The 280,213-nt window shown below is 46.4% G+C and overlaps 7 protein-coding genes and 1 long non-coding RNA gene across 12 annotated transcripts; 5 read left to right on the forward strand and 3 right to left on the reverse strand.

Moving 5' to 3' along the window:
- The first annotated feature begins 1,382 nt into the window (after window positions 1-1,382).
- Gprk1 (G protein-coupled receptor kinase 1) lies at window positions 1,383-146,347 on the forward strand. The gene is made up of 19 exons (XM_084597777.1): window positions 1,383-1,738; window positions 104,460-104,536; window positions 106,377-106,450; window positions 111,789-111,890; window positions 112,498-112,572; window positions 115,467-115,528; window positions 116,234-116,285; window positions 117,501-117,592; window positions 118,844-118,943; window positions 119,440-119,521; window positions 120,661-120,791; window positions 123,283-123,377; window positions 123,465-123,572; window positions 124,115-124,181; window positions 127,304-127,404; window positions 128,757-128,919; window positions 131,436-131,601; window positions 133,255-133,388; window positions 144,065-146,347. Exons 1-19 carry the CDS (start codon window positions 1,626-1,628, stop codon window positions 144,359-144,361), a joined length of 2,091 nt encoding a protein of 696 aa, XP_084453903.1. The 5' UTR covers window positions 1,383-1,625; the 3' UTR covers window positions 144,362-146,347.
- On the forward strand, window positions 43,147-48,882 carry LOC146195332 (uncharacterized). 2 transcript variants are annotated; one of them, XR_014705998.1, is made up of 4 exons: window positions 43,147-43,607; window positions 44,460-44,545; window positions 44,779-44,844; window positions 48,542-48,882. It is a non-coding gene; the product is annotated as an uncharacterized LOC146195332 (long non-coding RNA). The 2 variants fall into 2 exon arrangements; XR_014705997.1 differs by lacking the exon at window positions 43,147-43,607 and having other exon boundaries at window positions 43,692-44,545.
- Window positions 50,643-54,697, reverse strand: LOC146195333 (uncharacterized). Its single transcript, XM_084597776.1, has 3 exons — window positions 54,203-54,697; window positions 51,486-51,687; window positions 50,643-51,111 (listed from the first exon to the last, which is right to left on the reverse strand). The coding sequence occupies exons 1-3, from the start codon at window positions 54,244-54,246 to the stop codon at window positions 51,046-51,048; spliced, it is 312 nt and encodes a 103-aa protein (XP_084453902.1). The 5' UTR covers window positions 54,247-54,697; the 3' UTR covers window positions 50,643-51,045.
- A 7,844-nt stretch (window positions 146,348-154,191) lies between the features above and the next one.
- On the forward strand, window positions 154,192-205,495 carry LOC146195334 (uncharacterized). 3 transcript variants are annotated; one of them, XM_084597779.1, is made up of 19 exons: window positions 154,192-154,371; window positions 154,571-154,641; window positions 154,710-154,737; window positions 171,740-171,841; window positions 173,375-173,668; window positions 174,760-175,006; window positions 175,349-175,686; window positions 178,646-178,722; window positions 180,972-181,149; window positions 184,951-185,058; window positions 185,569-185,632; window positions 187,032-187,253; window positions 188,063-188,166; window positions 188,529-188,629; window positions 198,950-199,272; window positions 200,582-200,740; window positions 202,211-202,349; window positions 203,234-203,400; window positions 204,613-205,495. In XM_084597779.1, exons 3-19 carry the CDS (start codon window positions 154,717-154,719, stop codon window positions 204,858-204,860), a joined length of 2,892 nt encoding a protein of 963 aa, XP_084453905.1. In that variant the 5' UTR covers window positions 154,192-154,371; window positions 154,571-154,641; window positions 154,710-154,716; the 3' UTR covers window positions 204,861-205,495. The 3 variants fall into 3 exon arrangements, with proteins under 3 accessions (XP_084453905.1, XP_084453904.1, XP_084453906.1); XM_084597778.1 differs by lacking the exon at window positions 154,571-154,641; XM_084597780.1 differs by lacking the exon at window positions 154,571-154,641 and having other exon boundaries at window positions 198,950-199,254.
- Window positions 195,183-196,900, forward strand: LOC146195335 (uncharacterized). Its single transcript, XM_084595961.1, is given in 1 exon segment — window positions 195,183-196,900. A coding segment is annotated over 1 exon segment (1,479 nt). The 3' UTR covers window positions 196,662-196,900.
- Window positions 205,496-209,372: 3,877 nt separating the features above from the next.
- Window positions 209,373-210,637, reverse strand: Elp6 (Elongator complex protein 6). The gene is made up of 2 exons (XM_084597782.1): window positions 209,847-210,637; window positions 209,373-209,510 (listed from the first exon to the last, which is right to left on the reverse strand). Exons 1-2 carry the CDS (start codon window positions 210,528-210,530, stop codon window positions 209,388-209,390), a joined length of 807 nt encoding a protein of 268 aa, XP_084453908.1. The 5' UTR covers window positions 210,531-210,637; the 3' UTR covers window positions 209,373-209,387.
- Window positions 210,638-210,813: 176 nt separating this feature from the next.
- Window positions 210,814-232,341, forward strand: POLDIP2 (DNA polymerase delta interacting protein 2). The gene is made up of 10 exons (XM_084597785.1): window positions 210,814-210,952; window positions 211,199-211,259; window positions 212,823-212,920; window positions 213,828-213,936; window positions 216,238-216,307; window positions 217,354-217,461; window positions 218,348-218,511; window positions 224,030-224,155; window positions 228,546-228,625; window positions 229,701-232,341. The coding sequence occupies exons 1-10, from the start codon at window positions 210,858-210,860 to the stop codon at window positions 229,807-229,809; spliced, it is 1,020 nt and encodes a 339-aa protein (XP_084453911.1). The 5' UTR covers window positions 210,814-210,857; the 3' UTR covers window positions 229,810-232,341.
- Window positions 232,342-235,256: 2,915 nt separating this feature from the next.
- Gle1 (Gle1 RNA export mediator) lies at window positions 235,257-258,476 on the reverse strand. 2 transcript variants are annotated; one of them, XM_084597784.1, is made up of 11 exons: window positions 258,233-258,476; window positions 257,781-258,044; window positions 256,745-256,893; window positions 253,850-253,910; window positions 253,632-253,699; window positions 249,450-249,724; window positions 247,629-247,754; window positions 247,196-247,308; window positions 241,696-241,902; window positions 238,177-238,367; window positions 235,257-236,532 (listed from the first exon to the last, which is right to left on the reverse strand). In XM_084597784.1, the coding sequence occupies exons 1-11, from the start codon at window positions 258,356-258,358 to the stop codon at window positions 236,067-236,069; spliced, it is 2,046 nt and encodes a 681-aa protein (XP_084453910.1). In that variant the 5' UTR covers window positions 258,359-258,476; the 3' UTR covers window positions 235,257-236,066. The 2 variants fall into 2 exon arrangements, with proteins under 2 accessions (XP_084453910.1, XP_084453909.1); XM_084597783.1 differs by having other exon boundaries at window positions 257,781-258,065.
- Window positions 258,477-280,213: the final 21,737 nt, after the last annotated feature.

Genomic DNA, 280,213 nt, shown 5'->3' on the forward strand with positions numbered 1-280,213 from the left:
CGAAATTTTCGGAGTCCTCCACTATGGCGTCTCTCATAGCCTAAGTCGCTTTAGGAAGTTAAACCCCACAAACCAAGCCAAACTTTGCACGTGAACAACGACCCAGAAAGGGAACCGACAAACAGCTAGGAGCTACTGCAGGTTTACCTCACCGGAGAGTGCAATAGCGCAGGCGTATACTACTCCGACCACTCCTGCGCACGTGCATTGGCATGGCGTTAGCCGGCAAACTATATAAATCTCTCTGTTAAAGCTATATTACGCCATACTCTTTAATCAGCGCTTAAGTGCCCCCACCCCCCCCCCCTTTTTTTTTTTTTTTTTATGCAGGTGCGGTTTCACTTCCCACCGGGATTTCTGCAAACAAATAAATAAATAAAATAAGAATAAACGACAATTCAGTCTTGCCTCTGAAGGAGCTTGGTAGCCCATTTATTTAAAAGAACGTATTATTTGTATTATTGGTTGTATTTCCGATGCATATCTGCTGATATATCTTCCATGCAAATATTTTGGGTCTAAAAGTTGTTGCAAGTTCAGAGTCTTTTAATTATTTGACTTTTGCTGTAGCCCCGCCACTGGCATGTTTTTTTTTTTTTTTGCTTTCTGTGATTAAAAGTGCTCTAATGTAACGTAAGCCTATGCAAACGCTAGAATATATTTCTCTTTTAACGTACAGCACATTTACACGAGAATTGACTTGGTTATTAGAGTTGGGGACAAATGATTACTGCCCTTGCCTTGCGCAGGTTTCCAGAAAATAACAACAAAAGAAACCGTTTTTGTAAGTCACAGCCAAATGCTTCATTTTCGTGGTTTGTTTTATTCCATTACGTTATCTTGTGCGTGAATCGTCTTTACCAACAAAAGCTCTCCGTAAGCTTTCTTTCCCTCATCACACGCGTGGTATGAGGCGAAGCAACTAGTTTCGTGCCACGTTGGACGTTGGTGCGTGATGCGCAAACTCGAAAACACCATTTATCTTATTTGGTTGTTCGATACGTATTTAAAGTTATTCACAAAACAGAGTGATGTTATGAAATGGTTGTCACGACAAGAACCATTCGCTGCTGTAACGCGGTCAACGTTAATCTCGCAGGCGTCAAAGGGTTGTGCGGTAGCTGCTCTCTCCTCTCGTCACGCCCCCTTCACCACGCGCTTGTAGAGATGCTGGAGTGCGTCAATAGCGAAAGTGGGATAAGCAACCCTAAGTAGGCCGGCTAACAGCTTTGGGGATTTGGGGGGAAAGGCACAGCGTCCGAAAGGCCTAAGAGCGCTAAGAAAGCTTCGAATCGCGAACAGGCAGCGCGGCCACCGGGGCAAGCGGGCGCGTAGGGTGTCGCCGTCTGGCGCGCGCGGCGCGAAGCTGCCGCTCTCCGTCGTCGCCGGGGGATCGGCAGCGCGGCTGCTCGGAGCGTCATTCCGTGCGGGCATCGCGCTCGGTGTGTGTGCGTGCGTGCCGTCGCATCATGTGGGCCGCCTCGGAACTCGACAGCGACTCGCCGTCGCGCTGAGCCCAGCCGCCGCTGTTGAGCCTGTGCGCGACCGACTCCCCAAAGGAGCCCGGACTCTTGACGCGACTGGTCCGCTAGCCCAGTGGGGGGGGCTAGGCCTAGACGTCAAAGATGGCGGACCTCGAAGCCGTGCTGGCCGATGTCAGCTATCTCATGGCCATGGAGAAAAGCAAGTCCACACCGGCCGCCCGCGCGAGCAAAAAAATTGTGCTTCCGGATCCGAGGTAAGGCTTTTCGCCGCACCGTACGCAGCCGGCTTGCGCCGCGCACTTGACATGAGCGCGCGCTCTCGGAGGAGCCTGTCTCAGTGGAGTGGTGTATACCGTGTGATCTATCCCGGTGCAACTTGTTTTGGAAAACTGTACTTCGCCGAGTTCTCGACAGTTTATATGCTTTTGCCACTGTTGTTCACGTGCATACTGAAGGAAGCCCGACGGATGCACAGCGGGCCGGCGTTTTTCCCTCGCTTTGCAGCGAGCGGACGGCGAGCAACGGGAAATGTTTATTCCTCGAAAGCGCGCAGCGCAGCAGCGACTGATCGCAGTAGCGCTTCTTCGCATTCACGGCAGCTGCCTCTTCTCGGGCCGCATCTCAGCAAGAGTATTGTGCTTGCGCTGTAAACAACGTAATGCATCGTAAGCGCACGGTATTGTTTTCCTTTCGTTGAACGAAAAGCGAAAGCGTGGATAAAGCAAACCGACAGAAAAAAAAAGTGAAAGCCTGGCCGCGGTTTCGCTTCATTTTTTCTTCCCCCTCCGCACTGTTTCCGCCCCGTGCCGGCGGTGGCGGCGTTGACTTTTAAGCGCTTTTTGATTCCCTTTATTTCCTCTCATTTTCTTTTTTCTTTTTTTTTTTTTTTTCTGGTTTCCCCCTGTCCGCTGTGTGGTGAAGCGCGATGGCCATTCTGCCAGCTAGCGTAGTACGTCGGACGAGGCGCTGCAGCCGGCGCTCGTTGGCGGAACTTAATCCATTTGTCCAACAACGGCCGCTTGAATAGACTAGGGCCGGGCCCTTTTAGAGGATCCAAAGAGCGGAGCGACAACGACGGGTGTTTCGGATGTGCTGTTGCCATCTGCTCTCCGACTGCTACACGTTGTCTCTTATTATTCAAGGTCTACTCAAAGAACAGCTAGAAAAACAAACATGTGCGCGCTGTGTTTGGGGTCCCTCTGTTCTCTGAAAGATGAACAGGATTTGTTGGGGCCGCTTGTGTAGCTGCTCTAGGTATTCGTCGTCGGTCTTTTTTTTTTTTTTTTTTTTAAATCCTTTACTTGTGGCGCGAGGTTGACCGCCGCCGCATCCTTGGCTCCCGCAGTACTCGTTACGACGTCCGCCCTAATCGTTTCGTGCGTGCACGCTCTGCTTGTGTTGTGGTAGGGAGGTCACGACGGAAAAGGGCGAAGAGCATCAGCAAGGGGCTGCGTTTTACGGTGGGACCACCGCCAACGCACGCACTCGTCCATCGTGCGGTCGGTCAAGCAGCCCGTCAGCACGCGAAAAGAGCTCCTGCCTCTCCGGGTAGGAAAAAAAAGAAAAAACTAAGAAAGGAAACAGCGCGACCGACCGCTGGCTCCTCCGAGCTGCTGCTGCTCCGGCTCGTTGGCTGGCCGGCCTTTCTTTCGTCCGTTCTGCCTGGTCATTTTTATTGTTTTTGTTGTTCTCTGGCGGTTCCGTCTTTCCCGGCAGCAGCAGCGCCGACGCGGTAGCGTGCGCGGGCGGCGGCTGCGCCTCTCTCCGTATATATATAAGCGCGGTAACAATAACAAACGGGATAATCGACAGGCTCCCCGGCCGGGTTTCGGCGGTCCTTTTTCTGCTGCGCTCGGGAGCGCGGCCGCTAATGACTGCTCTGCCAGGGAGGACGCACGGCAGCGACGTTGGCAACGCCACTCTCGTCAGAACATATAATCGGCTGTGCCGGTTGCCGTCGCTGCGCACGTGGGTTGGCCTAGAGGATCATCGACGAGCTGGCGCGCCAGCTCGAACGAAGGAGCGTCGTGTGTCGTGTTCCTCGTGAGTTTGCGTGAGCGGCCTGCGTGAAATAGCGTGCGAGCTGCACCCTCACCACGGAGATATACTCTCACTCACTCCATTCACTGTGTGTTGCCCGGCCGTGGGGATACCGCGTTTGATCGCGCAAACAGCTAGCTAGCGCGGCGGCTTCTTATGACTCCGTGCTTCACACACACGCGCGCGCGCAAAGCGGCAGCTAGAGTAAGTTGTGCGAGAAAGTTTTCTCCATGCGCGAACGTTGTCTGTGCGTGTATTGAACGCGGACGAACATTTCGAGAGAACGACTTGAGCGTGATTGATAGCCCGTTTTCGGAGTCCGACGCGCGTGCTCTACGGCTTGATGTGCACTGTGCCACTTACCGCGCTTTGTACTGTTCGTCGTGAATAAGAAATTGGCCAAGTCGCAGGGATCGCGTGGCGAGTCTCGACACAGCGCGAAAAACAAAGTCGTAGGACGTAAAACTGATGCCACGAAGAAATCAATGCGACTCCACTGGACAACCTAGCCACCCGAACTTGGCTCTTTTTATTCGACACACACGGACATTGCAAGAATCGCGCATTTTTTGCGTTATCTCGACTGTCGTGCGTGTCACAGCAGATACTACGGCAGCATTGGCTGATGATATCGCGGAGCCTATCGGATGATTCGTACCTGCAGTACTGCCCCGTGGCTGCAACCAGGCAAGCGCATGCCTATGACGCGCGGTTCCGGGGGCTTGTTATGATGGCCGCGATGGACGACTTTTGTTCGTGCAGAAATGCCTCGCTGCTTGAACCGTCCGTGCGCCTTTTGGCGGCGCTGTTTGCCACGCGTGGATGTGCCTCATCAACCTGTCAGTCGCGCTTGGGATACGGTGGGATTATCCGCCTGCCCGACTTCCTCCTCGCCGCTCTACGTGTTGCTGCTCATGCCTCGCTGGGTGCACCGCTGAAGGGCATGGCTTTGTTCTCGCGCCGTGGTTGCGGTGCGGTAATATTTATACCCTCGTTGTACAGTGCGTCTGTGCAAGGACCTGCTTGGGGTCTTATGTAAATACGATGCTCTCTTGAAGTAATCCGTGGCCTATTGGTGTCGGCTCGTTCGATCCGTATCATGATCGCGATGTTTCGTAATGGATCGTATTCTTAGCGATGTGCAAAAGCGATGATGGCACGTTGAGCATGCATTTGAGCAATATACAATGCAGCATGCTTTATTGCGCATAAAGGTTGTTTCACCTAAACAGTTTAGCGTTCATATGACCAACTAGTGACTGTATCGGACAGACACAACAGGGGTCATGGTTGCCCCATTGACGTTTTTATGCGTTGGTAGGTTTGCATTCTGAGTGTTTGCATGAGGACGTGTGGGTGATCTACCTTGCTTAGCTGCAGCAGTTGTACGTTGTGGTCAGTTTATAGTTCTCTGCTTGTCACTTGCGACTGCTTTATTTCCTCGCTTATCAGGTATAGGCTGGGGATTACTTTACTGCAGTTTCACTGGGGGGGAGCGCTAAACACGAGTCTTGTATGAAGCCTATCTGTCGAGAAAGGAAAAACTAGGAAGGGTTTCGAAGTGAGTACCGTGCATATATACGCACTTCGTAGCTATCGCCGTCGCAGAACACCCCGCGCGCAGATGCAATACACATTCTCCGGCTATGCATCGCACGCCTTCCATCTGTGCGCAGAAGCTGTCACACGTATTGCTTTACACACCTAGAAACCAATTCGCAACTTTCACGGGCTATAGGCGGCGCCACTGGAAATCCAATATGGCTGCCCTTAAGGTGATCCGGCTGTCACGCTTCAAGTGCGTTGTGCTGGGACGCTGGGCTACGTTTCCTGAAGCTGCATTAAAATATTCGCGCGAGTGTTCTGTGGTGCGAACGTATGCACGGCGTTGTCAGTCAGCATATGCAAGCCCTTTGTGAGCATGCGTTGCAGGGGTGCGATACAAAAGACCCCTCGAGTGTGGCGGGTCAGGTATGTGAAACATCATACTGCTGACTGTGTTGTGCGCAAGTACAACAGGTTCCCAGGCGACTCTAATCGCGCCACAAAGTGCTACAGAGAAACGTTCGACAATAAACATGCATATAGATAAAACTTTCCACTTTTATCCAGGGATCACGGGCACTCGCGAACTGCAGCATTTCAAGAAGTCGTGCTGTGCATTCACACGCGTAGCACAGGCATGCCGAGCAGCCAAGCCCGAATTTTATGTGGCCAAAGTTTTTCCTTGACTTCAAAATATACGCCGTCGCATCGAAGTACCTACTACCCTGTTTGGGAACAAGAAAACATCACTACAAGGTAATAATGATGGTCTACTGTGATCACCTTAACCAACCTGTTTTACTTTTCTTTCTTTTTTTTTTTTTGCTGCACCTCTGATAGGCAGTGATTTTGACTTTCGCAAGTGATGACCCAGTGCTGACACAGACAATTTTTCGGGAATAGTTACTTGAAAAGCAAGACAGCTAGAGCGCCGGCTTTGAGAACAGTCTCAATGTGGAGTGCGAGTGTATGTTCCGTAACGTTCAACACATGCTCCTAGTCTAGCGTTCATATGGCAGGTGCTGATTGCAAACACTGCATTCACTCAACCGGGTAGGAAACAAACATTCTTAATTTCTCAAACATGTGTGGGCCATGAATTGGTCGGCATCAAAAATGATATCAGGCAGGTATGGCTCGCAACTTACGCCAGTCTAACTTCTCACATCAAAAATGCGCACCGAAAACCGTCATCGCTTTAGTCGCAGTTTTTTTTTTTTTTTTTTTGCGAAACTTGGTTCTGCTCAGAATTTATAGCGGCAATGAAAAACGAGGCCCATGCATAACCCCAGAAATGAGATAGCTACGCCGCTCATACTGTCACTAAGGGGGTGTTTCTTTGTCGACCAGGATTTATCACAATGCTTTTCACGATAAAGTAACCGACTTGATCTTACCGAAATCTTAATTAACTTAATTATCCTCTCCTTCCGGGGCATATAATCTGGAGGTAACATGTGAAAGTTTATCCCGCCTTTGACCGTGCAGTCAGAACACATCGGTGTACGGAAGATTCGACTGCTTTTATGTTTTCCCCTCATACTACGCGTGCCCCACATACCAAAATAGAAGTTATATTATTAATCTATTGTCATGGCTGCGAGCCAAAGTCAACTCGAAAAGCAGTTACACACTACAGGAGCTGCAGTACCGAGCTCCACGTAAAGAATTTTCGCGGGAGACGCAGCAGCAAGCTGGAGGAGCACGAGCCGTTTTCCGAGTATCACCTTAAGGGCGGTACCGGAAGCGGCCGCGTGGCGGCGGCACTGTACGTGAAAGTTGCGAATAGCTAGCAAACCACTTGGAGCTGCACAGCTTCGCGTCTAGGCAGTCAGCGCATATTGGGTGCAATTCATCGCATCTTCAGTCACTGGCAGACTGAAGAAGCTCTCAAATACGAGCCACAAGACTCATATTTACTGTTCAGGACATCAGATTGCTTTGCACCATGAAGTTGTCTTGCGCATCAGTCACTGTATGCTGACCGTGACACATCTTTCGAAGACACCCATCGAGATTCAGTGCAACGGGGCCTTGTCTTTTCACTTTGCGCGAGCTTATAAGGCACAAAGAGCCGTCATTATGAATAGCTTTGATCTGCTTTGCGATGACGCGTCGCGTTACGCGTAGTGTAATTTAGCGTGAGCGCCCTTTACCTTCCTCCAAGTCACGGAAAGCATAGCAGCGTTTTTGGGCTTTGCATGGTCACTGCGAAACTGACGAGCCCTCGGAGATACGTAGTCGCAAAGCATGCATCTTTAGGGCATTGCCTCGAGGCTCTGCCCTTACCCGGCGCGACTTTGCTGCCGAGCGTGACTCGCAGGTCGACGTCGTCTCCTCGGCTGTTCTTTTCTCTGCGTATGATATGCGTCGTGGAGCTGAATGAGGCGCAGCCCCCCCCTGGCTGAGCCGAGTGTGAACGACGTAGTTCTCTGGGTGTGTACACAGAGTAATCGATCAAGCCGCTCTCATCCGGAGAGGAGGAGCCCGCGCGACAACGACCTTTACAATCGCGCTACCCCCCGCAGCGTGCAGATTCCCGGCATTCCGTTTTACTAGCTGCGTGATGTTAATTTTCCTTCGCCAGCTTTGCGTTCTTTCGCTCTCTCTCTCGCACTCAATGCCGTTATGTGCATGCTGACGCGGAGTCATTGTGTTTGCTTCGCGGCTTGAATCGCTTCCGCGTCACACGGAGCGAGGCCTGCGCTGAATGCCGCCGCCAGCGGAATATGTCACGGCGCGCGCTCTCCAAGCGTTCGAAGAGAACGAGGCGCCGACTTCTTCACGTGCGATGCAGCGGCTTATTATTCTTGAATGTCGCCCCGTGTTTGTGTTGCTGCGAGCAGCAACGTGATAGGGAGTGCGCGGCGCGCTGTCACGTTTGCTCTGTCACGTCTGCACTGCGCTAATTCAGGTCGCTTGATCGGTGCACTTTACGCAGCTGGTGGGAGGTCATAAGAGAGATTTCACAATGCTTGTTTTTCCCGAACAATGCGTCTTGTAGATGTTTCTTCTTTTTTTCTTCTTCTTTTTTTATTTTCGTAATTTTCCTTTCTTTCTTACTTTTTTTTTTCTTTTTTCTTCTTTTTTTTTTTTTTTTTTTGGTACAAGGGAGGTAACGGTGGCTTTTGGGCATCGCACGCTGCTCGCGCAATCCGTAATTCAGGGCGCTCGGGGGTACGGCCCGAGCAGTGAACAGCGTCGATTACGAGGCATTTCTTTGGGCCACGTACGGGTCTTGGACTAATTGTTATTCGAGGCGAATTAAGAAGGTTTCATCCATCTCTTGCAAAATAGCAACAATAACAACAGAAATAACTGCGCCAATAAAGGAATAATAGCAATAAATAACTTTCTCCGCCGTGGTGGTGCAGTGGTTAGGGCGCTCAACTTCTTTGGCCAAGGATGTGGGATCGAATCCCGGCCGCTCTTCGCTGGAGACGAAAAGCAAGGCGCCCGTGTGCTGTGTAAGAACCCCAGGTGGTCGAAATTGACTGGAGCTCTAGTAGCTCGCGAGTCGCTTTGGGACATCAAACAGCAGTTCCGGCAGCAGTTGTAGGTCATCCCCGCAGAAATGCTTAGCGTAATCTCGAGAACCCCTATTGATGAGGTGTCGCCATCCAGTGCGACGTGAGGGAAACTGATCTTTAAGGGAAACGATAAACGTGTTGGAGGGTAAAGGGGCACAGAAGGAAATGCCGCTAAGATGTGGCGGCAGAAGCATTTAAGGGGAACTTGCGGAGTGCTCGGATTTTTAGAAATAAACTCAGTTGTTTAGTCCAGCGGCATCCTGTGCACCTCTCTGTGTCTGCGTCCTTCCGCTGGTTTCGTTCTCTACGAATATGTACCAACTGGCTTACTCTACATAGTGAAAGCTTCGAAACTTTGTTCTTGCAGTGATACGTGCGCTTCCCATCCGTGAATTTGCTTCGCGTATAGCAAGTAGGGCTCCTTGTTTAGTGCATGCGTTCGCAAGAAAGGCGCGGCTTCGAGCATATTGGGCGGCCTCTCCGTTCCACACCCTTCGTTGCCGTCGTCTTCCGAAACCCTGGGCTACACCATGCCCGGGTCTCGATCGATTGGCGGGTGGTCTCGGAGATGAAAGTGAGGATGGTCAGGGAACCGTGGAACAAACTTGAACGGCTCCCTCACTCCGCGTTGAATGTGTAGTCTGGTCGACCACAGAATGAGATGATCTGATGAACGCTTGCCCCCGGAGATCCGACATCGAGGGTCCATGCATGGATGCTCCCAGTGGCCTGGAAGGCGCCGATATGTTCCACTGCGATGATTATATATGAAGACTCTCAAGGTTCGTATGCAGACAACATAAATACCCAAGCAAGTAGCAGGGGGGACAGCGGCCGATGTAGCTTCTACTTTGTGTTTAATTATCTTTCCCCTATACAGATTACATTACTAATTTCTGTGATTATCCAAGTAAACATTAAAAAAAAAATACATAAAGTACCATCCCCAACGTTTTCCTTGGCCTCGCCGACTGTTGGCTTCTTTCCTTCATATATAGTTCAGTAACTCATGTAGTGTCGCTGCTCGCGAGCATGTTCTTCTGTAACAGTACACCGTTTCAATCGGCCGGGTCTCTTGAACATCCACCGACATTGCAAAGGGCACGGACGCTTTTATCCATTATTTTTCGGCTCCGTCATGTCGCCGCGATCCGCATTGCATCCTGTGTCCTTGTGCTGAGCAAAGCAGTCGAACGCAAAACAGCCTTCCATTGGAAAAGAACTATTGGGGGGGGGGGGGGGGGGGGTTAATTGGGTGCATGGTGTACGTATACAGATGCCGGAGTCTCGCCAGCCGCTGTTAGCTGGCGCGTATTCTCAAGTCGCGGTTATCGCTCTCCACTAAAACAAAACGAATCAACAGCAAATGATGATTTCTTCTTCGACTCCGTAGGCTGTGAAATTTGCATATTGTCATTGGTCGATACCAAGCAGTTTTTACTCGCTTAAATTAGTGCCAGTGAATAATAAATTAACCTTAAGCGCTGTCTCAAAGCGTTATTCAACCGCGTGCATCCATTTCGCTCAGCTTGAGGTTCGACCTCATCCGAGGCTTTTTGTTCTCTGCTGATGCTCCGCCCGCAGGGAAGGTTGTTCTCGTTTTTTTTTTTTTTTCTTGTTCTGCCCCCTCTCCGCCGACATGTCGCGCACGCTCATTGTTTACCCAGAAGAAAGTGAGCCGCGCGCGGCTGTTTGTGCGTCGCAATCATCGTCGCGGCTTCTCTCCCCGTGACAGCGTCGGTCGATCCGCGTGTCGGGCGTGCGTCGTTCTGTCGCTGATCGGATGACGGCGCGCGTCCTCGGGGTTGATCCCTCGTCGGAACGGTGAGCTCGCCGCAGTGAGCGAAAAAATAGAATGAATAAATAAAGAAGAGCGCTGGCGTCATCGAGACGGGGCTGTTGTGTGCATTTGGGGCTGCTGCAGCACGTCGCGCATGTGGTAGGCCCAGGTCAGTGCTCACAGCCGTCAATATGGCCGCGGCAAGGAAGCACTTTGGAGTGAGTGGCTAGCATGGAGGAAGGAAACAACTTAGGAGAGGCCCTTGCCATTTCCAATGCATTGGAGAAAGTGTGGCGGAAGTGACGTCAAAATTTCGGGTTAGCCAAGTCGGGCCATTGGCAACGGCGACGCTGTTGCTATGAAAACTCGGGCCACTAGCAACAGCGTTGCTAAGGGCCCTAGGTATGTGAGCGTCGCGGAGAAAGGGTAAAGGAGGAGGAGAGACGTCGCTGCGTCCTGTCGGCTTCAAAAAAAAATGACGTCAGGGCCTCTTCTAAGTTCTTTTCTTCCTCCATGGCGGCAAGCATGTTTGATGCTGGCGTTTATTCGTAGGACATTCAATAATCAGAAGAGAGAATCATCAGAATTTAATTTGCCTGTCTGGAGGATCGCAGCGATTATATATATATATATATATTTGAAAGAAAGAGAGAGTGGAGTTCGGGGGATGCTTGCTTAAAAAAAAAAAAAAGAGAAAAAAAACTACTTTCACGTTACTGATATGTGTTTTCTCAAATTTTTTCCATCCTCTCCAACCTCATTGTTCAATGCTCATTAGTAACGTGTTTTCGGAATGACCTGTATTTTCCAGTACCTTCGCACGTAGCTCCAGTAAGGGTTCGCTGCATGTTCGGCCCCGGGCGGCCTTGCCTTTGCCCTCGTTAGCATAAAAAACAGTAAAACTCCAAGAACAGCGTTGTTTGCTCACCGCGTTTTCGCCTCCGGCGTCGTAACGGACGTTCAATCCTCAACACAAGGTTAAGGCAGCCTGGTATTTTCTCGGGATAATTGATTGAAACTCGATTTTAGCGTCCCGCCTGATCAACGACAGAAACCGCCGAAGTTTCAAAACGTCCGGTACGATAAGTCTGACCCCTTGGCGCACCTTCGTCAATCCCCGCAGTGAGCAGCGGGCTTTCCTCGCTACGTCGTCTCCTCGAAGTTGCACACGTGATTGTATAGGCGATCGCTGCTGTCCTCATGTGTTAACTCCATCGCTCCTGGCTGCTCTGTCTTTAACTCTGGGTGCTCCTCTCGGCCATCCTATATGTCCTAGTCTTTAATCTTTCCCCATCATCATCTTCCCGGCGTTCGTTCCTCTCCTTTCCACCGGCGCAGTTGTTTCTTGTTAGTTCAGTCCCTCGATGCCTACTCACCGCCCGCTGTTTTTTCCTCGGCTTCCCCTCCCCTTTACTCCCCACCCCGCCTCCGCAAGGATGAGGTATACGTTTCGATCACTCAGACTCCATCAATCGCAAATTCGTTTGCTCATGATGGTGTTTTTCTTCCCCCTCAACGATTTTATGCGGTATTCAAGCGATGCAGGTCTCGCGACGACCATTGGGCGACTGAGGACGTTGAAAATCGCGAGGTCTCCCGCTGGCGATGCACACGAAAGCGGTTTCTCGATTAGGCCACGTACAAAGCTAGCTTACAGTCGGAGCTACTTCTGCAAACTCGCTGCAAAGCTTGTTGCCTCAACTTGAAACACGATCGCTACTTCGATAAATGATGATGATGATGATGATGATGATGACGACGACGACAGTAATGATAATGTTTGTTTTCTGTACACAAATGCAGGCTTTCCGAACCCCCAAAATGCTTGAGCGACAGCGCCTTGCAGGAGGTAACGCAACCGGCACGTACTGTTGCAAAATTATGAATAGACACGGCAACAGAAACCACGAAGAGGAAATGCCAATTCATAAGGAGAAAAGAACACGTGCCATCATGCAGTGTACCTAGATTAACATCGTAATTAAACAAACAGCCGAGCAAAAGTGAAAACAACCTATCGTAACACGCTCTGCATAATCTTCTCACGAAGGCGTCTGGACAGAATGCAGTGAACATATTTTGCGTGGCTAAGAACACACGAAAGCTAAATGGCAATTCCAGGACATGTCTTGATTCTAAGAATACTTCCAAGTATCCTACCCTATGGAAACAGGCTATATGTACGTAATTCGGTTCGTACCGGATAATTGGTAACTCGTGGGGAACTGCTTTGAAATAAATGGGGCAGTATACTAATTGGGTCCTCTTTTTTTCGTTATCTGTGATTAATTTATTGCTAAACCACGCTATGACTTGCTCGCAGTCGTGTTGATTAGTCTCTGGGTCTCGCAACCATAGGCTTATCATGGCAACTGGCATGTACGGCAATGTTTAGCCCAGATCGTTGACGTTTAAACGATGTAGGGGCTAGTATATACCCTATAGCGGAAGACCGGATCTTAGTTGTTGCAAATGGCTTTAATGTTTGCTTTGTTCAACGATGTGCCGGCGGTTTGATAGTTAACAAGAACTAAGAGAGAGAAACGATCCTTTAAATCATAATTACGAGCTTTTTTATCACACAAGACTTCGTGAGTGGCTGTATTGGTTGCCTTGGAAACATCCCAAAATAACGCGCAGGCAAATTCATAATCGTCGCTGGGGCTATTTAAAAGGTCAGAGTTGATCAAGCGCTTTCTGCGTGCCGTGACCCTTGATGAAACCGGACTGGTTAGAGAGGAACACATCACGAGAAAACCAATCTTCAGCAAGGAGACGTGTTTTTATAGTTTTTTTTTTAATAAAACAAGCTCAGGGTATGTCGCGATAATTGTATTTTTATTTTATTTCGTTCTTGTGCGGAGGGATGTCGGTAGTAGCCGCCTAGTAGAAATAATGTCGGTAGCAATTGCGCGCAGACCGTGCTTCATTTGCCCAAAGCGCCTGCTCAGTATATCGACTGAAATACTTTCACACCCAGCAGTTTCTTTTTTTTTGCTTAAGTCAGACAGAGTGTAGCGGCGATCGTCCTCTGTGTAAGGCCGCTAAACGCTGACTCAAGCACAGGTTGTATGCTGTGAGACATTGACTGCGTACTGATGGGTCTGCAGCCTGACCAGCAGCCATAGAGAAAAGTATTGAAATATCGCCAAGTTTAAGAGAAGTCCTGTGACGCATCAAAGTTGTTTCCGAGCGGGGAAAAAAGTCTGTGGATGTACCTCACAATTACTGCAACCAAAGTAGTATGGGCCAGTAAATAGTCTCTGGCCATACTTGCCCGATGTGAAAGTTGGACTTTAATTATTTCGCGTGCGCTAGAGAAATAAGGGGATAATTCGTTTGCATCTTGCTTCTGGTCCAAAATCGCCGGACGTGCGGCTCAGAGACCTTTTCCCCGATAGTACAAAGCCTCGAATGCAACTTGCAACATCTTCGCTGGATTTTTTCGGCGCTCCTTTCAGGATCGCAGAACTGCGTTTGCTTTATTTAGGGCTACCCTGTAAAGTGTCCTTAATTGAACACTCTGAGAGAAGCGCCCGCATCTAGCCCAAACCAGTTTCCTCTCTGCAGCAGCCGACAAAACTAGTAATCCGTGGACATGCAGCCTTTCTTCGTTTCACGATAATTCCTCACTGGAAGCCGACTGCTGCGTCTCGATGACTTCCGAGTAAAAAGTTCAAACTCCTCACCAAACCCGCGACTCTCAATCACCATCGACCAGGTACATGATCGACATGTGCATACCATGGCGGTGGGGGTAGTAGTTCGTCCCTCGCCCCAGCGAAATCAACAACAAAAAAGAAAATAATGTTGCCGGCCGCGGCAGTTGCTATGTCTGAAGCGCCGGGGCTGCGGTCGGCAGGCAGAAAAATCGAGAGGATAAGGAAGAAACGTACAGAAGGGAACGGTAGCAAACCCGATCAGGGTTATATTCCACATGAAATTAAACTGCCTGAATATTTCAGATCTTAATGTCCTAAATTGCATTATATCATGTACTGAACGCTTAATTGGCTAATAAAGAACTTAGAAGTTAAGTAATATTTTGGAAAGAAAAATGGAGCGGCGTATTCCGTACTTTATTTATTTTTTATTTTTTTACCTCCTGCTAGAGACATGTTCCTGGAATTTTATTAAATCTGGGGATGACCCCGCCGGGGTGGCGCAGTGGTTACGGCGCTCGACTACTGTTCCCAAAGTTGCGGGATCGAATCCCGGCCTCGGCGGCAACTTTTCAATGGAGGTGAAAAGCAAGGCGCCCGTGTGCTGTGTGATTTCAGTGCACGTTAAAGAACCCCAGGTGGTCGAAATTTTCGGAGTCCTCCACTACGGCGTCTCTCATAGCCTTAGTTGCTTTGGGACGTTAAACCCCTCAAACCAAACCAAACCTGGGGATGAACTTTATGTTTTGAAGATGATTGCCGTGGTCAAACATGCCATATTTGGGAAAGTGTTTCATATGCTTTCATTTGATATATCTGAAAGACCATTTGTGCAGCTTTTTTTTTTTTTTTACCACGTAATTACTTATCAGTTTTGCTATTTTAAAGTATGTGTGTCTTACAGTCGCGATTAAAAAAAAAAAAAAAAAAAAACAACATTGAATATAGCCATATTTGAGTCCTGTGACGGTTTTGAAAATTTTTCTTGGAAGCGGTGATTTCCCAACGATCAGAAATCTGCCTGGCTCACTCTTTCTCCATTCTACTCCTAGCATGGGGAAGTATATTAGGCGTGACCTGTATATTTGGAGTCGTAGGTCATTGCAAAGTTGCGATAAAGCGCTGTGCACCGAAAAGATGCCTCTGCCACGACTTCGTTCATAATTTTTTTTTTTAAAGATATTAATATATCTGAAAACAAACTTCACTGTTTGCCACCTAAGCATCGTGTGTAGTATACCTAACACATACATATATGTGATGCCATGAAGAAACTGTCCAAGTAGTGCTCGAGAAAAGATGCGCTCGAGCAGCCACCCCAATATATATATATATATATATATATATATAGCCGCGTAAGAGGAGCGTCGTATCGCAGTGTGATCGCGCGCGCAACACACCTGCTGCACAAGTTGCTTGGTTAGGCACCCGGGCCGCAGAACGTTAATGATAGTGATCTTGTATAACACTGTAACGTCGTAAGTAGCACTATCTGGCAAAGAGCTAGCGGGACTTCGAGCCGGGTCTGCTCGATGAACGCACTGAGGCTCACCATTGTTCTGTGATGGAAGCGCCCACTTTCTTGCTGGAGCACCTCGAGGCTCCCCGAGCTCTCTCATTCATTCTCACACGTTCGTTTCCGCTCCTTCGCGGAAGATAGGATAGCCGAATCGGCGTCCGTCCTCCCAAAGGCAAGAAGGCTCCTCGTGGTGACAATGGCTGGGCCCATTAGTGGACCCTCAGAGCGGGATTAGCCGGCACCTGCCCGGTCGGTGGCACCTGCTTTCGTGGGCCGCTGTTTACCTGGAAACGCACTCTCCTGGTTCAATGTCCCGCGTACACAGGGTCGATTTCACTTCGTTTTTTCTTTCGCCTCGGAAAGAGCCGCTGTGCTCAGCAGTGTTTGAACGGCTGGGGCTGATTTGTTCCGCTCGGCTAGCGAACGCCAAGGTCCTTTTCGAGATCGTGCCCGGCTGCGCTTGGCGTCTCATTCGCACAAGGAAGCGACGGCGGCAGGCGACGCGGCGTACGCCAGCAGAGATGAGCTTTCGCTCGGTGTCTTGGCTTCACACTCACTAAACATTAGCCGCTTGATCAGTCACGGTGATGTGCTCGTAATTTACGCGAGGTATACCACGTTTAGGTTCTGCCCCACAGCTGCGGCAAAAGGCAAGTCGAATCATCTTAGGCCTACGCTGGTGCAGCATATAAGCCTGAGACGACTCCGCGAGCAGCCTAAAGCCGGAAGCGTGAAGAATCCGGGTGCGCAGCGGCGTTGTTTAGGAAAGCCTGAGTGTGCCTAGCCCGCAGCTTTATTTTGTCGCGAAACTTCGCGTGTACATGCAGGTGAAACCTGCGCGGGTTCGAGGTTGTAGTAGTAATAACGAGGCGTGCCGATCCTCTGGTCAGCCGTCGCCACAGGCGAGCAGCAGAGATGCGCCTGAAGGAAGGCATCGAAGTTCTTTTGAACGGACGGCGGCACAATGCAGGAAATTACATGCGCCTCACGTTTGCATGGAAATTGGTGTGATTTTGGACCTCCCACGCTTGAACGTGTGGTTTCTACGTGGTCATAGGCCACCAACCACCGCGGGTTCGAGCATCGCGCGAGCCGAAGCCCCGATCAGCCGTCACCGCGCGCGCACTGAAAGACTGCAGCGCGCACTCAACCTCCACCGGGAGGAGAGCACTTCGCTGCAAGGACACCAACCTCCAAGTTCACAAAGGAGACGTTTATTGAAACGCCATCCTCCAGCGGCACACACACACACACACACACACACACACACACACACACACACACACACACACACACACACACACACACACACACACACACACACACACACACACACACACACACACACACACACACACACACACACACACACACACACACACACACACACACACACACACACACACACACACACATATTTACAAACGCACATACGCATATTTACAAACGCACATACACGCACGTACGCACACACATACACATATTTACAAACGCACATATGCATATTTACAAACGCACATACACGCACGTACGCACACACATACACATATATACAAAACGCACATACACACACATACGCAGTCACCGTGTCAAGGGAGCGCGCGAGGAGCTAGGCTCCCCTGCGCGCACGAAGTGACACGGAGTGCGCGCCGCAAGCACGCAAGGGCGTGCTGTGATCTCTCTCTCGCAGTAACCAAAGGGTTCCTTTGAGAGAGATTGGGCAACCACCGCAAGGTACGCCTGTCGCGGATCGTTGGATCACGATCGACAGGCTCGAGCTTCGCTCTCAGGTAAGACCCGGAGCAGACGAACTCGAGTACACACTGGTCTGCGCGGACAAAGGCCGGCAGACAAGAACAGTTGCGTACGCACCTTGCGATGTCTCGGAGGGGTCTCTCTCTCGGCTCCGCTCGGACAGTCGCGCGAGCGCGGCTGTCGAAGCGGTGCCGTGTTCCCGCCAAAAGGCGCCAATGACAACAGGCACTGGGACGCCAGGGCGGAGCTGTGGCCCGAACGACAGTGACAAGTCGCTCGAGACCCTCTCCGCCGCCTCAGGCGGGAGAAAGGGAACGGGGAGAACAACTGGGAAGCGGGCGGCGGCCGCGCAAAGGGCAGCCGCAGCAAGCCCGAATCCCACATCCTCCTCTCCTTAATTGCCCTCCTACCCATCAGTGAAAGCACGCGGCAGGTAACCCAGCATGAGGAAAAGAATGCTATCCTCACGCAACAAGTCAAGTACACTTCAGTTCCAGCAAGAAAAATCTCGAAAAGACAGACACTCAAGAAAGACAAAACATTAGCAAGGCGCACAAAAAAAAAAAAAAATGAACAAGATGACATGAAGAATAATGTACAAAGTTCCGGAGGCTAAGTAACAACGACTATGTACAGAACAGAATCATGTACAGAACACAACTATGTACAGAACAACTATGTACAAACACAACTATGTACAGAAGTTCCAAAGTTCGTCGGTGCAGCTCAGGGAGCCTGCGGTGACTCACCGCTCGTTGACTTCTGGGTGGCCAACGTTCATCCTTGGCTGCAAACGATCTTGGTCGGTGGTGGTACAGGTTAGGTGCAGGGACAGCGAACACGCCGAAGGGGCCCCAGGTGTGGAAAGTCCGTGACTCCGTGGCGATCCAGGGCGCACATGGGAAGACCGCGCGGGGCTTCCTTTCCACCGCGCTCCGCACACGCCGGCAAACACACATGGCGCGACGTCGTCGCCTCCACGCCCAGGCACGCACACGCACAGCCACTCACACACCAAAGGGTGATGCCGACCTTCCGCGGCGAACCTGTCCCGAGCACCTTCGCAACTGCGGCGGCCTTGGGTGAAAGGGGCATCGTCCATGCTCCCCGTCCCCAAACGGCCCCAACTTCCTTTCCACACACACCGGAAAGACCGCGCGTCGGGGCTGCCTAATGAGCAACCCTCGCAATTTCAAGAAGAAAAAGGAGAGAAGACGCGCTGTACAAAAGAAGGCACTCGCTGTACAATATTTACAAGTTAAGAAGCAAGAATGGAAACAGAAGAAAGCGAAAAATTGGAACAGAGGCACAAAAAAAAAAAAAATAAAGCACACAGGCTGGAACTGAGCGAGCCAGAAAAGGGGGAGACCAACCTTGCTTCCGGGTAGGGTTGAACGAGCAAGCTCGCTCGGTGAAGCGGTATGCCTTCGGTTGCGGAAAAGGCCCGTCGTCCGGCATCAGTCACACAGGTGAACGTCGCCTCACCTAGTACCGGTGCGGGGCACGGCTGCGTTCCACCGCATCGGTTGTGCCTTGGCACTTGCCTGTGGTGACAATGGGCACCAGCGCAAGCTCGTCAGACCGTTACGCATGGGCCTTCAGGTCTGCGATGTAGGCACGGCTGGCTTTCCCCATAGGGGGATTCTCCAGCAATGAGCCCCTGCTTGTTACTGGGGAAATGCCCCATGAAATCGCAGGTGGCCATCTGCCACGGACGCACGCTGTCAGTTGGTTTCGTCATGCCCGGTGGCTTGCCACCCCTCGACTTCTCCATTTGACAGACATGGCAGGAACGGCAACAGCGGAAAATGTCGCGCTTCATGCCGGGCTGCAGTCACCGATTGACTCAGTTTCTTGAAACCTTGGAGCCATTCAGATGACCAGCCAATGGTTTGTCGTGAGAGAAACGCAACAAAGCGCCGCTCAGACATTGGGGAATAGCCACTTCAAATGATTCATGGACTCATCATCTGTGGCTATGTATTTCAGCGCGAGCCCGTCATGGCCCAGCAAACATGAATCCCCGGGGCACGCCGCGACACACGCTGGCTCGTGCCCCCCTGCGCCCGCTCAATACAAGTAGCGTAACGGCGCTGCGCCCGCTGCAATACAAGCAGCGTAACGGCGCTTCGTCTCCCAGAGACCGTCGCTGACATCGCAACAAAACGGGTCATTCTGCTGGACCGTCGTAGCTCTTCATGGCTGAAAACGATCCCAGTCATCTCAAAGGAGAGCCTGGTTTCGTCCCCCCGCAGGTTCGCAGCAAAACTTCCGCTAGCATCGGCGTCTCAGATGTGCTCACAAAGAGCTTTCACCCTCGCCTGCTTTGCGAAGCGCTGCTTACCCGGATAGCGGAATGGGGAACCCGTCTGCGGGCGTCCCCTCCGTGCCGCTCTGCGGCTCGTCCGCTGTTTCGCCCCCTTCGCCCGCCGTCCGTAAAGACGCCGCCGCGGGCGAGTGGGGCACGGGATAGCGCGTCAGCTACCACGTTCGTTCTCCCCTGTAGATACTGCACCGAAAAGTCGAAATGCTGTACCAAGAGAGAATGGCGCGCCAGCCGGCTCGCAAGTTCAAGGAGCCGCATCAGCCAACTGAGCGCGCTTTCGGTCCGGTTTCCAGTGGGAGCCCGGCCGACGCCTCGCCGTTCCCCGAACAGAAATGTCTGCAGCGGGGTACGGGTGCTGTTGTGCGGAGATGCCGGCAGCGGCGGCGTCGCGCACATTGCTTCCGCAACGGCGTAAAGCTGAAACAGCGGAGGCATATGGTCAACGGTCGCACCGCAGGGTGGTCCGAAGAACCATGTAGCGTGTTTCAGTGCCTTTGCCGAGTGCCGCGCAGGGGGCGGCAGGCATGGCGCATGAGCTTGATCGTCAAGGCGACCGGCTCGGCCGATGTGCTGTCCAACGACTCATGGAGCCAGGGACAATTCACGTTGGGCGCCAGTTGTGGTTTCTACGTGGTCATAGGCCACCAACCACCGCGGGTTCGAGCGTCGCGCGAGCCGAAGCCCCGATCAGCCGTCACCGCGCGCGCACTGAAAGACTGCAGCGCGCACTCAACCTCCACCGGGAGGAGAGCACTTCGCTGCAAGGACACCAACCTCCAAGTTCACAAAGGAGACGTTTATTGAAACGCCATTCTCCAGCGGCACACACACACACACACACACACACACACACACACACACACACACACACACACACACACACACACACACACACACACACACACACACACACACACACACACACACACACACGCACACACATACACATATTTACAAACGCATATTTACAAACGCACATACACGCACGTACGCACACACATACACATATTTACAAACGCACATACGCATATTTACAAACGCACATACACGCACGTACGCACACACATACACATATATACAAAACGCACATACACACACATACGCAGTCACCGTGTCAAGGGAGCGCGCGAGGAGCTAGGCTCCCCTGCGCGCACGAAGTGACACGGAGTGCGCGCCGCAAGCACGCAAGGGCGTGCTGTGATCTCTCTCTCGCAGTAACCAAAGGGTTCCTTTGAGAGAGATTGGGCAACCACCGCAAGGTACGCCTGTCGCGGATCGTTGGATCACGATCGACAGGCTCGAGCTTCGCTCTCAGGTAAGACCCGGAGCAGACGAACTCGAGTACACACTGGTCTGCGCGGACAAAGGCCGGCAGACAAGAACAGTTGCGTACGCACCTTGCGATGTCTCGGAGGGGTCTCTCTCTCGGCTCCGCTCGGACAGTCGCGCGAGCGCGGCTGTCGAAGCGGTGCCGTGTTCCCGCCAAAAGGCGCCAATGACAACAGGCACTGGGACGCCAGGGCGGAGCTGTGGCCCGAACGACAGTGACAAGTCGCTCGAGACCCTCTCCGCCGCCTCAGGCGGGAGAAAGGGAACGGGGAGAACAACTGGGAAGCGGGCGGCGGCCGCGCAAAGGGCAGCCGCAGCAAGCCCGAATCCCACAAACGTAATGACATGGGTTATATAGATGAAAATAAAAATACAATGTGGACAAATGCGGCAGCCGGCATTGCATCCCGCATATTGAGTTCACGCTGTCGATAGCACCCTGTAACCAATGAGCCACCGCGGTGGATGCATTTGCCTTGGTACGTACACGTTGTTCCCGTGAGATATATATATATATATATATATATATATATATATATATATATATATATATATATATATATATATATATATATATATATATGCAGGGTGTTTCATCTAAGATTTTACCTATTTTTTAAAAATAGGAAAATCAAGTTTTATATTCGATTCTTTTTTTAGCTGTTGTATTAAGAGTAAAGTCAGGAGATTTAAAGGGTACTAATTAGCTTAAAAATTAACTAAGATTAACTAATTATCTTTTTCTTTATACCAGCTAGAAGCTACTTTCAAATTGCAACAGTGAGCTACCGGTGTGAGAATGCCAAATGGTATTTTAAACGACAAGAAACGTGCATTTCTTAAGGACTGCAGCACTGGCAATTCTGGCCACTTTCGACGCACGAAAACGAAACCTAGCAGACGAAGCGCGGAATTGTACGCGCCCACGAGTGACGCAGTCGTGACGTCGCCGGGCGAATCAAGCCGTCTGAAGGCGGCTGCTGCCGCTCCTGAAATACTCGTCTGGCGCTGCGTCATCACATCCAGTGGTGCGATATCTGTGCATGCGCTGCTTTTCTTTTTATTTCACCCTCTGGGAGCCAAAGCTTGTAGCCAAGAGGGAGGGATGATTTGCCCATACCATCAGCGCTACGCCCGCACCATGACAAGCTTCGCCCGCAATGCGTTGGTGATATCTCAAGATCCTACCAGACCATGACGCTGCTCCAGGCGCGTATTTCGCGGGCGGCAGCGGCCGCCTCCAGACGGCTGGTTTCTCTCGGTGACGTCACGGCTGCATCACTCATGGGCGTGCATAAGTGCGCGCCTCGACTGCTAGGTTTCGTTTTCGTGCGTCGAAAGTGGCCAGAATTGCCAGCGCTGCAGTCCTTAAGAAATGCGCGTTTCTTGTCGTTTAAAATACTATTTGGCATTCTCACATCGGTAGCTCACTGTTGCGATTTGAAAGCAGCTCCTAGCTGGTATAAATAAAAAGTTAATTAGGTAATCTTAGTTAATTAATAAGCTAATTAGTACCCTTTATGGTTCCTGATTTTTCTCTACTCTTAATACAACAGCTAAAAGAAGAATCGACAATAAAACTTAATTTTCCTATTTTTAAAAATAGGTAAAATCTTAGATGAAACACCCTGTATATGGCATCGGACGCTGGAAAACACTGGTCGGATCAGTCTGACGTATTCGGGTAACAAATGTGCCGAGTCCGTTACGTCAGAAGTACGTTTGGTCGCAGCCTCTCTCTCTCTTTTTTTTTTTTTTTTTTGCGGTGCCTGCTTGCCTGCACGGACTGCTCGTCCTGCATGCGATGTCTCGCGCGCGCGCAGTTACGTAAGTAAGCGGATTTATATCCAAATGCGAAGACACCCCGCGGAGTGGGATCGTTTTTGTATAATCTAAGTGGGCTTAAAAAAAAAAAAGTAAATCGGGGACACATGAGCTCCTTCTAAAGGATAGAGTGCTATAGTCCCATCATAGGCCTGCGCTTTTCTTTGCATATCAGATATTAAAACGGAAACCCCGGCCTGTGTCGGCGGCGACCTCGGCGTCGTTGTGGCCGGCCATACATTTCCTGGCGTCGCGTGTGCAGTCATAGAATTTAGCCATATGAAAACATTAGATGAATTGGATCATAATGGAGTAGTAGAAGCTTCATTGGGACATGTATAGGATGGAAATGGAATTGATTGCGTGGAACTCCGATACATGGGAATCGAATCTGGGGCCCGATTGGGTCGGGAGTCAGACATGCATCCTCTAGTCCATTGAAGCGCACTGGTTCAGCGCGAGTACAGCGAGGCCATGTGTGTTTTGTAAATAACAAAAAAAATATTAGAATAAATGTGCATATCTTCCAAGTAATGTGCCAAGAGAAGCCCAGGACTAAGGGGCTCATTATCGCCTTTAATCCCCGTTTTTTATTGTTATTCTTTTAAATTTTCCGCAAGACACTCAAGATCTGTATTTCACTACGCCGAATGATCGTGCCTCGACCAAGCACGTCTGACCCGCGATCCAAGGGTCACAGGTTCTGCTCCCATCTATTTACCACAGTTTCCTTTTCAGCTCAATTAGGTCACTTTACACTTACATGCCTTGCTGACGCTTGTGCAGTCTGTTAATAGGAGCCGCGGCCTGTCGCGTTCAGAGCTGCAGTGGGAAAACAGGTTAATTTCGACACTCGTTTACAAGTTCGTTCAGTTGGCATTTTTCAGTACCTTGAGCCGAGCATTGGAGGGCTCCGGAAATTTCGACCACCTGAGGTTCATTGATAAAAATGAAGTTAGCACAAACGCTTGTCAATCGTCGTGTGTGTTTTCTTTCTTCGTCCAGATGTTAGCGCTAACTTAATCTTTATTATGCAGAACCAACTATATATCCCGGCAACACGCACTTTTAGGGTTCGTTAACGTACACTGGACCACGCAACTTGGCGGGTGATTTACCAGCGCTGGCGTTTGGTTACTCAGTCTCGCCATGGATGAGGTGCGTCAAGGCTTGCAGTGCAGGCTTCAGGTTGGATGTTTCGCCATGCTTTAACAGAGGTTACGCTACTACATTTAAGCGGGATAAACATGTGAAATCTTTTTGTTTGTATTGTGTGTTGTCGTATAGTCGGGTACAGTTCGCAAAGAAAAAAGAAAAAAGTACGATATGCGAGGCTTAACGTCCTGAAGTGCGACACACGCGCTGTGAGAAACGCCGTCTCAGTGGGTGGCTTCGGATTGATTTCTGCATATACATCTGGGGCTTGGGCCTGACGCGCACTGACATCGCGCACCACGCTGCAGCCTCCAACTAGGGTAATGTGGCTCTCGATTACGTATATATTTTTCCGAAAGTCGGCGTTGCTGGAAGCGCTCGAGAAATGGCGCGCACACAGCACGCGTCAGCTGAGGCCGCTTATCGGAGGACGCATCGGAAAGAGGGTTCGCAGCAAACAGCCCACGCTGCTTCCGCGTGCAAAAGCCACGCACACCTTCCTTTATATAGGCGCTCCCTTCCGTTCGGAGGATGCCAGTTTCCGGCCTTTCCACGTTCCAACATTGTCCCCCATCAGATTGTGCTACGTGTACCTAGTGTAATGCCACGAGCAATGAGGGGCAGTTTTTTTTTTTTTTTTCTTCTGCACCGCTTCTGAACGCTTAGAACGGGGGCATTGTGTATGTGAGAGATGTGAAGGACAAGTGGGTCCTTGCCCCGCAACTTGCAAGCGACAAATTAAGCTTTGGGACGCATTGCTTGGAGTATATGTTACTTTCTTGCCTGGAATCATTGTCCAGTCATTATTACATGTACGTTATGTTTGCGATTACAGAGCAAAAAAAAAAAAAAAAATGTTGGTGTCGCTCTTTGTAACACCATATGAGTGCCGTACGAATGTTTTTAGGGCACTTTTTACATATCGTCGCGCGTCGAATTTGGATGCCGCACAGATCCGCACGGATGCCGCGCGTTGGCCGAAAGCTGCTCGCCTGGACGGACGTTCCAGGGCACATGGAAAGCTATTTACTGAAAGTAGAAAACGCGCACGAGCAATATAGGTACCCCATCAGTCCCCTCCGCAACTAAAAAAATATTTTGAGCTAGCTTTATCAGCACCGACCTTATGGGCGATCGAAAATGATGCTCCGCCTCACTCCCGTCCACTTATCCCGCGCCGGCATGCAACAAGAAGAAAACCCTACCGCGTTGCGGGTGTCCAATGAGCGGGCGCGCCAAGCAAGCTCCAGTGACGTCATTGATGAGGTTTGCACGCGGGGATATTGACGCCCAACTCGGTTGCGAGCGGTCGCGAAGAGCGCATTAAAAAAAAAAAAAAAATTGTAAATGATAGGTTCCACAGAAAGCTTTTAAATTTGGCTCGAACGCTGGCAAAAACTACCTCCACAGACTTGCTGCACTATGATATTAATGCGAGGCCCTTCAATTGGTTGCAACCGTACAGAACACGAGCGGCGTCGTCTGTTGCTACGCCTGCTTTATGATCATAGTTCGCGCGACTGTCGTCATTTTTTGGGTAACCAAAGGCACTGGCGTCATCGCGACGTGCACATTTTTCAGTCGCCCTCGCGATTCTCTCCGTCGCCACTATTACGTAGGCTATTATGAGAAGCCATATTTCACGGCTGCGGATTGATTTGCATATCCCGCCAAGAGATCGTTATCGTGCGGTGTCATGGCGATGCAATGTATACGCCCACATATTTGCGTTTCGTGGCTGGGATTCGATCGCGCAACCTCCGGTTAAACAGCTGATCACCGTCATTAGTCAGATCGGGTCCTGTGCAGGAGCATTTACTGCCTTCTTCTTACTCGGGCGGTACTCTTCACCTTCTTGGCGCTTACGCGTAGATCAACGGTGTCCGTTATTAAAAGTCCATCGCATCGCACTTCCGAATGCTTGCACGGTCGTTTTTGGCGTATAGTATCGCGCTCTCGTAGGGATGGCGTTGGCGCCTCCTCCCGCGCGGTTCGGGAATCGATACCGGCGTGGGATCGGCGGCCCGCATGTGCCTGGTGTTTGTCAACCGACCCGTCTTCTCGCACGGTTGAAAGATCCCCGTACCGCGATGACTTTCTGCGGGAAGGAGAGTTCTTTTATCGTTACACCGACTGACTGGAGTCGTCTGAATGGCTGACTGAATTCTTTGAGTTCGGGCGCGTTGTGTTTGTGCGGAGCTCGGAATCGCGTCTGTTCCCTGTGGCCGTTTCGCGGAGGTTAGCGGATGCCACGCTACTATGTATACTAGCGGCAAACGGAAGCAGTTGTCGTGCGTAATGCTGAAACGATTAGCTCGTATTACTTCGTATTTGTCTCTCGAGTTGAGCAGTCCGGTGCGCATTTGGGAATGTCTGTTTCGCTGGGTACATTCGATTTTCCATGTCTTGGACTACTTGCTGACAGGTCTCGGCTTCCGCTGTGACAGGAAGCAGCGTGTGGTCACATGACCTTGCAAGCTTCTTCCATCGTTTGCTTTCAGCAGACGACACCAACCATCGTGTCATCACGACTCAGTTCTTTCGCAGTGACGCCGCACGCACATTAATCTTGGCGTGCGTGTAACACTAAAAATAGATAACAGAGGCACCTGTCAATCGTTGCTTTTCGAACGGAGCGTGACATGCCTGAATGAGAAGCGTTTGACAGAACTCATGTGCAGGGTTGGTTTGCCGTTGCTGCTGGCGAAGTTCCTCCGAGGGCCCAGCTCACTGCATCTCGAAAGCAAACGAAAGCGTTTGAAAATACATTTACAATAGTTGCTCGAGTACACAGCGCTTCGCTTGCGAAGCTTCAGACCTGCGCGCTGAAAAGACTGCGAAACAGGAGAACTTGGCAGCACGAACAAACAATCCGTGTTCGGGGCTCTGGACGCTTCCCTCTGTAGAGAAATCAAGACAGGAAAGCGAAGATGCAAAGCAGGAGCTTGTGTCATTATTTAGCGCACGATATAGTCTGCAGGAACACAAAAAGTACTCGGAATGCGCTTGGAGTCTAACTCAATATGGCCGCTAGCCCAGGAGCTTTAATGGTGGGCGGGGCTTCTGGGCTGCCCGAGGAAAATCGAACATCGGATAGCTGTCAGCAAGCAGTCCCGGAGAGCCCGGGACTGATAATAGAATCTACCCACTGATTGTGTACGTATCAGTCTCTAATCTATCAACTGTGCGGGAGTTTTGGGATTGTGCATAGTTTATTTTGCTTTTCGCAGGCGTCGCCGCAGTATACTAATCTCTAGCTTAAACTTTTGCCCCAATCGGGTCTCCGAATTCGAATGCGTGGGCACTGTGTGAAGTTTCGGAACTGGAGTTACCAGAGTGATGAGCCAGGGATTAGAATAGTAAGAGTAATTTTCTTTTGCAAAGCAGACTTGAAAACAAAGGTCGTACAGAACAGTCTTGAGGCTAGGAGATTCTCGCCACACTATAGCATTTTATTCCAGAAAATCATAATGACCAGCCAATAACAACTGCTCATTTAAGCGTGCGGTTTAGGGGCCTCGCCAGGAGGCTGGCTTTGTGAACGCAATACTGCACTGTTTCCATCACGGCGTCTCCGTTCCTGGAATGCAGCAGCCCATAACCGAAGCCCGTGTTCTGGGAAACGATACGTCTCTTCGTGCTTATCGGGAGTTTTAGAAATTCCGTCTCTTCTCATCCCACTTTCTTTCCCTTACTGCTTATTCCGTGTTTATTCTTTTTCTCCTATTTCCGCTTTTGTTCTGTGAGTTTCAGTGCGCGCTTGCAGCTGCAGGCTCACTTTTATTGGCACGCGTCAAGGTGACGCGAATGAAGGAGAGCTTCCCCAGTGCACTGGGTTGCCGCCACGTTTCATGGGGCAATAACTGCTCCACGGTGCCGCAGTCAGCTCGTTAAAGAAAGAAAAAAAGAAGAAAGAAAAAAAAAAATGTCGCGCGCGTGTATGGCAGCTCATCTCTTCGCAGTCCTCTTTTTCTCTACAGGAAACGATAGTCGCAGGATCACTCGGGCGACGGATTATGCTTAACACCGTCCAAGGTTGTGCAGTGCATGTAGCGCACACACTGGGTTGCCCCTGAGAACTTGTTCGGCTGAATATTTAATCTCGGCGTTCGCCGTTTCTTTCTTACCTTGTTCTCTCTCTCTCTCTCCGTTGACCGTGCCGCGCTGTTCTTCTCTTTCCCCCCTCTCGCCAGTGGTGGGCCCGGGCGGCTTAAAAGTGGCTTATCGCGTCGGCCTGTGATCCGTTGTTGAACGTCCGCGTCTCGTTATGTTGGGGCTATGCATTTCGCGGCGTCCTCTGGTGAAGCTATACTCGGGTGTTCCGCGAGTCGTATCCGAAAGGAATACTTAATGCTGGCTTTCTTTCGGCGCTTTCACATTTTTGTGTGGCAAACGGGAGACACCGTTGTGAAATATCAATAGGTGGATGTGCCATTTGACAACGTTATTCGTACTGCGCTTCTTTGAGCGTTTTTTTTCGAGAGGGGAGACTCGCGCGGCAGCAAAGCTCTTCTCCGAGTTCTTCGAGGACCATAGCTACGTGGCAGAGTGTTAGGAAGTATATTTTCTACAGGCAAAACGTGTCACCGTGATCGCAGTGGGCAACACAAAGACACAAAGAGCGCAGTGTGCAGCATAGTGGCGAAGCGGGGAACTGTCATATTACTACAACTACCACGTGCACGTCATATGTGCCTTATTGCGTATTTGAGCTGGCACTGATACATACGGTACCCTAGCTGTTGTATTCTCACTGCGAGGATTCGGGTTATATGTAATGGACGGGGCCCACCGCGAAGCGAACTGTGTATCGCTGGAATCGATGTAAAGAGCGGCTGTTGGCGTCCGTTCCTCTGCTGGCGGTGTATGTTGTTGGCCTGTCAACTCGAAACGGCGGGTTCGGAAACGGGATGCATTCGGTGCAGTTGCAATCAGCCATCCGGGCCGGAAGGGAGATGCGTGGCGATATTGGTGCTCCCTGTTTCCACTGCAGCAGAAAGCGGAGTCGACACACAAATCGACGCATTGTGTTTAGGGGTTTTCAGGTATAACTTGCGCCCGCCGCGGTGGATCGGTGGTGGTGGATGCACGCGGTGTCGGGGGATCGAACCCAGGGGCGCGTCTCGAAGGTATATGGCGAAAGAACAACGCGAAAACAATCCAGGACGAGGGAACATGCAAATACAGCACGGGCGCAGACTACCAACTGTTATTTTCTAAAATCAAGCACTACAAATACCATACACACTGGAAAATGTGGTATAGGTCACATGATAAAGCAAAGGGGTATAACACATCCAAACCTAAGATCGTCATTTGTGCAATTCAGTAGTTGCAGGTCAGATCGCCCTTTCTTTTATCATGTGGCCTACAACGGGGTTCAGTGTGTATGGTATTCGTAATGCTTGGTTTTAGAAAATAACAGTTGGTAGTCAGCGCCCGTCCTGTGTTTGCTTGTTCCTCTGTCCTCGTTTGTTTTCGCGCTTCTTTCGCCATATAGCCGTGAAGCAACTAGCCCGGCAAAAGTCTTGAAGTCTCCAGGGTGAAACCCGGTTGAAACTGGCGCACTGTAAGACGTCATTGTATGTCTCGAGAGATTAAAAGATAATAAAAATTGCCACTGGCTTACTCAGTTATACCAGGATATATGTAGCCAGAGATATACGTTTTCCTGGCTGAACTTGTGGTCATGTATGTTTAGCAGTGCCAGTCAGATCATCTTCTGTTGGTTCCCGTTGACCGAACTCTTCCATAGGCCCCATCTCGGCGGCTGTGCTCCGTCTTTTACACTCTTCCGGCGGCTGCGTTTAGAAAAACTAGAAAAACTGGCCACCCTGTATACGCAAGGCCTGGTGTCATCGACGGTACCGGAACCATGGAAGAACGCAAACATTACCTTACAGCGTGAGAAAGGGGACGCTAAGGACCTGAAAAATTAGACCAGTCAGCGTACTGTGGGTTATGCATAAGGTATTTACTCAGATAATCGCTAATACAATCAGGACAACCTTAGACTGTAATCAAGCAAACGATCAAGTAGGTTTTCGGAAAAGGTACTCTACTATCGATCGTATCCATACCATCAGCCAGGTGATAGAAAAATGCTCGGGATATAGCCAGCCCTTATATATAGCATTCATTGATTACGAAAAAGCATGCGACTCAGTAGAAACCTCGGCGGTCCTGCAGGCATTGCGAAATCAGGGTGTAGGTGAGCCGTAGTGGCTGCACAGCAACAGTAGTTCTGCATAAAGAAAGTAACAAAATTCCCATAAAGAAAGGTGTTAGGCAAGGAGACACGATCTCCCCAGTACTATCACAGCTTGCTTAGAGGAAGTATTCAGAGACTTGGAATGGGAGCAGTTAGGGATAAGGGTAGACGGAGAATACCTCAGTAATCTGCGATTTGATGATGGCATTGCCTTGCTAAGCAACTCGGGAGATGAACTGCAAATAATGATTGATGACCTAGACAGGAAAAGTAGAAAGGTAGGTTTGAAAATCAATATGCAGAAGACTAAGGTAATGTTCAACAACCTTGGGAAGGAACAGCAGTTTGCATTAGGTAGCAAAGCACTGGAAGTAGTAAGCGAATATGTCTACTTAGGACATGTAGTAACCGCTGAGAAGATTGGGGTGGAGCGCATTTGGCAAGCACTCGCAGATTACGACTAGCAGCTTACCGGTATCGCTCAAGAGGAAAGTATACAACAGCTGCATCTTACCTGTACTCACCTATGGGACTGAAACGTGGAGGCTAACCAAGAGGGTTCTGCTTAAGTTGAGGACAACCCAGAGGTCGATGGAACGAAAAATGGTAGGTGTTACAAATTAAGAGCTAGACAGCGTGCAGAATGGGTCAGATAAATAACTCACGTTACTGATTTTGTAGTGGAAATCAAGAAATGGGCATGGGTAGGACATGTAGTGCGAAGAGAGGACAAGCGATGATCGGTTAGGGTAACAAACTGGATTTCAGGGGAAGGAAAGCGTAGCAGGGGGCGGCAGAAAGTTAGATGGGCGGATGCGGTTTAAGTTCGCAGGAGTCAAGTAGATTCAGCTAGCACAGGACCTCGTTAATTGAAGGAATATGGGAGAGGCTTTCGCCCTGCAGTGGTTATAGTCAAGCTGATTATTATTATTATTATTATTATTATTATTATTATTATTATTATTATTATTATTATTATTATTATTATTATTATTATTATTATTTTATTGCGCTCTGCATCTTGGCGTCTCCGCTTGGCAAGGCGTTCTTTGTTCGCTCCGCTCTCCTCTGAGGTCATGCCAGATGGCGAGGCAGCGATTACTATAGGCAACGGCGCAATTAGGAGCTGTGCGACCACGGCACACCACCGCTACAGCGAAAATGCGACTTTGCGGCCAATGTAGCTCTCGCTGCGAAAAATCCGCGCCCCTCTACGGCTGGGCTTCTCCTTGTTCTTGCTTTTACTCCGTCCATCCGGTCATTCCACGGGGTCTTTCGGCTTCTTACTGTGATTGAAGTGATTACTGCGGCTTTCATTTCCTCATCGCTTTTTGGTATTGCTATTCATTGTGCGCAACCTTGGTGTGTGCTCCTGTGGCGATTTTCAGAAACGACTGCGATCGCTCGACCAAGCCGTCGGTGACACGTGGGTTGCACGCCAGCCGCTGAAACGTGAGCGAACCGCAGGCACGCCTACGCCAGCCCTCGCGTTGGTGAATAGAGAAGGGGCAGCGCTTAATAAGTTTATTTTTCTTTTTTTTTTTTCGTTTCTTTTTTTTTTTTTTCCATGATACCATCGGAAGGGAACCGCCGTAGTGGAATGATTGCTTTGTCAGGAGTAGAGCTCGGAATATCGAGATTGAATGTCGTAATGGACGCGTAGTAATTGAATGAGAGCACAGGGCTCCCGAGAAGACCGCCTCTTGTCCCCGAATCGTTACTTCGCTATTTTCGCCTTCCGTTCTGCCCCGGGAACCCGTGGAAATGCATTTTAAAGCTCATCTCTCCTTTCCCGAGTGAGTTGTTCGTGGAAAGTGTCCTCGTATACAACAGACCATGGTTGATTGAGCAGGACCGGATGGTTAAAGGAGGACGTCCGGAAAGCACGCGTCGATGAAATCATTTCTTTTTAGGCAGATAGCGATAAGGCTAACATGCCGCTATCTCGCACTAGAAAGCTGGCACTCCGTTTACAGGCTACGCATACCGGTCAGAAATGAGTCCAGGGACGAGTGTGCCACGCATTTTGCTCTTCCGAGCTCATGACTAGAAGGTAGATTAGGGCGGCTCATTAAGCAGACAGACGAGTGATGAGACTTCATGGGAAATTTGTTGCCCGGATAGAGCGGTAGGTAGCAGTAGAGCGGGGCTAGCTGGAGGCCAGCATGTGAGGCTTTAGTTGTGCATTGGACGCTGACATGCCGATAATACACGGTGATGATTGGCTGCGTGCTTTGCAGTTTCCAATAACGCACGTCACTCTTGAAATATTGGCTGAGAGGGAAAGGATGGGGGAGAGGTCACGACACGCGCACTGGTATGCCCGGCGCTTTATTATATTATTGTTATTATTATTATTATTATTATTATTATTATTATTATTATTATTATTATTATTATTATTATTATTATTATTATTATTATTATTATTATTGCTGTTGTTGTTGTTGTTTTCAATAGCCGCACGGAACCTTCGTTTGTTCGTGCTTGTAGTCGCGAAACGCGGTTTTATCATTTTCTTTGTAGCGTGAGTAGAGTCGAGAGTCTCGAATGATTGCGGGCAAGCACAACTGCTTCCGTATTATTCCAGACTTTTTAATTATCCCTTAGCTGGTTTATCTCAATCTTCCTGCGCCGGCTTTAAATTGAGCACTGTGGAAAGCAATGGGCATTTTTAGTTGGACGATCAGCGAGCACGTTTGCTGCTATCGCCGCCGCCGAGTTGCTTAATTATTTTGCGGGTGCACGTCAGCCCAATCAAGAGTTTATTTCAGTGCAATACAAGTATCTCCATTTGCTGTCTTCGGCATCGTCAACACCACGTGACATTATCTACTGCGATTGCGCGCTCGGAAATACGCTTGGAAGCGGTACTAGCGCTGGCGTTAGAGACTTTTAGTTTAGCGCTACCGCTTACCGCCTACCGCTACCGCGCATGCGTACTGGCGCTCGCGCGGGAGCGGTAGCGCTAAACTAAAAGTCTGTATTGTGGTTCCGTCGACTTGTGCATAGCCATTTCCCCGGCTGATCGGACATTCTCCAGCCTTGCGAACGAATATGGCTACCGTCGCTCCTAACGTCGCCCCGGGCTTTTTCTGTCCAGCATTACGCTAGCACGCTGCATTGTATTTTACACTTGTTATTACGAGCTACGATTCCTTCCTCTTTATATTGTTTTCTTCTGAGAATTCGGGTTAAACGTCCAGTTCGGTGGAAAACGAGGTGTCGGTGTCGATATGATTCGAAAATGTCGATTGATCGTGAGAGGTCGTGACAGAGTCATGAAGTTACATGAAAATCGCTAAGGTTTAATTATTCCGGCTAACTTAGTTATTCGAGCGTAAGCTCTGTATAGGCATGGCTACATATCAGGCTGCGCCGAAGTGACCGGCACTCACCTCAGCCATGGCGAAACTGAGCAACCAAGCGCCAGCAAAGCAGTTAAGCCTCCCGGTTTGATGTTTTTTTTTTTATGATCTGCATGTTTTTTTTTTTATGATTTGCCTGTGCATGTGTACTGCGTTAGTGCTTAGTTCTTTTTGTGTGTTTTTTTAAATACATGTTTATTGGGTACTGTATGCAGTTGACGTTTTTGTTATACCCTAAATTTTGTATATGCATGCGTACTGCATCAATATTGTTATTCTTTTGTTTTTGTTACTTTGAGAATGACTCTGCTGCTATTTTTATTTTTTTATCTACATTTATATGTTATGTTATATGTATCAACGCCCCCCCCCCCCCCCCACACACACACACACACGTAATGTCAAATGGCGCTGTGGGTAAAATATAAATAAATAATGAAGTCACGTGACCAGTCTACGTTAAAGAACCTGAAGGAGTTGACATTTCCGGAACCCTCCACTACGGTGGCTCTGGGCTCAAGATCAAACGCGCGTGTAAATGACCTTGGGAGCTGCAGTGCGAAGAGTAGAGCTCGCGCCCTAATTACCTTTGTTCATTGAGGACAAACGGGGGCCTTGTGCTATAGCATATTGCTTCACACCGCGTGTAGATTGCAGCACAGCAACGCATAATGAGTGTCGCTAATTACTGGCACTCATTAATTTAGTTCTCTAACGGTCCCGCGTAACACTCTTAAGGTCAGCTTAGATATGTGTCTACCTTTTGGTGATAGCCGCAGCATTGCCAATGCCGAGAAGGTGCGCGCTGTGCTATAGCAGTATCGTGTAGCGGCGACCATATGTTACTTTAAAATTAATCTATATGACGCTGGAGAAAGACTGCTGTATACGATAAAAAATAAAAATTCCGCCGTGTCCGCGTTGATATGTCTGAGACTAGACTACTGCAAGAACCCATTATTTAATGGTCTAGGGCGCTGTCTGCTTGTCAAAGGCAAGTAGGTTATAATAGAACTGTTATAACCACCTTGTTCAAAGGTCGGTGGCGACCGTTGCGACTGTGCTTTCAGTGCTCGATTGCCTTTCAGCCCGGGCTGTTTTTACGTTTTTTGTGAGGTGAGCAATTGGGCGAGGGAAGATAGTTGCAAGAGGAAATGACGAGAAAAGTTTCGAAAGGAATCTGTCGTGGGCGTGAATTCTAAGCGAAAGGGAAAAAACAAAACAAAAAAACATGAGAGGCGTAAAGTGTACCTCGTTGGGCCGTGCTCTTCTCCGCCTACTGCTACTACGCGCCCTTTGTGTCATTCTTCGTTACCGTGTATGCCGTTATGGCTTGTGAGTGCCGGCTTTCATTAACTGATATGCCTACCCGACCCTGTTGTCGCGATTGAAAAACCGTGGGCATGATGGAAGTCGGAGGAAGCGAATTAGAAGCATTAAATGCATCCCTGTATCGAATAAAATAAATAGAATAAAACGCTGTTCAACTTTAGCAGCAACCTCTATGGCGGATGGCTATGTATGGCAAGAAGTTCGTGGATACGTTCGAATGAATGGTGGCGGTGCTGTTATTCCTTTCTCGGCCAGGGCGGTACAAGGAGCGCGCGCATGTATGCAGGGGTGGAAATGCTGCTCCAAACTGCTTTTCCTGCTCCATCCTGCTCCAAAGCACAATATTGCTCCAGAACTGCTCCAAACCGGCTGCCTCAATGTTCTGCCATGAAATTTAGCGGACGGCTGGTTTTGCTCCTGAGTGAACTATTGTATTGCCTGCAAACAACGTGATTCGATGCAGTCTAATTGACAGTGGAAAGGCACATGGGGCAGTGGCATGCTGCGAGCTGTGTGTACACACTCTAGGGGCTGCTTTAGTATACACAATGGTGGCAGTTATAATGCACCTCGCACTGAGCTTAGTACGTATAAAAGTTTAATAAGCTAGAAAAGCATAGAGCATAACAAATTTGCAAGTAAATTAAAAAAAAAGGCTCAGCAAGCGATTGGAGCGAAATAATTACAAAAAGATGTTTTATGCACTTGACATAGCACATTCTCCAAGCCTTACGAAGTGAGAAAACTGAGCGAAACAGTCATGGCGGATACCTCGAGCCGTTAGGAAAGTTGTCTGGCAGCACAGAAAAACTCTCGAGTTGTTCTAAAGGTTCAGCTATATGAAAATAACAGGCACTTCACCATCGCGTCTCTTTGTTAGTACCAAGTGTGTCAAGCCTACATCAGACAAAATCATGCGTTAAGCGTAAGCGGGTGACACCACAAAGATGCCAGTCACTAGAAATGTTATCAAGAGCGTTGCAAAGCCATTGCCAACGTGTTTAAATTAAGGAAGTGCCAGTGTTGCTCAGGTGAAAAAACAGGAGCTACTGGCAGAAGGCTATGAAACAAAATAATCTGGAGCAGGCAAAGGCTACTCTTAAGTGCAGTCTATCTTTCCTGAAGGTACTACTGACCAGTGTCCTGGAATTTTTCAGCATAGGATAAGGATCAAAAAAGGATATGAACGCGGAAACGAGCTGGTCGTTGATGTGAACTCCAAATTTGTGTTCGCATCACTAGTGGTGGTGCTTGAGCAGGTCAAAGGGATAGACCATGTTTCAATCTATCGTGTCAAAATCGTCAGACTTAGTTCGGTTATAACCTATATAAGCAAGCATTTGGTTTGCTGCTAGTCGTTTTAAAATTGTTCGACGGGTCAGTTGTGTTATTTTAAATGCCTGTACATGTTTTGGCTGTTTGTCTTATTGTCTTGCCAGAGATGCAGGTGTAGTCAGCAAAACATTGAACGTTGAATAGAAAGGAATCTAATTGGATATTTTTGTATGTCAGGAACAAAAACTTGCAATCAATAAAAGCTTTTGACCCTAGAAACATGCCCCAAAACATAATTTCAATGCTCTAAACTCTCATTTTGTTGTTCCAAAGCTGCCCCAAATTGGCTTTATTGCTGCTCCCTGAGCTGCTCCAAAATGCCTGCCTCCGCCCATGTGTATGTGGCCGCTCTGTGTTTGGTATACAAGCTGGTAACTGCTCGGAGAGATGACAGCTCGCGTCAGGAGGCGCTGACTGCGAATGCATGTTGAAGCAGTGGCCGGTAACACATGCGTGCGGCAATTTCAAAGTTACCCTCATCGTTGCTCAGCCCTCGAAAGGCGGTGAGTGTTTGGAGAGCGAATAAGTTGAAGCTAGCGCATTCATTCGCGTTGCCTCTACAGATTGTATATTAATGGGACCACACACACGAAAGCAAGGAAATATTTTACGAGAAAAGAAAGAAAGATACTTCGAGTAAGGAATGTGTGCGATCACAAGTGAAGGATACAAGATTATGAAGTGCGAAAAAAAAAAAAAAAAGGTGAACTCATTCTCATCGGGGTGAACGGAGTTTAATATTGAAACGATAGCTTCACTACGCGATGCAAGTCCGAGGTTTCCATGCACGGGAATATGACCTTGAAGTGAGCCAGATGTCAAACCACGAAACTCTTGTGGTGTCGCTATGGCGTCGTACCCTATATGGTAACAAAGTCGGGGTCAACGGTTTGCAAGGACGAAAGTTCAAAGCGATGAACTATGACGTGGTCTAATGGTTCGGCGTCACTTGATAATTGACGTCACACTGGGCTTAACCGAAGCTCAACCGATGTTCAACTCGCGAGCTGGTGGTACGACCGGCCAATGAGTTGGCTTAAACGCATGAGCAGGTATACAGATTATGAGTTATAATTTTCTGAAGACAGCGTCGTGGAAAGATCACATCGGCAGACTAAAATAAATTATCGCGAGGTGTGCGGTTGATAAAGATTGGGGAATGTTATTGGACGAGAAGTGTTACGGCGATGGGATGAACGTTTCGATTTGGCAGTGTTTTTATTCTGATTGTTTAAACTTGACAGCACTTGTACGAGCGCTACCGCGCGCCTGTGCCTTTCAATATACCTCTCCCTCGTGCTTTCGAACTAAAAAAAAAAAAAAAAAAAAAAAAAAAAAATATTGTGGGTCAGCTCTGGTTAACTTTAGTTGAACTGCGAAAGCAACGGCGGAAGCTTCTTTTGCCTGCTACATTATTCTCCTACGTGCAATGCGTGTCGTAGGGGTAACGAGAATGCAAATGGTTGTGGCAGGCTGATTCTGATATCAAAGTCCCATATGAAAGGAGGGACCCGAGATGGCAGATCCTGCCCGTGGTATAGGGGTAACGTGAATTCAAATGTCATGGCAGGCTGATTTTTATTTGAGGAGACCGTAGCTATACGCCTCTTCACGGCGTAGCTGCGGCCACCCGAGGTCTAGCTCGCTTTGGCTGTCGTAGGACTACTGCTTTCGCAAAAAAAAACAAAAAAAAACACGAAAACCGTTTCACTACCTTATCTTGTCCCGGTTGAAAACCCGGTTGCGTCCGCATGTAGGACTACTGCCTTTTCCACCAACTCCAGTCATAGCCTCCTTTATAATAAAGGAGGCTATGCTCCACTCGCCCGGCACGAGCTACGGCCTCGTTATCCCAACAGGTCCCTACTTCTTTTATCTGGTTCACTGGTATATGTCCTTTACCGGGCTCTGGATGGAACCCCTCCGCCATACCTCCGCGGTGGTCGCGTTTCGATTGAGGGGAAATAAATTCTCAGTGCGCCCGTTTGCTGTGCGCTGTCAAAGCAGTGGAACTACGGGTGGTGACGTTTAATTGGCAGCCCCCTATGCCCGTTTAAATCTGCGAATTAGCCTTTCGCTTCTCATTCCATTGTGTGTGTATAGTGGGCTGCACGCTATGATCCGCTCGGTCGGAAAGCTTACCGGTTGAATCCAAAGCATGCCACCGTGGGATTTCATTCAAGCGCGCAGTGCTCTTCGACGAAGCGTGGATGCCATGCGCGCACTCCACGGAGGCGCCGATTGACGCTAGCGCTGTAGTTCGGGAGGATGCTGAGTTGTTTTCCAAACGAAGACAACTTACAAGCGCCCAAGACTACTACGGAGCATGGTACGCAGAAACTATTCGTGGCACTTGCGTAGGTTCTAGCATGCCGCGTATATTTTTTTTCCCCTTTCCACGCTGGCGTCCTTTCCGCACTGTTTCCGGGTGTACTTGCGCTGACGCATTGTTATCGCAGCGGCCCTGTCCGTTCCGTGAGCTTATTCTGTTGTGCTGTTGCTGCCACTGCGGACGGCGGCTGAGAGAGGACCGGGCGAAACGGCGGAAGAACAAAGCGCGCGCGTGACTCGGTTGCCGCTCGGCCTAGTCGCAACTATGAGCGCATCACAAAAGCAGTAAAGCCTTGGGAAAACGCCGCCGGGTCTGCGTACTATGCGGATCCCGTAGGCCAAAGCCTGGATGTTATGCACTGTATACAGTAATGCAGCTTTTCGGCCGACCATCGTACAGGAGTAGAGTTCACTCGTCCGCCTCTCGCCCGCCGTAGTGGCCGAGTCATTCTGCTCCTGGTGGCGGGATCGGATCCCAAGCGCTGCGATCTTGTTGCCTCGTGTCTCTGGAGGGAAGGAAAGGAGCGGTAACCTAAGATTTCACTTTACCTCGTCCACGCCTCTTTCGTTTAGCCCCCATCGAAACGGAGAGGCGTCAGTGTCCTATGCGATGTCGGTGCACGTTAAAAATCGCAAGGTGGTCGGAATTACTCCGTAGCCTTCCACTACGGCTTCTCTTTCTTTCTTTCTTTCTTTCTTTCTTTCTTTCTTTCTTTCTTTCTTTCTTTCTTTCTTTCTTTCTTTCTTTCTTTCAAGTGTGAGATACTTTCTTGCCTGTAAACCGATTTATTTAACAAATATTCCTTCCTTGCGAGAAGGAGAAAGGATTGAGGGTTGCTGGGTCGAGAAGAAAGGCAAAAGACGCTCGTTTTCTGTGCGAGTCAGCGCCTGTTTACCCGGAACTCTCGCACTATGCCGTCTGGGGCGAAGGCGTGGCGTTCTCTTTCGTTGCTGCAGTTGAGTGGTTCACCGGTGCAATGGCCCTTCTGTGAAAAACGGCTTTTTGTGTGTCCGCATAACTGTGAGAACTGAACTATCTTTTTTTTTTTAAATTTCATTAGGCGAGGAAATTGCTCGAATAATAATTTAAAAGCAGTGATACTTGTGGTATGACGTCCGTGTGCTGTGCGATGTCGATGCAGGTTAAAGATTCCCAGGTGGTTGACATTTCCGGAATGCTCCACTACGGCGTCATTGCCTGAGTCGCTCCAAAACGAACCAAACCAAACCAAGCCAAATCTCCGCTGCTGTCGGGTATTACGCCTGTTTTGGAGCGGGCGCTCTATGGGTTGGCCAAGGTCACCGGGTGGTACAATTTGGCCTTGAAAGCAACAGTTTGGTTTAGTGTTAAGTAGGCCGCTTAACATTGCTTGGACCAATTACCCCATCGATTGGTAATCACCTTTGTTCCTTGGTCTTTGACATGCGTGGAGGCAACAGCAAACGTAACCAAGCAAAACAGTGCTCTTATTGGGCATCTAAGTTTAGAATAGTTAAGCCTCAACAATTTCTTTTTTATTGCACTTTGTGGTGCTTCCTCGTCCTCATCCATGCTTTCCTTGGTTTTTAAGGTTGTTTGCTTGTTTTGTGTATGCGCGTCGGAGTGAAAGTATCTTATTCAGATAACACTGTTACAGTTGCCAAGCGGGGAGACTAAAGCCTGACAAGGAGCCAGCCACCCGTTATTCCTCTCTGTCAGGAGCGCTAGGTATTCTGCCCATAAAACATAGGCGAAGCGAAAATGCACACTGTTCAGTTTACATTGTGGTTTTTCATAATGAACACCTTTCTGTATACTGTCAAATACATTAAAACAACAACAAAATATAGAGTGATTGATTATGCCTGAAGTGTTAGCAGGTACACAGTGATGTTTTTGGATTGCTCTCAATTCCTCGATGTCTCAATAGTGTGCGAACCATAGAGCAGTCGTGGTCTAAAAGCTGCAAATTTCGTAAGTTAGTATCTGGGTGCCATTGCTTCTGCGTATTTTTTATTAGAACTTGTGCACTGTAGCTGTACACTTTCGGAATGTATAAAACTCGCTATATAGGACCGGAATGTGCCCCGCTCGTTCGCCCTGTCCTCGTAGATCTTCTCGACGCGCGTCGAACACAGCGCAAACACGCGGGCACGCCTCCTCTCCAAACGATCCGTCATATGTATTGAAGCAGTATCAGCGGCACAGCTGCGCGGACACGCGGGATTGGAGTTGTGTGGCCGTTCACCATTACGCGAGTGTCGTCACTTTCGAATACTGATGCGCGCTGTTGCTACGCGACTACTGATACAGCGCTGCTCACGCTATACTTGATCGAGTGCGGTGGTGGTGAGGGAACCTCCACACGCTCGTACGTTCCTGCGCCGTATAGTGGAGAGTATAGTACTCGCTACGACTCTTTTGAATCTTTGCAGCTTTACGAGGAGAAATGGCGCTGTTGGTCGCTTAAACGACCTTTCACTGAATGTGTGTGGGCTCCGAGGACAAAGATGGCCGTGTAGCATTTATTGCTGGCGACTGATTACCCAGAATTTGTGTGTGTGTGTGTGCGTGCGTGCGTGCGCGCGCGCGCGTGTGTGTGTGTGTGTGTGTGTGTGTGTGTGTGTGTGTGTGTGTGTGTGTGTGTGTGTGTGTGTGTGTGTGTGTGTGTGTGTGTGTGTGTGTGTGTGTGTGTGTGTGTGTGTGTGTGTGTGTGTGTGTGTGTGTGTGTGTGTGTGTGTGTGTTTTAGTCGCCGAATCCGTGCTGCTTGTTTCATGTCTCGAAGGCTGATTCGAGACTAATTAGTTTGCCGAACTTGGCAAGGTGGCAATGGCTTCGAGCCGTCGATTCGCCCACTTTCGGAATGCGATGCGAACAAGCAGGGAATCTGTTGGTGAATCGATCGCGGGGCCAATGTGTCTTTGGCGAGTTCTGTAAATTGGATTGTCCTTGACTCAGTACAATTTTCAAGACTGTGACTACAACATGCAGCGTAAGATGGATTATAAGTATACTGGGTTAGTCAAGCTGAGCACCGAGCAGGCGAAGCAATAGCAGTGCCGCTGAAGATAACGTACAGAAGGTCTTCACAATTGCCCCCGGAGGAGCCACCCTGGTGGCAGCATCATAATCGCACGCGCGGTGTGCTGCGATGAATAGGCGAGAGGTGCGGTGATTATACTCCGAGCATGCGCACTCGCGCTCCGCTAATTACTCTATTTCCGTAACAGATAGTGTGCCCCCATTTTAAAGCTCTCCAATAAGGCTTAAGGCGCTGGACGCGAACGATCTCGCGTCCGCTGGACGTTACAAGAATGTTCTTCGTCTTTACGGAATGCTTAAAAGCAATTCACAAATCCCCGCTTGGCATAACCGTGACATTTGTGTCTTGCATCCACTAAGCTCAGCACGCACCCATTGACGACATCATCCACGTGGTCCACCAGCATCATTATAAAGCTGCAATGATCAGAAGCAATCGCCGAAATAGATGGCGTTCCGCTGTCGAGGCCTCGGGTTCGATTCGGTTGTTGTCCGGATCGCGGCGGCTTGCACTTCCACGGGGGAGGTTCGAGATTGCGATGTGCGGTGAAGAAGCGCAAAAGAGTGGTCGAAATCAGTGCGGATCTTGCCGATCGCGTATCTTGTGAAGCACGCCGAGCGCCATATTGGAGTGTAGTTATGGGTAGTATTGCGTAGTTATGGGTGATGATTATTACGAGCCGATTTTTCGATTTCCGTATTGCAGCACGCTCATTGCTAGTCTTCCGATTGGAGTCGGCTTATTCGGCACTCTTCGGGCGGGCATGCGTACACATGGCTGTTTTTTTTTTTTTTTTTTTTCCGAAAAAAAAAATTACGGTACGCAGTCTCGAGACGACAAAGATGTTGTGCTGGTGTAGTGAACTACGAGGACGCTGAAGCTATAGGCTCTGTTTGTCCTGCGAGTGTGTTCTTGACGGCGAACTGTTGCGGCAGTGTTCTGTTCCTGCCCACGCCCCTGCCCGCTTCTTCTTCCTCGTCCCAGACAACATTAAGTTTCTCCAAGTTGTTTTATTCCGAGCGCGCATATCAACCATAATTAATTGACTTGGAATTTCGAATGACTGCGGTGCTTGCTCGCGCTCTCAGTCCGATCAGGTGAACTTATCAAGAGCCGAGCTTCGTAGCTAGTATGCGGCATTTCCGTTCAAAAAGAAAAAAGAAAGGAACATCTGTACGGTTTTTATGACGGGGCGATCCTTATTCGCGGACACGAAATCACGGCTTATAATTGCGTGCCGCTTCCCGGCGTGTCGTAATCGCGGCCTTCGGCGTAAATGAGATGAACCGACTGGTTTAACTCGATCCCAGTGAGTGAAAAGGCTCCTTCTTGCTTAAGTACAGGCGCGACGGATAATGCTTTGCGGGTAATATGGTCGGCTCGAGTTCTCCACGGCCTTCGTCTTACCTGCCCACGCAGCTTCGCTTCAACGCACAGAGGTTGGTATCCGGAAGTGTATTCGCAGAGGGAGACACGATAGTAGAGAGATTTAGCTTACCGGAGACGTATTACGTCTCCCGGAGACGTACAGACGTAGACGTACCGGACGCCTACTGCGCATGCGTGAAAACTGCCGATACGTACAGGCGCTGGAGACGTACTCCGGAGACGTATGCCGCGTGACGTCCAGCTTGCCGTAATCTCTCGAGATCTCACGAGATTTCAGCAGCCATGGAGCCAAGCCGCCAAGCTAAGCCAAGCGCCGATGGGATGGTGCTACGAGTGCTTGTAGAGTGCTGCTGTGCGCAACGGGCCACATAGTTTTCCCGTTTTCACATTGGCGTCATCAAATGCTGTAATACCCTTGCCCCGGCCGTGCCAAAAAAACATCATGCGCAAGCGTTTCAGTGCGGGGGACGACCAGCAAGTAGCTCGAGATCGCCACCATCCTGTACATACACTGTACAGCGCAGGGAGAAGGCGCCGTCGAAAGAAGTTGCAACGATTTCTAGGGATCTGCCGACGGCGAACGAGCGCTCGCTCCGCTGCGCAATGAAGGCGTTCGCAAAGGCCTTTGCAAGCCAGCCAGCGTCAGAAAAAAAAAAAAAATGATTCTGGTAAGTCACTACCCACTACCTTCTCTGTTCAGACGATCTGACTGGACAGCGGACTGTCCGAGCGGAACAATTATCATATGTGACGAAAACGGCACTTTCGAGTAGCTCGGAATGGCAGTGACTCGGCGCCTGCCGATCGCGTGCGCTCCGAGTAGGAGTGGTGGTGGATGATGCTTTCCCACGATACATACGACCCGCCCGTCTGTACACCGCCTAGTCGATTGCTGGGGAATAGCAGCGCAAAGTAAAAAGCCACTTACGTTGTGCGAATTAGATACATGATATTTCAGCATTTTTGCTAAGCATGGCTCGAGTTGCATAATTAATACACGTCGTGTAGCTGCTTTTGTTTACCTGTGCATGTAAATGTGCACAGCCACCAGGAGCCACAATAAATAAAAATTGTTTGCAAGATGATTTACTTTATCTTCTCAGACAATTGTCTGGCACCATTAGCTAACAGCACATGCTGAATGCAGTGCCAAAGCCAAATATTGCAAGAGGTCATTTAATTTTTTTTTTTTTGCTCCAAGCTTATGAACTTGTGTCCCTGTGTCAGCACGTGAAATGAAGTATTTTATGCTGTTGGACAAAACATTCAGGCACTGGAAGTCTTATTAGCATTTACAAGTCGCAGAGGCTGAACTGGTTTGCTCATTGTGTTATAAAAACACCTGAAAATTAAAAAAGGATCCTTGTTAAGGACCATTGCATTGAATGAAGGCAACAGTGTCTGCGTCGTGGCACTTTTCTAGTGTCCTGGCGCAACTTTCAGCTGCACAATTAGATCCTGTATTATGTTGGCAAGTTAATTACCAATCATCTGTGTCTCATATGGTTATTCCCTTTCAGATGAAAATGAGCCTGCAAGTGCCTGAATGACATGGTGCCCAGAGAGACTCATGATGATGAAAGCAATCATGACAACTCCCGGAATAGTAAGCGACAACACTTCTTATATTACTTTCTTCAATGTTCTTGTTGAACATGTTACAGCTATTTACAAAGCACTGCAATGTTCAGTCTTGATTCTCTTACTGCAGTGTACAAAGTGTAGCCAGAGTGCTAAAGTAAGCTCGTGCATGTTGTTATGCACCGGAAAACAGCCCAAGATCTCATGGCTGCAGAAATAATTATTTCTTTCATTTGTTTGCTTGCTTCCATGGCATAGCCACAAGTCTGCACAGTGTGGAGCCGCTGCCGTCAACACCAAGCCTGCAGTCAGTGCCCTTGAGGGGTGAGGACATATTTACGTTATTTTGAGCAGCACCAATTTGTAAAAAGTTTTATTTATCTCAATGCCTTAACAACTTACTATAGTTTAAAAGTCAAGACTGCTTAGTACAACTGCACTAGAACCTAGTTGTTAGCTTTTGCATTCATGCCAAAACTATGCATGGACCAGCAGCAGCAACAGTGCATTATACAAAATGCAATGGCCTATGAAAGCAGCGATAAATGAAATAAATGAGTAGGAAAACAAATTATTCACAAGTTTTCATGTTCATGGTGCACACTCACGAGACCATCGCAATGCTTTGTGTATTGTTATGCTTGTCTCACTGTTTTGAACCTACACTCCATTTGGTGGCATGACTGAGTCTTCGGTTTGAGAGAAGAATGACATTTCGAAGATGAGAGAACAAAAACAATGAAATTTGATTGCACTTCTGCAGACTTATGTACATACTTCAAAGGTCTTAACAGCAAAAGGTCAAAAGCAAGTTCATAGCAATGATAGACTATTGAGCCTCTTGCCCAGGGCCAGTATTGTTTTTTTTTTTACTCGACAAGAAACCTTTAAACAATCAATCCAGCCCTCTCACAGAACTTTGGCCAAAAAAGCACGGCACATCTCTTCGGGTCAGTCAGCCAGTCAATCAAACAGTATTGGTAAGCAATGTTCCTGCAGTCATACCTTGGGAACAGGCGAGGAGACATAGAAACTTCCTTTTTCACTTCGATAGCGTTGCAATAGTCAAACAAGGAGTCTGTCTGCCAGAAAAACACAGGGCATGTCTGATGTCACATACAGCGGATCAAAACAGCATCTGTAGAACTCAACTCCTAATGGATCAGTGTAATGGTTTTATGGCCATGTCCCTTCTCCCAAACAGCCACCGTATCTTCCTGTGCGGTGTGGCCTCAGGCACCCCTCTCCAGAATGTATTCATCATCGGGCAAAGCGTGGGAAGTTCCCACATGCTTTTTCTTTTTGCGGCTTCACACTTTTGTGTGATGTTTGCCTGGACGTGTGATGCATTTCCAGCTCTTAGGTCATTGCAGCATGCTGCTGTGCATGTGCATAATCAACGCAAAAGCTCAGAAGTAATATTTTATAGAAACATTTCTACCGCAATTACCCATTTGGTGAATTTTGTTTATCCTCAAGAAAAGGATGGCAAAATTCTATTATTGTTTACTCCACCCTCCACTGTGGTCTTAATGCATTGGTTGATGTGAAAAAATGATTCAATTTGTTTTCAATGTGCATCAGAAGCAGCGTTCACTGACATAGAATAACATCAAATACCATGGAAAATCTTTTGCATATGCCAGCAACAGGCAAGTCCCAGTATAGATTGCTGTTGAACGTGACACTTAGTATTCTCTGCGAGCCTACAATTGTAATGTTCCGGCTCTCATTGCTGACAGCACGATTAAAAAAAAATTTTTTTTCTGGAAAAATAATCAGCGTTGTCTTTGAACAATTTATATTAAGTTTGTTTGATTGAAACCACAACAATAATGTTAACAGGAAGGCTTTGCTTTGCTTTGTCAACGTGTCTGCATCAGTGCCCGTCATAATAGAACAGTCATCTGCATGTGGTGGTGGCAAAACTAGTAAATATCCAACAGGTGCAAGATAGGTGTCAACTTATCCGCTAAGATGACGGCCTGGAGTCCTTGGACATGGGTGACGTCAGCTAGTCGGATTAGACCTAGCAGAGTTTCAGGGCGTGAGCTCGACAGTAGTTTCCCAAAATTATGTTTTGTCTCTCGATTTATATTTTAGATTTCTGGACATGCCCATATCATATGTACCAGATCCACCCTATATATGTACGACAAATTTAATGGATATGTCAATGTGGGCAATGTCTTTGATGAACACTTTCAACAACAGTGGCCAAAGCAGGCTTCCTTGTGAAACACTGTTAGTGACTGTTAGATCGTTCAAATGGTGATTACTCAGGCATGCTATTTGTGTTTATTCTCCTCTCCTTCGGGGGCAAGTGCCAAAGGATATACCCTACAACCTGTGTGCAATTCTGTTCACAACTATATAATCACACCAGGTAGATTGCTACAATGAGAATTCACTGCCTTTTCTTTTCCTTTCTTTTTTTTCATGAAATTCTAGTTTAAGATTCGTAATTATCAAAATACCCAATTGCTTGTCCATGAACCTTTTGTACTTGCTATATACCATGGCCTATTCCCCGCCGTGGGTATGTGCCATTACCACTAAAGACAGTCATCAATGGGTCTGATACATAGGTCAGGGGTGGAAGCAGGCTCAAGCATTTTGGAGCAGCTTTGGGAGCAGCGAGACAAGAGTTTTGGAGCAATGAGACAAGAGTTTTGGAGCAGGTTCCTAAGGTCAAATGCCTCTGATAATTGTAGTAATTGTTTTTCTCTTTCTGACAGAAAAAGATGAGCTCTTCCTTTTTATGCAAGTTCAATGCCTCTCCAACTTCGCACTCATTTCTGACAAGACAACGGCCAACAACTTGAAACAGACTAGCAGCAAACAAAATGCTTGCTGGTGTACTTTATAACTGAACACCTAGTGTGACCTTGTGACCTAACGCATTTGCTAGTTTACCACTTCAATGCACTCAAGCAATGCCACTAATTTGGAACTCAGATTAATGGACATGACATTTCTGCTCTCTATCTTGTGCATATCCCTTTTTGATCCTATGCCTGTGCTGATAAATTCCTGAGCAGTGGTCAGTAGTGCCTTCAGGAAATGTAGATGGCACTGAAGGGTAGCCTTTTCATCCTTCAGCATTTTTACTTCACTACCTCCTTCCAATAGTTTTATCATTCTTTGCTTGAGCAATGCTGGGGCTCATTTTTTAAATCTTGGCAATAGGCCCTGTATGGCTTTCCAACACTCTTGAGACGCTTCCTAGTGAGTGACATCTTTGGAGTACCAACCCGTAACGATTCAAGTATGATTTTGTCTGCCGTAGGCCCAACAAGCTTGTTACTGAAAAAGAGGCTCGATAGGTGCCTGCTTGTTCTTAGACCACAACCATTAGAATAACTCATGTGGTTTTTCCAGTCGGACAAGTTTCCTTCCGAACGACTCACGGTAGTTTGCGCCTATCTGCTTCGCTTGCTGCTCTTGCTTCTCCCTCCACCGGCGATTCAAAAGGCTGAGAGGAGGTGCTACGTCACATGCACAGTGCATTTTTTTTGCAATTATCTCCAATCGCCAGTGACTCATATTAAATTTACTTGCAAACAAATATTTATTATGCCACATGCTTCCTTCCCTTACAAAAGTTTCGTTTGTATTAAGCCCAGTGCTAGATGCGTTATATCTTTGCCACTGGTGCAAAGACATTGTTTGCGTGTTGCACTAAATTTGATGGTAGAACATTAAAACAGCCAATTTGGAGCAGTTTTGGAGCAATACTGCATTTTGGAGCAGGATAGAGCAGGAAAAGCAGTTTGGGAGCAGAATGGAGCAAATGGAGTGGCAATTCCACCCCCGATAGGTGCATTCACAAGAGGAGACTGCTGCACTTCTGTGCCATGATATAGGGGTATGCCATATGCCCAGACATTTCACGAATAATCATGTGCGTAGTTATTCACTGCAATACAAGCTGGAGAGCAATATTAAACAACCTCCAGCTTTCTCATAACAGCTTTAATTTTACAGTAATTTCTGTGAACACTGCACCTTTTCATTCCAGGAAGGTAGAAGAATACAACACGGATGTTTTATGCAGCACATGGTGACGAACACTGCCCCGTGTGAAGATGGACATGTGGAGATCAGCTGGTGAAATCTTAGCAATCAGTTGACAAGATGCTGATTGCGCTGATGAAAGAATGAAAGTTATTTATGTTGGCACTATATCACATTGCATATAGCACCAGTTTATTTTCTCCAAAACTCTCTCGACCATGTTCACTTTGTCAAATAAATCCCAAATACATTTTTGCAACACAAATGCTGTCGGTGTGTTTCTGTTCTTGCATTTTATGGTGCATAAGTAGCTAAGGCTACAGTTTTGCAAATACAGGTCCAAAATTATCTGCAAATTTTAAATTGCATATTTTAAGAAATATTTGCATTGTGAGAATTGTAAACATATGCAATGACTCGAAAAAAAAAGATATGTGCGCAACCTCTCTCAAGTGAGCCTCAGCTACAACGTTGAAAACACTGTTAGTGGCCTGTGGTCACCACTTCACCAAAAGAAATTCAAAATGTCCCGTCACATAGTGGTAATTGCTAAAAACATATCATAGGTCAGTGTTTCTCAAATAAGGGCTCACGAAGTGATTTTCAGGGTCCACGAAACCCACAGCTGCAAAAAAAAAGAAAGATATGCGTGATAGCTTTGGCCTGACTACACACAGTTTTGCAGGGTTAAAATCTAGAAGATTCAAAGGAGACTTTAGTTTATGAAAAAAAAAAAAAAAAAGAAGAGTGCGGAAACAGAGGGAGAGGGCATCTGCGGCATTCATTGATGCCAACGTTGGTAAAACTCGAGCTCTGGCTGCACTACTGGATGGGGCTACAATGCAAAGCGTCTCGGGCATGATGACAACATGACAGCTCAATGAGAGTACAATTAATTCAGTAGTGTACAGAAAACTCTGAATAATGACTCTAGCAGTACATGCGATCAATAATTATATGAGCTGTGAATTAGCGGCATGAAGTGAAAAACCATAAAATGGCATCATCACTTTTTGCATCTGGTAGCACAGGTTCTCACTGAAGCCGTCAGACGGCCTGACGAAGACAAGCTGTGGTGGTTCGCCACCTCGTTCGCCAAAGCAGATGGCACTTCACACATACAGACACTTTTATAACTCAGATGCCACCTTTCCTTAATCTAGACAATACACAAATGCATACACAACCGTTCGGGTGAAACACTAGAGACGGCCCACGTGGCACAACTCATGTACAGCGTTCAGACTGGTGGTCTAGTGCATATTTGCGGTCACAAGCATCTCGTGCCACTAACAGTTCGAAGTCAGCGTTGGGAACAAGTGAAGCCGTTGGTCCGGAGCACAGCTGTCAGGTGTCCACCGGTAGACGGTCACGCAGTCAAAGGAGCATGGGAGACAATGCCGAACCAAAGTCATCGCGTCCTTTCAATTCGCCAAGTAGCGAGATGGCAAACTGAAGCTGTCATATCGCTGCACACAACACTCGGGCAAAAACCCCTGCATTTGAACACGAACACTATCACACGCCACCCTAAATGCCACCACGCACACACCATGTCATGTTGAACACTGTGAAACGAGAACGAGAAAGTAGTCATGCACTGCTGCAATCAATCGAGATAAATATTGCTGCATCTCGCATAAAAAAAAAATTCATAAAGCTGCATCTCGGCATAACAGCGTCAACAAATGAACAGCATAAATCTTTGGGTAGCATTGTTGCATGCAGTGATGCTCATCTTGGAAATGGAGTAACTGTTCTAGAAAACGCGGACAACAGAAACAGAAGTGGACATGGACGTACACAGGCTCACAACTGTATTTTACTAACCGAAAGAGGACATATATAGAGCAAGCAAAAGTATAGCGTTGAGCATGTGGTTTTGTGCACTTTATATATGTCATCGTTACTTAGTAAAATCCAGTTGTGAGTCTGCAAGCCTCCTGTCCACTTGTTTCTGATGTCCAAGTTTCCTAGAGCACTTACCCTATTTACAAGATATGCACCACTGCATGCTGCAATTATTGCTGTAAGGAATACAGAGATGAATTCTGCGACTGTTGTCAAATGCCTCAACTATGAAGGTCACTGCTTGCCATGCTTGTCCATATTTTACTGAGAAAGGCAGCCTAAAAAAAAAAAAAAAAAGATGTTCCAAATTTTTTGACCGCAGGACGTAGGCCGACACTTATGTCTGAAAAGGCACAAGGTATTGACCAACTGAGGCAGACACAAGACAAAGTAGATAGACACATGACAGCTGTACAAAGATGTTCGGCAGTTCATTGCGCAACTTTATACATGCGCCCTACCTGTTACCATCTCAAAGTTTGGTTCTTGAAATAGTCAATAAAAGCAAAATCCCATGCTACGCTGCCAAACCCCCCTCTACAGCTTTCCTAACACTGCTAATTGCCTTGTTGAAGGCAACATGATGAGGTTGCAGTACGGCACCTCCAAACAGCTTGTAGAGTAGAGGCCATCGGGGGTAGGCTGCATCACTATAGATCACATATTTATGACCCATAGTGATCTTCTGCAGGTTCTCAAAGTGCACCGTCTCCTTGAGGATCCCTAAAAGATAGCAAGAATTAAAAATATAACCAATGCGGGTCTACACAGGTGCCTCTTCTTTTTGTATAATGAGATGTAATTACAGTTGCAAGTTTTTAGATACAATTTTTTCCTACAAATTTATAAAATGCCACATGCTAACACAATCTTGCATCACATACTTAAGTGCCACGTTTCTTTACAGATGAAATGCTGTTTTTCATGAGGTGGGTCATTGAGTACCCTTTCCCAAAAACCAACTCAAAAAATATAAAGGTACTTGTGGAATTTTCGCAGCAGAGATGTTAGGCTTTAAATTGGAAATGCACTCCCCTGAATATGAAAAACATATTACAGCTAGTTACTGCAATGAAGACATGACTGAACAGGCTTACCTGCATCGTGACGTCTGCCTTTAAATGGCCCACTGGCAGACTATGGCATTGGTACACATTAGTGCCTGATATTTCGGCACAGGCTCCACTTGTGCCCAGAGAAGTCCTCCTTCTGAGCCACAGACGGTCGGCAAATTTGCCTTGCTGTGCCATGATGAAACCCCAGCAGTTGAGCACAAGGGCCTTCCTTTGCATGCACCGCCTGAGGAGGAAAAATTGGAGCGGCTGCAAGCAACGATCGCTTATAAAGTCCCTATAAAGTGGTCATGAGAAAATAATCTTTCAGTGTGCACCTTCTTTACTGTGCCGTAGCATAATACTTATTGCATTGCTTTTGGAAGAGTTCACTAGCGTTACCTCGTACAGGCCCATCAATTTTAAGGTGAAAATCTTTAATGGCTCATACTGTCGGCATTTGTTTGTTTGGTCACACTATAGCTGTCAATCAAATGACGTCATGATGATGCCATCAGAAAAAATTAAAATCCTGTTTTCTCTGGGAGCCGAACCTCTATCCCTCGCATCCCCATCCGAGTGCTTTAGCCAACTGTGCAACGTTCGGGATCTTGAAATACACATCAAAATTCTCCTTGTTTACTGTAAGGATGATAGTAGCGATGACAATGAAGTTGGAATTAGCAGTGATGACATTAGCAATGATAATGACGGTGCATTTAATTCATAATGATGAGAGCAAACGTGATGCACCGTGTGCACCAGCAACGCTTAGATTTTCACATTTCTGCAGTGTAGATTCCGCAGTGCTCCCGGATTTTTTCAACACTATCATCGACACTTGATTTTTTTTTTTTTTCAAAGCAAGCGAAATTCAGAAACCTACACTATGTTATTTTCTTTTTTTTTTTTTTTGAAAGATCATATATACATCTCACTTTTGCAAACGGTTTGAGACAATAAGGATGTAAATAAAGACCAGGAATTTCACAGAAATCATGTGCCAAATCAAAAATGAGCCAGATTCTGCTGATGTGCAGATGGAAATGAGCCAAATCTATTTTATTCTTGACAGCTTTCTTTCTCAGCTTTAGCATGATAGGGTGGACTACTGCGAGTGTAAATTCAATTATGGCTTCTCCATAACTACTTCCTTATCACTGTCTAGGATACGAAGAGATCACAGGAAAATCTGAAGCCAGAAGATAAAAACACTGGGAACATAGGCCTGCAGCAGACGAAGCAGTTTGTGCATAAAGCTAGCAAAATAACTTATAAAAGACTACATTCAGTTTAGCCTGTTGGCAGCGGCTTTCTGTATTTAGCAACATAAGCAAATAGCCGAAACTGGCAAGAAACGACAATATTTGCCGCTGTCTTGTCGCTTTGCATCCTATGTGCATCTACCATTCCCCGGCAATACAATGGTGCACTGAATTAAAATAGCTCTTCATTAAACACATTCCAACTAATTTCTACCAACAGAAAATAGCCTCACATCTTTGCTTGAAGCAGAAGCCCACTAAGCATTTATTTGCTCACTTTAGAGCAAATCAGTGCTGCTGATTGTGTGACAATGAATATTACAACTCTTCATCAGCTGTATTCACAGTATGATCGTTTACAGGTATTATTTTCACAAAGAGACTAGAAACGACTCTGAAAAAAATTTCCTTCAGTCAAAGTAGGGTCAAATATAGATTTTCATATCGATAAGGGCCAAATCCAAAATTGCTTACATTGTTTAAATTATTGCATAAAATCTTATGAAATTTCTGTGTTGAGTATTTCTAATACATGAAGCAAATTAAAAAATAACTTGTGCTGATAACAACCTTTTGCGTATTTCTCAGTTTGTGTTTCCGTGGACTTCCCTAATTTAATAAAAAAAAATATTGACTTGTAAGTGTGCTAGTGTTTATGTTGATGACCTTATGCTGTGCTAGTAGGCAAGATCGAAAAGCAGCATAGCACTGGTTGCATTCGGGACGTTAAACAGTTTCACTAAATTCGATGTCGACAAGAGAGCACCTTCCCAAAGCTCTACAACCGAGTTGGAGAGCAGGGGTATATATATATGCCTTTGCACAAGTGTGCCTAAGTTAATTGACGTTAAAAAAAAAAAAAAAAAAAAGATCAATGATTACAGCAGACGTTCGGTGACTGGGCACGAGTCAACTGCAATCGTTAATGTATATTATGTTTTACAGTAGCCAAAACTGCTCGCCTGCTAGAAACGACACAACGTCGTTACGCGCCAGAGAGCATTGGTCCCATGCCATCATCCCTAGGAGCATGAGCGCTGGTGCCTTTCGACTACAAAATGGTAGGGTTTTGACGTAGTTATATCGAGTAGAAGGCTCGGTAGCGTTTATGCACACATGGAAGCTGATGGGGATGATGTGCAATGAGTAGCGCGAGAGTGCGTAGCAGTGTGAACGCGGGATGATACGACATCCCGCCCCGCTTCTCACAAGGAATTTATCGCTTGAAATCCGCTCCGGCCTTTTTTTTTTTTTTTTTTTTTTTCAAATTTGAAAGCGCTATAAGCGGTCGCACAAGTGTTAGACTGTTTTGATAAGCTCTGAACCTCAGGATTAGCGCTAATTCGCATTCAAAGATGACTACTGAAACGCCACAGCCAGTCAGCTTTGCTTTACATGTTTCGGCGGGCATATTTATTTGACACAGAAAGCACTGCTATCAATAATTTGGCTTGTAACCGTCAAGCCACCACAGCCACCACACCATGCGCTACTTACCTCGGAGAATCGCTGAAGAGCTTGCAGATCAAGCCACTTGTCATATCGTAGAGTAGATGACCGAAGTAAAAATCGAGCTGCGCCAAGGTGCCTCGGAGCCGGAGACCCTGACACGCTGCGCACTGATGACCTCATTTGGAATTAGGAGGGCTAACTGCAGCTCTCCGAAATTCTCTTTCTAGAATCTAAAAATCCTGTTGAACACTATGTTGTTGTTGGCGCCGATGTTGAAGGGTACCACGCTCACGTAAGTTCCTTCGAGGCTTTGGAATATCGCGCTCCCGTTGAAATCAATGCATGTCTTCAAATTCATCCCATGATAGGGTGCTCAAAAAAGCTGCCTGTCGTGAAGGGTGAAGGATGCTGTCGGCATGATGTAACGTAACGTGGGCAGGTTGCACCGATAGCACGAGCAAATTCTAGCACACGACCGAACACCAGCAAACACGAGCAGTTGTTTCCTTCCTCCATGCGAGCACTACGAGCACCAAAACAAACGGATTTAATGCAACTAGGCTTGGATTGTTCAGGCTTGCTGCAGGTAGCAAAGTGGTTAAAAGTGAGCTCAAATTAATAATTATTCGAAACACAGCTAACACGTCAACATGATGACTTCGGGGGATCTGCATGTGACATTTTTGTGACATTATTTGGAGCATTTATTACAAATAGCTTCTATCTTTTTTTATTGGATAGCCATCATCATCATCTGCATGTACGTCTAGCGATACGTCTTACGTATGGGCGATACGTACAGCTAAAACGTGTTTTGCCCGGTGTCAGCCGAATACGTCTACATCAATTTTCACGCATGCGCAGTAGGCGTCCGATACGTCTACGTCTGTACGTCTCCGGGAGACGTAATACGTCTCCGGTAAGCTAAATCTCTCTAGTATATTGCATTCCCGGTAAACGCGTCAGCCGCTCTTTTACCGCCGCTTCTCCCTGTTGCATCGAAAATGATCGACGCGCTATTTGACACAGAAACACGGATGGAAAACGAGGACACCGTGCATTTTTTTCTGTCACTATTATCGTGGGGATTAATGTTTAGCCCCCTTTTTTACACTCATATTTGTCCTCTGAAATATTTAACAAAAACGTAAAAAAAAAATAGAGAGGGAGACCGGACCAGTGAAGGTTTTTCTGGCTTAAACCAATATATATAAGAAATAAAAATGAGCTAAACGCCCCCAAATTGAAACAACTAATTGGAAGAAAAAGCAGGAATGTAGAAAAAAAAAGGCAAACGAAGAACACGACGACGTAGTGATAACATACAATTCTGCGAAGAACACAACGAAGACGAAAGGAATAAATTGAGAGAAAGGAGGTAGGCAAAACGTGTCGAAGAGAACCCAATCGCACGAAGAAAAGAAAAAGCGCGAAGCATGATGGGCTTGTTCCCATGAAAACGGTTTTCGCTTCACCCAATGGAGTCCTTTATATCAGTTCTACATGGTTTCGCGCGCGGTTGAAATAATTCAGAATACTCTGTAGAAATTATAAAGCGTATACAACAGGCACGAGCAAGATCGCGAACTGATTTATTTATAGGAAGGGAAAGGCGCGGTAACTGTCTCACTCTTGTCCTGTGGACACCTCAAACGCGCCGTAAGAGAAGGGAGGAAGGTGGGAGTGAAAGTGGAAAGAGGGAAAGAGGCGCCGTAGTGGAGGGCTACGGAGTAATTTCGACCACCTGGGGATCTTTAACGTGCGCTGCATCGCACAGCACACGGACGCCTCTTCGTTTCGTCTCCATCGAAACGCAGCCGCCGAGGTCGGGTTCGAACCCGGGTACTTCGGCACAGTAGTCGGGCGTCTTACCACTGCACCACCCCGGCGGTATGCCGGCGGGGCAACAAGATCGCGAAGAGCGCACGGTTGCTTGGAGGGAGACCGGAGGTGAGGAGGGTGGCTGATACTGGCCGCCCTGATGGGACTGGGACAGGTCACCGCCGCTTACGGCGGGGGCTTGCCAGCCACCGAATTTTTATCTGTTGTAGGCCGTCGTTGCACCCGCCACCGTTTCGGTCAGTTTCTGTGGTGGACGACGGCTGTTGCGGCGCGCGTCTTTCTCTCCCTCTTCTTTTATTGCGAAATCAATACTGCTCGCAGTTTGAGCCGTCAGCGTGGCCCGGCGGCGACCACCATTGACCTTTAGACGACCCCCGTAGACGACCTCAAGCTGGCAGGAGCTGCCAACTTGGGTCTCTCGTTTCACATGGGACGGTTATGTCAGAATCAGCCTGCTAGGACCCTAGCATTCACGTTACCCCTATAGGCCACTAAGGCACGTTCATACGGCTTGGTTAAAGCGGGGCTTTATGTGTGGGCTGGGGAAGAAGAAGAATTAGAAGAATGCTCGGTCACCCGCAGCTATTGCTTTCGCTCAATACAATATTCGGTTCAGCAGCGTTGAACTCTTCTAATATCTTCTCTTCTGTCCGCTCAAGGCAGCGGAGGTGGCTCAGCTACAGAGCCAGTAGCAGGCCCGTGCATTTTCTTTTTCCTTTTCCTACAGCCACAACAACGGTTGCGTTAGATCGCACACTATCAATTATAGGATCGCACGTACTGGCACATGAACGCTAACACTCGCGCAAGGTTTGTAGAAAATCGTACCGAAGCAAAACTCGTGCGCAATCACAGAATACGAACAAGCTTTGCAAGGCGATAGAAAGCCTAACTTATCTGAAGGAACTGATGGGTGAAGAAAGCCTAACTTATGTGAAGGAACTGATGGGTCAAAGTTTGTTGCGATGTAATCCTCATTGCCGAAGACATTGGTCTAGCTGACCATTGAGCAAGTTCGCCGTTGGAATTCATGTCGAGTGTAATTTCTTTTCTTTTTTTTTGGCCGAGCCTTTGCATCCAGCGTCTACATTGGCACACCCGTGCGCAGTAGTGGTTTAGTGCTGTGACGCAGTCCGTTGCTGCTGGGTTGCCGCGGTCGGGTCATATACGGCTTCTTTTGTGGCCACATTTGGATAGCTGTGAACTGTGAATCAATCAATCAATCAATCAATCAATCAATCAATCAATCAATCAATTAATCAATCAATCAATCAATCAATCAATCAATCAATGGGTTTTATTTTGCAGAAAACAAGCTGGATTAAACGTATGCGTACCGCATCCAATCTTATTGCAGCTGATGAACCAAATACTGTAGTTTGCTATTAAATGAACGAATATATTGAGTTTATGGCCGCTGCCAGCGGGCTTCCCGCGGAATTAATCCGTTGCTGCGGATCAGACTCACCGACAGTGAGCTCGCCATTTTGTAGCGTTGGAGACCGCCGCCATCAGAGCGGAGCCGTGACGACGAAAATCCCTTTGTCTCATACCCAGAGAGAGGGGATTCTTAATGCAAGAAAAAAAAAAAAGGAGAGAGAGAGGGAGGGATAAATATGCGAAAGAGCGTGTTAAAAGTAGTAGCCTGGCACTGCGTGTGTTCGGTGGTGCGGCAGTCAGAGTTCCGGCGAAAATTGTGGCGTAGGCACTTCGAGCGGACGCGAGCACACGCACAGAAATCAATTTGAAGTTTTTCCCCCAAGTCTGAGACGCTCTGCCGCAAAAGACCAAGAGGAGGATGGGGCTGTGGTGGCGGCAGCAGATCCGTAGCTTCTTCACTGTCGTCGCTGTTTGGGCGCTTGATTCGGGGCCCTCTCGCCTTTCTTCTCGCACTGGGGCCTGGCCCGCCTTCGGCCGGATATGAGCTAGCGTGTCTTCCCTTTTTCGACCGTCGTCGCGAGGCAGCGCCGCTTCTGCGAGACGCCTTCGGGGCACAACACACAAGGCGAGGCCAGTGGCGAGAAGTGGTTCTTTTTGGGGAGGAGCGAGAGGGAAGAGCGCCGCTACATTATCGGGAGAGGAGGAGCCTATTTACTTCGACCGCGTCAAAGCCAGCGTCGATCCGCCCGCTCCGCGGCCAACTGTGCGGCATCATGTGACGTGCGCCGCCCTGGGACCCGCGCGACAGGCTTTTTCTTTTTTTCTTTTGTTACTGGCTGTGTGCGCGTCAGTTCGACGAGATGGAAAAAAAAAAAAAAAAAAAAGCGAATAGCCGGGAAATTGGCGCTGCGTGATTCTATTTAAAGTTCCGAGTTGTCAGTGAGCTGTTTCTCGACATACCTTTCCCTTACACCCGAGCTGCTAGCGCTCAATTTTGTCTCACTTTTTAAGCATGAACTGCTTCTAACAGACCTCGGTAAGTAGCTCCTTTCGGATGTGAGGGCGAGGTGGGAATTGAACATTGGTCAGATACGCCCAACTAAAACTTGTCTACTGGCTGGTTGCGCTGCGGCCCATCGTCAAGGATGCGCGCTGGGCCGGTCGCTTCCCCGGAGATTCATGTCGAAGTATGCTCGGAGGAGTGGGGAGATCCCGTAAGTTCCCGAGGCAGGAGATCCTGGAACTTTCGCGGTTTATGTGAGGTAGCTTGTGACAGCGGACGAGGATCATCCGAAAAGGGAGCCTTATTTACTTGATTTGCATTAATATAGCAATCTTCTATTTTCTCTTATTTACCTTACAGCTCTGCTAATTTTGTATGAAATGTTTTTTTTTTTTTTATACGCGAGTCTTTCTGATGTTTCTTTTCTGTTGTATGTTGCGAGTTTTTCATTATGTGTGTCGTTATTTCATTGTTACGTTTTTGTTGACACGCTTGCTGTGTACGCCATGCCTTGCAACGGTTTCCTGTCAGTCAAGCTGCTCTAGCAGCTTTTGTCAAGGAAACCTTCCAGCAAAACTGGAAAATAAACTGAAACTGAACTGAACTGAACTGAACTGGATTGGTCCCATATAACGCCTTAAAGACGGAGCTTAAGCGTCCCCCGTGATTTGTATCTTATTTAATTATTATTTTCTGCTGGATGTCAGTGGCTTCCAGAAGAGGGCCGTTACGTGTTGGTTTGTACACGTTGAAAAAGGGACTAAAACAGCACCAGACAAGACAAGTGAGGCTCAGACAAGGCGGCAACACCAGCTCAAAAAGTCATTACTGTAAGGGATATGGGATATCTTAAGCTCCCTTTAGTGGTATGACGCGATACCGTAGGCTACCACCGTACACGTAAAGCCCTGCTTCAACAAAGCCGTATGAACGTGCACACAGGGTATACATAGGGGTAACGTGGATTCAAGGTTCTTGGCAGGCTGGCTCTGATATCACCCTCCCATGTGAAAGGAGAGGCCTGTCAGCTGCCAGGTTGTGATTCTTCGCTCACAACTGCAATGCAGACGGTGGCGCCGGTGCCAGATTTTCGTTGGACGGGGTCTTTAACGTTTTTGCTTTGAAAAGCGGTCTAGTAAGTGCTATGCCTATACGCCGCTTCACTGTATAGGACTGCAGAGGACCTGAGCTAAGCTGTGAAGCGATAATTAATCTTGACGGTGACGATTGAGCCCACTGCTGCATGCTTCTGAGTGAGTTCGCGATATCAAGGGCTAACACAATGTTCGAAACGGTGAACTGGATGTGAGCATGCGCAGTAAAACTCGAGAGACATCATTGTCATCTCGCCTCGGCGGTCGACTCTGGCGCTTCAGTAGCTGCTTTCGCAGTCAGGAGCATGCGTCTGGGGCGTTCTTATAGCCAGGCGCTTTTCCGCCTGAACTAATGCATATAGGGCCTATATGGTACCCAACTACTAGATGGTAACCGAGTGCCGTAGGCTGCGCAAGGTGCAAGAACACTAATTCTTACGGAGAATAAAGAAAAAAAAATGACACTGATGGACCAGCACTTGGACGCTGCCTTCATGAATTTGTGTTGGGATCGGCGAGCACAAGATAACGAGGTGGAGATCACGGTTATCGTACAAATTACCCGCAGTTAATTGATTGCCTTTTCAATTTGCATAGTTCTACATGTGGTCTGTGCGGTTTTGTAAGTGTGTAGACGCACGATGCTAATCAAATTTACGTAACTTTCTAAAGTATTTCGACGTTCGGATTGAGCTGCGGGTCACGTTTCACTTTCTGCTGCTAACCCGTGTGCAGAATCTGCAATGTGCTGCAGTGAAAGCTTACGAACAGTCGTTCTACGCTCATCGTGTAGGGGCGGTATTAGAAAGGCGCTTTCTCAAAACCGAAATGAAATTTATTTATCTATTTATTTATTCGTTGATATGCAATCATACGGCGATTTCCGCAGGATGGTTCAGAACAATACAGTGTACAGAACAGAAAGAAAAAAGCACTTTCCACTGGTTATACAATGGAAAGCAAAATACACAATGTACTACTACCCCGCCGCGGTGGCACAGTGGTTACGGCTCTCGACTACTGTTCCCAAGGACGCGGGATCGAATCCCGGCCTCGGCGGCCGCTTTTCGATGGAGGTGAAAAGCAAGGCACCCGTGTGCTGTGCGATGTCAGTGCACGTTAAAGAACCCCAGGTGGTTGAAATTTCCGGAGTCCTCCACTACGGCGTGTCTCATATAGCCTGAGTCGCTTTGGGACAAACGCCACAAACCAAACCAATCAACCAATGTACTGCTGACCTCGAGAACTATAAATAGAAATAAAGCATTAAAAAAGGTAAATTACGCACACACAAGAAGCTATATAAATAGTAGTAGGAATAGCGTTACTCTATCCTTGATAAAAGTGCAGTTAATGTTGGTGCAGAAATGGCGTTGTTGTTCGGCTGATTCAAATCGGCTGTGGTTCGGGGGAAAAATAAATATTTGGAAATGTTGTTACGCGAGTTGAACGGGATTATAGTTGGACTGTGCCTTTGACGAGTAGCATATCCAGAAGAGAAAAACATGATTTCAGTTATGTCAGTCTTATAATTACCATTAATTAACTGCAGTCGTCAGCGACGCCTTCTTAGCGCCAAGGGGAATGATTCTCCCTCTTTAAAAATATCTGTAACCGAATCTGATAAATTTGTTATAAATTAAATGCGCAGCTCTTCTCTGTACCTTTTCTAGTTTAGCGGTATTAGTTTTTGTTTAAAGCGTCTTAAATAGCCTCAGATAGGTAATGCAATTGACATAAGCGATAAGGCGTTCAGAAGGAGTAGAAAACTTCGGCGCACGCCGAAGGGAAAAAAGTTGTTTTCACGCTTGCAATTACGTAGTTAACATGAGTACTGCCGTTAAAGGGCCACTGTCCAGGGAAGGCCCTTTTAAGAAAAGGAGCCCAGTGTTTCGATCAGGTACCGGAGATAGTCTGTGCAAATTTCTACAGCGACACGCGCGCCGCAAAGCATCGAAAATAGAATTCAAAGCTCCCTCATGCTCTCCTTTGAGAAGCCAGCGTCACCGCTCCCTGCGCTGGCCCGACGGGCCCCGATAACGACGTACGTATCGGGAACGACGTCCATTGGTCCGTCTAGCTGACTGACGGGAGAAGGAGGGGTGTCTACCGCTCGCAGCGCGCTTTTCCCTCGCCACGGCCAGACTGAATCCAGCGGCGAGCGCTCCCTCGACCGTTTTTTTTTTTTTTTTTTTTTTTTCGCGCTCGCGGAGAGCCACGCCCCACCTCCCGCCAAACGCGGAGGAGGAAGGGGAATTTGTATTGCGGAGGCTAGACGACCTCGGGCAGGAGAGTGAAAAACCTTTGCGAGGGAACAGAAGGAGAGAGGCAGGATAGAATCGGGTGATTGAGGTGGCTGTAACTGCGTTATTAGTTACTCTTTTCAAAAACATTTTGCGGCCTTGCGTTCCAGAGGCGAAGTCTCACAGTCAACGGGGAAGAAAATATTTTCGACCGGAGGGTGGACAGTGGGCCTTTAAGATTATTCTAGATGCACAGTCCTAAGTCCTCACAGCTACTTACGGCAGAAAGCAAGGTATTAATAATATTGTTGTAAAAAAGCAAGGTTTTGTTCTTATGTGTTTTCATAGAAAGTTTTCTTTTTTTTTGTGATATACCAAGAAAGAAGATTTTGAAGCGCGCACTGTTAAAAAAATTAAAGAGCACTGCAGAATCTGCTTTGGATAATACGAAAGCACGGATGCTGCTGTTCGTTGCTTTTGGTTGCTTCTGGTTGCTTCTGGTTGCTTCTGGTTGCTTCTGGTTGCTTCTGGTTGCTTCTAGTGGCTTAATTCACTTCATGTTTGCCCCTTTTAGTCTTTGGTACTTTCAAATTGCGCGAATCCCTTCCTATGCCCTTTTTCGGCTCGACTTCAGATTGCGTGACGTCACATCTTTGACATCACCCTAACTGACCGATTTAATTAACCATTTTAGTATTTGATACATTCAAATGTGGCGCCAAGCTATTCGCTAATGAGACCATTTTCGACTTTACTTTTTCATTTCTTACCTCTAATTAATTACCTAACTAACCTATTGGCCTAATTATTTTTTTCGCACATAACATTACATCAATCTCTATCGACTGACACCACTCATTAACCTCTACGACTTCTCAGTTACAACTGCTGCGGACAAGATTTTGCAAATTGCGCGCCATCCCTTCCTATGCCCTTTTTTCAGCTCTACTTCCGGTTGCGTGACGTCACATTATTCACTTCTTGTTTACCCATTTTAGACTTCGGTACTTTCAAATTGTGCGCCAATCCCTTCCTATGCCCTTTTCCGGCTCGACTTCAGGTTGCGTAACGTCACATCTTTGACGTCACCCTAATTGACTGCCCTAATTAACTACGTTAGTCCTTGGTACGTTGAAATTGCGCGCCAATCTCTTCCTATGCCCGTTTTTGGCTCGACTTCAGGTTGCGTGACGTCACAACCTTGACGTCACCTTAATTGACTGATTTAAGTAACTATTTTAGTATTTGATACATTCAAATGTGGCGCCAAGCCATTCGCTAATGAGACCGTTTTTCTCTTTACTGTTTCATTTTTACCTCTAATTAATTACCTAATTAACTTATTGGCCTATTTATTTTTTCGCACACATTACGTCACCCTCTATCGATTGACACCACTCATTAACCTCTATGACTTCTCACTCACAACTGCTGCGGACACGATTTTGAGTGTTTATTGGCCTAATTGTTATTTCGGACACAACATTACGTCATCCTTTATCGATTGACACCACTCATTAACCTTTAGCACTTCTCAATTACTCACAATTGCTGCGGACACGATTTTGAGTGTTTATGGGCCTACTTATTATTTCGGACACAACATTACGTCACTCTCTATTGATTGACACCACTCATTAACCTTTACCACTTCTCAATTACTCGCAGTTGCTGCGGACACGATTTTGAGGATGCGGTTTGCGGACACGGTCTGCGGACAGAAATCTGTGAACATAGCGAAGTAGCGCTTTCGCTTTAATAATAATTGGTCTGACATGCTGCTAATTTCTGAGTACAGAACACAGTCGTCGGCAAAGTGTTTGAGATTTTAATACCTTCCACAATAGCATTAATATGCAACAGAAACAATAGCGGCCCTAACACAGATCCCTGCGATACTGCCACGAAAAAAGAAAATTGTCAAGAAAACAAACAAATTATTTTCTGTGGGTTAGGCAGGCAGTGATCCATTCTGCTGATTATTTTGGAAAACGTTTACATTTATGAAGTAGTTTTTTATGAGAAACTTTGTCAAATGCTTTCGAGAAATCCACGAATATTACGTCAATTTCAGCAACTTTATTAATTCATGTTGCAAAATAATGGATCTTTGCCACGCGTCCATTTAGTTCGTCCGACATTTCACCGACGTGAAGACCCACTTTCTTCTGCCTGCACTTAATTTGTCTCTGTCATCCACAAATGCCTTGAATGCGAATGAAGAGAAGTGTCAATAACAATGGCTTGAGCTACTCAGCGTCTCGCTCCACGCGTACAGTGATGGCTTGACCTCATGAGCCTTAACGTCTCGCACCAGCTCAGGCTATGCGAGGACGGCGCAGTGAGGCTAAGTACTGGATCGCCCTAACACTGAACTACCGCGGCGGAAAAAAAAAAAAAAAAATCTCAGTCTAGTATAGTATTTGTAGTCGAAGCATAGTGTTGCGGCGGCAACAAAGGCCACTATATGCAAATCACTAGGTTGCTTTTACAAATGTTACGGTTGAAAACCCGCGTGCTGCATGCAAACGTGTTTCAAATACCGTTGAACCGAAGTCGTCCGACTCCACGGATGCTCTTGTATAGTGCTGTGGAAAAAGGCATGCGGAATGAATACCAAACGGGTGGAATAAACATCGCGGAGGCATTCGGGAGCTTTAAAGCTGCCTCATCTCCCCTAACACACACTAAAGCTGCCCCTTCCCTCCGGTAAAAAAACAATGGTTGGCGACGAAGTATTCTAAGAGTTTATGTGATAACATTTGTCGTGTAGACATGAGTTCATACTAACTAATGGTCTTAACTAGTGCTAACTGTAGTGGAGCTAAATGGTAGTACTATACTTATGAGGCCTGCTTAGCAGTGCTTATTTGATGACCTTAATTTTATCTAAGTGCTGCTGTACTTTAGCGTGTGGCTGCTGCAGGTCTATACGGTATATGAGGCGGCCTCTCACCTGTCGCTCTGAACGAACGTTTCCTCAGTGGCGTAGAGGTGCGACGCCGAATAGCACGTCACCTGGCCAAGCTGGAAGGTGCTCTGGCGGAGAGTTTTTGCAAGGCTGTGACGTCGCACTCCGCGTGCGAGCGCAAGCGTAACCTTTTCAGAACTGTTTCCTGTCTTCGGAGGCGCTTTGCAATGCTCTTTGGCTGCGGTTGCGGTTGTGGCCACGTGGATGACGTCACAGCCTTGCAAAACTTCCTGCCAGAGCACCTTCCAACTTGGCCAGGTGACGTGTTATTTAGCATCGCACACCACGCTGACCAATCGGCGCTGGACCGTGCCACCTGCCAGTCAGAACATTTCCTGATCGGTAGATGGTTCGATGACGTTACGTAGTCATGTCACCCGGTCGAGCGTCGATTGGCTGCCGGAGTGTGGCGTCACGGGACCACGTTGCCAGGCGGGGATTTTGTGACACGCAGTACTCCACCAGGCTGGGATTATCTCGGAATGTAATCTCTTAACCCTGTCGCTTTCAAACTAAAGTAGTGCCTGCAGCATAGCGAGTGGTTGATTCCAACAGCCTTCTGTAGTCGCCGTTGACCACCTCGAATCTTCGTCATCCGCATATGCCTTTCGGCTTAAATGTTCTTTCAAAGTTTCCGCGAAGCATGGCTGTTATAAGACCAGACTGGAATATTCGTACGCTGTTTAGGGGTATTCTGGAGCGTCCCATAAATAAGGGGAGCTATAATGGTAGAGGGATAATGACGTTTTTATAAAAAAAAAATTCTTCCTTGGTTCTGCATCGACACGTAAATTAATGCAGTGGAGCATAGTTTGTACCGATAACAGCTGCCTAGTAGGTGACATTTAAGAGGGTGCATTGTACTTTTACAGAAATTAATGAGCAAAGGCGGTGTCTGTTGTTGGCGAAGCGAGCGCATAGTGGAGCCGGCGGAGGTCGATGTAAGGTGGTGAGCCTGAGCATCTTGCTGCGGCAATGGCTGGCCGCTGCTGCGGCCCGAGGCCAAGTTCGCAGGGCTTTCCGTCAACATGCCCTCAAAGTGGGGTTAATCGTGGGTGGGCCAAATTTAGCCACCTCCCCATCCTTCCCTCTCCAGAGATTCTAGCCAGTAAAGCCGTGCTACCCCCCCCCCCCCCCCTTCCTATCCCCCTATCACAATCTCCAAGAGTGACCCAAAAATCCGGCCCCGCATCAATCTTGATTCGCAGGAAGGAGGAGGAGGAAGAAGAAGATGAGGAGGAAAGGCAGGGAGGTTAACCTGTAACAGAAACCGGTTTGCTACCCTACACTGTGGAAAAGGGGTGAGTGGATATAAAAGTTGTGAGAGAGGGATAGTTGAAGTTAATACAGTCACATATAACAGACACGCCACATCACATCACGTCACCGTCATGTCATAGCAATTCACGGGAAAATATCCAAGTGGTCAATGACGTAATTGGGATGGGGGTTCGCGTCCTGCGGGAAAACAATCCGAAGGGGGAATATACTTTATTTTATTATTTATTTACAGATACTATTAGTCCCATTCGGGATTGTTGCAGGTGGGCATATGTTAGTACTAGAGAAGTGTATATAGAACATACAAGGAACACATATTGACCTGAACATATGTACAAAGCAAATCAAGAATGTAAGATGCATAGGGTATAAAAATGATGAAACATATTATGCAAGCAAAAACAAATATGAAGCAAATATGAACGAGAATTATACATGTATTAAGACACTACACGAAGAGAAGAAAAAAACATAAACGTACTGTTTTCATATGTATACGCGTAAGTCGCAAGGAACAGAACAAGGACAGAATCGAACGGGTGGCGTACCGAGAATATGAGCATAAAATAACTTTCTGCTAATAAGTTAAATATCTTTCCACTGCGACTGCAAACTTAATAAACGAAGATAAATTAGTAACAAATGAACTGAGGCTGTTCCATTCTCTTGCGGCTAAAGGGAAGAATTAGTCTTTGAAGCAGTCAGTGTGGAAGTGATATTCAGTTAGCGTATTTGAATGCTTATTACGTGTCGGTCTAGTTACAGAGAAAGCGATGTATTTAGCAGGATCAACTTTTAAGTGTCGATAAAGTAGTTAGTACAGGAGTTTGAGGCGTGCGATTTTAGCTTGGGTCTAACGTGTTGAGTCGGTTGTTCTGTATTAATTTGGATATGAACCTAACTGCCGTCCTTTGTACTGCTTCAATTTTATTTATGTCTTGATTGGTAAAAGGAAACCAGACGACATTTGCATATTCGAGGACAGAGCGAATAAGTGCATTGTAAGCTAGTAATTTAGTTTTATAAGGCGCTATTTTGAGGCGCCGCCTGATAAAAGAATAAAAAAAAAAAATACACGTTTTAGTGCTATCGATGTCATATAATTGATGTGGGCGTGCTATCTTAGATCGCAGGTTATTAATAGGCCTAAGTATTTATGTTCATTAACTGCAGCGATAGGGGTGCCGTTTATAGTGTACTGAAATCTTGGTGTATGCTTCTTTCTAGTTATTGACAAGACAGCAGAAGTTGCGAATAGTTATTATTAAGAGCTCTGTGGTCATCGACTGAGTTGATTTCTCGATATAAATGTAGTCATCGGCGAAAAGCAGTATGTTAACATTAAGATTAGTCGCTGTATCATTGATAAATATTAAGAATAATACAAGTACCCAGACGCAGCCTTGGGGTACGCCTGATGCAACGTGAACTATATTAGACGCCTGATCGTTGATTTGTGCAAACTGTGTCCTGTCGGTCAAGTGGTTACTAATCCAGTTAACTATAGCGCCTTGGCCTAGTGTCGATTGTAGTTTGTTAACAAGCTTAGTGTGTGCGACACGCGATCAAACGCCTTTGAAAAGTCTAATAGTATTAGGTCTGTTTGTTTCTGGTTGTCTATGGTTTGAGATAAGTTATGCACTAATTCTAATAACTGAGTTACAATTGACAACCCCTGGCGGAAGCCATGCTGGAATAAAACAATACGTTGTTAGTTTTGAGGAATACAATAATGTACTTAAGGATTAAATGCTCGAGGATTCTAGACGCGGTGTAGGTGATGGAGATGGGCCTGTAATTAGTAACATGTGACCTGTATCCTGATTTGTGTACCGGTATTATTTTGGCCATTATTTTGCGGCCGGAGCTCTGTTTCGTGCTTGCTAAGGTCGCACTTGCACGAGTCGCTCGTCAGTTTCGCACTGGCCCGTGCTGCTCTTGCGGCGTTGGGGCGTGGCCCGAGGGTGAGAGTTACTGCGGAGGCTTCGCGAAGAGGAGGGGAAAGAGGGAGGTAGCTGCGGTCAGAGCCTTGGCGACCTGAGCGTGCCGGTCGTTGCCGCCGGGCTGGCGACGACGCCCCGGCACATCGCCATCCGTCAATGCGCTTTCCGTCGGCGTCGCCCCTCTTCCCTGTTTTCTTGGCGTGGTCGCTTTGCTCGCCGGGTCCCTGCTGTGCCTGCGCGGCAGTCACGTGATGGTAGTCGAGCTGCTGATGCCGCCGTTCTGTCGCCGATGATGAATGATGTGTGCCGTATTGGATGCGCCGTCCGTGATCAATCTCTCACCCCCGCAGTTGGGATTGAACGAGTCGTTCCTGGGGCGCGCGAAATAATTGCGTGTTGTGCTGACGTAAGCGGGGAGCTGGCAGTGCATTGCTTTGTACCTCTGGGTTTGGCTAAAAAAAAAAAAGCGGATAGGTGGGGGAAGGGGCTCGAGAGTAATTAATGGTGTTTATAACGTCCCAAAGCGGCTCAGGCTATGATAGAAACCGCAGTGAATGGCTCCGGAAATTTCGACCACCTTGGGTTCTGTAACGTGCACTGACATCGTACAACACACGGGTGCCCATGCCTTTCCTCTTCCATCGAAAAGCGGCCGGGATTCGATTCCGCATCCTAGGTTCAGCATTTCAGCGCCCTAACCACTGAGCCACCGCGGTGCGGTATTGGACGTGCAGACGTTAATGTAAAACAGCTCTTCTACGGAAGGGTAGCTTGTACTTGCTGATTGGTGCCGATGCAGGGATTAATACATATAATCAGGATTTCGCTAGCCATTTTCATATTAGTTATAAAACTGATATGCAAAAGGATGCGCAAGGCTTGTGTAGAAGCGTTCTTTTACGGTGTAAAAATATAGTAATTGGTCAGCCCCAAAGAGCCAAGGCTTACCTAGAAGCGCTGTCATGCATTAATGTATGTATACGTACTGGATAAGAATTGTCCGACATTCGTTAGCCGTGTACCTGTGTCAGCACCAACGAGACAGGTAGCGCCGCAAGTGGTCACCGTCACTTGGCTCTCACTCAGTCACACGGCCATCCAGCAGTGTGGGAATGCCAAGACGTTACTTTTTGCGTGGTATTTTTCCTCCATTAAAGGCCCTTCTGCGAGGTGGTTCGCCTGCGTGGTATGTTGTACACGAAGACCGCAGGCGCATCTTCGGAACAGCCGCATGCCTCATGTTACATAGCTGCTCCGTCTTTGTGTGCGCTATGGTGTGGAATTTAGTTTTATCTTTTTTTGGGACCATCTCTCGGGCAAAGCAACGTCACCGACGGAATTTCACCCAGTGGGGCTATGCTTTGTACTTAAAGGACGCTGTCTGCGGCGGGTGAGGCCGCCTTGCACTTCGGCGACTCATTGGGAGACGCAGGGTTTTTTCATACATTTCCCGTGGAACGTTCCGTATAGTGGATACGATCTGTGATACGATTTCCGTTGTTCGACGTTCGCCGCTGGTTCTATGGCTGCAGCATCTTTCCCTCTCACTCACCCACTTACACTCAATAACAGTTTAGCTCTTTGACACGTCCACACCTCTCTTCAGGGGTCCTGTGACATGAGGTGACAGTCAACCTATATTCTCTATGACGCGCGAACGGTGATCTCGCGGAGAGGTTCATGTGTGTGTGTGTGTATGTGTGCGGGCGACGAGGACATCCACCAGCCTCGTATACCGTCGGCCGATTGCTCAAATTTGCGTGGACAGCTACCGCTCGCGCCTCCTGGCACATCGGTTTAGATAGTCGCGTACCGTTATCGCACATTGTTGTCGCAGTATTTAAGCGAAGGCAAACGCAAGGGTTGTTAACACTTAAACACCTCACTGCTTTTTATTATTATTTTTTTTTCGAGCCCCCCCCCCCCCTCCTCCTCCTGATGAGTCGGACTCTCCTTTGCCATTATGGACCCACATAGGCGTATTACAGCAGACACAAGCACCCAGGCGCAACCAAAGGATTGAATAATCCAGAACAGTGTCATTTACGTAGACTACGTTGTCATTTAATAATTGATTAAAGCTTCCCGTCATCGAACCAGAGTCCTTCTCAGCCGAGTGTGAACTCTGCCGGCGGAAAAGCGGATTGGTACCACATGGTACCTGACAGGTTGATAGTGCCTTAGACACTACACACAGGCCAACGTTGGAAGAAACGGAGACAGCCTTGTTCCAGCTCGGACCACAAGAAACCGCGAGCCCTGGTGGGAAGAGCGGGTGGTGGTGAAAACTTTATATATGTAAAAAAAAAAAAAAAAAAAAAAAAAAAAAAAAAAAAAAAAAAAAAAAAAAATAAAAACACATCTGTCAGACGATCAATGGGCTTCTTTTTATTGGCTTCGTGCTGTGGCCGTCAGACCGTGTCTTTCGGCGACTTCCAAAGTCCAGCTTACCGCCCGCAGTTGTACCACAGGCTCGAGCTGGTCACCGCAGCCACCCATTGTAGTGGGTTAGATAATAGCCATTCGGCTTTGGGTTGGAGCTCAGGGTACATGTGTAGGATATGCGCTATGTCGGCATTTTTGGCTTCGCAAAGCGTGCATTCGGGGGTGTACAGCCCTGGATTAACCAGGGATAGTTTAAAAGGGTTAGGGAAGGTATCCGATTGGAGCTGCCTCCACGTCACTTGCTCGATTTTACTGAGGGACTTATCCGTGGGCGGGTATTCTATAGTGCGCTGTTTCTGTAATGCATGCTGATTTCTTGGTACGTTATCCATGCGTTCCTTCCCCCCTCGCAGGCACGATTGGGCCACTGCGCGGTTGACGAATCCTCGGGCTACGTGGGCCGCTTCGTTTCCGGGGTGGGACGAATATGCAGGGACCCAGATAATTTTAATCTGGCGGGGAGAGAAATGTGATTTTTGTAGGATTCGATATGCCGTTTCGTGAATTTGGCCTTTCCCAAAGTTACGCACGGCCGTTTTTTGAGTCGCTGAAAGTAATTCCACAGGTGGTATTGGTGATTGCAATTGCTATCGCGGATTCCTCCACTTCTGCCGCGCGTCTACCAAGGACGGTAACGGCGGAAAGGTGTTTAAATGTTTGGTCTACGATGGCGACCGCGAAGGCGTTCCGCTCTTCGTGTTCGGCCGCATCTACGTAGACAGCCTCCTGGGAAGAGCGGGAAAACTTCGCGACAAGGCACGTAAGGTGAATACGGGGCGCAGGGCAGAGCAAGCCGCGGTTGCAGCGACTCGCTCGATCGGCGCCCAGCAAAGTGGGCGTAATACCCCACCTGCGAAACGGGCTTCGTTATACGCATCAGCGAGCGTCGCGGCGTATTGCGCGCACGAGATGTGCACACACACTCTACTCTCCGTGCAGCAGATTCAAGGAAGCACAGCAGCACAGGCTGTTACTACACCCACACACACGTGACACTCGCTTTGTCGCCCCCGCTGAAATTACTAACGACGCTTCTGCGAAGAAAGCGACCAGGAGCTGTTGCTGCGTTGGCTTTAGCACTTTGGGATCGGATGTGGGGAGGGGAAGCGATCCTAAAGAAGCCCTAAAGAACCGAATCTGAAGAAGAGCTCGTGTGTGTTCCGTTCGTCCGTGGTTGACTAATTTTATCCCGTCTAGTGAATGCTGGGGCGTTCACTGGGTGTTTCATCTATAACGCGTTCGGCAATATTTAAAGCTATAGGCTTTCGATGCTGGAAGAGCACTTTCTTCGGGATGCCATTGCCTGCGGCAGTGGGCGTCAGAACAAAGCTAACAGGGCTTAACTAACAGGCCGGTTAACGTTATATAGTGGGTCACTCTGAAGCTCCGTACGAAGTGAGAGGCTTGCAGCCGACCGTTTTTCTTGAGAGTTTTTAGACTTTCGCAAATTCCATTCTCGCTGTCGCTGCAGTGTGAGGAATTTCGGGACACGTACCGTACAGGGATTTGGGGTGCACGCCTCTACGAACGCGCATTGTACAGCGGCGTGGGTGTAACATGCTGCTTTCTCAGAGCCTGGGCTATGTCGTCATATCGTCTGGGGCTCTGATTCTCTCGTATTCTTACGTTCGCGCTGTTCGAGCGATCCTCTTGCTCTTTTCCGCCTTGCTGCATCGATCCTTGTCACCCCGGACCCTCTTCGTCTCTATCCTTCGCGATGCTAAAATGTTATATAAAACCAATTATGTTTGCAAGTTGATGCCAACCTTGGATGGTAGGATACCGCTTTACGCGAAGCTTATATAGATCAGATTTGTTTAACCGTTCTCGGGCCATTTTCTGCCGACTGACGCAGAAAGAATTCTACGACATAAGAAAATAATAATAATAATAATAATAATAATAATAATAATAATAATAATAATAATAATAATAATAATAATAATAATAATAATAATAATAATTGGTTCACAGGAAAGGAAAAGTGCAGTATCTGTAATCTGTAACTATACTCGAGGACACTTTTTCTTGGCAATGGACCCAAAGCTGCAGAGCCGAAACGCATCATCTTCCTACGCAGCTGAATATAGTCCCTAGTTGCATGAGCAGTTTCTGCAAAAACAAATTGAAATCATAGTGCTAGTTATTTACGGTATATTTCTTATAACAGAACCGATTTTCCGAAATGACGCTGTTATGGCCAAAACATTTGCCTTGGTTCCACCGGGTTTTCGCATGTGATGTCTGTCGCAGGTTTTCGAGACGCCCCGACTTTGCAAACAAGATGGCGACTGTAGCCTGTTCGGGTCGTTCCGGTTCGTCCGCTCCGCAACAGTTGGAAGCGTTTTCACCAAACAAGATTCGAGTCAAGTTCAAGAGATGACGCTGGCTGTCGAAGCAAACGAAAGGAATTATCTGCAACGTCTATGCAGGCCGAAAGCCGCGCGGTCGGACTACATGGCGGAGCGACACGTTTAGAGGCCCCGCCTCCCTATCTTCGCGCCCATTGCCAAGAAAAAGTGTCTCCGAGTTATAGCGGTATAATAATAGTAATAATAATTGGTTCATAGGAAAGGCGCAGTATATGTCACACTTGCTCAGTGGACACCTGAACCGCGCCGTAAGGGAGGAAGGGTGGGAGCGAAGGAGCGTGAAGAGAGAAAGGGGTGTCGTAGTGGAGGGCTCCGGAGTAATTTCGACCATTTGAGGATCTTTAACGTGCACTGGCATCGCACAGCACATCTGTAGGCCGTACATAGTAGACGGCAGTGTGGTACATTATTTACTGACGGCGAGATATAAGTATGCCCTGGCTCTGTTTGACAATAAAGAAAATGTCCTGGTATAGTCTGTTTTTCTCCCTCCCGAATAAGAAGTGAACACTTTGTTTCACTCTTCATATGCATCAGACGAAGTAAGCATTTGCAAAGCAACCTCAAGTAAATGAGCTGGATTACGCCTGCCTCGAGGCTTACAAATACGATTTTTCAGTGTGCGCGTGCCTCTCCCAACTTCCGTTCCGATGTTGCACTGAGGCCCCGTGAGTGTGCTGTGCGATGTTAGCGCACGTTAAAGATCCCCAGGTGGTCGAAATTACTCCGTAGCCCTCCACTACGGCTCCTCTTTCTCTCTTTCCACTTTAACTCCCACCTCCCTCCCTTCCCCTACGGCTTGGTTGAGGCGTCCACAGAAAAAACAAGTGAGACAGTTACCGCGCCTTTCCCTTCCTATAAATAAATAAATAAATAAATAAATAAATAAATAAATAAATAAATAAATAAATAAATAAGCCTTCCGCTTATTTTTCTTTATTTTTTTCTTGCATTTGTCTCGTAGCCTCTCTGATATGTAACCATACTGCTCTTGTTCGCCCCGCAGTACGCGCAAAGGGTGCACAATTCTCGCAGAAGAGTGCGACATTAATTTTTTTTTTCCTTCGTGCGTATACGCGGCCGGAAGAATAGGAACCCACGGTATCAGCCCCAAGCGATCTATTTTCGACGTCGGTATTTTTGCGGCTACTTCCGTATTCTTTTGTCTCCACTTAGTTATGCATGGCGCGCTGCCGCCGTGGGTGGGGCATCATGGGCAGCGAGCTGAGAAGTACGCAGTCTATACCGAAAATAATGGCGGCTGTGAAACCAAACCTTCTCCACCGCTGAGCAGAAGCGATTCATTGTTACGTCGCGTTCCTTCTCTCCACTCTCCGCTGTCACGCCTCCGTCTGAGGGAAGAGTGCAGCCGCAGGTGGGCTGCGCAGTGCAGCTAACCGCGGGACCGTCTCTGGGCCGGCTGATGTTTGCTGCTCTTGCTACATGCAGTGCATTACAGCGCGGCAGTGCTAGCGAAATGCGTGGGTGCGTCTATAGATGAGGAAATCATTCCGGTGACGCAGAAAGAGAAAAATATATATTGCTCTAGAGTGTTCCGGAAGGCCGCGTTCGTGGAAGCGAGACACTTGCAGTTTGATCCAGTCTGTTAAATGTCGCGCTTTATTTCTTTTCGTTTTTCTTTAGACTAGTTAATTAGAGCTAGCCATCAGAACACGCTCGTAGGCGTCCGTGTCGGCAGCGTAGTTAATATTTGCAGATATATACGCGCTACACACGTGCGTGGATGAGTATACGAAGGAAGGTGGGCGGTGTGGGTTTCGCCATTCATTCATTCATTCATTCATTCATTCATTCATTCATTCATTCATTCATTCATTCATTCATTCATTCATTCATTCATTCACGACTCCCTCCCTCGTTCCCTGAGTGAGTCGTGCAGCACCGCGTCGTGCTGCTGCGGCGGCAGCGAAGGTCGTACACGAGCTGTGGACAAACGTCCAGATGGCGCGGTAGACTGCTTTGAGGCGTCGTGTGTATCGGCCCGTCTTATAATAATAATAATAATAATAATAATAATAATAATAATAATAATAATAATAATAATAATAATAATAATAATAATAATAATAGGTTCACAGGAAAGGAAAAGTGCAGTATCTGTCACACTTGTTCCGTGGACACCTGAAACGCGCCGTAAGGGAAGAAAGGAAGGTGGGAGTGAAAGTGGAAAGAGAGAAAGAGGGGCCGCAGTGGAGGGCTACGGGGTACTTTCGACCACCTGGGGATCTTTAACGTGCATGCTGACATCTCACATCACGCTGGCGCCACTTCGTTTCGCCTCCATCGAAACGCAGCCGCTGACGGTCGTGATCGAACCCGGGTACTCCGGCACAGTAGTCCGGCATCCACCGCGGCGGGGCTACCCGTCTTGGCAAATTCGTTATTTCGAGTGGTAACTGAAAACCCCGCTCTGTTGGCACAGCTGAATCCGTCGATATCGTGAACTAACCGGACAATAGAATTTCCGAACTCCGTTCGACTAGCGCCTTGGGATCCCCCAAGGTAAAGGTGCCGTGTTCGATGGCGCCTCGATGGCCCAACGTAGCTTTCTAGGTGAAGAAGCAAGCTTTAGCTGGCGCTGCTACATTGGATCGGTTATCCATGTGGTGTGCTCTGATTGCAGTGCAGCCGTGGTTCCATATATCCACGGTTTAATTGTATATCTTCTTCTTCATGCAAATCACGTCACGCGTTCGTTTGTGACCCGTAGTTTAATCGCATTAGCAGGCCAGATTTGAATTATTCCAGCCAACCTCTCTGACTTTTCCTTTAAATAAATCTTTCCCCCTCTCTCTCTCTCTCTCTCTCTCTCTCTCTCTCTCTCACACACACAGACACATCTCAGTTCCAGTATGAGTATACAGGGGTGCGCGAAAGGGGAGAGAGCCACGCGCTTTGTCAAAACTGCGTGCGCTTCCTGACGGCGTAGCAGCTGTTTTCACGATTTGCGTATCGTAACCCGCATGATATGCTCGCCCGGGTACTTTTGTCAGGCGTGCACCTCTATATAGAAAATCAGCAATCGAAGCGAATCACGTGGTCTCTCCACTTTTTCGCTGCTCTGTACATGTTGTTTGGGCAATATCTGAGTGGCCTAAGGCGTTAAAGTTACCGAAAATAATTCCTGCGCTATGCCGCCGCCTTGCCCCGCCGGGGTGGTGCAGTGGTAAGACGCCCGACTACTGTGCCGGAGTACCCGGGTTCGAACCCGACCGCGGCGGCTGCGTTTCGATGGAGGCGAAACGAAGAGGGGTCCGTGTGCTGTGCGATGTCAGCGCACGTTAAAGATCCCCAGGTGGTCGAAATTACTCCGTAGCCCTCCACTATGGCTCCTCTTTCTCTCTATCCACTTCCACTCCACCTTCCTCCCTTCCGTTACGGCGCGGTTCGGGTGTCCACAGAGCAAGTGTGACAGTTACTGCGCCTTTCCCTTCCTGTGAACCAATTTAATTAATGCCGCCGGATAGAATGCAGCTCGGAATAAGAAAAATTTAAATCTTGTTCTGAAAAATCTGCTGGATATATGTCGTTGGTTCTCTACAATCCTTAAGTTAAGTTAAATTGGTTCACAGGAAGGGAAAGGCGCAGTAACTGTCACACTTGCTCTGTGGACACCCGAACCGCGCCCTAAGGGAAGGGAGGGAGGTGGGAATGAAAGTGGAAAGAGAGAAAGAGGAGCCGTAGTGGAGGGCTACGGAGCAATTTCGACCACCTGGGGATCTTTAACGTGCGCTGACATTGCACAACACACGGACGCCACTTCGTTTCGCCTCCATCGAAACGCAGCCGCCGCGGTCGGGTTCGAACCCGGGAACTCCGGCACAGTAGTCGGGCGTCTTACCACTGCACCACCCCGGCGGGGCTCTCTCTCTACAATCCTCGTCTGAATTTCCTGACAATGGGAGCTAAAGCATTTCATGCTTAAGATGTTAGAATAGCTGCGAATGACGTTAGTATAGTCCAGAGGTAAATGTTTAGCAGGTCATCATCCGAGAGACTCGACGCCTTGTGATGAACAGTCGTTACCGTCAGACTGCGAACGAAGAGTTATCCCACCCTATTTACGGCGTATTCCGATCGCCTCTTCTTTGGGCGATGTGGATCGGAGAGCTGCTCCAGATTGGGATTGCGCCGTTAGATTTTTTTTTTCTTTTTTTTTTTTTTACCATTTTACAAAAATCGTGATGAGTCAGTTGGAGTTGCTTCTTCTCAGGGTTTCCTGTCTACTATGTGTCATCCGAGATCGTTGGCTGTTCACCGCGGTGAATTGTAGCGACTAATTAGCCAAACTTCGAAAACCAAAAAATTGACACCAAGCTTCGATCAAGGCATGACTTCGTAAAGGTCCAACATGGGCTATCAATGATACTGTGCGCCTTGATTGGCCAGTGTTGCGGCTGCAAATGACCCCTTCTACAGTTATTTATCTGAAATTATCAGAAACATGATCGAGTTCTTTTCGGTCGGCAAAAGCGGCGCGAATGTCGACGGTCGCGCATCCAGAGACGTCACGCGATTTGTCTTTGCAAATCGCTCCAAACTGCGGGAAGAGAAGCATGGCCGTATCCGTGTGTCGAAGTGCGAATGATTTATCGAGAGAACCGCTGGTTTGCGGCAATTCAGATTTCAGTGCCCTTCTTTCTGGTTCTTTCAGGTCATGTTGTCTCAGAGCCCGGTGTCATAAGGTCATCTCCTCTGTTCTGCTGTCTTGTTTTTGCGCTAATTTGCAGTCATGTGTTATAAGTGTGTTTACTATAGTGCACAGTGTCGGCAGATGGTGATGGAAAACTATGAGCAACCTCTGGCAGTGTCACCGGAGAGGAAATGCGAGCACAAGTCGGCTCGGCTGTAGTGTTATTGGCGGTCCCGGGACGGGCCCTGAACCGAATCTCGCATGTTGGTAGCGCCGTACTTCATGTGCTGAAACACTCGCTATCGTTCAGCGTTGTTTAAATAATCGGGAGTCCACAAGGTTCGCTTGTCAGCTCTGCAGTGGAGCCGCTACGGCGCATCGAAGGACCAAACGACCTTCAAAGGCGAGGTAGATGGACCTCCTTACACGAAGAGATTCGGAGCATCATGAGAGTCACGCTGAAAAGGAAACCATAGCCCGAAGGCTTTTCGCTGAATAGTGTACGTATACTCATGCAGTCTTATATGCCGCGAAGTGCTCGCCTTCTCCCCATAACTTTCATCCCTTGCTGTGATTATCGACTCGCGGGTCTCCTGATGAGTGAACTTGATGGCTAGCCGCCTGCTGGGCGGCCCTCGGACGGCTGCCGGGCAAACTGAGTTGTCAGTGCCACTCGCTTACGGACACGAATGTTCGATCTGATACAGTCCGCGCATCTGCTCAGTCCGTTGACCTTTGTCACCTGGCTACATTTTTCCGCTGCCGGCGTCGGCGGCGACAAGACACACGGCGTGTATTCAATAAAGCGAAGCGCACCTTCGCTCTATCCCGAGAAGCGTCACATGGTCGTGCATGTAGTACCATTCATGGTGTCTCGCTTGCTGCTAAGTGGGTTTAGAGAGAGAGAGAGAGATGGGTGACGGATGTCAGGTGCAACCACTGAATTCCCTGGTAAGTGCCACTGAGTGGTCACTCGATATCGCGCAACACGTGACCGACATCCCCTCGACCGAGAGCACGGTGGTTGCTCCGATGGCTTCTCCCCTGCCTCTGGCGTAACACGCGCCCGTTTGAACGTTACACGCACACACACGCCCCGCCGCTTGAACTTTTCTCTTGCCATCTCTGAGGCGAACGACAAATGCGCAGTCTTCATCTGTGCCTTCTGGGAAAACGTGCGCCTTTGTGGGAGAAGAACAATAACAACCTCTGCGCCGCACTCTCTGTGTCTTACGCGTGTTTTCCCCGGCAGTCGCTGCTGCGAGACTCATTTCTCAGTTGTTGCGGTCATTTCTCTCGACCAGTTGTCTTCGTTCGGGAAACCAAGAAACAAAGAACCGCGTTTCCCGTCGTCGTTGTGTAACTTCCATGCAATGCTTGCTGGCGCCGCTTGACCGGTCGCATACCCACAAAAAAAAAAAAAAAAGAGGGGGGGGGGGGTAGGCAATGTCAGAAAATATTGCTCATACGCACGCGGATGTGTGCAACAGGCGCAAAAATGCAAGCTCAGAAAAATCCGGGAATTTCATACAGGCTTTGTTCTTCGGCGCGGAAAACCCGTAATCCCACTCAAACGGCCGCGCATGTACTGGCCAGTCTTGTGTATAATATGGCGGGTGAACACCTCGCGTACGCGCCTTTTCTCAGAATTCGGAGCGGATAGTATGGCTCCGCGTAGCCGTCCACCATGTCAGTGGCCTAGTTGCGCTTCCCCTGTACGTGGATGGGAGCCCGTTATACCGTGGCACGGGCAGAGGCATATTATTTTATATATATATATATTTTTTTTGGTAACCTCACCATAATATATATGTACATGGATGGGCTTTGGTTCTAGATGGTGTTGTTTGGTGGCTGTTTAGGGCGTGGGCCGGTCCGTAACCCTGAGTCACAACGCACAGCATCAGCAAGGATCAGTTATGGCCGCTTTCGTATCGGTTCATCTCCACCAACATCGCTTCTTTCCTTTTGTGATGGCCACTTGCCCTTGACTGGTGGTGATACGTTTTGTTTGGTCCCCTATCGCGAAGAGGAAGTGCTGATGAAGCATCTTCGTGGCGACGGACGATTCGCCGTACTGTCCCCCCCTTTCGCCTGGTGATGTGCTTGTTATTCGGGACTCCTCATTCTTGAAAGCGAGTGTCGCGGGTGCCAGCGAAGCGATTCGTGGAGAAGGTTACATCCCCATTCTAATCCCACGCAGACAGCTCTTTCGTTGCAGCTGTCCTCGCGTCTCTCGTTCCGCTTCTTCATTGTTGTCACTGCACGCTGGCTCGACTCGCTGTCACGTGTTTTCCTTGCAGCAGCGTTTCTCGCCTTTAGGCCAGCGGGTGAACGGTGTGTGTTCAGCTACTGCTCCACCTGGGTTTCTTTCCTTTTTCTTTTAAGCAAAAGCCTTTACTTGGCTTATGGCGAAAATCGCGTAGGCGAGATCTGTTCTGCCCCGCCGGGGTGGTGCAGTGGTAAGACGCCCGACTATTGTGCCGGAGTTCCCGGGTTCGAACCCGACCTCGGCGGCTGCGTTTCGATGGAGGCGAAACGAAGTGGCGTCCGTGTGCTGTGCGATGTCAGCGCACGTTAAAGATCCCCAGGTGGTCGAAATTACTCCGTAGCCCTCCAGTACGGCTCCTCTTTCTTTCTTTCCACTTTCATTCCCACCTTCCTCCCTTCCATTACGGCGCGGTTCGGGTGTCCACAGAGCAAGTGTGACAGTTACTGCGCCTTTCCCTTCCTGTGAACCAATTTAATTAATTTAATTAAGATCTGTTCACGAGATTCCGCGGGATAAATGCAGGCAGGGCAGGGTTCTGGCATATGGCGGCCGATAGTTATGGCTAGTGATAGTTAATGATAGTGATGAGTGAGTTTCTACTCTCAGCAGAGAGAGAGAGAGGGAGAGGGAGTTTTGCAGAGAGAGAAACGAAGGAAGAGTCTGTCTGTCTCCCTAGCCATATTATTTTGTCTATATATATATATATATATATATATATATATATATATATATATATATATATATATATATATTAGAGAGAGAGAGAGAGAGAGAGAGAGAGAGAGAGAGAGAGAGAGAGAGAGATTCTCTTTCTCTACTCGCTCTGGAGAGAGATTCTCTCTCTCTAACAGACTGTCCCTCTTTCTGAAAGGGGGAGGGAGGGATATGAGAGTGAGGGAGGATCAGGTTAAAGAGACGAGCTGGTTTCTCCGATTTCTCGAAATTCGCGCCCGAAGCTTACTGCGGCGCGTGCTCTCTCTCTCTCTCTCACACACACACACACACACACACACACACACACACACACACACACACACACACACACACACACACACACACACACACACACACACACACACACACACACACACACACACACACACACACACACACACACACACACACACACACACACACACACACACACACACACACACACACACACTTTCCCTATGCATAAATAATCGGCCCCTTCGTGAACACAGTTTTTGAGTCATTCGTCCCCGCCATCTCAATAATTTAACGAAGTCCCGTTGCAATGCGTTCGCCCACCCACTGAAATGCATCCGTGTAGAAGCCGCACCGCGCACGTATACATTTTCATCTGGTCACTTTTTGCGCGCCGGTGTCGCTTTGCGCGTGTGTTCGGTGTACGCGTCGTCGCAGTCGGCGCCGCACGTGAAGTTTCCGCCGGGCGAAGAAGTGCCCGCGATGAGGGCGTCCCTGCACGAAATTGATGGGCGCGGAATGGGCGGGCACCGGATCGATGCTGGCTCGGAGGCCATCGATCTCGGCCGGCCGTGTAGGTAATTAGTGGGCCATTATCGACCGCCGTGCCATCCCTTGTGTTTTATAGGGCTAGAGGGAGAGCGTTGTACAGCCATTAGAAATGTGCTAAAGTTTGTCCCTTTCTTTATATGCCACTCTGCAGACGGCGGGTTGTCGGCAGTGCCCGTCTGCAATTGGCGCGCTGTGTTTTTCTTATGGCGGCGTTTGGCGTCTTCCTGGCTCGCCTTTCGCGCTCCTTGACGAGATAAACGCGGTGTTGTCCGGTTTTTTTTTATTCCTTTTTCTTTCGTATGTGACGGATGGTCTGACACAACATGATCCGGTCTCGTCTCCATTGGCCGTGTCGCGGCGTGTTGCGATTGTGTAATGGGGCTGGACTTACTCTGGCCGTCGCGACCAGTGTTGTAGCGCAGTTGACTTCCGGTCGTCGCATTTTTGTTCTTTCCCGCGAGTTGATATTTCTCTTTATTACATCCACAGAACACAGGGCGAGCGCCCTAGACAAGTGTGATCGACTCTGTACTTTTCGTTAAGTGTCGCTTCTCTGGGCGACTAATTACGCAGAAGCTATTTTAGGGCAGTAAAACTCAGGGCCCCATGCCACAGAAATGTCGCGGTGACGGCGTTGTGGTTGTAGCGCGAAAATAGTAATAAATAATTTTTTTGCGGAAGCCCGCGGAGTCGTACATAGTTCCTTCACAGTGCGAGGCGAGCGCGCAACCACTCCGCCACAGAATCTTTTTTTTTCTTTGTTACCCACTATGCCATGGGACAGGCACAAAACGTAATGTTTTACGTAAAACACGTCAGCAACGCATATTTACTGACATGACAGGTTTAACATTTTTTTCACCGGCACCAGCTCATCAAGCACTCCAATTCACGTTGGCTGGTCAGGAAGTAAACGATGCGCTTCTCTGAACCGTATGACACTGTCAATAAAGTGCCCATGTACAGATCACACTTCGATATCGGCATTGTTGTACTACATTCTCGTTTTCCACAAACTGTGGAGCCCCGGCAGCATAATAGCATCAAAACGAATGTCACCTGTTTGTACAGGCAAGAACCTATAGGATGTAACGGGAACTCTTTATTTCACGTTCTTTGAATAATATCCCAGGAAAAAAAAAAAAAAAAACGCCTCCTAACAACTAACAACGCGTTTTATTTTTTCAGGTTTTTAAAAGATAAAACAGTCCACCAAGAGAGAGAAAAAAATAAGGCCTTTGTCGTGCATCCATGTTTTGACTGATAATGTGAAATTTGAAGAAAAAGGTTTTTACTGACGGTAATCGCACTGCTTCTAGCTCTCCGAATAAATGTGGACGTAATGTATGCATTGTCTTATAACTGTCTGCTAATGTTTAGATGCATCATTAGGGGGAAACTAATTACGGAATGAATAATTAGGCGAGTAGCAAAGAACATTTCCCCTTTGCTTAGCTCGATTCGAAGCTAACTGGAAAATTCCTTCGATCGTACGGCGCTGCGGCGACGCATGGCGCGAGTCTTTGAAAACCTTATATAGTGCAGCCATCCATCGTCTTCAAAGCGTTGGGGTTTAAGGACAGCGAGGAAAAAAAAAAATAAAATAAAATACAGACCACCAAACGGATGTATGGTGGTTAAAATCAAGGCAGGAGGGAAATGTCACCCTGTATTGAATAAAAAAAAAAAAAAGCGAGTGGTGTGTCATGTGAAGTATGCCGTTGAAGTATGCAGTGAAGTATGAAGTATGTCATGAGAAGTATGCGGCTGAAGAGAATGAGAAGGCGATGCGAACGGTGTCTGATAACGCCGTCGCGTTGAACTCTTGGGGGCTTAAGCGCCCTCCAATTTTTTTTTTTTAACCTTATTGGGGAATTAAAATACGAAGTTCCAATCTCCTTTCAGGTCGGAGGCGCGCGTGTACGTAATTCCTTCGCCACCGATCATCAGGATCGACTTGAGGCGTAACCAAGTAACGCATGGACACCTCGATAATGTTGCCAGTCGCAGTTTGGAATATGCAGTGTGCACTAGTCGACGTACGCATTCGACGCTATAACTTAGCCAGGGGAATTTCTCTACCCTGCATGATTCGCGGTTAACCTTATATCGTGAAGCAGCAGCTGCTGTGCTCTGAGGTCAGTGCCATTAATTCTTGCCTGGCGACGAAAGCGCTCTGCACGGGGACACGTTGAATGATGGGCTGCAGTGCACACGGTATTCGCAGTATGGTAATAAACTAGAGTATCGCTGTCTCCTTTTGTTTTTGTTTTTTATGCCGAGAAATATTTTACGAAAGAGCACACGTGCTGTGGGCTGAGGCGACGCCTGCGTGGCTTTGGTGACGCCAGAGGAGCGGTTGCGTTACGTCGTGCCGTCGAGCAAAGGACGCGCCGTACGCACGTTGAACACAAATGAATGAATGAATGAATGAATGAATGAATGAATGAATGAATGAATGAATGAAAGCGATAACGTAAAAGACGGGTGTTAATGATGCTTTGTGGCGAAAGCGCGTTCCGCGCGGCTCGCCGAGACCGCGTTTAAATTGCACCTGTCCCGGATGCGATGTTTGCCGACAAAAATTGAAACCTTGGGCTAAGGATGCAGGAAGTGATCCGCCTTTATCAGGCAACGGAACAAGACCGGCTGCGTTTGGAACCTTCGCTTTAGCTGTTCATGAGGACTTCATCCTATATCGCTGCAGTACTCGTATTGTGCGAACGTCAAAACGATGGGGGAAAATTTGACCTCGCTGCATTTGCGGAGCTTTGCTTTTTTTTTTCTTTTTTAATTCGCCGGACCCTTTGCAGCGTTTCTTGCTTTCTTCTTTTTTTTTTTTTTTTTTTTCAGAATGCGTTTTCTTTTGTGGTGTGTGGTGAAATATCACTTTGTCTTTGCATTACGCTTGTTCAGCATGAGCCTTCTATGTATAAGTATAGTGCCTAGAATATAGGCACTGTAGTATAAGTAATCAACTCGCAAGTCGATGACCATTTTTATCGCGTTGCCAGCCCCAAGCACTAGCTTGTGGCTGTGTTTGTAGGAGGAATTTTAAATGTGATTAAAAAAGCTTATCATGCCCTGCCTGCCGGTGCACGTTAAAAGAACCTCAGGTGGTTGAAATTGATTCGTATTCCTCCACTGCGGCATCTCTCCCTCACTTCTTTCCCTCGCGACTTGGTTCAGAATGAGTCAGTTACCGCACTTTTAATTCGCGTTACTCGCAACCATATTTTTTTTCTTTTTTTTTTCTTTTTCTTTTTTTTTTACATCATGAATTACTTTAAGCACCCGTTGTCGGCGTCCCGCCAAGGATAACACGTGGTTCCGAACCGTAGGTAAATGCAGGCAAACAGAACGCGGACCTGTATAAAAGCTAAACGAACTTTCGCGGTTCATCTCCCTAGTGCCTGTATGCTGCGTTACCGTTCGAACAGCGCATGCGTCAGCAGATGTCCTCCTCCACTCTGCGATAGTTTCGTGTCAAAAAGAAAAAAAAAAGAAGAGAAACACGAAGACGTATAATATGTTCTCGGTGTGTGTGCTTCCTGGGCCCAACGTGTTTGATCAGTGTATGCAAGCGTCTTGCTTCATTTCGTGCTGGTTCCATGTCTCAGAAGTGAGAGGCTCCAAACCACGTCTCGCTTCTCGATGAGCGGTTCAGACACACTGAAATGCAGCCCCAAGCAGAAATGAGACGTCGACGCTGCTATCTCTTGCTTCCAATGGTTTACTGTTTACTTGGTTTACTTGTTTACTGTTCAGCGGAGCAATTGTAGTTCCCATAGTTAGCGAGTCTGGATACTGGCAGATAGAGGTCGATGAGAGGGGCCGCGAAAAGATGGCTTTCATTACACCTGACGGTCTATACGAATTCCAAGTTATGCCCTTCGGCCTTTGCTCTGCGCCCTCAACATTTCAGCGACTCATGGACAGCGTTCTTGCAGATCTGAAGTGGGCGACTTGTCTTGTATACTTGAACGACGTAATTGTATTTGCCCCGAATTTCGAGGAACACCTTCGTCGACTAGACGCAATACTAGAAGCCATCCAATCGTCGGGCCTCACTCTGAAAGCCGAAAAATGTCATTTCGGTTACGAAGAGCTCAAGTTTCTAGGCCACGTCGTGAAGCAGGCGGGAGCTCTATCGGATCCTGAAAAAACTGTTGCCATAGCCAATTTTCCGACGCCGCGGGACCAGAAAGAAGTTAGACGTTTTCTTGGATTATGTGCATATTACCGGCGTTTCGGGAAAATCTTTTCCAAAATAGCCGCCCCCTTTACACTTCTTACTAAGGCTGATATCCTGTTCAAGTGGGGAGAACAGCAAATACAAGCATTTCAAGAGCTTCAACGTCGTCTGCAGTCACTTCCAGTTCCAGCACATTTCGATGAAACGCAACGTCGTCTGCAGTCACTTCCAGTTCTAGCACATTTCGATGAAACGCAACGTCGTCTGCAGTCACTTCCAGTTCTAGCACATTTCGATGAAACGAAACGTCGTCTGCAGTCACTTCCAGTTCTAGCACATTTCGATGAAACGCGACGTCGTCTGCAGTCACTTCCAGTTCTAGCACATTTCGATGAAACGCAACGTCGTCTGCAGTCGCTTCCAGTTCTAGCACATTTCGATGAAACGCAACGTCGTCTGCAGTCACTTCCAGTTCTAGCACATTTCTATGAAACGCAACGTCGTCTGCAGTCACTTCCAGTTCTAGCACACTTCGATGAAACGCAACGTCGTCTGCAGTCACTTCCAGTTCTAGCACATTTCGATGAAACGCAACGTCGTCTGCAGTCACTTCCAGTTCTAGCACACTTCGATGAAACGCAACGTCGTCTGCAGTCACTTCCAGTTCTAGCACATTTCGATGAAACGCAACGTCGTCTGCAGTCACTTCCAGTTCTAGCACATTTCGATGAAACGCAACGTCGTCTGCAGTCACTTCCAGTTCTAGCACATTTCGATGAAACGCAACGTCGTCTGCAGTCACTTCCAGTTCTAGCACATTTCGATGAAACGCAACGTCGTCTGCAGTCACTTCCAGTTCTAGCACATTTCGATGAAACGCAACGTCGTCTGCAGTCACTTCCAGTTCTAGCACACTTCGATGAAACGCAACGTCGTCTGCAGTCACTTCCAGTTCTAGCACACTTCGATGAAACGCAACGTCGTCTGCAGTCACTTCCAGTTCTAGCACATTTCGATGAAACGCAACGTCTTCTGCAGTCACTTCCAGTTCTAGCACATTTCGATGAAACGCAACGTCGTCTGCAGTCACTTCCAGTTCTAGCACATTTCGATGAAACGCAACGTCGTCTGCAGTCACTTCCAGTTCTAGCACACTTCGATGAAACGCAACGTCGTCTGCAGTCACTTCCAGTTCTAGAACATTTCGATGAAACGCAACGTCGTCTGCAGTCACTTCCAGTTCTAGCACATTTCGATGAAACGCAAAGTCGTCTGCAGTCACTTCCAGTTCTAGCACATTTCGATGAAACGCAACGTCGTCTGCAGTCACTTCCAGTTCTAGCACATTTCGATGAAACGCAACGTCGTCTGCAGTCACTTCCAGTTCTAGCACACTTCGATGAAACGCAACGTCGTCTGCAGTCACTTCCAGTTCTAGCACATTTCGATGAAACGCAACGTCGTCTGCAGTCACTTCCAGTTCTAGCACATTTCGATGAAACGGCAGACACCGAACTGCACACCGGTGCAAGCAATGTCTGTTTGTGCGCTGTCCTAGTACAGATACAGCACAGCGCCTACGCTAGTCGGGCTTTGTCTAAGGCCGAGGCAAACTACTCTGCCACTGAGAAGGAGTGCCTTGCCATCGTGTGGGCTATTTCGAAGTTCCGACCATACCTATACGGCAGTCCCTTCAATGTGGTGACCGACCATCACGCGCTTTGTTGGCTGACAACCCAAAGACACCTCTGCACGTCTCGCAATATGGAGCCTTCAAGAGTATGACATCACTGTAACCTACAAGTCAGGCCGTAAGAATTTATACGCGCATTGCCTGTCTCCTGCTCCTGTGCAACCAGCTTCGGACGCAAGTGGTGATGACGACACATTTCTGAATGCAATCAGTTCAGCCAACTTTGCCGATAGTCAACACAACGATCCCGAGCTTCGCCAGCTAATGACTTTCTTCAATGTGTCGGTAGCATGATCCCTAAATTTTTTCGTCGCACTTTTGTCCTCTTTGTGTTTACGTGATGGCGTTCTCGTCAAGAAAAAATTTACCGTAAACAGTCGCCAATACCTACTTGTTGTACCAGCAAGCTTACGGGACGAAATTTTTCAAGCCTGTCACGATGAACCAACATCCGGCCACATGGGAGTCACTCGGACGCTATCCAGAATTAGAGCACGGTATTATTGGCATCGTTTGTCTAGCGATGTCACACATTATGTTCGAACTTGCCGTGACTGCCAGCGCCGAAAGGTTCCTCATGATACCAGCCGGTCTTTCAAAGCCCATTACACCACCATTCAGACCATTCCAGCTAATAGGGATGGACTTGCTTGGACCGTTCCCTACTTCCACCTGTGAGGATAGGTGCATTATAGTAGCTGCCGACTACCTGATCCGCTACACTACCGCCTTTGAAGCTGCGAAACTTTTCTTTCTTCAAATTCTCCTGGGACATGGAGCACCAGAGGTCCTGATTACAAACAGAGGAGCAGCATTTTCTGCAGAGCTCGTCCAGCATATTCTTATTCTTAGTGGCACCAACCATCGCCGGACAACTGCATACCATCCCCAAACAAACGGCCTGACGGAACGTCTGAACAAGACCATTGCCAACATGTTATCGATGTATGTGGACGTCCATCACAAGACGGGGGACGAAGTATTACTTTACGTAGGAGGAGTAGGAGAAAAGGAGGGCGGAAGGCAGGGATACCTTACGAAATTTTACCTTACGTAACATTTGCATATAATACCGCCGTTCAAGAAACGACCAACATGACTCCGTTCAGCCTGGTTTACGGACGAAAAGTGACGACCGCGCTCGACGCCATGCTGCCTCATATAGACGAAATTCCAAATGACCATGTCGCTTCTCTTCTACAGCGTGCCGAAGAGTCCCGCCAACTTGCCCGAGTGCGAATTCAGCAGCAGCAAGGCCGAGATACAGAACGCTACAACCTGCGGCGCACTGAAGATTATCTTCCAGGTGACCTTGTCTGGGTTTGGTACCCTATTCGACGACGCGGACTCAGTGTACAACTCTTGCGCCATTATTTCGGTCCCTACCGCTTTCTTCGACGCGTTGGTGATCTGGACTATGAAGTCGTTCCTCATGAGGAACCAGAACCCCGACGTCCCAAGCGTTCTGGATGTGTCCACGTGGTCCGGCTGAAGCCTTTTCATGCCAGACAACAGTGACTCTAGTATTCTGCCCCCACTCCAATTTAGCATCGGGCCGATGCTTCTCGAACAGGGGGGGGGGGGGGGGGGAGGAGGAGGAGGAGGAGGAGGAGGAGGAGGAGGAGGAGGAGGAGGAGGAGGAGGCTAGTGTAGCATATGCGCTGACGACAAAGACACGCAGAGGTGTGAGAGAACGAAAAAGTGCGCTATCTCCAAGACTGAGCTCACGCTGTTTCTGGACTCTGAGCCTGCTCCGGGCGCAGCTGTGAGGGGCCTCGTTTACGCGACGATATTTGCAATCCTGCGCAACCATCCACCGCGACAAGAGAAGAAATGAGCGCTTTCTCTGCCTGTGTATAGCAATCAAAAGCTCGGCCTTATTCGAAATCGTAGTTTGCTCCGGCCTCGCTAAAGCGAGACCGCGTACGAGAAAGGAAGTGGCGGAGGAAGAAAAACAAACAAGATTGGCCCTTGCGTCGGAACGCGATCGTGTACCGCCTCGGGTAATGGATGTGATTTCTCAGGGCCCGCATTCTTGTTGCTCTTGAAGAGGCAGCTGCGGCATCGCTATGCGTCCGTCGGGCCCGAAATAATATATTGCGCAATTTAATTGCGTGTTTACATTTTCCCCGCAACTCGGAGTGTAATGCGATTGCTACAGATCGCTCTCTGATGCCGCCGCAAAGGAACGAAAGGGAATCTCGTTTTCTGCACTGACCGGGGAGCTTGCGGATAGGTCCAAAGTGGGCCTAATGAGCCCTAAACGGGCCCAAAGAGTGCGTCTACACTCAACTCGGTACGTGAGCTGCCGGTTCAGACATTTGTGTCCCGAAAACCAAGAAAGGAGAAACAAAAAAAAAAAGCTGGGGGAAAGGTTGAAGGGGTATAGTATAGGCTTCGGAAGTGCACGTGGTCACCCATAGGCGGAGTATACGATGAGGAGGTACGAGCTGTTACTATACGCTTCGATTTCCTCGCGTTTTTCGCTGCCTAGCCGCTGACTATACCGGTAAGATCCGGTAAGGAACAGTCCAGTGTCGAGCGGCAATTACATTTATAAAGCCGCGCTGTACTTGTGGCATTGCTCAAAGTTCCGTGGCAAGGGCTGAAATCTTTACGGCCAGGGAGCCACACGACAGGGCGCCGCGTATTTGAGACTCCTGCAGGGACCACACCGGCGCATCACGTCTGGACTCCGTCGTTGATTGCCGGAGAGCATTGGGCGGTTTAGTTTTGCCGCTGGTTTTCCGTCGCTGTCCTCGTTACCTGACGGGTGGCGCTCTCGGAAAGGACCGCCAGACGCAGTGCGTTTCACGGCCAATTTCCGGGAGGCGAGCTAAACAGCCTTGCCTTTCTTCTTGTCTCGGCGCGCGCCAACGCGTTTCACCGTTCGTTCCACCCGCTTTCCCTGCCGACTCCTTTTCACCTTTCGGGACGACTGCTATTTCGAGACGGAGGAGAAGCGGGGCTGAGACGCCACCTCTGACGACAGTCTAATTAGCGCCTTACTCACCCCTCATTTCCTCTCGGGTGCGCGTAATGGCGACCATGTTCCAACCCCCCATCCGCGCACCTGTGAGCCGGGCAGGAGAACAAATTGTAGAACAAAAAAGGGGCGAGAGAGAGAGAAAGAAAATGAGCAGTGTTCCTTTTACGTCCAGCGGTATCCTAGTTCTATACATATATCGCCGTCGTCGTCTTTCTGGTTTGGACAGGAGGCGTTTCTGTCCTCTTAAACGGCTCAGTGTGTCTTTGGAGTGCGTCTTCGGACGCTGCATTGCGGCCTTTTTCTGCGGTGACCACTGTTGGCAGTTGGGTAGGGCGGCTTTCATAACGTAACTGGGGCCACGCCGGCAGTCGAAGGTTGCGGCTTACGCAAGTCATGCCGGGAAAACGATCTTGAGTGGGCAGCGTTGGCGAGGAGGTTCGCTGAGGAGGTTCGCTGAGTGGGACGTCGCTGTACATCTGGAGCGGCAGTGTTGTGATAAGGGGCGTGTACTGCGCGCCGCCGTTTCTCCAGACATCGCCACACAAACGCGTGCGCAGCCGGGGTCTTCCCGAAATGGGTTCGCGCCTCCCCCCCCCCTCCCCCCTTTCTTCTCCCCCTGGTTCGGGAATCGATTGCCAGAAGCCGTGCAGGAACTTGAGTAAGCGCCATATCTGTGTGCTGAGGCGGCGTGTCACTAACAGAACAGAACGACTGCAACGGCTGCGCGCCCCTCCTTCTGTGCGCGCGTGTACATGTCGTTGCTGTTTGTTGCGGAATATTATTTTTGCATGCGCGCCCTCGCGAGTGACGTCATAGCACCGCGGGCCGGTGCTCCATTCATGGCTTTTGCTGCTGAGCTCTAGACGAAGCTCGGTGCTAGCGCCCCCCCCCCCCCCCTCCCCCCGACACACACACACGTGTGTGTGTGCGTGCGTGCGTGCGCGCACGCGCAAAAGGAACCAGTTACGCCTAAGCAGGAATTGAGAAAAAAAGAAATGGTTCACAGGAAAGGAAAGCCGCAGCATCTGTCACACTTCCTCTGTGGACACATGAACAGCGCCGTAAGGGAAGAGAGGACGGTGGGAGTGGAAGTGGAGAGAAAGAGGAGCTGTAGTGGAGGGCTGAGGAGAAATTTCGACCACCTGGGAATCTTTAACATGCGCTAACATCTCGCAGCACACGGGCGCCTCTTTCGTAGATCGTAGCGTTATCCAAGCTGCCATCCTTTACATAAGAGCAGCATCTTCACCACCATGGACTGAAAAAGGATGCAGATAACTTGTTCAGCGTAACTTGTTCAGCGTCAGCATATGACTTGTAGGTTTGGCTCTTTCGAAGATTAAATTTTACGCTTGGCCTTGCATTTTTTTTTATGAATGTTATTTTGATATACAGGACTAACTAAATCTCCGTTTATGAAGATATTCAAAAAAATCATTATGCCGTGAACTGAGCAGAAAAGCGGTTGGAACATTCCTTGTATACAGTCGGTGGCACTATGGTGTTTCGACAACGCAAACAAATCTCATTTGCAGGCTCGTGTCATTAGCGCTGCCTTAATGACAGCCTTCTTATGTTACCGTTTTGACAACACGCAAGTAAACCGGCTACACACTAAACACGAAAAGGGAGCACTAACGGCATGCCATCCGCTTTTTAGGTACGCGCCATGGGCACTAACTACGGTTAAACGAAGCACAGAACCTTGTCAACCCCGAAGCCACTCCGTCTGGCCTTCCGCGGAGCTCTGGCAGAGGTTTGACAGAGCTATGAATCCACCATTCTAAAAAAAAAAAAAAAAAAAAAAGAACAATGCATGAAATCTGGAATTTATTGTACTTAACTGTAGCTTCCTGATCTCTTGTTTTTGGTATAGCGAAATGGCGTATAGGCGCAGGCAGAAGACGAAACAACTGAATAGCTCTAGTACCGTTTTTTTTTTCTTCTCTGGTCTGGAATTTCGTAAATAATATTGAATTTAGGACGCCAGGCACCAGCTATACACGCGCTAACCATGTAAATGCTGAGAGTACTAACGCATATTTGCTTCGTCGCCGGCGGGGCTAAGGATATTCGTCGCTTTCTGGGTTCAGACTTTCCGCCGATGGAACCCCAGGTGGTCTAAATTTCCGGAGTCCTCTACTACGGCGTCTCTCATAGCCTTAGTCGCTTTGGGACGTTAAACCCCATAAACCAAACCAACCAACCATTCGTATGCTGCGCAGTCGACACTCTAGACAAGGAATAACGGATACTATGTTGGAAACATTCCTGAATGTGAGGCTATATAATTTACAAACGGGGCATCCATGTGGATTTAGCTCATTTTATCCGTACCTCAGCAGTTAATTTCTTCTTAAAAAAGGCTTGCTTGAGGGTTTTCTATAGGCGTTGCATCGTTCCTTTCCTTATCCCACTGTTTCTGGGAAGGCTGTATGGATCTGCTTTTTATTACAGCACAATTGGACTCTATTTCGGCTTCTAGATTTGGCTTCAATGATAAAAACGCATGAAAAAAGGTGCAGCTTCGGTAGCACCTAGCTTGTTGGGACGCCTACATGTCGCAGGCGGCGGCCGAGGGCTGGTGTCGGTACTGCGTATACGTCACCGTGGTTTGTGCGAGGTCTCTAGCGGTATTGCACTGTCATGTGTTGTCAAGAGGAACTGTGCTGCGTGTACGATTTTATTTTGCTTGGATTTATCCCCGCTACTGTAATGCCTAACGGCGCTGTGGGATTATGCATGCATGCATGCATAAATAAACAAATAAATAAATAAATAAAGATAAAGAGCAGTGTGCAATTAAAATTTACAAGAGGCACATATGCTAGCTGAGCTTTACACAAATGCACAATCTCTGAGAACATGCGAAATGGACTTTAACCCCGCGTGCAGGTTCTGTGGCGAAACAGTCACGTATGATCACATACTATGGCAATGTAAAAAAGAACCTCCACTGTAACATCTAGTAGAAATTCCTTCTCTTGAGCGATGGGAGGCCGTTCTGGTCAGCTCGGATCCGGGCATTCAAGCCTTGGCCACCGAGTGGGCCACTAAGGTCGCCGCCAACCATGGACTGGAGGCCATCTAGAGCGGACCGTCTGCATCTGCATTTTGACGAAATAAATGTTATCCAATCCATATATTCTAAAGCACTATATCCTCCATGACAAAACTTGTCAGGTGGATTGTATTGGCTCATTTCAGATTCTTTGAAGGTAGGTTCGTTTTTGTTCTTTTTGAACTTGCTGATTGCTGCGTCTACGCAGCCTACAAATAAAGTTTCACCGAAACATCATGGTCAGAAAAATGTTTTTTGGTCGTTGCACTTTTCGTCAAAAAATTTTGAAAAAGAATTCTACGATGAAACACGCGTAAAGTGAAAAAAAAAAAAGTGTTTAATGGAAAGCTTTCTATCGCATCGATTCGCTCTCGAATGCAGATTCGACGGCATTACTGATTTATACGCAGTTGAGGCGAGCACGACGACTACAAACTATATCATAACTGCGTAAAAGCGAATCCAGTGGCGGACGCGTGCGGCGGCTGTCCGCTGGGCGAACAGATTCGACCATCCGCTTTCGTACGTACGCCGGATCTCCAGCGGACGTCCGAACTTGTCGGCGGCCGAGTTCGGACGTCCGTCGTACGTCAGTGGCCGTCTGGGACTAGGTGGAGTCCAAGGCCCTTAAGGCTCCGCGCCAAACATACCTCCCTGTAAATATCGAATAAATGTTTTTACCACCACCACCACCCATCATCGGCAGCGGTTTGTGTTATGGGTGACTGTTGCGCGTTTCCAGCGTACAACCCGGAAGCGGAACCGCGTGTACTGTTTACCTTTGGACGTGCCGAGTTTGATGCTGAAAGTTCCCTGTACATTCGTGCGCCGCAGAAAGGTCACGGTGGCGCTTATCGCTTGCGCAACAACTCACCGTTGCAGGTAATCTGTTCGGGGGGCATAGGTCACCGCTTCTGACGCACACCCCTGGTGGCCGAGCATACTTACTCCGTGGATGGCTGAAAGGGATAGGGCACCTATATACTGCTTTTCGGGGAAGAGTCTGTGCACTAGCGCACTTATCAGGCGCCAGAGAAAAGGGCCGCAATGTAGCTGTGCAAGCGTACCAAGTGTTCCAGCGAACGCTTGCAAAATATCTTATAGAGAGTTCGAAACAGGAAAAAGAAAGTTTCGGAAGCAAACTGTCAGCCGCGGCGGGCGTAATTTACTGTGATATATTTCTGCTATCACATAGCTAAATAACGAAAACTACCTAGCTAACATTTTAGAAGCGTGATTATATGGTGCCACTGGGGAGTGTGAAGCCGCGGGAGAGACGATGCCCTATCAGTTTTTATTGCAGAGCACAAAACTGAGCGCAGGAAGCGAACTGCACGTCCGCATCGCAACCACTGCCGAACTGCATGTTATACTGCGCTATCCCGAGGACTTTCTTTCGCCTCGTCTTTCTCAAAAATGACGACCACTATGGCTGCAGCTGCAGCAGTATACGTTATTAGCGAAGCCAAGCTTTCTGCGCGTCTAATGCGCCCAGTTTCTCTTTTGTAAAAAAGAAAAAAGAAAAAAAAAAATAAAGAAATAAAAAATACAAAACGTTCATTTCTTCGCGCTCTATGGCTTTTGAAATGTTTTTTTTTTTTTATATATTTTTTATATATGACATCGCTTTTCCCGCTGCTTCGAACTATATCCTATTGCCGCTAACCACCGAACCGGGTCGCTGAAAAAAAGTTTGTTTTATTAGGTCTGCAGTTAGAATAACTATTAAAATAAATTACGTCCGTCGAGGCTGAGACTGGCTGAAAATATTTATTTTTGCATATTCGTAACTGAGTCGTTTTAGGAACTACAGAAAAGCGTTTACGGATACCGTTGGTATATGTATAGCGTGCACGGGGTGTGGAAAGCGAACGTAAATTGGGGCGTATCCGTATGCGCATATTAATTCCATCTCAGATATCGTATGCGGGCTGCTTTCAGCCGTGCAGCGCTTCTCGACAAACCGATATTGCCGTATACGGTACGCGAGGCCTGCTAGCTTGCGTGACGCTCGGCCAGTAGTGCTGCTGACGGCAAACGTGTCGGCCTGTGACGTCAAACGCCTGCTGCGCCATATTGGCCAACCAACGAGGCTGGGCGCCGAGTCGGCATGCAGCTGTTTGTTGAACGACTCAACGACTCGCGAATTTCTGCGGAATCCCGCTTCGGACAGCTCGTATGTCCTTCCTCAGGCATGTGTAAATGTTGTCAGCGCTTATTATTATTATTATTATTATTATTATTATTATTATTATTATTATTATTATTATTATTATTATTATTATTATTATTATTATTTCATTTTCAAACGTTCGGAATGGGGTAATTTTGTGCCGGTTGGAATATTATTTAATTGTGACTTTTTGCAACTTTCGACTTGGCTTTGAGCTGGAAAGTGTGAAATAGAGCGAAAATGCCGAGAAATTTCCGAAGCCCAGCAGGATTAAAATAATCTTCGCTCAGACCTGTTCTTGCGTATTCTGGAAACTATTGTAGTTCCACCGAAAGTAACTATTCAATCGCCATTAAAAAGTAAAATCTTTTCTTCTTAGCCCGTCGCCGCGGTGGCGCAGTGGCGCAGTGGTTGGGGTGCTCGAATGCTGCTCCTGAATCCAAAGGGTGCGGGATCGAATCCCGGCCGCAGCGGCCGCTTTTTCAACGGAAGCGAAAAGTAAGGCGCCGTGCTGTGTTATGCAAGTTGAGCGTTAAAGATAATGATATTTGGTTCACAGGAAGGGAAAGGCGCAGTACCTGTCTCACTTGTGTCTGTGGACACCTGAACCGCGCCGCAATGGAAAGGAGGAAGGTGGGAGTGAAAGTGGAAAGAGAGAAAGAGGAGCCTAGTGGAGGGCTACGGAGTAATTTCGACCACCTGGGGATCTTTAACGTGCGCTGACATCGCACAGCACACGACGCCTCTTCGTTTCGCCTCCATCGAAACGCAGCCGCCGAGGTCGGGTTCGAACCCGGGTACTCCGGCACAGTGGTCGGGCGTCTTACCACTGCACCACCCCGGCCCCAGTGGTCGCAATTTCCGGAGCCCTGCACAACGGCGTCTCTCGCAGCCTGAATCGCTTTGGGACGTTAAACTCCAAGCAAAACCTTTTCTTCTTGGTTGTTTTTCTGTCTTCTAAAAAGAATAATGAGGTTGAACACAATCAGTGCGGTTGTGTCAAGCTTAATTGAAGGGACCATCTTCGATTTTTCGATGATCATTGTCGTTGGTGCACGGGTACCAGACCAATCATAGTTCCATGGCGTCACGCAGGCTTACAAGCACAAGCAGTTATAAGGTGGGCTTTCACCGCTCGAATATTAATCCTTTAGTACAATCGGAGACAGCGTCTGATGCGTCGCATGTGTAGTTTCAGTATAAACAGTGGGAAACACGCGGCCGCGCGAAGCTTGTGACGCGTGCTGCGTCGCCGTTGGGAAAGAGAATGCGCACGCGCAGACAAACCTCCATATTTGGCAGCGCGCTTGTGCGGAGCTCTGCATTGCGTTGCGTGTTGTGCGCACGCACGCCGCAGTGGTACAAACAGCCTCAAAAGGACACACAGATAGACTCAGATCGCCGCATCCTATGCATGTCAATCATGAAGACGTTCCGGCAAAAACTTCTTTTGGCGTACCGATACAAACTGCGAGATCGAATCGAAGGGCGGGACAAAAAAGAAAATAATGCCATTTTTTCTCTAATTCTTTTTTTTTTTGGGGGGGGGGGGGGGGAGGGTCACGTGTCAGCTTTGATAGATCCTCTCTGCTGCTGTACCCTGCGGATCCTCGTTCGCTACATGCACTTCGCTAATTTGTGCCGCTGTTATCTGATATTACTGCTCGTTATAGTAGTATACAGTTGCTACATTATGTTAATGAGCCTCCGGCATACATATGAAGCTCAGCCTTCACTAAGCCACGCCCTCCAATCTCACAGGGACAACTCAATGTAGCGGACCCTGTCAACTCGGCCACATCACGTGATCTCTGACGTCACGCAACCAGCCAACCAATCAGTGGCCATGTTGCGCGCTCCCGATTTTCGTCGCTCGCATCGCCGTCGGGGTTTTCTGCATGCAGTGTATCGGCGCGCTTACCTCGACGATTCCTCGTACCCCCGGCGTTGATGTGTCGTTTTAGCGAAGCGATGATCCCACCCGTGTTTCGATTTAACGAACCGTTTTTCCCTCCCGTAAGGTAAAGGAATGAAAGTTTATCCCCGTTACTTTCAAATGGGTCGGCCGCCCGTTCAGTTTGGCTGGTTGGCGTTCTCATCGCGAGATGGGTGAACAGCGTGCGAGCCCGTCAACGCCGCTTCTTTGAAGCGATCGAGCGACGGTGTCGAATACCACGAAGGGCAGTAATTTACCCGTCTGCGTAACTGGAGCGTTACCGCGGAGCGCTCGATACACTCGGGAACCACGGGGACGCCGTTGTCATAGCGACTGTTTTGATTTTATTTCGCGTTGCGGGGGAGTGTCGGCAGAGGACGGAAGGCCGTGCTTTTGGTGAAGTCTTCAGAGCGATGCGGTGCCCGTCCACTGTCGAATGTGCCTTCTTCGCCCCACCGTCCGCGCTCAGTGCGAGCGATGGATATCCTACGAAGAAATCGCATATTGTCGGACTCATGATGGTTACCCATGTGGTGTGTAAGAACGAAGCGATTCTTTTTCGTTCGCTCAAACAACAAATGAAGTTATCACTTTTTGTTATTTCAGCTTTTTCAGATTTTACCTGTCTGGTTGGTATTATACCTAAGCATACATAGGAATGCCCGTTACGTGGAAACTCTGGCTAAGCAAAAATATGCGTGCTCTTCACAGCGACACACGTCACAACTGAAGGCGTGGTACTAACGCGTAAAAATTCGTTAGTGCCAAAAAGTAAAAAGAAGGCAAGGATGCCTTCAAGCCTCTTTTTCTATTTAAGCTTGGCGTCGTTTTGCGCCATGCGCTGACGTCATGTCGTTTACTGTTCGTAACATTTCTATAGTGTTCGTCCCGTGCGGGCAGCACGACAAGCGTTGGCAACTGCGAAGCCTGTGAGCTGCTTTTTTTCTTATTCTTGTGGCTTCTCTTGACCAATCTTGTTGGGGTGATTTTCTCTGCCAAACGGGCTTTGGAAATTGTAAAAACACGGAGAATGTAGGATCTCAATTTTGTACGGCTTCCGCGGCCCTGGGGCTGCACGCGGCGTGCGCAACGTGATATTTAGGTACTTGTTTTTTTTTTTCTTTTTCCCTTTTCGTCTTTGCGCGTGAACGCATATACGCTTTTGGCGAGAAAAAGTCACGAACTGAGCGAAGCGGACCTCTGTGTAAACGTTCTGGGCTACACCCCACCCGTTTTCACATTTCTGCGCGTAACACGAGAGCCCGGAACATAGCTTGAAATTATACCCGGGTTGGAAACAAAAAAGATCACACGAGCTCTATATATCCACGGCATTGAAAGCGCGCCTTCAATCGCTCTGCATGTTTTCGTTTCTCGGAAAAGGAGGGGGCTGTCATTTGTTGACGGAAGCGAAACGTTTTTCTGTGGCCGCTTTCCTCGAATACGAAGAAAGAATCTCACCGAAAAAAAAGAAATCCAGTGGAACACATGTGGCTGACGCGAACACGTGCTCTCTCGCATCGGGTGCTCTTCGACGGTGGTGAGTGCGGCTCGAAGTTCCGCATCACTTGGCTTGACTGTGCAGGTCGAAATCCTGGGCATGCGACAGACACAGTGCAGTCCGATGTGCAATTAAGTGATTTGATATGACAATAGCGGTGCAGAGCGTACGTGTACTTTCGCGATAGAAAGAAATGCAAATGCGTGGCGCCTAGCTACGCGCTCCGCTGTTTGAATTTCTCGTCCTCGCGCTTTTGGTCGGACGGGTGACAACAGAAACAGTCTGGAGTCGTCCATAATACGATCATGGACGTCGCTGCCGACTTTTCTTTTTTTTTTTTCTTTACCATCCTGCTACAAAAACGATGAGAAGGAATGCGAACAGCGGAGCGCGTAGGTGTTCGCAGTTTTTTACCGGCCCTGTGCAAGGGAATTGAGGTACTAGGAACTTCGTTCCGGGATCGAATTTCCTACAACTGAAAAAAGAAAGAAAGAAAGAGAGACGAAAGTAACTCATGAAAGGCTCTTCGCTGCTCGCATTTATTTTTGTCGCCCCTGTACAAGGGAAGCGAGATATAGGCACGGAGGTTCGTTCCGTGATTAAATTTCCGGAAAATGAATAAAACGTCTTAATAATTTATGTAAGGATGATTGCATGAATATGCTGATGTACTGGTGCGGACGTACGTAAATGAAGCTCCGTTCCAAATGCAATCGTGGCATCCCTATCGGACATACAGAAACATTATTTGTGCAAGAATGTTTAAACAGTTTTTGCGCTATACTCCCGGCCTGCATATGACACAGTTGCCAGATTCGTGCGTGTTTGTACCTTCCTGCAACTAAGTGAATTTCTGAGCCCCCCTCTCTCTCTCTTCAAGGTGGGGCGACACTGTTTAGATCTTTTTTTTTCTTTTCTTTTTTTGTTTTTGTAGGTTTTGCCATCTTCACATCGAACATTTCTTTACCTTTCGGAGATGTGTTGTATACTTCAATTTCCGCTCCTTCTAAATAATCCTTTTTCATCCTTTTTCGGGGTGTAGTCGAGCGAGGAGATGAGAGCTTTCGGAGTCTTTCTTAATTTTATTTTTCAAGACAATATATTTGGATTTTCCGAGCAGAAAAAAAAAAAAAAAAAAAAACTTGCAGAATCGTGTCAGAAATGCGACAAAATAATCTCTAGTTCTCCTGTAAACGTCAGATTTTTCTGTAGTTCTTTTCTGTTGTAACTGCAGCAAATTCTTATGTTACTATAGAAAGTTCTGTTGTCACAACAGGCTTCTTGTCAAAAAGCGCACAAACATTCTGTAGTAACAATAGAAAATTTTCTGTAGTTTTTTTTTCCAAATGGATGTGCGCGTTTTACTGATGTGTAAGGTTCAAGAAAACAATTTTTGAGATTTTAGTTTATGGCTGTTGCTTGGCTGGTACTAGAATTACATCCCTAACTCAGTTTGTGTTTTTATGGCTGAAAGAAAATCCATTCACGGAGGAGCGATTTTATAGCACCAAGGAAAAAGAAAACGCCTTTTTTTTTTTTCAATGCTTATTGGGTTTTCGTGCAAGTTTTGCGACTCTGCGTCGAATAGATATTTATTAAAAGGGTGCATATAGGTGAAAAAGAATACAAGAACGAAAGCAGTTCTATAAAAACAAAATTTTAGTCTGTAGTTTTGAGCTATAGTGCAAACTGCAACTATTTAAAAGAAAGGTAGCAAATTTCGTAGCCCTAATTTTTTTTTATGGCTGTACTCTATAGTCGCTCTTTGAAAACCGTTGTCAAAGTCACGCCCAACATTAAATGGTGTACTGAATTAATCGAAGGCGACTCCATTATAGGTCGATCTATCACCTGTCAGTGGAAAGTGCAGGTCATGATTCTCGAATCCCGTCCGCTCAAATTTGGCAGCATAGCTAATTCTTTACGTATTTGCGATATTATTTACAATGTTTCGAAGATGTCAAATGTCTCCTCGGGCAAGGTGCCACGACGCCCGAGCAAAAAATGAGAAAATTAAAGTCAAGTATTTAGCCATTAATCCGGTTTGAATTCAGACGTGCTCAGAGAGGAGTCAGGATATGCTTCTAAAATTCTTACTATTGCAATTCGGCGATTAAGCAAGAGTCGAAGTCCAGTCACTGCAAATAATGTTCATGCACAGCTATATTTTGGAAATATCGTGACAGCAGTGGTCTTTCTTTTTAATTTTTTATTTCACAAAGGAGTAGGAGACGTTTGGAGAATTCATGGCACACAACGCAATCATCGCTGAAGACGTCTGTGCTCTGTAGTGAAACAGTGAAATAAAAAAGTCGTGCAAAGTTGCTGGCAGGTGTGTTGGCTGCATCGGGACAGGGCGTGCATGTTCACATGTCTCTGAAACCTCAAGCTGCTGACAGGGAATGCGCCTTCACGGAACGCACAATGTTTTATTATACTGACCTCTTTCGTAACGCGAAAAAAAGTTTTAATAAAATTTCGTTTTCTATGAAGTCAAAGATGCGTAATGCAGGGCTCCTGCAGCGGCGAGCAGTCTTTTTTTTTTTTTTTTTTTTTTCACAGACCATCTGCTCGCTGGAGGCGAAGTGTGTTTAGGTATGTCGCTAGTTTAGTTTTCACAGAACTTATTTTTGTTATCGTATGCACATAGCAATTGTTGAACACCCCTCGTATATTTTCTTTTATGACAGCTTCTCGTTATCCTTTCGACACTTAAGGATAACGTATTTGTACGTTTTCTCTTTATTGCCCACGTTATTTAATCGGTTTAGGTGTCTCGTCTCTGAAGACGGCGCGAGTTTGCACTGTGCTGCTCTCTTCCGCAAGCGGCAGAACGCCTAGCAGTATTTGGGCGGTTTGGCTCTCCTCCCTCCGCTACAGCCTCGGCTGTCCATTTCTCTATGAGACCTTTCTTTCCACTTTGTGCATGAAAGAACAGCCGAGCACAAGTTACTCGTTTTGTTGAACGATCTGTCTCGTTCCTTACGCTTTGCGCACCAGTTGCGCGTTTTCTCATACGTTATTCACTTGCTTTGTTATTCTTTCCGCATCACGACGCACTGCTCGTTTGATTGTACTTGCACACCCTTCTTAGGAGCATCGAGACAAAATTTAGTTCGCGACACCGAATTTTTTTCTCCAGGAGTAGCAGGGAAGCATCAGAAGAAAGCAATTTGATTACACGTGTTTAATTTCGGCACGTGCGACGAGCGTTATCGACTTTCGGGAATAATCCGGAAAAGCAGCAACGGGACTCATGAAATCGATTTCAAAAGTATCTAGCTCTCCACTGTCGGTAGCGCATTTTTTTCTTTTCCTTTTCGCTCCCTCCTTTTATACCCTCTCTCACGGTGCAATTCAAGTGCTAGCTTCTTGTGAGACCGGCACTCACGTTCGCAAGCGGGACCAGCGATGTAGACTAATCGGCCGCTGTGGTACCAGGTGGCACGTGTGGTACGACACGCGTGCGCTGCTCTGATCGTTGGAGCAAGCATCGCCGTACTGGGAACGCGGTGACCGCTACCGTACGGCAAAAGGGATAGCAAACAGCAAGGCGCTACCGTATTTGACATACGCATTTCTGCGGTTGCACCGATTCGCGCAGAAACAGAAACTAATATGAACACAATGCTGTAACAATAAAGTGGAACTTGATCTTTTTTTATAGGTTACAGTGGCTCCATCTAGTGACGTTGGTCTAGAAGTTATACCGGTAAGGGTGGTACATAAAGGAGGATTTAATAGTTCTATTTGATGTACACAAACGAACGATGTTTTTCACTCTTTATTTAGTTTTATTTCTTTTTTTAATATGCATTGATGCTTAGCATCTGAAAAACATGGCTTTCATTTTGAATAGTTTGACACGTATTTTTCAATAATAATAATAATAATAATAATAATAATAATAATAATAATAATAATAATAATAAACCAGTTATGCCTCTGTCACACGAGCAAGATCGAGGTTGTCACACGTGCGGTAACTTTCAAGTGCAGTCGAGCCTGATTCTGCTTGGCTCGAAGCGCTGTTCAGTTTTTGAGCACATTCGAGAGCGGGCGTCGCCACCCTCGACGTTACCCGACGCACACGAAGGAAACTTCTCAATGGTCATTCAAAACTACCGTGGAACGCAGATGGAGTTCAATAAGGATTGGAAGTGTTCGCGTGACGTACAGAGGTATTTATTGATAAATTACGCACTCTAAATTAGCTTTATTATTCTTTATGCATAATCAAGCATTGGATTTTTGTTCTGAACATTAATTTGGACTCATTTGAACCCCCTTTTGCATTTCTTCATTTCTTTAAAAAAATAATCGTGGTAATAAATTTGTTGCAACGATTTCATTAACTCGTCTTCGCCTATCACACACGAGCAATAACCAGAAATCACCACAATTTTTTTTTTACGCTGCCCGCGATTATTTCTGCCTTTCAGCTTTGCCTTAAAAAAAAAAAAAGAAAAAATAAAGCGAAAAAGAAGGAAAATTGAAGCGAAATGCGGGTTAGGGAATGATGTTTGAATGGGGTGCGCGGAATCTCCCGCGCTTTTTGCCGATCAAGACCCGAGATCGCATCGCACCCCGAGCGATCCGCAGCGCTCATGCGACGGCCCGTCACGACTCACGAGGAGACGTCTAGGCGTCATGGTTGGCTGGGCATCGACGAGCTCCCTGGGAAAACGCATTGTTTATTAATTGCTGCAGCATATATCGCGTCACGATCTTCATCTGTTGGCGGTCTGCTAAAATGAGGGGAAGTGACTGTAATGATCGCTGCAGTGGATTGCATATTGACGGTTTAGTTCCGGGCATTAAAAAAAAAAAATCCTGAAAAAATAAGAAGGCACTCGATACTTGAAAGCCATTTCTTTTTCTTTAGCAGTATCGTTATCAGGATTTAGTTGATTTTGTGGCATTTTCAGTGTCCATGCATTCTCGAGAGTTTGTATTATGAGTGATAAAAATGCTTTTCTGGCACTTTGTGTGAAATGTAACGTTAGTTTCATTAGCCGTGTTTATGTGGCTTGATTCATGGCATTTCTTTTGTCTGCAGGCTTTCAGCTAGGTTCAGTGAACTGGAGCAATATTTACGGCATCGAAAGGAATCATAACTTTTCATAGGAAGATAACTTCTCTTGAAATTTGTGTTCTGTGCTTAAGTAAATACTTACTTTACTTGGCATGAACAGTTCGCAATCTGTTTATCAGTGTATGAAATTTAAATAAAAATAATAATGATCATTAGAACTATTCAGTGCACAGCCACTTGGAGTGAAGTGTGAGAGATGCTTGGGCTATGAGTTTGAGTGGCCATATGGTGTTAAGGTAGTATGAGTGTATTTATGAGGCTTTCTCTTGCAATTTGTGCATGCCTTTCTTTCTAATGCAAGGGGGCTAGAACATGAGTCCCCGACTTTGTCAGCTAGGGGTCATTCAGCCTAAGAATACGCTTTTCCAGCTAGGGGTCATTCAGTCTAAGGATACGCTTTCTCTTAACTGCGATGGTCACTTCTTTCAGAGTTTTTCTCATGCGTTGCAGCAGGGAGTTTTGTGGGGCTTTGGCCACTCTCTTGCTGAAATTTCAGCGAGAGTATGCAAGGGAGGGAGGGGATGAATTGATGGCTGTGCACAAGGTTTGTTTGCAACATTTAACTGTGTGCACCGTGCATATCTGTGCATTGTCTTGATACATCACCATTTTGTGACTGCTTTCTGAATGGGGACAACCATCTTGCTGTGTCATTACAGTGTGCGAAGCGTGATGCACAAGCACCTCGAGAAAATGGGGGAGGTGACATTCGACAAGATCTTCAATCAAAAGCTAGGTGAGTGGCCTGTCTTCTTTCTTTTGTGTTGGTCATTGGCTTGCTGCATTCTCCTCTGCTTTCTCTGCATGGTTAGTCATCAAGCATAATTTATTAAATCCGTGCCAAGCTAACAGGCTTGCGCAGTTCAGCTTGGGATAGTTAACAACTTTCAGTGGGCTTCATTTAAAAGTTAGCCACACGGACATGGGGTCTAGAAAGGGCATTTATATTGCAGGCGTCATTTCTGTACCAGTTGCAATGGAAACGTGGTGTGCACACTGCATATTTTGCCTCTTTAAATAAGGGAATTGAATTTCAGGTAGTATTCGGATAAGGTCACTGTGAGGAAGTGTACTGCATGTTTTGTTAGATCACTGAAAGAATGCTTGAGCTATTAGAGCCGGGCTTTTCACTTTAACGTACAGGAAGGCATGTGATCTTTCGGACTCTTCAGCTAAGTTGAGAAAGTGAAAACCTGCAAGGTGACAATATAATAGGACCATAAGACGACTAGCGGGGTGTGTTAAGTTTGAGACGTCTAGGAGTATAATTGCATTTCTACTGACAACAGAGGCTGGAAAGGGTCAGAAGAAGGAAGATTGATGTCTGCATGTTTCTCTTCTTCAAATTGTTGCCTTTATTGAAGTTGTATTGGAGCTTCTAGAATCCTCACGCATCTAAGTATGTCTCTCTCCTTGCGAGGAGGTGAGGAGAAAACTTTGCTAGTTGTAGACTTGCTTCTCAGGGCCTGAAAAGTGAATACATCACCGTCACTGCAGCTTCTGGGGGACATACCGTTTCAGCATTTCTCATTTTGTCACAGGGTTCATTGTGTAGCCAGGCATTGATTCGGGGTCGCATATCTTAGTTGAGGGAGAGGACTCTCATTGGTAATTCTCTTGGCAATCCATTGGTATCCCTCTTCACAATCCTAGATGAACTCTGCAGTATTGCTTATTGCTTTAGAAGTTTCTAATTTGCAAATACAGTACTTGCGCTGTGAAAGAAAAGAAAAATGGAACTCTCAACGCTATCATTTTTGCATTCAACCATTTATAGCAGCGTTAGTCAAGATAGCCAACTGATGATTGTGTTTGGCCTGGCATCAGTTTTGACGCCTAGTTTTGTGAAGGCATTGTTTTACTCCTGTTGTCTCTAGCTCAGAGTAGCCAGCTCAAGTGACAGCAGCCTGTTTTAATGCATCTACTGACCACATTCTTGCTTGTTTCATAAGTATGTACAGGGACTCTCAGTGTGGAAAGTTGCAGCTACTTTAATGCTTTGTTGGCGGTCTTAATCTACTGTCGTGGGCAAAAGTGAGAGGCCCAGCCACCATATGTACTGAACCATGCCAACTACATGTCGGCGCAACCTGATGAAGCGCTCCTATATCGGTGCACTGGCAAGCTCATGAAGAGCTTATCTGGCTAGCCTTGAAACCAAGATTACTTCATCATGGGCGCTCGCATGCAAATCGGCATGGTTCAGCACATGGTGGAAGGGGCTCTTGCTCACAATAGCATAATTACGGAGAATCCGCATCTTCTGGCAAATGTATTTTTCTTTCTAGAAGAACTGACTGTTGCTCTGTGCTGTATGATGTTCTGCGTTCTCTGCACTTTTATCATGCCGGGGAACCATTTTTTCTGACTGTCCCTGTTTTCGAGCACCTGAACTTCCACCTTTATGTTTAAGTTTAACGGGCGTCAAATGTTGAAAAGTGTTTGTTGACAGCGACAGGTCGGCAAAAAGAGCCTTTTTCTTTTTTTCTTTGTGAGGCTGCTTTAGAGCACTACGCTGTCGCACCTCTGTCCATTGTCTCCCATTCCTCATCCGGGCTTGCTGTTTTCTTTTCCAGGCTACTTGTTATTTAAGGACTTCTGTGACAACGTCTGTGACGAGCAGGTTCCTCAGCTCAGTTTTTACGAAGAGGTGGGTGACTTTCTCCATTTTCCTTCTTTCTCTCGCTTTCCGTCACAGCTGGTTCGTCTTTAGAGTGTCGTGCGTGTGTGAGTGGGCATGAACAGCTGTGCTGCAATGGGTCAGAACTGCTGTCTTGTCGCAGCCCATTGTGACTGCCAGCTTGATGCTCTCGCTGTGGTGGCGGCTTGCTCTGTTCACTCTTTCTTGCGTTTTCTTTTCTCATTTCTGGGCCGGTCAAGATGGATCGCGGTCCATTGTTCGGCCTCGGTGTCGCGTCATTCTCTCACTTCTGAGAATCGCTCTGAGCACAGATGTCATTGCACTGTTTATTGAAAGTGCCCTGAATGTGGGCTTTTGACAGGAATGAATAATGAAGGCGAATCTATTTCAAGGTTCGTGAATGCAGTGGAGTTCTTACAAACCTGAAGCTTCACATTCATAAAAAAAATGAAGAAGGATAAACACAGATATACTAAAAGTCCTCGTGAATGCAAAGGAGGTATCTTGAGAGTGTTTTTCAAGAGTTGGCCCTGGCTGGTGGATCAAGAGGAACTTGTATGGGTGGCTCTCAGGCTCAGTGAATGGTGTGGCTACAACAGGAAAAGAGGACGTGCAGCTTTCTATGCTGCTAAGTTTGTTGATGGTTATACTAAGAAAATATATATAATAAGTACACTAACATGTGAGGGCCATTTTCTGGTTCTGTTTGGGAAAAGCATCAACCATATCTTTGGAGGTTGACATACTAGCTGCTGGTTTCAGCATGTGCAAATTACCTCGAAAGATTGCCGTGCCTTTCGGGTCTGGTAATTTCTCTGTTTATTAATCACACCAGTCTGCTTACAACTATTCATGTTGACATCAGAACGAACTTTTACATGTGTGACAATTTGAGATGTCAGTTTTCTGTATTTGTTACATGGAATTTTTCTTGATTGAATGAAATACTACATTAACAAGCAATTACTAATTGTTTTTCCCCCGTGGTCATTGGGCGCAAGTGGTTGGGGTGCTCGACTGCTGAGCCCAAGGATGAGGAACCAGATCCCGACCTCGACGGCCGGTTTTTGATAGAGGCAAAAAGCAAGGCACCCGTCTACTGTGCGATGTCAGTGCATGCTTAAGAACCCCAGGTGGTCGAAATTTTCGGTGCCTCTCCACTACAGTATTCCTCATAGCCTGATTTGGTTTTGGACATGTTAAGCCCTATACAAAGAGCCAGGCCTATTTTGATGTAGGTGCATTTACATGTTTAGTAAATATATAAGATAGCTGTTCTTACATTGTAATTTTCGCTGAATTTTCCTCATGCAATTCATTAGGTCACATGCATTGCTCATATTACACGAAAGTCGCATTTTGGCCCCTGAACGCAATTGCCACGGTTCTTGCCTGACATGGTATTGTGGAACAGTGGCTTGGGAACAGTTGTTCATTGCGAGAGGTCATGTTTGGCCAATGTGATTTAGTGGTGGCAAATGGGAGGGCATTGTGTTGTCCTGTCTTCTTTGCTCAACAGAGGCAGAGCAAACTATGTGTGGCCTTTGGAACTGCTTTTGCCCGTTGTTTCTGCCTTATGCACATAGTTTCTGATTTTGTTTGCTACTTGCTTTATTTTGTCAGAGGGGGATGCACAAAGCACACTTCAGTCATAAAGTATTTACAAAGTTATGATGTGGTTGACGAGGCAAAATGCATTTAGTGAATGCCTGACGAGGCCTTGTCCTCAAATATATTGCACTTCTGGGTACACAATCTGCAGGTTGCGCGATTAACAAAAAGCCATGACATAGAAGTGATCACTTCCTCTATACTCACAAACGAACCAGCAATGAACATTGAGACCTGTATTATACACGATATATATAGCAACAAAAATAGACAACAGAGGTCACAGCACCGGCAGCTGTGTTTTGATGGAGGCGAAACGAGGCGTCCGTGGGCGTGCGATGTCAGCGCCCTCTAAAGATCCCCAGGTGGGCGAAATTACTCCGTAGCCCTCTACTAGGGCTCCTCTTTCTCTCTTCACACTTTAACTCCCACCTTCCTCCCTTCCCTTACGGCGTGGTTCACATGTCCACAGAAAAAAGTGTGACAGATACTACGCCTTCCCTTTCCTGTGAACCAATTATTATTATCACAGCACAAGTAAGGCAGCCGTTTTGTGCCAGAAGAATTATCTTCCGGTCTATTTTGTATTTTGCAACCTAGCGTGTTCTAAGAACAAAAACAACATAGCATGCTTCTCAATAAGGTAATTATTATGTTTATCCAGCAAGAACTGTTTAACTTGTCTTTTAAAGCCACTTTATAGAATTAGGGTTGCAAAAAATTCCAAATAATGCCTGAAACAAGATTAATGGTGCAGGAATCTGATAGTTAATTGACTTCATTCCTTAGGATGACCTAACCTGCCTTGTAGCAAATGCTATTTTTCTCAGGTCGTAGCTGTAATCAGGAAGCACATCTGTAGTGAAAAAAAAAAGACTGGGCTTATCACATTTGCTTTCTCGAAATATTCGTAATCTTGCTAACTGTTGGCAAAAAAAACGTTAGTAGATGTGAGAAGTTTGCTTTCTATAAAAACAAACTTCATGAGCCATGAGTCTAGCTATGCTTACCTGTGGGCATTAAAATCACCTACTGTGGTAAATGGCACATCAGGCTGCTCTTCAATTATGCTGCTAAATGTAGACTATCAGTCAGGATGAATGCTTTCACTATTTCACTGCTAAAATGATTTCTGTTTAAAAGCGAATGTAAGTAGATTACACAGATTCCTTGTCTCTCTCATTATTTGTAAGCCAGCATATTTGGTATTCAGCGTCTTTTTTAAGCAGGACATTTGCAGAGACGATTGCAGTGCAGCGCATTAAGAAGTAGTGTGCATGGATCCATTGTTGTTTAGCACTAAGAGGAGTAAAAAACCGTAAGCATTTTTATTGCATGTGGATGTCATGCATGCGAATGAGAGTATTGCTACTATGAGAAGCACTTGTCTGGTTCAACAGAGAAGTGAGTTTCATCAGCAACTCCTTTGTGTTTTGGCGAGTCCGTTGATTGGGACGAGGTGCATGCGGAATTTGCTGATGCTGTGTTGCTGTTAGGTGCCCTTTGTTCTTCCTCTTTTTATCTGGGTGCGCCTCGATCGAGCAGCTCTATATTGAGGTCTATCGCTTATTTGTAGCCATTTCTGGGCAGTGGCAACAAAGCAGCAAGAGTGAGTATTTGTCACAGCGCAGGTCTAAGGGCAACGTTAAAGTGATGTTTGTGGCTGTGTTGGGCTGTGCTACAGTTGTCACGCATGACATATGGCAGAGTCGCGATGCCAGTCAGTGTTGTTTAACTCTGTGTTGAGCGACGCCGTCAGTGAACTTTTTGAGAATCGCACAGTTGGCTGTTGTCATTGCTTTAACCTTTGCCTGAAAATGTTTTTCTCTAAGCAAATGTTAGATCAAGGTCTGGCATTAGAGCTTGTTGTCGGTGTATGCTCATTGCAGTTTGCGCCAAAGCCCAAAGGTGGTCTTTCTCTGGGTCATACTGTTAATCCTAACTCTATGATTTCATCCTGCTTGCTTAACCGTTTATTGAACTCTGTCATAGTACAGTACCAGGGGCTGGTAAAAAAAAAAATTATTGCTACATTTAATACTGTCTGGAGAGATATCAAGGACAACAAAATACACACAGCCTGCAATTGTGAAAATGGTTGTGGCAAGCTCAAGAGACTGCAGTGATAATATCTTTGTGATAACAAAATTCTTAATAGATTGGTTTCTGGCTACAATGCCGTGCTGTGAAAGTACCAATATGTAGAAAGTAGGAGGCAAAAATTTTTTGAGAAAAGCTTTTGCAGGAGCTCAGCTTTTTTTTTTTTTTTTTTTTTTACCTTGCATAAGCTAGGATGAAAACAAGGCTAGCAATGCCTTTGCAGGAAAAAAAAAAAGTTGGTATTATTGCTTGTGGTCACATCTGTATGGGTAGACAGTGGAGGAGTGAGGGGAAGAGAAACTAGACATGCCACAGTTTTTTTAACAGTTTGCACGCCGACTTCTTCGCTGCTCTTTCTGGTGGACCCGTGACAGTTTCTCCCTGGCATAAGTAGAATTCGTGCAAACAAGTGGCACACATGGTCATCATAAGGTGCGGGAACAGGAATTTAGAAATATAATTTGCAAATTATCGGCTCATTTGTGAAGACGTGTGTGGCATGCAGGCTCAGCGGACACATTTGATAGGCACTTTTTGAACCCCCGGTCAGGGACCAGTTAAATTTGCCTGAAACAATGAAATAACTGCTAGTTGAAGCACACTCTTAGAAAGAGCTGGTAGTCCTGTTTGTGCACATTTTTTTTTTACAGAGTGTCGTGCAAACCAAGTTATTTGTTGTGCAGTTTTTCACTCGAGCCATGCATGAGATGTTTTGTTGCCGCTAATTGCCCCATAATTTTTTTTCATAATATTCTTTTGTGAAGTATGTTATTTCCCATGTGTGGCTTTATGCGTTGCATGTGTTATCTTTTTTTTTCTGTATGCTTACATTTGTGTGCTCCTTCCTCCTTGGGAAACAACATTGACTTGCAGGTTATCGAAGTAAAAAAAATAATAATAAATGTCATACTAGGCAGATTCAACAATTTTGTGTCCACATACTTCAGCCTGCTTGGCTCTGCTAGCATGGCTTGGACTGCAGCTGTTCATGCTCTGAGGCGTTAAGGGGACACTTAGAAAGAAAGAGAGAGAGAAAAAGAAGTTTGCTTCTATTGATGGTTCCCAGCATGCTAATCCTGAAGACTAAAAAGAACGGCTCATACTGGAAATGGTGCTTTTTGTTGGCTAGAAGAGACCAAGATAGGAGTGCAGGTGTCACCACGAGTGGATGGTTTCGAGAGTAGAATGTGCGTGGCAACATTGGCGGATTTTTTGGTGAGGATCTCAGAAGAGGCATCGCACTGCCACTTGCTCCAGCACCGTGGCTACCCGTCCTTTTTATTAAGGACGTCAACAATTGACTGGCGGGTTGATTTTCAGATCCAATTTTCTTGGCAGTGGCTGTGTCTTTTGCAGCCGGACGAAGATCAGGATAGCCAGGAAGTGTCGTAGAACTAATTTTTAATTCTTGCTGAAAACAGTTGCAAGTTGTTCTCGGTGCCTCTTTAACTTCATGTGACTACCAGTGCTATCAGAGGCATAACTGTCAGTAGGGAGCTCCTAAACTGAGAAAGTGATTGAAAAAGAAAAAAAGAAGAGTAAATGCGGCAAAAGGAAAAAAAAAAAAGGAAAGAGCTTGGCAGAGAGATGTGAAATGAACTGAAGCTTCACGAGCACCACCTTGTGTTTTCCGCAGATCAAACGCTACGAGAAGCTGGAGACGGCCGAAGAGAGGCGGACAGCAGCAAGGGAGATCTACGACAACTACATCATGAAAGAACTCCTTTCACACACTCATGTGAGTTGCCAGTGTGCTGCATGGCTTCGCAGCCTTGCAATCCACTCGGCGTCTGCCACACATGCCTGCAGTTGCTTGCTAGTGTGGGCCTTTTAATCTATTACTAACGTGCGCTAGCAGCCTTTGCTTATTCCAAAAATATAGCCACTTGTGCTTTGCGTTATGAATAAACCGTTCAATGAATGTGGGCCACGGTTCATCCAGAGTCACTGTGCTCATACCTACCTTTAAATAAATTCTAGAGATCTGGCTAGAGTCACTACACTTATTCCTTCCTTTAAACGGATTCTAGATATGCGAGTATTGGAACAGTGCTCATCTTAACTTGTTGTGTGCACTGATGTTGATATATATATATTTTTTTTTTTTTTGCGGTCAACTTTTAAAAAAGAACTAAAAAAAAAAAAAATTCCTTGTGCTTTTCGTGGTTTCTATGACCCTTGGCTTCCTTAGCAATCATGTCGTGCACCGTGGCAGAAGGCAGGTATGTTATCAGCATTCTCTGATTCAGAACCATGGGCTGGTAGCAGCTGCAGTTGGCTGTCTGCCTTCAGATGCATAATTTATTTGCCTTTTTTTTTTTCATCTTTGCCCCTGCGCTCAACAGAATTACTCTCTCGAGTCTGTAGGCCACGTCCAAAAGTACCTCATGAGGAACGAAGTTCCTGTTAATTTATTTCAGGTAAGCTTTGCTGTCAACGGATTAGCGCATTTGTTTTGTGGCAGTTCTCTCTGTTGGGAGTTGTGTGATGTGATATGTAAAAGGTGGGGCTTTTTTGCAAGCACTGCCTCACTTTGAAGCTCACATTCGGGGCGAACGCTGTGGGGTTCGCCACGTAGAAGCTACAGCACAACTGCTAAAGCTGTCCACGCGAGTGCAGCTTATTTTGACCTAGCTCTCGATCGATTAACCTCTGCTGATACCTCCTCTGAAAAGGAACTGATTTTGGTTGGAGTTAAAAATATGGTTTTTCTAAATTCATTTCGTTTCTACTTTTGGAAAAATGTAAAAGCTCATTCCAGAGTGAGGAGCAGTTGATTTCAAATTTCCTTTCGCATTCAAGTCTTGCTCATTCTTCAGACACATATGTGCTTGGTGTTGAGAAGGCTGTATAGAGACCCGAAGTCGTACTTGTGATCGCTTGGGTGGCCATGGCCCTTGACATGGGGTACATACACGTGGCCTTTTCTTGCTGCCAGAGCTGCATGCCAGGCTTACGGGAACCGCTTTAGGACAGCTGGGCGTGCGAGCAAATGTCGGATGTCATGCGAGAGAAATTGCTGCGTGCCTGTTCCGTGCGTGCATGAACATGGCCACTCTCTGGGAGCAATAATTGGGGGGAACGGTACGAGGCCTTGGCCCCTGCATAATGATGCAGCTGGCTGCACCTCCAAGGCCAAGGAGGGCAGCTTTTTTCAATGGGTTGTGGTTGGAGCTGCCTTTCTGTCGATTTTTTCGCAAGCCTTAAGCGTATTCTTTATTATAGAAAATGATTCCACCGGGCATCATTACTTGCAGACAAAAAAAATCAACACTTAATTTAAGTTTGATTGTAGCTATTAATTGCAGAATAAGCTGTGAGAGACAGCGAGGTACCACTTGGCAGTGATCCAGAGCTTTTATTTTTGTGATATACAGATGTGTAATATTTCTAATGTGCGAATAGTACAGTACCCAAACTTATGGTTTCGCCTCCCAGCCCGTCTGACAGCTTTGTAAAATGGAAATTTTGGCTTCGAAATATTTCAAAATGCAACCGGAAAGGTAACACATGCGGTGACAAGGCTGTAGATGATTTAGGTGCTGTTATTTCTTCACACATGATGACCTCGGTTGCTTGCGTGTCATAAAGCTCGAAACAAAACAAAAGGCATTCTTTCACTGGTACAGTGCCTCAACTACTGGTATTGTTTCCTGGCTCATCTTTTAGCGTCTTAATCTGTGATTTGGACTCCAAAGCATTAAAGAATGCAGGCATAATTGTAATGCACTCCCACGAAAAATCTTAAATAATCTGTGTGCTGTTACTTTGTACAATAAAAAGACAAAATATTTCCAACAAGGATATTTGAACTCGCTATCTGCTGTGTGCAAGAACGGGCTTATCTATTGTGCCACAGAATCGACGAGAACAAGAACATTTAATTGCACTTTTTTCTGCTCTTAAAATTGTTTGTATTTGCTGCTTAACTGGTAGCTAAGTGACTGTACCGTTGAGAGAAGAAAGTCCTGCTGTGTGGATAGTACAAACAAAATACTCTGAATATTCATTATTACTCATATGTACTGTAGTATGTGTGATTTAAAAATTAACTATGTTTCATTCACATCGGCTTCAGCACGTTCCCCTTCTCAGGCAACAATGTCAAGCTAAACCAAGCCAAGCACAGACAGCAGCTTGTATTGTGCACAATTCCAGCCCTATCAGGGCTTTTATGATGATGTGAACTGCAGATGACGTTACCAGTCACATTAAGCATTAAAAAAATATCTGTAGTTTTTTCTAGCGCATTTCTGTGGTACAAAAACACATCTGCATGCATGAAAATTGCATTTGATCTATATACCTGGAATCCAGTTCTGAAATTAAAGGGTCGATTTAGGCAATCATTCTGAGCATCCTCTGAAACATTTACAAAATGTTTTCAATGATAATAAAGCAGAAATGGTTAAAAACTGGTTCTTGCTGTAGGGTTATAATTGTAGTTTCACGCCTTTCCACACTGCTGATGCCACCACTGTGTCTTGAGCCATTTCTGAGGAAAGGTTTGGTTGTTCTTACGGGGTTTACCGTCCCATCCCGCTGTGAGGGATGTTGTAGTGAAGGGTTCAGGATAATTTCTAATACCTGGAGTTCTTTATTATCGAAATTCAATTGCTGTGGCCACACTCAAACCAGGCTACTCTGGCATTTTCTTGATATTGATGGTGCATTGTACAGCACAAGTTATTGAATTCGAGAAGTGTCAGGACTCAGAAATAGTAATAAAATATTCTGTGCCAACAGTACAACAATAATGGCGTGATGAAATAGTAATTAGGCATGGCAAAAATAACGAGTGTGCAGGAGTGGTAGACACAGAAGAGTCTTAACCCCCCCCCCCCTCCCATTGTTCTTTTAAATACTTGCCCCCCTTTTCTCAGAAACCCCACTGCTGTGGCTTGGTGATTAAGGTGCTCGAATACTGAGCCTGGAGACCTGGGCTCGATCCCAGCAGCGGTGGCCACATTTTGACGGAAGCGAAATGCAAAAGGTGCCCATGGGCTGTGCAACGTCAGTGCGCGTTAAAAGAATGCCAGATGGTCGAAATTTCTGGAATTCTCCACTTTGGTGCCTCTGATTGCTTGAGTCACTTTGGGACATTAAATCCTACTTACTCTAGCACAAAAGTAAGTCATTGCATAACAATGAATTAATCAGGTGGCGTTTGCTGAGATACTATGTGTTGCTTGAAGGGTTCTCTTATAGTAACAAACATTTTGCGCTCTACATGCAATCTCACCATTGCGTGTATTGTTCGAATTTAATGTTCATTTCTGCTGCCAGTCAGCTGTTCTCTTTTCATCCTTTCCAGCCTTACATCGAGGAAATTTTCAGCCTCCTAAGGGACGACATTTTTAGGAAGTTTATTGAAAGGTGCGTTGTGCCAACAAGCCTTTTTTTTTTATCCGCATGTTTTTTCAGTGTTGTAGCATTGCCTACCTACTTGCTAGAGCCAGTTGCATGCAAATAATGCTTTCCACATCAATCTGGATGCATGTTGCGCTGCTCTAGCTCTAACCATAGCAGTTTGTTGCTTTTTTCTGTTGTTTATGCAGTAACTTGCATCTGTTTATGGTGATCACATTCTTCTTTGGCCACATGTTTCATATATTGCATGAGCATCAGCAATATGGCTTGACTCTGTTGGAGTCTTCTGCGGTCGTAAACTCAGCATTCTGTCACATTTGAATCTTGTCGTTAGTAAAAAATGTGTTCGGGCTATATGTGCGAGTTTCCCTTCTTGGTGAATGAGTTGTGCTGCTGATCCTTGGTTACCTCTTTATGGCGAGGTTATTTAGGTTTATGTAGTTTGTTATACCAGTTGGAAACCGTGTTAAATTGTACTGAAGTTTGTATGTGCCTGTGAAATTTTCTCATACAAAGCCAGAATTATTGGGTTGGCCAGCTTGTTTGTGTGGTCTTCATGTGCTGGGGAATGTCGTAATGAAATCATTATTTTTGTGGCCACTAAAGCTTCTTTAAGCAATGTGTGAAGGCAACCTACACCGTTTGCAATTGTCACTTCGTATGCTGAAATGATATAATTATCACATTTGCTTCTTTTTTTTAACATTGCAGTGAAAAGTATACAAGGTTTTGCCAGTGGAAAAATCTCGAGCTTAATATTCAGGTAAGCTTCATGTTAATCTTCTTCTTCTTCTTTTTTTTTTTTTCTTTTTTTTTTTATTGCTGCTTGTTTTGCTAATATCAGCTACACAGTGTCTAGCCTTTTTTAGCGAAGAAATTCCCTGCGCTGCTGCGGCGTGGCTGGTGTGTGCCTGTGTGTAGTTTCAAGAACGTAGCGAGCCAGTACAGTTGAAGATTACTGTAGCAAAATAGTTTATAATGAAATAATTAATATTCAAAGGCATTTTGTATGTACAATATAAAATTTTTGTCAAAACCCCACGAGGAGCTACTAAACACTGGCAACTCCAGCTACTAAAGACTTTTTTCAAGTTTTTGCACCATTTTGAAGGCACTCACGGCAATTCTGGAGGCTGCAGAAAATATTGCTAGTGGCTACTCAAGTTGCCTTCCTGTCTTTGCGCACAGCTCTGACAGGCCAAACACCAGTTTGGCTGGCTTTCCTGCATTATAGGACTGTTATGTGGAAAATGTCTTCACCACCTCCACCTCCATGCCTCCACCACACGCAAATTTTGCATGCGCTAGTTGGAAACAGCATGCGCTGTTTTCGATATATGGACGTTTGACTACACACATGCCCCTTCCTGCTGTGTGCTTTTGTTTACAGCTAATGTCCTTCTTTATGGTACCATTCTTGGTAAAGTGATTGCTTTTTGACTCAAGTGAGGTGTTCATATTTCAGTCACGAGGGATGCATTTTTTGGAAGCCAAAGACAGTGACAACAATGCAATATGTTCAGTTTATATGAAAACGTTTCATGTCATCAGAGTTAATTCATTGTTTCTTATTTTGTGCGATTTGTCCCAGTCTGTGTACCCCTTTGGAGAAACTGACACAATTTTGCTAGTTTAACGCAGAGAAAAGTTAAAAAAAAAGGAAAAAAGCTCATTAGGTGTGTCTTAATGTAGAGACTTTCTGATGAGATGAAAAAAAAAAAAAAATTATGGTCTTTTCAAGTTTATAAATGTGACCTCAAATCTGTGACAAAGGGCTTCAGCTGCTGAATGTTTAGCAGTGTTCATGAAATTTACCTTTGCCACATAATGCACGTTGTTATATTTTATACTGCGTTGTACACTTACGAATAGTTTTGGTTCTTTGTTATGTCGCTCGTAGCTTTTTTTTGTGTGTGTGTTTGTGCAGCATGCATATTGGTGTTGTGTGGCTTACTTGTGTTCTCGCTTTCTTTATTAGCTGACAATGAACGACTTCAGTGTGCACCGGATAATCGGACGTGGCGGGTTCGGGGAAGTTTATGGCTGCCGTAAGGCGGACACTGGAAAAATGTGAGTCATTCATGTATGCCTTTTCTGCAGGTTCTGTTATCTATTGCTTTGTTGTGTTATGTTGCAGGCTCTGTTAGGGAATTTGTGACGTTCAGTGTGAAGCAGGTGTTTTTGCGATACTAAAGAAATCGGCCTCTAGCAGGCACAGAAACTGTTTCTCTTGCTGTAGTTAGAAGTACCATGTTGCTGTGGAAGATAATGTTTTCTATTTTCACTTGTCTGGTCACTTCCTGTCATCGAGCTATACACATTTGCTGGTTTTCTTTTTACACTGCCTGACTGGATTCCTAGGCATAGGAGCTGCACAGCGACTCTTTTATGCTACGATTTCCAAAATATTAGAAAACCTTAAACGAATGCAATTTTTCTCTTTTCAAACTGTGCACATGTAGAGTATACGTGAGAAGCTCAATTGTTATGGGCTCTAATTACTTTACAAGGTAGCTAGGTTCTGAACACCCTGTTTCAGTGTCAATTTAATTGCGGTTCTCCAACCACCATTTGTTCCATAGCATTGTGGTCCTAACAGCTTCATGGAGCAAGGAACGTTGTGGTAGTATTCAGTCTGACCAGCCCTTGTCACCTGTCCTTAGCTGAACTTCCTCATGCCCCAACATTACTGCTTCTGTATTATATTGCACTGTGTCCCCCCATCCTCATTAAGGGTCCCTTGTGAGCACTTCATAGGAATGAGCACCAGAAAGAGGGAATGAATGAAATTAAGTCGGAGTCAGTTTTGAGATGGACGTCTTTTTCATTTGTGTGTTTTGTTTCTTTTTTGTGTGTTGTGTGTGTAAATATTTTTGTTACTGTGTGCTGTTTAGTTGATGTCTAAAAAATAAAGAAATTGCATATGCAGCGTTCACAAAACACATAATTCAATTTTAGTTTCTCACTCTTTTTATGTCCTGAACTATATTGAATCTTAGTACCGTAGCACAGTGTTATCATGACCTGAAACTCCTTTCTTTGCCAGCCAGTTTTCTTTATTTTTGGACAACAGTGGCGCCTTAGTCGCGATTTCAGCTGACGGTGTTTATCTTGAGCACTTTAACATGAACAATGTTTGTGTTCAGTAGTGCATATTGAACGTTCAGGCAAGCTTCCTGGAAGTTTTTTTGTTAGGCATAAACTGTTGGAGTTGTATTCTGACATGACTTGGGAGTTCATCGTGTCAAATATGATAAGAGCGATGGCCTGTTTGTCCATTAATTGATGTTGGTTTCACATCCCCCCTCCCCACCTGGGCAGGTATGCGATGAAGTGTTTAGACAAGAAGCGAATCAAAATGAAAGTTGGAGAGACGCTAGCCTTGAACGAGAGGATCATGCTTTCTTTAGTCAGCACGGGGGTGAGTTGGTTGGCAATCTCTCTTTCGTCTTCATCTGTGTCACTGTTATCGCTGGCTCCACTGAGGTTAGGCAGAAATCCTGCGAAGGAGCTGATTGTGTGATTATAGTACTGTACTAGTGATTTTGAATACAATCAGCTGCAGCTGTGGCGCTGGTAAGCATCTAGCGTAGAATTGTCAAGGTGCTGCAAACCTTGCAATGTGCTGTTTATGTGAAGCTTTTGCCAGCAGTTTAACTATTCGTTTTTCACTTTCACCTGAAGCAGTGTGATGGTGTTAGTGGTAGGGATGGTGAGGCAATATACTTTAACGCATTTGGTGTGCCACCTGAAAAGGCTTCCAGGAGCCAAGGTGTATTGTAGAAGGCAGTGATAGTAATTGAAATCAGAGACTAATTTTCAGCATTGTGCAATACTATCTATAATTTATCCTCGCTGAAGAAAAGGTTCTTCAGTTGTGCCACATCGAGATTTTCTTTTTTTTCTCGCTCCTGCAGGAAGACTGTCCTTTCATAGTGTGCATGACATATGCATTCCAAACACCAGACAAGCTCTGTTTTATTCTGGACCTTATGAATGGTAAGCCCCATTATTTTTTTAATTTCACAGCTGAATTGTTACAGAGTTTAAAGGGGGCCTTTAGATGAAAATAAAATTTACCATCCAAACTAGGTTGTGGTTTAGTAAAACATTTGGCAAGAGTTGTCATGTTCACCGCTTTCTCTGTGATGCTGGCCTTTCATTTGACCCCCTTTCTTCTCCTCCTTTTCTCATTGTCTTATTTTAATTTTCATGTTTTCTTCTCTCCTGACTTTGGCTCTTGGGTTTGGCTTGTACTGGCATGGCACTGATGTGCTTGGGTGCCAAGCCAACCAATGACAGATCTATTTCCCCTAAATATTTGCCCAACACCATTTCCACTTCGAACTACTGTCGATCAATTCACTCTTGCCCTACCATCTGTTCTGCTGACCGTCCTGGTTAGCTCAGTTGGTAGAGCGACTGTCTCGAAGGGTGGTGGTCCTAGGTTCGATCCCTGGACTAGGAAGAAATTTTCTTTAGCAACAAAGTTTCTGAAAAAGCTGTATAGCTTTCCCTTGTAGCCGTAAGGCTGCGTTTGGGTGCAGGTCAATGGCTAATTATTCCCTTATTACAGATTTACTCCACCTTAGGGGATTCCCTTAAATATTCAACTGAGACTACAAATACTTCAGCCACAATGGGCTTCAGTTACACAATGGCTGAGGGTGGGCTCCAATGAATGACACGCATTTAAGAGAGTCAGAATTGGGAGGGGGGCGAGTAGTTGACCCTTCCAGAACCCCGTTACAGTGTTTTTGTTTTTGGCATGCAGTGAATAATGACATGCAGCTTTAGAGACGTTTCAGCTTAAAGGTATTGCTTGTTGATGGGGACCTTGTCATTTATGACTAGGGAGGATCACATAGTTGAACCAGCCAGGTCGGCTCTCATTTTGTTGAGCATAGCATAGCATAGCACATCTGATTTGGTGCACATTCTTAACCCAGGGAGTGAAACTTGAATGTGATTAGGTTTGTAAGAAATAGATTGCTTTAAACGTAATGATGGACAGCTTCTCCTTATCATTTGCTGCCTTAGCCAAGCCTTCAAATGTTTTTACTGCCCATGATTGAAGCAGCAATGCCCTGGGAATAATGGCATGCGTTCACCGACCGTGAGTTGCTGCCTGTGTGCAGGGGGGGACCTGCACTACCACCTCTCTCAACACGGGGTGTTCACGGAGCAGGAGATGCGGTTTTACGCGGCCGAGGTTATTCTCGGCTTAGAGCACATGCACCGAAGATACGTCGTATATCGGGACCTCAAGGTGAGGTGGTCGGGTCTGGCACTTGAGATTGTGGGCTTAGCTGTTGTTTATATCTTGTTTTGTCTATTTGCTCTCTTACATTTTTAAATTTGAGGTTGTGATAATTTCGTTCATGCAGCTGGGGGAGGACGAAAGATGCTTTGAAAGCAGTGACACCTATATAAGCATTTGACGGCATTGTGCAAGTGTTTGAGGGTTTTGATATACTGGTATTGGTACATGGGTGCTTATGTCCCTGAGTGACGTTGGCTATGAGGGATACCGCAGTGGAGGACTCCAGTTTAATTTCGACCACCTGGGGATCTTTAATGTGCATTGACATTGCACAGCACACGGCCCCCTTGTGTTTTCACCTCCATCGAAACGTGACCACTGCATCCAGGACTGAACCCACATCCTTGAGTTTACGGCTTATGTGGGTTGTTGCTTGTATTAAGTGCTGGAGATTTGATTGTGTGAATCAGCTGGATTCAGTTTGAGACACTATTGAAACATGCACCGGTTTCAATAATCGATTGCTTTATTGACAGATATGAATGGGTTGTGTCCAGATTTTATTTCACTTCACTGTAGGAAAAATTAAAATAAGTGCAGCATAATGTTTGCACTGTTTATTGTGGCGACTGGTGTGACTAGTCTGCACAAGAGATTCAAGCGTCCTCTAGCATAATATAGTTAGCAGTTAAACCAGACCTGCTCGTAAATGCGATTGCTGCTGCTTATGTATGTCCCTGCACAGAAAACAGCATAGTTTAGCCTAGACTAGCTGCTTTATTTATTTATTTAAATTTTTTGTTTCCAAGCATGTTGGTCAGTAAGCAAAAACTGATTAATATGAATACCGCTAGTCATCTGCTCTGCCAGCCCCCTGAAAGCTTCGGTGTTTGTGTCAACTTGCAGTGTTTGAATGAAAGATGGGACGAAAGTTGATTTGAAGTAAGCTACTATGCAGACACCCTAATTGATGCACCCTTCTAGTCCTGCCATATTAATATGGGCACTCTTGTTCGTAAAAAAATGCCCACATGACAAGCTTTGCATAATGTGATGAACAAAAGATAATGTTAGAAAAAAGGCATTTTATGATTAACTACTGCTTTTGTACTTAGGAGTGTATTATCGGGGCAAAAGTCTGCGGACCACCTAAACTGCAACCAAAGCGCATAACTTTCTGATCGGCCAGTGGTCTCGAACGATACTTATCCGAAGGGAAAGTTGGACTTCGGTTCTTTCATTAGTGCTAAAGGTGTAAGGTAATAATTCGTTTGCATCATGCTTTTTACTTAAAATCACCAGGCGTGTGGTCCAGAGACTTTTGTCCCCGATAGTACATAAAATAGAAATTATACAAAATTTTTTACATGCAATATTTTTAAAACATTGTCTGTAAAAGAATGTGGTCCATGAGACACGCGATAATGTCATGGTGTGATGCCATGTGTCCTGTACTGACTTTTCGCATTCCACAAACTGCTGGTACATGCATGAATAGTATTTACAAGTTGGTTGAAAGCAACTGAATGGTGCTGAATGTCTTTTTTCAATCTAGCAGGAGTCAAGTTATGTTTTTAAAATTTTCAATACCATTTTTGCAATGCAGCCATGTCCGGAAACCTCAGCACTGTAAAAAAAGAAACCGTGGAATGAAAATGGGCATTCACTGAAGCGTTGTACTTCTACACTGCCTTTCTCTGGTGTACTCCCCCAAAAATGGAAGAGTTAAAAAATCTTGTTGTCGCTTCTTTATTTAAAAAAATTTTTTTTTTGTCGCTGCCAATTGACATGATGAAAATATATAGGCTCTAAAGAACTCCATGCTTTTTGCTGTTTCATTTTTTTTTTTTTGTCACTGCAAATTGACATGACGAATATATATAGGCTCTAAAGAGCTCCATGCTTTTTTGCTGGGTCACCTGTCTCGGCAAGTGATATATTAACGAGGCGTAGATACACTGAAAAAGGTTGCTCCCCAGAAAATTTGTGTTCAGTTGTTCATATTGGAAAAGGAAGCTCGCCAACGTTCAGTGAACGCACCAGCTAAAGTAGAGTCATCGCTGTAAGTAAACTTAACAATAATAATGAAGGCCATGTTAAAGGGATGCAATTGTATTTTTATAAGAATACTTGCATTGCTCCCCTGCCTTAGCTTTCGACATTCTGCAGTGAACAATACGTTCCTGTAGAAGTAATGTTCCAGGAACGTAGAACATCATTGCCACTTTTTATGTGATGAGAACATTTTTAAATGAATGGGCTGTCTCATTTTTAGTGCTTTGGATGGCTAACTTAGATGATGCAAAAAAATTCTGTTTTACTGCCTCAGTGCTGAAGCATTAAAAGTGCCACAGAAGGCCCACTGCATGTCCTGGCAATTTGTACTATATCACGTGCATACAACTGGCTGGCAGCTGTTGAAAGGCACTGTATGCATTGTCCATTGTCCTTCATTACAATTTAATCTTTATTAGATGGCTGTGCTTTCGTTTTACAGCCAGCCAACATCCTCCTCGACGAACACGGGCACGTACGGATATCTGACCTTGGCCTGGCGTGTGATTTCTCAAAAAAGAAGCCCCATGCTAGCGTGTGGGTATTGCTTCCTCTCCTGTTTTGCACCATCTCTTTGCACTGGGATGAGCATTGACGTCCTGCTCGGGGTGTCTTGTCCTCCAGGGGCACCCATGGCTACATGGCACCTGAAGTCCTCTCCAAGGGCACAGCCTACGACTCCAGTGCGGATTGGTTCTCGCTAGGTTGCATGCTGTACAAGCTGCTCAAGGGGTAAGCCACCGTTGCTGCTCTAGAAAGCGCCCATTTCAGCTAACTTTTGTCGCTAGTGCATATCGTTCCCAGACGAGCAGAGTTGCTGTTCCAGTTGTCTATCTTTTTCCGTGCACAGTCCTTGTTTGGTTTGGGCTGGATTGTCATATCTTAAACTGGCATGCTGTACAGTTAGCGTGCAGAGTTGGGTGAGGCAGGCTTCACCGCCTGTCAGCCTGAACCACTCATATTTTCTTTCACCAGAAACAACAGGCTCAGTGGCAGGGTTTGGCAGGTGTGCAGTTAGACCTGGGTGTAAGCACTACTCAGCTTCATTGGGAGCTAGCTTGTGAGGTGCTGAGCTACTTTGAATGTTCCAGAACAGTATTGGTATTCTTAATCATCTTCACTGAGGCTTGCTGCTGTTGTGCATGGCACGAGTGCCTGTCCTTCAGTCTTGGAAATGGTGGAGTAGGAAATTTCCACCTTGTTTTCTCACTTGGAACGTGAGGGTTGCAGCAGCTCAAGTGCTAATGCATTGTGCCTCCTTTGCGTCGTTGCAGGCACAGTCCATTTCGGCAACACAAAACGAAAGACAAGCATGAGATTGACCGAATGACCTTGACCATGGTGAGCAGCCCATTTCGTTTTGCTCCTGCCTTCATCGTGCTAAGGATGCACGGGCAGGTATTCTCAAACAGGATGACTGTCTCCTTCCTGGTAGGGTGCCATTATGGAGAAGCCAAGAGCATTGCGTAGCTTTAGTCCTAAGCTCACAATTGAGTGTGGCATGTATGTTTTGTAGGCAACGTCCTTTGCTTGAGAGGAGTGGAGTGCATTACGTGACCTTTGTACCGACAGTGTGGCAACCTGTGGCGTGGAGGTTATTCTGTGAGAAATGCAACCTGACCTGGTCGCTTGGTGTTTGGCGGCAATATTGATAATGCTGGTATGTAGTCTTAATTTTCCTAGTCAGTCAGCTGGTACTGAATAGGAGCTTTATCCCATAGATGTTGGAGATCAGATAATTGACCTTCATGGCACTGGCACCAAATTTTTCAGAACAGTGCATTCAGAAAGTGAAATTTTGTAAAGAAGCTTTCCTTGGTTGTGTGTGACTGGCTCATTGGTGGCTCATTATGCGACTGTTCAAAATTTTAAATACGAATGGAGTATATAGATATGTATGAAATATTATTCCATTCATAAAATGGGAGATATATTGATATTTAGGAAATTCTGAATATTATAAAAATTCCAAAATATTTGACAGTGATCGAATACTGCATCATAATTGTGGCCATGCAGAACGTCTGCAGATCGAGTTTATACCATTGGCAAAACAACACAGATGCATCCACTCTGCTTTTTTCATTGTTTGTTGCATTGATTGATCACATTGGTACCTCATGTGCAATTCTGCAAGTGTAGTTCTTCGCCACGTGTAGTTCTTCGCCTACCACTCGCTTTGAGCAGTCACATGGTGAAAGCTTGAGGATTTTTGGTTTGATCCTCCCGATGTTTTGAATACTTAACAGCCACACCCATAGAACTTGCATGTCGCCTTCACAATTCTTTTAATTCAAGCTCCACCATTCCATCTTGGTCAGCTGTCATATTCGGGAAAGCCCATTTGTGGAATTTCGCATGGGGCTTCCGTATGGTAGGAGGATTGGGCAGACAGTGGTGTGAAAATCTTACCTACTTTTTGATGCATTGTAATCCCCGCATATCTTGAAACTCATGAAGTGGTAAAGCGATAACCTAATGAGGCGATATTCCTTGGCAATGTGTAGCATGACGACAAGGCCATCGCCTGTTGTTGCCACTAGTGCCAGCACGAAGTGATGCAGACTCGGCGACAGAGTGGTGCATTTCCAGAGTTGCTATGTACCTTGTTGTTCAACCAAGGGAATTATAATCATGCTATTGTCTTGTTTTTACAACTAAACAGCATGAAGTGTGGTAAACGCATGTACTGATGAAAATTCGCCTGCAACACATTACATTCGTGAGGGACACAGCGCAATGCTGCCTAACTACACTGCGATGTAGAGACTTTCTTCCATTCCTTTAAGAATTAACAATATTTAGCCACAGTAGCCTTGATTGTCCTTTATTATCCCACCAAGCTTTCGCTGAGCTGTATCAATGCATTCATATGCATGGCTCAGATGAAGCAAGCATCTGTAGGTTCTTCTAAACCACACAAAGAAAACAAATTTCACACTAAAAAAAACTTCCGAGAGCACTGCAGAATCTGCTCTGGGGAGATATGAAAGCCTGAGCGTTGCTGCTTCACATGGCACATCGCGCACCCCTTGTATAGCTTTTGCTTGCAAGGCCAGGACTCGTGTCGCACAGTGGAAATTTCCTTTCCTTGGCATGCGTTCATTGCGGTGCTCTTGGAAGTATGCGATTGGCAGTATGGCATCACTTGTCGTCGCACCCCCTACGTTGCCATGGAGTTGGCAGGAATGCTGAAGGCAGCGAACACATCTCACAGACAATCTCGTGCATAAATCTTTAGGACAGATCTCGTGAGCAGATTTCGCGGAAAAATCTCGCGCAACCATGAGCTATGTACCCAAAAAGCCTTCTGTGATCGGTTGCCTTGCCAGTTGCTTGCTGTAGATTGGTGAAATTTTGTACCAACCCAGAACCTGAGCGACACGACGATCGGCAGGGCTTTGATGGTCCTTAGCTCACCGCACAATGCTGTGAATTGTCATCTCATTCGGTTAGGGCTTAAGAGAGCCCCTCTTGCTAGGCTAAAAAGTAGCCAACCACCTACTCAGGTCGATGGCGGCTATTGGCCACACATTAACTAGTCATTCGAACGCAGCTGCACATGTTGAACCCAGCTGCAACATGTGTGTGCACATGTTATTCTTGCAGCACGTTAAAACTGTGCAAATGACACGGGTTTTTTGCTATTTGTGTGATGGGGCCTGCTTGCAAGATTTCACCGAATTTTCTAACCTTTTGCTTGCTTTCTATCTCTTTTTTTTCTTGAGGTGGTAGTATTTTATAACTAAACTTTTCGGCTAGCTTAAGTATTTCTTCCAGTGTCTTCACATTTGAACTGATTAGCTTTTACTAACTGTCAGGTTTATGTTTAGTTTTAAATCAGATGTCAGTTCATGAATTTCATTATTTTACTGATTTTGTGTGCCCATTTTACAGGTTGCCTATTAATAGGGCTCTCTAATCGAGTAGTGTACATTTCTTGCACTGTCGTGCCTTTTGAGAGTGGTACTACCAAGTCAGTTGAGTTTTGTTTGTTTTTGTTGCAAAGAAATTTCACAATTTTGAAAACAACAACATTTGCCTCTCTGTTTCTGAGCATTTCTTTCTCACTCCAGAGATATTCGATTCAATATTTGAAGTCATTTTATTTAGTGTTCGAGTGCTTCGGCACCTCTGTTTAACATTCGATTTTCATACTTGGTAGCTCTTTGGCCCATTTGCAGCAAACTGAGCATTTCTTAATGATCAGCTCTGCTAGCCCTCAGTCGCAAACACTTATGTGGCAATATGCAGTGAAAGGAGGCACAACGTTCTGCTATATAGGATGGAAAAATCAAAGCTTCAAGAACCCCTTTAAAAGTCAGGCTAAGCAACCCGGAAGAGTTGCATGAGATGATTTGGAGAGTTTAGCCTCAAACTCAAAATTTTTGTCCTTGTGTATACGACTGCATGTAAGTGCGACCCTTCATGATTTTGTCTCCTTTGGCATCCTGTTCGTGCAGAATGTGGAGCTCCCCGAAAGCTTTTCATCTGACTTGAAACTGCTTCTCGAGGGACTGCTTCAGCGGGACGTGGACAAGCGACTCGGTTGCAAGGGCCAGGGGTGAGTTACACCCCACCACTGTTGCCGTCATTGCAGTATATTTCAAGGGCTGCTTACAACAGTTTTACGTGCATCAGCTCTAGGCACGTCTTCCAAAGGGCGCTTTTATGAACAAAGGTGACCCTTTGAAGGGAGGCAGGGGAAAGTCTTAAGGATTGGCATTTTGACTGCTGTCGAAGCAAGTGGATTCGGGATTGAGCTTATGGGGGATCTCGTTTGCATGCCTGTGCAGAAACTGTGCAGCTATGTCTGTGGTTATAAAGCGGGATTTTTTTTCAGCTAGGCTTATGGTTCCGTAACTTGGGCTGTTTTAATTGACTTCATATGCGTAGACTGCTCCACGGTAGTGCAGTGGTTAGGGCACTCAAATTCTGCGCCCAAGGATGCGGGATCAAATTCTGGCTAAGGCAGCCATTTTCTGATGGAGGCGAAAAGCAAAGCGCCCGTGTGCTGTGTGATGTCAGTGCACGTTAAAGAACCCTATGTGTTCAAAATTTCTGGAGCCCTCCACTACAGCATCTCTCATAGCCCGAGTTGCTTTGGAACGTAAACCCGAAAATTCAAGCCATCATGTGCATAAAGGCAGTGCCATCACAGCACCATTAAGTTTTACGCTTATGCTTGTATACTCTAATGAACACATCAGCTTGGATGAGAGGGCACATTACCTTTGTTTTTACATGTTCATTTTGTGAAACGCGATACGGTATTGTCTGCCACAGGGGGACATGGGCCCCTTTTTCTAGAAGCAGGAGTGCTGTGTAGTGTCCTTTATGTGGGGCAAACCTGCATATCTGAGATATTATGAAGGTGAAGAATCAGAGGTTTTCTCATGTGAGCAGTTGACAATAAGGCAGAGGGGGAAGGTAACTGTAGCTTTATGAAAGCGAACAAAAAAATCATGTTGTGAATATAAACACTCTTCTTCTTAAAACTTTCAGTTGAATTTTTTGCAGCAGAAAGTTACCTGGAAGTAAATTCTGGTGCAACAGATAAGCGGAGAGATGCTGAAACATTCAGAACATATTTGATTGGCATCTTCTTGTCTGTAATGTCATTCAGAGATTACTAGTCAGCTCATATTTCTTTTTTTTTTTTTTCACAAGTTAGTAATTTCCAAAAAGCAGCTATTTATTTGAAGTAGTTTTGCAGTTTTATCTACATACCTTAAGGAGCCATGAGTATGTGAGCGTGAGGGATTGCTTTTAACTAATGCTTCTGAATATGGGAGTTTACTGCTGCAGAAGCAGCAGACTGTATATTTACGCCCTTGGCTGTGGGTGATGTGGGCTAGAGCTGTGCTGGAAGGCAGGTAGCCCATCAACCTTTTCACTTTAGCGAACGCTTTTCAGGGCGGAAGAAGTGAAGAGCCATAGTTTCTTTGGTGGCATGGACTGGCAGCTAGTGTACCTGCAGAGGTACCCACCTCCCTTAATTCCACCCCGGGGGGAGGTCAACGCAGCTGATGCCTTCGACATTGGCTCCTTCGACGAGGAGGACACCAAGGGCATCAAGGTAAGGCAAATCTTGGCTCTGGAGAGTTGCTTTTCAACTAGGGAAGGTATGCGCTTGTCAACAGCCTCTTGCATGATACTATATTGTGTTCTTGAAAACATGGTAGGCGTAAACTTTAGTGCCTAGGGTCATGATTAAAGCTAGCAGAGATTATACATTTACATTTGAGGTCTGCAACCTTCCATTCTGTTTGTCTCAAGGTCATCAAGGCCTTCAGTGGGTGAAAAGACAGGGCAGGTGAGCTTTCTACTCAAGGTCACTTGGAGTGTACAAAAAGAGGTCGACCCAAAGGTCTCACGTGAGCGTCACTCTGAATAATTATAAGGAGATGAAAGGGAAGAAATTGTGTACGACATACGCTCTATATTGGGCACTTTGAAGCAGTTACCTTGTAAAACACATTGCATGCCTATGCAGTCGACATGCATACTGATGAAGCATTTACCACTCGCGAATTCACCATTTGATGTGGAGTTGGAAATTTACTTCTTTATGGCTGTACTAAGCACACAGATGGGCACAAGTGTCTTGCAGCTAGGCCTTAAACACAAACCTGTCAACCATGATTGCATATAGTAGAAAAATAACATGATGGGGTAGCAGGGGGGAGCACAGTCCTGCCTCTAATTGAGTGCATGTGTGCATGAATGCCTCCTTCCCCTTTCTTACATCCAGTGCACAGTACCTGCAAAGGTACTTATACTTCATAGGATGCTTCTCTCAGCTAAACTAGTGAGTTGCTTGAGCTCAAATTTTACGCAGAGGTGGCATTGGTTTTGTAGTTTTGTTTTATATCCCGTCTATTCAGGGTACTTTCCCGATTCAATCAGAATAATTTTAATATTCACATTTTCTGTAACGATAGCGAGGCAAAACAGGCTGCTGTCTCAGCAATGGCTTCGTTGGCACCATTTCGTCGCGTTCCAAGCTAAAAAAAATTTGTTGCAATACACGAACAGCGCTCTTTAAATTTAGTGTAGTTTTGGCCGAGCTAAGTTTTGGTTGCTGTTGACCAAGCATTTGAGAACGCTTTTTCAAACTTTCTTTAAAGCAACTCTGCCTGCCTTCCTTCCTTCGTCGAAACTCTGTGGCAGAATTGCAACAAACGAAACGAGATGGCATTGCAAGTGCCGTAGCTGGGAATGCATCTTATTTTCCGTCGCTTTCATTGCGGTCAGGTGTGAATATTCAAATTATTCTGATCAAATCAGGCAAGTACCCTAAACATATGTTGCATAAAACAGTGTTTTCTGACCAAATGCCATTTATGTGGGAAAATGAGCTTGAACAATTCGATAGTTGGGAGAAGCACTTTAGTACGAGGTGTGTATAATTGAAGAACACATGGTAACTTGCTCTGTTTCTCTTGGACACCAAGCTCAGCTGTCTTGAAAGCTGTCATCTGGCATCCGATATAAAGCAGCAATTACACTGCACGTGTTTTTAGCGGGACTTCATGCACCAGGTTTCGTGAATACGTAACTATGCCAGTTTCCAAAGCACTCCTGTTTATTTACCATATTTATCTGAGTCTAACACACCCCTGATTCTAACTTACACCTGATTTACGTGGCTGAAAAAAACAAACGAACTGCAGGCATGTGATTCTAATGTGCGTGTGATTTTTGCAGATGTGCAGACATTTTTATATATTCATCTGGAAATGGGGGCTATTTATTCACCCGAACTTCATTTACTGTCGCTCTCAGAACTCGCTTTGTCACACTCTGACCACAGCATCTTGTCTTCATTGCTTTCTATGAGATAACAAATTCCGCATTTTTTTATATGGAAATCTTTATTTCCACTCTCTTTCCCCCTCATAGACTAACCTTACACTTAAAGCTTTTCTCTTGGTGAACATGTTGCGTCTTTGCGGTTGCTGCATTCATTCTCGCACAAGATATTCTACAGACCGAACAGTGGCAGCACAGCACCAGTTGCAAATGCTCCTGCGACACAGAAAGCGATGACTGAACGTGCTGCCATGGCTGTCAGCTACAAGTGAGCTGCCATATCGTATAATGCCTGTGATGATGGGCAGTTATGGGGCAGAGTCAGTTTGTACCTGAATCTAACGCGCATGTGACTTTAAACCTATTTTCCTGAAAAAAGGTACGTGTGGAATTGAATAAATACAGTAAGATTGCACCCACTGCTTTGTTACATTTGTGGCTTTGGCAAAGGGCGCTGCTTCCTGTTTGTGATAGGGACACCTGGCAGAATTGACCTCCTCCTCCTTCATTGTCAGTTCCAAGTTTTGACACTGCACTAGTGTTAATTGTTGTTTGTTTGCACCCTATCATGACAGAAATGCACCGCAGCTTATGTGGCACATTATATATATCCCTTGTGGTTACTGCTTGAAGTGTTTGGCTTGCTTGGTAACCTTATGTCCTCTAGTAACTGAATTATACGTTTTCGCAGTTTCTCTGGTGGGCAACTGTTATCTTGCACCCTTGGTTGTGCCTGCTGGTTAGAACAAGTGCTGAAGACTCGCCATGTTGTTACTGCAGCTCACGGAGGCAGACCAGGAGCTGTACAAGAACTTTCCTGTGGTGATCTCCGAGCGCTGGCAGCAGGAGATTGCTGAGACAGTCTTTGAGACGGTCAACCAAGAGGCGGATAAGCTAGAGCAGAAAAAGAAGACCAAGATGAAGATGAAATTTCAGGACGAGAAAGGTAGCTTGTCCCATTCCTCAAGATAGCTGTCGGAGCTCCTTATATTGTGTAGGCTCAGTCCCCTCTCCTCAGAAATAGTTGACTTGGAGTTGAAGCTAACGAGTATGCAGTGCATGTAATTTTGAGAGTAAAGGCGTAGCTGCTTATTAGCATCCATCCAAGCTCTCTATATGGCTGCAAAAGAGCTCACTGGGACCCTTTAGCTGCAGAAAAATTTGCCCTGGTCAGGAATTTAACTGAGAACCACTGCCTGTTTAGTAGTCAACTGTTCACTAGTTCAGTGGGTAACAGTAATCAAATCCCGGGATGTTAACATTGGAAAGGCATCATATTCGATGCCCTTCAGGATGCGCTTGATCTTTTGTGCCTCAGACATCTGGGCGTTTATGCGACTGCACAGGTGGAGCACATCTTCAGTGTATCTGGTAAATGTCTCGCCGAGCCGCTATGATCGATTGTGCAGGCGTTGTTCGGCGCGGAGCTTGCGTACAGCAAGACAAGCAAACACAGTGGTAAGGTTCGCCGTGAACACGTCCGAATTCCTGATATTGGCTTCATGGTAATGATACCACAGGTTGGCAACTCCGGTCAAATAAAAGATGTTCGTTAACTTTGTGGCATCGTCCCACATTTTGTATGAACTCACTCGCTCGTATGAAGCAAGCCAGTCGTTGCTGTCGGTGTCGTCAGTCCCACTGAAAAGCACAGGGTCTCGCTGGAGTAAGGAGCCAGAGCAGACAACCGGGGGGGGGTCATCGGGGTGGTTGGTGGGGGTTCGTTTTCGGCCATGCGAATTGCCGGTAGCGTGTGGGTGCGAAGCTCCAGCGTGAGGCAAGGGTATCAAGCTGCACCTCCACCAAATGTAGGAGAAGGTTTAATTTACACGTCGAGGACGGCGTCGAGGTCGACGAGGAAGCTGGGCGATTCAGACCAGCACGACAATCTGCACGATAACAATTCCACCGACTCCTCCTTCGTCAGCGTCTAGCGAAGGGGCACCTTCTTCACAGTAGTAGCAGGTCCAGAGCAGTTCATAGAGCACCTTAAACCAGCCGAGAGCAGTTGCCTTGAATCTGTATTTGGAACACTCATGCTGTGAACAACAAGCTCACAGGCTGCTGACAAAAAAAAGTGCCTAGTTTTCTTTGCACTCTTCTGTGCATGTTGTCTTAAATGGAATGAGACAGTGAGGTGCCACAAAAAATTGTATGTCGCGCAGACTTCTTGTCGGGTCTGCCGATTTTGGCTGAGCAATCCACACTGCTCTATGACGTGCCTGCACCAGTCTGTCATTGTAACAATGAATCCGTGATTCAGTTATTCTTGCTCCATAAAAAGCATGAAAAGTTAGATCTGGAAGTGCTCTAAACCTGCTATTAGAATTCACCATAAGCTAATCAAGACAGCTAGCAGATGGCCGGGTGATGCTGGATTGATCAACAAGTAACTCGAAATGGATAGAGAATTTTTGATATTACCTTTATTTCAATAGCTTCTGGTTTGGGGGATTCTGAACGTGTTCAACCTGTAGGAATCATATTGAGTCATTTTGATTCATCATAACAGAAAGACTTATGGATTTCATAGAAAGCACACTGCGTTACACGTAATGAGCACTGAAGAGAGCTTTTTGAATGTTGTCTGAAATTGCAGAATCTGACTGCATCATCCATGGATACATCAAGAAGCTGGGGGGACCTTTTGCGTCGGCTTTCCAGACGCGCTACGGGAAGCTCTACCCAAATCGTTTGGAGCTACACACAGAGTCTGGTAGCGCCAAGCCAGAGGTAAGCACCCAGGCATGCTTTTTTACTTTTTAAAGACCCGTCATGCCGTCTCTATGCATACTAGCAGCTGCGCCAATCAGTATCGCATCTTCATTGGCTTGAGTGAACCTAGTGATTTGTTAACGGAACTGGTATAGTCAGGCTGCAGATATCTTATCAACCCAGGCAAGACAAACATTTGAGTTACAGAGCTGTAGAAGTGTGACATTTAATTACACGTGAAACGTACACAGAGGTGCCTGCCAGAGCGGAAAGAACCAGATAAAAAAATGACTGGAAGATCATGCATCTGATGCAGCAATTCTGTGAAAACTGTCCTGGGTGAAAATTTCCTGCTAGTTTGCTGCTGGGATCCTGCTGGTTCCAGCAGTGCTGGTATACAGTCAAACCTCGATATAACGAATACGCATATAATGAATTATTAAATGTATCAAACTCTCCCGAAATATTTTTGTCAGACACATGTATTTTTAACTTCCCATAGCGAACGCGGTTCGGCATAAAACGTATACAACGAACTTCACGACACCAAGCACTACCTCACTTTAATAGCAGGAGGCAGACTTCGTTGCACTACAAGTGTGTTGTGCAGCGCAGAAAATGTTCAGGACTACCTCGCAGGTGCTGACAGCGCCTCAGATGCCACGTCGGCATTGAGAGTTGAGAACCAAAGAAATTGTTCGCATCTCACAATCGCCGACAGCGCCGCTTCAGCAGTGGTGGCAACGGCGCGATCGAATGTTGCTTTTGCCCTTTTGCGTATTAGTGTTAGCAGCGATGTGGCCGTCGTGGTGTTCTGTGGAGGCTGCGTCGGAGGTTGTGTCGAGTGTGGTGCACAGGTGTGCGCAGTGCTGTGATGGCAGTGAACATGAAAAGAAGAGTAGCAGTGACGCTAAAGACCAAGCTCGAGATAAAATCAGGGCCCTCAAGGCAGTTTACAAGAGGAGACTGATTGACACTCTTCTCGTGAAGCTTCGTATGAAGCAGGACTTGATCGACTTGCTGGGAGCAATCCAAATGCTTAAAGCGGCATGGGACAGCGTGAAAGGCGAAATAATTGCCAACTGCTCTCGGCACACAGGTTTTGTTCCAGCAGAGGCCCGTGCAACAAGTGACGATGGGGATGAATCCGACGAAACAGAGCTCCGCGAGCTCGATCAGGCCTGGAACGATTTTTCACGTCTTGTTGGCGACATGCCCGCAATAATGACTGTAGAAGACTTTTAGGTGGCGATGACATCGCAGCGACAGCGGCTGTACTGACGAATGCTGAAATCGCTATGGAAGTCTCTGAACATCCCGCAGACGAAGTTCAGGCTGACTCACTACGGAAGTCTCTGAACATCCCGCAGACGAAGCTCAGGCTGACTCTGCAGATGATGAGAACATTCCGACTTCACAAAAAGCGCTTGCTGCATTGGATTTACTGCGCCGCCACTGCAGTGCTATTGAAGGCATTGGTCTTGCCCTTATTCAATGTTTGCAAACTGTGGAACAGGGCGTGATATGGAACGCGATCAACACGAAAGAGCAGGCCGCGATAATGCAGTTCTTTGCGCTGTTGTGTCCGAGCTAATTTATTGCTCAGAAGGCGTCGGTGTGTCTGCATGCGCTCCACGGGCATCTCAGCAAGCTTTGTCTGCAGATGCCCACCCGGTCTGCACGCACGCCTCAACAGCCGCTGTCCTCGCCCATGGCCATTTCGAAGCGCCGATTTGGTCGCTTTGTGAAGAAACGGCCTGACTTCCTAAGAAGAGCCTGGCCTGTTAATGACCTACAGAGGGGCGGCGGCGGAGCAAGCGACCGTCGTCGGAGCCGCGCGGTGTCGGGTTACGGCACTCGACGTCGGACAATAGCGGAGGGAGAAGCCATCGTCGGCTTCGCGCGAGGTCTGGCCTGCTGGCTGAAGTGTTTGCTGCTGAGGGGGAGACCCACAAGGCGCCGGACCGAACGGAGAAAAACAGAGGCCAGCCGTGAGAATAGAACGATGGGGGGTCGCTTGTGAACTGGCGATGTGTTTGTTAAGGTGCAGTGGCACACGTGCAAGAATGTGCGGGGCGGGGCTCAGTGATGCAGTGCGCAAACTGTCACCTCGCGCTTTGCGATTGGCCCGTGCCAAAGATGAACTTTTTCCCTGCCTAGGGACCTAGGGAGACCCAAGAGAAGAAAACCTGGTGTCCAACATCGGGAGAGGGCTTCCTTCTGAAATCTCCAGCTTGTAAACATGTAAATAAACTACTTGTACTCAGCTCTAATGAAAGCTCCACGTCTCCGCGGTTCCTCGACGCCTCGCCAGTCAACGCTACCCTCGGCTCCGGTCCTGTGCGTCCGGCGTCGCGACAACTGATTGGCAGCGTGGTGGGATCGAACCTGGCTGACTGATGGAGAAGAGCACACCGAGATCACGGAGACTGGCAGTTGCGGACTGGTGAGTGTTGGCATTGCTTTTGAGTTCCCAGGCTAATAAGATAGATGTGTAACCTTATTTCTGGGGAGGCCAGCCGCGGAAGCGTAAATTAAAGTACTTCTGGGTGGAGGCCAGGGCATTGTCACACTGCTGTCATGGATTTGAAAAAACTGCTCAAGACTCAACACGTGAGTGTGGGGGAGGAGCTAGGCATCAAGGTTGGCCCTGAAATGACAAAGCATGAGGTCATAGTGGCAATAGAAAGTTCGGGTGCCGAGAGTGAGCAAGTAGAAGAGACATGGTTGGAGATTCAGAGAGCCCAGGCGGAAAAGAAAAAGCAATTAGAGCTTGAAGTAGAGAAACTCCGCCTGCAAGTTGAACTCGGAAAGACGAGCGTTGTTCAAGGAGTAGAGGTAGCGGTCCGACAAGATCTTTATGATCTATCAAAGTTATTGCAACCATTCAAGGTTGGGCAGGACATAGGCCTCTATCTTGTGAACTTCGAGAGAACGTGCGAAAAGGCACAGTTTGGTCGCAGCTCTTGGCCGCGGCGTTTGTTAAGTTTGTTGCCTTGCGAGGCAGCGGATGTAATTGCTCGACTCTCTGCGGAGGACTCTGACGACTACGATAAAGTTAAGGAGAGCCTTCTGAAGAGATTTCGTTTGTCGTCAGAGGCTTTCAGACAGAGATTTCGGAGCATTACAAAGAGGCAAGGTGCTAGCTATGGAGAGTTTGCCTATGAGTTGAAGGCAAACCTGACGGAATGGATGGTAGGCGCCAAAGCCAATAATGAGTACCTCAAGGCCTTAGAAATCATTGCTATCGAGCAATTTCTTTCTAAACTTCCTGAGGCGATGAGAATTTGGATTCAGGACAAGGCGACTGTCAGCTCGGTGCAGGCAGTGGCAGAACTTGCGGACGAATACGTCTCCCGCCGAGGGGTGCGAGAGGAGCTTTCTTCCGCTATGCCGACTGATAAGGGAAATAGCGTGACAGGGTCAGGACTGAAAAAGCGCCAGTGGAGTTCAGGATTTAAGCTGGGAAATGTGACAACGGACACTACGAAAACGCTTAGTGTTGAAAAGTCAGAAAGTGAGCCTGAAAAAAAGGGGGCGCACGATCGGTTACAGAGGAAGATTTTTGAAGCGCGCAAACCGCCTGTCTGCTATAACTGCCAAGAATCTGGGCACATTGCAGCGGGATGTCGAAAACCGAAAGTTACGTTCGCATACACTTGCTATTCGGTGACGGATGAGGAACTACTCAATCCTTATTTGTTCGATTTGACTGTCAACGGAAAAAAATGCCGAGTGCTCAGGGACAGTGGGGCAACAATTGACCTTGTACATCCTGATTACGTAAAAGAAAAGCAGTTCAGCGGGAAATGTGCGTGGATAAAGCCGATTTTGGAGGAATCTAGTGTTTGCCTTCCAGTAGCGGAAGTCGTAATCACTGGACCTTTCGGTGAAGTTCGTACTGAGGCTGCAGTTTCAAACAAGCTGCCACCGCAGTACCCCTACTTGTTTTCTAACCGAACGGACCAGCTTCTGAGAGCTGAAGGGAAAAGCTTGACAGAGGGAGTCGTTCAGGCGCTCACAAGAGCTGAGGCGCGTTCCCTTGCTGCCAAGCTAGTGAGGAATGAGGCTGACTCAGGGCAGGAGGAGAGAGATGTTGAGGGTGCACAGGCTCCGACATCGCAGAGGAGCGAGGAACAAGGGAGCAGTGAGGAGGGGTCGAACAGGCAGTTCAATGAAATGGAAAACAAGCATGCCCCATCGCACTCCGATGAGAGAGAAACAGGAGTCAGTCCAGATGATGCAGGGCAATCGGAAAGTGAGGAAAGAGATTGTGAGGGGTTGTCAGTGCTTCCGTTGTCAGTGTCGACAGATCGAAATGTCGGAAAGGTGACCAGAGAAACGCTCATTAAGGAGCAGACAGAAGATGGAAATCTCAAAGATGTGTGGGACCCAGCCAACATTGAGGCACAGACTAGGGCGAAAAGTTACTACGACCGAAACGCAAAGTTGCAGTCGTATCGAGAGGGCGATGAAGTCCTTGTCTTGTGCTCATCGCGAGCGAAAAAGCTCAAAGGTCAATGGGAAGGGCCGTTCCGAGTGGCGAAAAAGCTTTCAGAGACGAATTACGTCATCGAGCGGAAGCGAGGGCGCCGAGATTTCATGATCTATCACCACCACCTAATGAAACGATGTGAGGGAGAGATTCTCTGTCAGGTGGATGAAAACGGAGGTGAACAACCTGTGCTATTCGCCAGCAGAAAGCTAGCAGCAAGAGAGATCAGGCCTAAAGCGCACGCGAAAAAAAAAGTTTGCCTGGTTTGGGCATCCCAAAAACTGGCTTGCTACCTCTACGGAACCCCGTTCGTCTTTGTGACAGACCACTGTCCACTAACGTGGCTTTCGCAAATGTCGGGGAAAAATCCTCGACTATTGAGAGGGAGCCTTGCGCTCCAAGATTTGAGCTTCAGTGCGCGGTACAAAAAGGGAAAGACAAATGCTAAATTCGATGGCTTGAGCCGTGCATAATGCTCTTTTTACCGCTTCAGTGAACGAGGAAGATACAAATGTATCCTTTACTGTTCTAAGTGTTTAATTTAGGCATTGTTGCACTGAATGTTTCTTAGCAGTTTTCATAAGTGAGTGAATTTGTAGCTCTTTTTATGAACAGAAGAGAGGGAGTGAGGCAGAAAACGAGTGGCAGTAGTGTGACAGGGTCCGCAAATATGATACTGGGCAGAGATTTTTGTTTATCATGCAATAGCCTGGGAGCTTGAGAGCTTTTGCTAGCGCTTGCTTGGTTTGTGGCGCCAGTCTTTGCGATTTAGGAGTGGCCCAACCACCGTACGAAGAAGCTGATCTCTAACGTCGAGCAGCGGAAACTCCTCGCCGTCCGAGATCTTCCCGTCGGCGGAGGAGCTGTTGTGTCCGAGCTAATTTATTGCTCGGAAGGCGTCGGTGTGTCTGCGTGCGCTCCACGGGCATCTCAGCAAGCTTCGTCTGCAGATGCCCACCCGGTCTGCACGCACGCCTCAACAGCCGCTGTCCTCGCCCATGGCCATTTCGAAGCGCCGATTTGGTCGCTTTGTGAAGAAACGGCCTGACTTCCTAAGAAGAGCCTGGCCTGTTAATGACCTACAGAGGGGCGGCGGCGGAGCAAGCGACTGTCGTCGGAGCCGCGCGGTGTCGGGTTACGGTACTCGACGTCGGACAATAGCGGAGGGAGAAGCCATCGTCGGCTTCGCGCGAGGTCTGGCCTGCTGGCTGAAGTGTTTGCTGCTGAGGGGGAGACCCACAAGGCGCCGGACCGAACGGAGAAAAACAGAGGCCAGCCGTGAGAATAGAACGATGGGGGGTCGCTTGTGAACTGGCGATGTGTTTGTTAAGGTGCAGTGGCACACGTGAAAGAATGTGCGGGGCGGGGCTCAGTGATGCAGTGCGCAAACTGTCACCTCGCGCTTTGCGATTGGCCCGTGCCAAAGATGAACTTTTTCCCTGCCTAGGGACCTAGGGAGACCCAAGAGAAGAAAACCTGGTGTCCAACATCGGGAGAGGGCTTCCTTCTGAAATCTCCAGCTTGTAAACATGTAAATAAACTACTTGTACTCAGCTCTAATGAAAGCTCCACGTCTCCGCGGTTCCTCGACGCCTCGCCGGTCAACGCTGCCCTCGGCTCCGGTCCTGTGCGTCCGGCGTCGCGACAGCGCTTAAATAAATAGACGTGACCCAAGTAAGCACCCCCCGAGTTGCTGTGTTTTCTCTAATTTAATTTGCTGTTCTTGCATGTATTTTCTACGAAATTTTATATTACGAATTCTGGATATAGCAAACTATTTTCCGATTTTTTAACTGTTCATTATAACGAGGTTTCACTGTATTAGCACATTCCCAGTAGCTGCTGGTTCCAGCAGCTGCTGGGACCAACAGCTGCTGGGACCAACAGCCACTGGGACCAACAGCCACTGGAAACAACAGCTACTGGAAACAGCGGTTGCTGGATTTCAACTGAGGGCTCCAGAAAGTCAGAATTGGGTGCATTGGTTCTGTGGGGGCTTGTTGGCCTACAAGAATTGGTACAGCGGCTTCCTTGGACCGCACGATCAAAATATCCAACTGCAGAGGTTTCAATCATGACTCATACTTTATTATTTTCCATGCCTATATAAATTCTACAATTTGCATGGACACATTTTGCCTTCGGGACTGTAGTACTTCTGCAGCTGTGCTCCAGCTCCAAATCAGATAATGCCATGAAGTAAGCGGCATGGAAAAAAAGACTTCAGAAAAATATGCTACCAACACCATGCTACTGCACTTTAAAGATGAATAAGTTTGAAAGCAGCTACCCAAGAACCGCATATTTGGTGGGAATCCACATTGGAACATTGGAACCTTTAGCACAAATTTTTGATGAACAGTGCTTTTGGGTGGTTCGCATTTGCATGTACAGTAAAAGCTCGTTAATTCAAATTCCACGGGGCCGCCAGGCCAGTTCGAATTAACCAAAATTCGAACTAATGAAAGTGAGCAAAAATGAAGGCGTTTGATGCCCGGAGGGCACGAAAAACATTTATTTAGCAAAAAAGTCTGTTATCATCTTCTGCTTCTTCTCTCTGAGGGCTACCGTACTCACTCGGTCTTCTAGCATGCGAATGCGACGCAGGGAGTCTTCTTCCCCCTCTTCAAAGCTGAAGAAAAGGCGCGCGACATTCAGCGCTCCCATAACTTCTGCCGCGGATGGACGCACGGGCTCTTGCTCCTCGTCGTCGTCCTCGTCTTCTGCCTCTTCTGGGACAGACTGCTCCCCAACAATTTCAGCGACAATGTCCTCATCACTTACGGCACCGCACACTGCTGCATCGCTGTCTACTCCAACGTAATCATCAAAACTGACGTCCTGCAGCACAGCACGCACAGCCGCAGGCAGAGGCTCCGGACTCCCATCGTCGCCACTTTCTTTCATACTTCCGGCAGCAAAGCCACAGTGGTGGAAGCAGTTTGCAATTGTGGACGGCGTGACCTGCTCCCATGCACGCACCAACATGTGCATTGCTGTGAGCAATGTGATGGTGCTGGTCTTCTGGTTTCCAGTGCACAAAGTCATGCGCTCGATCATGTGGCGCCTATAGAAACATTTGATGTTTCTGATCACCCCCTGATCCATCGGCTGTAAGGCCGCAGTCGTGTTGGCGGGCAAAAAGACGAGCCTTGTGGCTTTCAGCTCGGCGTCGACTTTGTGTGCCGAGCAGTTATCCACAAGGAGGAGAACTTGACGCTTCCCTAGCTCCATCCTCCGATCGAATTTCAAGAGCCATTTTTTAAACAATTCGCCTGTCATCCACGCCTTGCTGTTGGCGGAGTATTCCGTCGGCAGCGTCCTAATGTTCTTGAAACATCTAGGCTTATGTGCCTTGCCGACAACAAAAAGAGGGACCTTCTCCGTCCCGGTCATATTAGCGGCGACCAGAACAGTAATCCGCTCTTTGCTTCGCTTGCCGCCAGCGCAGCTGTCCCCTTTAAATGTTACTGTTCTGTCGGGCTGGAGCTTATAAAACAAAGCCGTCTCATCAGCATTGAATATATCATGTGCCGAGTAGCTTTCTAAGTACTGCTGCAGAGCACCGCTTCGCCACGTGGCACAAGTTTCTGCATCCACTTCTTTGGCTTCTCCAGACAACACCCGGAAGACAAGATTATGTCTGTCTCTAAAGTGGTGAAACCATCCTTCGGAGGCGACAAAATCTTCCACATTCAAGCGCAGGGCGAAATCGGCCGCCTTCGCCATGATAATTGGGCCGCTCAGTGGAATGTCAGCGCTTCTCATTTCTTTCACCCACGTGATCACAGCGGTCTCAATCTCCGGATACTTGGCTAACCGAAGCCTTTTTCTGTTGCTGGCGAAATCTTCGGCTTCATAGGCATCCTCGATGGCCTTCCTATTTCGGACGTACGTCGACAACGTGCTTGGTGGAATCACGTGCTTTTTCGCGATTTCCACTTTGCTGGCCTTCCGTTCATCCACCTCGCGTGAAATAGCCACTTTCTCCTTCACCGTCTTGGCACGGTATTTCCCACGCGAACACATCTCGCGGACACAAGCTCACAACAAGCGGCGTGCAAAACGAGGGCTCACGAAATGCAACACGAAACCGTGGTCGATAACACTAAAACGTCGTTCCTCGAAGGAGTCGCGGCAGGAAAGACTGTTTAGTACTTGTTCCAGCACCCTAGCGGCGCCCCGATGGTTGTGCCATCTATCGTTCTGCCGTGAAAGCTTCCAACGATGGTTTTTAACAGCGCCGCTTGGCGGCGCGCAGTTCGAATTATGGGTGGCGGCGCCAATTTTTGAGTGAATTAACGAGCTGTTACGCGCATAGACTTCTATGCACTGCGGACCGGACCACGATGACTATTTTGAATTATCCAAAATTTCGAATTAACGAGTTGTGAATTAACGAGCTTTCACTGTATTTGCACAGATCGCACCAATGCCCACATGCACCCACTATGTTTCATTCATTCAACAATGAGAATGCCATTCCTAGAAATGGTGTCAGTACATTGCCTTAGGGTGAGGCCTCGTAACTACAGAGAGTTTGCAAGTACACAGAGTGCTAGCTAGACCTGCCTACTAAAGAAAATGGCGTTGAAATCTGTGTACTTTGATGGATATATATCCTCTTCCTTGCAAGCGACAGCTGTTTTCTGCAGCTTCTCTGTTCTTCTGAATGGTTGATGCTGCAGTACCAGCGATGCTGTACTTATTTGCCACTGTAGAGTTTTTGGAACTGCTCGGTCTCTTTCACTATGCTCTGCATTTTGTTGGATGAAGCTAGCTGTTTTCTGGCTTTCTACAGCGTGGACACCGTCAGAACTGAAGCACAGCCAAGGCTGGTAGACTTGCCCACATTGTCAACCTCAACTTCCTACAATACGCGGACACAGTGTTGCCGTATGTGTTCATATGAGTGGCACTTACTGGTAGCCTGGAGGTGCTATATCATGTGCTCTCAGGTTCTGACCTATCAGTATGTCCAACATAGTTGCATTGGTGAGAGCGAAGGAAAATATCTGCTTTTTGAGTTTATCGTTCCTCTCCCACCTTCAGCCTTGCCCTGACACTCACTTGCTCTTGCATTCTAGAAAGCACGGTCTGTGTGCCTGCGAGCATACGGGCCATTGGACTTTCCAAAAACGTGTTGTTGCGTATTAAACATTGCGCCACTCTTTTTTACACAAGAGTGTTTTTATTGGTATTTTTTTATTATATAGCAGGAGGCTCAAAAGTCGAAACTGTAAATTGTGCCTCCTATCTGCAGTCGTGCCCCATTAGTATGTATGGACACTTTGGTCCCTGGGCAGAATTGTTCTTACAGAGAGTAGTTCTTAATAATAAATCGAAATGTTCAGAAAAAAAAAAAAAGAAAAAAAAAAACGTGTTATGACTAAGATCTGCTTTTTGTGCATAATGGTGGCAAGTGAAGTTGAAATTAGACATAACGGGGCATAATATTCTGGTCACTTTTATGCTTGAGGTAGTGTGATGCATCTTCACACTTCTAGTGGTGTATGATACACTTGGTGGAGTCTCGTAGGTAAAATACCTTTCTTCTACTGCAACTGTCCGCTGCTACATATCAGCATTCCCCTAGATGAGAGCTGTACATATGGTACGAGTTGTAGAAAGAGTTTTGTTTGCAGTCATTCATGCATTATGGGAAAATGGTAAGGTGCATTGACTGGGCAGCTTAGCACTGTAAAGCATGGAACCACAGAAGTAAAGGACCATCACGCAATCATTTGCAATTTGTAATTCTGTTCTCTAGCGTCCGGCACTCAAAATGCAGAAAATGAAACCTCCGGATAAGGTAGCAGAGATTTTTATCCCGTCTCTGTCAATATTATGGCGACAAAAATACATGAGTCTCGATGAGCTCCGTGCATTTTCCCTTTGGCTGTTGTCCAGACAGTGAGTTTCCACGTTAAAAAGGCATAAATACACTGAAAAAGTTTGGTCGCCAAAAGAAATTGTCCATAGTATGAGTGGTCGATATTAACAGGGGCCGTATTAATGAGGCTTAACTGTATGTGGAGCTTTGTGGGAAGCAGATTGGTTGTCACAAAAATGTTGTATACATTGCGCTCCCTCATTTTAAACAGTTATGTTTTAAATGGTCTCAGCTGCATTGAGGGCATGCTGTTACAAGTTTGTGAATCTCATTACTCCTACTCTCTCTCTCTCTCTCTCTATGCAGCTAATCTTCATGGACCAGATGGAAGACGTGTGCTCGGACTATGTCCAGGTGAAGGGCGAGCAGTGCATTGTGCTCAAGATGAAAGGTGACACCAAGGTGGTGCTGACCAACCCCGATGAGATCGGCCTCAAGGAATGGCTCCTGTCGCTCCGGTCCACCCTCAAGGACTCCCAAGAGCTGCTCGCCTCCATGGCCAAGAAGGCCGGCAAGATCTACGGCACCACCGACAACCGCAACAACCTGCTGGCCTCCACCCCGGGCACCACAGCCACCCCGCCCGCGCGCAACGGCAACTGAGGGTCGTCTGGCCAGGCTCCATCCGGCGTCTTTGCCGACGCAGCACGGCTCCGTTGCGGCGGGCAAGGCACACTTCCACGGGCGCGGGTACGGCAGGACGTCGCAGTTGCTGGACGGTGTCGTCTGCCACCACCTCTTGCTGCTCGCTCAGCATGCGGTGTCGCTGGGCAACTTCGGTGGTGCAGGGTGTTGCACATTGTCGGTGTACTGGTGTCACCCCTTACCGACGCACCAGTAACCTTCGTCGTGCGAGGACGCACTGCCGAATCAACGCCAAGCATCTGCGTTTACAAGAGCCGCAGCCGACACGTTCATGCTTTGCCGGCAGCCGGACACAAGGCTGCCCTGACAGTTGTGTCAGGAACATCTCTCTCGTTCCGCTGCCATCCACAGTGGCATGAGGCTGTGACTGCATTTTAAGGACCAACTGGGAAGGGCCAGGGGCAAAATGCAAAACTGTAACATGTCTCTTTTTCTTTTTTTTTAACTTATTAATGTGGCAAACACGGGTGGCAAGAGAAGGTCACAGAAATTGGGCCTCGGGTTGCAAACTACGGTGGTGGCTGGCATGCGCTACTCATTCCGCAACGCAGCACTCACAGCAACAGTGGCAGGTGTAAAGTTACTTCTGGTGCGAGGCAGTGTACGTGCGTGTAGGTGCATGATCAGGGGTGCTGCCCGCACAAGGCACGAGTTGAGCAGCTGTCACACTATTGTCCAATCGAGAACTGTTGCTCTTCTCTTAAGGTACCCTGCACCGTGGTGTGGGGATGAACGAGGAGCTGTTCACGGCGCTGTGGACATTGCGAGGAGGAGATGTTTTGCATGTGACGCTGTGTGCTGCAGACTTTTTACGGCGGCCATGTGCCATTTGTGTTAGTTCCCCTTACTTCCTTCCCTTCCGAGCACATTTTGTTCCTTTTTCTTGCCCCAGCGTGTCCTTCCGCTTCCTTGTGCATAGAAGCAGGAACAAGAGGCACCAGTGAAGCCTGCATGCTCGCATGTAAATATCGACTGTACATAGGGCGAGTGTGTGCGTGTGTCTCTGTGTGCACGTAAGCCAGGATCGTTCTTCTTGTGCTGGCGCATGTGGGACAGGGGGTGCACGCCCAACCAGAGAGGTGAAGAGAACGATGGAGAATGAGTGTCGTTCATAGAATGTCTAGGTCTCCTTTCGTTGTGACTATTTTGAGCGTCTCTCTTTTCCCCTGCTCACGTGTGTGTGAGCGTGGTGGTGTGGTTCAACAAAAACGTCTCCGTGAGATCCTTTGTGGTTGTTAGTGGCCGTGCAGATTTCCTGTGTCATTTGCACATCGCGTCCTCCTCCTTTCCCGCTGTTGACCTGCCTGGCGCTGCATACTGTGTGTGCTTGGCATCTAGGATGAAGCGCCACCAAGGGGCTTCTTTACCTTTGTGATGAAAGGATAGGGGCAAGGTAGATGTGTCGGCGTGCCTGCTACTCACGGTGTTCTTGTGATGGCGACAGTGTTGAGTTGCGTGCTCCTCGTATTGTCGCACATCCGCGTGTCTTTGGGGTTCAGCACGGTTGGGTTGGGAATGGGAAAATGGGAAGAGCTTTGGCAGAGCATTCGACAGGCATCGGGGCAGCGTTTCCAGTACATAGGGAATCCGTCGTTTTGTATGGCCACGGGAGTGGAAACGGGGAGGGTCGGTGCCCATTTTTTTTCTTCTTTCATTCTTTTATTGCAGCAGCTTCTTCAGGAGCCAGTATGCGCACAGCAAAGTATACACACAGCCTCTATCTTTCCATTGTCTGAGAGGAAGGAGGGAGGAGAGGTGAAAACTCATATGGGCAGTTGCCTTCAGAACTGTGGACGAGGCTGTTTGTGCAGTCTTGCAGCGTTCCCCAGCAGTCAGCTTTCTTTTTTGGCAAAGAAGTGTTTAACTGTGATAGCAACGCTTAGCAGTCCAATTGCGTGCACTGTGACCCCAAGCATTGTGGGCTGACAACCTGCCCCCCCCCCCCCCCCCCCCCCCCCCCACTTAATTGGTAGCTGCATCTGTGCAGATCCCATTGTTAAACTTCTATTAAATTTATTTAAACAGTTGACTCTGGCATTTCGAAACTTTATCCTGCTCCTGTTGAGCTCTCATTTCTCCTTGTTCAGAAGGTCTTGCCATCAGAGCATATTGCTCACGTTGTGTAGTTAGGCAAGCCCAATTCTTAAACCATAGGACACTCAGACAACAAGGTGGTCTTATTGCGGAAAATTAATCTGTTGAGCACAGGGGGCAGATGCATTTGTTTTGCTTGATGAGCAGCGCCTGCAATCCTTTTTCAGTGTGAAAGTCAACTTTTAAGAGGTCCTCAGTATTGCATCTCATTCTGTTTTCTTGGGTATGAATTGTAACTAAGGGCTTACATTTGATCACACATGCTTTCATGTATGGCATGACATAGTATTAGTAGGCTCTGAACTTGGGCCAAGTTACGTAACAGTCTAATTGCACACCACAGTCACAAACCAATCCTTCAGCCCCTCTCCTACTGGTTGATATGTCCCTTGGTCAGGGCGGTGTAGTATAAGTGGGGCAGATAGATCGTGGAAAATAGCCAGGCCAGTTTGTACACTATTCTTGTCAAAACAGCATGCAGCATAACAGGACTGAGGCAAGAAGCACGGACAAGTGCTAATGGCAGTAAGTACAGGAAGGGTTATTTAAAATACTAAGAATAAAGCCATGGAATCGTCATTGGTTTTGTGATTAGATTGTTGCATAATTTGCCCCCGGACACATGCGTTTTTTGTTCCTTCCAAATAACGTTTATTGGGCCAAATGTGTTATAAAGTTGAGCCAGGCATGGCCAATTTCATCAGGCAGTCACCTTCTCGTGTGCACATAGCTGGAAACAGCAATTGCAGATGGTCACTGATGTATTCCTACTTCACTATGATGCTTTTTTAATCCAAAGATGACCCTTGTGTTGGCAATGGCATTTGCTACGAGCACCGTCACTTAGGGCGCATTTAAGTGGGGTTGTTGGAAGCATATTGAGATGTTTCACCGAATCTTCGGCTGGATTTGGTCCTCCTTTCATTGACGATTAAGCGTGTGTATGGTGTATTGGTTGAACCTGTGCTCCAGCCTTCAAGCCGCAAGGTGGGCTCACTAATGTCCCAGGCTGCGCACTTTTGTTCTCACAAATCAGTTTTCTTTGATGCAGTATTCACGATCACAGGATACCGTAACGTAGGCGGAATGATGCTATATAGCCCGTCGGTGAGTGCACACTGTCCCAACATCACTGCAGCTGCTAGACAGCACTGTGATACTGTGTAGACTTATCACCTGTTTAGTGAACAAGGCGTTGTGTGGTGCGATTGAAGTTGGTGATAGCTTGGATGTGTGAAAGACAAAGAAAAAAGGTGATTTTCCTACGGGAAGCAGTTTTTGCTGTACTAGATTGTTGTTGTGAAAGGTGCATTGACTTTCCAGTCCATCATTTTGCAGAGTCTCCAACATTGCGGTTCTGTCACTTGATGTACTTTGCAGTGCAGCTCACTCAAAATGCTTGGAAGAAGAATCATGCACCCAAGTTTTGCAGGACGCTGGTCCTCAGTGCATGCGTGTACCCGACACAGGTAGCACGTTCGCCAGCCTGGCAGTTGAGAAATCGGTTCATCTGATGGGTGTTTCATCAGGCCTATTGGGACTTTTCCCTCTGAGCATATCATTTATATCCAATTGGCAGGTACAGGCCCAGCCTCGAAAAGGTCCCGAACATGGAACGCCGTCATTTGATGGAAACTGGCATGGCGATAGGTAGACAAGACACTCTTTGGCATTGCCAACAGCTATGAGAGCCACTGCAGACATTGCCAAACAGAGAGCAGGCGCCTAAACTTTACGTAGTCATCCTTCACCTGCTACTCGCTCGATGCACTCAGATCATTTTCACACAGAGCCGAACTTAAAACACTTCTGCATGTTTGTGATTGTGTGTAGCTATGGCAGGCACATATTACATTCTGATTAGAGCCAGAGAGAGGTAGACAGGAACAGGAGAGCTTCTCAACAGTGAGTGTGGCTGGCAGCATGGAGTGTATCTCGCTCAGTAAACCGCTGCACGTGTTGTTGTGCAATGCTTGGCTCCTCCATTCATGGTTGTACAGCCTCCTGAGCAGTGCAGAGGGCAAACCATGCAATACAGACGCCAGAACTTTGTCCATCAGCCACGATATGAGCTTTATTTGGTTCCTCTAACCTTTTGCAATGTGCTGCACAGCACTTTGATTGACTTTTCTTTTTATGGAGGCCGTAAAACCGGTTGCCTGTTCAGAACTGATAGATTTTGCTTTTGGAGAGGCTGACAGTGGTAGCAATGTATCTTGGTGACTTGACCTCCCACTGCAAGGCTCTGCTGCTTTCTGCTGAATGTCCATGCTACTAAGCATCTATTTCAAACAAGGAAGTTGTGTTGACAAAAAAAAAAAAAAAAAAGGAGGGGGGGAGCGAGAGAACATATGGAAAAAGAGCTTCCATTCACCGCCTTCTTTTCTGGCTGTGCTAATAGTGAATTGCTTTATGGTCGGGACGATGTAGCAGAGAGTGTTTTCCCCGAGAAGTTGAATGTGGGGCTCTTATCTGTGTCCTTCGTAGCATCCTATGAATTCAGCTATATGTTCTCGCATTGTGTACACATTGTGCCATCTGCTGCAGGAGCGGGCAGTGTTAAGTGGCTCACTTTTTGCCCTTGTCTGAATGAGAGTCGTGGACCACCTCTACTTCTTCCCGGTGTGACATTTTTTGCGGCCGTACTCAGTTATGCAATCTCAGCGTTTTGCTCTGCTGCCACGCTTCATTGCAGCGCGTTGCCTGTGGCCCGCCACGTGCGAGAGATTTATCGAGTCTGTTGTGTTGTTGCTTGACTCGCTGGACGTTGGTTAGGTCGTTTTGTTGTACCTGAACCTAAACACGTGCAGGCATGTGTGTGTGGATTTGTACATAGTGGTGCGTTATTGTGACAGTCATGTACATATGCACATCTGTGTGTGAACCATTCTGTCAGTTTCTTCCATTTCCAGCCCCTGTAACTTTCTTCCCGTCAGTTCCGTGACTTCTCGTTTCACTTTTCTTTTTGTCACCATCAGCGGCGACATGAAGAGGCTTCTGTTTGCCCGCATAATCACTCGCACACTGCATTCATTTGCACTTATTCAGGCACATTTTCCCTGGCCTATTGTTTTTCACAATGGGAACATTGAAAACCAGCTTGAAGCGTTTAGGGAATACAGCTTTTGTGATTACGGCTATCATCACGAGGATGTGTTAGATAATTAGTGCATCATGCAGCTTAAGTTACTGTTCTCAGCTACTAATTACCCATGCCTCTTTGAGGGCTTTATTACGCTTCCTTGGTTCTACTGCTACTGCGCAGTTGTACCGACCAGCACACGATAAAATTTTTGGACTAAATATTAAGGTTGCAGACTGTTGCAAGTCTCCAAGAGGTTGGCTTGAAAGGTTGCAGTCAGAAGTAGTGACCACTGCATGACCAACAGGCCAGTTAGTGAAGTTCGTCATGAATTTGGGGGGGGGCAACTGCTTTTGCTCAGCATTTGTTTAGAACAATAATATGTTTAGAGACTATGGCATTTATTACAGGACAAATAGTGCGCAGCTGGGGATGCTGCTCACTTGGCTGTTACTCTTTGATTGGATGTTGGCAATTTGCCGGTGGTTTTGCAGGCACAAACATGCAGCTTAGGCTGTTGTCAGTCTGCATAATGGGCCTAAACTGCTAATGGAATATGTTCCCAACATCACTTATTGGTGTGCAGCCACCATTTATATTCTCCAAAATTTGTTCTTGTGTCTGCATTAGTATGGAATGTGAGTTGTATTGCGAAGTGGGCATTTGTTCGAGTAGGTTTGTATTTACTGTCACTGTGTATCTGATGTGGATAAGGAAAAGGCTTATTTCGAACCGTTAAGGTGCTAGGTATTTAGGAAATGATTCATGCCATTGAGACAAAAACTGCATAACTCTTTGACAGTTTCATGTTTTCGTAGTTGCTTACCATGTTTTTAAAATGCACCAGGTAACAAGCAATGTAGGAGGGCCCAGCTGAGGCAAAAACGCAAGCTAGTTGCTTTGCTAGAGCTTGTGGACGTGTTTTTAGCTCATAAAATAGCGCAGGGAAGAGTGAGGAATGCAGGCGCATAGGAAGATGCTCTACTTTAACCTGATCACAAATGCAGTTAAGTTTCCTCTCTCTCTCTCTTTCTCTCTCTCTCTCTCTTTTTTTTTTTTATGTTCCTAGCTCTGGTGATACTTCTGTTTTGATGCCTTAATGACGTGCCCACATATCTGGGAGAGCCAGTGCCACATCATGCGCTTATTCACTTGGTTTTTACTCTGGTCTCTGTTCAAAGTTCTGACTCTCTCTTCAGACAGCGGTGCACACACTTAGCCAAGCACTCCAGAAGGCAAGGAAGCAGCTTAGACATGTCACATTTAAACCTATATGCACCTTGTCACGACACGAGTTGTAGCTGTGTAGATTGGTTCTTGCTCTGTGGGTTAACATTTGCACTGAACCACCATGATAAGCACTGCCGGACTGCTGCGGGTCCTTTATTCTCAGCATTTCTACTTGTCACGGATAAGCTTCAAAGTCGCAAAGGCAGGTCTTTAATGAGGCTCATTTTCATTTCTTTTGGCCTAGTCTGAGCAGGAGTGAAAAGTGCAGCTATATACAACTGACTGGGAGCTGTAGTTGAGAATGCGATAGGCGCCATGTTCAACGGCTTTGTTCTGCTTACTCAAATGCTGCAGACCTGAGCAAGTGACAGGGCTCATGCTTGCGCTGGTATGGAAAGAATGTGCAAGGTTAAAGGCACTACAAGATAAATGTATCCTGGTTAGAAATTCCTGCTGTAGTATCGCTGAACTTCACTGCATCACTTCAGAAGTATTGTTGGGGACAGTGTACCAACGTTTTTGACATTTCCTGCGGTTGGTGGGGTCGGGTATGTCAGGCCAGGGTTGCCTGCAGCACGAGAAATAGTTTAATATGTGCTTTATTGCGGTGTTTTTGTTACGTGACTTTTAATGGCACATATTGCGGGCACTATTTCCGAGTGCAAGGACTGAGGCCACTGGTAAATGAGCAGCTGAAAGCATGCTTCTCCCAGCCATTGGAAAATTCTTAAGGTTTCAAGCAAGTGAACCCATGTAGTGTGGCGTCTGTCATAGCCTGAGTTGCTTTAGGACATTAAACCCTATAAACCAAACTATGTAGTGTGAGGCTTGATAGAAGTGTCAAAAACCTCGCATCATTGCCACGTCAGGCAACTTCAAAAAGAAAAAAAAGTTGATTCATTTGCCATGTTACACAGAGCACATGTGTGCTTCTCAACAAATGCAAAGTAAAACACAGACGTGGCTCACATGCTTGTGTTGGTTAGGATTCCACTTGACGCTTGTCATTTGTGGCAGGAATGCTTTGATTCTAGTGCTCCTTGAAATGTATACCAGTTGCAGGCATTTTTGGTTAATGCTACCCCATAAAACCTTGCGTTTGTACATGCAGCTGCTATAATTATAGCGAGGGGCCAGCGAGTGCTCTTTTTGCTTCCATCGGCCTCCTCTCCCATCAATGTGCCCTTGCTCCATTGGCAGGCACAAGGGTCGCGCCCCAAACCCATCTGATCAGGCTGCATGTGCCGTCGTGCGTAAACTTCTTTAGCGGCTGCTGGGGATATACATATGTATGATACGCGCCTAAGTGAATAGTGTGGACGCCTCTGATCCATGTTCAAAGTGTCTCTCTGCAATAGAACTTCCTGGACTGAGGCCTCGGCGAAGGCCTCGCGAGATCTGCGGCCTTTTTGGATCTCCTAGACTCTCCCCAGAAAAATTAACGGCGGGCTCAGTTGCCACTTTGTTTATCTCCTTTCTCTTGTTTCTTTGTCTCGGAAGGAACCGCCTTCTTGTCTTTTGCCCCCTCCCCTTTGTCTCCTCTTGTATGTTTTTTTTGTACACGTGTGCTCTTTGCACGAAAAGAGGACAACACAACGGCTGGGTGACGACGACAGATTGCCTGATTTTGTCCATCCTCGCCGTGGACATAGCGCACCCATCCATGAAATCTAGTCTGGCCTCTCTTTTTGTAGCCCTTTTGGAAAGAGTTTTTAGGCAAGCTAGGAAAACGAACCAACCTTTACATGTCGTGTACAGAAAGAGAGAAAAAAAGTGAAAACAAAAACAAAAAATACTGTAGAGCTGTGTGGCTGCTGTATTTATATATCTCCGCGCGGTCCCTGTATTGTTTTTAATCGCCACTCTTGTATTGTTTTTTTTCTGCAGCGTACCTTTTCTTGGTTGTGCCCTGAGGTATAGCTGTTATAGGTTGTTTTTATATAAGTTATTTTTATTTTTAGGAATGTAGATACTTGAATAAAAGACACCCTGAAAACAATGTGTCGAGTTTGTTGCTTCGTTATTCATTGCTTGCACAAACAAGCACTGAATCAATCAAATGGACACTCCAGAGAAATTGAATCAAAGACTATCATGATAGTGATTCTGTTGAAATTCATTTTTATGTTCTTGCTCGTGTACCATTAGTAGGTATAGTGCTTATTATGTCAGGGTGGATCGCTGCCTATTGAAAATACTAATACAAGTGTACTTTCGACCTTGTACACGTTCATATTTGCTGAAAGGGCCAGCATAGAAATATGGTTTTAACCAGTCTTAAGTGGGAGTAATGTGTAAAATTTGAAACAAACGGTGCAAACATTTCTTGTGTTAGCAGTTATTTCATCATTCAATTCATGTCGCACACAAACCTACTGTTCAAAAACTCTGTGTGAGTATGCATACACAGACTTGCTCGGTGCCTAATATTGTGCAGAAAGAATAAAGTGATCTCTCTTGGGTTTTTAAACATGTTGGTGAATGCATGCTTTATGTAAATAATCTGTTAGCCTATCATATAAGGCTGTTAGAATTTTCGCTAGGGTTCCGTTGTTTGTCTAGGTAAGCTGGCAAGAAGCGAGTTGAAAAAGGAATTTTGCAGAACTGTTTCAAATGGCTTTGTAAAGGCATATATGATTCAGGCATTGAAAAGTTACTTTAATTCACTGTGCACCCACACAATTCATGCAGTCTCGAAATGTGCACTTGATAACTGACAGCACCTATCCTGTATTTTCCAAAATGTGTCAATTTATTTACTGCCAAGGCTCATTGCTTGACCTGCCTGGTAACTAGAACCGTAGCATATACATCATAATAATAATAATAATAATAATAATAATAATAATAATAATAATAATAATAATAATAATAATAATAATAATAATAATAATAATAATAATAATAATAATAATAATAATAATAATAATGCATCCAGGAAGACTTGAAAATGTATGTATTTGTATAAAGAAAAAACGAATGGCATAAGAACGTACGTAACGGAGTCACGTACGCAGCACACTTCCACGAAGGTGACTAGCACTTCGTAGGTGCGCTGTACAAATTAGCAACCTGAATCTCAATTTTTTTTTTATTTGGAAAAAGGATTCTTATTTTTAGACTTTAAATGTAGCCGGCACATCGACAGCTACAGTTGTTGCAGTGAAGTCCCAGAACGAAACCGAAACAGCTCGCAGATGAATGAGCTGCGTTGCCTATGTGCCTTGGCGTGGTGCTCGCAGTAAACTATGAAATTTACGCTGATAAAACATAATGTAAATTAGAGCATACTGAAGTCGTTGTGCGACCATTGAAGCTCCTTTCGTCACAGGTCACAGGCGACGTCTGGTGGGAGGAACTGGCTCCAACAGCGGTTTGCAACCTCCTTCCCCATCTCTTCATCTCCCCCTCTAGCTTTGCGCTAACGCTCGCTTTGCTGGTTCCAATGAGCTCATCAAACAGCTGTAATATGCTCCCGTGAGATGCTGCTCACCACTTACGCGCTGCCCGGCATGGAGTAGCCGCCATCAGTGGAGCACTTGGTTCTGACTTCAGTGATTCGGTAGGTTTCCTTGACATACTAGAAGCAAGGCGAAAAAAAAAAAAAAAAAAAATGTAGGAAGCGATAGCAGCAAGGCTGCAAAAACGCGGCTACCGCACTGCAAAAACTTCCGTATAGCGTGCGAAATTGCTTGTGATGCAATGTTTGTCTTCTGAAAATGCGCTTCGAAGTGCATACTCCCTAATTACTTTCGTTGCAGGCGCCGAGATGTCGCAAATTTGCTTGTGAAGAATCGATATGTTGAGTGTATCTGGCCGTGCTAAATGACAGGTGTGTCTTGCGTGTTTGTTTCCTTTCAGTTACCGCAAACTGATGTGTATGCTTGCTTTTTGTCACAGGTAACCCATGGAGGACCATGGAGTCGAGGTAAGTCTTCAGTTTGTCTTTTAATGTGCTGTCACTCGACTTGCTCGGCGATGTCTTCTGTTGGAGGCGCGATTCCCGTAATAGAAGCGAACGTTAATCACTGAATACTATCTTGAGTGCCGACGGTAACTTCATTAGGGTTGTTCGATTTCGGGTAAAACCCGATTTTATCCGGTTTTGCACCCCGAACATGTCCTAAAAACTCGAGGAACACCCGATTTTTTCCGGTTTCTGGAACAACTGTGCCCATTGAACTTGTTAAAAGCTTGTATGGAAGTACCAAAGCAGAAGCTATTCGAGAGATACTTTCTAATTACGAGATTCTTTATGCGAAGGCAGTGTTAATGAGAGATGCGCTCGAGCCACCTTTAGATGTCCAGAAAACACTTGAAAGCTGAAAACCATCTCGTAATCATCAAGCTACAGCAGACTGTCAAGTTTTCATGATGATCGGTAAAAGCGATTGAGCAAAAGGTGTTTTTGTCTATGTTACCTAAGAGCAGTGCCTTATTAGAGAAAACTTGTTGTGAAGAGTTTTGCGCAAAAACCTCCACAAAATGGGCCTCCACTCTGAAACGAAACATCTCAGACAAAGAAGAAAACCAGTTGACAATGTGGAAACTGAGCGCCTTACTCAATTCCAGAAGCAGCTTCTTGCTGAGTCAGTCATTTGATGATTACAAGGGGGCTATTCTCGGGGATAATGCGGCAAAGTAGGCTTTGTAATAGGGGCAGGGGATTCATGTGAATCTCCACACTATCGACCTCTCTTTATTTTTGCGACGGGCAACGTAAGCTCGCTTCACAAGGAGTTTAACTAGTACTTGCTGGAAGCAAGCCCCACAAATTAGTGTCGAAGTGGGGGACTATTATGCAACTGTGAGCCACCCCAGGCTAGCAAATGCAGCGTTGACATTGTTGTGTCTAGCTAATGGCAGCTGTGACGTTGACCGAACATTCTCTCAGCTAAGATACCTCCAGAGACCAGACAGGTTTCGGATGGAATCCGAAATTTTGCACATGCAGATGAATATGTATTTTAATAAGGGCATGTAAAACGTCAATTACCAACTCACATAAATAAAATGATTCTTGTCCAAAAATTGACCGTTGCACATCAATGAGAGTAATAATTACGACATAAATGCCAAATTCTGAAATACTTTTTTGAAAGCAACCAAAAAAATAACTCTAATCGTTACCCACCAATTAGGAGAAATCATAAACTATTAGTTTGTAAAGTTAACCCGACAAAACCCGAATTTCAGAGTGTTTCCACGGAAAACCCGATTTCTTCCCTAATACCAAGTTAAAAAATAACGCCCGATTTTTACACCCCTAAATTTGAAAAAATATAATAGCTGAAAATGAATAACTCTAATTATATATGAGCAGGTAACTTCGAAGCAAGCCATTCTAAAAGCGTTACTGGCTAACCGTCGGTGGTTTCCCGTTCTGATCACAGCACACCAAGACAAGGACAAAAGACGAAGGTTGACACTCATACAGGCATTATGTGCCATACTCACTCATCATATATAGGATCAGTGTGGGCACGAAGCATCAGGAAACATTTATTTATTTTGCATACATCATCAGTTTGCTAAGGACGATGCATCCTTACGGCATGCACCACTGTAAGCAAATGTATGAAAATAAGTTACACGCACTTTATTTTCGTTTCTATCATTTCTGATACTTCGAGCATTATCTGAACCTAATTTTATATGACGAGTGAGGACGAGGATGGGGTGGTTCAGCGTGAGTATCTCCTCTCGAGATTCATCCCGGGTCTACTAGGTAAGGCTCGAATGATACTATCAGCAACGCAACATGGAAACGGGAGGGGGTCTTGACCTTTTCACTGAACTGCTTAGCAGAATCAGACGTCCGAAAAACATATGGCGGTCATAATTACAGTCTACCAACAATTAAAAATCATGCCATGACTGAGTGTAATTATAACTAATTTAACTTTAAACCTCTGCTTTTCTGACATCGAGTCAATCTGTGACAGGCATGGTAGTCCTGCACTTTCAAGAGTTGGCAACATTCAAACCCTTGAAACCTTTTTCAATGTCTTTTTCTTGTTTGGACCTGGCAAATGTTTTTACAGTGCTCAAGACAGGTAGGTAACAGGTGTGAATCTCGCCTTGGCGGCATGCACTGCATTTCAGTTAGTCACGTTTATTTAATAAAAAAAAAAGGAAATTAGTAAAACACATTGAGCATAGTCCACTGCATTCACTTTCAGTTTGTTAAAGCTGCTAATCTGATTAGGAAAACTGCAAATGTCCCTTCAGCCACTTCCGGCCCACGTCTGCTACAAGCCAGAAGTGAAGGGACATGAAAGCTGTTAAATATATAGAGAGGAAATGATGCTAGTTAAGTTAGTGTCTGGCAGTGTTAAAGCGATGCCTGCCAACAGCAGCGAACCTTGGTTGTGGCTTCATTATCCAGCAGCACAGTCAATGTTCTGCAGGGTTGTTGCCACCCGTCGGTAAATCAGCTGTACAGCAACATCGTCAACCACCTGCAAAGCTACTTTGCCCCCGAAGTTGATGAAATATTCGTTACAATTTTTTCACGCGAGGTGAGGCCATGCGAGAACTTTTTTTTTGACCTCCGCCGACTGGTCGAGAGCCCGAATTTCGGCTTCTCGTTGAAGCTTATAGTCCGAGACTACATTATGTACGGACGAGACGAGAGCATACGACACCAGCTGCTGACTTCTCGCACTCTGAAATTGAAGGAAGCCGAGGATTTCGTCCTGTCCATGGCTGAAAAAGCCATGGAAGATATGCGACGCATGCAAAACAATGAACCACAGTTCACGGACACTGCTCACTACATCAAAAGTCATAAATATCAAGGAAGCTAGCGAAACCTGCTAGGACGGACACACTCAACGGCCAGCCGTATATTCGTTGGGGCAGGTTTTACCATAAAGGCAATGAGTGTCGTCATGTACGGACGGTCTGTTACAACAACAGGAAGCATGGACAGAAGCGTGGGCCGCTATATGGAGAGGACCTGGACTCAATTGTGGCTGCTATCGATTTCTAATCACCTGCCTGTCCTGATGTTCATTCAATGAGGCGTGTGTGCGCCAATTCATTTTTAAAAGGAAAGTTTGTACTTAAAAAAAAAAGGAGGAAAGCAAGAAGCAGTAAAGAAAAATCTGTATAGACATGATCAAATGAATCAGAGGAAAATGACTCGAACACAGCCATAATCTTATTTGTTAGTTTTTCTTTTGTTTGGAGCTAGAATTCTTGAGAACCGGATGGGAGCTAGCAAAGTTGCAGGAAGAAAGAAGCGCAGCCATGGTTTAGCACCAGCAATGAGTGTTTGCTCAGACTGGGCATAGCTGAAAAAAAATGGGGTTATACAAATAGCACTGCATGCTAATTTTTTTCAGCATAAGCCCAAAGCTCCGGGAAACAGCTGTTCTTTATTTTGCATATACGATCAGTTTACCTAGGACAGTGCATGCTCTTGGCATGCTCTCCTCATGTTACAACACTTTAGGAGTGAAATTTCTCAAAACAGCTGCTTTAGCGCAAACGTAACCTGTTCTCCTTATAAGGGGGTTCGATTCAGCTAGTGGGTTGGGGGCAGTCAATAAACAGGCGTTTTTGCTGCAAGGTGCACACAGCATTGCCTACGTGATGGGACTGTGCAGGAGTAAGAAATATGGAATAATTCTTTAAGGCGAAACCCTTTAAGGCCTCATCGTTGGCGATAGAAGGTTGTCAGCATAGGTGCCATGCTTTCGAGAGTGATAGAATCGAACCTCCATCTCTTGGATCACAAGCCAGCGCTTTATCAACTGCGACACGCCTCAGATCGTGAAACCCCCGCAGGGGGCACCTGTTAAAGCAGGTGTTTGTGTGTTTTGTGCGACACCACGGACCCCGAGCACCCACGCTTAGCCGTGCGTGGCATCGTCGTGTCTGGGGAAAAGGGGATCCTGGTGGTTGAGCCAATGCCAAGTGTTTGGACCTTTAAGGCCCCTCGGCGGAGGCAACACGCCACTTTGGCCCACGCTTCCCATAGACGGCACCTCCGGGCTGACCCACCCGGGGGAAATCGGCAGTCGCCTTTTCCTGTCTTCCCCTCCATCTTTCACTTTCCTGTCATCTATCCTACAACTCTCCTGTCCTCTACTCTCTTCTTGGTTTTTTCCTTACTTCCCGGCGGCGAGGGTTAACCTTGTGTGGCTGACTACCCTGAGTTGAGCCATATTAGGTTATAGTTAAGGTATACAGCTGGGGTGGGCAGGGCTTTTTTTAGGTACCTGTCCCGTCCCCTTGTTGGACTCCATGGTGGGTGGCTGGTACCATAACCGAACGATAAAATAAATTTTATGGCTTCTTCTCTTTCCGCAACTGATCCGATGTGACGAACAAGTTTTTCACAAAAAATGTAAACAGCTTCCCCCGCTTTCATGTCATTCACTCTGAACAAGCAGAAAAAACTGCCCGTCAAGTCTCACCGTTCCTGGTGACAAAGACTCTCACAGACACAATAGGTGCAGGCTACAAAGTCAAAAAGCTACCAAATGGTGACCTCCTCTTAGAAGTGCTGTACAACCACCAGTGCGAAAAGCTAGCAGCTGTTACATCATTCGGAGACGTCCCTGTCACAATCTCACCACACCGCTCACTCAATACAGTTCGTGGGGTCATTTCAGATAATGACCTCAAGTTTCTGACCGAAGAAGAATTGCTCGAAGGACTCAAGGACCAAAATGTCATCAACGTTTATCGAATCAAGATCAGGCGAGACAACTAAGAGATCCAAACTAAGCACATCGTCTTGACATTTGCGCTGAGCACCCTTCCCGACTCCGTTGAAGTAGGATACACAAAGCTGCAACTCAGACTGTACATACCTAACCCACGTCGCTGTTATAACTGCCAGAGATATGGCCACAGCTCCCAGAGCTGCCGAGGCAGACTCACCTGCGCAAAATGTGCCTCAAATGAACATGCCACTGACAACTGCCAAACTGAACCAAACCTTTGCGTAAACTGTGAGGGCAACCACCCAGCATACTCAAGATCCTGCCCAACATGGAAGAAAGAAAAAGAAATTGTAACCTTAAAAGTCACTGAGAACATTACATTCGGAGAGGCGAGAAAGCGGCTTTCATTGGTCCAAAGCCCAACTTACTCCGTTGTGACGCAACAGGGCGCAGCGTCACAGCGTGCTTCGGCACCCGCCCAGGTCACGGGTAGTGACCTTGGTGTGGAGCCATCCGCGCCCACGGTGGCTGCAGCTGGCGCTGCTCCACCACCCCCAAAGCAGGCTTCGCGACCTTCCAGGTCTGCGGGGCCCAAGGCCTCTTCTCACACGGGGAGGCCTACTTCAAGCATTCCGGTGTGTTGTCCGCGGTCATCCAGCGTGTCTGAGGACGCGATGGACACGACAACACAGGGTAGTCCTGTGCCGTCATGTGAAAGACGGCGGGACTCCTTAGAGCGTGCAAAAAAGGACAAGCCCCGAATCACGGGGCCAAAAACAACGTAGTCTCTATTTCACTCGTATAGCTTAAGATGGCTTTTGTAATAAACTGGAATTGCAGGGGACTGCTTAATAACTTAAGCGACATAAAAGACATTTTAGCAACATATTCACCTGTGGCCTTATGTCTGCAGGAAACAAACCTGAGTCCTCTACATGTGAATATTCTTAAAAAATACAAAGTCTTCCGCCGTGATCGAGAGCAGACATGCAGGCTCTCGGGCGGTGTTGCCATCATAGTTAAAAACAATATTGCAGCTCGTGAACATAGGCTCAAAACTCGGCTAGAAGCAGTAGCTGCCACACTTATCACGTATAAAACAATCACAATTTGCAGTATTTATATAGAGCCACACTTAAAAATAACACTCCATGATATCGAAGACCTTTTCAGCCAACTGCCAGATCCATGCGTAGTAGTTGGCGATTTTAACGCCCACTCTTCTTTCTGGGGCAGTGGAAAAACTGACACGAGGGGCCAAATTTTAGAAGACTTTATTCTGTGCAATAATATCTGCTTACTTAACACCGGAAAACCCACTTACTGCTCCCCGAGCTCCGGTAAAATGAGTTTTATTGATTTATCTTTCTGCTCATCATCGGTTTTTAGCGATTTTAAATGGGATGTCTTAGATAATCCGCATGGAAGTGATCACCTACCTACAACAATCAGTCTAACATCATCACCATCTATAATTCAAACCAAACCAAGATGTTGGAAGCTGCATTTAGCAGACTGGAAGCTTTTTAAAGAGGAAGCCGACTTAGGAAAACTATTTGCCGAAGATTTTAATGTCGACAAGTTAAATGAAAGATTTACCTCTTGTATTTTAGCCGCCGCACGCCAAGCCATCCCTCAATCATCTGGAGTTGTGAGACAGAACTGTAAAGTGTGGTGGACAAAAGACTGCAGGGAGGCAAAGAAAAAACAAAATAAGGCGTGGAGTATATTTCACAGGTACCCCACACAAGAAAATCTCCTAATTTTCAAAAAGGCTAGAGCTAAAGCGCGCTATGTACGTCGTACTGCTGAAAAAGCTTCATGGCAGCATTACATCTCTTCTATAAACAGTCATATAACATCCAAGGATATGTGGGCACAAGTAAATAAATTAAATGGCAAGTACTCCCCGTTTACAGTTCCTCTCCTTACAGACCCAAATACCCAGACAAGCATTCAAGAGCAAGCGGACATTTTAGGTGAACATTTTTTCATGGTGTCTAGCTCATCACATTATTCAGAATCATTTTTAAAGTATAAAAGCCAAGCAGAAAGACAGAAATTACCTACTACTGGCAGCGTTCACGAATCATACAACAGTCCCCTTACACTACAAGAAATAAACACAGTTCTCTCTTCCGACAAACGTACAGCACCAGGCCCAGATGAAATACACTATCAAATGCTAGCCCATCTTTCTGAATCCTCAGTTGAAGCACTCTTAAAATTTTTTAACAAGGTATGGATGTCAGGAGAAATACCGCAGGCCTGGAAGAAAGCCATTATTGTTCCGTTACTGAAACATGGAAAGCCACCAACATCCCCAAGCAGTTATAGGCCCATAGCACTAACGAGTTGTATCGCTAAATCGTTTGAAAGTGTTCTAAATATCAGGCTCATGTTTACACTTGAATCTCGCAAACTTCTCGACACCCGCCAATGTGGATTTAGAAAAGGATGTTCGACAACTGATCATCTTGTGCGCTTGGAAAATACGGTACGAGAAGCATTTATACGCAGACAACACTGCCTTGCCGTATTTTTTGATTTAGAAAAAGCTTATGACACGACGTGGAAGTATGGAATCCTACGTGACCTGGGAGACCTTGGCATCTGCGGCAGAATGTTAAAATGCTTGAAAGAGTTTTTGTCCGACCGTTCTTTCCAAGTTCGTCTCGGTGCTACTCTGTCAAAACGTTTTACTCAGGAGAATGGTGTCCCTCAGGGGTGCATCTTGAGTACCACGCTGTTTATAGTAAAAATGAACTCCATAGTAAAAATAATCCCAACGACCATCATGCATTCAGTCTATGTCGATGACCTACAAATAGCATGTACATCCTCTAATGTATCAACGTGTGAGAGACAAATTCAATTAACAGTGAATAAACTAGCGACATGGGCAGATAGAAATGGTTTCAGGTTCTCTGCACAAAAATCAATAGCCGTTTTATTCTCACTTAGACGAGGTTTGCAAGTGGACCCTACAGTTTACCTAAATGACATTGCTCTCCCAGTAAAACACGAACATAATTTTCTAGGCATTACTTTCGACAGAAAGCTTACTTTCCTCCCCCACATAAACACCCTTAAAAAGAAAGCCTCCCAATCTTTAAATATACTTAAAGTGCTGTCACGTAAACGCTGGGGATCCGACAGGACATGCCTTCTGCAGATTTATCGTTCAGTTGTACGTTCCAGCTTGGACTACGGTTGCATAGTCTACGGTTCCGCAAGACCCTCATACCTAAAACGACTAGACCCAGTCCACAACCTAGGTCTGCGTCTTTCGACCGGGGCATACAGGACGTCGCCTGTGCGAAGTCTGTATGTAGAAACCAACGAACCATCTCTTGAGGACAGAAGAACCATGCTAACTTGTTCATACATTCTTAAGATCCGTTCGCTACCAATACACCTCTGCTACCCCATAGTAACAAAGTGCCCGTCCAGAACCCTGTTTAACAACAAACCGCAAGCAGTCAGACCCCTCCTCCTCCACTTTGAACAGATGTGCGAAGAAATAAAAATACTCGATACACTCCCCGACATTGCACAATGCCCTGGTCCATTACCCCCTTGGTATAAATTTCCCTGTGTATGCGACCTTACTTTAACACAGTTTGACAAACAACAAACTCCACACGAACACATATTACAAGAATTCCTGACATTAGAGGAAAAATACAAAGACCAATACATTTTATACCGATGGTTCTAAAACGACCTCATATGTTGGTAGTGGTGTCGTAGAAAACAATCGCCAGAAAACAGTTAGGTTGCCCAATTGTGCATCAGTGTTCACTGCAGAAAGTTATGCCATATCCATAGCTGTGGAAAAAATAATAAAATGCAATATTGAAGAGAGTATAATATACACTGACTCCCTCAGCTTAATCACAGCATTACACTCTAAAAATGCAACAAAACCTTTAGTGGGAAAAATAATACATTGTATAACATCAGCCAAAACACGAGGTTACAAAATAAAATTCTGCTGGGTACCTAGCCATGTCGGAATCGTAGGTAACGAGACAGCTGACGAATGTGCAGCAGCTGCCCGAAAAGCAAAAATAGAAAAAGTAAATGTACCACGCAAAGATGTTTTGAAATTCATACAAAAAAAGCTCAGGGAAAAATGGCAAGCCTCATGGAAAAATGAAATAAACAACAAACTACACGTCGTGAAACCAGTTGTCGAAGAATGGAAGTCATGCAGTCACCAGAAACGCTTCATGGAGGTAATATTATGTCGCCTTCGAATAGGACACACGCATCTTACTCATAGTTTCATTCTCAAAAAAGAAGATGAACCCATATGTGAAGACTGTGGACATGGACTGACGATAAATCACATTTTAATTTCATGTAAAAAACTCGAAAAGCTACGGAAAAAGCATTTCACTCAATTTTACACCGAACAGATACCATTCCATCCATCACTTCTCCTAGGAGAGAATGCAATTGTAGACATTTCATGTGTTTTTAGTTTCTTAGAAGAAACATCTTTCTTGAACAAGCTATGATATCTTAACACTTCATTCCTTCTCAAACATAATATACCTTGTGCTTGGCGCATGATAGCCTGAGTTGCTTATGCGCCATAAAACACAACACAACACTCAGATCGTGAAACGCACTTCATAATTCCCCTTGTCTACCGTGAGACTGATGGTGGGATTCCGCGAGTGACAGATATTGCGCCTTTCCTTTCCTGTAAACGAAATATAGAATGCCGGTGAACTTTGATGCCTTCAATAAAATGCTGGTTGTGTTCGATAAGGGGCACGTGACGTACCGTCGCAACAGGTCATGACGTCACCAGGTGATTCATGCAGGGCGTTTGATCCAGGTGTCCGAGCAGCACCTTTCATGTGCAGCTTCTTCGAGCATCGCACTACACAGCAAACAAAAGCAGACCCAGATGTTTAGGAGGCGTTAGCACAGCAGGCATCAGCGGCGTTTGAAATTGATTTATAGGATAGAAAAGGCGCAGTATCTGTCACAATTCTCCGCGGACGCATGTACCATGTACCACTCAGTAAAGGAAGGGGGGAGTGAGAGAAGAGAAGGTGGTAGGTGCGGTAGTGGAGGGCTAAAATCCATCGTGCTACTACAATGGCTTTCGTCTCATCGCACTTTAGTGGTCAAAAGTGCCCTCTAAAATTTTTTTTGAAATAAGGACAGAGCTCCCCTTAGAGCAGGCCCAGTAGCTTTTAAAGCTACCGTCCTCTCCAGGCCTCGCAAGGGGAATTCGAACTAGGGCACACTTTCAGCGTGTTTTTTTTAAAAGAAAGTTATCAATGCAGCCTTGTAAAGTATCGAAAGACTATTTAAGCCTGTCTTGGAGAATGTTGTACTAGGCACTGCAGAACATGCACCTGAAAAAGAAGCCATCAAAAGTTGACATACATGACCCACCTCGACACTGAAGTTGACGCTTGCAAAGTAATGGGTTGGGTGCACTTATTACATGAAGAATGCCCCAGTCTGTAGTCTGTGGAAAATATAGCGGGACCATCCCCAAAAAAGGCAAAAATCAACCTGCAAGTATTGTGAGAAGGGGGAGATTACCGAATTATACTGGCGATGCCAATTTCCTTGTGGGAAGCGGAACAATCTTTCAGTGCCCAGAAGAGGCTCGTAGCCTTGGAGTATGATGAGGAGCAAACGCTTGCATAACATAGCAATGACACATCTGGATTGATGTTTATAGGCAATATTAATTTGACTTAAGGGATGAAAAAAACTTTGTCAGTGGTTGTCCTAGTCATGCTTTACTTTTAACTTGTCATATCCTTTTAAGAACAAATAAAATGGAAATATTCGAAATAGATGCCATGTGAAGCTACGTGTACCCCCTGAAATTTGCATGTATTATGCCACTGCTCTCTTTTAATGGGTGCTAATGTTTGCGTGGCAGTTACGCTTTGCACCTTGAAACATAATCATCATTCGCACTTCAATTGCTACTGATATCCGATGAATGTGCTGTGCACAGTTTTGTACCGCACATTTGTGCATGCAGCTATTTTACCAGGATTTTAAATTTGAAGCCTTTCTTGGCTCATGGGCTGCGGAAATATTTGCAGGAATTTTGAGCAGGAAATGTTCACATGAACTGACACTTTGTTTCTACTGGGAATCAAACCACCATTCCTTCGATCCCCAGCCAAGCGTGCAAACCAATACTCCACGCCGGGCTCATAAGAGATGTATAATTCTCCTTGTGCAGTGTCAGGGTGACAGTAGCAATGACAGTGATGATGCAGTTACTGATATTGATAATGGTGATAGTGATGATAATGACAATGACGCTGCAGTTAGCAATAATGATAATGGTGGTAATAGTGATGACACTGATGGTGCATTTAGTTGATAATGTAGTGATAGGGATGATAATGAGTGTAGGAATTATGATGCAGCTAGTAAAAACAGTCCTGTAAAGTGGCTTTTGCCATTTCAGCTCTTAACTGTCTTAAGCGTAGTCCTGTAATTTTTTTTTAAATTTTGCTGTTGAGTGTACATAGCTTGGTGCACTTCTGTGGCTTACAGTCGTGCCCCGTTAATATGACTCCCGTTAATATGGACGACCCGAATTATGGACAGTTTTTCTGGGAACGAAACTTTTTCAATGTATTTATGCCTCGTTAATATGGAAACTCACCGTCTGGACAATGGACAGGGGAAGAGTGCACATAGCCCACTTGGGTCCATGCATTTTTGTCTCGTTAATATGAAAATCGTTTGAAAAAAGCAGGGGAGTCCGAACGTAAGTTAAGGAAGGGCGCGCAGGCCGCGAACCTACCGACAGCCGATACGGCCGGATGCCTGAACGAGTCCTGTGGGATTGGAAAGAACCAAAGTGGGCGTGTCTTTGAGGAAGGGGGAGCGCAAGAGCAGAAAGGAACGTACACAGCAAACCGAGGGTCAGCTAAGTAAGAAAGACCCCGAAAGGAGGGAACCGGGAGATTTCTGGGTGCGGTGGCAGCACCGCAACGAGATGCCGCAGTCGGGAAAACAGCAACATGTGGTCTCAATAAATTCTGCTGAACGTGAACAGAGAGTCCGGTAAAAGCGTAAGAAAGAAATAATAGGAAGGAAGATAAGTGCCAAAGATGGGGGCAGGAACTGAAGGTTTCTTTCCCAGATGACAAAGTGTGTTCCATGAAGTTCCGGTCAGAGTTAAGACACACTCACGAAGTAGAGCGACAAAAGAAAGGCGACGAGCACGCAACCGGGACCGGGCGTCCTGTCCTGGACGCCTTTCCTTGCATGCTCCTGGTTTTCGTCGCTGTTGCGCTGCCGAACTGCCACATTTTGCACCCAAGGCGGTCCGCATGTTGGCTTCGCTTTGAGTTAACGATGTGGCCTTGACAAGGTCTGAGCTCTTCGTAGTCGGGCACCCATCGTTCTAAACTGTACTTCAGCTAACAGTTTGTTTCATAGGAACATATACAAACGGCGCAGGAAGGGTCTGTTCAGTAGCCCTATGCATAGCAGCCTGCCAACTTGACTCCCTCACTTCCTTACAGAAACAGTACAAGGCAAAAAAGAGAGAATCAGAGGAACGGAAAGGCAGGGAGGTTAACTAGGCAAAAACAGGGCAAAGAATCGGGAAATTTGTGAATACGAGCAGCAAAAGCCATCTCAGTCAATCCAAATCGTGTAGGACTGGACTCAAGTTAAACTAGGCCTCAGCCTCGCCAGGTCAATGGTAGCATCGATACAGGACTCCGATAAATGGCTCAACGTCAGCATCGCAGCGTCAACCAGTCAGACAGCTTCCATCACAGTTCCAAGAAATGGAGTCAGCCTTGTTAATGTGGTTCAAGAATGTGCATGCGAATGATGCTGTCGTAAGCGACGAAATAATTCAAGAGAAGGCTGGCTTCCTTGGCAACATTATGAAAACATACCGTTCTTTCTCCTCTGTCTTGACAGGTTTTAGCTGTGATGACTTACGGAATATTTTGTTCAGTAAAACATGGTGATGTTTACTGAGCAAAATTATTCTACGCTGTCTAGGCATTGCTGACTTCAGCTACTCAAGAGGATAGCTGACAAGGTTTAAAAACAAACATGATATTTCGGGTCGACGGATTCATGGAGAAGGGGTAGCATAGACAGCTCGGCTGTTCTTAATTGCAAGTTTAATTACAAAAGCAGTCAATAATTACAATTTTTCTCTCAATAAAATACCGTTAGTTTTTATTCATGAATCGTTATTATTAATGACTCGCTATATGGTCAGATTTGGTCGGAAACCAAAGTGTCCATATTAACGAGGCACGACTGTATGCCACTTTTACGACAATGTTGACATGTGCACATTATGAAATGTCACGGTATGAAATTTTAATGGACAGAAAAGTAGAGAGTCGAAATCTTCTATGAAGAGACGTAATGGGCAATGAATAAGCAAAAACACAGTACACTGTACTGATGGGTAATTTCAATGGCAAGGCAAACATGAAGCACGCTGGAGACAAGGCAGTTGGTGACTATGGCTGATATTTTAGGAACATCAGGGAGGAGTTATTGGTGAAATTGGCAAAAAGAAATATTTACAAATCGTGTTTGTTCTTCTGCAAATGGGGCAACCGGAAATAAATGTGGAAAAGTTTAAATGAGGGGGGGGGGGCGGTGTTAAAAGTGATTCATATTTTGCACTCATCTTGGCATAGTACAGAATGCGGAGGTGCTCAGCAAGGTGCGATGTAGTGACCTTAGTATGAGGATGTCTCAATGTAGCCTAGACTTGGATCACGAACGCAATAAATGAGTTAGTGGCAAGAGGAAAAATAGAGGAATTCAGGATCTTACTACAGGGAAGATATTCGGTTTAACCTGGGGCGACTATCATAGTGTTCAAGCGGTGATTAATAATTAGAGATTGATTATGGACTGTACACAAAAGAAGTAGGTGGTAGGATGGATAATGCCAGTAAGCTTTCTCAGGAGACAAAAGACCCGATTAAGAAGCACCAAAGCTTGAAAGCCTTTAACCGAACAGAATAAATAGAACTGGCAGAGCTAGCAAAGTTAATTAATAGATTTAAGATAACTGACATAATAAGGAGGGAATCGAGTATGCTCTAAAGATCGGAGGTGGCATGAAAGCAGTCAAAAGGAAACTAGGCATAGCCAAAAAACAGAAGCATGTGCTAAGAGACAAGAATGGTAACTAAGGTTATTACTAATATGATAATCATCTTAATGAGATAGTTAGTGTAGCCGAGGAATCCTACACTGATCTGTACAGTAGCTGAAGTAACCAGGATGATAAGACAGGCTATAGTGCAGAGCAGTTGGACATTCTGCTAAGTGCAAGAAAGCCTTAGAAGTTCATGAAAAGAGGGAAAGAAGCTGGTGAGGATCAAGTTAAAACAGGTGTCTTGAAGGACATGGGGAGATTGTATTATAAAAATTGGCCACACAGCGTACGTAATGCCTCAGGATCTCGAGCATACATGACTCTTGGAAGAACGGTGAAGAAACTTTCCAAATTAGGCTGACTAGCTTACTGTCAGTGTCTTGCAAGGCATTTCAGTAAGGTAATCTTTAAGAGAATCAGGGGAACCATAAATTGCGGTTGGCCAAAGGATCAGGCAAGCTTTTGCAAAGGACTTTAGACAATATGCAATATATATTCACAATATCAGTCAGGGGATGGAAAAATAGAAAAATGCACAAGATATGACCAGCCCATATATATAGCCTTTATATGTGTATATAGCAGTGGTACAGGCACTGTGGAACTATAGTGTAGAGGAGGCACAGATAGAAATATATGTCCCGCCAGGGTGGCGCAGTGGTTAGAGCGCTTGACTACTGTGCCCAAGAATGCGGGATCAAATCCTGGCTAAGGCAGCCACTTTTCGATGGAGCCGAAAAGGTAACCCATGTGCTGTGCGATGTGAGTGCACGTTAAAGAACCCCAAGTGGTCGAAATTTCCGGAGCTCCACTATGGCGTCTCCATAGCCTGGGTCGCTTTGGGATGTTGAGTCCTATAAACCAAAATAAACCTATCGAAATATATAACATATCTGTAGCGGCTGCAGTGCCGCCATAGTACTCCATAAAGAAAGTAATAAAATTCCCATAAGGACACTTGTAAGGCTTGGGGAGCGCTATACAGTGCTTATTTACAGGAAGCATTCAGGGATTACAAACAGTTGAAGATAAAGGTTAATGAAGACTATCTCAGTAATCTGTGATTCAGTGACGGCTTTGCCTTGCTAAATAACTCTGCTGAGGAATTGCAAAACATGATCAATGACTGAGAGAGGTAGAGCTTGAATGGTTGGTCTGAAAATTAATTTGTGGAAAACTATATGTTCAGCAACCTTTGAAGGGAACAGCAGTTTACAAAAGGGTAGCAAGGTATTGGAAATGGAAAAGAATATATCTTATCCTTGAAATCAAAAAAACTCATTTGCAGGCAGGGCAAGTCATGTGATGACAAGATAACTATTGGTTATTAAAAGTAACATACCATTTCCCAAAAGAACGCACGCTTATAAGGGGTGGCTGAAAGCTAGTTTGGTGGATGAAGGACGATCTAGGTCTAAGCTAGTTGGTTTATATCTCGAGTAAAACAACAACCAAATGGGAAACACCATGCAAGGAAGAGGACATGACATGAGGCTGCTAACAATTTATTAGGGTGACCAAAATATATAATGAAAAAGATTGAGACGATGAGGGGGAGTAAGATGAAAAATACACTCTGCAGTTGTGACGAAACAGAAGTAGTCAATGTCTCCGGATAAAAGCGAAGTAACAAGGAGAAAGGAAAAGGAAATAGCAAAAGGAAATATGAAAAGGAAATAGCAAGAAGAATAAGATTGGGATGGAGCGCATTTGGCAAGCACTCGCAGATTATGACTAGCAGCTTACCGGTATCGCTCAAGAGGAAAGTATACAACAGTTGCATCTTACCTGTACTCACCTATGGGGCTGAAACGTGGAGGCTAACCAAGAGAGTTCTACTTAAGTTGAGGACAACCCAGAGGGCTATGGAAATGGAAAATGGTAGGGGTAACGTTAAGAGATAGGAAGCGTGCAGAGTGGGTCAGAGAAATAACTCAAGTTACTGACGTTTTAGCAGAAATTAAGAAGAAGAAATGGGCATGGGCAGGACATGTAGTGCGAAGAGAGGATAACCGATTGTCGCTTAGGGTAACAAACTGGATTCCAAGGGAAGGAAAGCGTAGCAGGGGGCAGCAGAAAGTCAGGTGGGCGGATGAGGTTAAAAAGTTTGCAGGGGTCAAGTGGGTGCAGCTAGCTCAGAACCGGGTTAATTGGAGAAATATGGGAGAGGCCTTCGCCCTGCAGTGGGTATAGTCAAGTTGATGATGATGATGATGAACAAGGAGAAAACATGTATAGTAAAGACAGGTGGCAGAATAGGTAGACTCATGCCGTTTGCACTGCTCACTGAGCATTGCAGCACCTTGCAGACATGACATGTTACTGTTATATAATGCCGCACTTTTGGACTTGTGCATGCTCTTTCTTTCAATTGCATAACATTCTGAGGAATGGTTGCAATTGATTATGTGTAGTAGTTAGCTTTGTGCACACTGATACAGTATTTCAATATTTCATGTAGATTTTCCTTTAATGCCGCTACTCATTTCAATGCAAGATGTAAGAGCTGGCTGCACCCTTGTGATGCAGTTAGTAACTTTGTCTTACCCAGGAGGATTGTAATCTAGTTAAAAGAATTTTTTTTTCTGCTAAAGACAGTTCAAAAGTGTGAGCTGTTTCAAGGAAGAGTATACCTTAAGGTGCACTGTGTATGTTTGCTGGGAACAATGAAATGATTTGCCCAGTCATTTGAGGGTGGGAGGTAACACTGGCTACGTGTTGGATGCCCGTTAAAGTGCAAGACAACAGTAACACATGGTGGCATGCCTGGCCCGGAGATTGACCGTTACTTACTTTGCCCGTTGAGTGTGCTAACCAGTGGAAGTATTTTTTTAGACTTCTACGAGAGCAACTTGGGAGTTTTTCTTTAAAGTTCAAGAGCTAAAAGGTTCTTTTATTGCTGCCTTTCTGTCATTTCTCCCTCCCTCTGCCACAATTTGTGAAATACTTTTCCCCGGTGCTGTCTCAAAAGAATGAAGACTGAATAGCTGGTCTGCAGGGGTGCGGCTGGGCTTGCCCCAGCGTAATAGTGGGCACTTGTTATTTTTGCGCTGTTGCATGCAGCTGCCGCTGCTCCATGCATGTGTTGTGTGCAGAGCTTGGCGGAGGTGTTCCGCTGCTTCATCTGCATGGAGCGGCTGCGGGATGCCCACCTCTGCCCCCACTGCTCCAAGCTTTGCTGTTATGCCTGCATCCGAGTGAGTACCACGAATGGGGAAGGCAGGCAGCTGTGCAGAGCAGTTCTAGAGGTTACGGCAATACCCGTTTATGAGCACGTGGCACATCACTGCCAACGCTTGTAATAAAGGATAAAATACTGTGCTGTATACTTGTGTGATGCATTTTTGAGGTTAGAAAAAGAAGGCTCAATTGATGCATATAGTATAGGTTTTCCCATGGCCGTTCTAAAACTTGCTTGGAATAATGGCTAGTGCAGTTTGGATGCAAGAGATGGCTTTCATAGAGAGGTTTGTGTGTGCCTTTTACATGCCGACTTACTTAAATATGGCTTTGTTGGACAACTGCAGTCCATGATGCATTTGCTGAAGCCTGCAGCTGTTCATTAAATTCTGGAAAATAAAAGTGCTCATCAAGATGCACCAGGCTGGTAGCATCATCTGCATTTTAGTTTACTTTTAGTGGCCTTGCTTGATGGAAGGCATTAAAAAATATTCAGGGCTCACACACGCTGTTGTTTTCATTAATTAACCACCAGTACCAACACTAAAATCCTAGCCGACTGCTATACTTTTCGCTTGTGCATGCATTCTGAGTACCGGGTCAGCCACTTAGGCTCAGAGCAAAATAAGTATTCATATATTCACAGGCAATCAATGTGATTCATGGGGCATGTATGTGAGAATATTATTTTTATATAGCATCCTCACGTGATTATGTTACTGCATATGCAAACGAATGACAGAGGTGTTAACGCTTGTTTCTGAATAATTTATTATGCAGTCGCAGTTTTCTTTTAAATGACCCTAGACTATATGGGATGTATGCTCTTGATTTTTTTGAGGCGAGGCTTTAAACAAGGGGGGTGGGGGGGGAGGCAAGGGTTTTGTGTGCTAAATTTTTATCTCGCCATATGAAAGCAGGGGCCCGAGTTGGTAGATCCTTCCAATCCCACCATGCCATCTGATCTCATGAAGTCACACAACTCGCCAACCAGTCACCTGTCTTGCGACTTCCATGAGCAAAAGAAACATTAATGAAGGTGCACCATAGCATCTCCGATCTATCAATTCCTGGCCTAGCCACCTGCCAGAGGTATGCGTGTAACATTCCGAGGCGGTGAGGTTTTAAACTGGGGTTGCAGTGGTGTTGGCGTTTGTTACTTCCCTATTACCGCCTGACAGAGGCATGCTCATGATTTTTCAACACTGCCAGGCTTCAAACGGTTCAGTCGCTAACGCTTACAGACAGTTTTCTTTTTTTCAGCTTAGAGGTATTAACACTCTCATGTCAATACTGGAACACAGTAGTACAAAATTAATGATACCTACCTTATATTTGAAGGAGTGGAGATCAATTAAAGATGGCAAGTTATTATACCTGTTGCGAACAGCAATTGGAGAGTAAAAGATCAGTGTGCACCTCAGCAGAGTAGAAATTGAGTTATCCAAACTGAAAAGTTTTCTGTTTTTCTTGCAACTCTTTTTTTTGTTTTGTTTTGTTTTTTTAAGTCTCATGTGGTGCTGACAGCCCTGTGATTTGCACCTGTGCAGCGCTGGCTGACAGAGCAACGATCTCAGTGTCCACACTGCCGAGCATCGTTGCACCTGCATGAGCTGGTCAACTGTCGCTGGGTAGAGGAGGTGACGCAGCAGCTGGACACCCTGCAGCTGAGCTCAGCCGCTGCCACTGCTGGCACCAGTGGGGAGGCCAAGCCGGGGTCTCCTGAGCCAGGTGGCGGGCGTGACCAGGAGCGCTGCCAGCACCACAAGGGCGAGAAGCTCAGCGTCTACTGCTGGAACTGCCGCCTCTGCATTTGCCACCAGTGTGCCCTGTGGGGGGGAACGGTATGTTTCCAAGGCAGGGAAGTGAGTACATGTGACAAATTTGGAGGGAAATGAGCCGTACTTTCATTTGCATTAGCCCTGCTGTGGTGGTGCAGTGGTTACAGCGCTTGACTTCTGTGCCCAAGGATGTGGGATTGAATCCCGGCTGCAATGGCCGTTTTTCAGTGGAGGCAAAAAGCAAGGTGCCTGCGGGCTATGCGATGTCAGTGCACATTAAAGAGCCCCAGGTGGTCGAAATTTCTGGAGCCCTCCACTGTGGCATCTTTCATAGCCTGAGTCACTTTGGAACGTTAAACCCCGCAAACCGAACCAAACAAGAGTACTTTCATTAGCAGTTTTGAGTGCAGTGATCCCAGTTGCTGAGGCAATGAGTAATTACAAGGCCATGCTGTTTGAAGATGAGTTTTTGGGTTTGACTTGCGACGGTTTCAGCCATGTTTTGAAAAGGGGCAAACTGCAAAACTAAGCATTCTTTTTGCATTTTTGGAGCAACTGCAGGCTATTGAAACTAAACCTCCACCTTTTGCTGAGCTTTCTCTGCATGGATAAACATGTAGGTGCAGTCATAGCGGTATTTAAAGGTGCCAGGTTGTTCAAACTGTTTCCAGCTCTAGAGGCCAATAATTACAGGGAGAAAACATTATTGAGACACTGAAATGATTTGGGAGAGGGAAGTGGGAGTGGTGTTGACACTGGGTGGCAGTCACTATTCCGAGACATCGTTGACTGTCACCGTTGCTTGAGCTCTCTGGACCAGTGCCCGCTGGGCCTCCAGGTTCGATCTGGACAGGGACGCCTCCCAGCCCTATCTAGTTGGCAGGCCCACACCTCTTTTTATAGGTCAGCATACTGCCGGCGGAATTTGCACCTACCCGTAAATGTCGGGTCCACGTATGGCGAGATTTAGGAAAGACCCAGTTGGAGTTATCGAAGGCAGCATTCCTTGGATCTGTTGAGGCCCTCAATGGGTCCCGTCAGGAAGTGGAAGGAACTAGGAAGAACAATCAGGGAAAAATAATCAGTGTGCTATGTACAGATGCAATTTGTTTGTGGCGTCCTGCAGAAACAATGAATCCCGACTCATTTTGCAGCACTGTGGGCATGTCTTCAAGCCCCTGGAGGAGGTGCATGCACAACAGGTGGCAGCCGTGCGGGAGCAGGTGGGTGCCCTGCGGCGGCGCCTGGTGCACCTGCTGGGCCTGGTGGCCCAGGTGGAGCGCTCGGTGGAGGCTGTCCGCCAGGCCAAGGACCTGCGGGTGCACGAGATTCGCAATGCTGTCGAGCACATGATTGCCCGCCTGGATGCTCAGCTCAAGGGACGCCTGCTCTCCCTCGTCGGTGGGTGTCTATTGGTCGCTTCACTCGGCTACTGTGCTTTTCATGTTTGGGGTGGCACCACTGGGGCTGCTGGTCTTATCAGGGCAATTCCTGTTGATCGGTCTCTGTTCATGTGCTGATGGGTGCAAAGTGTGTGCAGCTATTGACACAAGTTTACACTTTGCTTGTAAGGCACCAAGCACTTAGAAAAATTTGATGGTTGTTTATGCAGGGGGAATTAAAATTGCGAACCATCTGTCCTAAAAAAAATAATAAAATTGTGAAACCATGTTTAGGAAGAGTGCTGAAACCATTGTTTGTTGTCTATTTGTCTTCTCCCCCACCACCAATTCTCGTGAGCAGCGCAGAAGAATGCGCTAACCCAGGAGACAGAGCAGCTGGAGCAGCTTCTGCAGGCGGCCGAGGCACAGCTGAGCTCGTGCTCACGCTCAGAACTGATAGCGCGATCGCCCGAGATTGTGCGTCGGCTGGGGGAGCTGCTGCAGCGGCAGCCCCCGTGCTCTCCTCCACTGCTGCTGCTGCCAGGGGGGGGTCAGGAGTTCCCCTCGGAGATGGTGCCCCCCTACGAGTCGAGCGCCTTCCTGCTGCGCAACTTCTCTGCCCTGCAGCAGCGTGCTGACCCCGTCTACAGCCGGCCCCTGACCACATCGGGGCTCACGTGGCGGCTCAAGGTGTACCCGGTGGGTGCCCGCCGTCTGCCCTTGAAGGGCTCATAGAGGAACTTTTTTTGGTGGTTAATAACATTATTAATGCTTTAGAATTAAAACTCTTGATAGGGAAAAAAAAAAAAATTACCCGACATAAAATTCAGTGATTGACTGGCGACGTCACCTGACTGTAAGTGTTGCCATTGGCCAGAGGGCAGTGACATCATCTGACTGCGTATAACCCCATTAGCCAGAGGGAAGTGGCATCGCCTGTCTGCATGTGATATCACTTGACTGGGAGTAGCATCACCTGACCGAAAGCGTAAACTACACCTTTCAGGATATCTTCTTTGTGCCTATGCGGCCACTTCTTCACACCTTCAGGGAATCATCTAACCACCAGCTAGATGAGTTGAAGAAATGTCTGGTTATGTTCAGAGATACATTTAGGGGTCTAAGACATTCATGAGAGCTTGACACAAAACTCTATGTAAAGGCAGCAGCAGCTTCCAATGCTATCATATTGCCAACTCGTGATGTAAGTAAAATTTTATAGATCGTTGACTTAGCATTGCATCTCAGAAATTTGATGAAAATGTGAGTTGTGTGGGCCTAGGAAATTGGTGTGCCTAAATATGTGTGGCCTGCTTTCATGTGACATGGTGCATGTGACCTGGAGAACCTTAGAGTGAGGGCTGGTAAGTTTGGTTGAGGGTGCGGTATAAGGAAAAGAGATCTGGGGACTTTGTTGTTTTTGCTACTTGCAGTGGCCCATGTGCAATAGTATTCCCTCTTTACTTTTTGAAGCGTTTGAAGCTGTGAGCCCTGAAGTTTGACTGGCTAGAAGTGTTGCATAGCTGAACGCCACTCTCTGCATGCGGCACTCATTACGAAGCACGCACAGCGTATATTCGAATTTCCAGTCCTGGACTACTTTGCTGACAGGTCTCGGCTTCCGCTCTAACAGAAAGCAGCGTGACGGTCACATGACCATACAAGTTCCCTCCCTCGGTCGCTTTTAACAGACAATGCCAACCATCAGTCACCACGATGCATTTCTTTCGCTGTGACGCCACATTCACATTATCTTTTGGCGTGTGTGTAATACTAAAGATAGATAACAGAGGCGTGAATAAATCAGTGCTTTCCACGAACGAAGTGTGATTTACCTGAATGTGAAATGTTTTGCAGAACTTAGTTTAGCAGGGTTTGCTGGCCATTGCAGCTTGCAAAGTTCTTCCAAGCGCCCAATTCACTGCGCTCGAAAGATTTTGCAAAAGCATTTACGACAAGCATTAGTTGCACCAGCGCACAGCGTTTCATTTGCAGTGCTTTCAGGCCTGCGTGCTGATCGAGAAAGAAGTCAAGGACATCTAGACAATGTGAATAAACAATCCTTGTTTGGGGCTCTGGACACTTTCATGTGTAGTGAAATTCAAGACAAGAAAGTGAAGATGCAAGATTCAAATGTCTTACAGCAACTTAGAGACCAGCCACGGAGGTTGTGTCATTATTTAGCGCACAATATCGTCTGCAGGGACACGAAAAGTACTCTGAATGCGCTTTGAGTCTAACTCAACACGGGCTCCATTCCAGGAGTTGTAGTGGTGATCGGAACTTCTGGACTGCCCGAAGAAAATCGAACGTCAGACTGAAAATCGAGCATACCCACAGGTGTCCAAAACAGAGTCGCTTGTTTGTTCCAATTAGCAAGCTTATGTGGTAGGAGTGGTAGATGTGAAGGGAGAGGAATAAGAGAAGAATAACAAACAAAGCACACAGGATAACTAATGTGTTGCATTGCTGGTGGCTTGCACCCCAGGAGGGTAGGGTGAGGGTGTTTCCTTTAGGAAACCACTGCTGTGCACCTTGACGCTTGATACTATTTGCACTAACTGACTTGGAAGCTAAGAAAAAAATAAAGCTGCTGAGATACTTTCCTCATTTCTTCATAACAACTTTCTTCCTGCATTTAAAGCTTTGTCTGAAGTTTGATAACATTCTGATAATGGCACCTGGCTCAACCGACAACCTCAGTCCGATCCAAAGTCTGGAGAAATCTTCTCAAATGGTTGTAGCACTAGCAACACTAAAATCTTTAACAATGGTGGAAAGTAGAAGATTGTTCTGGGTGAACAAGAGATAAGGAAAAGAATCAATGTTTCCTTCTCGCAGAAAATTTAAATACATTTGTTAACCAGGAGAGAATTGCAGCACATTTCTTATTTAATCAGGAGGTTGCTACATGACTCCTTTTTTATGCTTTGTGAGGGAGTTGAAAGGGCTAAATGTGTAGCAGGCAGTATGGGAGCTAATCTGCCTTTCACGGCATGTGGCGCCCTCTGGGAGTGGCTGAAAATTCGTCTGCCACTGGTTGAAAACATCCTCGGGAGGTGTAGCTGCCTGCGAAATGGCGATGGTGTGTTCTTAACAGCTACCACCATCTGTCGCATACGCCTGTCATGAATATGGACTGCGCATGGCCCCCGAGATCAGCTCTGGCTGCGCCGATTGCGGAGGCCAAGAACTGCGCATGGGTTCGTTTTCAACCAGGGAAGAGGCGCACATGTGCAGAGTGGCTTTGTGAAAAAGGTGGATACTCTTTTACATCTGGCATGGCCAGCACCAAGCTGTGTTGTTAAGCCTTCATATCCCGCTAGTGCTGACCAAAGGCAATGTATCATACATTGTCACTGTCAACAGAGTTACTGCAGTTTGGAAGCTACTGCGAAGTAAAGGCTGGGAGGATTCTTGGTTTTAGGAACATGACATTTTTTTAGGGGTGACATGGTATCGTGTTCTGGGTTTTACGTACTAATGAGCAGCGAAACAGTGCTTCTTGGGTTGGAATTCAGCATCTTCAGGCAGTATGGTTCAGGAGGGCGTTGACTCAGTTTTTTTTTGCTACTTGGCTTTCTCGCGATAAACATGCTGACTTGTGTGTTGCCTAAACGCTGGCAACAGGATGATTGAGCCTCTTATTTTTTCACAGGATGGGAATGGCGTTGTGAGGGGAAACTACCTGTCAGTTTTTCTGGAACTCACAGCTGGCCTGCCAGAGACATCCAAGTGAGTTGTGCTTTGCCGCTCGTTTAACCACCCTGACTTAGGCCACTCCACGGTGCTGATTTAGCGCGAATATTTTTTGGCAAATGTTTTTGTTCTTTTTACTAAAGTTGTGCGAATATTGAAATTTTTGAATCCGATATGAATGCTATTGAATTTCTGATCAATGAAAAAAAGACTAAACTGAAAAAACCCAGCAAATTGGAAATTAAAAATAGCAAACATTGTTTGTCATGTTTACTGCAGGATTCACATGGTGTATTTGCAAATAATATTAAACTAGAATTGCACAGAAGCGTATATATCCTGCAGAAAAATCTAGGTGGCCAGTTCGAAATCCGCCGCCGGACACCCACCGGTAAAATGGGTACAAGCGTCCCCCGGCCCGGCGCCCGGCTCTCTCAGGGGTGTGCGTTTGGAAGAGGCTCTGCTAACCCTGCTGTGCTCCTTCGAGGGCTTAAAGTTTCGAACAAACTTATGACCTGCAAAGGTCGGGTTCTGTATGCCAGTATTTTGTACATAAAGGATCTGCACGAAACCGGATGAGCTGGTACATTACTACCGAATATGGTAAACTCTCGTTAATTCGGCCTTCAAGGGACCAGAAAAAAAGGCCAGAATTAATAATTGCTCATAGGAAGTGTTCACTTCATATCTCTTTTTTTTTTTTTTTTTGTATGCAAACTACTTGCCATAAGGCATATTATATAAACTCATGTAAATGGTTTTCCGTGAGGAACCGGAGCAGGCTCCCGCTCTTAGCGTTGTCGGTGAGCCATTTAGAAAAGTCCTCTTCCCTTGTTGTGGTTAGACCCACTTCGCGCAGAATCTGTGTCCTTGATTCCCTTGTCCCTGCACAAGTCCATAGTGTATCCTGTCCTTCTTGTGTTGTGTGGTGTCAGTGAAACTGGCATGAACATATCCACGGTAGCTGCGTCATGTGGGTGAAGTAGCTGCACTCCAGACCTTGTCAGTTTATTATTGACTACAAATTAGTCGAGCAACGCCGAATTGTAGTGTCTGTTAGCATCATGCTTTTCTGCAGTTGTGTAAATACATTGCTAGATTTCTCTTGGCATCTGTATGTTTAAAACTGTAGCATGTTTGGTATTTGAATGCCTTTTATGCTAGAATTAATTAGCACGCTGCTTACTGGCATTGGGCCTTGATTACCGTTTTCTTCTATTTTCATATTAGTAAATGGTCATAAACGAATGGATTTACTTTTATGTCCTTGCAATTTTTTCACCTTTATCAGTAGTGTTCTTGAGAGTGATGATGTCGAGAAACACATTCATTTTAGTTTATTTTGCTTTATCATATGTTGCAAATATTTTGGTCTGACTGAAAAATTTATATCAAGGATACTGAAAATAGCATTTTTTATGTAGTGTCAGAAAAGTTGTCTAGTGCAGGAATATTTGCTATAAGATCTAATTGGCAAGGTTTTAAGCAAATTCGTAACATTTTGAGTGTTTTAACTTCCCATTGCAATTTTTTATTTAATTTTTAAACATTTATGTTTGGCATTTTTTTTTTTTTTTTTTTTCAGTAAGATCGTGTTGAGTATTTGTGGCGAGAAAAAAAAACTTATTTAGAAATCAGGTTCTGTTGCCGTGATTTTCATGTATTTTGCTTTTTCTTCTTTATGCTCCACAGATTTGGAATTAAGAAATATTTCTGAGGATTAAAAAAAAGAAACTGTCTGAAAGGAAGTGGAGGGGAGTTTGAAGCCGCCCTATATCCTTATGCCCATCATTCTAATTTTGAAGCTTTTATAGGCTAGAAGAGACCAAAAAACGGAATTCTGGTTGTGTACATATATCACTGACCAAACTCTCAAGTAAGTTGCGTGCATCGGCAGCAAATTCTCTGGCGCGGGCTTTGAGGACTGTACATTATATAGTGGCAGCCTATCCTTTTGTAGATGACATCAGTGTGATTCCATTAGTGCAAATATTTCATTACTGGATTTTTTCGGTAATAAATGTGCCTTTCTTGCCGGAAATGCATTAATGTAGCCTGGAAAGGCCAGATAATTAATTTTTACAGAGACAACAATTCGGTGGGGTTGCCCTGATCTGCATTGATCTCCTGATATGTGCGCTGTAGTTCAGTGCTAGTATACTGCAACAAGAGTGCCTCAGCTGCGATGCTTGTGTCCTAGTCGTTGCTGAGTAGGTTCACTTGAAACTTGAAGCCGTGACAGGAAAGTCAGTCAGTTCTCAACTTGTCCCCTGGCTTGCTCGTAGGTACGAATACCGTGTGGAGATGAGTCACCAGGGGGGCGACCCAAGCAAGAACATAGTGCGAGAGTTTGCCTCGGACTTTGAGGTGGGCGAGTGCTGGGGCTACAACCGTTTCTTCCGCCTCGACCTCCTTGCTTCTGAAGGCTACCTCAGTGGGGATACCCTGCTGCTGCGCTTTGAGGTGAGCATTTTCTCCGTGTTGAGTTGCTTGTGAGCGATTTGTGCATTAGCCCTATTATGTTGCAGTGCTTACCCTGCTCTTCACATTACAGTGCAGTTTTTGCATTTGTCTAGTGGTGTCAAATTGTTCAGCGCCTGACAGTCATCTCCATTTGGTTAATAGGGCACAAAGCTCTTTTTTTTTTTTGTACTAGATACTTACAAAACCAACAAAAAAAAGTTAATTCCTTGCACCATGGCACTGGAATTGGAGCATAGTAAAGCTTGAAAGCTCATGAACACATGCTTATTGCCTTCATTCTTTGTGTGCTTTTTGTTGTGGTAACTGGACATCACTCTAAAAGTACTACTGATTTACAAAGTAGTTGTCATGGTTTCGGTGTCACTATTTCTCACAATTTACAAGGTACAGCTTAACTTTCGTGCTGCAAAACATCAATCGTATTGTAGAAAAGCCATCATAGTGACTTGCTTCTTTGCTTTTTCATAACAAAGCTTTGATGTTTGTGCAAGTCTTGTTTTCTCTCTCTTTGTTAGAATTCACACACACACCTATTTGGCATCATTGAAGAGTGACAAACTGTTGAAACTGCCTGCTTGAGTGGTCCCTTTCATGTCTTTGAAAGAGTTGTGGCCAGTGTCAGTGGCCTTAAGAGAGAGCACTTTTTGATAACAATGCATTCCTTAGACTGCTTCACTCGTGTGTTCCACTTATAGCAGTGTTGAAGTGCCATGGAAGTATTGTTGTTGTAACCAGGTCAAGCTGAACAAACAACGAAGAAAACGTGGCATACTTGTTAAATATTAAGAAGAGGAAGTGGCTTACACTTTTCATATACCTGCATGCAGAAACCTGTAACCATTCAGCTTTGACTGCTTCGTGGCAGTCTTGCTGACATTCCTCTGCAGGGTATTCAATCTCTCATCAGCCTAAAATGAAGGCAGACGAACAATGGTGCACTTGTATAACATGTTTTTATTCCAAATGCTGCCTAACAAATTTTTATATGCTGATAATTTTTATATATATGCTAAAATTTTTATAGGCGTACAATTCAGCGTGCACAGCTTTGGCGGCAAAAAACGAATTTGGAAAGTTTACATTTTTATCCCTTTTGATCAGTCAGCTGTCTCATTATACTTCTTGAAGCAGTTTTATTTCTTTAGAAATTTAAAAGACTGATGTGTGAATGGTTACCACATTCAGTGTCTTTTTACAAAGTTTTTGATGCCACTATTTTACCCATTTTTTTCTAGTTATCAAAAGTTTCTATCGCCATTTTGAATCAGCTTTTTTCATGTGAAACATATAAGCTTTATAATACATTGTCATTGAGGCTAATCCTTCTAGATTCAGACAGCTCCTAAACGACTATCTCAATGAAAAATAATCTTCCTGTACCTACCAAGCCCTGCAAACTGACCAGCCGGTTTTACTTCCATAGCTGTTATTTGAATTTGTTTTATATTTTTGCCACTCTATCTGAATTAGTTACTCTTGTCTTTTTTCACCTTGTTTTACCTGCTGTCTCTATTTTGTGTTTTTATCTTATCTTGTTATTTTCTATATATATATATATATATATATTTCTATCCTTCTATATTACTTTGATATTTATGATCATGTATGACTGCTGAACAACCCTGTACCCCCCCCCCCCCCCCCCTTGTGTAATGGCCCGAACGGGACCTTTAAGGGTTAATAAATGATGATGATGATGATGATGTGTAAAGGGTTAAAGAACTCAAATAATCAGAGTCCTCTACTACGGCATTCCTCATAGGCTGCCATTTTCATACATTAAACCCCTTAAACCAACATAAATATAAATGGCACTATTTGCTTAGTAGTGCTCATTAGAAAGTAGTGAAGGCACTTACTTAGCAACAATGCATACTGTTATGGCAGTGCTAATGCTTCAACTCTTAAGGTTACTTAAGCATCTCCAGAGTTTTTTTTTTAATTTTTTGCTAAATGCACTTCAGTGGTCAGGGTCTCAAAGCGTTTATACTGGAGTGTGCCCCATAGTATAGTTGTAGCTTATGAGTGTAAACATATTACAAGTTCTTCATGTTTTGCTTGAGTACAATCTTGTTCAACCCGCCGGGGTGGCGCAGTGGTTACGGCGCTCGACTACTGTTCCCAAGGACGCGGGATCGAATCCCGGCCTCGGCGGCATCTTTTCGATAGAGGCGAAAAGCAAGGCGCCCGTGTGCTGTGCGATGTCAGTGCACGTTAAAGAACCCCAGGTGGTCGAAATTTCCGGAGTCCTCCACTACGGCGTCTCTCATAGCCTGAGTTGCTTTGGGACGTTAAACCCCACAAACCAACCAACCAACCAATCTTGTTCATTAAGTGCAACATGTATGCCCTGCAGAAAAACGATCTCATTCCAGGAGCATGCTCTGGGTGCAGTTATGAACTGGTGTTCATTTCTTGCATGAAATTACTTCCTAGCAGGGATGAAAATTAAATGCATCCTTTGGGAATACATACATACATACATACATACATACATACATACATGCATGCATGCATGCACGCACGCACGCACGCACGCACGCACGCACGCACGCACGCACACACACACACACACACACACACACACACACACACACACACACACACAATTTTATTTCTATTCATAAATACAGATTACATTTACATTCTCGTGCCCGCAGAAGCGCTTGTGGGCGGGCCACGGCAATCGACGGGCGCGTGCTCCACGCCAAAATAAACAATAATAAACTAAAGGTACATCATACATGGCAAAAAGACTTTCACGTAGCATGCTGTGTAGAATTAGTAAACAACCATTTTTGGGCTTCTCGCTTAACTTGAGCAAGAGACGTCAACTGTACAATTTCTTTCAGCAGTCTATTAAAGTGATAGGGAACGGAATGGGGACGACACCTTTTTCCGTAATTAGTGTACACCCTTGGTAGTTTAAAATGTTCATTCCTGCGAAACACTGTAGGTTTATCCTGAGGGAGTTTGAATTTATTCGAAAAAAAATTTCTTGTGATAAGTACTAAAGAAAAAAGATCTAATAGAGGACAGATTTCTGCATTGATTAGTTTAGCATTCTCATCTAAGTTTTCTGGGACAGTCCCATACATGCATAATATTCTTTGCAATTCGGTACAGCAGTTTATTCACCTGAAAAATTCTGAAATTCGAACAAGAGCCATACACTGTGACACCATACTGTAATACAGATTCACCCAAAGCTCTAAAAACCATTTTATGGTGCCTGATTGGGCATGTGAACCTTAGCTTGAACAGTTGGGCTGAAACAGCTCGAAGACGATTGACAACATGTTGGATATGCGTAGCCCATGACAAATGTTGATCGAAGTAAAGGCCAAGGTATTTTACTGTAGATGAGAATGGCAAAGGCTCACATTGACATTCACTACACCCAGCATCATGCAGAACAATTGTTTCACTCACGGGCACATTTTTGTGTGGGTTTCTAAAGCACAACAGGATACTTCTGCTTTTATTCAAATATATTTGGTTCGAAGCAAACCACTGCACTATACTATAAACATCTGCTTGTAGCAAGTCTCTGGCCTGTTTAAAGGATCGATGGGACATAAGTAGTGCTGTGTCATCTGCATACTGAAAAATGGTTGGTAGTACGTGCTGAGCGTATCGTCGGAGTCCGGTATCCGAGAATGTGGCACTGGGAACTGCTTCCTTGGGAGTACCCTTGTACTTTGTGCGAAGAGAGTTTGCGGGGTGTGGTGTGTTGCATCTTCAGTGCGTATGTCTTCACGTGCGTGTCTGCATGTTCAGGTGCGACCACCTACCTTCTTCCACAAGTGCCGGGACCAGCAGTGGTACCTGGCACAGCTGCAGGCGCAGCAGGCACAACTGTTGCAGCAGGTGCAACAGCTCAAGGAGGTAAGGCTCTCTCCGGTCCGTGCTTGGTTGGGTGCCTACAGCAGTAGCAAGCACAACAGTGACACCAAGGCTACTTGCGTGCAGTTAACTATGGTTACACAAAACCACTTGTCAGCCTTCCTGCACTGCTAGAATTGGCTGGAAATTTTTTTTCTTTTCTGATCCTCGTTTCACACATGTTGAAACGCAATCTCAAATGTGCTAACTTGTGGCAGTTCAAAGTGGTTTACTCAGAAAACTTTTTGGTGACGTATGGTGAACACTGTGAATGCACAGTTGGCACATTTTAAATCCAGATTCTCAAGTTGAGCTCTGCGATTTCCAGTTCAGCGCAACTATTGGAATTGTGCTTGGTTGCTTTTCTTTTGCTGAGTTGAAAATATTTAGCCGCTGTCTGCGTTTCCAAAGCCCCCGCCAGGAAGGAAGGAAGGGAAAATGAAGGCCGATAGTATGTACCTATCTGGTGTTGCTCCCTTTCCATTTCTTTATATGCCTTGCGGTCTCTTTCAGAGGCTGGCAGCTGAAATGGCAAAGAATGAGGCAACAGGTTCCTACACCCAGGAAAATGCTGCTGGTGGGTGTTTTGCTTGCCTATTACATCAATTGCCTGCTTTTATGAACGAGCTTTCATGCATGACTGTTTCACCTTGACAGTTGTGATGCTAGTACATGGTAACCTGAGACGGCAGTCATATTGCAGTGGCAGAGAAGGTGGCGCTGTGTTACGAATGGGCAGTGGTACTGCGTATGTGCTGTGGCCAGTTTTCAGTGCCTTGCCTACGGCTTGCTCACATAATTTATTTAGAAAGCGGAGAATGTTTCCAAAACATTTGTCACCATTTATTCACTGGCACCGGTAGGCGGACTAGTTTTTATGTCCAGGCCTTTTTGGTCTTAACCTGGATAACGAGTGATGCACTGTCTGCTGGTTATTGATGTCAAGGCAAGGTTTCAGTTGCTGCTGCTTGAATTAAGAAAGGACTGACTCGCTTTCTGTGATCAGTCATCATTGGCATAACTGGTGCATGTTGCGAAGGACTAATATATCATTTTTACTGTCCTCTTGAAGTCGGCTCTTCCTCTGCCAGAATGTGAGAAGCTGGCTTGAAGGACAGAAATTCTTGTAAATTGTGGATGTGGAGTCCCTGAAAAAACATGGTTTTCTAGCATATGATAAAATTGTTGTGGACACTTAGCACTGCCTTTAAAAGGTGTGACACAATAGAATAGGCTACCAGGCCAGATATAAAGTCCTGCTTTAACTAAGCCGTGAGAACCTGCCTGCGTGGTCTAGGGGTAACGTGAATGCAAGTGTCCTGGCAGGCCGATTCTGATACTACCCTCCCACGTGAAAGGAGAGGCCAGAGGCGGCAGCTCCTGCCAAACGTAATATCAGGCAACCCAACGGCCAGTTAGCACTTGGCCATGTCACCCGCCAGCTACCGCCTGCTGACACCATGCTTGTGAATTTTTGCTCACACTGCCAACGCCAATGGCCACAAACACCGGATTTTTGGTGAACGGGGCCTTTAACGCTATTGCGTGACCAGAACTGCAAGACACTGTACTGTCTTTGGATTCAGCGCAGGTTACGGTTAAGGAACGAATTCTGAGTTTTCCTCAGTGTGTGGGCCCTAGTAGCTATGGCTTTCAGATACTGAGCACGAGCTTCTAGATTTAGTGCGGGCCATAGGTGAGGGAATATCAATGGAGGTGAAATGTAAAAACTTGTAAACTGAGGAGCCCCAGGTTAGTACTTGTGTTAGTAAGGAGCCTCCTCCTGTGGTGCGTCTCGTTGCTAGGAGTGCTGCTTTGGCCTGTACACATTGTCAGTATATAATTGATTTCCTGGCCCGGTGAAATGTAGACACTTCTAACCTTATTGCCTTAATTGTTGGGGTTCTGCGGCAATTTTGCCAACTTTGTGGGGCACACCTTCCAACACTCTTGACCACCACCTTCTGCGAGAACAGAGCAGCCCAGCAGTGCGGGCGACTGCGCTGGCCCCAGTCGGACAGCGGAGCCGGACTCTCCCCAGTCTGACCTACTGCCTGCCAGTCCCCAGCGCCAGCAGAGCTCCCTCATGGCCAGTGCCAGCACCAGCGGCAGCAGCCTGGAGCAGCAGATTGCAGCCAACCTGGCTGCCTCAGTAGACACACTCACTGCTGAACTGCTGCGTTCGGGCCCTCAGAAAGGTTGGTGGTTTATGCCCTTCTTGTGCCTTTGAAGCTGCCTCAGTTGCAATGCATGATGATGGCGGGAGGTTATGCCTCATTTATTTCCGCACGGTTTTTCTACTCTTGTTATCTAGCACTGCAACTGGCTAACTGTACCATTAATGGCAGGGCAGCACTGAAACCAATGGTAAATAGCAGATGGTATTCTGCAGCTTTGAATAATAGTGCCAACTCTGACTTGTTGGGGGCATTCCAGAGGTTTAGAGAAGGGAATTTAGCAAATTTGGCAAAATCCTAGCAAGATGTGCAGCAAAGCTCAGATATGATTATAGCCACATCGGTGCAAAGGAAAACTATACTCTGCTCTCACAGAAACTTTAGTTGAAAAAAGAAAAAAATCGTCCTGGTCTAGGGTTTGAACCTGAGACCATCACAGTCTGAAGCATTGCTGCACAAACTTAGCAAATCAGGATGTTCAGCTTGTCAGATAATGGGGCGAGGGCGAACTGACCAACAACTCTGAAATGGGAGTGATGTTGGTCAAATGTGTAGGGCAATCCCAAGACCGAAGTCAAGGTTATAGAGAAAAGGAGCAGGAAGAAACAAAAGAAGGAGAAAATGGAGAGACGTCATGGCTCATGTCAGATGTCTTCACTAAGCTGTAGCTTGGTTTATACAGTTGTTTATTTTTTGCTTCCTTCTTTAGCTTCCTAGAGGGAGGACGTTGAGTCGCTAGTGTATTCAAAGGTAGCATCCTGATTTCTTGTGCTGCGTGACTATGAACTTGCTGCTGCCTTGCTTGCAACTTTATTCATTCTTCATCGCAGATGTGACCTGCCGGTCTAAGTCAGCATCTGCCCGACACCGTTGGGCATCGCGCCCTCTGGGGGACTCCTGTGATGCTGACTCTTCTGGCACAGAGAGCAGTGAGGTGGGCCTTTTTTTTTTCTCTGACACAGGCGGTACCTTTGATTTCATGTTACTTCCTGTGACGGGCCTTTTTGTTGAGTCAAAGCCATTTGACTGAGACATACCGGTGCGGACAAAAGTAAACGGAGCACGAAATTTCTTTCTAAAATTTTTACCGTGTTGCATAATTGAAATTGGCAGTCGTGATATGTGCGAACCTGTAGTTGACGCCAGTGCCCTTTCACTTGGACAAATATTGATTTCTTATCTAAAGTGCAGGACGCGTGATTTTAATTTGAACAGAAAAGTGGGCTTTGTTTACTTATGTCCGCAGCTGTATGTGTGCAGGAAAGTCGATGATGAGGCATCATATTCTGTTTGCAGTGTGCCAGTGAAGGTGAAGTGGACAACAGAGTCACCAGGCTACAGGGAGGAGCTGGCACCAGTTCCACCTTGGATGAAAATGACATTGACGAGGAGACCATGTGAGGGGGCGCTGCATTACTTCTTCTCTGCTACAGCAGAAGCAATTTTGTTTAGTGAAAGTGAAATTGTGGGTAGTATGAATTTTCTGTGACCTTAGAAAATGTTCTCATTCTAAGTTTGTCTGATTGGGCACGAGAACAAACTGTAAAGTTCATAAAAAAAATGATGATAATTTAAGATACAGTGAAAGCTCGTTAATTCACAACTCGTTAATTCGAAATTTTGGATAATTCGAAATAGTCATCGTGGTCCGGTCCGCAGTGCATAGAAGTCCATGCGCGTAACAGCTCGTTAATTCACTCAAAAATTGGTGCCGCCACCCATAATTCGAACTGCGCGCCGCCAAGCGGCGCTGTTAAAAACCATCGCTAGAAGCTTTCACGGCAGAACGATAGATGGCACAACCATCGGGGCGCCGCTAGGTTGCTGGAACAAGTATTAAACAGTCTTTCCTGCCGCGACTCCTTCGAGGAACGACGTTTTAGTGTTATCGACCACGGTTTCGTGTTGCATTTCGTGAGCCCTCGTTTTGCACGCCGCTTGTTGTGAGCTTGTGTCCGCGAGATGTGTTCGCGTGGGAAATACTGTGCCAAGACGGTGAAGGAGAAAGTGGCTATTTTACGCGAGGTGGATGAACGGAAGGCCAGCAAAGTGGAAATCGCGAAAAAGCACGGGATTCCACCAAGCACGTTGTCGATGTACGTCCGAAATAGGAAGGCCATCGAAGATGCCTATGAAGCCAAAGATTTCGCCAGCAACAGAAAAAGGCTTCGGTTAGCCAAGTATCCGGAGATTGAGACCGCTGTGATCACGTGGGTGAAAGAAATGAGAAGCGCTGACATTCCACTGAGCGGCCCAATTACCATGGCGAAGGCGGCCGATTTCGTCCTGCGCTTGAATGTGGAAGATTTTGTCGCCTCCGAAGGATGGTTTCACCGCTTTAGAGACAGACATAATCTTGTCTTCCGGGTGTTGTCTGGAGAAGCCAAAGAAGTGGATGCAGAAACTTGTGCCACGTGGCGAAGCGGTGCTCTGCAGCAGTACTTAGAAAGCTACTCGGCACATGATATATTCAATGCTGATGAGACGGCTTTGTTTTATAAGCTCCAGCCCGACAGAACAGTAACATTTAAAGGGGACAGCTGCGCTGGCGGCAAGCGAAGCAAAGAGCGGATTACTGTTCTGGTCGCCGCTAATATGACCGGGACGGAGAAGGTCCCTCTTTTTGTTGTCGGCAAGGCACATAAGCCTAGATGTTTCAAGAACATTAGGACGCTGCCGACGGAATACTCCGCCAACAGCAAGGCGTGGATGACGGGCGAATTGTTTAAAAAATGGCTCTTGAAATTCGATCGGAGGATGGAGCTAGGGAAGCGTCAAGTTCTCCTCATTGTGGATAACTGCTCGGCACACAAAGTCGACGCCGAGCTGAAAGCCACAAGGCTGGTCTTTTTGCCCGCCAACACGACTGCGGCCTTGCAGCCGATGGATCAGGGGGTGATCAGAAACATCAAATGTTTCTATAGGCGCCACATGATCGAGCGCATGACTTTGTGCACTGGAAACCAGAAGACCAGCACCATCACATTGCTCACAGCAATGCACATGTTGGTGCGTGCATGGGAGCAGGTCACGCCGTCCACAATTGCAAACTGCTTCCACTACTGTGGCTTTGCTGCCGGAAGTATGAAAGAAAGTGGCGACGATGGGAGTCCGGAGCCTCTGCCTGCGGCTGTGCGTGCTGTGCTGCAGGACGTCAGTTTTGATGATTACGTTGGAGTAGACAGCGATGCAGCAGTGTGCGGTGCCCTAAGTGATGAGGACATTGTCGCTGAAATTGTTGGGGAGCAGTCTGTCCCAGAAGAGGCAGAAGACGAGGACGACGACGAGGAGCAAGAGCCCGTGCGTCCATCCGCGGCAGAAGTTATGGGAGCGCTGAATGTCGCGCGCCTTTTCTTCAGCTTTGAAGAGGGGGAAGAAGACTCCCTGCGTCGCATTCCCATGCTAGAAGACCGAGTGAGTACGGTAGCCCTCAGAGAGAAGAAGCAGAAGATGATAAGACTTTTTTGCTAAATAAATGTTTTTCGTGCCCTCCGGGCATCAAACGCCTTCATTTTTGCTCACTTTCATTAGTTCGAATTTTGGTTAATTCGAACTGGCCTGGCGGCCCCGTGGAATTTGAATTAACGAGCTTTTACTGTACTTGGCAATGCGTCATTTCAGCTCTGCTCTTGATGTATTTGAACCATAGCCATTCACATGCGGAACATGTAGAGCTGAATGGGGGCACTGCTTGGCTTTGGCAACAACAGCCACCAATGCAGAGCATGACTATTCCACCAATCTCACCTTGACCTCCTTTTCACTTTTCTTCCTGTTCACCTTATTCTCCTCCTCATGCTCTCTTTGCTATCGTCTACCCTTCTCTGCTCTCCACATTTGCTCTTTTATTCTCCACTGCACTCTCATAGTTTGCTTTGCTTGTTATCTGCCCTCTGATCAGGACCATGCTGCAGCATAAAGGAAGCTGTGCAGAAAAGACAAACAAAACAAATCAAATGAGCATGTTTTCCCTTTGTTCACTTTTGCACTATTTGTAGAGAACTTGTCATGTTTTTCTTGGGTGATTCCTTTACCCCTTTTATTATTGTAGGAAAGCTGTCAAGCCATGCACTGATTACATGTCGTACACGTTTCATTCTCTTCCCGAGTCGGTCGCTCAAGAACATGGTACAGGTATTGAATTGTCTGTCCTCCATTCATGCACAGGGTGACCGAAAAGTGCTGTATGCGAAAAGCAATACCGTATTTACTCGCATAATGATCGCACTTTTTTTTTAGAACACTGACGTAAATTTCGGGGTGCGATCATTACGCGGGGTAAATTTTCTACAAAAAATTTTTGAGCACCGAAAACGCAAACAAGTTGCAGGTCAGACGTCTTAGAACATATATCTCGATTACAACCAAAAATAAAAGCTGAGTAAGGCTTACCTTCGCAATAAACACGCACATTAAGCATCACATGGAGTGCACAATGCCCATTTATTTTTTTTCGTCAGTACTCTAATCAAAGTCTGAATCCTCGCCATCCTCGCTTTCACTGCTGCACGACTCATCGGAAACAGCAGTGTCGTTGCTGGGAGCATCTTCACAATCCCACAAGAAGTCATCTTCCGTTCCATCCAAAGCGTTAGATATGCCTGTCTTCTTAAAACTCTTAGCCACTACCTCGTCGGGGATACTGCTCCACGCTTCTGTGATCCACGAGCACAGCATCTCCACGGATGGCCTTCTAATCTTTCCGCTCGGCGTCAAATCATGCTGGCCCATCGCCATCCACTCAGCATAAAGTCGTCAAACGTTGTCCTTGAACGGTTTGTTCAAAGACACGTCGAGAGGCTGCAGCAGCGAAGTCAGGCCGCCAGGAATGACTGCAATGTCCGTGCGCAGCTCTTTCAACTTGGCACGCACGCTGTCCACAAGGTGACCCCTAAAACTGTCCAAAACCAGAAGCGAGGGAAGCAGAAATGCTCCTGGTCTTCCCCAAACAGTCTTGATCCAGTCGACCATCAGGTCTGCAGTCATCCACCCTTTCATCTGTGCACGCATATGGATGCCACGGGGAAAGTTTCCCTTCGGAATAGTCTTCCGTTTGAAAATACGTATGGTGGCAGCTTCCGCCCGTCGGCCATCACAGCAAGCATGACTGTGCATCGCTGTTTTTCTGCGCCAGACGATGCCCCGAGCACCCTTCTCGTTCACAGTTGTATTCCGGGGCATGTCGAACGTCAGTGGAGTTTGATCGGCGTTTCCAATTTGCGACATGAGGTAACCGCATTTTTCGCGAAGCCTAGTGACGAAGTGATGGAAGTCTATCACTTTGCTTTCATACGCGGCTGGGAGCCGCTGGCACAACGACGTCCGCCGCCTCAGGGAAAGTCCATTCCGTAGCATAAAGCGAGTCGTCCAACCGGAGCTAGCGCGGAAATCCTTTGCGGCGATTCCCAGCTTCCTGGCAGTTGTGCGCGCCTGCGTCTGTATCATTTCTAATGACACTGCACAACCATCCTTGCGCAGGTCCCTCACGTATTCTAGGACCGCCTCCTCAACACGAGGGAACTTGCCCATTTTGGGTCCACGGAAAGCCCGCCGTGTCTTGTTCGTAGCCATCAGCTTCGCGCGCTGCTTCTTCCAATAGCGTATCCTCATTTCGTCCACGCCGAAATGCCTACCAGCAGCGCGGTTGCCATGCTCCAGTGCATAGTCGACAGCCTTGAGCTTGAACGCGGCGGTGTAACTGGCATACCGCCCCATGGTGAAATGGCGTAAACTCGCACAAAAACACAAAGCACGCTACGACGCTGCCGAATTGCAAAATGGCGAACGCCACAAAGCATGGAACCATGGGAACTCCAACGTTACTAGACTAGGTTGGGAACTCGTCGGAATGCATTCGCTGCGGGATGACTGCAGATCAACCACCAGGCGGCTCCATGTTCGGGGTGCGATCATTACGCGGGGAATTTAAAAAATGGAATTTTGACCTCAAAATTCAGGGGTGCGATCATTACGCGGGTGCGATCATTACGCGGGTGCGATCATTTGAACAAAGGAAGGAATTGAGGCGCGATTTTTTAAAATTCAAAAGCGCAATGAATTTTGTAAAGTTCAAAATGTCCACCTGCTGCTTTTACGCAGGCTTCCATACGCTTTTGGAAGCTCTTCAGAATTGCTGCAATGTCTTCGGGAGTTATTTCGTTCCAAGCCTTTTCTGGAGCACGTTTCAAGAATTGCAAGGATTTGTGCTTTGAAGAGCACACTTTTTGCTCCATTATCCCCCAAACAGCAAATCCCGTTATATTAAGATTAGGGGAATTAGATCGCCAAACATCCTTTCCCTCCTTCCCCTAGAAAGCGAGAACATTTGCCTCACACCACTCGAGGGTCTTTTCCACTCTGTGGGCCGATGCCCTGTCTCGCTGCATTCGCCATATAATGTTTCTTGCATTGTCCTGAGCCCAAGGAATGGCAGCACCCTCCAGGATCAGCTTGCGGTAGGTCTCTGTGTTGATTTTGGTATTTTTTGGAACAAAAACGAGCTTGCTCTTCCCAGAGCTTGGAATTCCGCCCCAAATCATGACGTTCTTGGCGAAACATTTTTTTTTTTTCCCCAGCTTTGACGGTTTTAATAGACCTGATTGGTATCAATTCTCGGTGGTTTTGCAAATTCCAGGCTGGTTCAACTGTGAAAGTGTTCTCATCTGTGAACAGAATCGAATTCAGGGCTTCACTGCGGCATAGATGTCTCATCTGATGGTACTTTTCCAGCCTGAAGGCCTTCATTTTGTCCGTGAGACGCTGTCCTTTTGCTGGTTTGCACGTGTGGGCAGTCCAGGATTCTCTTAAGGGGAGACACGGCTCTTTGGGATCGAAAATCGGTCAAAAGCCCGATTTTGTATCTTTTCATTTTTGGATTCCTGACATAATTCTTCACCTTTGAGCAAATTTTCATTTAAATCTGATGCGTAATTGCGCAGTAATGTCGATTTAAAAATGTGTAGTTTCCAAAAGCGCCCTTTAAATTGAGGACAGACAGCGCTAGTTTCGACAGCGTGCCGCGCAAAAACGAAAAGCCGCACCTATGCCATCTTGGTCTTGTTTGAAAGCTTGCGCGTCCGGCTTTCCATCCTCTCTCAGCCAGCCACCATGTGCCAGCAGCAATGAAATAAAACAAGCGCAAAATTTTCTTCAACGCGCGTTCTTATTGGTCGGTAAAAGCACGTGACCTGAATGGCATCATCTGATAGGCTTAGGCCCATTGACCTGGCATGAGAGCTGCACATGTCGCCATTTTGAGCGAGTCCTCGCTGACGCTGCGGTACGGAACGCAGCTATGCCCGGGGGTCCGAGGAAGCACCATTCGGTGTATGTTTTCGGCCGGAGACGAATGAAAACGAAGAGAAAAGTGCGGGAATCGTCTTCTTTTCCGTCTGAAGTCAGCGATCGACGAGGAGCAAGTGCGGACGAACAGCCGCCCGATAGCCGCGGAGAAGCAAACAATGCTTCGCTGGACGACGCATCACTGAACAGTGCACCCATCACTTCTGCGGATCGTCAGCTGCACGATAGCTGCGGAGAAACAGAAAATGCTTCGCTAGACAGTGCACCCAACGCCAACGCGCTTGCGGACGCCAGGCTCTCCGACCAACGCACGGACGGGCAACCGCCCGGCTGCCGCGGAGAACCAGACAACGCCCCGCTGGAAGTTGCATCGCCGGACAGCGCACCCAACGCGTCTGCAGTCTCCGGCCGAGTGAGAGTTGACTCAAAAAATGTCACCGACAGCGACGTGAGGGAGGCAAGCGCACGTGAAAAGGCTTCGCTCGAGCGGCTTGGGTCAATGGCAGCAACGACGCGTAAGATGGAGCCATTCACGGAACTGAGCGGCACGACAGCATCGGTCACAGACGAACGTAAGGCGTCAACATGCGTTCGGTAAACTCCCTCCTTGGAGCTTTGCGCTGCCAGACTTGTCAAGGACGCGTGGAGATGGTGAGAGGAGATCGCGAATATGGTCTCGCGGTGAAACTGATGCTGATCTGCGAGCGGTGCGGCGAGATAGCGACTGAGTGGAGTTCGCAACGGGTACGAGGTGAAAAGAAATGCAACCCGTTTGAAATTAATACCCTTGCCGGGCGTGCGATGCTCGCAACAGGTAATGGCCAGACAGCCATGAACGACATTTTCTCAGCGATGGGCCTGTCTAGCCGAGGTCTCCACAACAAGACGTTTCAGCGGCATTTAAAAAGAACTTTGAACCCCGGTGCGACGCGTGCAGCTGAGACTGTTATGATGCAGTGCGCAGAAAAAGCGGTTGCAGTCTATGACAACTTGTGTTTTGGACACAAAGGAAACATTGCTGTTTGCTTTGATGGCACCTGGATGACGCAGGGCCATTCTTCGCATATAGGAGTAGGTGCAGTGGCGGAGCTATTTACCGGCTACATCCTGGACTACGTCGTGCTGTCAAACTTTTGTTTGGGCTGTGAAGTTGGACCCAAACCTGACTCTGATGAGTATGCTGGGTGGAGAGACTCCCATCAGTGCCAGAAGTACACTGATTGTAAATCTGGCCAAATGGAAGTTGAGGCTGGATTGATCTTGTTTCAGCGGTCTTTAGAACGCAACAAAGTAAAATACACAACCGTGCTGTGTGACAGTGACAGCCGCACATTTAATGCTATAAAGGATGCAAAGGTGTACGGCTTCGTGGATGTAGAGAAAGAAGACTGCATCAATCATGTGTAAAAACGTATGGGTGCAGCGCTTTGAAACCTGGTCCAGAAGCACAAAGGTGAAGGCGTGCGGGGCCTTGGCAGGAAGGGGAGGCTCACAGCAGACCTCATCAACAAGCTGAGTGCCTATTATGGTCGAGCACTCAAGTCTCACTGTGGTGATGTTGACGCCATGCAGAGAGCGGTAATGGCAACTTACCACCATGTCACGTCAACTGACAGCTGCTCTGACCACAGCCTGTGCCCAAGTGGCAAGGATTCTTGGTGCCGTCATAATGCGGCAACAGCAAAAGGTGAGCCACAACCAAGGCACAAGTATAACTTGCCAGCGGATGTGGCAAAGGCACTTTTGCCTGTGTACGAGCGCCTAGCAGATGGAAAGCTGCTGGAGAGGTGCAAGCGAGGAAGAACACAAAACTCCAATGAATCGTTTCACTCTGTCATCTGGAGTATGATTTCAAAAGAGCAGCATTTCTCCCTTTTTGCTGTGGAGGCAGCCGTTGCAGAAGCAGTGCTACGCTTCAACACTGGAACTGAATATGCAGCAACAGCCATTCTTCAAGAAATGAATGTTAATATAACCGACTCTGGCTCAAAGAGAGCCAAAGAAAAAGACTTGCGTCGCACCACTGCTTCCAGGAAGAAACGGGAATTATCACTGGGCCTCCAGATGATGGCAAAAAAGAAGCACCAGTCTGGGATGCACCCAGATTATTCTCCAGGTGCATTCTAGTGATTTGAGGAGGTTTTGCTTTCATAAAGGTGCTTGAAACCGTTTTTCTTCGTTTTCTCAAAACTACAATTTTGACACACTAGCAGTTTTGGAGTGAATATATTTTTGCTTGTAGTTGTGCTAGCGTAGTAATTTTTTTTTCCCTGAAGACAGGAACTCTTACTCTCCGTAGTAAGACTAATTTCACTGCACATATTGGTCAGTAACATTTTTAAAAAAGATACTTTGTATAAGGCAGGTGCGGGAACTTTTGTCGCAATGGGCTTGGCAGCCCCTAGCTTTAGACCTAATTGGCCTAGGAGGCTCATTCTTGTTTTACTGCATTCCTTAGATGTTAAGCTTTACTTTGGTATGCCAAATTTTATCATGGCATCAATTGTTTAGAAAATTATCCCACTCCCAATGAGAAACGTAAAATTGCAAATAATTTGAAAACTATTGGTTATATTGAAATAATAAGTGTAGATTTAGAACCAGCGCATAAAACTTCATAAAACAGCAAAGTTCCATAGCAATCGATCCGCAAATAAAAAAAATTGTCCAAAGAGGGGTGTCCCCCCTTAACCAGTCGCTGCATGGTGGAGAGTTGCTGACTCAGTGCTCCCTGGTGGGTTTTCGCATGGTTCTTAGAGGATTTTGCATGATTTTGTTGCTTACGGCGAACTTGAGCTTCCGTATTCATTTCGTTCGAGGCCTCCCGCTTTGCTGCCAGTGTTTGATGCTTCCTGCCTCCTGAAATTGTTTGGCGACGCGATACATTTGCACTTGCTTCTATACTCCGTTTCATACATCAGGTGCAATGCAGCGAAAGCTACGCAACTAGTCTGCAAGAAAAAAAATAAAGGAGGTGCGTTACTACGCGCTCGTTTCGTGGCAGAGTGGCTTCTGCAGAAATGGGCTCTATTCCAAGTATACATGTTTGCAATAACTTGCTTCGCGTGCCTGGACATCTTCGCAGTGCGGATCTTATAGAAAAAACCAGCTCTGAAGAGGCAGTCGAGGTTGCTGCGTTGCGCAGTACAGAGGGCACCGCTGGCAGGGTTGCGGGGCAATGAAAATGAGATGACAAACAAAACATACAAATTTACCGAATCCAATCTTTTCTTCCTAAAGAGGTGCTTTTTATGGAGTTGATGGCAAATATAAGATGTATTAAGCTTGCAGACAAAGCAACTATTATTTCCTCTCATCCAGAGCAGGTGCTATTTTTCATCACGGATGCGAGGAACGCAAACAAGAGCTCTAGCTTTGGCAGTGTTGCACTTGATGTATGAAACGGAGTATAATAGGCATTCCCTGTTCTTTTGGTGAGTGACGATACAGCACTGCACTTCTTTCAGAGACCATTTTTTCTAAAAAAATAATACACTGGTGGAAGCACAATCAGCAATTCTATTTCGAAAAGGCACGCCGAACTCGGATTACTGCTCAGAAATTGAAAAACTAATAAATGCAACAAAATTCAAAGTGCGTCACAGTACTTTCCGGTCATCCTGTAGCTAGAGGCATGCGAATATTCGAAATTTTGAATAAGAATTGAATATGTTTGCTATTTGATTCGTATTTGAAAAACTGATATTCGAAATTTTCGAATGCATCGAAAATTTATTTGAAAATTCCCGAATACTTAATTCACTGAAATCTCCCCCCGCACTGCACACTTCACTGCAGTGCTTGATCGCGTGGGCTGTGCAGCGATGGGGCTGTTTTGTGAAGAGGGCCTTCCCCACAGTGTGCTCGAAGCGAAGCACTTGTCAGAATGGGAAAAAAAAAAATCTTTCTCGCTTGGGTGTCATCTCAAATACACATGACCATTCTGCAGGTGTTCGCCAGAAGAAGTTACTGTGGTGCAAATCGCTTTTGGCGGATTTTTCACCCCATTCAATAATTCGAGCTTTTGGGTAATTTGGACATTTTTTCTGGCTCCTTGAAGGCTGGATCAATGGGAGTCTACTGTGTTCAGCAGCAGTGTGACAGCTCCATCCGGTTTTATGCAGTTCATACTATTAAAAAAAGAACAAAAACAAAAAATTCTGTACAAAGCGTATAATGGATTTTTCAGTAGAGTATATGTTTCTCTGAAATTCTACTTTAATTTTATTTGCACATACCATGTGAATTTTCAAATAAGCAAGATGATCAATGCTTGCTATTTTCAGTTTTCCATTCTTTTTACACTGATCGGGTATTCAATATTCGTGTGCGATTCATATTTGAAAATTTCAATATTCGCACACTCCCTTAACTGTAGCACATGTTTTGGTGCACCCCTTTTGGCTCGTCCTCAGGTCGGGTGACCGTGACGTAGAGCACCAGCGCAGCGCCCACCATGGTGGCAGCAGTGGTGGCAGTGGCAGCAGCAGCGCGTGCTGCCACTGGTGGAACCTTGGTGCCACGGCTAGTGGTAGCAGCTCTGCGTCTGGCGCCTCGGCTGCTATGGGTGATCTCGGTCGGGAGGGCTGCTCGCTGGCGGCCGCCTCTCGCGAGGAGGACGATGAGTCTGTGCTACTGCGGCTCCTCGAGCTGCAAGACCGCCGGGGTGCTGCAGCGGCTGCGGGGGCCACCCTACACCAGTGCCGCTCGGGCTGGAGCCGTAAGGGGGCTGCCAAGAGTGGGTTTTGCAAAGGGACCTTTCCCTTGCCTGCTTTTGTGTTGGCAGTGAGCCTGAGAGTAGCTTTTGGTTCATGCACACTTGCTCTCTCATCTGTCACTGTCATTGTCACGAGGGATGATTTATCCACCATTGCCACCAGAAATGGGCTAGCGTGTTCCCGGGAGCTAATTGTATTTGGCTTTTAGAAACTGCCAGCAAAACACGTGCCAGGTAAAGATGATCATATGAGGCCGGAAATATTTAGTAATAGGCCAGACTGAACAGCTTGCTTATTGGGAGTGGGCTCAGGCAGCTTAACAAAGTGGTTCCAGCTGCATATCGTTATAATCAACGATTGAAGTGTTTGCACTACAGCAAAGTCACTCTGACGTTGTATCCAAGTTTTATGAGGCTTAGTATTGGCAAGCTGAGGAGATACATTTGTATGATGAGTTCTAACCAGGTAGTTGTAGCTAGTAGATCATTTGTGAGCAGGCACCGAGTCTACAGTATGTTGTGGCACTGACTATGTAGCAATAGTTGTTTAGAAGTTCCTTTTTAAAATGAAATGTCTTACTTACTGGTCAGCACTGACATGATGTGTCATGTACTTGTGATATGCCTGGGCACATTTACTTTAGGTTTCTTTATTTTGGGGTATTGGGGCATTTAGCCAGCTCTACCCAAATACTGGAGGTGGTCTCTATGCAATGTAAGAGACAGGAGTTATCCAGGGTGTTGTTTAAGAGCTGTTTTGGTTAATTACAGAATAATATGGTCTCTTGGTGACTGCTGTTTCCTTGCCTTCCTGCCTGCTTTTTGGCAACCCTTTTATGTGGGAAATATTAAGAGGGTACTTGGAAATTGTCATTTCATTTGAAACCAAAAATGAGATCAGCTGCAGAAAGGGGCTTACCAGCATTTTTTTTTCTTTTTTTTTTCTGTTTGGCATCAAAGTCATAATTGGAAAAGATTTTTTGTGAATATTTTGTGGAGGAACATAATTGGCACGGCATGAAATGGCGTGTGATTCCTAATTTATTGGTGGTTGCATAACAGTGAGGATAGACTAAATAGAAAATGCTGGTTAATTCTTTGCGATTTATTTAGAACCTGTGAATGATGACTATAGTACTTTTTCTATCATTAGCTGGGAATGCATACTGCTGGGAAAGTGCCTGACTTCAGCAAAGTTTAACTGAAGCTCTTGGCCGCTGATTTACTCTGATCATGCTGATGTATGATTGCATGATACCCGTTCAAGGTGATTTTGTCTGGCACGACGGCTGTCCCCGAGGGTGCAGTTCTTCTGTTGACGGTTGTGCAGGCAAGCGCCGATCTCGTGAGGGCTGCCGGCACCTACTGCTTCTGTCACTGTTGTCCAAGAGTGGCCACAACAGGTCGGCCTCGGAGCCGGGGCCTTCTTCGGCTTGTGAGGAGAACCGGGCCTCGCCACTCGTCGAGGACAGTCCTCCGGAAAAGTCAGGTGGGTATCACAACCGCATGTCAAATTTATGATAGTGCCGTGCCATGTTATGCAGTATTCGTTTCGTACAAGTATGATTCGTAACACAGCCATGGATCATAAAGATGGCAACGCGACCCATTCATCAGTGCTATGATTGGTTAACTGCAGAGAGCTTAAAGTGAAGAAGACATCATTAAGTCCTGATTGTTAAAAGTGGATGCTGATGTCTGTGTGCACCCCAGCCATGCAAGCTGCTGAACACTTAACACATTTTTTTTTTTTTTTTTTGCACTGTGTACTTGAGCCACTGATGCTTTGCCAAAGGAAGACTGTAAACGTGCTATGTTTGCACTGTAGCCGAGACTGGGGAACTGCAAAATGACATCTGTGCAGGTTCAGACCTATGCTGTCGATAGTTTGTGCTTTTTTCAGTGCAAGAAATTGTGGAATGCAGGTTTGTTTTTGTTCCGCATTTGGTATGGGCTTGCAGAACTTGCGCTCTGGTGCATGAGACGTTGCTCTGAGCAGCTTTGTACTGTAACATTGGGTACTCATCCTGCTCTTCAACAACGAGCAGTTCAGTGTTGTCAAATTAGCATTTGGTTATTTTTAATTACAGATGCAAATGAAAACTTTGAAAGGGTGCTAGAACAGAGTGATATTTATCACTTTCCTCTCGGCCAAGTTGTGACAGACGCAGTGACAGCGGTGATTGCTTTATTTTGCATTCCTTACTTGGGCCCTGTTGTTCGCTGCATCTTTCGATGCTCTCTTGCAAGATTTTGCGGCTTCACCTCACTTAGGTTCGTTGTAAAAAAAGCATGTTGAAAAAAGATGGCTGATTGGGCATTTATTTTTTCAAAAAATGCGGATGTTCTGACAGTCCGGAGGCAATGAAAAGGGTGCGGCTAAAGAATGATGGTCGTGCCTCTTAATTCAGAAATTGCATGAGGAGAAAAAAGGATGGTCCCACTTATTTTGTTGATTTGTTTCACTAGTCATCTTGTTACCTTTTGCCAGTAATACCCTGTGCTTTGCTCCTCCTATAACAGACCACTGATGTCATCCCTCCAGTAAGTGGTATCTGCATCTTGTGAAGAACTGTGCAAACACAAACAAACACACTAGACAAAAAGAGTGCTGTGTTCGTCGTTTTTCTTGTCCAGTTTGTCTGTGTTTACACTGTTCTTCACAAGATGCTTCACCAGCTAGCCTGCCAATATGCTTTGGTATCTGCATGGCACCTTACAATATGCTTCATGACACCATTCGGTGAGCTCTTCTGCTGTGAGAGAATTTAATGAAACTTTGGTTGTTTAGTGGAGTAATACACACACTGCGTACTATGGCCCATAGTTAGTGCTGCTCTTTTTCTTTTAAGTGGCGTCCTACTGTAGTATAAAGGGTTACTATTATGCACTTGTGTATAGCCCATCTAGGTAACTGTGCTCGTGTGCATTCTGTACCTTGGTGCAACGCCCTCTGCAGTGGCCTCCAGCTACTCCCCTGAGCTGGAGCCCATCTCTGAGCTGCTGAACAACAGCCAGGAGCTGTTTGCCGTCCCGGATGAGTCCTTTGCTGAGCTACCTCGCGTTACCTCACCTCAGCAGCTGCTTGCCTGTGTCAGGTTGGTGGGATCTGCTCTGGTTTGAATGGGGATGGCATTGCACAGTGTCACTTTCAAATGGTTATAGTTGAGCAATAACACAGCTTTCAATAATGCAGTCACCAGCAGATTTCTGGCACAGCTGAACCATGTTGCAAAAAAACAACGGATACAAAATGAAAGAATGGTGATTTTCCTTAGTTTAGTTTTGCTCAAAGTCAACACTGTCTGTAACAAAGCTATGGCCGTGGTGAAGTAATCGCTGGGCACCTTCAATTTCATTATAACAGTATTTTACTGTACGTAAAACAAGTGAAAATGTGGGAAGAATTTGACTGTCTGAAGAATTGAAATTAGCTGAAGTGAAATTGTCTTAACTTAAGATTCACAAGTGGGTGGAGGAAGAGTTTGGCAAATGTCTGCATATCTTACGCTACTCATCACTCTGTCTCAGCATGTTGTGTAGTACAAGTACGTAGCGAGTGCCGTGAAATCTGAATACTAGTCGGGCACATCTGGAAAATTGGAGGTCCTAATTTTTGATTGGCTACAGCACACTGGTGTGGGAATACTTTTAGTGTGCTGCAGTTCGGTAGCTGTCCAACAAATGGTTCAGGCGTTTCACAACTAGGCTTTAGGTGCTTAAAGGCCCTAGCTCTAGAGTTTGGGTGATGAAAACTCGTTTTGATATGAACTTGTGCAATGCAATGCAAATCTGCACCAGTGAATTTTTTTCATGTGGCTTTCAAAGTTTACTGAAACAACGCTAATTTGTGTAATACATTTCTGATAATAAAAGCCTGAAACTTGGAACTTTATGTACAGCTCTGCTGAATGGAAACAACCTCCGTTCTGTTTGTGGCATGAGGCAACAGCTGCATGCCCCTCTTCCCCTCTGTGCGCAGTGACGTCTTGCCCAGGCCTTCCCAGTCAAACCCAGAGCCAAAGCCACCCAAGGATAGGAGGGGGTCACAGGGAGACGCAGTATCTGCTGCTGTTGCCGCTGCTGCTGCAGCTGCTGCAGCAGCTGTAGCTGCTGGAACCCCCCGGACATCCACTCAGGGCATAGCTGGTGAGGATACTGCTCCTTTACCAGTTATTCTTTTTTCCTTGCATCTTAGAATGCTTTGTTAAGATGTACAGTTGTGAGCTGTATCAAAGGGAACATGAGAGCAAGTGAGAGGTACTGTCTATTGCTGCTTATGGCGTTATGCAGCAGCCACACTTTGCAACAAAGTGGGAAAAGTCCTGCCTTCTTTCCCGCTGCAAATGGTGGTTTACTTGTCTGCTGGCCAGAGATAGCAGGAACTTATTTTGCAGAATTGCCACGAATGCCTCGAACTGGAAAGAAGCTGAGCGCCAAAATCTGAAATGAAGGGAAAAGAAAAAAAAAATCGGGGATATTGGCTATCGCTATGGTAATCTGCATTGCCAGTAACTGCAGTAGCTACCCCGTTTTCATCATGAGCTCTTGATGAAATGGCCTAGGCATGGCATCCATGTCAGAAGGGGACAGGAGTGCATCCAGCACTTCCAAGATTATTTGCAAATGCTGCCGTGTTTCCTATGATATTTTATGCAATATGCCTGATAGGAATTTTTTCCAGGCTTTCCTCGATGCCCACTTTTCATTTTTATTCTCAACTGTACTGTGCCGTGCTGGAACAAGTGCAGGGTGCTGTAATGCCCTGTGTGTTTTACCCCCCGAGACTGTTGATAAGCTGGCTCCTCTTAGCCGCTTGCAATTTTGGTGGTAGTGACTGCTTTAGCTACTCGACCAGCTTCCAGAAAATTAAAAGAAACCAAGTCACGCTATATGAATGCCATTGTTCAGATTATAATGCAAGGGCATTCTGAAGCATTCTTTGATGTTGCTTGCAGACTCTGGTATCAGTTCGCCAAATTTAAATTTTCCATGCAAAAAGTGGGGGCCTAGTATATATGCCACTCTATTTGCAGCGACATAGTCAAAGCCCTCTTTTGGTGTAGCAACCACGGAGCGAACGGAGAGAAGCAAATGGCAAGCTGTTGTGATACAAACTTAAGTCTGGGATCGTGTTCGATACCCTGAGAGAACAGTAATGACCAGTTGTGCTTGAATGGAGACACAGCTCAGTTGGCTTCGGTGCCTCACTGTGTCATCTTTTTATGTGGCTACTGTGTTGCCTTTGTAGCTTATTCTTGAGCAAATGATTTGGGTGAATTCTTCACTTTGCTATGGTGATGCCTTAGCAGGTGTTTGGATGTTATTAAAAATTGAAAGGATAAAAAAAAAAATGTGCAGGGTGGCTTGCAACCCAGCAGGACGGACGTGCATCCCCATCTTCCTTTGCTGCATTATCATCGGGGCACACACCTAACACAGCCCGCTCATTGCCGGCTTCGCCCTCCTTGCACGGCGCTGCTGCTACAGCAGCGGCCACGGCAGCGGGAGTGGCAGCGGCGGCTGTGACCAGTGGCAAGTCTCATGAGGGCAGTGGAGCTCGCTCAACAGCCTCCACACCTCGTCACGACGGCAGCACGCCTCAGTGAACTGAAGCCGCAGCTGAGCCTGGTCACTTCAGAGCCGGTTCATCCTTCTTGATGTCTGTTATTCCTCATGTGGAAGCACATTTTTGGTCTACCTGTTGCAAAGCTATGTTCATCAATTCAGAGACAGTCGTTTCAATGTACGAGCAAAAATTGCTGAATAGAATGCACAGTTGTGCATTCTCACCAGCGCGAAATAGAGAAGACTGCTTGTTGTGTCCATAAGTGAAATTATTGTTGCCCTTTAATTTTTTTTTTATTACACCTAATTCTGGAGTACACTTCACTGGAACGTGTATGTGTTTGAACACGCATGTGGTGGTTCAGACAAAGCACTCTACCGTGGCATTAAAAGCGCCTGCTTACTGTGGACACTGCTTCTTTTCCGGTCCATTGCGTTTGTCAGACGTCATGCAGTTTCAAAGATCCCTCAAATCTAGCGTGCTTGAATGTGCGAGGTATAGCCCACGCATTGTTTCTCTAATGCTTGATTTTAGGTAGGTCACAGTGTTGTCTGCATTACATCTGAACTTGTCTCAAGCTGTGACATTCGAGTTGCAGTGCAATGTCAGCACAACATTATTATTGTTGAAAATGGGAGGATATTGTTGATAAACCTCTTAAGGCTCTTTTTTTTTCTTCATTGAGCTTGTCTTGATCATATGTCTCTTAAACTACATTACTTGTTCAATGAAAAGAAGTTAGCTTTTCCTCTTTTTACTCATTAAAGCAACGTTGTACATGTGTAACAGGAAAATATAGCTGATTACATGTTTCTTTCTTTGAGGCAGTGTATTTCACCCTTCATATACAATGGTGACTTCATTGTCTAACTAAGTGTGTTGCACAGAGAGGTCGGTGATTTTCTTTTACAGCTTCACAAATGACATTGCTTTGGCAATGACCGTAGGTAATAGATTGAGCAGGAACAAAATAAAGTAACCTTGTTATGCTAATTTGATGTATAAACGAGTAGACTGTCGAACAGATGTGCTTAACATTGCGCTGCTCATGTATATGTTTCACAGCAGTGTTCAGTCAGACCTTTACTTGTTTTGTAGATATCTTAATATGGTGAAATTTCTTGTCAGAATTTTTTCTTTATCAAATGCCTGTTCTGGCTAAGGCAACTTGCTGTGCTGGAAGTTCTGCCATGCATTGAGACAGAGGTGAAATGCCAAAGCACTTTAAATACAGTTTGTGCACTGTTCTTCTTTTCACACACATTTTTTTTTTTTATACATTTGATGCCCATTTTGTGTTTTTGTTTGAGAGTTCAGTGTTGTGTTTGTTCTGTCACATGCTCTAAAGTATACATTCCTCAGCAAGGTTCACAACACAAATGTAAGATTGAAATGTTGGTGTGCACATTTGTAGTAGCGTAGACTGTCAGCAGTACTTGTAGATGCACATACTGCAGTGCACCATTCACACTGCCCCGAGAGGTGTGTTGAATTTGGCACTGTAGAATCAACTTAGCTACGAAACATTAACACAGCACACCATTCAGGGCACCTGTCACGTCTGCAGTCCTTGGTAGGGCAGATTATGCCAGTGCAGCAGTGTTCTTTATGAGTGGCAGCATTTTCACCGGCTGCTTTTTGAACTTGTAAACTCTCGCTGCATACAAGAAAAGAGCTCTTTGCAGTTCATAGAGACTGCAGGATAACCTGCGACCTAATTGTGAGGGCCAAATGGAAGGTGACTCAATATGCCGTGCCAACAGCTGTTAGTTTGTATGTGGCCATACTGCTGTCAGTTGCCTGCTCCGGCCACTTGATGCAGCCAGTCTGGCCAAAATGGTGGGGCGCCACTTGCCACTGTTGCACGAATGTGACAGTAGCAAATGTATGAGAGATAAATAGGAAGCTGCTAAAAGGCAGAAGACGCCCTTGTGGTGCTCGGCACGAGATGTGTATTTTGTTGTGCAATTTTAGTGATTCTAAGTCTGCTTGTTAATGGGTGAAGCTGGTTGAGTAGTGAAACGTGCTACCATACATTGCAACTAGGAAAGGCACCTGAGTGTAGAAAGACACTCATGCAAGTTTTGGGGTAACTTTCTGTGACTCGGGTGGGATCTTGGCAGCCTTTGTTTCTTAGTACAAGGCAGCTTGTTTAGCGGCTAACCACAATAGTGCTTTCCAAGTGGCACTTATTTGGAGCCCAAGGTGACAATTTTGCTTGAGCAAAGTCCAGGTGATAATGTATTGCCTAAAATGCTTGCAGTTGCTTTGCGTAGTTAGTGAGCTGCTGAAAAATGTACAGTTCTTTGCCGAGACTTGGAAGTTGTTGATGGCGCTGCCAGTTTGGCCGAGATTCAAGTGAAAGTGCCCCGTGTGCTTGTGGGGTACAAGAAAGTGGTTGTGATATGCTGCTGAACAAGGGCTATGGTGTGTGCATGTTAACACTGTGTACAGAAAAGTTACATTATTCAAGCCGAGCTAAGCCACGTGACTTGTTTCAACAGAATGCAGAATGTTATCGATTAGTGAATCACCAATGCAGCATTTACGAGTCCTGTGTTACCATTTGAAGGTGCCACCTTTCTTCCCTTTTTTTCCACAAAAGTAAAGCATACACCATGGTTTATGTTCACCGTGTGGCAACTTGCCACTCATTTGACTGCCTATTTGCACTGCCAATGGAGCCTTGGTTGCAAAAGGCATCCAGTTGCCGAGCCTGCTCAGGTACAGCTGTGTCGGAATAAGGCAGAAATGCTTGCAGTAGGGCACAGTTTTCTTTAAAGCAGTTGCTAATTATTTGCACAAGCCTCGGCAGCATGTTCTGAGGAATTTGTGTTCTCTATCGGCTAGACTTTAACTTGGCAGGTAACTTCTGCATTGCATTTTTGTGTCTGAAGCAGTTGAATCCACTAGCCGTACGCTAATTAAACACTTTCATGCAGTTTCAGTTTGGCCAGTGTGCTCTGGAAAGCTTCTGTAGCTGTTCTGTCTGCCATGAGTAAGCGGCACAAGCTTTTAATTCCGCAACTAAATTGTCAGCTCAGCTGCTTGGAACATGTTCAGCACTAGCTTCTTTGTGGCAGACTGTCCCCACAGGCCTGTTTTGGAGAGTTTAGAGAGATTTAGCATAGTAAATAATATGTACTAACAGAGACATATACTGGTTTACCAGATGCTTCCTATACACGTGCAGTGGCCATACCTTAGCACCGCCCTGCCACTGAGCTTGGTCTGGTGAACTGACATAATCTCCATCAGTGCATCTCCTGTATTCAAATCCGTCTTTTAGCTGCATGGAAGCCCCTTTTTGTGGTATTTTTAGTTTTGAGCTACACATTTTCCAGCTATGGTTTAGAGGAATGCCTAGCTGACGACCTAAATTGTGGTTCTTTGAGGGGCCATTTGCCATACACTGCATTGGGTGGAGTGCGTCGATGCTTTTGCTCTCCACTCGGGAGCAAGCAATGTCTCGTGACGGATTTTCAGTGCATCAGCTTTATCAGCATTTTGGCTAGACAAAGGGTAAGGTCACTGCATCCTGTCACAGTAATGCTAAATGTTGACCTAATCTTATGCGCTGTTTCGTTCTCCGTTCTAGCTGGTACCTCTTGTCCTGAAACTCCAAGCCCATGTAACCTTTGGGGCCTTCTTGCAAGTCATTTCTACCATTTGTGGCTGTTTCGTTCACATTTCTATGGTTTCTGCTGCTGCACACGTTTAGAAGCAACAGTTCATGTTGGTTGCTTGCACTTGTTTGAAGTCTCATACTAAACACACTTCTGCTTTGACATTTTACTGATCTTTACTCGTACAACCACTTTTCGTGCTTGAATGTGATGATTATGTCTCATTAGGCAGCCGTAGAAAGAGTAAAGAAGTGTATGTGGTGGTGGTCATTATTCTATGTGCAATTTCATTGTAGTACAAAGCCTAAACACATTCCTATTTAGGATGGGGGGAATCTGCACCAGAGGATTTTGGCAGCAGTTTGTTAGAACAAATGTCGGAACACTTGGCAACAGTAATTGCCGCCACGAATCTCGTGTTGTGATTGTACACACAATCCTTGGGTATCAAGGCCGTGTCACAGTATGAAAGACCAGTAATGCGTACCTTGCACTTGAATTTCCAATGTCACAGCCGTCAAGGAAGCCCCTCGTAAATTTAATCATGCAGTCAAAGTGTGGCTTGCGCTTCATCAGTGTGCAATGCTGTAATCCACCATTCCAGAGCCAAAAGGTGTTCATGTATGAATGTTTTAGTAGTTTCTGTATCGCAGCTTTTCCTTAGTGGTAACACTTTTGTGAGCAACTAGAAATTTATAGTTTCTTGTAAACATTTGAAAATTATACCTGCTGTTGTCGTTGTCCTGGTATATGATGTACCAGCATTCATCAGGCAACATTCCAGTTTGTGGCCTGTGACTCATTTCTGTGTGCGTTTTCCTTCAGAGTTTTGGTGGTACAGAGTCATTTTTAGTTCATGTTTGATATTTATTTTGCAGTAGCAAGTGTCAATAAATATTGTTGGCCCCATCTGAATGATGTGAGAAGCTTTAATGGCATTTTTACATGTGCAATGGTAACCTATGTAAGCCAACGGGGAAGAGCTTGACACCCCTGTCTTCAAGTCGGTAGAGCATATGTTTGCTTGTTGGCAGCTGCGTGGCACTTGTTCTCGTGACTGAAATCTGCAAGAAAAAAAAAAAAAAAAGGACGTAAAGCCACTAATACCAAACGGTTTCACTCAGTCACACTGGGCCGCTACATTTATAAATTGCATATTTATCGCAGCTGCAAAGACAGATTCAAGAACTTAATAAAGATGTAACTGCATCTAATGATGACCGAATTTCCATATCGCAAATGACTCAGAGGAAATATTCCTTATACACTGACTGTTCTCGTCGTGCACCAAATGATCAATAATGCAGCAACTTTCAATACGACAGAAACGGTTGAACTGTGTGGAGGTGCAAAGCCTTAAGTTTAGCAGTGGGAGCAAAAAAATAAAAATGTAAGCGCACCTGGCCAGTGATGTCCCTGCTGTGGCCGGTAGACAAGCCCCGGACGTCAATCGTGACGTCGGCCAAGTGAGACAAGTATGTGCATATCTGGTGACAATCGCCGTAATCCTCTGGGCCGCAGAACTTCGAGCCCACGACAACAGTGGCGTGTTCGCGGACGAGCGGGTCGGCCCTCAGCGCATGGATGAGGACCAGGATTTCACGGTTTGTCAAACAAAAGTTCAGTAAACTCGAGATGTCATCGACCAGCAGAAGGATCTCGCCTTTCGCCGAATCGTCGCCAACGAAGCGACGCAGTTCGTCCAGTATACAATTTCGGAGGGTAACAAGCCTGTCGCCGTTCTGTTCTGCCGGTGCGGTCAGGAAGGCGAAAGGGTGCGAAGTGTCGGCGAACGAGTCTTTCACAAGGTCCTTCAGAAGCTTTAGGCAACTGTAACTGTAAAAGGCGTTCTTAGAGGCGTAAGTCTTCAAGTTAACGGCCATCTTTTGGCACACACTAGAGAAGAACGCGTCATCATTGATGAAATTCACCTGGAACACCCTGCGGCCGGTTTTGAGGTACAGCATCAACATGTGATTGAGTACAAAGGTGTGCTCCACAATGTCATCACTGGAGATCACTGCGAAGCGCTTGGGCAGGGCTTTGTTGTCGAAGTCCAGAAACGTATTCAACTCTAGGAACATCGTAGAGATTTTACTTGAGTCTTCCGGCAGTTGTTACAAGCGCCTACAGTGTTTCTAAACAAGCACGCACGAGGGAATCCGCGTTTCGCGTATTTACCATTCTGATATTCTGCTCTCAACCTCAGTGCCGTATTACAAAACAAAACTGGTAAAGCTAATAAATATTTAATTGTTATAAGTTGCAAAATGTCACGCAAAATTTAGCTTATTGCATTTTACAAGAGTCATTTTTAGTAAATTTTAGAATAAAATATGTTTGAAAATGGTTTCAAGAGCCAAGACAGTCAAGAGACATCGGCAGCCGCATTGTCGGTGTCAACATTCGACATGGCCGCTGCCTTCACCAAAATTTCCGGCTCTTGGAGGCAAATTTTCGTTTCTAGTAATCCATGGAAGCATATCTCACAGGCAAACTACACAAGGTAAGTTTCTTAAACCTGCCGGTGATCTACATGGTATACGTTTTTAGTCCTTGAGACGATGTCGCATGCACTCTGATGAAACCGAGGTATACCTATCATACGATGGTCAAGATAGGCCGAGTAGGTGATACGTGGTTGCTAAGCTAGCCGCATTCTCTTCCTTGAGTGGTGTGACAGCCCCGCGCTTTGCAGGACATAGCTTCTATTTTTTTTTTTTTTTTCACTGATTAAAATTTCGCTTTGCAGACTCGCAGAAGTGGGCCGCTTGGAAACTCCGAAACTCGAAGGAAAATATGACACCGGGCAGGTAAGGTGTCACCGGCTTTGGTGCTGGTGCAGCGCACCCACTGCGTTTTTCTTTTTGAACTCGTGAAAAAAAAAAAAAAAAATACTGCTCACCTCTGCTGTTTTCGACATGCAGGTGCTCATAACATCGTCCGCAGCTTACTGGCTGGTAGTCTTGTATCGTCTTTGCCAAAAGTAACTAGGCTGCATGGTTTGCTTCTCGCTTGAATTCTACAGCCAATATGGATTCCTTGTTAAGAAGTGAGGACAGGAGCTCGCATTTACTTTGCAAAGCTTTAAAGCTTCAGAAGTGGTGCAAATTTTCTGCTACCTGACTGAAAAGCGGAACACGCAGCCTGGTTACAGCTTGGTACGCGTTCTGAAGTGGCATTATCAATTATTGCTGACATCTCTGTTTAAAGAATGAAATGCTCAAAAAAAAAAAAAAAAGAGCACGAGAAACGGGCACACGTCCGGTTTAAATTTTGCTCACATCATCTGTCAACCGGTGTAATAAAATAGCGAAATCTTACTTATCCTTGCTGGAAGTCTTTACGACGACTCGCAGGGAAGCATATACTTTAATGTGATGTTTCTTGCAAACTCGGATGGTGCGTGTCCGCTGTTTATCCGTCGTCACGCAAAAATCCAGTCACACTGGTGCCGGGCCTGAGTTGTGACTTATGAAACAAAGAGTGTGACTGAGCTAGCTAGTTGAGACAATAATTGCAGTCGCAGTTACATCGACGTGCATTATCCACAATCTCGATCAGCATACTTCGAGTACACTTCGTTTCCTCTTTGTTCGTTTTGCTGCACGTTGTGGTGTTGCGGTTGATCTTTGAACTGGCAGTCATGAATTCCAGTGGGCTTTGCTTCCCACTAAAAGGGGCAAGCGCTGGTGCAGAGCCCACAGCTATTGGCTCACGGTGCCTGAATCCGATAAACAAGTAGACTGTTGGCGTAGTGCATATTTGGCACCAACATTGCTGAAGGTATTACTGTTGCACCAACAGTAACGGCTTCGTTACATTGAGCACTGAAGGTACTCTAGTAAAACACTTTGGGGGCATGTTGGTGCATTGCTTCTAATAATTCAAGCGCAACGACGACGGCACACAGATATAGAGACGTGCATGTCCTGTCGTCTTGGGGGGCATGTTGGTGCATTGCTTCTAATAATTCAAACGCGATGATGACGGTACACAGATATAGAGATGCGCATGTCCTGTCGTCTTGGGGGGCATGGTGGTGCATTGCCTCTAATAAGTCAAGTGCAACGACGACGGCACACAGATATAGAGACGCGCACCTCCTGTCGTCTCTATATCTGTGTGCCGTTGTTGCGCTTGAATAATTAGAAGCACTGAAGGCAGCAGCAGCGATCAGTAGGGAGCCCATGAACTTTAGAGGGAATCTAGTTTAATTTGTCTGTACTGCTATCTATATTGGCTTGAGTAAGATGATTTTAAGAAAGGGTACCAAATGGGCTATTGCTGCTATGAATATGTGGTTTTTGTGAATGGCTCATTGTTTTTTGTAAATTCATAATATGATGTCTAACACAACTTTGACTGCTCGGCAGCTTTTCCTGCACCGAATCTTCGGCTATCGTGGAATCACGCTCTTTCCATGGATGGCCAGGGTTTATGACCGTGATGTGCCCAGCAAGAAGAATGCAGAGTGAGTGATCATGAAGCCATGTGCACTGTATGCAAGGGGCACATATTGAGCTGGCAGAGAGTATCGCTTGCTATGTTTGCACCTTCTGGGGGTTGCGAGTACTGTTTGTTACAAAAACAATTCCTGGCTAGAGTAGCAGTGGCTGTAGCACAGACGTATGAAACACTCAGCGACATGAATGCATCAGTTTGTGCTACTTTGAAAAGGTGGTCCCAGATTTATTTTCTGTCATTATTACTGTCGAAAACTTTGAGTGGCAGCCATCACCGTGTCACTTGGTGGCCACTCTTATACTCACCATGGCCGCGTAACTAGTACAGTAAATGGTAGCTCTTTCTGAGCTCACTTGCCATTGCCTCTGTTTACTGTTCATTATTTTACAATTTTTTTTATTTACCTGGCATACCTTTCGTTCATGTACACTATTTTGGCGACATTTCAAATGAAAAAAACTGAAGGAAATTTAAGTTGTTTGCGTATGTTTTTTGTACAGAAGTAGTCAAATCAATAAATTGTGGATAATAAACTACTTTGTTGCTTCAGAAGCTTGGTACCTATCACAGGATCAGATCCCAATTTGTGGTGGCTGCATTTAGATTGAGTTTGAATGCAAAAATGCCCATTTAATGTGCAATGTCTGCATGTTGAAGAACCCTGGATGATCTCAATCAATCCAGAGCTGTCCACTGTGGCATCACTCATAGCCCAAATGACATTTTTATTTTTTGAGAAGTTGCACCCCATATGCTGCCATATTGTTAGTACCTGTCTGCATGCATGCAGTGTAGCGAGCAGTAGATGCATTGCTGCATGTATAGGTTTTTTTGGGGCTTAATTCCAAGCCCCAGTGAACTGCTTGAGGCGAGTGCATGGTCTCATTGTGCAATTATCACACTATTTCTCACAGGGGCTCGGAAGACAGTAGTGATGGTTTCAACCATGTTGGCCGAGAGGTGAAGGGCAAAACACATACCTATTACCAGGTGCTGATTGACTCCAGAGACTGCCCATACGTGGTGAGCCTTCCTCCTTTTTCCTTGAAGTGCGTGTGTTCTGAGATGTTTGTTGCCAAGAGCATCATGCTAAGGGATTACCAAATTTTTCTGCTTGGTGTAAATTTCTAGTAAAAAGAATAAAAAAGTAATGTCACATTGGAGTGGCAGCCAAATGTAGCCAAGCCATAAACCAGAGGTTCATGTGCTGCTGTACATAGTACTTGAGATTATGCTGACATGACATACAGACTGCAGAACATATTCTTGCGTTTTCTGTAATATTTGAGGTAAGGTAAGCTCAACTCTTGTTGCACTAGAATGCGGCAAATAACGAACAGTGATTAGACGTGGCGACTCATGCTGTATGGTAATATCCGTTTCATTTTGAGTTCTTTGGTAACCTGGATACGTCTGCATGTTGCAGAAACTATCATTTTCTAAAGTCATTAAGTCTAGTTAACCTGCAGTCCTAGCAAGCATTCATTTTGGGTAAGGCTGACATCAAGGAACTGAAAAGAATAAATGAATTGTACTGTGTGCGCATGGCACACCTTAAACCTCTCACAGGTAATTAGCAGCTTTCTGTAAACTGTGTACATGTTTTGCATACTTATTTGCAGATATTGAGTATCTGTTGTTTGTTATACCTTGCACCCTGCTTTCTGCCAATGCATGGTAACGTGTTAAATAATTTGAGATGAATCTGGCTTGCATTCCTGTGCATAAGCTCCGCATTGAAAGCAAACCATTCATGGCAAGATGCTCTCCTTGCAGTGTAGTCCTTTGCATTTTTTGCCTCTGGGAAGTTGTGTTGCCATGGGGAGATGTTAACCAGTATAGGTGTAGACCCTCTCACTTTTTTAACCTGAATGCACGAGCGTCGACCGCCGAGCCAATAAGCGCCGTACGACGGAACACAGCGGCGAAATGAGTGAGAATAGGTGCATGCGTGCAATGAGCACTCCAGTGCAGCTGTTCTCTGCCAGGAAGCTTGTTATACCTAGTGGCTTGGGCAGAGGCATATTATTTTCCATTACTTTTGGGTAGCCTCGCCATAATATATGTCCTGTGCCAGGCTGTTACGGGAACCGGATCCAACCCCACCTGCTTTTTTGTGTGTTGTTGCATTTCCTTCTGTTTTCTGTATGCTGCTCGGAAAAAATTAGAAAAGGCCACGTGGTACCGCCTGCCCTTTAGGAAAGTGCTATGTGACCCATAACAAAAAGAAACAAAATGCTGATACGCATGTAGTATAATAAGCGGGCATATATCGCATTCCATTCAGCGCTAGCGCTACCACCTGACCACTTATTTATAACTTGATGGAAGCGTTCAGAAAAGAAAAAGGATGATGATGATGATAACGGTGCTCAAAAGAAGCAGGGGTGAGGTCCTGTTACCAGAACAGCTGCACCGGAGTGCTCATTGCGCGCACGCGCTTATTCTCGCTGATTTCGCCGCTGTGCTCCGTCATACAGCGCTTATCGACTCGACAATCGGCGCTCGTGCGCTCAGGGTAAAAACGTGGGAGGGTGTACATTATTTAATGCTACCTTTTTTTACACCGATAGCTCTTTGAGTGTTTTTGTGTTGTTGCCCCCCCCCCCCTCCCCCGCACCTGACACCCCTGTATCATAAAACCTCTAAAATCACTCCCAGTGCATAGCCGCTTGGACTGTGACATCTTTTCTTGCACCATAAAAAACACAAACACAGTATGTAGCCCTACGCTTTCACACCATTTGATTGCCTACTGCATGTGACTACTGCATACACAGCACTCCTACGCCTGGCTTATGTGTACAGTTTTGGTTGGGTGAGCAACCATGCGGGATTGTGTATGATGTGCAGATGACACATGGCTAAACTACAAACTAATCTCCCTCTCCACCAAAGAAACATTCGTCCTGATCTCCCGGATCAGGAATTTTACTTTAACTGCAAAGTTTATGAGAGGGCTGTATAGCTTTCCTTTGCAGCTGTATGGCTATGCTTAGGTGGATGTCAATGAGTAATTACTCCTTTATTGCTTTATTCCTTGTGCTTACTCAACTGCCCTGCTGCTAACCATGGTGAGCTTCTAGTCCCTGCTTATTTTCACTGCTGCACTGCTGTTGAAGCCTTAACTCATTTGTTATCCGAAAGGCTATCAGCACGCCATTGACTATTTTAATGACATTTGTATATGAGGATCACTAGCACAGCACAGGGCTGATTGGCTGTCGTTTGGGAGAAGCTTTTGTCATGCACTAGACATAACTGTGTTGTTGATAATGATTTGAAAAACTTAACCACGAGTACTGTGTGTTCTCTGTCCTGTAGCGGACCCAGACAGAGGCAGTGACCTTCCTGGGAAATCAAGACAACAGTCGGTCCCTTTATGCCATCCCAGGTGAGGTGTGAGGGAGGGCTTTGCATTGGTTGATTTCTTAATGTGTCTAATTCATGCACTTGTGTGTTTCACTTAGATTGTTCGTACCTTATGACCATTAATAATGGCATGGCAAGCGTCATTCTCTTTTCAGTGTGCGTGGAATGCTTGAAGGAAGTGGTCTTTAGCAAAATTCACCCAAGTATTGCTGCAGAAGGCATTAACCTTCCGCAGTCATAAACACTTCAATCTTTGTGGTTAGGGACCATGTTGTGAATTTCAGATGACTGACTTGGGTTCCCTGCTGTGCTCAAACACCTTGGTGAGGCACTTGTTTGTGCCTGAAACTCTGCTTTTGTGTGAAAGAGCAAGCGCTTGGATCATTTGATGCACCTTAAAATCTGCTTCTGTATTGTCCCGCAGTCATAACTTGGCTCTTCGTGGGAGAACTCATTCTCTCAAGTAAATGAACAGATGTGATTGTCCTCGCCATGATAAAACTCATGCAGCACCATGCCAATTCTGTTAAACATAAGCGCCAAAAACAGTGAAATGGTTTTTGACTGGTTAGAGCAGCAGAGCCTGGAACCCATTTAGTAGTTCTTTTTGGGATCAGAAAACAAGAAATTCTCGCATATCATCTGTGTTGAAGAGACCTCAAGAGATGTCCTGGCCAGCCAGAAAGTCAAGTGAGCACTGGGAGTTGAGAGGCTTAAGAGATGCAGTGATGGGTTCTGGATAACTTATCTCTAAAGTCTGCTCCTTCATTTCCGGTGGACCCCGCCGGCCGCTTTTCGATGAAGACAAAAAGCAAGGCGCACGTGTACTGTGCAATGTCAGTGGACATTGAAGAACCCCAGGTGGTTGAAATTTTCCGAGTCTTCCAATACGGCGTCTCACATAGCTCGAGTTGCATTGGGACATTAAGCCCCATAAACCAGCCAACCATTTCCTGTTGATTGTGGTCGCAAAGAGTTTGCAGTAATCTTGTCACAAGGCTACACAGATCTTGGAGGCTTCATTGTTTGTTTTATGTTCATGTTCTTCTCTCTCTCTCTTTTGTGCAGGGCTGGACTACGTTGCCCATGAAGACATCTTGCCCTACACATCCACCGAAAAGCAGCCCTTGCACCATGAACTTTTTGACAAGTTTCTTGTCTGTGAACCTGATAAAGGTGAGGGGCATTTTGCACTCTATGGTGTGCGTGTGCTTCAGACTGCTTCTCTTAGTGGGGCCCCAAGCGATGCTTACTGATGAATGGTGCATCACTGTGCAGGGGCACACAAACAGGTGTCGCATATCACATGCATCATACTTCATGCTTTGCACTACCATTTGGTTTAAATGGCTTCTATGCCATGCTGACATGCGGTTGGCAAGAGTCAGGTTTTCAGAGTGCTCGCATTTGATGGCTTATTTGTTGTTAGCCTAGTGTCTAATTTTTTTTTTCTCAGTGTGCAACAGCATTTTCATGCTGCCTTTGTATTTATATTTGTTCTTTTATGCCCTACGCCTTAAAAAAGGGCATTGTTGAGGGTATGAGGCTGAAGGTACAGAGAGCTATAAAAGCATTAGTGTTGGGTGGTAAACCAGCACCCCCCTCCCCCATCAACATTTTTAGATGGGGGAGGGGGCTGCTCCTTTCCGTACTATACAGCTGCAGCTCAAGTGGTTTGCTGTCTGAGGCCTACAGCATGCCTCGTTTTGAATCCTCAGCAGCCATAATCTCTTGAAAGTAGAAGAGCCTTGTGTCCTTCATCCTAACAAGCTTGCGACTCCCAGATATGATACTGACAAGCTAAACAGCTTAGGAGCAAACCCTTTGGGATGTATATTTTTTACGTTGACTTTCCATAAACATTAGCTAGTAGCCTGCCATTAGGTGGGTTTTGTCATTTTCTGGTACTCCTAAGCCGATGCACAGCCAAAGTATTGTTGTGGACTACCCATTGTCAGTGAGTCTGGGTGCACCCAAAGCTACCGGCCTGTTAGCTTTTATTTCTGGCAAACTGGCAAACTTGTAAATAGCGTATATTTCTTTTTCCATGCCTCTTGTGTAGACCCTCCATTTGCAGCCAAGGATACGCTACGTGCATGGCAGGAGAAGAACCACCCATGGCTAGAGCTCTCGGATGTCCACCGGGAGACCACGGAGGGTGTGCGTGTCACTGTCATCCCCTTCTACATGGGCTGCCGTGTGGCACAAAGTAGCACCGTTTACTGGGTATGTTGGCCAGCTCCGCTTCATGTGGGGAGCACTCGCTTTGAGATACGCTGCCTACGCTTTTAGATACAGTCAAACCCGCATACTCGAAGGGGATTGCGGAATAGGGCGATATATCAATAATTCGATATACAGAAATCGGCTTAAGACGCCGCTTGCGATCGTGAAAAATGATACCATATGTGTAGCGTAATCAACCAACTCTCATAATGAGCCCACCCACCTCCTTTGCCTCCAAGAATTTGAAAAAAGAAAAAAAAGTGTTTAGTCAGTGGCGTGTCCCTCCACTTCGGCCGTCGCATCCACACCTCATTTATTGGCAGCGCGCCAAGATGCTGCTCAGCAATAACGTCACGGCGTGTTTATCTTTTGGCTATACTCTTCATAGCTCCTGCGATGGCGGGGAGATTTGGCAGAGTGCCCGTGATGGCTTGATTGCTTAAGCTGGTTCGATTTATCACGCCGCGCTCGGGGCGGGCGTAGTGATAGCTGCAAATGCCGTTTGAAGCTAACAATGATAAAAGCCGATGTCATGATCGCAGCTGACCACGTGCTTTTATTGTTTCATAGATGCAAGGATTGACGGCTCTCGCAAAAAAAATAATTAAAAAATGCTGTTTCTTAAAGGGGTCATGACAGCAAACATTTGAGCATAAACTGATGATTGCATTTCACTCCTCGAACATTAAATTATAAGTCCTCGAAATTTGATCTCATTCTGTGCAGTAGATAGTTTAAAAATTAATTTTTATTATTAATATCGGAATCTGCTTTCTGGTCTGCCAACCATCAGCCGTTGACGTCACGTCATCCCCATGTCGTCTGCTATTCGCGGTGTCGGCTTCGCTCTTGCATGCGCGCCGTGGATGGTGGTCACTAAGCTTTTTCTTCTTTTTTTTTTTTTTTCACCAAAAATGTTTTATTTACATATTCTTTTTTCTTTGAGAAGCCTTCACTATAATATGCGACCTTGACGATCCTCGGACTTGTTTTGGGTTTCGTCTAGAGATTGCCGAGGAGGCCGAAATCGACGGGCTGTTGCTGTATAATTTAGGCATACAGAAGCATATTATTTTTACGTTATGAGAGTTAGCTTGTTTTATTAACAAGTGCTTCCGCATATAAAAAACCACTTGTCCAATGTTTCCTTCTGCCGTATACATGCGCCGCGAATGTGGGGAGGGGATAGCGTTATGTTCCTGATTGTTGAGCTATTGCCATCGCTCTTTAGGTCCAGGAACAAATAGTAAATCTCAGACAAGCATACCTTGACACGAGAGCATACCCTGCGACATTAGAGGAGCCAGCAGAACTTTTGAACGAAGCGGTACCTCTTGACTTGCTGTTATGTGCGCGTGTTAGCCAGACGTAATTATTTTCGGCTCGTAAAGCAGTTCTGCAAAATTATGTTCAGTATGGCCGCGGCCAGCGTAAGAAATCAGGTGCCACTGCCGTCGCTTCATCCCGTCATTGCAAAACCCAGCGCGATGCAACTGCGCTTCACTGCATGTCGGCACATAACAAGAGCCTCCAGTTGCCGCCTTCTCCGTCTTGGCTCCCCGCCCCGCAGCATGACAACAAGAATGGACGACTCGCGAAAAAAAGAAGAAAAAGAAAACAGATCTGCCACTTCTAATGTTCGCAGCCGCCATAGCTTACGCATGTTCAGCACGACGACACGAGACGCGCATCGCACGTCAGCCACAGCACGCAGAGGGTTCACAACACACACTGGAGAATGCCTCCGACCATGGTGTTGGAAGAGTTAGGTGTATAAAGGAGCCTCTCCTGCGCAGTGTACCGCTGATCGTAGTGTCCCCGGCCTCCGACAGGTGGCGTGACTTTGTTGCGGGCCATTGACGCCAAAGCGCAGCGGTCGTAAACATGCGGGTAGACTCGCGCGGATTCGGGCAGAGTATGGCCAGTGTGAGTCTTTCATCTTCCGATCATTATTCTACACTGTTTAGGAATTATTGAAAAAGAGCATATTAGTTTAGGATGTTTACAGCACTTAAATACACCATGAAATGCGTCAGCTCTATTGGTTATCGCTCCTGCTGAAAGGCGGCCAGTTCGGCCATGATTTCAATCCGTGAAATTGCTTTAAATTAAAAATATGTCATCCAACTTCTTGCGAGGAGGTGGTAATATTTAGGCCCCACGAGCAGCAAAATAAACTGATTAAAATCTTAAGGAAAAGCAAAGTAGTCTATTACGCACGCATGCAGCCCTTCATGCCAATGCCAAGGCTGCTGTTTGTCAAGCGAAGGTATCACTTCCATTAAAAAAAAGAGGAAGAAAATATTCTTCCCGGATCACTGTCTCTGGGCACTGGAGACGAGGGCGGTAAAAGAAAGACAAGAAGCTCAGGTGGTATACCTGCCCTGTGGCTTGCTAGCGGCATTGTTTTATCATAGCTCACAAGAGCAACGCTGCCAGGGCCGGAACGTGTTCTGGCCACAATGCTCTGGGCTTATGCTGCATGGAGAAACTCACCCTCCCCCTCACATGTTGAGCAATTTGAGTCTTCAAAATACAATGTACGCTTCTCGTCAAGGCATATACATTGTTCTGATGGCTGAGGTGTCAGAGTGTTGACAACTGATCCTGGAAGGATGGTGGCTCGTCAAGAGTTGGAACACACACGCTTCCCAGTGCTTTGTTTCAGGTTTCCAGTTCCCAGTCTGCAGCGGTAATACAAAACTCACCAAAAGCGGAAGCGCCTTATGGCAAACCAGACAGTCTGTGTTCTCTGATACCTGAAGCAGCGTCATCCAGCACTGCTCTGTAATTCAATAGGCGAATGCACATATGGAAAATGGGCCATGTGTGGGGCGTTACTCCGTGCAGCACTACACTAGCACAGCCCGCATAGGGTTTTGCACTTTAAAACGCGCGAGAAAGGTCTCTGACTGCTGCTCTTCCGTTACTGAAAAGAGCAATTTAACATATTCGTTTGTATTGTTCAACCTGACTGGCGCGCGTCTAATTCTTTATGACGCTGATTGTCTTGATCTGAAAATGGCTCATTCAAAATTTATTTGATTCTCAAGTACATTTCTAAACTCTACCATTTTTTCCGTGCTTTTGCGGCTATCTCAGTTATAAGACGTTCCAGAAAAAAAAAAAAACATGCCCACTTTTGCTCTTTGATTTTCTCATGTGAGAAAAATGCCGCTGTACTAGACACCAAAAACAAATAAAGGTTATGTTTCTGGGGCTTAAGATCCCAAAATGGCTCAGGCTGTGAGGGCGCCATAGCAGCTAGAGGGCTCAGGATCATTTCGGCGACCTGGGGTTCTTCACCGAGCACTGACACCACTAAGTACAGGGTCATCCACTTCTAGCTGTAACACAGGCACAGCTTTAAAAGCAACATTGCGTCCGGCGTGGGCTCATATTGAAGAAAAGCAACACAAACATAGAAGTGCCCTGCGGTGGTGCTTCGCATGGCCTGCCACTTAGCTTTATTGCATGGCCGCGCAAGGCGTAATGGAGCTTTTAAAATAGTGATCGTGTTATAGCTAGAAGTGGACGAGGCTGTACATGCCTGCCATGCTGTCCGCCTTGACTGAAACACTGCCGCCGCCGCAGGGATCAAATTTACAAAAGCTAAGTACTCGAGAGCCTTAATGACTAAGCCACCGCAGTGCGGTAATAAGTGAACAAATAAGTCAAAAAGACCTATTACTTTTTTCATACCGCGTACGATGGCTACTTCTTCCATTTCACTCTGCAAAAATGAATAAAAATCTGACGTCGGCCCTCTGTGTACAAGCCCGAATCGGGACCATGCTCGCTACTCTGAGCCCGGCCCAGGATCGGCCAAAATGCTCGTGTGCCGGCACAGACGGGCCCGTGGGTCAGGCCGCAAACGGGATTTTGGGCCGGCCCGAGCCCAAGCAGTACCATAGTGTGAAGCACGGACTCCTAGCTGCTTAATATAACTTTACGAAGACCAATTCAGCCTTAGCCCTAATAAAACTGACCTTCGGAGCTTTATATTAAATGCTCGTCTTGAAAAGCGCGGGCAGCTAAATAGGTGTTCGCTCTTGCTAGCAATTGAAGTTCGAATTGGTGCGGACTGTAGCAGCAGCTTCTCTGCTACCATGTCTACGACACATCTGTCAGTGTTCCTAAAATTTTCTGCTTATATTAGGGTCAAACGTGAGGGGTGTTGCGCTTAGTTATGCTTAACACTGTCCCTAAATCTGCTGGCATAGAACTTCTGGATGCTGGTGTAAGGTAAACAATTAGAAACATAGTCTGTCGACTGTATAGCTTGGTCCTTCCTTGGTATGGCCCGCCACCACAGCACACGCCACTCGTCGTCTTTTGGCACCGAAAAAAGTGAACCTTTTTCTTTGTAGGATTTGTAGCCCGTATTGCAGGGGGGAACAAAGCACTTTTTCCTCATCACATGAACATAACATGATCAAAGAAAGTAATTGAGTGTGGGTGTCAGCGAAATGCAGCGTGCAATGAATGATGGAAACGAAACACGTGCACGATGCAAGTCGAGAACTGACGGCCGTTCCTTATGCAACCAGCGGACCCTCAGCCCCCAACAGTCAATGCCACCTGTGGAAATCTGAACATCGGCGTCGCTGTGGAGCGGTCCATTCACACACCTTAATTCTAACACCATGCGTCCAACGTTCTGTCTGCCACAGGCTGAGCTGGCTTGTTGGTGCATGCCTAGTGCGTGCTGCTACAAACGAAGACCAGGAAAAATAGAGGAAGGAGAGAGAAAGCTCGGCAGAAGAATGGGCACACCCTTGCGCTTCGCTCATCGCGTTTTTACCCTCTCCCGAACACCACGGCTGCATTGCCTGCGTCTGCTCCATACCAGCGGTCATGCACATGGCTTGAAAAACGTCACGTGCTGGCGCGCGGCAAACAATCACCGCAGTTGCACCGCCTTTGGGGAAAGTATGTGGCGCTGTCCTAGGCTAGCCGTCTAGGGCAACGCCGCGCCCTTTCCGCTCATTCCTTCCGCTCGTGGTCTGAAAGCGTCACGCGGCAAATGGCCGATGGTGATGCAATCGTCTTTGGGGAAGGTGCACCCTCCAGTGTGTGATGTGGAGTTCGATATATCGAACTACCGGTGAAATTGAGTTCGAGATATGACGCAGCTTTCCTATACTTTTACATGGGATTTTAGAATTATTCGGGTTCGACTGTAGTAGGTGTCCAGGATTGCTATGGTGTCTTGCGGGAGCTTGAAAGTGTTTTAATGGTGCTATTAGGGTTTCCAGCATGCTGTACGTTTGCACAGCATTTTGTCTGTTGTACGTGGTCTAGCTGTCTATTTTTCTTGACATTTTTCAGATGGCAGCTTCTGTCTTTTCTTGCATATTACTTTGGTCACATTAGTCCAAAATCTGTCATTTTCAGAGTTTTACCTTCCCAGACACCGTAAGGGGTCTAAATAAGGTTTTTTTCTCTAGGTTTGGAAATGAAGGTTAAGCTGACTGTATTGTTTGGGCTGCGGTCTTCGCAACTCTGTTTTTTACAGTGGCGCTACTGTATCCGTCTGGAGAACCTGGGGGACCTGGCAGTACAGCTCCGTGAGCGCCATTGGCGCATCTTCAGCTTGTCAGGAACCCTGGAAACTGTCCGTGGTCGCGGTGTGGTGGGGCAAGTAAGTCTAAACATGCCTACCTTATCAGTTTTTTTATATTGAATGGGAAGTTCTGTTGGCCAGTTTGGAGCAGAATATATCAAATCTCTGCACTACTTCAACCGACTCTTGCACAGAATGACCCAGTCCTAACCAGTGAGTGGAAACCAGACTTGATTTGACCGTCTACTGGAAGATTATTTGCATCACCAGTTCTACAAGCTTGGTTTGGGATTGTTGTGTGCTCTAGTGTAGAAGTATATAGTGAGCTACAGCCATTTGTGAGCAGTTCGGAGAGCATTTATATTGTTTAGAGTGATTGAAAGCTGCCATAAATTATTTGTGTCTCAGTCATTTTACCTAATGAACACCTGCATGATGGTTGCCTATGATGGAAGTGAGAATGACGTTTTTTCCATGTTTTGGCAAATGGTTTTGAAACCAACCAAACCAATCCGTTTTGGCAAGTGTTTTGCTTTGAGTGCACTGTTCGAAATGTCGGAATAAGTTTTTATAAAACTGCTAACACAAACATGGTTTATATGAATTTGTGAAATTCTCTGCCTGGAGTGCATTGCATACAGTGTGCAGGACTGGATATTCTGACACGTGACTACCGATGTGAAAAAGGCCTGTGCTACACATTTCACAATGGAATTTAGCAGTGTTCGCTTTTTTCGAACAGCCTAATGCGTATTGGGAATGCTTCACTGCACGAACTGTGATTAATGCTTGACCAGCATGCAGTTTCTGCAAGCATGGTAGGGGGGGGGGGGGGTAAACGGGGGCAATTATGCACAGGGTGAAGAGCAACGTGACGCCATCCCGAAATAAGACTAAGAGACCAGTGATGCACAAAACAGTGACCAAAATGGTGTGACTGGCTTATGCAGAGCATTTTCGTGCGAAAAAAGCGACATTACGCCAGGTTTCAGCTCCTCACGTATGCCGTGGCCATGGCCACGGCATACGTGAGGAATCTCGCCTGTGAGGTACAGGCGCGCCTAGTAGTACCTCATAGAAAAAAAAATTGTCTCCACCTGGAATTGAACCTCCATCCCTCGGATTCCCAGCCAAGCGCTTTAACCAACTGAGCCATGCCCAGGACGTCAATAGCACATCTTAATTCTCCTTCTCTAGCATTAGGATGACAATAGTGATGATGATAGGCTAGTCAGCGGCGCATTTCGGGCGAGCGTGTGCTCAGCATTGGACACGATTGCATTGAACTACATTAGATTGGATTGGATTGCATTGGACTGGATTGGACTGGTTTGGACAGGATTAGATTGAATTCAACAGGATTGGATTGTATTTTTGACTGGAATGAACTGTACTTGATTGAAATAGATAGGATTACATTGGATTGGATGGGATTAGATTGGATTGGAGTAGGCAGCCCAGCACCAGGCACACATGCTTCCGCTACGTATATCCTGGCCTAGCTGAGCTAAGCCACCACCAATTTCGAAGCGTAGCCATAGCTCCCTAGCTTTCGCTAGCCCTAGGTTTAACCACAGCCCACAACAGATTTTTTTTCTTTTTTTTTTTTTTTAAATGCTTTGCGTCCACACTGACTGGAGCACAGGCCTCTGTTCCCTTTTGTACTATCCCCCTCTGTGCCTTTACATTCTAACTTCCTGATTGCATTCCTTTTTAGTAAGCAGACATTTCAGTGAATCTATATATAATTGCAAACAAATATTTCATGAAAGAAACCGGTAAAAATACAGTCAAACCCGGTTATAACGAACTGCGTAATTCAACGCAATTTGTTCGCTATATAAAGTATTTCGCTATAACCAAACCCATTTATAACGAACTTCAGTACCAAATTCGTTATACACGATGTCCAGACAGCGCAGCGAAAACACACTAACTAAAGAAAAACCGTGCCGCTCACCATGAATCTACAAAAGAAATTTATTGCAGATAAATGCTCACTTATTTGCAGTAGGCAGTGATCTTCGCCTGAACACTGCATTTAACTCCATCAGCGAGAATCGCACTTTCCACACGCGACATCATTTCCACAAACTCCAGTCCGCTTCCCTGTATTCCGGAGCAGTATCGGCGCAGCAGATCGGTAGCAGCGAGGGCTTCGTGCATCGTCGGGCGAGGGCGATCGTCCTCCGGCGGCGGCTCCTCGGTCTCCTCGTTCGCACCAGATGCCAGCATGTCGGCAACAATTTCCGAGTCCAACGGGCTCGCTGTCACGGCTACGTTGTCGTCAACAGTGAAAAAATCCTCCAGGGCAACTTCTTCGGGCACAGCATCCGGAACATCAGCGAGTTCTTCCCACAGCGTGGCAACATCGCTGCCATCTTGCACAGTGCGCGCTTCACTAGCAGCTTCTGCATCCTCTCGACATAGTCCAGCATGGTGGAAGCAGTTGCGGATTGTGGATTGCGTCACGTCTTGCCAGGCACGGTTAATCATTTCTATTGCGGCCAGCAAATTAATCTTGAGCTCGTCGTTAACCCGCAATTTCACCAACAGCCGCTCAACGACGCGTTTCCTGTAGCCCAGCTTGAAAGCGCGGATGATCCCCTGATCGAGGGGCTGCAAAACCGCTGTTGCGTTCGGTGGCAGGAAACAAAGCTCGATGTTCTTGAGCGTGACGCCGCAGTGGTGCGCAGAACAGTTATCGAGGAGGAGGCAAATCTTTCGCCCGCTCGTTGAAAGTTCCTCGTCCCAGCCACGCAGCCACGCTTCGAACAACGTTCTGGTCATCCAGGCCTTAGAATTTGAGTTGTATGTGACTGGGAGTGAAGTGCATCCTCGCAGGCACAGAGGAGACTTGAACTTGCCTATGACAAGCGGCCGCAGCTTTGATGAACCGTCCATGTTTGTCGTGAGAAGAACGGTGACTCGGGCCTTATTCAATTTGCCGCCATGGCACTTCTCATTCTTTAGCGCCAAGGTTCTGCTTGGCAGCAGTTGCCAAAACAAGGCAGTCTCGTCGGTGTTAAAAATATTGCACGGTTCGTATCTCTCCGTGACAGCACGCCACACGTCTTGCACCCACTTTTCAGCACACTCAGCGTCCACTGCTTGGCTTTCACCTGCAACCACCTTCCCGGTGATGGAGTAGCGGTCTTTAAATCGTTGGAGCCAACCACTGCCCACTGTAAACCCCTCGACGTCCAGGACGAAGGCAAAATCTTTTGCCTTCTGTTGTAGCATGGGGCCAGAGACCGGCAGATTTCGCGCGCGAACGTCCAAGAACCATTGGTACAGCGCTTTCTCTACTTGGTCGTAAGCCGGCTTGCGGTGGCGAAAGCCGCCACCATTTGGTCGTTCCTGTGCATTGCCTCTGATGGCCGACTGGTTTTTCAAAATGGTGCTTAACGTGCTCCGCGGAATCTTGAAATGCGCGGCAACGTCAGACTTTTTTTCGCCGCGGCCAATGCGGCGAATTATCTCCAGCTTGTCGGAAAGCGGTAGGACACGCCGCTGCTTCGTCGTCATCTTGCAGGATGTAGCGCCGGAATGCAAGCCAGCAGCAACGTAGGCACGTCCGGAATCGTGAGGATAGCAGCAGCACGACTTGCAAACGCGAACAAAGAAAGCTCCGAGGATGCGGGAAAGTTCGCCACTGACGCGTTCGTTGTTCGGAGGCTGCCTTCCCTTCGTCCAAACTTGAAACCAGTTCTGGCCGGTGTTGCTTCTTTCTCGAAGCGCAATAGGTCCGGAGCTGCTCGAACGTCTTTGATCACATGGTAGGCAGCTGCCGAATAGGAGCGCTGCAAAGAGAGGCTGGCCGATGGCGCGGATTTTAAAGGCTACTCACGCTACTCCGGGCAACGGCCGCGCATGCGTACAGGAGGGTCCCTCGTGGAAGCTGCTGTAGAGAGCCCCTCCTGCGTTTTACGGAAGCGTGGCATCGGCGCAGAAGCAGCAGAAGCACCCTAGCGGGCGCGTGATGACGTATGCGCTGTGTGAGACCTTGGGGAACGGAGCCGTCGCCAATCCCCCTCCCATCTGACAACGGCATGCGCTAGAAGTATTGCGGCCCGGCAGTGTGGGCTGCCGGGAGGACTCGGAGCCGGCACAAAGGCCCGCCCGTTGGTGGGCGTTTGGCGACCGATCGCGCGCGCTGAGTTCGCTATATCCGATGTGTAGTTCGTTATAAAAAATACATTTTATATGCATAATGCTAGCGGAAATTCGAGTGTTCGATATAAAACATAATTCGCTCTATCCGAGTTCGTTATATTCGGGTTTGACTGTAGTAATCTGATTGGCAGTTATCAGTATTTAGATGGGCCCTTTTTTTTAACCCGATCAAATCCTTCTAAACAGCGCTCGCCTATGTGTCTCGTGGCTTGTCTTGTGCAGTTTTCATTTTTGGATACACACTGCGCTCGTGAAAAGTGCAAGCACATCCAGATTTTTATCCATCTTGCAGGAGCCGATTTTGTCCAAGTCACAACCAGCTTTTCAGTACAGCAGTCACGTGAGCCTACAAGCACCAAGCGGACATATGTGGTCTGTACCTCTGCTCATACTGTGCACCTTGTTGTTAAGCAATTGTAGGTGTGGCTTGCATTACTGACATCATATAGCGCACTTTTTTTTTAGCTTTAGGACGATAAGGCACTACCATGCGTGCCATTTTCTTGTATTTTTCTCTTTCCGTAGGAGGGTAGTGCAAGACCAAAGGATTTAGAGCAGCTTCTGCTTGTAGTGGATTACTTGTACCAGCTTCAACTGGAACCACTGAAAGCAGCGCAAATAACATGCATGCACTCTATAACGGTAATGCAAGTTGGTACCCTCATAATTCCTTGCTTCAACTCAGGAAAGGGTATTGCATGATATGATGTGCAGAAATAAATTTGCTCAAAAGAGCCAGAGTTAAACCATGCGCTGTCATGTGCACTATTGATCAGGGCATCGAACTGCCATACTTCACAATTCCTTGAAGTGCGAGGAAATAGCTTATTTATATATTCGCAGCATTTTACCTTTAGTCCTTGGCAGTAAAAATGACATTGCCCGTATTGCAAGCACTGCCCGAACAGAGTTGTGCGCATGTTTTTGATACATAGAATTGAAACTTCAACAGTGCAGAGTAATGTGGAGTTTTCTCCCAGAACCTCAGCTGCTAGATCTAACTAGCTTCATGGTGGCTGATTTCAACCTCTTGAAAACACCGAGTCCTAATATCAAAATTTCGGTCCATGTCAGCTTGTCCTCCCGCATGATGTGCAAGAGTGCATAAATCCTTTCATTTGATTTTAGTTTTTTGCGGCATTATTTTTTTTGGGGGAAAAAAGCAAGAGATTGAAGACTCCATTGACTGGTGAATTGTACTTGCTTATTCATTGTCACTGAGGCCCTTATTTAATTAGAAATACATGGATTTGTGCTACTATCTACCTGGAGTGATAGATATAAAATGTGCCAGTGTGTACAAATGGAAACCTTATGCAGACACCTTCAGCACACTTTCATGTTTACACGTTTATTGCTCTGTGAGCGACTTGTTAGGGCACGGTTCTTTTTGTCAAACTGTTTTCCTCTCTCTTTCTCCCCCCTCCCCCCTCATTCGGCATCATAGGGGTACATTTCGCATGGAGCGGGAGGATGGCTTCACGTTTGACTGCCGGATTCCACCATTTTCACTCGAGAGCAAGCAAGATCAGAATCCACAGCCCGCCACGGTCTAGTCACTGGCAGTTGCCCCCCTCTTCTGACTGCATCGGGATTTGTTCCCTTTCCTGCCCAGACCTGCAGATAAGATGAAATTTGCCTGCGTGCTTGGGATGTCAGAGAAAGAGAGCGTAGGGAGCGGACCGTGATGCAGAATCCTCTCCTACGCCAATCTTGAAGACAGCGGGCAGCACAAGAGTTCAGCAAGAGCTCTGTTGCGTTTTGCCTAGAGCATGAAAACTCCCCTTGTGCTCTAGCTAGTAGGAACAAGGAAAATAATGTGTGCTTGGCCGGAACAGAATGCAAGCAGAGTTTTGTGCGCCGACTCCTATGAACCAACCTGAGTGGTGTTCTGTCTTCGTGTGTATAGAGGCTGGACTATTGAATTAGTGTGTGCCAAGATGGCACACTAGGGGAGCTGGAAACTTCCACTTTAGATGCACGGTGTGTGCATGTTTCTGCTGTTGGTATTGTTTGTTTTTCTCCTTCTGCATTGGCATGCCATCTTTAAGAAGGAGAGACAGTTTTTAATTTTACCGAATTATTTTTCCTGAAAACAAACAGTCTGTTAAATAGTGAACAAATAATTGTTTTGACTTGCTTGGCATGGTGATTCTAAGGTTAGTTTTTTGTTAGAAAATGACAACGCTTGCCTTTTTCTGTTGCGGCATTTTTGGCAATCCACTACAGTCACCCGTTAAATTTATTTGTCCAGTTTTCGGGTGCTGAACAATAGAAAAGTTGAACTAGAAAAACACCATTGTCTGCAGTATTTTTGGTGCCATGACCGCAAAGCTTTGCTGCATGCTTTCTCTGATTTTATTTTGATGTGCTCATAAGTTTGTTTACAAAGGATGAAGAATTTGAAAATAAGCTTTTTATTGGTTTGTAACTTTTGCTTCTCGTGCATACAGAGAGAGTCTGCAATAGCACATCTTACAAATGTGCTTGGTGGTTTTATGCCTGGTCTTCATTTAAGTGTGTTGTACAAACTCACTAGTTCATTCAGTGGGTAAGGCGACTTGTAGAAAATACCACAGGCAATTGGAATGGGAAAACCTCGTAGTATTGCATCTTGCAGCTGCAGCATGTGCCAGGGACGAGGCGTAAAATAACCAACGGTGGTTTAGCTTTGGTTAAACCAAGTGAGAAGCGGTAGCTTCACGATGCTTTATCCTGGCAAAGTCTTATGCTGTTCGTTGAGCGTTTCTTTGGTATTTGCCAGGCTAAACCATTGCAGACCAGCGCCAACCAATTCAGCCGCATGGGGTTCTTGCTTCTCTGGCGTCTCGGCTGCTCCTTCGCCCTCTCCCGTTCACGAAATTTCTCTACACTCTTGGCGAATCACAATGCTGTCTGGATTGTCAGACGAGGCTAAGCACCAGCTGCATCTCTTGCGGCGACACACTTGTTCAACATCAGATTCCATGGCTCTGACTGCTAGGCATCTCCCACAGCTACTAGTTATGCTCGCCTGAACGAGTGACGTCACGGCCTAGCATGTGAACACGTGCACTTTGTGCGTAGACGCGCTGCCGCTCAGGCATTGATTGTCACAGCCTAGCACGTGAACATCGCATGTCGACTTATTCCTAGGCGCGCCGGCACTCCTTTCGTCATGTACTTGGTATACGATGGTGTGACATCACATCCTACCACGTAAAGGCCGCATTTCGACTGCTCAACGAGCCCAGAGTCTACCACGTGATCAGATTTCGGTTGACCTTGAAGTGACCTCGTCCCCGGCTTGACCTTGACTTATGCAATGGCTTGACCATTGGCCATCCAGTAGTTCTTCAAACTGAAGGTTTGACCTTGACTGAGCCTTGAAGGTCATGGGCAGCGCATGCCGAAGAGAGCCTGAGACCTCAAATTCAAAAAGGAAAAGGGGCACGACATGAAACTGTTCCTTTTTCATGTCTCTTTCCTGGGGACACACTTCAGCTCTGCCTTTGTAGGTATGACCTGACAGCCTTAATGGCTTCCTTTTTGTATGTTCATTCGCATACATTCACTTTGCTACTTGCTAATCCCTTAATTTTTGTTTCTATTACTCAATAGCCTACAGTCGTAAGGTTACTCGCTCAATTAAGGCCACCCGACATGGATACAAAGCCCCTCTTTTAAAAAAGCTGTGTGAATGCATCTGTGTGGCCGAAAGGTAGCTTGTCCAGCTTAAAATCCAAGGGTTCTGGGTTCAATTCCCATCTCACCCTTCCATCTCAGAAAGCTTCCCGAGTTGGCAGCTCCTGCCGATTCAGCCATGTGACGTGGTCTCCAGTGATGTTGCAAAACCTGCCAACCAGTCATTGCCCGGCCATGCCACCTGCCAGAGGCATTCTCGTGATTTTTGCCTACAACGCCCACATCGGATTTATGGAGAATGGAGTGTTAAAAAGGACATGACATGGAACTGCTATTTGCAGCTGTGTATTGTTTCACGATTTCTGCTTGGATTGGCAAAGGGGCCTTCATTTTCAGTTTGTATAGAACCATGCCCAACCTTCATGAAAAATAAATGCTGAATGTTGAGACCGACACTTGTATAACATTGAACATTGGACTCTGAATGCAAGCTAGGTAGCACTTCTCTGTACTATGTTGCATACAATACAATGGTATGCTTATAGGACCAGCCCAGGGCTTGAATTATGCTGGAACAAAGTTGTAATGCTCTGCATCTGGTCAAAGGCACTTGCACCGCTTGACAGCCCATGCTTTGTATCTCAGGTGCGGGAATGGAATTTTGAAAGGGTGCAAGTGGTGCTTGATCCTTTTTAAGTGCAACAAGTAAGTACTAACACACAACCCGTTGCATATTTAAGAGGCCACTTCCACTTGACACTGCCTGCCTGGATCATTGCCTGAGGAATTTGATTGAATCAATTATGCCAAGCTAGTCTCAAAACATTGCTTACATGTATGGAAAAGTTTGAGAAATGGTTTGATTGGTTCATGGGGTCTAACATCCCACAGCGACTCAAGCTGTAAGAGACGTAATAGAGGGCTCCAAAAATTCAACCACATGGAGTTCTTTAACGTGCACTGACATCACACAGCCCACAGGCGCCTGGCTTTTCGCCTCTATTGAAAAGCGGGCGCTGCGGCCGGGATAGTTTGAGAAATGTGTATTTTGTCCAATTTTTGCAATGCCACAATTCAACGCCAGTACAAATGGCAGCACTGCCGACTGGCACAGCAACGAATAGGTGGAGGCCCCTGCATAGCATGGATTCCAAGACAAAAAAAGAAAAAGAACCCAAAAATTCTGCTCAGCTCGCGCTCATTTACGGAGAAAATCCCGCTACCATCACTGCCCAATGAATGATCGTGTTCTCGCTAGCAGATTATGTGTACTGCAACGATTTCAATCAGGCTATTGCGAATGCTTAAGGCCTCAAAGTTCATATCCGACACGCTGAGGACAGCCATAGCGCTTCTTTTGAAGCTTTCATGATTAATGCAATTTGAGAAATGTGTACTTTGTCCAATTTTTGCAACAACCTAATTTCAGTGTTTTTCACGAATCGCTTACTGCTCGCATAAGGTTGTTCCTTCGAACAAACTGAACGATATGTCGACCTGGGTGTCGACATTTTGACTAACTGTGACAGCCCGCATCGCCATTGGTTTCCTCCATGGTTGCCCCTAGCAACTGGTGATGTTATTGCGGGAGCTGATGGCACGGCTAGTGCAGTGTCTGCTGTTGCGCTGGGTTAGGTATGTTTGCCCGGTGTTGTATTGTTCAGAATTAACACTTCAGTGGTACTCAGGATTTTGGCGATCTGACATACCTTTAAAGTACAAAACTGCACAATGTTAGGCAGCCACAATGTTGCCAATGACCAAGAGCGGCAAGACCTCTGCGAGCTGCTGCTTGTGAACTTATTGCGAAGGGCATCATCAGTCAATTACATGCACTTCAGGCTCCGTTGGTAGCATGTTGGAAAGCAGCTGATGCAAACCATGTGGTGGGCATGACAGAGCCAAGCTCTCTGAGCACTGTTAGCATGCAATTACCTACAGCAAGTAGCTGAAAAGGGTCTGCATCTGAGAAGACCAGGGAGCAAGCAAAGAATTATTTGAGAGGATAGCAGGTTACATCCCCGGTAACTTCTAGAAAAGTAAATGTGAAGCTCAACTTTGAAAGCCCTTCTCGGGATACTGTTTTGTCTTTTGTCTGTGAATCCTACAGGTTTTTCACAAATTCTAAAAGAAAGGAAGTTTTAAAAGCGCTCTTGAGATAAGTTGAAATTTTTTGCAGATACTTCTAAAAGCATTAAAAACATGCAGAGTTTTACCTAAATTCATGCTGTGTTCCCCCTTAAATTAATCCAGAGCCCTCTGCAACACTGTCTCTCATATCCGTGTGTCACACGGGCACTGTAAAGACGTTTGAATAAAAAGACGCCTTCCCAAAAAGAGTTTCATCCGCAGGCACATGACAGAGTTCAATCGCCTTTCCAGAAGCGGTCTTTTCCAAAAGCGATCTCGTTTACGGCTGGAAAAGCATACCCTCCAACCCAGCGGACAGCAGTGATTATCTTTCAATAAAGAAAGGAAGCAAAAGTGCATTTTGTGTCACGTTTACACATAAAGAGTTTTATGCTTCGCAGAAGGTTAACTAGGCACAATAATGCTCTTTTCAACAGAACTCTCGTAAGCAGTTGAGATAGCCCATGATGATGCTAAATACCGATGCAGATGCGTGCAATCTTCTTTAAATTAATGTTTGTGAACATACTGTAGCTACATTTACTATAAACAATGTGTAATAACACGCATATTTGATTTATATCTTGCAATTCAGCGGTTTAATCTGAGTGCTTTTGTTTCAAGATCTAGCATCATGCTTTCGATAGCGTCCTCGGTAGGAAAGGCTAAAAAGAGATCACCAGTGCCGTGTGTCTGTTATGCAACTTCTTTTGAATACAAGTCTTTCAACTTGCTAAAGGACCGCTTAGGTGAAAAAGTTTTTGCTTGCTTGTGTGACACAGGTATCAGAGTTGTTAAACTCTATAAGTTACAATTTTGTATGCTATATTTTTGGTTCTAGAGCGTGCATTTTCAATTGCAGCTTCAATCCTGCTGAACAGAAATACGCCTGTGAACTGAAATTTTTATTCTAATCAATCAAATTTTGTCACGAACCCTTCACTAGAACAAGCTTTGATGCCCGCAACCACAACGTTGCTTAGTTGTGCCACCACAACTTTTGTGTGGCGTCAGTTTGTTGTCTCCAGTGGAGCAAGCATATTTTCACCGAACATATCCAGAATTGCGGTGAGAAAGTACTGCAAAGTAATATTTGTGATTCCACCACACTAATGAAATGTTCGCATGCTCCAACAAAATACCATACACAAATCAATGGAGCTGCAGTGAGCAATCTGTCCTGCATCAATGCCTGCATCTTCACAGCATTGCAGACAGTTTTGAATGCTCATCAAAAAAGTGCAAAATGTAACAGTTGGCACTTTATTTTTACATGCCCTCAGGGCAGTGCATTGGCAAGGGGAGTGTTGTTTGAAAGACAACTGCACTATCTCGAAAGACCGATGGCAAGCGTGTTGCGGCACAATAAACTTGCACCAGCCTCAAAATCGTGGTCAACATGTAATCGGCAGGCTGCTTTGGAATATGTAAATTTGTGTTTCAGATGGAACTTGACAAAGTGCTTAATGATGTCATTAAAAAATCCTCCAAGTCAATCGCTAAAGTAACAATCAACAGCAGCACATGCCTTTTTCAAATGATGGATTGAGGTTGCGACACAATATGTGATGAAAATGTCAGCTCGTGGCAACAATAATGTTTCCACATCCTTTGCATGAATACACGATGATCACTTGCTAACCGTCGAAACTATGGTAGGTGTGCGCGCTCTCATGCCACTTTTGCTGGGCAACCATCTAGGGATGCTAGTTGGGCTCAATGCATTGAAGAAAGAGGCTCATTTTCACTGTACCTACGGCACTGGCCGGACATTTAAAGGAACCGTCTCTAGGAAGGCGTCTGTGGAAAACCGCAGTCCAGCTCATCACACCGTCTCTTAGCAATTTTCGCACCATCATCATAAAACAGGGCTGTTAAAAGTGAGCCCCCGAGTGCAGCAAACACCCTTTCCTTGCCATGTAGAAACTAGGCACAAGTTGGACAACTGATTTTGGATTGAATACATGCCACACTGCAGTTGTGGCTACTGGCTAACTACAAAGGTTGCCTCAAAGCCTATTTTGTGTCGGCCAACATGAGCAGGCTCGACAGCTGTGGCCTAGTTCCATGTCCTACTGCCACGACTAGCCTCTGGCCTGTCTAGCTGTCCTCTGCGAAGGAGTTGCTGCAGGAGTCTCTCTAGCCGTACAATAGGCCCACTTGACGCCGTCACGCTCTGCTTGAGACGGGGGAAGTATTCCTTGCAGAGCAAGTGTAGCACCTTGCGAAACTGGTGGCCATAGTCTCGTGCCAGTGCCCAGCCGGCCACTTCCAGGAATGTGCAGATCAGAGTGGCCGCCAGGGCTGGGTCTTCGATGGGCGCGTTCATGCACAGTGCCAGCCACTGCCAGCCCCGCTCTGAACCCGGAGGTTGGCGCGAGCTGTCACCGTCGTCGGGGTTGTACCAGGGGGGAAGCGGTGTTTGCAGCAGGGCGGCATACAGGCGCACGAGGCCAGTGATGCGCCGCAAGAACTGGCTCTCCGACTCCAGGTTGTTGTCTTGGGTGCACTTGTAGCCACACAGCCTGCGTTGCAAAGGCAGCACGCACAAAGCACAAACACTTCTTAAGATAGAATGTGTCACGAGAGGCTCGCCAAACATCTTACACTTTCAGTTGCATTTCACTAAGACTGTTGCTTAAAGAAAAAGCATGGCAATTGCATGTTCACAGTATAATTTTCTGGAGTTCCTGGTGCAAAACCACCACAAATCCTGCCAATTTAAACTGCCTGTTTCACAAAACGTCGCTGTACCCAACGGTATTATATATAATCCTATATATGTGACTGTTGCCTGCATTGAGCACGTCTTTTTGTGATCACTACATGTAGTAAAATAGAAAAAGCTTTAAGCATGGGAATGCCGAAACAAACTTTCAGTGAATGCAAATACAGATGCACATGTTCTGAAGTGCAGCCCCATGGTTAACAGTAGCCAATGCCACTGCCAAAAAAGCTTCCCTGCACACTTGTTGGCCCTGTGTTGCCTATAAACGGAGTATGAAATGCCATTTACCGAGGCTAAATAAAGCAAATGAGTGAGGCGATCCATCATTCTTCACTCCACCGCAAGAATTTTTGAGCTAGCTTCACTACAATAGAAGATATCGGTAATTAAACATAACGCTCCCGACCCTCCTCAGCTCGCAACTTGTATGCTTCAAGACACGAAAAGAAAATAAGAAAAACAACTTGGATGTGCACCTGCCCATTAATATGTTACCAGATGATGTTTGGCTTGCCGACTTCTGGTTGTCGCACCCATTTTTCCCGAGTGTGGGCTTTCTCCCTCCAATACATTCGTCAGTCACTGTGTTTCTCTTCTAGCTTACATTGTGTGCAGTACATGGAGCTCGAAGCAAAACTGGCACCAACAGAAAGGTGGCGCAGCGGTAAATCAGAATCGCATGCATGACAACGCTGGCCTTGCTCTCGCATACTCGAGGGGCTCATTGGCTATGGGAAGTATGGCTGTCGTGGCTGTAGTGAACAGTAGTTTCTGGTGGCCTGTCACTCACCACGGCATTACTGTGCTTGTGGTGCATCCTTGACAGAAACCAAAAATCACCACTCCATACTGACCAGTAGGTCAGCAAATTGAAAAAATAAAAAAAAGACAAATTTTTAAAAATTAATAACAATGTGCTGGCTTCAGTTATACTTAGGGCAAACGCCTGAAAGTGTTCATTCTACGACTGAACAAGTTTACTAACAACCTTAATAATAATAATAATAATTGGTTCACAGGAAAGGAAAGGATTAGTATCTGTCACATGTGTTCTGTGGATACCTGAACCACACCATAAGGGAAGGGAGGAAGGTGGGAGTGAAAGCGGAGAGAGAGAAAGGGGTGTCCTAGTGGAGGGCTCAGGGCTTCGGAGTAATTTCATCCACCTGGAGATCTTTGACGTGCACTGACATCTCACACCACACAAATGCCACTTTGTTTCGCCTCCTTCGAAACGCAGCTGGCGGCGGTCGGGATCGAACCCGGGTACTCCGGCAACAGTAGTCTGGCATCTTACCACGGCACCACCCGCGGCGGAGCCTTACTAACAACCTTCAAATCCACTTCGGGTCCCTTCAAGGCCTTCCACACTCTGCACGGCACTGTTGCTATCCCCTCAGCGAACTATGTCGCGTTTAACGGGAAGGAGCCGTGCACCAACCTGAGGTATTCAGTGTTGGAGTCAAGTGAACTGCGGTTGAAGAATACGGGCAACAGGGCTGGGCAGCGTGCGTAGAAGTGGCCCAGCAGCAGGTCACCCAGGTCAGGGAAGCGGCACCACAGGCCCACTGCAAGCGCGGCTACGGGGAAGGCCGTGTCAGCATTGGACAGAATCTGCTCCTCGCCTTGCATCTGCAGGGGAGAAGAAGAAGCAAAGGGCGACTTGAAGTGATAAGCACTTGCTACGTGAAGAACAGAACTGCTGCAGTCAATTTTGCAGCCATCAATCAATAATCGGTAGATGGGACATAGCCATGCATGGATAGCCCACAGCCACAACAGCAAAACATAAATGTGCAAATGTGTCTACAAAAAAGGACTCTAAAGACACAATGAAGGACATTAAATTTGCCTGAGAGTAATGCTTAACTGCGTGCAATGCACCTAGCAACATCAAGTGAGTTCGCAATGTTCATTTTTGTGTAAACGTTATATAAATTGGCAAAGTTGGACTGTATACTCCCGCTGTTAAGACGCGCGTTTCTCGCTTTCCCTTTTCTTTTATAGTGAGAGCCTTTCTAGGATCATGGAATGAAATCCCGTGCACAAGATTTGTGCGCGAAATCTGTCACATTTCGCGAGATTCCGCGAGATAGGTTATTTAGCGTTCCAGCCATCTGCAACCCCGTACTTGAACACGCGCCAAGGAATGGCATGCGACAGGAGCGATGGTGTACTGTCCAAACAAAGAAACATCTCCTGGAATCTCGCGAAATGTGATAGATCTCGCTGCATGTGACAAAGATATCAATATAGCACAGGTATAGTAAAAGTTTTCTCATCGAATACATTTAATTTCTTGGATTCAAGAACATTCAAGAATATAAATGTGCACGTTGGTGCTAATCATGTGCCCTTCTTGGTTTTGAATCTGCAGACTATAATATGAATCAAGCTCTAACCCCCAACTAAGTACCGCCGCGCTCTTACGGCCGTCGACGCATCCGTTTGCACAGGTTTTCTTTAACTTCAACCTCAACCCCCCCCCCCCCGTTTAAAGGAAAGGATCTTCACTATTGAGATGTAGCAGTAATCAGCAATCTCTGTACCATATTGCTTTTCAAAGGCCTACCTTGACTTTACAACCACGAAGTTGAATTCTGCAAAGCTTCCATTCCCTTCCCCCTACGAAACCAACCATCGAGGAATAAAAATCGTGCAGTCATCAGAAATGCTTCTTCGAAGTTGTGTTACGTCTCATATCCATGGGACACGCACATCTGAAATACAATCTTATTCTCAAGAAAGAAGATAAGCCAATATGTGAAGGCTGTGAACATGGGCTCGCAATAAACCTCATGCTATTCTCATGTAGAAAACTTGAAAGACAAAGGAAACAAATATTTCAGACAGTTTTATATTGAACATACACCATTCCATCCGACAATGCTCCTAAACAAGCTGTGCCATCCTAACAACGTTTTAAACCTCCACTAAGAAAACACAATACACCTCGTGTTTGGCACATGACAGCCTGAGTTGCTTATGCATCATAAAACACAATATGCTTCGATTTTCCACTGATGATAGTACAGCCGACCACGGATGTATCGAACCCAAATATACCGAATTATTCCTTGTATTGAACTATCAGAATATCCCCTTGAAAATCCCATGCAAAATTATGAGTGGTGTTCGCATTTTATTGCACATCCGTTCAGCGGAACATTTAATAGATATCGAACTGCGCACAATGCCCCTGCAAGGTGCGCTTCTTCAAGCGTCAACTCTATGATCATGTTTCACATGGGAACCCTTGAGCACCTGCTTGCGGCACAAATGCTATTTTAACAAGATGAACGTCGAGTCTGTTTGAATCTGGTCTTCGGTCTTGCGTGCTTGTTTTCAGTGGGACTTTGCTGCCGTGCTAACAAGACACAATTCGCCGAATGTCGCTGAAGGAGACGAAGAAATCAACTGTACTTTATCCTAACCGAGCTAGTATTGCGTTTACAGTGCGCCAGTAATGTCACTGGACCTCTCACGATCAGCGGTGGCTTTCCCCAAAGCACCGTCCTCTGCAGCTTTGATGTGGATTTCTACCCTAACGACACTTGTGCCTTGTGGCACGAGACACTAGGTGCAAGCAGCGCGAGCTCTCGCGCTCTGATATGTTCCTGCCAATGTCCCTACATGAACCCATGTCCACAGAACGGCACGTAGAGGTTGGGCCCAGTGCGGCCCGATGTTTGATGGCTGGCACGAGGTGATGCTTGGTGCGTAAGGTGCTTGTGCCTTGCGAGTCGCCGCAACCGCAGACTGCGGTAGGATTCCAGTATGACGGTGGGCAGCACATTGCTGCAAGAAACGTGCCGCTAGCGTACACCATATTCATGCTTCTGGGTTGCGAAGGGGCTCATCTGTTGGCACATTTTATACACTTCGAGTTCGATATATCCAGGGTCGACTGTACTATATTATGCGGCACTCTGATTCACGAGGATGCCTATGCTTCAGATGCTATGCTCCTCTGCACTGTATGCCACTGCTTTCAAACGATAAGCAATGACAAGCGGATCCATGCTAAGCTGTAACCAAGATAAACCTGCAATATCTCGGCCAGTCATGCTTTTGTCATGTCCATGCCACTTCACAACATGACGCAGCTCATGCCGCGCGACACAATAACATTCAGTTTTCATGGTTAATGACAGTTTGAAAGACGGCGAGGTGGAACTCGCGGGAAAAAAGCGAGTGGAACAACAGCCCCCATCAATCATGACTGCACTCGGTCGGCTACTGTAGCTCAGCCTTCACCATTTTGATGAAACTGCCGACATCAACCATGCTGCTGAAAGCAGCATGGTTGATGTCGGCAATGGCATGAATAATATGCCATTGCACTCCTGAAGAAGCCTAAGTGCAGCTTAATAAAAATAAAAGGTGCGGTCCCACAAAGCACTCGGGTGATTACAACTGGGGCACGATGGCAGCAGTTGCCACAAAACGGCTAATTTAAGGGACATGGGACACGCATTATTCCTGCAATGGATATGGTTAGGCTGGTGATGATTGCTACGACAAAAGAACTGAATGCTTCCAGTGTGTGCTCTTTTCCCAACCTCATGGAAGGCGTGCAAAGGTTCTCGTCGCTTACAGTGTCAAATGTGGAGGCAAAGCGCATTTTTCCACAGGTTGCTTGGACGAAAACTGAATGTAGGAACAAGGACAAGCTTGCATTACCTCTGGCAATACTGAGAGAAGTTTGTATTGCTGCAACAATACAAAAACTTTGTCAATATTTCAGATTCCTAGTGACCTTGTGTAGAAATTCAACATGAACATTTTGTGCTGTGACACAATATATTGTACATGAGAAAAGTGTGAGGGAAGCCGTAATCGTTCGATTCTTCTTGTATAGTTTATACCGATGGACGCAAATATAGAGCCAAGAAAAAAAGTATGGGCAACTTTCCTAAACTACTCGAAGGCGATGTACCAGCCATGCGCAACCACTCACCACAATCTTCTCAGCGAGCTTGTCGAGGCAGAAACGCAAGGCCAGCGGATGCGTGCTGACGGAGACAGAGCGGCCACCAGACACAAACGGCTTGCCCGAGAGCAGGGAACTCAGCTTCTCCAACTTTTCCGTGACTGCACTCGAGGTGGCTAGTGCGTTCACTGGGATGGTCACCGCTTTCAGCAGGTCAAAGCAGTACTTCTTTTGCTGCTCCCAACAGGTGACGACAGGAACACGAGAGAAGAAAAGCACAAGCACAAATAAAAATGACGCACTATGCTTGCTATCATATTCAGCTAGGCATACAAAATTAGGAGGTTTAAGCCCATTAAAGTGGCGAGGAAAAGAGAGAGCAAAGTGATGTTTGCTTGATTGTAATGTTCAGTGCTTGTATTAATGCGTACTATTATATCAATGCATGATAACAGTACAAGCCAGTGATGCTGCAACATATATTTACTATGGAGGGGCTGGAACAAAGTCCCTTTTTTATTATTTATATCCTTGAAAAGTGCTCTATGCCCTTTCTTGCATTTCTGCACTGAATGAAACCAGTGTGCAAGCTGCACTCTGCGTGGTACCTGTGAGAGCCTGTTTTATTGCTGTTCTGTCAAAACCAAACTGGTGCTTAGCGTCTTTAATGCTTGCCTTTTTTCGCGCTTTGTTGGTGTCATCAATGTGAAATTGCCTACTGTGACATCGTGGCAGCAGCCAATATCATGGAAATGCGGAGCTCCGACATTAGGCTAGAGCAAAAAGACAAAAGAAAAAAAAGAAAAGGAATTGAGGTGGGACAAGAGGGGGGGGGGGGGGGGGGGGCTACCGCAACCATTCCTTGTACAAGTGTTAAGCTGCTGTTATCGCATTCATACTGCATAGCAAACCCCGGAGGATACTTGGGGCATACTGCTAACATTGCTCCGTCACATAACAAGCACTGCTGCAGACAGCTTGAAATCATAAAAGTGGAGGAATGCTAGCACATGACACCCAGATCAAATCAGCAAACAATTGATCTATGGGTCTACAAGACCCTGAGACTAGCGAGAACGGCTAAGTAAATACCATATTTACTCACATAATGAACGTACTGCCAACTTTCGTCCCTTGCAGTTCCGCGAACGGCAGCGCTGTAGTTTTCCCACTTTACTCGATCTGCCTGTTGTCATGGCAACAGAAGCAGCAGCCGTGCGGCACCTCCTCACCCTAGCGCTTTTTTCCTATAATGCCCCCCCTCCTGGCCGTTTCCTGCCAATACAAAACTTTCAGGGGCCAGCGGCCACCGGCAGCGCCAGCACGGCGGCGGGGGCGCGCGGAGACAGCCAATTAAAGCGACGCTAGACAGTGGCATAGTCCTAGCCCTACTTTTTTCTGGCAGTCATTACTGCTCCGCAATAATGTTGTCAGCTGCTTCAACTTGCTCGTTTTTTTTTGTGCCTTTTGCATTTGTGCGTTTTGTGCATTGCGTTTTGCCATGGGCGATGGGCCACAATGTCAGCTACACGGCCGGCTTCAAGTTACAGGCTGTGCAGTATGCAATAGACCTTATGCAAAAGTGCTGCCATCTACCAGAGGAAAAGCAAAACGAGTAAGCGGCGCCATGTTGGGGGACTGCGGTCGCGGGGTTGCCCAGTTCGGAACGTATGAGCGGCTTTCTTGATTTGATGGTCCTTCTATGTTTAAGTTCAAGAGAAATAATTGATCCGTAGACCTTTCTGTGTTGCCCACGTTTCCAATCGGCTTTGCAGGTATCTATTATGCGCCGAAAAACGCAATCAGAGACGCACGCTGGTAGCGAAGAAATTATAAGCAGTGTCGTACGTTGACACCAGGAAATGCACTGGGGCAAGAATATATTTTCTTTTCATTTTTAAATGTCAGACTCCCATTGGTCTTCATACGTTAGCCTCTGATCGTTTGTTTTCTTTTTGCGGAAATGATCACATCGCTGAGGTTAAGGTAAGCACCGTGCCGGTATTGCACGGACGACACCATATATGCCATATCACGATGACACACCCGATTACGAGTACACCTTGGTGAAACTTGCTGATTTAGAGTGTTTAGCGCTGACCATAGACCTTGTGATGTTGAACCAAAGGATGCAGGCTTGATCCTGGCCGCAGCAGCCGTTTTTCTTATGGGAGGGAAAAACTTCGAGATTTCGGTGCACATTAAAGATTCCCAGGTGCTCAAACTTTTTCTGCAGCCCTCAACTGTGCGCTTCACAGTCCTGGTATAGTTTGGACATGCTAAAGAATGGCCTGATAATATTCAATGCTGCCCGCTTTCGGTGCCATGACAGCAGGTGATCGACAGAGTGATGGCCTAACCATGACTGCCGATGCTGCACTGTGGGTGCACACTATCGCTTGGACAGTTCTGCTCGGAAGATTCGATTTTCGCAGAATACGCGAAGACCAAACAGCCGACCACGGGTGATGAATGACGGATTTACGCAGCCTACTGCATGCGCCGGGCTAGCTGAAGTTCTGCTCTGGATCCGCTTGCCTGTGATGCTTCGCAAAAAAAAAAAATTGTGCTTGCATACAAGAAAACTGAGCGTTAACGGTAAAAACCGGGCATATAATACCGAAGTGCCAGGCGCAAAACTAGTCCCGCGCCAGAAACTACTAGCCGACTAACGCAGTGTGTTGTAATTGCCTGCAGACCGCAGAGCTCTCCTTGCCAAATTATAAGACACTCATGTGTGGGCCTCTTCTAGGATCTAAATTTTGCAATTCAATTATTACCTCTCTAGAAGAACTGGACATCTGGTAGCGGCTTCCCGCTGACCTCATATCGTGATCCCAGCAAGAAAAGTCTACAGGGCACTTAAGTCTCCTTAAATGCTGCTAATGCGTATCATTAAAATCTACTGTTTAGATTCCGTTGTGTGTTTTTTTACGAGAGTTAGATAAACAATGGCTCAGTTAATGCGCTATTTTATCAGTTTGACATAGCTTTTACATAGTTTAGCGCTCGATTTTGGATTCTTCTCATTGAGGACTTTTCGATGATATATAATTCTACGTTTTAGCCTAAAGCTAAATACATAAGTTGCTAACCACATTTAGCTAATTAACCATTATTAACTAAGAACTACGATTTGAGTAGTGCAGTCACACTCGATATAAGCTATCCAGCGATATATATGACTTGATGATGTAGCGTTAAGTTCAATTTAGTTAAAGAAACCCAAAAGAAGTTTAGTTAAAGAACCTCAGGTGGTCGAAATTTCCGGTGTCCTCCACTACGGCATCTCTCATAGCCTGAGTCGCTTTGGGACGTTAAACCCCACAAACCAAACCATCACTTTAGTAATTATTAATTAATTAACAATAAGTATTTAAGATATACAGTTAGGGCAGAGCTACTGTACTCAACATAAGCTATATCTAACGACATACTGCATAATAATGTAGCATAATGTTCAACTTAATCCCAATTAACTAATTAATGGCAGTTAATTGAGATGTAAAATTAGTAGAGTGCAATTAGAGTCTGAATAAGCTTTTCAACGATATAACAGTTGTGGGTATTATGCTCAACATAAGCTACACAGCCACTGCCGACATATTCTGTATACGGATTCCATACATGGTGCACATGAGCCAAGTAATGCTGCATATTAATAAAAAGTTATATAAAAATTGCACTATGTATTTGTTTCCCAGGTTATCCTGAGCTCCTTTTTTGTGCACATCAAGGTACACAGCAATACTTGGGTACCTTAGATGATGGTAAATCCCAACTTGCGAGTTGCTAATCCTGTACTATCATATAATGCTGCGGTTCCCAAAACCGCCCAACATGGCAGAAACGCGCATGGTCAATGCAATGGGGCGCCAGTTTTTTCATAAGGTCTATTGAGCACAGGAATCGTGTAGCTGGTAAGCATTTCGGAACAGACGAAGTCCGCGTGCTGGCGGAAGCAGCATGACAAGCTGCGCGCTACCAATCGTAACAGCGTGCCTTTAAGGGACTGAAAACAGGAAAATTTCCTGGTGTGGAAAAAGAGGTACTAGAATATGTCCGGGACTTGCGAAAGGAAGCATGTGCCATTTCGCACGAAATGATCAGGACGCACGCGTGAGCCACAGCTAGGAAGCACGGCATCGCGACCAACACGCTTCATGCGGCGCAACGGACTGTGCTTGAGGAGGCACACATCACTTTGTCAGCGACTGCCTCCTTGCTACGGAGAGAAAGTAGTGGACTTCCACAAGCTTGTGATAAGCCTGGGAGGGACTGATTTTCGCAAATTGGCAACGCCGATCAAGCACCCATCAAATTCGACATGCTGATGAGCCAGATGGTCAATGAAAGAGGAGCCTGCAACGTGCTCATTAAAACTAAAGGCTCCGAGAAGCAGCATTTCACGGTAATGCTGGCTATCATGGTAGACGGCAGTATGTTGCCACTCTGCATTATCTTCAAAAGGAAAACTGTGCTGAAGGCCAACTTCCCAGCCGGCATACACCTATGAGCCCACGAGAAAGGATGTACGTTGGCCAACTTAATGGCTGATTGGGTCCAGACTGTGGGGATGGCGACCTGGCGCTCTGCTTCTCCCGTCTTTCCTCCTGCTCGATAGTTTTCGCGGCTACCTGGAAGGGAATGTATGCCGGGCGGGAGCTAAAGGAGTTGCGCACGGAGATCGCCCTCATTCCGGGTAGACTCACTTCGGTGCTGCAGCCCCTTAATGTTTGTGTGAATGAGTCGTTTAAAGACAGTGTGCGCCGCTTGTACACAGACTGGATGGCCCAGGGAGGGCACACCTTGACGCTGACTGGCAAGATTATGAGACCATCTGTCGAGCTGGTATGCTCCTGGATATTGGATGCATGGCACTCGCTGCCAGCTGACCTGATCTCAAAGAGCTTCAAAAAGATTGGAATCGCAAATGCACTGGATGGCAGCGAGGATGACCAGTTGTGGGAGCATGATGTGGAAGTGGCCAGCGATCTGGATGACAGGTCTAGTGATTCTGACGAAGAGTGAAGCATACAGAAACGAAGATGAGTGAAGAGTAATAAAAAAAAAAGCTGTTTGCATATAGTGCACGCGTAATTAACAGCGAAAGGATTACAACATTTTTTGCTCATCACGAAAAAGTTTTTGTAAAATTTACCCTGCATAATAAATGCACCCCCTAATTCTGCTCCAGTTTTTCGTGAAAAAAAAGCGTTCATTGCGTGAGTAAATATGGTAGTACTAGTAGTATCAATAGAGCAACACCATGCAAAATACCTGGTTTTCGTAGAAAGAAACCGATCAGGAATACACACATACAAGAACAAAGAACGGCCTTATTTAGTAACTCTGTGCCAACTGATTGACCCAGCCATGTGCATGCCATGCCGTGCCCCGTTATCGAGCCACAGCTCCATCCACAGACAGTATGTAAGCGTGGAAACGCTCAATAGAGGCTCATCTCTTCATTTGGCACTGCCAGAGAGTAGGCTAGCTGTGGACCAATAAGAGAAACTCTTCTTACCGTTTTGTCCTGCAAAAGCTCCTTATATGTGGCCTTCCACTGCTCTAGCCGGTCTAGGATATCAGCGTGCTTCTTCAGCTGGCTGGTTGCCACCTGAGCTAGGCTTCTTGCAGCTGCAAATCAAAGGATGCCGTGGTAGCAGTGCATCCCCACCACAGAACAGCCGTGCAGACGCGGAAAGATCGTAAGGCAGGATGTGGATGCACCTGCTGATGTGTGACATTTCACTTAACAAGCAGAACTTCAAGAGCGCACTGAAATGAGCAGGCTGAGAAACAAGGCAACAAAAGTATTCGTGTTCGAGGAACAAGACGTACAATGACGCAGCACTAAGCACAAAATCGGAGAATAACCACTAAAGCAGAACGGAGGTACACGCGAGAGAACAATGAAATGTGTGGGGACTGGAGACTTTACATGCCTCCCCAATTACCTGGCAAAGAAGGCGCAGCCGGCCGAACGCCGCTGGTGTCTTCTTTCAGCTCGCCGGTGTCTTGGTCCCTGTTGTCTACACTGTCCCTCCGCTTCTGTGCGGTCACACCCTTTTTGGTGGCTTGTTCTGTGCACATAAATTGGCGTGAATGGCATTACAACTTATATGCCATCAAAACAACTCCCAACAGAAGTGGGTTGTGCATTCGAATCCCCCTATGCACTAGCCCTGCAAGTCAGCAACTGTTTGTTGTTCAGGTTAGCAGCTGATCTGAGGTGAGGAGTAAGAACACAGTTTGAAACTGAATGTAACGAGTTGCAGAAGTTCATTTCACTGTGAATGTCATTCAATCTTAACGAAATTAAAAGTGATGCAGTCAATCGCCGCCATTACAGGCTCATTTCTGTCAAAATGAATGCCATTAAATCTTCCAGTGCAACAGAGGCACCATTTGCTGAAGTTGGTGATCTTAAAGAAGTGGCACGAACAGAAGCTTCTTTCACGTCATAATCATTAGGCACCTTTAGAATACGATAAGAGCATTGGGGGCTGCTAATCACACCTAGCCTTTATCACAGGCTGAATCAACATCTTGCCCTAGCTTTCACTAGAGGTCTGCTTGATCCCAGCTCAGGCAGTGCAGCACTCGTGCACTCTATTTTTCACTATAGCATGCACCACCTGTACTTTGGCATTCAATCTGTTGTTGTATGAGTTCTCCTGCACTAGCCTCCCCATGAGTTCTCCTCTCTTGCAAGCAGTGCAAGAGCGCTTGGCACGCCTCATAGCAGACTCCACAGACTCCAAGGCTCCACAGCCACCCTTAATAGATGGCGTCTCCCATGCTTGCTGCATTTGCCGTACGTAGATGACTGCGGCAGTCACATGCAGTATGACGAAGTATAATTGTATAAGAGACAGAAAGGGGACTGCTGTTGTTTTTTACCATGTGGGTGATCACACTGTGACCACTCACCGTGACTATCTGTTTTTGCCACCGTTGCCTCTGCATCAGTATCAGCTCTGCTAGAGCAGCAACAGGCTTTGCGTCCACCAGTCAGGTCATGCACGCTGCTGCCTGTTAGTCTGGCCATGCCAGCCAGTCTCTGACAATCACTTCACCATCAACACCTGCCAAAAATGCGAATTGTGGAGTTGACATATGTTGAACCTCAAAGTTATCACACAACCCTTTACAGCTGTAATTGGCATACAAGTGAAGACACTTTTAGGGTAGAAAGGCAACAGCCTGAACAACTGTGCACAGACTGTCTAAGCTCCCATGCTACAGTCTGGGTAACCTTGAATTCTCAGCCCAAGTATTTCAATGCTACTTCTACAAGGTGTAGCCAGTGTCTCGGCAATGACAAAACCGCACCACTTTGCCAAACATAGCAGTAAGGGCGGAGTCAAATTCGGAAAAAGGCACAGCATTCAAACGAACTAGCACAATGCCATGTACATGTCAAACCACGAGGCAAAGACTAACACTGCCATTAAGGGCCACACCAACTGCATTGTGAACGTTAGTGCTGAACCCACAATGCAAGAACTGGTACTGCACTGGCACGACTTTTTTGTGAACCAGTGAATAAAACACAGCCAAATCGAGGAGGTCTTCACCAGGAGCCAATCAAGAAGACAGAACGCAGGGTTTGGCATTGCTCAGTTAGTGAAGGAAAAGCAAGAAATACCAAAATGAAAACGCATTTGCCTGAAAGGCCTAGAATGAGTTTCTACATTAGACGTGCAGGCCCCGGGCACTTGGGAAAGCTCAACTACTCAAAAAACTGCTTGGCACAGTGTGACTGGCACCCTCACCCACATCAACGACGACCGAGTGCACCAGGGCATTGAGTTGGGTGGCAAAGTCGAGGATCCGGGTGAGCTCCTCCCGGGACACAGTAGTGAGCGCGCCGAAGACTGCCACCTGGCGGGCCATGCGGTCCAGCAGGCCCAGGTGATCCTGTACGGGTGTTGAGAGGAACGAGGCATACGGGCACTCGGCCAGGGCCTTCCGCACCGAGGCTAGCGTGGACTCCATCTCCCGACATTGGCAGCGCAGGGACTCCGCTCGCTGCTGTGACTCGGCTTCCCTGCCGAGTAATGCCACTTGCCAACTTCAGCTAAACCATTTGGGGACCAATGGGGGCAGTGCAAGCTGCCGTGCTTGACAAAGTTGCACGCAGTGCGAAGTTTTGCCAACAGCGAGAGGCATAAAAGTTTCAAATTATCTCAAAATTTTACTTTTGTGCATTGGCACTCAGCCACCTAGCCGTTGTATGATGTCTGAAGCCCGACCTTGAATAACCTAGTCAACATGGGCAAGGTTATTGGGCAAGGTTTTGAGATGGGAATTGAACCCAGTGGAATCCTTGTATTCCAAGTCAGACACATTACTCATAGGCCACGCACGCGCATTTGTATAGCTTGGTTAAAACAGAGCTTTGTATCTTCATTGGGCGGTGTTTCACAAAATGTGGCCTATTATGACTGTATGCTAATGAGCATATGTGACATAATAGGGGCACAAATTAAGGGATAAGTGTTAAGAGAAGAAGAAATCGAAGTAAAACCGTAGTGATAGTGCGCCAAATTCGCACCTGACCTAACTGCACTAAATGTGCCTTGGTTTTTTTAACTCTGCTTTTTTTTTCCATTTATAGCCACTCGTCCCTTCCCAAAATTATTTTATCATTTATTTAGAAACGACTGCCGGCTTGATTGCAAAGCCTTAAGCAGGAATGAATTTCAAAATACACTTTGTTGAAAAGAATCAACCTCTTTGCAGTACATTATACACTGCACGAAACAAAATAAACAAACAGAAAAAGAAAAGAAGAAATATTATACAATGCAGAGCACTACTTTGCGTAAGAATTTCCCAAAATGATCACCAGAAAAAAAATAAATGAGGACTGGTACAAAATTGTGAATTTTAGAGTAAAGCAGTAAATGATGCCACAGTGGAAACCTCTACAGTATACACGTTGAGAAGATTCCATTTCTGTATAATAATAGTCCGCCGCAAGAAATATAATCTTCAAATATTTCAGTGCTGCATAACAGCTCCTTCAATTTTAAAGAGTGGTAAGACTGTTGAATGACCAGCGATGAGCTCAATGTGTTTGCTGCTGTCAATTCCTAGCTTATTTTGAATAGTCATATACATGAATTTGAGTCTCTCGAAGTATTTCCCGAGCTGTAAAGACTCCAAATTTAATTTATTAAGTAATGTGGTAGGGGATGTCTGCCAACTGCATGAATTATAAATAAATTGCACTGACGTTCTTTGAATATTTTTGAGCTATATTTATGTTTTACTTAGTATAGGGGTCCCATACAACAGAGGTGTCAGATAAAAGTTTTGTATGCTAATAGGTTAATTTCCTGCATGTAGTACCAGAAAGACAGTCTTAAAAAGCTAAGTTTTTTCAGCTTTTTGTTTTGTATATTAGAAGTGTGCTTATTCTACCATAGATCAGAGCTAATCATCAATCCCAAGTAGTCCATGGCAGACAGAGGACAACCATTAATAGCATAGGAAAAACTTAACAGCTGCTGTTCGAGCATGATAGACATTGAAACAGTTTGCTCAGTATGCTCATCTGCCAAGTTCAGCATCAATCTTGAATTTTAGCTAATGCATATTAGAAAAGTGGTACATTCTCCTGACTGACCTCTGCCACCTTACCTTCCTCCCAAATCCAAGGTCACTGCAAGCAGCTGTGATATGAATGGCGGCAAGCACAAGTGATCTACAACACCCATATGAAAAAGGGAGTAACACACTGCATTCAATACAAATGCCGCCATGCACAAGTGTATTTTGCTTTCCTCACTAAGAAGGTCACACTGATTTCCACAAGAATAAAGTCAAGGCAAAACTACACATTCTATATATGAAAGTCAATAACAGAGAAGTGACGATGGCAAGCACAGAAATACCACGATAAGCAAAAGCATCATATGCAAGGAATTTGCTATGTACAGCCTTTGTCAAAAATATAGAGCCCAAAGGGGTTTGCTTCTAAGCACTCTAACTAGGCTCCTGGGAGAAATACTGGTATATGAAGTTAAACATAGAAAAAAGTGAGAACTAAATTTCATGTCTACGAGATTTCGAGCGCTGCAGATGCGTAAAAAACCTCGTTACGAGGCTTAGAAGCAAAACCCTTGCGCCGTATGTTTTTGACGAAGACTGTACCTTAGCTACTAATTGAGTATGTTTACAAAAACTTGGGCACCTAAGGTAAGCATTTAATGGTACGATTGGGCACCTAAGGTAAGCATTTAATGGTACGATGTCACAACATTAATATTCCCAACTGCAGCTCTCCTTATGGATCCTATACTTTGCTACTCACTTAATCACCAATCCAATATTTTCTGCCTCTATTATTCCATACATACTCGTTAGTGGACAGTCGTAAGCTACCACATCATGTGAAAGACCACCATACATATGTACAAAGCAAGCCATACGAGCATGACTCAATGCCCTAGGGTTAGCGAGTCTGACTTGGGATTCCAACCCAGATTCCCCTCCAAGTTGGCAGATCCTGTGTCACCTGCCAGCTACCACCAGTTAGAAGCATGCCTGTAATTTTTCACTCCCAACGCTAGATATGTGCTGCGTGCCACGGATGCTGACCTGGGACCGCAATCCACGTTTACATTGTTTTCAGAAGTACCATTTTTGCCCTTGCCTTGAGCCAGTGGAACGGTGGAAACACTGGAACCGCATGCCAGTTCGGTTGCCATCACTTCTGATTTCGGCCTTTCCACCAAGTTAGATGAGGGTGAAAACGACTAAAATGACAGTTTTGAAGTGGCACAAAAATTCGGAATATGGTTAAAACAGATGAAAATCGGATTTGGTGCGCCTTTACCTGGTTTTATTGGTTTAACCATATTAACTGTAAGAGAGTGTCTCCCACCTTTATCAGGTACAAACACCATCAAGGTATCCCTCAACAATAGAAGAGCACACTGAGTGCAAGGTTTCAGGTAAACTGTGGGCTTCGTCTGTTTTTAAACCACACAAAAAACCTTTATCAACCTCCACATTTGTGCACGGTTGTCAATCTGGCACTGCGTGGCTAAACTCCCCTCTCTGACTTCCCTCTCTTCAGTCTACTGTTGCTGCATCCAGACATGACCGATACCGTAGCTTCGTGCGGACGCAGAGCAAAAATTTAAGAGGGTGCTTATTTTCTTGAATCGACATGTGTTTTAGTTGCAACATCAGGGTAGAAAAAGGGTAGACTTCTGAAAAGAGGCGGTTGTTTCTTTAACTGATGCAAGATGACCCTGTAGTGCTTAAAGAATTATACAGCACAATTAGAGCAACGCAATGGATACTAGTATACATGAATACACACCATGGTTTGCTACATCGAAAAATTAATCGATGCCTTACGATCATCACGTGAGGGATGATAAAAACTGAAGCTGCCATCACTAAAATGTAGTTTTAATTCACAATAATGCTTCAGTTAGCCTGCTTCAAGACTTGGCATAACAAAAACAATTTATCAGCAATTATACTGCAGACTTCTTCATGCCTCAGTTGACCTTAAGCAGCAGGCTAGAAAAAAACTGAGTTAGAAATTGATTAGCAATTGAAGGCAATTACCACATGGTGGTCCATATACCTAATGCCTTACGCATTGCAACAGATAAGAAGACATACAACCAAAATGAGGGGTCTAAAGTCCTTTAAAGAAAAGAAGTGAAATGCTGATACATAACCAAACAATGCACTGCAGCAATGTATGGTGTCTGGGTTCCGTACACTACCAGCACGTAACTCATAACACAGCACTGCAATGAGTACTTTTCAGTGAGTCACCAGTTAAATCATGGCGCACTGTTCTTCGTCAAGTCCTTAAAAGCAAGTCTAAAATAAGATGTTCAGCAAATTTTGCGACATACTTGTTTAAACAAAAACAAATCAATGTGGCTGTTTGAGTAAAATATATCGAACAGATTACCACCGACCTTCTCTTTTCCTCTTCCTCCCGCTGCTTCTGCCTCAGCTCGGCTTCCTTAATTCGGTTTCGCAGGTGCTGAAAGGTGAATGAAAAAAAAAAAAGATTATATAATATATATATATATATATATATATATATATATATATATATATATATAATATAGACACACAGCAGGTGTGTGCTGACAGCTGGAAGACCTGTCAACACCCATGGAGAAGAGCTTACCCGCGCGTGGCTCTGGTGATGTTCATGGGCCTTTTGACTTTTCTCCGCAATCTTCCGAAGCCTGGATAGAACAATGAGACAATCTGCTAAAGTAAGCCATGCACCTATGGTTTGCATCGAGTAAGGCCCGTAAAATACAAATTTTATTTGAGCCGACAGATGCTGTCGTGGGTACTATAACTGACAGGTTAAGTAAGTTTATCAACTGCACGTTTACGGCCCTGAAGCAAAACTATGCACGGATGTCATTAAAAGTGCAATATTATGGCAACGCAATGACTGAGTGCCAGTTCCATTATTGCCACCACCACGGAGGTCATGTGGTGCCCCGTCCTCCTGACCAACACAGTGGCACAATCGAATGATAATTTGTTGACCTATTTCTTAAAAGTAAACATCCATTTGCATTTTTGAGCGCCTGGTATCTCATTGAACTTGAGTGACTTTTTCAATGAGAACAGCAATCGCTTCTACAAACACTGCTCTAATTACTACCATTTGCACATCAATCACTGGTGATTAAGCATTCATGCTGACAAAAATGCAGAGACAGACTGTGAGTGAGTGAATCATGCAGGTCTGCTGTATTAGATCACCAAAAAAGCCAGTAATTCATCTGTGAAAAATAATATTTGCCGAAAGGATCCGAAACTTAGATTATAAAGTAAACACTGCAAAAGACTAGTGAAATTTCAAAAAATGAAAACCCAAAAGTTTGAACCCCTACGAATGGCACGCAGTTTTCTGCCTTTTCCCACCAGTTTTAACAATGGAGCAAGAAGTCTTTAGAAGGACAAACTCGCCTCTCACCTGCAACCAAAAAAAGTCTTAGGTGCTGCCTGTTTCTTACGAATGCCATCGCATGCCGCCCTCATCACATTCTCCATGGACAGCGCGCTGTCGGGTCGGTACACATTTCCGTGCTTGCCCAGAAGAGTATTCTGTGTGCATGGCCAATGTTTCCTCCACAGTAATGTCATACATATTGTAGTTTCCAACCATGCGGTAAAATGCGAATTCGTAACACGGGAGGCAGACTACTTTAGAATTCTAGCCTTTGATAGGCCAATGCCACGCACACTGCCTGCTGTTTATTTGGGATGCGCATTATAAATAACCACTATCGTGTCACAAATTGCCTGAGCAAGTCTTCAAATCGCTACGACCGAAGAAAATTTTCTGGGGGCACATAGAGCAAATGAAATATTTTCGTTTTGTCCACACAAGTTTTGCTAAATATGAGATGGCTATCATATATTTCAATTTTAAAGCAAAAATAAAAAGGTGTCTTTGTTCTTGGAGAGTGCCCTGGACATGTGGCATCACATATACTGCAACCTACTGCTTCACATGTCCTTTCAGTGAGATAATCACTGAATATGCTCCACCGCTACAGGCTTTGCCTAAAATCCACTGTAAGCGCAAAGTGATCCGCCAATATGTTAACTTCTGACTGCTTTATGGTGTTCCTTGATTTATTGCATTAAATCCAGCATGTACCAAACTGTGTAGCATCTGCATGCAAGACAACAAGAATTATATAAAAGGCATTGATTTTTTCAACTACTGCCTCTTAAGGGGATGCAACACACGAAAAGTTTATGAAAAGCATTACACTATAACAACTCCATTTACGCATGTTCATTGAAGCCTTCAGTTAGATATTTCGCTTAGAATTCTCATCTTACTTCACTCTCCATAGTTAGGTATTTACCAAACCAAATATTTGAAGCAGCAGTCACTGTGTCTATCTCAGTTCTTCGGTAGTGTCCTTGGAGTGGGCAGCTTTTTCAAGTTATTGCTTGGCAAATGCTCAATGTTTAGTGCAGTCTTAGTTCTTACAAAGCCCTGACAGTTCTTGCTTTTCTTGCACCATTTTTTCGTCACACCGTGTTTCACCAGTACAATGTTGAGCCATGCACAATGCAATGTAGCAGCATAGAATACTCAAAACAGTTTTGTAAGTTCATCATACGGACGTGTTAGACCAAATGTGCCTAATCAAAGTGCTTGTCTTCTGCAGTATCAAGGGTGCTTGTTTCATTGTCGGCTCCACCACAAAAAGAAAATCTCTGCATTTGAAGCAAGGAAACAATTTTCATATTTCCTAGTCAGGAAATGTGCAATGTAGCATAAAACTGCATTCACGATTGCCACACCTTTGTGGTCACTGCATAGAACCTCATCGTGATCCCATTCTTCAGATTCAATTGAGCGGTCCAACCTCTATTTTATCTCATCGAGTGGTGATCGTTCTAAATTGCTCATAAAAATTTTACAGAAGGCACAAATATTGAGCACCGGTCCTTCACCTCGTGCTTCAACTTTGCCAAATTTGGCAGTTTAGGAAACTTTGGATCCATTAGAGTTGCAAAAATGTTGACACATCAGGGTAGCTGAATTTGCTCCACGACTGGCACCCGGCGGAGTCGATGTGGCAGTTGCGTGCAGGTGAAGAGACACGCGCAAATTTAGCTTGTTTTGTTAAAAAATTAGTGTTTCCCTGTTTGTATTTTTCAATTCTTAGACGTGGAAAGAATTTATTTGGAAATGTGTGCTGATCTGTGCTTTAGAAAGAGTATGGGTGGGCAGGAAAAGTGATAGCTTGGCCCGCTGGCCTTCATTCGAAACATCATTTTTCGATCTTCCCATTTGGCATGGTTTATATTGTTAACAGTGCTGCAAGGCACTTGGAGCATCAGAAACACCTAAAAGACATTTAGAAGTAGTGAGCTTTCTCTTCACTGTCTTGCTTTTGCAACTCTTTCTCTCTTCACTGTGACGCTTTTTGGTCTCATGTGCCTGAAGCTGCGACTCCTAAAAGCTGCTATCTCTGTGGCTTTAACTAAGGCTGTACATGGGAATGAAATACACAGCAGGAGAGTGGAACTGTACCCTTGCAGGTACTGCTGGTTGAACTTGTCCAATTCCATCTGATACTCAAGTGCCTGGTTCTGCTCAATCAGCATGATGTGCTTTTTGGCCTGCTCTTCCCACCTGCGGTTCTGCTCTTCGTATAGTGCAATTCGCTTCTTCACAGCCTCCTGCAGGGACCAAAGTTTCAAATGAATGCAAGGCCAGAAAACAAGACCAGTGAGCACACAGCTCTACAATTCTATGCTTATGCATCCACAAAGGTCAGCCCTCCAAAAAACAGTGTTAGAAAAAGACAGCTGCGATCAAACAACTAAAAATATCTTGTGCTCATGTGAAATAGGAATAATGCGTGCCTTAACAACAAATTTTGCAGGCAAAGGGAAAAGGCTTTCATTCATGATGAAACTGAAACAAAACACCAGGGCCAATATATGAAATTCTAAGCACCATGCATTAGGTCTTAGCTTCAAAACGGTGACAAGCGAACTAGAAAAGGCCTCACAGAGGTCGCTCAGAGTTTAGGGTGCTCAACTGCTAAGATGAATGCAATATGCAAGGCATTCACGTACTGCGTGACATGAGTGCATTCTGAAGAACCCCTGGTGGTCGAAATGTTCAGAGCTCCCCTCTATGGCGCCCCTCATAGCTGATGTGGCTTTGGGAAGTTAAACACTTTTAGGCAACCAAACCAAATAAAAAAAGTAAGCAAGTTCACTCATTCTCCACGGCTACCACTTCCTTTCGACATAAGCACACCCCTTGACGGACAATCATACTTGAATACCGTTAACATTTCAAATTAGCACTATTTTCAATGCTCGACTACTAGGTTAGCCAGCTCATAAATGAATGAAACCTTTCGATTTTGGGAAATACTTATGCGAACTGCGAATTAAGGAGAGCAGGGTGCTAATTTCAATAGACTTATTTTCTTGTGTGCCTTGCTTCATGCTTTAACAAAGCTTACACTTCGGAAAAAAGTTATTTGACAAGTTGTGGGGTACGTCTGCGCGCGCAAGCGTACCATCAATTGAGCTTGAAGCGTTTTTATTACCCTGACGCTGTTCAGTCGTTCCTCCTCGTACTGGTGGATCGAGACATCGTTGTTGGAGCCGCTCACGTACTGGTACAAGTCTTGCTCCTCGTCCTCCTTCGAAGAGCGCGTCTCCGGTGTTGGTTCATCCGAATTTTGATCGCTGGGTGTGACACCCGATGATTCAGAAACATCAGCGTTCTCCTTCGACTGGCTGTCATTGTCAAACCGAAGCGGCAAAAGGCGACTGTCCACATAGACGACTGGTTTGCCAGGAAGCACGTCCTGCGGTGTGAAAAACCGAGACTGCGACAGCCCACAAAACGCATTAAAATGGCACATTGTACAAGACGACAGCTACTTCCAGCTGCAAGGTCAGAAAACGCCTAATATGTTAATGCACGCTACATGTCTTCGCGTGCTATAAATTCTCCACACAAAGGTTTGAAACGTATCGAAAGGAACCTGCTCACCTGCCACCGATTTTCGAGCGGCCAGTAGGAATCGTAGACCAACTTTCCTTTGCTGCTTTCTCGAAGAGCTGCCAGGACCGACTCCGTCGAAGCTTCCCGGTATGATTCGTATGATTCGAAATCCATTGCTAAAATAGAATTCGACCCGAATGCATACACAACAGCTCAATGACACCACAGTCACCCCATCACTATAGTGCCGAGCAGCCGCCTAGTTCCATCGCTTTTTTGATTCAGTAAGGGATAGGCTTTGGATAAGCTTCCAGTTCCCCGCGCAAGTCAGTTTCTATTTTCGGTTTTGGATTTTCCCACTCACGACACTCACGAGGACAGCATTTTTTTTTTTCCCGAAGAGAAAATTGTTTTCGAGAGCTCGTCTAAATAATTAAACCGATAACAGACAAATGACTGGTGAACGACGGACAAAAGCAAAAAACGCACCGAAAGTATAGTGTTCTAGAAGGCTTTACCGAAAGCAAAGCTGCATTTCAACCGCCATTATTATTATTATTATTATTATTATTATTATTATTATTATTATTATTATTATTATTATTATTATTATTATTATTATTATTATTATTATTATTTACTTTTAAGACGTGGACTGAGATAATCATAAGTGGCTTCTCAAGAATAGGCTCTTTCCTTTTCTTCTTTTTTCTTCAGTTAGAAATAAGTTTGGGAGCGAAGTTAAGCAGAGTTTATTGACCTCGCACCTAGCGTAAAGCTCTTTAGTCAGGAGAAGGTTTTTTTTCTTTTCTTTTTTTCTTTTGATTACGGTTAGGAAGAGGCTCCGGTGATCCGTAAAGAAGTTTGTCTTGGTTTAAACTTGGCGTAGTCCGAGTCTGTGGCGTGACTGCGCACTCAATGACATCATTGTGGATACCTACCATGTACCTACACCTAACCAGGTTAAGATGATGTTTTCATTTTTTTTTTCTTGTATAATGTACTTTGGTAACACGATGTAAGAATAATTCTTACACCGTGGTTTATAAGAAAGGGAGGGCGTAGTATCTGTCTTTGACTTTCAAGGTTGTTCAAGGTGACATCGCACAACCCAGGGCTGCCTCCGTTATAATATTAATTATAAAAATTGGCAGTGGTTTACTCCGATTAAACCTATTTGAATTGCGAAAACAATAGCTGCATGGTTACGCTTAGGGTAGCTTAGGCTACGCGCTGAGCAGCAGCCGGGCTCTCCTCCATAGATGGTCGATTCTGGCCGCGCGCTCCTAGCTACACACACCTCTTCTCCGCAAAACCAACGGAGAGAGGGATGCGCAGCTGGCGCCGGTTGACTGACTGATTGATTAAAACTTTAATTTCCACCGATTTAGGAGGTCCCCTACTCCCCGCCTCTGGCACGCAGGCCTGATAAACGGGGGCTGGAACATCCGCGACTAAAGACTGGCGAATATACATTGGTTATTCGCGGCCTCGGCCACCAGGCGGACGGCTTTTTGCTGGTCAGCGGGGACGTTGCTTCGCAGCAGGGTTACCCAGGCTTCTCTACTTTTAATGTTGTCCCTAGCGCCCGGAGAAATAGGGCATTCACAAAGTATATGGTCGAGGGTCCCCCTCGCTTCGCAGGCTTTACATTTATCATTTTTTCTCTCATCTATCTTGGTGTGAAACAACCGGACAGGGTTCGGGAAATTTCCGGCTTGTAATCGCTGCCAGGCTATGGCCTCTTTATTATTTAATCTAGGAACCGGGGGCGGCATCAGACGTCTTCCTAATATATAATTTTATATTATTTCTTTATAGGTTTGCAAACGTTCGTCCATCGCCTGGCAATCGGGCGGCTCCGCGTTTGCCCGGAAGATCTCGGGCTAAATCATGGGCCGGCTCGTTGCCAAGTACGGACGTGTATGCTGGGACCCAAATTAGGGTGATTTTGCGATCGATTTTAGCTGCAGCTGTTAGAATTCGGGCGGCTTCTTGCGAGACCCTGCCTTTTCCTATATTTCAGAGAGCCGTTTTACTGTCGCTAAAGATTAATCTAGCCTTCGTTCCGACGCAAGCGAGCGCTATTGCGACCAATTCAGCCGTGTCTGTCTCTGCTTCGGATGGTGGCGGCGACGACTGGTGCGCCGCTACCATCGACTACCGCGGCGACTGCCGCCCCTGATCGGCCGCTAGCAAGTTCTACGTAGGCAACTTCTTTTACTCTGAATTCTTTTGCTCTTTTAACCAGTGCTTCTGCTCTCTTCTCCCGTCTCTCCTTGTGGTATTCTGGGCGCATGTTGCGGGGGAGAGGACGAACAATGATGTTCTCGCGACAATGTGGCGTCAGGGCAACCTTGTCGGCTGTTGGTTGGTTGGTTCATGGGAAGGGAAAGGCGCAGTATCTGTCACACTTGCTCTGTGGACACCTGAACCGCGCCATAAGGGAAGGCCCCTATCTATTTTTCGACCCACCCATTCTAAGATGGTTCGACCCGTGCTCGGCCTACTTATTCTCTCATGTTGGGCGATTCTCACCGCTTCAGCAAGTTCCGTCCAGCTATTATGCACTCCCATTTCTACCAGGCGTTCCAGTCCAGAGGCCATAGCGTTGCTTTCGCAACCTCAGAGGAAAGGAAAGGCGCAGTATCTGTCACACTTGTTCTGTGGACACCTGAACTGCAATAGGGAAAGAAAGAAAGGTGGGAGTGAAAGCGGGGAGAGAGAAAGAGATGTCATAGGGGAGGGCTACGGAATGATTTCGACCATCTGGGGTGGTGCAGTGGTAAGACGCCCGACTACTGTGCCGGAGAGTTCCCGGGTTCGAACCCGACCGCGGCGGCTGCGTTTCGATGGAGGCGAAACGAAGTGGCGTCCGTGTGCTGTGCGATGTCAGCGCAAGTTAAAGATCCCCAGGTGGTCGAAATTACTTCGCAGCCCTCCACTATGGTTCCTCTTTCTCTCTTTCCACTTTCATTCCCACCTTCCTCCCTTCCCTTACGGCGCGGTTCGGGTGTCCACAGAGGAAGTGTGACAGTTACTGCGCCTTTCCCTTCCTGTCAACCAATTTAATTAGGATCTTTAACGTGTTGTTGTTGTGGCTGCAGGAAGAAGGAAAAGAAAATGCACGGGCCTGCTACTGGCTCTGTAGCTGAGCCACCTCCGCTGTCTGATTGATTGATTGATTTATAGGAAGGGAAAGGCGCGGTAACTGTCTCACTTGGTTTCTGTGGACACCTCAACCGCGACGTAAGGGAAGGGAGGAAGGTGGGAGTGAAAGTGGAAAGAAAGAAAGAGGAGCCGTAGTGGAGGGCTATGGAGTAATTCGACCACCCGGGGATCTTTACCGTGCGCTGACATCGCACACCACACGAATGCCTCTTCGTTTCGCCTCCATCGAAACGCAGCCGCCTAGGTCGGGTTTGAACCCGGGTACACCGGCACAGTAGTCGGGCGTCTTACCACTGCACCACCCCGGCGGGGCACCTCCGCTGCCTCATTTGGACAGAAGTGTAAAAAGAGAAGAAAGAAAAAGAAGGAAAGAAAAACGCGCACCGCAACAACAGCCGTCCTCCACCACCGAAGCAGGGGCGGGTGCGATGACGGCCTACAACAGATAAAAATCGGTGGCTGGCCAGCCCCCGCCGCCAGCGGCGTTGACCTACCGTCCCAGCTCGGTAGGGCCAGGAACAGCCACCCTTCAGCACCTCCCTCTTTCGGCCCCACACCAGGCAGCGGAGGTGGCTCAGCACAGAGTCAGTAGCAGGGCTGTGCATTTTCCTTTCCTTTTCCCTACAGTCGCAACAAGAGTGAAGAGGTGCCCCAGTGGATAGGGCTGCGTATGGTAATTCGACCACCAGGGGATCTTACGTGCACTTACATCGAGGGGGTGTGGTGGCTGCTCCTGGCCCTCCCGTGCTGGGAATTCTAAGCTGTCACGAAATCGGCTCACATTTTTATTATGTCAGCTAGGTCAGCGCGGCGCGAAGGAAGCCCGCTCGGCGTCGCATAGAAGTCTAGCATACTGTAGAAACGACTTCTTTTCCTCGTGAGGAGAGCAAGTCGAGTAGTCTTGCACGCATTGGCGTCATCCTCCTCATCACTAGGCGGCGGCGGTGATCGACTCCCCCGGCCGGAAGGCACTCCTCTCCAGAAAGTTCGACCGTGCCTAACCAATGACAGCACGCGGACACGCGGCTAGGCGTGAGGAAGAGGGGACGCTTAAAATAGCGAAGTTGTATTTGCGCGCTGGCCCTGGCGCGTTGTAGCAGACGGGCACGGCGCGCTCTATTTATTGAGGTCGCGTTATAGTGCCTAGGCACTATAGTCGCGTCGCTTGCGCCAGCCAGCCATGTTAGAACCAGTACTGCTGAGAGTTAGCAAGTGCTACTGCTCGGCTCACGGGATATGGTGCATGCTCTAGAATGCCCGGGGTCCGTTGCTCGGCAAGCCCACTGGTCTGCGAGGAAGTGGCGCTCGTCTACATGGCGACCACATCGTGACTTTCCAGACGACGGTCTGAGACAGCGCCCGGTGAACAATTTGGTGTTTGTTTGTTTGAATCTCTCGTGTGTTGTTTGTATCGGTAGTTGGCTTACTTTGCAGTCGTTGAGCCGGCATTCAGGGCGCAACACGAGCGCCATCACGGGTATGTATATGGTGAAGCGCCAAATAAACCGCGCTTTTCACCCTCCACGCTCGTTGTCTGTGGCTGTCCTGACGATGCATGGTGTCAGAAGTGACAAAGATGCCACTGACATGGAGGGACTGGAAGCCCCGGAGCTGCTCCAGTTCTCCGGAAACGTTGCCGAGAACTGGAGGTATTTCAAGCAACGCCTGGAAATCTTCATGACGTTGACAGAATCGACAGTGGCCAGAAGCGACGCACAGAAGACGGCATTGCAATTGCACGTAGCTGGTGAACAAGCCGTTGACGCATACAATGCGTTCAGACTTGAAGGCCGCCTTCGAAACCGGGCTGAGGAGTTCCATGTACGCAGAGAGGGTAGCCGAAGGACATATACAACCTACAGTGCGCTCAAGTCTCGCGGCAGAGGACCCGATTCCGCTTGACCCCGACTACACCATAATATTACAGCACTACAGAGGCTTGCGGAAAGTATATCCGGAGCCAAATAAAAAGCTCAGCAACGAGGAGGCCATAGATCTGAGGCGGCAAGAGACGGGCACCTTCATTAATTTACACATTACACGTGATGCATCCTACTATATTCAGAGACGAATGTTATGGTGCGAGAGGACCCCTACCCTGCACCACATAACGTGGGAATGCAGTGCACATCAAATCAAATGAAGGCAGTGGGAGGCTCTGACCCAGAGGCTCAGCTCTACCCGGTCACAAGAGCTCGCAAGCTGGCGAAAGCCAGTGGTGCCCTGAACTGGGAGCGCCAACCGCTCGTCAGCCTCGGCTAAGAGCCGAAGATTAAAGATTCTCAAGCATTTAATGAATTTTGCTCACTCACTCACTCACTCACTCACTCACTCACTCACTCACTCACTCACTCACTCACTCACTCACTCACTCACTCACTCACTCACTCACTCACTCACTCACTCACTCACTCACTCACTCACTCACTCACTCCATGACTACTGTTCGTCAAAGAAAAAGTTTGCCGAACAGTAGTCTTTTTCTTTGGCGAACAGTAGTCATGGAGTGAGTGATCAGTGAGTGAGTGAGTGAGTGAGTGAGTGAGTGAGTGAGTGAGTGAGTGAGTGAGTCCAAACAAAAAGTTTGCCCTCCACTACGGCTCCTCTTTCTCTCTTTCCACATTCACTCCCATCTTCCTCCCTTCCCTTACGGCGCGGTTGCGGTGTCCACAGAAAACAAGTGAGACAGTAACCGCGCCTTTCATTTCCTAAAAATAAATTTTAAAAAAGTTTGCCGACGATTACGTTACTTCCTAATGATGCGAAGTTTGAGCGCAGCTCATCAGGTGTTTCACCTTTTCGATAGATTAGGGCAAAGATTTCGAGCAAGACATGTATGGCGCGGCGAACGGTGGTAGCAGGATCGCGCTCAGCAATAGGAGAACACGCGCGGCCGCCGTCATGGAGGAAGAGGCAGGGGGGAGTGGGGAAGGATTGCACGCTGCCCAAGCTGCGGAGCTGATTACGAGGGACAACGGCGACGACGACGCGAAACGCAGGAACGGGCGCCAAAGAGCTGCGCTCTAAAATGATACCTACGACCATCTTTTTAAGTACAGGTATTTCAATACTTTAGCTGCCCATCTGTTACTGTCCAATTTCCTCAGGCGTTCCTCATATAATATTTTACTCTGAGCTTCCCGTACTGTGGGTCCTCTGAGCAGCGTCACCTGGCGACAGATAGCGGAAATATTGCAAAAATGAATGAGAGCGCATTTAAAACCTACTGTGCTCGTTGCTTCAATGGCGCAACTTATAATAGCAGTTAAGGACACTGCTCCATAAAATGGTAAAACTGGAAAGCCGAGCACTGGGCGAATGGATGGAGGACATAAGGAAAACCAAACAAAAGCTAGAACTAATTGAGGAACAACGTTACCGAGGAGCGCTGGTTAGGGCAAGGGCCGAAGACACAGCTGCAGGCGAAGCGCAAAACGAAAAGAGCGCTTGGTTCAGAAAAAGCCCGTGCTGAAAGGAAACACATCGAAGAAATAGAATGGGGAGGGGTATTATCAACTGACATCAATCATATCAAAACAGCGTTTTTCGAACATTACCAGGCGCTCTTCGCATCACACCCGGTTGATGTTATTACATTTAAGGATGAGTTTCTAACTGAGCTACCGCGTCTCGACGACGAAACAAAATACAGATTAGAACTGGACATAACAGAAACGGAGGTGGAGCACGCAATTGATAAATTAAACCTCGGTAAATCCCCTGGACCGGACGGGTTCAGTGCGACTTTTTATAAAGTACTTAAACACGAAATAGCCCCTGTCCTAACTGTTTAACGAAGCCTTCAAAGAAAAGGCTCTTCCTCAGTCATTTGGGTCGTCCCACACTGTGCTCATTCCGAAAACAAATGAAATAAGTAAGACTGGTTACTGCATACCAGCCAATAGCGCTCACAAACGTGAAGTACAAAATTTTTATGAAGGTTCTAGGGCGAAGGTTGAAGACAATGATTAGAGACATATTTGGGCCTCATCAGACGTGTGGGATCAAAGGGCTCTCCATTTTCACCAATATCCATAAAGCGCGCAGTGTATTAGAATACTGTGATGACAGCAATGGTCGGGTGGCCTTTCTCCAGATTGACTTAGCAAAGACATTTGACTGTGTCGCTCACGAACTTTTGTTTGCCATTTTAGACCATGTGAATGTCGGTTGTGTTGTCCGTAGGGGCGTGGCTTTGGCGTACCGGAGCTGCACGACGAGATTGATTGTTAACAAATGTTTAGGGGACCCCATCAGTGTACAGCGTTCCGTATGCCAGGGATGTCCACTCAGCCCTCTTTTATTTTGCATCTATATAGAGACCCTTTGTTTGAAAATCATCATCATTATCATCATCATCATCAGCCTGACTATACCCACTGCAGAGCGAAGGCCCCTCCCATATTTCTCTACTTAACCCGGTTCTGTGCTAGCTGCATCCACTTGACCCCTGCGAACTTCTTAACCTCATCCGCCCACCTAACTTTCTGCCGCCCCCTGCTACTCTTTCCCTTCTCTTGGAATCCAGTTTGTTACCCTCAGCGACCATCGGTTATCCTCTCTTCGCACTACATGTCCTGCCCATGTCCATTTCTTCTTCTTAATTTCTACTAGAATGTCGGTAACTTGAGTTATTTCGCTGACCCACTCTGACTGTTTGAAAATACTCAAGAATAATAGGATTCAAGGATTCAATGTACAAGCAGCCGAATTAAAGCTGTTAGCGTATGCAGACGACATCGCTGTTTCCACCGGTGATAAGGGGGGCATAAACCAAGCTGTGAAGTGCTTGCGTGAATTCAGTCGCGTCACCGGTAGTGGAGTTAACTGGTCGAAATGCCTCGGACTTTGGCATGGAAAGTGGCCATCTACGTCTGAACGGTTTGCCAGTATGCCTTGGACGACGACACCAGATATGTACTTGGGAGTTCCGCTTATGGCTTACCGTGACAGTGAACAGTATTGGAGAGGGCAGGCTAAAGAGATAAAGGACAAAGCTGAAAAGTGGAGAGGGAACAACCTATCTATTTTTGCAAGGGCCAGTTTGCAATTTGTTCTTTATCAGTAAGCTCCGGTATGTTATGCACCTGTTGCACTGTTCACGGTTAAATATTCAGAAAATGCACAGGAATTTCGCTGTATTTGTCGGCATCTGAATGGGAGCGCTGCAGCCGGACTAAGTTGTTCAGACGAGTAAAAGACGGTGGGCTAGGATTGGGCCACCTATTTTTGCGACAGCTAGTCAGTCGTTTTGTGTTTTTTAGAGACACGACCGACCCGTTCTTACGCACCGTATGCCAAGTCAGACTGAGGCGGCTGCTACCGGAGTACGTGGTTTCAACGAAAGATTTTTCGGATTAAGAAGGGCTTTTATAGAGAAGTCGTAGCAAGTGATCCGTTCCTTTCAGCGTGGTTCTCAAGTGATTATTTGTCTACAGCAAAACGAAAGAAATTGTATCGTGCATTGTGACATTATGTTCCCTGTGCTTTTGTACAGGGCCTTCCTTGTACGATGGAGGCCCAGGTGCAGATGTTTTAAAAAAGAGTAAAAAGAATGCAGGTGCCGCCAGGAGCAAAAACCTTATTTTTTAAATTGCACACCGGAACCTTGCCGGCGAAAACATTTTTGGAGAAAAAGGGATTATTTATACCCTGGGGATCACACTGTTTAATATGCAGGAAGCCAGAAACCATATAGACCATGATTTTTTTACACTGTTGGGAAGGAGTACATTTTTGGGACGTATTGCAAAGAACTAGAAAGATTTTCCGCTAGACCCGCATGGCATTCGGTACATATGCGTAGAAATTGAGGATGGGGTACCATTTCATTTAATTATGCTTATGGGCCTCCACTGTATATGGCACTTAAGAATGGCGGGTTACCATTGCGATAAAGATGCACGGCCTGCCAGAATTTATTTTCGGGAAAGCATGGACAGGCATTTGGCAATCCAGAAAGCTACAGCAGAACCGTGGCTCTCAAGGCTAGATGCTAATACCATTTGCGACTGCGCTGAGTATTATGCAGATATGTCGAAGGGCTAAAAAGTGAGAGTCACGTAAGCGGTACGTAAAATTGATCTGATTATGGTATACTTTCGATCATTTATAACTCGTTTTCCTTAGCACTTATTCCCTTTGTTGTGTATGCGTGAATTTTAGTGTGTCATATGTAAATAGCGTCTGCAAATAGCATTTAAGTGATTTTTGTTGATTTTGTTCTTGTGTCAAGAGCAGGCAATAGAGAGAAAAAGAAAAGCTTCAATGGCTCAATGGATTAACACTTCTTACCTGAGCACTGATTGAATAAAAAATCTGTTCGAATCGTGTAAGTGAACATTTTTATGATTTTTTTTAAATGCTACGTTAAAATAAGCTACAAAGATTTTCGGGAGGCTGTTCCCTTTTGTGTTGCTTTATGTGATGTTTTCTAACTCTTAATAGCCGCAAAACCTGCCGTGAACACAACCAACGGTAACACTATTCAGTTTACGATGACATCGGTAACACTATTCAATTAGCTTCACCGTAGTCATTTCCTGCCTTTAGTGAGTGCATGTTACCTTTAGGTTGTGTTCACAGACACCTATCGGTAACAATCGTCGTTTAACCCACTGAGAGGCAATCAGTGATAAGAAAGAAGTTGCGGGACCCTACCGTTGAGGAGACGGAATTACGCGGCTCAGCTACAGAGCCAGTAGCAGGCCTGTGCATTTCTTTTACTCTTTTTGCAGTCGCAACAACAATACTGACATCGCACAGCACACGAACGCCACTTCGTTTCGCCTTCATAATAAAATTAGAGGGTCTGTTAGACGTCTCCTAAGAAAATGGCGAAAGCCTACCCTTCATATTCTATAATTTGCCTCCCATCGTTAGCCTCTTGTCGGCACTGATTGATTTAGAGGAAGGGAAAGGCGCGGTAACTGTCTCACTTGTTTTCTGTGGACACCTCAACCGCGCCGTAAGGGAAGGAAGGGTGGGAGAGAAAGTGGAAAGGGAGAAAGAGGAGCCGTAGTGGAGGGCTACGGAGTAATTTCGACCACCTGGGGATCATTAACGTGCGCTGACATCGCACAACACACAGAAGCCTCTTCGTTTCGCCTCCATCGAAACGCAGCCGCCGAGGTCGGGTTCGAACCCGGGTACTCCGGCACAGTAGTTGCGCGTCTTACTACTGCACCACCCCGGCGGGGCCCTCTTGTCGGCATTCGTTGCAGTGCTACATATAATTACAATTGGTTTACAGGAAAGGAAAGGCGCAGTATCTATCACACTTTCCCCGTAAAGTGTGAGTTTGGACGGTACACCATCGCTTCAATCATCTGGGTTTCAGCTCACGAAGGTCTACCAGGCAATGAGGCTGCCCATCGCCTCGCTCTAGATGTATACACCCGAGCGGCCATAGAGACCCCGCTACCCGGAGACAAAGACCCCCTTATCACCTACAAGGAGCTCTCTGAGACTCCTAAACAGAAGGATCTATCCATCACCAGATAGGTCCCTAATACCCTCAGAATGCAGGGCCTAGCGAAAAATTTAGGCCGATCGGCTTTTTTTTTTTTTTTTGGTTGGTTTGGTTTGTGGGGTTTCAACGTCCGAAAGCGACTTAGGCTCTGAGAGACACCGTAGTGGAGGACTCCGAAAATTTCAACCACCTGGGGTTCTTTAACGTGCACTGACATCGCACAGCACACGGGCGCCTTGCTTTTCGCCTCCATCAAAAAGCGGCCGCCGAGGACGGGATTCGATCCCGCGTCCTTTGGCACAGTAGTTGAGCGCCGTAACCACTGTGCCATCCCGGTGGGGGCCAATCGTTTCTTTCCTCACGTTACTCTGCACGAGTTGACAAGTGACCCAGAGACTTGCAATCTCTACAACGTACTTCTGAGTCAAAATTATCTAATCTGGCAATGTTCCGATTCTCCAGGAGCTAAAGAAACTGATACCCTTGATCAAATTACCTGGGAGTCCTACACCTCCCCTGTGTAGGACTCCCAGGTAATTTGATCAATGGGATCAAGGCTGGCTGTTCCTGGCCCTACGGGGATGGGACGGTAGGTCAACGCCGCTTGCGGCGGGTGGGCTAGCCAGCCACCGATTTTTATCTGTTGTTGGCCGTCATTGCACCCGCCACTGCTTCGGTGGCGGACGACGGCTGCTGTTGCGGCGCGCGTCTTTCTCTCCCTCTTTTTCCTTTCTTTCTGTTTTCTCTTCTGTTCGCACGAGGCAGCGGAGGTAGCAGGCCCGTGCATTTTCTTTTCCTTCTTCCTACAGCCACAACAATCCTACATCCGCAGCCGAAATGCGGAATGAACAAAAGATCGTCCTACGACTGGCGGAGGAGGCTTACTCAAAGACCTTCTCTGCGGCCACGGCGCAGGAGAGCCGGCCGGCAAGGAGACCCTCCCCCTGGCTGAGCCCCTGCCCCGATTGGATTGGAAAACATTTATTTCGTCGCTCAAGCAGGTCGATGGAGAGACGTACTAGATGGCCGCTAGTCCATGGCTGGCGGCGACCTTATTAGCCCGCTCGATGGCCCGTAGTTGAATCTGCGGGTCCGAGCTGACCAGCACGGCTTCCCACTGCTCGGGAGAAGGGAGCTGTATTAATTCCACCGCAGGTGGATCATTTGCGCAGTTCCAGAGAATATGATCATATGTAGCTCTTTCGCCGCATTTACTGCAGGTTGGATTGTACTGGCCTGGGTACATCAGTGCAAGCACCGCCGGATTTAGGAGAGAGCGTGTTTGTAGTCGGCGCCAGGTAACTTCCTGTGCCTTTGTTAAAGATTTGTGGGGGGGCGGATATGTGCGCCTTTCCAGCCTGAAGTGATGGGTAATGTCATGAAAAGAAATTAACCCGTCCTTCGTGAAATTCGGGTCGGAGGGCGCGCTCACTGCCCGGTCGACGAAACCTCGGGCTTGCGCGTGAGCCGCCTCGTTCCCCGGATTAGACGAGTGGGCCGGGACCCAGATTAGTTCAATTTCCCTAACCGGAGTAGGGGTGCTTTGGAGGATGCGGAGGGAGGTAGACGTGATGCGACCCCTCGCGAAATTGCGAATGGCTGTTTTAGAATCACTGAATATAATATCGGCGGACGTGTTTGCAATAGCTAAGGCTATGGCCGCTTCCTCCGCCGTCTCGGAGGAGGTGGATGCGATTGATGCGGCCGCCAACGGAGAACCGTTCCCATTCACAGCGGCCAGTGCGAACGCTTGTATCTGGGTGTGCCGATATTCCGCCGCGTCCACGTATGCTGCATTGACGTGTCGGCCGTACTTGGCATGTAGGGCGCGAGCCCTCGCCATGCGTCGGCCTTCGTGGTGCGCGGGGTGCATATTCTTGGGCAAGGGTTTAATGAATAGAGCTGTCCTAATGTGTGTAGGTAAGTGTGTTTTCGCGTCCTTCTCTGGAAGTTGTTCGCACATGTGTAGTCTGTACAGGATGGACCTTCCCGCGTTCGTGCGAGTGAGTCGTCCGAGCTGGGAGACAAGGTGTGCCTCGCACAGCTCCGAAAGTGTGTTGTGAACCCCAAGGGCCACTAACCTTTCCGTAGACGTGCTGTGCGGGAGCCCAAGGGCAGCCTTGTAGGCCTGTCGGATTAGGCTCTCGACCTTCATTCTTTCGGCGAATTGCAGTTTCAGGTACGGGAGAGAGTAGACAATTTTGCTCAGGTCCATGTCGGTGTAAATAAAGTGGTCTCTCTCTCTCTCCTGTCGCGTGGCGTTCCTTGGCGCGCGTTCAAGTGTGGCATTGCAGATGGCAGGAACGCATCCCACCTCGGCCAATCAGAACGCCGCAAAATCTGGATACACTTTGTCCACGACAGTACGAGCCATTAAAGGCTTTCGCCTTCATAATTGATTCACAGGAAAGGAAATGCGCAGTATCTGTCACTTGTTCTGTAGACACCTGGATCGCGCCGTAAGGGAAGGGAGAAAGGGGGGAGATAAAGCGGAAAGAGAGAAAGGGGTGCCGTAGTAGATGGATCCGGAACACACCGTGGCCGGAGTAATTTTGACCACTTGGGGATCTTTTACGTGTACTGGCATCACAGTACACGACGCTTAACCTACACCCCCTACTATACCTCCAATAGGTTTTTGCTGCACTAATAGCTGGTGTAGGTTAAAAAATGGTCCTTTCATTTTCTCCATCGAAACGCAGCCGCCGAAGTTCGTAAGCGAACTCCGGTACTCCGGCACGGTAGACGGGCGTCACACCACTGCACCACCGCGGCGGGGATCCATAATCGGTTCACAGGAAAGGAAATGCGTTGTATCTGCCGCACTTGCACCGTGCTGTAAGGGAAGGGAGGAAGGTGGGAGGGGCGCCGGAGTAATTTAGACCACCCGGGGATCTTTAACGTGCGCTGACATCGCACAGCACACGGACGCCTCTTCGTTTCGCCCCCATCAAAACGCAACCGCCGGCAGTAGGGATCGAGCCCGGGGTACTGCGGCACAATATCGGGCGCCTTACCACTGCACCACCGCGGAGGGGCAACGGGGATTCATCGAATAGTAAAATAACAGGGATCCATAATAATAATTGGTTCGTAGGAAGGGAAAGAGGCAGTATCTGTCACACTTGTTTCTGTGGACACATGAACCACGCCTTGAGGGAAGGGAGTAAGGTGGAAGTGAAAGTATACAGAGAGGAATAGTAGCGTAGTGAAAGGCTACGGAATAATTTCGATCACCTGGGGATCTTTAACGTGCGCTGACATCGCACAGCACACTGACATCTCTTTGTTTCGCCTTCATTGAAACGCAGCCGCTGGCAGTCGGGACCGAACCAGGGTACTCTGGCACAGTAGTCGGGCGTCTTACCACTGCACCACCGCGGACGAAAATCCAGCGAAACAAAGGTGCGTCCGTCTGCTATGCGATTTCAGTGCACGTTAAAGATCCCCAGGTGGTCGGAATTACTCCGTAGCTCTCCACTACGGTTCCCCTTTCTCTCTTTTCACTTTCACTTCCACCTTCCTCCCTTCACTTACTGCCCGAATCAGGTGTCCACAGGACAATTGTGACAGTGGTGGTGGTAAAAATATTTTAATGAAAATGATTAGGAGGTTGTAGCGGCGGTTGGAGTCCTCAGTCCGGAACCCCATTGGCGTAGGCTGCTGTCCGCGCTCTTCCGATGAGTTCTTTTTGAACCCTTGCGTCCGAGCTGGTCAGAGCTGCCTCCCACCCCTCCTGCGTTGGCTGGTTATTAATAGTGACAGTCTGATTTCGCTGGCATGCCCACACCATATGGTATAGGTCCGCCTTCTCCCCGCAGAATTTGCATTGTGAGTCAAATGACTCTGGATCTATTGCGTGTAGTCTGCGTGGATTGTTAAAAGTGTTGGTCTGTAGCTTGCGGAGGTGTATCTCCTCCCCTTTGTCTAGTGTCTTTGCCGGTGGAGGGTAGACCCGGCGAGATAATCTTAAGTGCTGAAGTATTTCGGTGTAAGTTAGCAATGGGATAGGAGGTTCCACGAGATCCGTATTGGGTGCCCGGGGGAGAAATGCTCGGGCTGAGGCGTGTGCGCTCTCGTTCCCTGGGATGCCCTGGTGACCTGGTACCCATACTAAGTGTTTATCCATGGGTTGGTAGCCACGGGTGTAACTATCTTGCAGGATTTTAGCTGCTAGCGGTGCAATCCTGCCCCTGAGGTAATTGCGATATGCTGTCTGTGAATCTGTAAGAATGTATTCTGAGGTAGTGTGTGTCGCAGCTAGGGCAATTGCCACTTCCTCCGCAGCCAGTGTGTCATGGCTGTGTAATATTAGTCCATCCACTGTTTTATCTTGGTGTACTACCGCAACGGCCGCCATTCCCTGTTCAGGACCCGCAGCATCGACATAGAACACGCCCTCGCGCCCGCCGTAGTGCCTTTTTATAGCTTCCGCTCGTGCTTGTCTTCTTGGCTGGTGAAAGTCGGGGTGCATATTCCTCGGTAATGGAGTTCCCTTGAATTGTCCTCTCCATGAGGCTGGGATGTCGCTTTTAGGGTCTAGCTGTTCGGGGCAATTGATGTTCAAATCGTTCAAGACTTGTCGGCCAGTCAGAGTCGTGGAGAGTCGTACCACCTGCGCCGTGAGGTGTGCCTCAATCAGCTCGTCTACCGTGTTGTGGACGCCCAGTCGTAAAAGCCGGTCCGTCGATGTCGTAAGAGGGAGGCCCAGGGCCTTCTTGTAGGCTGTTCTGATTATGACGTCGAGGTTCTTGATGTCAAACTTCTTGAGACGAAGGTAGGGTGCCGCATAGACGATGCGGCTCACGACGAAGGCCTGCACCAGTCGGAGAGTATCTTCTTCGCGCATCCCTGATTTCCGCGTCGTTATTCTGGCGATCATCCTGCCGACTTGCTCGCTCACGAGGCGGAGTTTCTGGATGGCGAGGTGGTTGTTGCCCTTGTTATTGATGCATAGACCCAGTATCTTAACGGTCTGAACTTCCTTTATGGGTGAGTTGTCAACGTGGATGTCGATCGTGGCCTGATTTTTGTGCTGGCGGAAGACTAGGAGTTCACATTTTTCGGGAGAGCAGGTTAGTCCACACGCTCGTGCATAATTCTGAACTGTTGTTGCCGCTGTTTGTAGTTGTTCTTCCATCATTCCCATACTACCCCTAGTTGTCCAGATGGTTATATCGTCAGCGTACAGGGCGTGTCGTATGCCCTGTATCTGATTTAGAAGAGGTGGAAGATTGCGGAGTGCAATATTGAACAGAAGTGGGGATAATACTGCCCCTTGCGGAGTGCCTCTCGTGCCCATCTTCACTTGCGTTGTTTGTTTAGTGCCGATGCTGATGTTGACTGTTCTGTCTTTAAGGAAATCATAGATGTATGAGTAGACTCGCTGGCCACAGTTGGTGGTCTGGAGATTTTGGAGGATTGTGGAATGTTTGACATTGTCAAACGCTCCTTTGAGGTCGAGGGATAGAAGTGCTCGGTCACTGTTTCTGCGTGCTGGATCAATGACTTCGCGTTTGAGTTGCAGAAGCACATCATGGGTGGACAGATGTGCTCTGAATCCAAACATCGTGTGTGGCAGTAGCTCGTTGTTCTCTAGATAGTTGGAGAGATGTGCGTGGACTGCCTTTTCCATGAGTTTGCCTGCGCACGACGTGAGGGATATGGGGCGTAGGTTTTCAATGCTGATTTTCTTGCCGGGTTTGGGGATAAAGTGTACATTGGCTGTTTTCCATGCCTGTGGAATGGTGCCGATGCGCCAGCATTCGTTAACGTAATCCGTAAGTTGCTGCAGTGCCTCCGTGCCGAGGTTGGTTAGAAGTCCGACCGTAATTTTGTCTTGTCCCGGGGCTGTACCTCGGCGCATATCTGCTAGTGCTGCTATGATTTCTTCTAAAGTGAAGTCTTTATCTAGGTCTTCGTTCGGTTCCCCCCGGTATTCTGGATTTGAGGGTTCTGCGTCTCTCGAAGTGCAGATATAGCGACGCGTGAGTTCATCCATGAGTTCATCATCCGTGCCTTGAAAGTTGTGTAAGGCTCGATGCAAATTTCTACGTTGTTCACTCTTCGATTTCGGTGGATCAATTAGGCATCGGAGAAGGTTCCACGTAGTCTTGCTGTCTAGGCGACCTTTGAGGGATTCGCACCTTTTTAGCCAATTGGTGCGAGCGAGGTCCCATGCGTATTGGTCTGCTTGAGTAGTTAGCTTCGCTATTCGAATTCTGAGTTTTCGATTGTGCCTTTGTTTCTTCCACCGTTTTATGAGACTACGCCTAGCTTCCCAAAGGTGTAGAAGATGGTTGTCAACAGCTGGGTGGTCCTCCGTGGTGGCAAGGGTTTTTGTGAGGTTTTCTTTAAGGTCGAGAATAGATGCCGCCCACTCTTCGTAACTAGTTATTTGTTCCGATGTAACTAGTTTAGTATCCTTCCTGAATTTCTCCCAGTCTGTCATTCTGGCTTGCCCACGAGGTTTGCTGTGCTTGTTGCTTTCAAAGATGGTCTGCAGCATGTAGTGATCGCTGCCTAAGGTCTCTCCCGTATTGAGCCACTCATAGTTGCGGGCGTTGCGGACGAGCGTCAGGTCGGGGGAGGTATCCCGAGTTATGCTGGTACCGACTCGAGTCGGATGCTGCGGGTCAGTAAGTAAGGTGAGTGCCATGTCAGCGATGGCGGAAGCTAGTTTCCTGCCTTTAGTGTCTTCCTTTGGATATCCCCATAATGGGCTAGAAGCGTTAAAGTCGCCGACTATAGCTAGGGGAGCTGTGTGAGCTTCTCTTAGTGCTTTGATAAAGATAGCGTCAAAGGCTGCGCGGCGCTGTTTGGGGCGACTATATATATTGAGTATATAGGTGCCCTTGCTGTTACGGTGTTGTGGTAGCAACTTTATGAAGGTATATTCAATGTCGCTGTGTAGGTCAAGGTCTACAGTGGTTGCTGTGCATGATTTGTGGACCAAAATACATGTCGAGGGGTTTGTTTGATGTGTTGAGTATCCTCTGATCTTAGCCTCCATATTTACTTCTTGCAGGGCTATTATTTGCGGCGCATGAGAATAAGAGTCTATGTATTGTTGTAATGTTTCCCTCTTGCGCTTTAGTCCCCTGCAGTTCCATTGTAGGATGGTGAGTTTAGGTCTTGGTTGTGGCGCCATGTTGAGGATTAGAAATGTGTGTCGGATCCTGTGGTGGATCTTCAGGTTCTTTATCAAGTTCAGGGATGACTAGGCGACGATTTCCCATTTTGCCCTGTAGTTTTGTGCCCTTGTTGTGAGAAACATCCGAATATTCCTGAATTTTTCGGTCAATTCTAATCTCCTGCGCTTGCATCCTGATTAGAACTGGTTCAAGTTTTTCCATCATGGGCTTGATGACTGATTCTAACATGCTTTTGATTGTCGTCTCGATCATAATTTGTAATTTATTGGCCATGAGATCTTGGACTGTGTTTTCCAAGCGGGTAATGCGGTCCTGTGTTTCGGTGTTCTCAATAAATTGCGGCATGGGTGCCTGCGGTGCTGCTGCCTGCGGTTGTGGTACCTGCGGCATTGGCGCCTGCTGTGGCGTCTCTAGTGCAGTTTGCCTGTCGATAGTGCTAGTATTTAGCTCCTGTGGGTACGGAGGGTGTACCTCTTCCTTGTCCTCCTCCATCGGACATGCCTGTTGTGTCAATGGAGGTAATGTGTTCTTCGGGTTGGCTGCGACGCCTAATTGCTCTTTTAATTTCCTATTTTCTGACTTTAGTTTCTCGATCTCTGCTTTAAGTTGTTTGTAAGCCAACGCTTCGGGGGAGGAGGCAGCTACATCTGCCCAGCTCACCTTGCCGTCGTTGCGCTGGTCCTTGTAATGGGGTCCTGTTGTTTTCTCAGCTGGACGACTGCCGGTGGGGTGCGACGCCTTGTCGCTAGTGCCACGTCCTTTGCTTGATGACCGGGAGCCGCGTGGTCCTGAGTTGCTGCTGTTGGACTGGGCCCGTTGGGTCAGTCGGTCCCCGCTGTTAGATGTGCCTCTGCGGCTGGACTGGTCCCGAAACTTGGCCCTGGACTGGTGACTGTCTTGACCTGTCTTGGATTTGGCTGGTTGTGATGTTCGGTACTTGAACTTGCATTGATTCGACCCCATGGGATGTGGGCCTTCGCACACTGTGCACTTGGGTTGGCAGTCATGGGCTTCTTGAATGTCGTCCTGGCCACACTGCGGACATCGTGACTGCGCAGGGCAAGGGCAGACATCCGCCCGGTGTCCAAGTTTCCCGCACAGCAAACAGGCTGGTGTTGTTTTCTTGTACAGGCGCACGGGAAGCGCCTCTCCGTAGTAAAAGACGTGAAAAGGGGCCTTTCTTCCTTCGAAAGTGACGGCCGCTTTGTTGGAGGAACCTAGTTTTCTCACGCTCACCACTGGTGCGTCCGGGGAGCGAAGCGCTTCCGTGATGTCTTCGTTGGAAACCCTAGGGTCCACCTGTATTACTCCTTTACATGTGTCGTCAGAAGGCCGGAGGTAGGAGTACACTGCGTGTGCTGTGTCCCCTAGTTTAAGTTCTTGAATTGCGAGGATCTTTCTGATTATTTCGGCATCTCGTACGCCGACGACGATGATGTTTTGTTCCCAAATGGGCCAAACGCTGAGCGCTGCTGATGTGTTATTAATGCCTGCTGCCATGTGCAAGGAGCTTCCGAGAGTGTTGCTTCCCCTGAATTTGCTGAGATCCAGCGTTCCTCTAGGTTTGATTATGATGACTGCATCTTGCTTGTCGAGACGCGGCTGCGGAGGAGGCTTCCAACGCTTGACTTGCGTGCGTGGCGTCTCCTGCAGCGGCGTATCAGCTGCGGCGGTGAAGTGGCCATCTGGCGTTCGTCCTTTCTGCCGTGCCGAGCGGTTGTTACGGGCTGATGCGCGTTCCCACTCTTCTATCTTGCGTTGGATGTTGGCTTCTGTTACTTTGTCGAAAACTGGCGTTTTCGCCTGCGGAATGGTGACGATACGCATTCCATCCGGGTCGTACCCCGTCAAGGTTGTCATGATTTGCGGCAGAGTTTGCCCGCGGAGCCGCGGCGGGCAGCTGACTCGAGGCCTATCTGTTAGGCTTAGCTACTCGCTCGATCCGCTTGAACTTGAAATCCTCGTTGAAAATGGTCCCACCTGAGAAACGGTGGTCTCCTCGTTGTTCTGAAGTGCCCGGGAACAAGTCCTGCTGCTTTTGAAGCGCTTTGGAAATCCTTGTCCGGGAAAGGAGCATAAATTCGGCGGAGCCGATGTAACACACGGCCGTCCTTCCCGACTGCTCGCAGCGCCCCTAATTGTGACAGATACTGCGCCTTTTTTTTTCATGTAAACCAATTATTAAACTGATTTATTTTTAGGAAGGGAAAGGCGCTCCCCAGTGGAAAGAGAGAAAGAGGAGCCGTAGTGGAGGGCTGCGGAGTAATTTCGACCACGTGGGGAACCAATTATTATTTTTATTATTACGTTAGGTTTTAGGGAAAGGAGGGCGCAGTATGCATTTAGGTGAATACCACGAAATTGTGGACACACACATTTGAAGGGCAAAATTAGTACGTAGTGAAGATTTTCGCTTCCATAGTAAATTGGTTTATAAGAAAGGAAAGGCACAGTATCTGTCAAGGTCACTTGAAAGTGAAAACCGTGCATACTCGACGACTCGAGCTACCGTGAAGCTTTCGCTTCAGTTGCGAGCAAACAAAAAATTAAGCTATAGCGCCACTCAAGCAGAAAATGGTGAACCCGTATGCGCGAGCAACAAAGAAAAGTTGCCTTCCACGAGGACGAGTCGGACATGACAGGAGTGCAGTTGCAGTAGTATTAGAAGCTTGCACGAATGCTGAAAGTGCTATGAATTCTGAGTATCCTTGGGTAGTCCGCCGTTTACCTGTGCCTGTGCAGCGGGCCAGGAAAACTAGTAAATCGATGGTTTACTGCACGGTCTTGGGCTGTAACAGCCGAACGCAATCGCAAAAGCTGAAGTCCGACAAGACAACTGCTGGTTTTTCAAATTACCAAAGGTACGCTCGCATGAATGCGACAGGACAAATGAGCGATCGGAACGTCGCCGATGAGAATGGCTTGCACGCATCAACAGACGTGGTATTCACATCAGTACGAACAAATACCAAGTGTATGCACGTCAGTCGATCAGCCAACCTTAACTCATCTTTATTTATTTACAGATACTGCTGTCTTATTTTTTGGGACATTGCAGGAGTGGTTGCATAAAACAAAAATATTACAGTACATAAAGAAGCACTTTTTCAATAAACTGCTTAGGTGGTAGCTGTTGCAGCGAGCCATCAAGTTTATTCGACATCTCAGCTATGTGCGGAAAAAGAAAAATTATGGGAATCGTTTACAAGCCGCGTTTTTTAAACTCCCTCTATGCCTTGAGGCAATAAAGAACTTTATTAAAAATTGTAAGTGTAGGTGTCCTCAGGGAAAAAAATAGAGCACTGCAGAATCTGCATTGGATTAATGCGAAAGCACGGATGCTGCTGTTGATTGCTTCTGCATGATTGCTTCTATAGTTGCTTAATTCACTTCTTGTTTGCCGATTTTAGCATTTGGTACTTTCAAATTGCGCGTCAATCCCTTCCTATGCCCCTTTTCGGCTCTACTTCAGGTTGCGTGACGTCACATCCTTGACGTCACCTAATTGACTGATTTAATTAACTATTTTAGTATTTGATACATTCAAATGTGGCGCCAAGCAATTGGCTAATTAGACTATTTTTGCCTTTACTTTTACATTTTTATGTCTCTAATTACCGAATTACCTTATAGACCTAATTTTTTCGGACACAATACGTTACCCTCTATAGATTGGCACCACTTATGAGCCAGCCTCTACCACTTCTCAATTACAACTGCTGCAGACAACTTTGACGTTTTTTACCACTAAATAATTACCTAATTAACTTATTTACCTTATTATTTTTTGGTAACAACATTACGTCACCCTCTATCGATTGACACCACTCATTAACCTCTACTGCTTCTCAATTATTCACAACTGATCCGGACACGATTTTGCTGAAGCGGTCTGCGGATGCGCTCTGCGGACACGGTCTGCGGCCAGAAATCTGTGAACATAGCGAAGTAATGCTTTCACATTTAATAAAAAAAAACGTATTCATCATCGTCGTTCTAATCTATGCTGATTTTACTGAGGCTTTTGAGAGGCAGTCGGCAGCGGCGTGTCTGCGGCCGGTCTTATGTCCGTGCCGAACTCTTGCAGCCGAAGGGCCCACCGTGCAAGTCTTCTAGCAGTATCTCACAGTGCTGAGCCAACAGAGAGCGGTGGCTGGTAACCACCTAAAATGGTCGTGCGTACAAGTAGGACCTGCATTTAGCAATAGCGTAGACTACCGCGAGACACTGTTT

Source organism: Amblyomma maculatum, chromosome 3 (assembly GCF_055883805.1).
Source record: "Amblyomma maculatum isolate TAMU_Amacu chromosome 3, ASM5588380v1, whole genome shotgun sequence".
Classification (NCBI taxonomy): Eukaryota; Metazoa; Arthropoda; class Arachnida; order Ixodida; family Ixodidae; genus Amblyomma; species Amblyomma maculatum.

Bases quoted from the DNA above. Each gene is read 5' to 3' on its own strand.
- Gle1 (XM_084597783.1), bottom strand. From the start codon at position 258,358: ATGGATTTCGAATCATACGAATCATACCGGGAAGCTTCGACGGAGTCG. The intron at 258,066-258,232 runs GTGAGCAGGTTC...GGGCTGTCGCAG, and splicing joins CGCTCGAAAATCGGTGGCAG to TCTCGGTTTTTCACACCGCA. The intron at 241,903-247,195 runs GTAAGAAGAGTT...TGTTGGGAGCAG, and splicing joins AGCTTTTGCAGGACAAAACG to CAAAAGAAGTACTGCTTTGA.
- LOC146195333 (XM_084597776.1), bottom strand. From the start codon at position 54,246: ATGACAAGTGGCTTGATCTGCAAGCTCTTCAGCGATTCTCCGAG. The intron at 51,688-54,202 runs GTAAGTAGCGCA...TTTCCTCCTCAG, and splicing joins CTCTTCAGCGATTCTCCGAG to GCGGTGCATGCAAAGGAAGG. The intron at 51,112-51,485 runs GTAAGCCTGTTC...GCTATCTTTTAG, and splicing joins AGGCAGACGTCACGATGCAG to GGATCCTCAAGGAGACGGTG.
- LOC146195334 (XM_084597779.1), top strand. From the start codon at position 154,717: ATGGAGGACCATGGAGTCGAG. The intron at 187,254-188,062 runs GTTGGTGGTTTA...TCTTCATCGCAG, and splicing joins GCGTTCGGGCCCTCAGAAAG to ATGTGACCTGCCGGTCTAAG. The intron at 200,741-202,210 runs GTGGGTATCACA...CGCCCTCTGCAG, and splicing joins CAGTCCTCCGGAAAAGTCAG to TGGCCTCCAGCTACTCCCCT.
- POLDIP2 (XM_084597785.1), top strand. From the start codon at position 210,858: ATGGCCGCTGCCTTCACCAAAATTTCCGGCTCTTGGAGGCAAATTTTC. The intron at 213,937-216,237 runs GTGAGCCTTCCT...TCTGTCCTGTAG, and splicing joins CCAGAGACTGCCCATACGTG to CGGACCCAGACAGAGGCAGT. The intron at 228,626-229,700 runs GTCTGTACCTCT...TCGGCATCATAG, and splicing joins GCACCAAGCGGACATATGTG to GGGTACATTTCGCATGGAGC.
- Elp6 (XM_084597782.1), bottom strand. From the start codon at position 210,530: ATGTTCCTAGAGTTGAATACGTTTCTGGACTTCGACAACAAAGCCCTG. The intron at 209,511-209,846 runs GTGCGCTTACAT...TTTTTCTTGCAG, and splicing joins GCAGGGACATCACTGGCCAG to ATTTCAGTCACGAGAACAAG.
- Gprk1 (XM_084597777.1), top strand. From the start codon at position 1,626: ATGGCGGACCTCGAAGCCGTGCTGGCCGATGTCAGCTATCTCATGGCC. The intron at 106,451-111,788 runs GTGGGTGACTTT...TGTTTTCCGCAG, and splicing joins AGCTCAGTTTTTACGAAGAG to ATCAAACGCTACGAGAAGCT. The intron at 123,378-123,464 runs GTGGGTATTGCT...CTTGTCCTCCAG, and splicing joins AAGAAGCCCCATGCTAGCGT to GGGCACCCATGGCTACATGG.